The sequence below is a fragment of the Heptranchias perlo genome, chromosome 14, assembly GCF_035084215.1.
Source record: "Heptranchias perlo isolate sHepPer1 chromosome 14, sHepPer1.hap1, whole genome shotgun sequence".
NCBI lineage: Eukaryota > Metazoa > Chordata > Chondrichthyes > Hexanchiformes > Hexanchidae > Heptranchias > Heptranchias perlo.
Window position 1 is genome coordinate 6839637 of NC_090338.1, and position 237500 is coordinate 7077136.

The 237500-nt window shown below is 47.3% G+C and overlaps 2 protein-coding genes across 2 annotated transcripts; both read right to left on the bottom strand.

Moving 5' to 3' along the window:
- Window positions 1-12133: 12133 nt before the first annotated feature.
- Window positions 12134-121948, bottom strand: anxa6 (annexin A6). Its single transcript, XM_067995994.1, has 25 exons — window positions 121823-121948; window positions 116907-116964; window positions 93967-94063; window positions 92622-92716; window positions 88825-88938; window positions 86499-86589; window positions 83681-83760; window positions 82174-82230; window positions 80755-80848; window positions 79715-79810; window positions 77534-77592; window positions 76642-76764; window positions 75057-75115; window positions 70516-70594; window positions 67637-67718; window positions 64458-64552; window positions 57842-57955; window positions 55446-55536; window positions 54718-54797; window positions 52454-52507; window positions 41506-41599; window positions 40395-40490; window positions 34179-34237; window positions 16205-16327; window positions 12134-14352 (listed from the first exon to the last, which is right to left on the bottom strand). Exons 2-25 carry the CDS (start codon window positions 116922-116924, stop codon window positions 14293-14295), a joined length of 2010 nt encoding a protein of 669 aa, XP_067852095.1. The 5' UTR covers window positions 116925-116964; window positions 121823-121948; the 3' UTR covers window positions 12134-14292.
- A 15061-nt stretch (window positions 121949-137009) lies between these two features.
- Window positions 137010-209634, bottom strand: gemin5 (gem (nuclear organelle) associated protein 5). The gene is made up of 29 exons (XM_067995995.1): window positions 209440-209634; window positions 209131-209362; window positions 206102-206256; window positions 204015-204196; window positions 196471-196622; window positions 194043-194156; window positions 191272-191401; window positions 188095-188260; window positions 185501-185713; window positions 183583-183668; window positions 181459-181541; window positions 179612-179748; window positions 177912-177985; window positions 175492-175673; window positions 172901-173040; window positions 170928-171099; window positions 169781-170017; window positions 168880-169005; window positions 166144-166266; window positions 164540-164635; window positions 158593-158730; window positions 156509-156656; window positions 155473-155592; window positions 152178-152388; window positions 149323-149586; window positions 144551-144713; window positions 142795-143293; window positions 139401-139488; window positions 137010-138751 (listed from the first exon to the last, which is right to left on the bottom strand). The coding sequence occupies exons 2-29, from the start codon at window positions 209270-209272 to the stop codon at window positions 138575-138577; spliced, it is 4518 nt and encodes a 1505-aa protein (XP_067852096.1). The 5' UTR covers window positions 209273-209362; window positions 209440-209634; the 3' UTR covers window positions 137010-138574.
- Between the last annotated feature and the right edge of the window lie 27866 nt (window positions 209635-237500).

Genomic DNA, 237500 nt, shown 5'->3' on the forward strand with positions numbered 1-237500 from the left:
GAGCAGCAGGAGACAGAGAGCTGGGATAATAGGCAGGTACTCAAATTGGCAGGATGTGACCAGTGGTGTCCCACAGGAATCTGTGTCGGGGCCTCAACCATTCACTGTATTTATTAATAACTTAGATGACGGGATAGAGAGCCACATATCCAAGTTTGCCGATGACACAAAGATAGGCAGCATTGTAAGCAGTGTAGATGGAAGCATAAAATTACGAGATATTAATAGATTAAGTCAATGGGTGAAACTGTGGCAAATGGATTTCAATGTAGGCAAGTGTGAGGTCATCCACTTTGGACCTAAAAAGGATAGATCAGAGTACTTTCTAAATGGTAAAAAGCTCGAAACAGTGGAGGTCCGAAGAGACTTAGGGGTTCATGTACATAGATCATTAAAGTGTCATGGACAGGTACAGAAAATAATCAAAAAGGCTAATGGAACGCTGGCCTTTATATCTAGAGGACTAGAATGTAAGGGGGTAGAAGCTATACAAAGCCCTGGTTAGACCACACCTGGAGTACTGTGTTCAGTTCTGGACACCGCACCTCAGGAAGGCTATATTGGCCTTGGAGGGAGTGCAGCGTAGATTTACTAGAATGATACCTGGATTCCAAGGGTTAATTACGAGGAGAGATTACACAAACTAGGTTGTATTCCATTGAATTTAGAAGATTATGGGGTGATTTGATGGAAGTTTTCAAGATGTTAAGGGGAACTGATAGGGTAGATGGAGAGAAACTATTTCCGCTGGTTGGAGAGTCTAGGAATAGGGGACACAGCCTAAAAATTAGAGTCAGGACTTTAAGGCGTGAAGTTAGGAAACACTTCTACACACAAAGGGTGGTAAAAGTTTGGAACTCTCTTCCGCAAACGGCAGTTGATGCTAGCTCAATTGTTAATTTTAAATCTAAGATTGATAAATTATTGTTAACTAAAGGTATTAAGGGATATGGGGCTAAGGCAGGTATATGGAGTTAGGTCACAGATCAGCCATGATCTTACTGAATGGCAGAACAGGCTCGAGGGGCTGAATGGCCTCCTCCTATTCCGATGTTCCTGGCCAATAGTTATCACTCGTTCAACATCAATAAAAACAGAGCATCTGGTCATTAGCACATTGCTGTTTGTGGGATCTTGCTGTGCGCAAATTGGCTGATGCATTTCCCTACATTACAACAGTGGCTACACTTCAAAAATACTTCATTGGCTGTAAAGCGCTTTGGGACGTCCTGAGGTCATGGAAGGCGCTGTAGAAATTCAAGTCTTTCTTTCTCTCTCTGGACGGTTGATATAAGGTGGACCAAATGGCCTTTGTCATCCTTAATTATCTTTTGATCATGCGACATCTTGCTGGTGCGGAACGGCTGCTGTGTGTGTCGACAGAACAGCGGTCAGCGCATTTGTTTTCAAAACGCTTTGAGACATTTCTGAGAGGTGGAATAAGACACCGTACAGCGGCAGGACAGGGGACTTGTTATGTTTGCCTCCGGGGCGCCTCATCCAGTTCTCAGGCATTTGCTCTATCAAAACCCCTCATAATTTTGTACTGGGGGCCATAAATATAAGATCGTCACTAATAAATCCAATAGGGAATTCAGGAGAAACTTCTTTACCCAGAGAGTGGTGAGAATGTGGAACTCGCTCCCACAAGGAGTAGTTGAGGCGAATAGTGTAGATACATTTAAGGGGAAGCTCGATAAACACATGAGGGAGAAAGGAATAGAAGGATATGCTGATAGGGTGAGATGAAGAGGGGAGGGAGGAGGCTCGTGTGGAGCATAAACACTGGTATTGACCAGTTGGGCCGAATGGCCTGTTTCTGTGCTGCAAATTCTATGTAATTCTATGTAAAATTGGCCCCATAAACTTTAAATTGAGAATCCCAGCGGATGGTCTAAGGGAGCAGCAAGGTTGAAAAGAGGAGAGAGTTCAAATCACAAGTCAGGAGCGTGATGGAATACTCTCCACTTGCCTGGATGAGTGCAGCTCCAACAACACTCAAGAAGCTCGACACCATCCAGGATAAAGTAGTCCACTTGATCGGCACCCCATCCACCACCTTAAACATTCACTCCCTTCACCACTGGCGCACAGTGGCTGCAGTGTGTACCATCCACAGGATGCACTGCAGCAACTCGCCAAGGCTTCTTCGACAGCACCTCCCAAACCCGTGACCTCTACCACCTAGAAGAACGAAGGCAGCAGGCGCATGGGAACAACACCACCTGCACGTTCCCCTCCAGGTCACACATACCGTCCTGACTTGGAAATATATCGCCGTTCCTTCATCGTCGCTGGATCAAAATCCTGGTACTCCCGACCTATCAGCACTGTGGGAGAACCTTCACCTCACGGACTGCAGCGGTTCAAGAAGGCGGCTCACCACCACCTTCTCGAGGGCAACTAAGGATGGGCAATAAATGCCGGTCTTGCCAGCGACGCCCACATCCTGAGAATGAATTCTATAAAAGTAAACCAAAATGTGGTGGACTAATGACATCTAGCTTAGGTTGTAGAATCCACTAAGTTCTTTGTTCCCACAGTGACGCAAAAGTCTTCAATCGGAACATTTCTTGTGGCCGGTAATTATTAAACCCCGAACATTAAAGGGAATTTGTGAACAGTTTCAAGAGGAGTTTATTCCAGAATCTTAAGACGAGTTTCTGTGGGAGAAATGATGATGGGAGAGATGGTGAAATACTTTTGAGGGTTTTTTTCTGGTCAACTAGTTGTCTGGTCCGTGTGGAAACCCATCACCAATCATAGGAGTTCTCCAAACCAAACTAATGAGGAGTTTCTGTTTACTGAAAACATTGTGTCAGCCATGGCTCCGTGGGTAGCTCTCTTACCTCTGAGTCAGAAGGTTGTTGGTTCAGTTCCAAACTCTGGAGACTTAAGCATAAAATCCAGGCTGACACTCCCAGTGCCAGTGCTGCACTGTCAGAGGTGCTGTTTTATTGGACGTGACGATAAACCGAGGCCCCGTCTCCCCTCTCAGGTAGACATAAACGATCTTGTGATGCTATTTGAAGATGAGCAGGGGAGTTCTCCCCAGTGTCCTGGTCAACATTTATAACTCAACGAACATCACTGAAAACAGGTGATCTGGTCATATCACAATGCTGTTTGTGGGATCTTGCTGTGCCCAAATTGGCTGTGGCGTTTCCTACATTACAACTGTGACTACACTTCAAAAAGTACTTCATTGGCGGTAAAGCACTTTAGGTCGTGAAAGGTGCTATATAAATGTAAGTTCTTTCTTTGCAAGTCGGCCGTTAGGGACCTTACCTTTCCATTTCTCCACTTTTCATCTCCTCTCTGGAGAGGCCGCTTGTTAAGAGAATGGGCTGAGATCGGCCCAGATCGGGGTTCGGACCTTGCCCGGAGTTGCTCCCGCTCTGACATCGCAGCTTCGTCAGATGTGCGACAGAGACGCTTCCGGCAGACGAGGAGAGCAACTCCGGGCCTCGATCGTGAACCGGGGGCCTTCCAAATGAACATTTATCAACTGAACCACTCGAACATTCAATTAAGAACTTTAACCTGAATAAGGTCTCATTTTGAGTTCAACGTGTCCTTAAAGGCAAGTCCCGTTCACCCATCACCCCCTGCGCTCGCTGACCGACATTGGCTCCGGGTCCACCAACGCCTCGGTTTTAAAATTCTCATCCTTGTTTTCAAATCCCTCCATGGCCCTCGCCCCCTCCCTATCTCTGTAACCTCCTCCAGCCCTACAACCCTCCGAGATCTCTGCGCTCCTCCAGTTCTGGTCTCTTGCGGATCTCCCACTTCTTTCGCCTCGCGATTGGTGGCCGTGCCGTCTGGGCCCTAAGCTCTGGAATTCCCTCCCTAAACCTCTCCGCCCCTCTCTCCAACTTTAAGACGCTCCTTAAAACCTCCCTCTTTGACCAAGCGTTTGGTCACCTGTCCTAATACCTCCTTATGTGGCTCGGTGTCAAATTGTTTTGTCTGACTATGTTAACGGCGCTATATAAATGCAAGTTGTCACTGTTGATATAGCCTGTTGAGGTACGATTAACACAGCAAATGCTACACGTGGTATTTCAGGAGTTAAAGCGGGGCAGTGTCCCTTTCAGAGCAAAACACCAACCCCCCCCACAAAAAAAATGACAAACTAATATCGGCACCAGAAAAAATCTTCGACCAAACACACCCAGTTCTCCTTAAAACATTCAGAATTATTGCCATAAAAGGGAATTGAATGATGGGACATGTCAGCAAATGGGGGATTTCCAGCTGTCAAAATCTGGTTCATGTGTGAAAAATTTGTTGTACAGCAATTTGCAGAACTGATCTGATAAAAAAAAAATTACTTCCTGTCGAGAAGCTCAAACATCGGACCCTTTCAATTATTTTCTCTCTCTCTCTTAACGTACCAGAAGAAATTCAGTTAACAATTGAAACCACCAGATCTTTACTGCCGTAGATTTAAGTCCGGACAGTAACGCTCAGCTTGTCTGCGGTGCAAATCCACTTCATAGAATCATAGAATCTTACAGCACAGAAGGAGGCCATTCGGCCCTTCGTGCCTGTGCCGGCTCTTTTGAAAGAGCTGTCCGATTAGTCCCACTCCCCCCTGCTCTTTCCCCACAGCCCTGCAACTTTTTCCCCTTCAAGTATTTATCCAATTCCCTTTTGAAAGTTACTATTGAATCTGCTTCCACCGCCCTCTCAGGCAGCGCATTCCAGTTCGTAACAACTCGCTGCGTAAAATAAAATTCTCCTCATCTCCCCCTCTGGTTCTTTTGCCACTTGAGGGAATTTTTTTTTGTTAATCGGAGGAAGTGGCCAGAAATGTACGCCTTTTAAAGTGAAGTGGTGGATCCCATGCAATCGGCCGATGAGTCAAACCAGCACTAGGGGCGATTCTGGGTGTCAGGGACTTGAGTTACGAGGACAGGTGAAGGACGTTTTAGCGTTTTGGGCCGTAATTTTTGCTGTGGCAGAACATCTAATGGCGTCTCTGCCGTTAGTTAGACTTGCCCCCTGCACGTTTAGCTTTTAAAATTTTTTGAGTGGCAAGTTGCTGAAAGTGCGAGCTGATAACATCGCAGTGAGTGACACCGGGCATCTGGGACCCGAGTGAACAGGACAAGCAGCAGGGTATCTCCTTAATCGTATTAAAGGACTGGGAAATCAACAGCGCAAGGACTGAGAAGGAAGTGTAAATTAGAGTGGGTGAATTCAATGTCAAATCAGGTACAGAAAGAGAAATAAAGAGAGGGAAAGAGAGATTGGATGAAGAGAGAGAGAGAAAAAGAGACAGACAGGAAAAGTTTTTTAAAAATTTAAATTTAAATTTTGACATTTTTAAAATCTCCAACAGTTGAAACCTGAAGGAATGAGATTCCACACTTGCAATAGTTAATTTTCAGTGCCAGAGGTGTTGACTGGCAGTAATCAACACTTATCATGTTGTTAACAGGATACTTAGACTGAAATGGATAAGACCTAACTTCGTGGCGAGTTTCGTTCGTATCTACGCAAACGCAGCAACCTCACGCCGTTCAATGAATTTCAATGGCGAGGCAGACGGCGAGATCCCGTTTTCACGAGGCTAACGCTGGAGCGGTGCATCTCGGACAGCAACTTCTGGATTTCCGCATTTAACCGCGCACCTGCCCCTCGCCTGAAGTCGCTGTAGTATTTGCGCATATGGGGATTGGGGCGAGAAAGTGGAGTTGAGGTCGAAGATCAGCCATGATCTTATTGAATGGTGGAGCAGGATCGAGAGGCCGAATGGCCTACTCCTGCTCCTACTTCTTATGTTCTTATTGATTCCCTTAATGTCCAAAAATCTATCAATCTCAGTCTTGAATATACTCAACGACTGAGCATCCACAGCCCTCTGGAGTAGAGAATTCCAAAAGGTCACAACTCTCTGAGTGAAGAATTTTTCCTCATCTCAGTCCTAAATGGCCGACCCCTTATCCTGAGACTATGACCCCTAGTTCTAGACTCTCCAGCAGGGGAAACAGCCTCTCAGCATCTACCCTGTCAAGCCCTCCAAGAATTTTGCACATTTCAATGAGATCACCTCTCATTCTTCTAAACTTCAGAGAATGTAGGTCTATTCTACTCAATCTCTCCTCATAGGACAACCCTCTCCTCCCAGGAATCAAGCTAGTGAACCTTCGTTGCACCCCCTCTAAGGCAAGTATATCCTTCCGTAGGTAAGGAGACCAAAAATGTACACAGTACCCCAGGTGTGGTCTCACCAGAGCCCTATATAATTGCAGCAAGACCTCCTTACTCTTATATAAGGCCTAGATTTTGCTCAGGTGGGCCCAAAGCTAAGACCGAGATACTTCCTGCCACTCCCGTCCGTGTTACTTCCAGCAGAAGTATGCAAATGAGGTCATGCATTTTCTTTTTAGGGTTGCCAACCCACCAGGATTTGCCCTGGAGTCTCCAGGAATTAAAGACTAACCTCCAGGACACTGCTGCGAGCAAAATCCCAGGAGAAAAATCATCAAAAAATTATCTTTGAACACTTTTGTTTATTGGTTACAAAAATATTGGAGATGGGGGAAAAAAAGGGTGTTTGACTGACAGTCAAGAATCATCCAATTGGGTAACGAAGAGTCTGTTCGCTTTCCGATTGGCTGGGAGAGTAGAGCACCGCGAGGATAGACATGTCTGGCGGCCAATAGTGGAAGAGTGGGGTGAGAGGGAGCACCGCGAGGATGGAAATGAGCGACCAATGGCGGGAGAGTGGGGGGCGGGGCACCGCGAGGATGGACATGGGCGACCAATAGCGGGAGAGTGGGGGGGAGGGGGTGGGCACCATGAGGATGGACATGGGCGACCAATGGCGGGAGAGTGCGGGGGGGGTGGGCACCATGAGGATGGACATGGGCAACCAATGGCGGGAGAGTGGGGGGCGGGGTGGTTGGAGGCAGGAGGTCACGTGATGAAATCTCCTGGAATATGTCCAACCAGAGTTGCCAACCCTTTTCCATTCGCCCAATCAGGTTCTTGCCCATATAAAGGATGTGTTCAAGGTTGCTAGGCACCAGAGAAAAGACAGAAGTGAATTTAAAGAGTCCACCACTGGTCAGGATTCAGCAAAAACTTACTTCTCACGCGATCCGGCTGATTTGGAGATGTTTTTTCAGTTCCATATACCTCAGTCTTTGTGTCTTTGAGCTGTGGGTCTGCCATTAAACCTCTCCTCCTGCTTTCCCCCCCCCGGGTCAGTGGGTCGCACTCGTGTGTCTGAGTCAGAAGGTTGTGGGTTTAATCCCCACTCCAAAGACTTGTAATTTCAAAAGTAATTCATTGTCTATGAGGTGCTTTGGGAGTCTGGTAGGGGGATCTTCATATTTCCAAGTTTATTGTCCATAACATCGCCTGCCTGCTGCTGAAACCCTCATCAATGCTTTTGTTACCTCCAGACTCAACTATTCCAATACTCTCCTGGCCGGACTCCCATCTTCCACCCTCCCTAAGCTTGAGCACATTCAAAGTTCATATACTAACTCGCACCAAGTCCCGTTCAACCATTACCCCTGTACTCGCTGACCTACATTGGCTCCTGGTCCAGCAATAACTCGATTTTAAAATTCTCATTCTCATGTTCAAATGCCTCCATGGCCACGCCCCCTCCCTATCTCTGTAACCTCCTCCTGCCTTACAACCCTCATAGACAACTCTGCGTTCCTCCAACTCAGGCCTCTTGTGCATCCCCCACTTCCTTCACCCCACCTTTGTCTGGGCCCTATGCCCTGGAACTCCCTTCCTAAACCTCCCTGTTTCTCTTTCCTCCTTTAAGAAGCTCCTTAAAACCTACCGTTTTGACCAAGCTTTTGGTCACTTGTCCTAGTATCTTTTTGTTATTCATTCATGGGATGTGGGCGTCGCTGGCGAGGCCGGCATTTATTGCCCATCCCTAATTGCCCTCGAGAAGGTGGTGGTGAGCCGCCTTCTTGAACCGCTGCAGTCCGTGTGGTGAAGGTTCTCCCACAGTGCTGTTAGGAAGGGAGTTCCAGGATTTTGACCCAGCGACGATGAAGGAATGGCGATATATTTCCAAGTCGGGATGTTGTGTGACTTGGAGGGGAACGTGCAGGTGGTGTTGTTCCCATGTGCCTGCTGCCCTTGTCCTTCGAGGTGGTACAGGTCGTGGGTTTGTGAGGTGCTGTCGAAGAAGCCTTGGCGAGTTGCTGCAGTGCGTCCTGTGGATGGTACACACTGCAGCCACAGTGTACCGGTGGTGAAGGGAGTGAAATGTTTAGGGTGGTGGATGGGGTGCCAATCTAGCGGGCTGCTTTGTCCTGGATGGTGTCGAGCTTCTTGAGTGTTGTTGGAGCTGCACTCATCCAGGCAAGTGGAGAGTATTCCATCACACTCCTGACTTGTGCCTTGTAGATGGTGGAAAGGCTTTAGGGAGTCAGGAGGTGAGTCACTCACCACAGAATACCCAGCCTCTGACCTGCTCTTGTAGCCACAAGTATTTATGTGGCTGGTCCAGTTAAGTTTCTGGTCAATGGTAACCCCCAGGATGTTTATGGTGGGGGATTCGGCGATGGTAATGCCGTTGAATGTCAAGAGGAGGTGGTTAGACTCTCTCTTGTTGGAGATGGTCATTGCCTGGCATTTGTCTGGCACGAATGTTACTTGCCACTTATGAGCCCAAGCCTGGATGTTGTCCAGGTCTTGCTGCATGTGGGCTCGGACTGCTTCATTATCTGAGGGGTTGCTAATGGAACTGCACACTATGCAAACATCCCCACTTCTGACCTTATGATGGAGGGAAGGTCATTGATGAAGCAGCTGAAGATGGTTGGGCCTAGGACACTGCTCTGAAGAACTCCTGCAGCAATGTCCTGGGGCTGAGATGATTGGCCTCCAACAACCACTACCATCTTCCTTTGTGCTCGGTATGACTCCAGCCACTGGAGAGTTTTCCCCGATTCCCATTGACTTCAATTTTACCAGGGCTCCTTGGTGCCACACTCGGTCAAATGCTGCCTTGATGTCAAGGGCAATCACTCTCACCTCACCTCTAGAGTTCAGCTCTTTTGTCCATGTTTGGACCTAGGCTGTAATGAGGTCTGGAGCTGAGTGGTCCTGGCGGAACCCAAACTGAGCATCGGTGAGCAGGTTATTGGTGAGTTAGTTCTGCTTTATAGCACTGTCGACGACATCTTCCATCACTTTTCCGATGATTGAGAGTAGACTGATGGGGCGGTAATTGGCCGGATTTGGATTTGTCCTGCTTTTTATGGACAGGACATGGTTTCAGAACTTGGTTTGCCTTTGTCAAGTCCGGTGCCTAGTAATCTAGATTTTATTCTTATTATGACATTTTGTAGCGGGATTGTACAACTGAGTGTCTTGCTCGGCCATTTCAGAGGGCAGTTAACAATCAACCACATTGCTGTGGGTTTGGAGTCAAATATAGGCCCAGACCGGGTAAGGACGGCAGGTTTCCTTCCCTAAAAGACGTTAGTGAACCAGATGGGTTTTTATGACAATCCGGTAGTTTCACGGTCACTGTTGCTACTACTAGATTTTTATTCCAGATTTATTTAATTAACTGAACTTAAATTCCCCAGCTGCCGTGGTGGGATTCGAACTCATGTCTCATGGATTTTTAGTCCAGTAACATAACCACTATGCTACCGTACCCTGACATGATAGCCTTATGTGGCTCAGTGTCAAATTCTGTTTGATAATCACTCCTGTGAAACGCCTTCGGATGTTTTACTGCGTTCGAGGCGCTGTATAAATGGGAGCTGTGGTCGTTCTCTCTCCACTCTGATCTCCAGTCTCGCTGGAGTCTTATTAAATTAACAAAAAAAAAACACAGTGCCAGTGGAGAGACGAACATTTTTTGAAGTTTCAATTTATGCCTGGCTCATATTTGCAGAGCGTGTTAACGAAGCTGATGGGAGTCTTGCACCTCAGGATTCTAAATCCCAGCCCGTTTATATCGTGCGCATGAATTCACGAGACATAAAGCACCTTAAGAGCAATCATGCGTTACCCAATTGGTCTCATTTCTGGTTCACAAACTTATCTGGCAGAGGCATCGAGTGCAGCATAAACACCAGCACAGCCCAGTTCGCCTGAAAGGACTGTCTCTGTGCTGTAAATTCTATGCAATCTTATATTTGGCTCATCTGAATTTTGACTTGAGATGCAAATCGTTTACTCTTCACAGTTACAAATCTCCTAGTTGTTTTTTTTTTATTGAGGGTGGGGGGATAGGGTTGGAGAGGCGGGAGGGGTAGAACTGAGCAAGGGGCAGCGCTGGAAGCCCCCTCTGCCCTGTCTTTTTATGCACTGGATCAAAGTACGTGCTGAGACAGTTGTGAAGCAACTCGCTGAGTGAGTCCACCAGGAGTGGGAAAAGAACATTCTGTCCTTCAGGAAGTGATTTCATTTCAGGGAGAAACCAGTAAATAAACTGCAGTGTCACTCAGTGGGTCGCACTCTCGCCTCTGAGTCAGAAGGCAGTGGTTTCAAGCCCCACTCCAGAAACTTCAGCACATAACTCAGGCCGACAGTGCAGCACTGAGGGAGTGCGGCACTGTCAGAGGTGCCACTTTGCGGATGAGACATTAAACCGCGGTCCTGTCGGCCCCCTCGGGTAGACGTAATTCATGGATTCTATTGTTTTGAAGACGAGCGGGGGGAGTTCTCCCCGCTGACCCGGGGCCAATATTTATCATTCAATCGACATCACTAAAAACAGATGATCTGGTCGTTACCACATTGCTGTCTGTGGGATCTTGCTGTGCGCAAATTGGCTGCCGTGTTTCCTGCATTCCAACAGTGACTACACTTCAAAAAGTATTTCACTGGCTGTGACCCACAGTCTTCCGACTCAGAGGGGAGGGCGCTGCCACTGAGCCGGGGCTGACTCGTATCACAGCGTCCAACTGGGCTGGGGTCGACTGTAGGGACCCCCTGACACGCACCGGCTGAGAAAAATTAATGCAGCACAAACTGTGATCTTTCTATTCTGTGTACCTCAGTCCCCCACCTGGTGGGGACTTTACTTATTGGGCCGTCAGGTCCCACGTCATTACAGAACCCAGGGCACTATTTGATGATGAGCAGGGAGTACTCCGAGTGTCCTGAATTAATATTCTCTCCTCACCAACCAGAACACGGATCAACTAGTGATTCATCTTATTGCTGTTTCATGGGATCTTGCTGTGCATAAAACGGCAGCATCATCCAGTTACATAGCAGTCATTGTATGTGAAGCACTTTGTGGAATTTGAGAGAAATGTTAAACATAAGAACATAAGAAATAGGAGCAGGAGTAGGCCAATCGGCCCCTCGAGCCTGCTCCGCCATTCAATAAGATCATGGCTGATCTGATCCTAATCTCAAATCTAAATTCATGTCCAATTTCCTGCCTGCTCCCCGTAACCCCTAATTCCCTTTACTTCTAGGAAACTGTCTATTTCTGTTTTAAATTTATTTAATGATGTAGCTTCCACAGCTTCCTGGGGCAGCAAATTCCACAGACCTACTACCCTCTGAGTGAAGAAGTTTCTCCTCATCTCAGTTTTGAAAGAGCAGCCCCTTATTCTAAGATTATGTCCCCTAGTTCTAGTTTCACCCATCCTTGGGAACATCCTTACCGCATCCACCCGATCAAGCCCCGTCACAATCTTATATGTTTCAATAAGATCGCCTCTCATTCTTCTGAACTCCAATGAGTAGAGTCCCAATCTACTCAACCTCTCCTCATATGTCCACCCCCTCATCCCCGGGATTAACCGAGTGAACCTTCTAGAAGAAAGAAAGACGCCCCAAGACTAACTTTTGAAGTGTAGTCACTGTTGTAACGTATAGGAAACGTGGCAGCCGATTTGTGCACAGCAAGATCCCACGAACAGCTAAACGACCAGATCATCTGTTTTAGTGATGTTGGTTGAGGGATAAATATTGGCCCCGGGACTCCGGGGAGAACTCCCCTGCTCTTCTCCGAAATAGTGGCCGTGGGATCTTTTTTTTTACGTCCACCTGAGAAGGCAGACTGGGCCTCGGTTTAACGTCTCACCCGAAAGGCGGCAGCTCCGATAAGGGCCTGAAAGCCACTTTTTCTAATCTGTTGACTTCACGAAGAACAATAAAAGACTGAGAAAAGTTCGACCTTCACAAGTTTATTGGAATTGTTTTTTTTTTTGAAAAACAAGGCGAAGCTCGTGAGCAGCGCGAGAAGGGTTAAGCAGGATCTCTGAGGGCATGCAGGAGGGAATCGTCCGCTGAGACTGGCAAGTGTCGTACCAGTACTCCAGAGGGCGATTCTCGGTGACGAGAGGCCGCTCCCCGAGTCAGGATTGGAATGAAGTTCCCTGCTCTGGGAGATAATCGGGGTGAAGTAGATCTTGGGAGGGCGGGGGAGGGAGGGAACGCAAAACGGGCCCTTAGCGAATCGACAGCCCCTTTTACACCTCTCTTGATTCTCTCCTCTGTCATGGCTGCCGATCCGTGATCGTCCATTTTGCACCACTGCCAAAGTCTAACGTATCTGGACTGATGGACAGACCTTCCTGTCCTGCTATTGTAAGTCATCCACATTTTCTGTTAGCTTCTATCTATTAGTAGCTTACACTAGACAAGTGTTGATGGAAGGGGGGGGGGGGGGAGGAGCGGAAAGGAAAGAGAGGAAATGACACCGCCGCGTGTTACGAGCCAATCGCGCATGGAGTTCACGTCCCGCGGCCCACCCTTGCTCGAGAGGGTTGGCCGCTCCAGGTATCCCATAATATGTCCCAAGCTGTCTAATCCAACCGAACTCAATTCCCCGGCTCAGGGGGCCACTTGCGGGGCTGCAGGGCTCTTCCCCGACGGCCCTCCGCAGCGGCCCGTGTTTGAGGCCTTGACTCAAGGCCTCTGGAATATCGTTGGAGCTTGAATTAGAGAGAAGGGTGAGAGGGGAAAGCGAGATGGAGCTGAGTTTTACCGGGGGCCTGGGAGAGCGAACAATGAGAAACTCGAGATGAGGAATCTCCCCCTCTTTTCGAATTGGATATAAGAACATAAGAAATAGGAGCAGGAGTAGGCCAATCGGCCCCTCGAGCCTGCTCCGCCATTCAATAAGATCATGGCTGATCTGATCCTAACCTCAAATCTAAATTCATGTCCAATTTCCTGCCCGCTCCCCGTAACCCCTAATTCCCTTTACTTCTAGGAAACTGTCTATTTCTGTTTTAAATTTATTTAATGATAATAAGTAACGGATGAAAAGTGTGGATCCCACAGAAAGACGCGACATTCGAATAGTTTTTTCTTGCGACGGAGTTTCCGAGCTCCTGTTGAGTTTTTGTGGTGGATATTTTCTGCAAGGACTGGGGTGAGGGTCGGTACAAGGGGCCAGACAATGAACAGTCCTGTGATTTCCATCCCTCCATCCTCGCGAGTAGAAATCAAAAATGCGAAAGGCTGACCAGGAGAAGCGAGCAGAAGCCGGTCGTTTAAGCAATTTGCGTTTCGACCTCGCTTTCAGGGACATGTCAAAAAAATGCGCCATGAGGAGGAGGGAGACGGTGGATGCCAAGCGATGGCGGAAGCTGGGAGGCCGGAGGGCCCGGTCAAGGCGAGAGGTTCTTGATAACAGGGAGGGAGGCGGCAAGGTGGAGAGATTTAGAGGGCAAGGTGGTGGGGGGGAAAAGGGGGCTGGGCGGGGGTACTCAGCTGGGGGTCACCCAGGGAGGTCGCGGAGGCGTCCGGAAGCTCGGACGGGAATCTTGACGCCGTTCCATCGGGAGCCAGTGGAGCTCGGGGAGGACGGGGGGGGGGGGTGAAAGGTGATGGGCGTGCGGGGAGTTTGAGCGAGTGAGGTTGCAGGCCGTGTCGCCCTGAATGAGGGGCGGTCTGCGGAGGGTCCAGGTAGGGAGACCTCCCCGTGTGAGATGCCGAGTCACAATTGTGTATCTGAACCACGATACCCCAAATCAGCCAATGGTTTACCCCCAGGGCTCGACACTGACAGCGAAATGTGGGCGTCTGGCGGCTGGGTGATTGTGAAGTTATGGGTGATGTTTTTGCTGCATTCATTTCTTATAACTTGAACCACTAGAATGACGCATAAGGCATTAAGGACTGCCACGCTCAACTCCCGTCTCAGAGCTTTGTTAGACGCAAACACGGGGTGGGGGTGAGCATAGAATCGGAATGACAATCCCTCCCTGACCCGCGTTCACGTCCAGTGAGGCCCTGCGTCAGCGGTGGAGCCTGACGACCTCTGCCCCTCGTGTCTCTCCGAAGGTAGAGGACACCACAATCGTGGGCCAACAGGATCTTCTAGTCCTCTCCACCGCACAGCGCCAGTAGGACCTTGCTGTAGTCCCCCGAAGCGTCTCCCTGGAAACAAACACAAATTTCAGTTGTTTTCTTCACGCAGCCTATGGAGGTTCGCGCAATTCCGACAGAGGTCGACACAGAATCATTACAGCTCAGGAGGAGGCCATTCGGCCCATCGTGCCTGTGCCAGCTCTTTGGAAAGAGCTCTTCGAATTGGTCCCACTCCCCCTTGCTCTTTCTCCGCAGCCCTGCAAATTTTTTGCTTTTCAGGTGTATATCCAATTCTGTACTCTGCACAGTTCTGGTCTCCATATTCGAAAAAAGGATATAGAGGCACTGAATAAAGGGCAATAAAGATTTACAAGGATGATATCAGAACTGAAAGGTTAGAATTATCAGGAAAGACCGAACAGGATGGGGCTCTTTTCTCTAGAATTTAAGATAATGAACGGGTTTGGTGGGGCAGACGTAGAGAAGATGTTTCCACTTGTGGGGAAGTCCAAACCTAGGGGGCCATAAATATAAGATAGTCACTAATAAATCCAATAGGGAATTCAGGAGAAACTTCTTTACTCAGAGAGTGGTGAGAATGTGGAACTCGCTACCACAAGGAGTAGTTGAGGCGAATAGTATAGATACATTTAAGGGGAAGCTCGATAAACACATGAGGGAGAAAGGAATAGAAGGATATGCTGAGAGGGTGAGATGGAGTAAAGTGGGAGGAGGCTCATCTGGAGCATAAACACCGGCATGGACCAGTTGGGCCGAATGGCCTGTTTCTGTGCTGTATGTTCTATGTAATTCCCTGTTGAAAGTTATTATTGAATCTGCTTCCACCGCCCTTTCAGGCAGCGCATTCCAGATCATAACAACTCGCTGCATAAAAAAAATTTCTCCTCATCTCCCCTTTGGTTCTTTTGCCAATTATCTCAAATCTGTGTCCTCTGGTTACCGACCCTCCTGCCGCTGGAAACAGTTTCTCCTTATTTACTCTATCAAAACCCCTCATGATTTTGAACACCTCTATTAAATCTCCCCTTAACCTTCTCGGCTCGAAGGAGAACAATCCCAGCTCCTCTAATCTCTCCAACTATTGATATTGAGTTCCCACTGCGATCTCATACAGTACCTCATCTCCAGGAGTGGGTGCGAAGGTGATCCCAGCAATACATGAAATGAGTAAGTTTGTACGAGATCCCTTTGCAGTTTAACGAATCTGGTCATTTTAAATGGGTCAATGAACGAGTTACAGTATCACAGAGAGGAATTTCATTCAATCCAGTTAACGAGCTCATTGCAAATATCTCCGGGAACCATTTTACTGACCCCTCACAGTTTGTTCATCTTTTGTTCCCGGTCTGGCAACGCCTCGATTTTAAAATTCTCATTCTTGTTTTCAAATCCTTCCATGGCCTCGCCCCTCCCTATCTCTGTAGCCTCCTCCAGCCCCGCAACCCTCCGAGATCTCTGCGCTCCTCCAATTCTTCCCTCTTGCGCACCCCTCGATTTTAATCGCTCCACCACTGGCGGCCGTGCCTTCAGCTGCCTAGGCCCTAAGCTCTGGAATTCACTCCCTAAACCTCTCCGCCTCTCTATCTCTCTCTCCTCCTATAAGACGCTCCTTAAAACCTACCTCTTTGACCAAGCTTTTGGTCACCTGTCCTAATATCTCCTTATGTGGCTCGGTATCATGAAGGGATTTGAACACGAAGATGAGAATTTGAAATTCGTGGTGTTGCTGGACCGGGAGCCAATGTAGGTCAGCGAGCACAGTGGGTGATGGGTGACACCCAGTCCTGTCTTCATCTCACCCTGGTCCGTATGATTGAGCTACTCATTGGATGAACTCCAAGAGCTCCCAGGGGAGCTTCACACTGACATTTCTGAAGATGAGTTGAGGTTGGACACTTACCTCTATAAAGGAGTAGAGACACATGTCGTACATCTGCTTGAACTCGTGCCTGATGTTCAGCAGGTCTATTTCACTCCTGGACACCATGATCCTGGTCAATGTCTTGTCATCTGTCCCTGCACCCTAGAAAACCACACAAGGGGGTATGAAGTCAATACCAAAGACACAAGAAAGAAATAATCCTTTCACTGCCTGTTAGAAGCTGTACTGAATCTTTTCAAACAAAACTAGCTGTCCCCTGGCACCGCTCATGGTAAGCTGGAGGAAATGATGGCAGCTCTTTGTCACAAATGGCACAATGCTGCGAAGGTTCTGTGTTTTACGTGGTCTGTCCTCTCCTTTAAGGCTGATTGCAGAGGTTGGAGAGACAGGGAGGAGTGAGACCACGGGGGCATTGTAGATGAGGGATGAGGGATTTGAAGCTGATGCTGTGAGGGGAAGCCATTGGAGGTTGGCAAGGATTGGGGTGACAGGTGATCGAGACTTTGTGTGGATTAAGATGAGGATGGTGGAGATTGAATGAGTTGATGTAAGGTGGGGATTGAATGAGTTGATGCAAGATGGAGATTGAATGAGTTGATTTAAGATGGGGATTGAATGAGTTGATGTAAGATGGAGATTGAATGAGTTGATGTAAGATGGGGATTGAATGAGTTGATGTAAGATGGAGATTGAATGAGTTGATTTAAGATGGGGATTGAATGAGTTGATGTAAGATGGGGAGTGAATGAGTTGATGTAAGATGGAGATTGAATGAGTTGATTTAAGATGGGGATTGAATGAGTTGATGTAAGATGAGGAGTGAATGAGTTGATGTAAGATGGAGATTGAATGAGTTGATTTAAGATGGGGATTGAATGAGTTGATTTAGGATGGAGATTGAATGAATTGATTTAAGATGGAGATTGAATGAGTTGATGTAAGATGGGGATTGAATGAGTTGATTTAAGATGGAGAGTGAATGAGTTGATTTAAGATGGGGATTGAATGAGTTGATTTAAGATGGAGATTGAATGAGTTGATGTAAGATGGAGATTGAATGAGTTGATGTAAGATGGAGATTGAATGAGTTGATTTAAGATGGGGATTGAATGAGTTGATGTAAGATGGGGATTGAATGAGTTGATGTAAGATGGAGATTGAATGAGTTGATGTAAGATGGGGATTGAATGAGTTGATGTAAGATGGAGATTGAATGAGTTGATGTAAGATGGAGATTGAATGAGTTGATTTAAGATGGAGAGTGAATGAGTTGATTTAAGATGGGGATTGAATGAGTTGATGTAAGATGGAGATTGAATGAGTTGATGTAAAATGGAGATTGAATGAGTTGATGTAAGATGGAGATTGAATGAGTTGATTTAAGATGGGGATTGAATGAGTTGATGTAAGATGGAGATTGAATGAGTTGATTTAAGATGGGGATTGAATGAGTTGATGTAAGATGGAGATTGAATGAGTTGATGTAAGATGGAGATTGAATGAGCTGATTTAAGATGGAGATTGAATGAGTTGATGTAAGATGGAGATTGAATGAGCTGATTTAAGATGGGGATTGAATGAGTTGATGTAAGATGGAGATTGAATGAGTTGATTTAAGATGGAGATTGAAGTAGTTGATGTAAGATGGGGATTGAATTAGTTGATGTAAGATGGAGATTGAATGAGTTGATTTAAGATGAAGATTGAAGTAGTTGATGTAAGATGGGGATTGAATGAGTTGATGTAAGATGGAGATTGAATGAGTTGATTTAAGATGGAGATTGAAGTAGTTGATGTAAGATGGGGATTGAATGAGTTGATTTAAGATGGAGAGTGAATGAGTTGATTTAAGATGGGGATTGAATGAGTTGATGTAAGATGGAGATTGAATGAGTTGATGTAAAATGGAGATTGAATGAGTTGATGTAAGATGGAGATTGAATGAGTTGATTTAAGATGGGGATTGAATGAGTTGATGTAAGATGGAGATTGAATGAGTTGATTTAAGATGGGGATTGAATGAGTTGATTTAAGATGGGGATTGAATGAGTTGATGTAAGATGGAGATTGAATGAGTTGATTTAAGATGGAGATTGAATGAGCTGATTTAAGATGGGGATTGAATGAGTTGATTTAAGATGGAGATTGAATGAGCTGATTTAAGATGGGGATTGAATGAGTTGATGTAAGATGGAGATTGAATGAGTTGATTTAAGATGGGGATTGAATGAGTTGATGTAAGATGGGGATTGAATGAGTTGATGTAAGATGGAGATTGAATGAGTTGATGTAAGATGGAGATTGAATGAGTTGATTTAAGATGGGGATTGAATTAGTTGATGTAAGATGGGGATTGAATGAGTTGATGTAAGACGGGGATTGAATGAGTTGATGTAAGATGGAGATTGAATGAGTTGATGTAAGATGGAGATTGAATGAGTTGATTTAAGATGGGGATTGAATGAGTTGATGTAAGATGGAGATTGAATGAGTTGATTTAAGATGGGGATTGAATGAGTTGATGTAAGATGGAGATTGAATGAGTTGATGTAAGATGGAGATTGAATGAGTTGATTTAAGATGGGGATTGAATGAGTTGATGTAAGATGGGGATTGAATGAGTTGATGTAAGATGGAGATTGAATGAGTTGATGTAAGATGGGGATTGAATGAGTTGATGTAAGATGGAGATTGAATGAGTTGATGTAAGATGGAGATTGAATGAGTTGATTTAAGATGGAGAGTGAATGAGTTGATTTAAGATGGGGATTGAATGAGTTGATGTAAGATGGGGATAGAATGAGTTGATTTAAGATGGGGATTGAATGAGTTGATGTAAGATGGAGATTGAATGAGTTGATGTAAGATGGAGATTGAATGAGTTGATGTAAGATGGAGATTGAATGAGTTGATGTAAAATGGAGATTGAATGAGTTGATGTAAGATGGAGATTGAATGAGTTGATTTAAGATGGGGATTGAATGAGTTGATGTAAGATGGAGATTGAATGAGTTGATTTAAGATGGGGATTGAATGAGTTGATGTAAGATGGAGATTGAATGAGTTGATGTAAGATGGAGATTGAATGAGTTGATTTAAGATGGGGATTGAATGAGTTGATGTAAGATGGAGATTGAATGAGTTGATGTAAGATGGAGATTGAATGAGCTGATTTAAGATGGAGATTGAATGAGTTGATGTAAGATGGAGATTGAATGAGCTGATTTAAGATGGGGATTGAATGAGTTGATGTAAGATGGAGATTGAATGAGTTGATTTAAGATGGAGATTGAAGTAGTTGATGTAAGATGGGGATTGAATTAGTTGATGTAAGATGAAGATTGAATGAGTTGATTTAAGATGAAGATTGAAGTAGTTGATGTAAGATGGGGATTGAATGAGTTGATGTAAGATGGAGATTGAATGAGCTGATTTAAGATGGAGATTGAATGAGTTGATGTAAGATGGAGATTGAATGAGTTGATTTAAGATGGAGATTGAAGTAGTTGATGTAAGATGGGGATTGAATGAGTTGATGTAAGATGGAGATTGAATGAGTTGATTTAAGATGGAGAGTGAATGAGTTGATTTAAGATGGGGATTGAATGAGTTGATGTAAGATGGAGATTGAATGAGTTGATGTAAAATGGAGATTGAATGAGTTGATGTAAGATGGAGATTGAATGAGTTGATTTAAGATGGGGATTGAATGAGTTGATGTAAGATGGAGATTGAATGAGTTGATGTAAGATGGAGATTGAATGAGTTGATTTAAGATGGGGATTGAATTAGTTGATGTAAGATGGGGATTGAATGAGTTGATGTAAGATGGAGATTGAATGAGTTGATGTAAGATGGAGATTGAATGAGTTGATTTAAGATGGGGATTGAATGAGTTGATGTAAGATGGGGATTGAATGAGTTGATTTAAGATGGGGATTGAATGAGTTGATGTAAGATGGAGATTCAATGAGTTGATGTAAGATGGAGATTGAATGAATTGATGTAAGATGGAGATTTAATGAGTTGATTTAAGATGGAGAGTGAATGAGTTGATTTAAGATGGGGATTGAATGAGTTGATGTAAGATGGAGATTGAATGAGTTGATTTAAGATGGAGAGTGAATGAGTTGATTTAAGATGGGGATTGAATGAGTTGATGTAAGATGGAGATTGAATGAGTTGATGTAAGATGGGGATTGAATGAGTTGATGTAAGATGGAGATTGAATGAGTTGATTTAAGATGGAGATTGAAGTAGTTGATGTAAGATGGAGATTGAATGAGTTGATGTAAGATGGAGAGTGAATGAGTTGATGTAAGATGGAGAGTGAATGAGTTGATTTCAGATGGGGATTGAATGAGTTGATGTAAGATGGAGATTGAATGAGTTGATTTAAGATGGGGATTGAATGAGTTGATGTAAGATGGAGATTGAATGAGTTGATGTAAGATGGAGAGTGAATGAGTTGATTTCAGATGGGGATTGAATGAGTTGATGTAAGATGGAGATTGAATGAGTTGATGTAAGATGGAGAGTGAATGAGTTGATTTCAGATGGGGATTGAATGAGTTGATGTAAGATGGAGATTGAATGAGTTGATTTAAGATGGGGATTGAATGAGTTGATTTAAGATGGGGATTGAATGAGCTGATGTAAAATGGAGATTGAATGAGTTGATGTAAGATGGAGATTGAATGAGTTGATTTAAGATGGGGATTGAATGAGTTGATGTAAGATGGAGATTGAATGAGTTGATGTAAGATGGGGATTGAATGAGTTGATGTAAGATGGGGATTGAATGAGTTGATGTAAGATGGAGATTGAATGAGTTGATTTAAGATGGGGATTGAATGAGTTGATGTAAGATGGGGAGTGAATGAGTTGATGTAAGATGGGGAGTGAATGAGTTGATGTAAGATGGAGATTGAATGAGTTGATGTAAGATGGGGATTGAATGAGTTGATGTAAGATGGAGATTGAATGAGTTGATTTAAGATGGAGATTGAAGTAGTTGATGTAAGATGGGGATTGAATGAGTTGATGTAAGATGGAGAGTGAATGAGTTGATTTAAGATGGGGATTGAATGAGTTGATGTAAGATGGAGATTGAATGAGTTGATGTAAGATGGGGATTGAATGAGTTGATGTAAGATGGAGATTGAATGAGTTGATGTAAGATGGAGATTGAATGAGTTGATGTAAGATGGGGATTGAATGAGTTGATGTAAGATGGAGATTGAATGAGTTGATGTAAGATGGAGATTGAATGAGCTGATTTAAGATGGAGATTGAATGAGTTGATGTAAGATGGAGAGTGAATGAGTTGATTTAAGATGGGGATTGAATGAGTTGATGTAAGATGGAGATTGAATGAGTTGATGTAAGATGGGGATTGAATGAGTTGATGTAAGATGGAGATTGAATGAGTTGATGTAAGATGGAGATTGAATGAGTTGATGTAAGATGGAGATTGAATGAGTTGATGTAAGATGGAGATTGAATGAGTTGATTTAAGATGGGGATTGAATGAGTTGATGTAAGATGGAGATTGAATGAGTTGATGTAAGATGGAGATTGAATGAGCTGATTTAAGATGGAGATTGAATGAGTTGATGTAAGATGGAGATTGAATGAGCTGATTTAAGATGGGGATTGAATGAGTTGATGTAAGATGGAGATTGAATGAGTTGATTTAAGATGGAGATTGAAGTAGTTGATGTAAGATGGGGATTGAATTAGTTGATGTAAGATGGAGATTGAATGAGTTGATTTAAGATGAAGATTGAAGTAGTTGATGTAAGATGGGGATTGAATGAGTTGATGTAAGATGGAGATTGAATGAGCTGATTTAAGATGGAGATTGAATGAGTTGATGTAAGATGGAGATTGAATGAGTTGATTTAAGATGGAGATTGAAGTAGTTGATGTAAGATGGGGATTGAATGAGTTGATGTAAGATGGAGATTGAATGAGTTGATTTAAGATGGAGAGTGAATGAGTTGATTTAAGATGGGGATTGAATGAGTTGATGTAAGATGGAGATTGAATGAGTTGATGTAAAATGGAGATTGAATGAGTTGATGTAAGATGGGGATTGAATGAGTTGATGTAAGATGGAGATTGAATGAGTTGTATTAAGATGGGGATTGAATGAGTTGATGTAAGATGGAGATTGAATGAGTTGATGTAAGATGGAGATTGAATGAGTTGATTTAAGATGGGGATTGAATTAGTTGATGTAAGATGGGGATTGAATGAGTTGATGTAAGATGGAGATTGAATGAGTTGATGTAAGATGGAGATTGAATGAGTTGATTTAAGATGGGGATTGAATGAGTTGATGTAAGATGGGGATTGAATGAGTTGATTTAAGATGGGGATTGAATGAGTTGATGTAAGATGGAGATTCAATGAGTTGATGTAAGATGGAGATTGAATGAATTGATGTAAGATGGAGATTTAATGAGTTGATTTAAGATGGAGAGTGAATGAGTTGATTTAAGATGGGGATTGAATGAGTTGATGTAAGATGGAGATTGAATGAGTTGATTTAAGATGGAGAGTGAATGAGTTGATTTAAGATGGGGATTGAATGAGTTGATGTAAGATGGAGATTGAATGAGTTGATGTAAGATGGGGATTGAATGAGTTGATGTAAGATGGAGATTGAATGAGTTGATTTAAGATGGAGATTGAAGTAGTTGATGTAAGATGGGGATTGAATGAGTTGATGTAAGATGGAGATTGAATGAGTTGATGTAAGATGGAGAGTGAATGAGTTGATTTCAGATGGGGATTGAATGAGTTGATGTAAGATGGAGATTGAATGAGTTGATTTAAGATGGGGATTGAATGAGTTGATTTAAGATGGGGATTGAATGAGTTGATGTAAAATGGAGATTGAATGAGTTGATGTAAGATGGAGATTGAATGAGTTGATTTAAGATGGGGATTGAATGAGTTGATGTAAGATGGAGATTGAATGAGTTGATGTAAGATGGGGATTGAATGAGTTGATGTAAGATGGGGATTGAATGAGTTGATGTAAGATGGAGATTGAATGAGCTGATTTAAGATGGAGATTGAATGAGTTGATGTAAGATGGAGATTGAATGAGCTGATTTAAGATGGGGATTGAATGAGTTGATGTAAGATGGAGATTGAATGAGTTGATTTAAGATGGAGATTGAAGTAGTTGATGTAAGATGGGGATTGAATTAGTTGATGTAAGATGGAGATTGAATGAGTTGATTTAAGATGAAGATTGAAGTAGTTGATGTAAGATGCGGATTGAATGAGTTGATGTAAGATGGAGATTGAATGAGCTGATTTAAGATGGAGATTGAATGAGTTGATGTAAGATGGAGATTGAATGAGTTGATTTAAGATGGAGATTGAAGTAGTTGATGTAAGATGGGGATTGAATGAGTTGATGTAAGATGGAGATTGAATGAGTTGATTTAAGATGGAGAGTGAATGAGTTGATTTAAGATGGGGATTGAATGAGTTGATGTAAGATGGAGATTGAATGAGTTGATGTAAAATGGAGATTGAATGAGTTGATGTAAGATGGAGATTGAATGAGTTGATTTAAGATGGGGATTGAATGAGTTGATGTAAGATGGAGATTGAATGAGTTGATTTAAGATGGGGATTGAATGAGTTGATGTAAGATGGAGATTGAATGAGTTGATGTAAGATGGAGATTGAATGAGTTGATTTAAGATGGGGATTGAATTAGTTGATGTAAGATGGGGATTGAATGAGTTGATGTAAGATGGAGATTGAATGAGTTGATGTAAGATGGAGATTGAATGAGTTGATTTAAGATGGGGATTGAATGAGTTGATGTAAGATGGGGATTGAATGAGTTGATTTAAGATGGGGATTGAATGAGTTGATGTAAGATGGAGATTCAATGAGTTGATGTAAGATGGAGATTGAATGAATTGATGTAAGATGGAGATTTAATGAGTTGATTTAAGATGGAGAGTGAATGAGTTGATTTAAGATGGGGATTGAATGAGTTGATGTAAGATGGAGATTGAATGAGTTGATTTAAGATGGAGAGTGAATGAGTTCATTTAAGATGGGGATTGAATGAGTTGATGTAAGATGGAGATTGAATGAGTTGATGTAAGATGGGGATTGAATGAGTTGATGTAAGATGGAGATTGAATGAGTTGATTTAAGATGGAGATTGAAGTAGTTGATGTAAGATGGGGATTGAATGAGTTGATGTAAGATGGAGATTGAATGAGTTGATGTAAGATGGAGAGTGAATGAGTTGATTTCAGATGGGGATTGAATGAGTTGATGTAAGATGGAGATTGAATGAGTTGATTTAAGATGGGGATTGAATGAGTTGATTTAAGATGGGGATTGAATGAGCTGATGTAAAATGGAGATTGAATGAGTTGATGTAAGATGGAGATTGAATGAGTTGATTTAAGATGGGGATTGAATGAGTTGATGTAAGATGGAGATTGAATGAGTTGATGTAAGATGGGGATTGAATGAGTTGATGGAAGATGGGGATTGAATGAGTTGATGTAAGATGGAGATTGAATGAGTTGATTTAAGATGGGGATTGAATGAGTTGATGTAAGATGGGGAGTGAATGAGTTGATGTAAGATGGGGATTGAATGAGTTGATGTAAGATGGGGATTGAATGAGTTGATGTAAGATGGAGATTGAATGAGTTGATTTAAGATGGAGATTGAAGTAGTTGATGTAAGATGGGGATTGAATGAGTTGATGTAAGATGGAGATTGAATGAGTTGATGTAAGATGGAGAGTGAATGAGTTGATTTAAGATGGGGATTGAATGAGTTGATGTAAGATGGAGATTGAATGAGTTGATGTAAGATGGGGATTGAATGAGTTGATGTAAGATGGAGATTGAATGAGTTGATGTAAGATGGAGATTGAATGAGTTGATTTAAGATGGAGATTGAATGAGTTGATTTAAGATGGGGATTGAATGAGTTGATGTAAGATGGGGATTGAATGATTTGATTTAAGATGGGGATTGAATGAGTTGATGTAAGATGGAGATTGAATGAGTTGATGTAAGATGGAGATTGAATGAGTTGATTTAAGATGGGGATTGAATGAGTTGATGTAAGATGGAGATTGAATGAGTTGATGTAAGATGGAGATTGAATGAGTTGATGTAAGATGGAGATTGAATGAGTTGATGTAAGATGGAGATTGAATGAGCTGATTTAAGATGGGGATTGAATGAGTTGATGTAAGATGGAGATTGAATGAGTTGATTTAAGATGGAGATTGAAGTAGTTGATGTAAGATGGGGATTTAATTAGTTGATGTAAGATGGAGATTGAATGAGTTGATTTAAGATGAAGATTGAAGTAGTTGATGTAAGATGGGGATTGAATGAGTTGATGTAAGATGGAGATTGAATGAGCTGATTTAAGATGGAGATTGAATGAGTTGATGTAAGATGGAGATTGAATGAGTTGATTTAAGATGGAGATTGAAGTAGTTGATGTAAGATGGGGATTGAATGAGTTGATGTAAGATGGAGATTGAATGAGTTGATTTAAGATGGAGAGTGAATGAGTTGATTTAAGATGGGGATTGAATGAGTTGATGTAAGATGGAGATTGAATGAGTTGATGTAAAATGGAGATTGAATGAGTTGATGTAAGATGGAGATTGAATGAGTTGATTTAAGATGGGGATTGAATGAGTTGATGTAAGATGGAGATTGAATGAGTTGATTTAAGATGGGGATTGAATGAGTTGATGTAAGATGGAGATTGAATGAGTTGATGTAAGATGGAGATTGAATGAGTTGATTTAAGATGGGGATTGAATTAGTTGATGTAAGATGGGGATTGAATGAGTTGATGTAAGATGGAGATTGAATGAGTTGATGTAAGATGGAGATTGAATGAGTTGATTTAAGATGGGGATTGAATGAGTTGATGTAAGATGGGGATTGAATGAGTTGATTTAAGATGGGGATTGAATGAGTTGATGTAAGATGGAGATTCAATGAGTTGATGTAAGATGGAGATTGAATGAATTGATGTAAGATGGAGATTTAATGAGTTGATTTAAGATGGAGAGTGAATGAGTTGATTTAAGATGGGGATTGAATGAGTTGATGTAAGATGGAGATTGAATGAGTTGATTTAAGATGGAGAGTGAATGAGTTGATTTAAGATGGGGATTGAATGAGTTGATGTAAGATGGAGATTGAATGAGTTGATGTAAGATGGAGAGTGAATGAGTTGATTTCAGATGGGGATTGAATGAGTTGATGTAAGATGGAGATTGAATGAGTTGATTTAAGATGGGGATTGAATGAGTTGATTTAAGATGGGGATTGAATGAGTTGATGTAAAATGGAGATTGAATGAGTTGATGTAAGATGGAGATTGAATGAGTTGATTTAAGATGGGGATTGAATGAGTTGATGTAAGATGGAGATTGAATGAGTTGATGTAAGATGGGGATTGAATGAGTTGATGTAAGATGGGGATTGAATGAGTTGATGTAAGATGGGGATTGAATGAGTTGATGTAAGATGGAGATTGAATGAGCTGATTTAAGATGGAGATTGAATGAGTTGATGTAAGATGGAGATTGAATGAGTTGATTTAAGATGGAGATTGAAGTAGTTGATGTAAGATGGGGATTGAATTAGTTGATGTAAGATGGAGATTGAATGAGTTGATTTAAGATGAAGATTGAAGTAGTTGATGTAAGATGGGGATTGAATGAGTTGATGTAAGATGGAGATTGAATGAGCTGATTTAAGATGGAGATTGAATGAGTTGATGTAAGATGGAGATTGAATGAGTTGATTTAAGATGGAGATTGAAGTAGTTGATGTAAGATGGGGATTGAATGAGTTGATGTAAGATGGAGATTGAATGAGTTGATGTAAGATGGAGAGTGAATGAGTTGATTTAAGATGGGGATTGAATGAGTTGATGTAAGATGGAGATTGAATGAGTTGATGTAAAATGGAGATTGAATGAGTTGATGTAAGATGGAGATTGAATGAGTTGATTTAAGATGGGGATTGAATGAGTTGATGTAAGATGGAGATTGAATGAGTTGATTTAAGATGGGGATTGAATGAGTTGATGTAAGATGGAGATTGAATGAGTTGATGTAAGATGGAGATTGAATGAGTTGATTTAAGATGGGGATTGAATTAGTTGATGTAAGATGGGGATTGAATGAGTTGATGTAAGATGGAGATTGAATGAGTTGATGTAAGATGGAGATTGAATGAGTTGATTTAAGATGGGGATTGAATGAGTTGATGTAAGATGGGGATTGAATGAGTTGATTTAAGATGGGGATTGAATGAGTTGATGTAAGATGGAGATTCAATGAGTTGATGTAAGATGGAGATTGAATGAATTGATGTAAGATGGAGATTTAATGAGTTGATTTAAGATGGAGAGTGAATGAGTTGATTTAAGATGGGGATTGAATGAGTTGATGTAAGATGGAGATTGAATGAGTTGATTTAAGATGGAGAGTGAATGAGTTGATGTAAGATGGGGATTGAATGAGTTGATTTAAGATGGAGATTGAAGTAGTTGATGTAAGATGGGGATTGAATGAGTTGATGTAAGATGGAGATTGAATGAGTTGATGTAAGATGGAGAGTGAATGAGTTGATTTCAGATGGGGATTGAATGAGTTGATGTAAGATGGAGATTGAATGAGTTGATTTAAGATGGGGATTGAATGAGTTGATTTAAGATGGGGATTGAATGAGCTGATGTAAAATGGAGATTGAATGAGTTGATGTAAGATGGAGATTGAATGAGTTGATGGAAGATGGGGATTGAATGAGTTGATGTAAGATGGAGATTGAATGAGTTGATTTAAGATGGGGATTGAATGAGTTGATGTAAGATGGGGAGTGAATGAGTTGATGTAAGATGGGGATTGAATGAGTTGATGTAAGATGGAGATTGAATGAGTTGATGTAAGATGGAGATTGAATGAGTTGATGTAAGATGGGGATTGAATGAGTTGATTTAAGATGGAGATTGAATGAGTTGATTTAAGATGGAGATTGAATGAGTTGATGTAAGATGGAGATTGAATGAGTTGATGTAAGATGGAGATTGAATGAGTTGATGTAAGATGGAGAGTGAATGAGTTGATTTAAGATGGGGATTGAATGAGTTGATGTAAGATGGGGAGTGAATGAGTTGATGTAAGATGGGGATTGAATGAGTTGATGTAAGATGGAGATTGAATGAGTTGATGTAAGATGGAGATTGAATGAGTTGATGTAAGATGGGGATTGAATGAGTTGATTTAAGATGGAGATTGAATGAGTTGATGTAAGATGGAGATTGAATGAGTTGATTTAAGATGGAGATTGAAGTAGTTGATGTAAGATGGAGATTGAATGAGTTGATGTAAGATGGAGATTGAATGAGTTGATGTAAGATGGAGATTGAATGAGTTGATTTAAGATGGAGATTGAATGAGTTGATGTAAGATGGAGATTGAATGAGTTGATTTAAGATGGAGATTGAAGTAGTTGATGTAAGATGGAGATTGAATGAGTTGATGTAAGATGGAGATTGAATGAGTTGATGTAAGATGGAGAGTGAATGAGTTGATTTAAGATGGGGATTGAATGAGTTGATGTAAGATGGAGATTGAATGAGTTGATGTAAAATGGAGATTGAATGAGTTGATGTAAGATGGAGATTGAATGAGTTGATTTAAGATGGGGATTGAATGAGTTGATGTAAGATGGAGATTGAATGAGTTGATTTAAGATGGGGATTGAATGAGTTGATGTAAGATGGAGATTGAATGAGTTGATGTAAGATGGAGATTGAATGAGTTGATTTAAGATGGGGATTGAATGAGTTGATGTAAGATGGAGATTGAATGAGTTGATGTAAGATGGAGATTGAATGAGCTGATTTAAGATGGGGATTGAATGAGTTGATGTAAGATGGAGATTGAATGAGTTGATTTAAGATGGAGATTGAAGTAGTTGATGTATGATGGGGATTGAATTAGTTGATGTAAGATGGAGATTGAATGAGTTGATTTAAGATGAAGATTGAAGTAGTTGATGTAAGATGGGGATTGAATGAGTTGATGTAAGATGGAGATTGAATGAGCTGATTTAAGATGGAGATTGAATGAGTTGATGTAAGATGGAGATTGAATGAGTTGATTTAAGATGGAGATTGAAGTAGTTGATGTAAGATGGGGATTGAATGAGTTGATGTAAAATGGAGATTGAATGAGTTGATGTAAGATGGGGATTGAATGAGTTGATGTAAGATGGAGATTGAATGAGTTGATGTAAGATGGGGATTGAATGAGTTGATGTAAGATGGAGATTGAATGAGTTGATGTAAAATGGAGATTGAATGAGTTGATGTAAGATGGAGATTGAATGAGTTGATTTAAGATGGGGATTGAATGAGTTGATGTAAGATGGAGATTGAATGAGTTGATTTAAGATGGGGATTGAATGAGTTGATGTAAGATGGAGATTGAATGAGTTGATTTAAGATGGGGATTGAATTAGTTGATGTAAGATGGGGATTGAATGAGTTGATGTAAGATGGAGATTGAATGAGTTGATGTAAGATGGAGATTGAATGAGTTGATTTAAGATGGGGATTGAATGAGTTGATGTAAGATGGGGATTGAATGAGTTGATTTAAGATGGGGATTGAATGAGTTGATGTAAGATGGAGATTCAATGAGTTGATGTAAGATGGAGATTGAATGAGTTGATTTAAGATGGAGAGTGAATGAGTTGATGTAAGATGGGGATTGAATGAGTTGATGTAAGATGGAGATTGAATGAGTTGATTTAAGATGGAGAGTGAATGAGTTGATTTAAGATGGAGAGTGAATGAGTTGATTTAAGATGGGGATTGAATGAGTTGATGTAAGATGGAGATTGAATGAGTTGATTTAAGATGGAGAGTGAATGAGTTGATGTAAGATGGGGATTGAATGAGTTGATGTAAGATGGAGATTGAATGAGTTGATTTAAGATGGAGATTGAAGTAGTTGATGTAAGATGGGGATTGAATGAGTTGATGTAAGATGGAGATTGAATGAGTTGATGTAAGATGGGGATTGAATGAGTTGATTTAAGATGGGGATTGAATGAGTTGATGTAAGATGGAGATTGAATGAGTTGATGTAAGATGGGGATTGAATGAGTTGATGTAAGATGGAGATTGAATGAGTTGATTTAAGATGGAGATTGAAGTAGTTGATGTAAGATGGGGATTGAATGAGTTGATGTAAGATGGAGATTGAATGAGTTGATTTAAGATGGGGATTGAATGAGTTGATTTAAGATGGGGATTGAATGAGTTGATGTAAAATGGAGATTGAATGAGTTGATGTAAGATGGAGATTGAATGAGTTGATTTAAGATGGGGATTGAATGAGTTGATGTAAGATGGAGATTGAATGAGTTGATGTAAGATGGGGATTGAATGAGTTGATGTAAGATGGGGATTGAATGAGTTGATGTAAGATGGAGATTGAATGAGTTGATTTAAGATGGGGATTGAATGAGTTGATGTAAGATGGGGAGTGAATGAGTTGATGTAAGATGGGGAGTGAATGAGTTGATGTAAGATGGAGATTGAATGAGTTGATGTAAGATGGAGATTGAATGAGTTGATGTAAGATGGGGATTGAATGAGTTGATGTAAGATGGAGATTGAATGAGTTGATGTAAAATGGAGATTGAGTGAGTTGATGTAAGATGGAGAGTGAATGAGTTGATGTAAGATGGGGAGTGAATGAGTTGATGTAAGATGGAGATTGAATGAGTTGATGTAAGATGGAGATTGAATGAGTTGATTTAAGATGGGGATTGAATGAGTTGATGTAAGATGGGGATTGAATGAGTTGATTTAAGATGGGGATTGAATGAGTTGATGTAAGATGGAGATTCAATGAGTTGATGTAAGATGGAGATTGAATGAGTTGATTTAAGATGGAGAGTGAATGAGTTGATGTAAGATGGGGATTGAATGAGTTGATGTAAGATGGAGATTGAATGAGTTGATTTAAGATGGAGAGTGAATGAGTTGATTTAAGATGGAGAGTGAATGAGTTGATTTAAGATGGGGATTGAATGAGTTGATGTAAGATGGAGATTGAATGAGTTGATTTAAGATGGAGAGTGAATGAGTTGATGTAAGATGGGGATTGAATGAGTTGATGTAAGATGGAGATTGAATGAGTTGATTTAAGATGGAGATTGAAGTAGTTGATGTAAGATGGGGATTGAATGAGTTGATGTAAGATGGAGATTGAATGAGTTGATGTAAGATGGGGATTGAATGAGTTGATTTAAGATGGGGATTGAATGAGTTGATGTAAGATGGAGATTGAATGAGTTGATGTAAGATGGGGATTGAATGAGTTGATGTAAGATGGAGATTGAATGAGTTGATTTAAGATGGAGATTGAAGTAGTTGATGTAAGATGGGGATTGAATGAGTTGATGTAAGATGGAGATTGAATGAGTTGATTTAAGATGGGGATTGAATGAGTTGATTTAAGATGGGGATTGAATGAGTTGATGTAAAATGGAGATTGAATGAGTTGATGTAAGATGGAGATTGAATGAGTTGATTTAAGATGGGGATTGAATGAGTTGATGTAAGATGGAGATTGAATGAGTTGATGTAAGATGGGGATTGAATGAGTTGATGTAAGATGGGGATTGAATGAGTTGATGTAAGATGGAGATTGAATGAGTTGATTTAAGATGGGGATTGAATGAGTTGATGTAAGATGGGGAGTGAATGAGTTGATGTAAGATGGGGAGTGAATGAGTTGATGTAAGATGGAGATTGAATGAGTTGATGTAAGATGGAGATTGAATGAGTTGATGTAAGATGGGGATTGAATGAGTTGATGTAAGATGGAGATTGAATGAGTTGATTTAAGATGGAGATTGAAGTAGTTGATGTAAGATGGGGATTGAATGAGTTGATGTAAAATGGAGATTGAATGAGTTGATGTAAGATGGGGATTGAATGAGTTGATTTAAGATGGAGATTGAATGAGTTGATTTTAGATGGAGATTGAATGAGTTGATGTAAGATGGAGATTGAATGAGTTGATTTAAGATGGGGATTGAATGAGTTGATGTAAGATGGGGAGTGAATGAGTTGATGTAAGATGGAGATTGAATGAGTTGATGTAAGATGAGGATTGAATGAGTTGATGTAAGATGGAGATTGAAGTAGTTGATGTAAGATGGGGATTGAATGAGTTGATTTAAGATGGGGATTGAATGAGTTGATTTAAGATGGGGATTGAATGAGTTGATGTAAGATGGGGATTGAATGAGTTGATTTTAGATGGAGATTGAATGAGTTGATGTAAGATGGGGATTGAATGAGTTGATGTAAGATGGAGATTGAATGAGTTGATTTAAGATGGGGATTGAATGAGTTGATGTAAGATGGAGATTGAATGAGTTGATGTAAAATGGAGATTGAATGAGTTGATGTAAGATGGGGATTGAATGAGTTGATTTAAGATGGAGATTGAATGAGTTGATTTAAGATGGAGATTGAATGAGTTGATGTAAGATGGGGATTGAATGAGTTGATGTAAGATGGGGATTGAATGAGTTGATTTAAGATGGGGATTGAATGAGTTGATTTAAGATGGGGATTGAATGAGTTGATTTAAGATGGAGATTGAATGAGTTGATTTAAGATGGGGATTGAATGAGTTGATGTAAGATGAGGATTAAATGAGGTGAAGTTGATGTAAGGTGGAGCTTGGGTGGCCAATAAGGAGAACATTCAACAGGTTGACAGTTTCATCAGCAGTGGAGGTGATGGAGGGACAGAGTCAGGAAATATTTTGAGGGTGAATGTCGGTGGTCTTGGTGATGGACTGAAAGTGAGGTTTGAAGTTCAGATCAGGGTCGGACAGAACTCCCCCAAGCTCACACACCATGTATCGTGGCCTCAGGCCTAGAGTTTCATATGAACACTGAGCAGGATGGTTTCGGTTTTCAAAAACTGCTCTTTGGGCTGTGACCCTTCGTCCAATTAAAAATAGAGGAAAACTCAGTAACTATTGCATTGGAAAAGAAAGCTTTGAATTCAATATTCCCACGTGGGCCTCCTGCACGACAATCCTCATCCTCCAACATCAGCTCTCTGCTTCCTGTCAAATCACGTGCATTCTCAACAACACCCAAGAAGCTCGACATCATCCAGGACAAATCAGCCTGCTTGATCAGCAGCCCATCCACCACCCTAAACATTCACCCCTTCCACCACCGACGCACCGTGGCTGCAGTGTGTACCATCTAATGTTCATTCATGGGATGTGGGCGTCGCTGGCAAGGCCAGCATTTATTGCCCATCCCTACTTGCCCTTGAGAAGGTGGTGGTGAGCCGCCTTCTTGAGCCGCTGCAGTCCGTGTGGTGAAGGTTCTCCCACAGTGCTGTTAGGTTGGGGAGTTCCAGGATTTTGACCCAGCGACAATGAAGGATGCAGTAACACTTCACTTAGAAGGACAAGGGCAGCAGGTGCATGGGAACACCATCACCTGCACGTTCCCCTCCAAGTCACACACCATCCCGACTTGGAAATATATCGCCGTTCCTTCATCGTCGCTGGGTCAAAATTCTGGAACTCCCTTCCTAACAGCTCTGTGGGAGAACCTTCACCACACGGACTGCAGCAGTTCAAGAAGGCGGCTCACCACCACCTTCTCAAGGGCAATCAGGGATGGGCAATAAATGCCGGCCTTGCCAGTGATGCCCACATCCCGAGATTGAATTTACATTGTTTTTTAAAAAGCTGCGATGGAGATATCCACAAGCATAATTCTTCTCTAAGTGTGATGGAAGTTTTAAAACAAGAAATCGCAGGTGTGGAGTAAACACATCAGATTGCGAGTATTTCATCTACAAATGAGATTAATTAAATATTGCAATTTACCTTCATTGACTTGTACAGTCGTTCAGCAAAGAACGATGGCTTGTTCTTAATGGAACGAACTAGGAGAGAAGAGACAGAGAAACGGGTCATTGCACAGTGTACATCAGTGGAGATAAGCCCCTCTTGCGTCAAGTTTTATTTACATAGAATTACATAGAATGTGCAGCACAGAAACAGGCCATTCGGCCCAACAGGTCCATGCCGGTGTTTATGCTCCACACGAGCCTCCTCCCTCCGTCCTTCATCTTACCCAATCTGCATATCCTTCTATTCCTTTCTCCCTGATGTGTTTATCGAGATTCCCCTTAAATGTATCTGTGCTATTCACCTCAACTACTCCTTGTGGTAGCGAGTTCCACATTCTCACCACTCTCTGGGTAAAGAAGTTTCTCCTGAATTCCCGATTGGATTTATTAGTGACTATCTTATATTTATGGCCCCTAGTTCTGGTCTCCCCCACAAGTGGAAACATCTTCTCTACGTCTACCCTATCAAACCCTTTCATAATCTTAAAGACCTCTATCAGGTCACCCCTCAGCCTTCTCTTTTCTAGAGAAAAGAGCCCCAGCCTGTTCAACCTTTCCTGATAGGTATAACCTCTCAGTTCTGGTACAATCCTAGTAAATCTTTTTTGCACCTTCTCCAGTGACTCTATATCCTTTTTATAATATGGAGACCAGAACTGTGCACAATACTCCAAGTGTGGTCTAACCAAGGTTCAATACAAGTTTAACATAACTTCTCTGCTTTTCAATTCTATCCCTCTGGAAATTAACCCCAGTGCTTGGTTTGCCTTTTTTAGAGATCCCTCTGTTCCTCTACCCCATTTAGACTCTTATTATCCAAGCAGTGTGTGGCCTCCTTATTCTTCCTAACAAAATGCACCACCTCACACTTATCTATATTGAAACTAATTTGCCAATTACACGCCCATTCTGCAAGTTTATTAATATCTTCCTGTATTGCTACTTCCTACATGGCACCTAATCACAGCTCAAACACTTCATAAAGCCAGGGTACAGCGCCATGTGACAAAACACAGCAGCCATACTGCCCCACAAAACCTCACCGCAACGAGTGGCCAATTCGTGCACAGCAAGATCCCACAAAGAGAAAATGAGTTAAACAGCCAGTTAATCTGTTTTTTTTTGGCGTTGGTTGAGGGAGGGAGGTTGGCCCGGACATGGGGTGGACAACCTGCTCTTCTTTGATCAAGTGCCACAGGATCTTTAGTGTCCACTTCAAGAGGCAGGCAAGGTATCGGTTCAACATCATCTAACGGTGCTGCATTAAGAGTATCAGGGTCGGTGATGTGCTCAGTGTCTCTGGAGTGGGACTTGAACCCACAACATTCATGATGCAAGACACAGGAGTGCTCCCCACTAAACCACAGCTAATACCACACCAGAGATGAAAAGGATGAGCAAAGCCTACTCTTCTCTGGATCTTTACTCTTACCAATCACAATTGTTTCATGAAAGTATTCTGAATCATAGAAATTTACGGCACAGAAGGAGGCCATTCAGCCCGTCGTGTCTGTACTGGCCGAAAAAGAGCTATCCAGCTAAATCCCACTTTCCAGCTCTTGGTCTGTATCCCTGTAGTTTACGGCACTTCACGTGCACATCAAGGTACTTTTTAAATGAGTTGAGGGTTTCTGCCTCTACCACCCTTTCAGGCAGAGTTCCAGACCCCCACCACCCTCTGGGTGAGAAAAGTTCTCCTCAACTCCCCTCTAATCCTTCTACCAATTACTTTAAATCTATGCCCCCTGGTTATTGACCTCTCTGCTAAGGGAAATAGGTCCTTCCCGTCCACTCTATCTAGGCCCTTCATAATTTTATGCACCTCATTTAAATCACCCCTGAGCCTTCTCTGTTCCAAAGTAAACAACCCCAGCCTATCCAATCTTTCCTCATACCTAAAATTCTCCAGCCCTAGCAACATCCTCGTAAATCTCCTCTGTACCCTCTCTAGTGCAATCACATCTTTCCTGTAATGTGGTGACCAGAACTGTACACAGTACTCAAGCTGTGGCCTAGCTGGTGTTTTATACAGTTCTAGCATAACCTCCCTGCTCTTAAATTCTATGCCTTGGCTAATAAAGGAAAGTATCCCTTATGCCTTCTTAACCACCTTATCCACCTGTCCTGCTACCTTCAGGGATCTGTGGACATGCACTCCAAGGTCCCTCACTTCCTCTACACCTTTCAGTATCCTCCCATTTATTGTGTATTCCCTTGCCTTGTTTGCTCTCCCCAAATGCATTACCTCACACTTCTCCAGATTGAATTCCATTTGCCACTTTTCTGCCCACCTGACCAGTCCATTGATATCTTCCTGCAGTCTACAGCTTTCCTCCTCACTATCAACCACTCAGCCAATTTTTGTATCATCTGCAAACTTCTTAATCATGTCCACTACATTTAAGTCTAAATCATTGATATATACCACGAAAAGCAAGAGATCTAGTACTGAGCCCTACGGAACCCCACTGAAAACAGCCTTCCAGTCACAAAAACACCCCTCGACAATTACCCTTTGCTTCCTGCCACTGAGCCAATTTTGGATCCAACTTGCCACTTTCCCTTGGATCCCAAGGGCTTTTACTTTTCTGACCAGTCTGCCATGTGGGACCTTGTCAAAAGCCTTGCTAAAATCCATGTAGACTACATCAAACGCACTACCCACATCGACCCTCCTTGTTACCTCCTCAAAAAATTCAATCAAGTTATTCAGACACTACCTTGCCTTAACAAATCCATGCTGACTGTCTTTGATTAATCCGTGCCTTTCTAAATGACCATGATGTGGAGATGCCGGTGATGGACTGGGGTTGACAAATGTAAGGAATCTTACAACACCAGGTTATAGTCCAACTGTTTTATTTGAAAATCACAAGCTTTCGGAGGCTTTCTCCTTCGTCAAGTGAGCGAGTGTGGGATTCCATGGAAGATTACCGCATTTATATTCAGAGAACAATACCTGGCGGGAGACCGGGCTACCCTTGTCCACAACAAAAGAGTGAGTGCTCCAGTCAAAAAAGAACAATCAACTCTCTCACGGCATTGCGTGTGCATATGAGTGTGAGCATGCGTGCATGTGTGTGCATGTGCACATGTGTGCATGTTTGTTCATGCGTGCTCGTGCGCGTGTGAGCATGTGTGTATGCATGTGTATGTGTGAGTGTGTGTGCGTGTGTATGTGTGTGCCGAAGTTGGCTGATAACATGATGCCTCCCTTGCTCAAATAGCCTACTGGCCCTCATCGTCAGAGCTCGCAGATGAAGAATGGGCATTCGGGTAAGGTGCCAGTGAGCGAGTGAGTGTCGGCGCCCATGGAAATGGAGCCCACCTTCAGGGACAGCAAAGGAAGAAAAAAAAACATAGCCATCAGCAGAACGCCGAGGGAAAATGTGGAAAGATACAGTTTCTGTCTGACGGTTTGTTTCTTGGCTTCCTGCCTGAGCGTTGTCTCGTTCTCCACAGGCGAGGAAACCTGCAGCCCAGGGCAACGGAATTTCCCCAGTGTAATTTGATCTCCTACAGCTGTACAAAGCTTTCTGCTCCACTGCTCAGTCCAGCCAGTGGGGTAACAGGGAAATCTGATTCCCTCACTCCATTCATTCTTTGCACAGGATTTTTGTAACTGATTAATAAATGATGTGTTTTATTACCTGAAAGGGTAACAGAGGGAAAAAATAATTTTAACGGATCAGTGAAACATAGTATCGCAGTAGGTACAGCAAAGGAGGAGGCCATTCGGCCCATCGTGCCTGTGCCGGCTCTTTGAAAGAGCTATCCAATTAGTCCCACTCCCCTGCTCTTTCCCCATAGCCCTGTAATTTTTTCCCCTTCAAGTATTTATCCAATTCCCTTTTGAAACTTATTATTGAATCTGCTTCCACCGCCCTTTCAGGCAGTGAATTCCAGGTCATTATTACTCTCTGCGTTAAAAAAATGTTTCCTCATGTCCCCTCTGGCTCTTTTGCCGATCACCTTAAATCTGTGTCCTCTGGTTACCGACCCTTCTGCCACTGGAAACAGTTTCTCCTTATTTACTCTATCAAAACCGCTCATGATTTTGAACACCTCTATCAAATCTCCCCTTAACCTTCTCTGTTCTAAGGAGAACAATCCCAGCTTCTCCAGTCTCTCCACATAACTGAAGTCCCTCATCCCTGGTACCATTCTAGTAAATCTCTTCTGAACCCTCTCTAAGGCCTTGACATCCTTCCTAAAGTGCGGCGCCCAGAATTGAACACAATATTTCAGCTGAGACCTAACCAGTGTTTTATAAAGGTTTAGCATAACTTCCTTGCTTTTGTACTCTATGCCTCTATTAATAAAGCCCAGGATCCCATGTGCTTTTTTAACAGCCTTCTCAACTTGTCCTGCCACCTTCAAAGATTTGTGTACATACACCCCCAGGTCCCTCTGTTCCTGCACTCCCTTTAAAATTGTATCATTTAGTTTATTTTGCCTCTCCTCATTCTTCCTACCAAAATGTATCACTCCACACTTCTCTGCGTTAAATTTGACCTGCCGTGTGTCTGCCCATTTCACCAGTCTGTCTCTGTCCTCCTGACGTCTGTTACTATCCTCCACATTGTTTACCACATTTCCAAGTTTCAAGAAAAAGCAGTAGCAAGAGGGGAGGTTAAACTCAGGAACAACAGGGGAGTTAGATCACACATCAGCCATGATCTTATCAAATGGCAGAGCAGGCTCGAGGGGCTGAATGGCCTACTCCTGTTCCTATATTCCTATGTTCCTAGTAGAAAGGGCCAATGCTTTCTGGAGTTTAGAAGAATGAGAGGTGATCTCATTGAAACTTATAAGGTTCTGAGAGGGCTTCACAGGGTAGATGCTGAGAGGCTGTTTCCCCTGGCTGGAGAGTCTAGAACTAGGGGTCACAGTCTCAGGATAAGGGGTCGGCCATAGAGTCGATCCTCATCTCAGTCAAGAGATGAGGAGGAATTTCTTCACTCAGAGGGTTGCGAATCTTTGGAATTCTCTACCCCAGAGGGCTGTGGATGCTCAGTTGTTGAATATATTCAAGGCTGAGATAGAGAGATTTTTGGACTCTAAGGGAATCAAGGGATATGGGGATCGGGCGGGAAAGTGGAGTTGAGGTCAACGATCAGCCAGGATCTTAGTGAATGGCGGAGCAGGTTCGAGGGGCCGAATGGCCTACTCCTGCTCCTATTTCTTATGAAAGCATAAAGGGAAAAGGAATGTTATAGATTAAAGGGTTATTGGGTACGCAATGCTTTATCACAAGGGGCTATTGTGGCAAAGTCGATCATTACATTTAATGGGAATTAGATAAACTTTTGAAGAAGCAAACTACTGAAGGAAATGGGGAGAGAGCAGGGAAATGGGATTGTAGAGCCCTGATCCAGGAACAGGCAATTCTAATCTGGGCTGCCATATCGACGATTCTGTCATTCTATGCTGCCTTCCATAGTTGAATAGCTTGCCAACACTCAACTGTCTAGACTCCCACACAAGGAATGACGTCTTGAGTGAGGGGCCAGATGGCTGTCAGTGCCCATGGAACCATAATCGGGGTGTGGGTCAGTGCCTCAAAGTTCAAAATGGGGTGAGGAGATATAGAAAATTGAAGTGAGCATTGACACCACTGTGTCAGCCAATGAGTTGGAGGGTGGGGCGGGGCTTATGGCAGGACTCACAGCAAACAGTCTATTTTACAGCAAATAAAGTCCATTTACTCAGCCAACAGCAAACAGAGTCTATTTAAGCAGAATGTCTACGAACTGCAGCAAACGGAACTCATGACCGAAACTACAGCAAAGTCTCCCGATAAAAGCAGGATTACTTCTCCAGAAAATGCAGCGAGCAAAGGATAGTTACATAATGCAAATTATGTGCATAAAATCAATCCCAGTCACTTCACAGCAGTGCGGTCGCCAGGCGTGATTGGCGGGGGAATTACCCAATCATTTCCATTCTGGCCGGGACTTGTGGTGTCGCTATACGCAGCCGTTAGAAAATTAAAAACAAGAAATGTCTAGAGAGTGGGGAGCGGAGGGGGGGGGGAAAGGGGAGACTTGGTGAGAGCAGCCCCTGGACAGCTCGCAAGTCTCTGGGAGACTGTTAGTGGCGTTTATTCGAACATCACAGTGACATGACGTGTGTGACCCTAGTGCCAGTACACAGATGATTTTGTTTGGAATCAGGCGGATGGACTCACCGATAGCAACCAGTGCGTTCTTCAAATCTCCGGAAATATCGTTCTTGATGGTCTGCTCAATGTCTTTGTTGGTTAGTTTAATGTAATCCTGGAAAACTAAAAGAAGAGCCAGCCAGTGAATCAACTCCCAACAACAATATCAACACCAACATGTATTTATACATTGCCTTTAACATGATTAAGCATCGCAACAGGCATTTAACAACAAAAACTTGCATTTATATAGCGTCTTTCACATAGTAAAATGTCCAAAGGTGCTTCACAGGAGCGATTATCAAACAAAATTTGACACCGAGCCACATAAGGAGATATTAGGACAGGTGACCAAAAGCTTGGTCAAAGAGGTAGGTTTTAAGAACCCTAACCCTAACCCTAACCCCAACCCTAACGCAGAGAGAGGTGGAGAGGTTTAGGGAGGGAATTCCAGAGCTTAGGCCCGAGGCGGCTGAAGTCACGGCCACCAATGGTGGGGCGAAGGAAATCGGGGATGTGCAAGAGGCCAGAGCTGGAGGAGATCTCGAAGGGTCGTAGGGCTGGAGGAGGTTACAGAGATAGGGAGGGGGCGAGGGTCTTAGAGTCATAGAGTTATACAGCACGGATAGAGGCCCTTCGGCCCATCGTGTCTGCGCCGGCCATCAGCCCTGTCTACTCTAATCCCATATTCCAGCATTTGGTCATGGAGGGATGAAAAGCAGTGATGGGAGAAGAGTGAGGGGAGGTGACCAAAGGCAAAGAGGTAGGTGTTGAGGAGACTTCTGAGGGAGGAGAGAGCGGAGGGGTTTAGGGAGATTGTTCCAAGGTGTGGCCAGGACACCGGGGAGAACTTCCCCGCTCTTCTTCAAAATAGTGCCCATGGGATCTTTTACAGCCACCTGAGAGGATAGACAGGGCCTCAGTTTTAACATCTCCTCCAGAAAGACAGCACCTCCGACCTCCAGGAGTGTCAGCCCGGATTTTGTACTCAGGTCTCTGGACTTGAACCCACGACCTTTGGACTCAGAGGTCCAATGAGCCAAGCCAAGGCTGACACCTAAGAGGCACGAGGAGTTGATGGGAGAACAGAAGATCAGGAGAAAATGCAGTGTCAGCAACAAACTTTGCTAAAACTCACCTCTTCTGAGATGGGGGTAGCTCCTCATGCACAGGATGCTGATGAACTTTGATTCCATTGAGCCCGATTCTTCATCACTTGCGCCGCACAATTCCTAGTAATCCGAAGGCAACGGAATAAAATTACATGGAATTTACATAGAATGTACAGACCATTCGGCCCCACTGGTCTATGCTCCACTTGAGCCTCCTCCTACCTTACTTCACCTAACCCGAGTGACATAACCTTCTATTGCTTCCTCCCTCACGGGCATATCAAGCCTCCCCTTAAATACATCCAGTTAATTCGCCTTCCTTGTGGCAGCAAGTTCCACATTCTCACCATTTCTCTGGGTAGAGAAGTTTCTCCTGAATTCCCTATTGGATTTATTAGTGACTATCTTATATTTATGGCCCCTAGTTCTGGTCTCCCCCCACAAGTGGAAACATCTCCTCTACGTCTACCCCATCGAACCCCGTTCATAATCTTAAGGACCTCTATCAGGTCACCCCCTCAGTCTTCCTTATCCCAGAGAAAAGAATATAAACCTTGCAAGCACTAAAACCTCCTCCTTACTATTTAGATCTGGTGCCGAGTCCTGTGGAGATTTAACCCGGAATTTCCTGGCGCCTGCCATTGTAACTTCACCGGCAATGTGGCGGGAGCGACTGCACGCAGCTCCCAGGAAATTCAGGGCCTTTAGTTTATCGTCTAATTCTCATTTCGGTTAAAGGATAGTCAAAAATAATAAAATGGCACAAATATGCCTCAGCTGGAGTATTGTGTCCTCTCTTCCACATTCCTCTCTTCCACATTCCTCTCTTCCACATTCCTCTCTCCCACAGTCCCCTCTTCCACATTCCTCTCTTCCACATTCCTCCCTTCCACATTCCTCTCTTCCACAGTCCTCCCTTCCACAGTCCTCTCTTCCACATTCCTCTCTTCCACAGTCCTCCCTTCCACATTCCTCCCTTCCACAGTCCTCCCTTCCACATTCCTCCCTTCCACAGTCCTCCCTTCCACATTCCTCCCTTCCACATTCCTCCCTTCCACATTCCTCTCTTCCACAGTCCTCCCTTCCACATTCCTCCCTTCCACAGTCCTCCCTTCCACAGTCCTCCCTTCCACAGTCCTCCCTTCCACAGTCCTCCCTTCCACATTCCTCCCTTCCACATTCCTCTCTTCCACAGTCCTCCCTTCCACATTCCTCCCTTCCACAGTCCTCCCTTCCACAGTCCTCCCTTCCACATTCCTCCCTTCCATATTCCTCTCTTCCACATTCCTCCCTTCCACAGTCCTCCCTTCCACATTCCTCCCTTCCACAGTCCTCCCTTCCACATTCCTCCCTTCCACAGTCCTCCCTTCCATATTCCTCTCTTCCACATTCCTCTCTTCCACAGTCCTCCCTTCCATATTCCTCTCTTCCACATTCCTCCCTTCCACAGTCCTCCCTTCCACATTCCTCCCTTCCACATTCCTCCCTTCCACAGTCCTCCCTTCCACATTCCTCTCTTCCACAGTCCTCCCTTCCACAGTCCTCCCTTCCACAGTCCTCCCTTCCACAGTCCTCCCTTCCACATTCCTCCCTTCCACATTCCTCTCTTCCACAGTCCTCCCTTCCATATTCCTCTCTTCCACATTCCTCTCTTCCACATTCCTCCCTTCCACAGTCCTCCCTTCCACATTCCTCCCTTCCACAATCCTCTCTTCCACATTCCTCCCTTCCATATTCCTCTCTTCCACATTCCTCTCTTCCACACTCCTCCCTTCCACAGTCCTCTCTTCCACAGTCCTCTCTTCCATATTCCTCCCTTCCACATTCCTCTCTTCCACAGTCCTCCCTTCCACAGTCCTCCCTTCCACATTCCTCCCTTCCACATTCCTCCCTTCCACAGTCCCCCCTTCCACATTCCTCTCTTCCACATTCCTCCCTTCCACATTCCTCTCTTCCACATTCCTCCCTTCCACATTCCTCTCTTCCACATTCCTCCCTTCCACAATCCTCTCTTCCACAGTCCTCCCTTCCACATTCCTCCCTTCCACATTCCTCTCTTCCACATTCCTCTCTTCCACATTCCTCCCTTCCACAATCCTCTCTTCCACAGTCCTCTCTTCCACATTCCTCCCTTCCACATTCCTCTCTTCCACATTCCTCCCTTCCACAATCCTCTCTTCCACAGTCCTCTCTTCCACATTCCTCCCTTCCACATTCCTCTCTTCCACATTCCTCTCTTCCACAGTCCTCTCTTCCACATTCCTCTCTTCCACAGTCCCCTCTTCCACATTCCTCCCTTCCACATTCCTCTCTTCCACAATCCTCTCTTCCACATTCCTCCCTTCCACATTCCTCTCTTCCACATTCCTCTCTTCCACAGTCCTCTCTTCCACATTCCTCCCTTCCACATTCCTCTCTTCCACATTCCTCCCTTCCACATTCCTCCCTTCCACATTCCTCTCTTCCACATTCCTCTCTTCCACATTCCTCCCTTCCACAATCCTCTCTTCCACAGTCCTCTCTTCCACATTCCTCCCTTCCACATTCCTCTCTTCCACAGTCCTCTCTTCCACATTCCTCCCTTCCACATTCCTCTCTTCCACAGTCCTCTCTTCCACATTCCTCCCTTCCACATTCCTCTCTTCCACATTCCTCTCTTCCACATTCCTCCCTTCCACATTCCTCCCTTCCACATTCCTCTCTTCCACATTCCTCCCTTCCACAATCCTCTCTTCCACAGTCCTCCCTTCCACATTCCTCCCTTCCACATTCCTCTCTTCCACATTCCTCTCTTCCACATTCCTCCCTTCCACAATCCTCTCTTCCACAGTCCTCTCTTCCACATTCCTCCCTTCCACATTCCTCCCTTCCACATTCCTCCCTTCCACATTCCTCTCTTCCACAGTCCTCTCTTCCACAGTCCTCCCTTCCACATTCCTCTCTTCCACATTCCTCCCTTCCACAATCCTCTCTTCCACATTCCTCTCTTCCACAGTCCTCTCTTCCACATTCCTCCCTTCCACAGTCCTCCCTTCCATATTCCTCCCTTCCACATTCCTCTCTTCCACAGTCCTCCCTTCCACAGTCCTCCCTTCCATATTCCTCCCTTCCACATTCCTCTCTTCCACATTCCTCTCTTCCACAGTCCTCCCTTCCATATTCCTCCCTTCCACATTCCTCTCTTCCACAGTCCTCCCTTCCATATTCCTCCCTTCCACATTCCTCTCTTCCACAGTCCTCCCTTCCATATTCCTCTCTTCCACATTCCTCCCTTCCACATTCCTCTCTTCCACAGTCCTCCCTTCCATATTCCTCCCTTCCACATTCCTCTCTTCCACATTCCTCCCTTCCACATTCCTCTCTTCCACATTCCTCTCTTCCACATTCCTCCCTTCCATATTCCTCTCTTCCACATTCCTCTCTTCCACATTCCTCCCTTCCACATTCCTCTCTTCCACATTCCTCCCTTCCATATTCCTCCCTTCCACATTCCTCTCTTCCACAGTCCTCTCTTCCACATTCCTCTCTTCCACAGTCCTCCCTTCCATATTCCTCCCTTCCACATTCCTCTCTTCCACATTCCTCCCTTCCATATTCCTCCCTTCCACATTCCTCTCTTCCACAGACCTCCCTTCCACTGTCCTCCCTTCCACATTCCTCTCTTCCACAGTCCTCCCTTCCACATTCCTCTCTTCCACATTCCTCCCTTCCACATTCCTCTCTTCCACATTCCTCTCTTCCACATTCCTCCCTTCCATATTCCTCTCTTCCACATTCCTCTCTTCCACATTCCTCCCTTCCACATTCCTCTCTTCCACATTCCTCCCTTCCATATTCCTCCCTTCCACATTCCTCTCTTCCACATTCCTCCCTTCCACATTCCTCTCTTCCACAGTCCTCTCTTCCACATTCCTCTCTTCCACAGTCCTCCCTTCCATATTCCTCCCTTCCACATTCCTCTCTTCCACATTCCTCCCTTCCATATTCCTCCCTTCCACATTCCTCTCTTCCACAGACCTCCCTTCCACTGTCCTCCCTTCCACATTCCTCTCTTCCACAGTCCTCCCTTCCACATTCCTCTCTTCCACATTCCTCTCTTCCACAGTCCTCTCTTCCACAGTCCTTCCCTTCCACAGTCCCCCCTTCCATATTCCTCCCATCCACATTCCTCTCTTCCACATTCCTCCCTTCCACAGTCCCCCCTTCCACATTCCTCTCTTCCACATTCCTCCCTTCCACATTCCTCTCTTCCACAGTCCCCCCTTCCATATTCCTCCCATCCACATTCCTCTCTTCCACAGTCCTTCCCTTCTACGGTCCTCCCTTCCACATTCCTCCCTTCCACATTCCTCTCTTCCACAGTCCTCTCTTCCACAATCCTCTCTTCCACATTCCTCTCTTCCACAATCCGCTCTTCCACTTTCCTCACTTCCACATTCCTCTATTCCACAGTCCTCTCTTCCACAATCCTCTCTTCCACATTCCTCTCTTCCACAATCCGCTCTTCCACTTTCCTCACTTCCACATTCCTCTCTTCCACAGTCCTCTCTTCCACAGTCCTCTCTTCCACATTCCTCTCTTCCATCCATTGACTTTAATTTAAATAAAAATCGTGAGTGAGGCGAAACAGGCTGCTGATTCATTATCACCCGTTTCACACTATCGCACAAAGTCAATATCTGCCCCATCGAGCACGGCCCCGAGGGAGAGGTAACAGAGTTCAGTCTATGGAACTGTTCCCTATCAACAACATCAGAAATATAGAAACATAGAAAATAGGAGCAGGAGTAGGCCATTCGGCCCTTCGAGCCTGCTCCGCCATTCAATATGATCATGGCTGATTCTCTATCTCAATACCATATTCCCGCTCTCTCCCCGTACCCCTTGATGTCTTTTGTGTCTAGAAATCTATCTAGCTCCTTCTTAAATATATTCAGTGACTTGGCCTCCACAGCCTTCTGTAGTAGAGAATTCCACAGGTTCACCACCCTCTGAGTGAAGAAATTTCTCCTCATCTCAGTCCTAAATGTCCTACCCCGTATCCTGAGACTGTGACCCCTCGTTCTGGACCCCCCCCCAGCCAGGGGAAACATCCTCCCTGCATCCAGTCTGTCTAGCCCTGTCAGAATTTTATATATTTCAATGAGATCCCCTCTCATTCTTCTAAACTCGAGTGAATACAGGCCGAGTTGACCCAATCTCTCCTCATACGACAGTCCTGCCATCCCAGGGGTCAGTCTGGTGAACCTTCGCTGCACTCCCTCTATGGCAAGTATATCCTTTCTTAGGTAAGGAGACCAAAACTGTACACAATACTCCAGGTATGGTCTCACCAAGGCCCTGTATAACTGCAGTAAGACATCCTTGCTCCTATATTCAAATCCTCTTGCAATGAAGTCCAACATACCATTTGCCTTCATAACTGCTTGCTGCACCTGCATGTTTGCTTTCAGTGACTGGTGTACAAGGACACCCAGGTCCCTTTGTACATCAACGTTCCCCAATCTATCACCATTTAAATTATACTCTGCTTTTCTGTTTTTCCTTCCGAAGTGGATAACTTCACATTTATCCACATTATACTGCATCTGCCATGTTCTTGCCCACTCACTCAACTTGTCTAAATTGCCTTGAAGCCTCTTTGCATCCTCCTCACAACTCACGATCCCAACTAGTTTTCTGCTGTCAGCAAACTTGGAAATGTTACATTTAGTTCCCTCATCCAAATCATTGATATATATTGTGAATAGCTGGGGCCCAAGCACTGATCCCTGCGGTACCCCACTAGTCACTGCCTGCCACACGGAAAAAGACCCGTTTATTCCTACTCTCTGTTTCCTGTCTGTCAACCAATTCTCAATCCATGCCAGTATATTACCCCCAATCCCATGTGCTTTAATTTTGCACACTAACCTCTTATGTGGGACTTTATCAAAGGCCTTCTGAAAATCCAAATGAACCACATCCACTGGTTCTCCCTTATCTATTCTACCAGTTACATCCTCAAAAAACTCCAGTAGGTTTGTCAAACATGATTTCCCTTTCATAAATCCATGTTGACTTTATAATAGACTCTAGTATTTTCCTCACTACTGATGTTAGGCTAACCGGTCTGTAGTTCCCTGTTTTCCCTCTCCCTCCTTTTTTAAATGATGTGGAGATGCCGGTGATGGACTGGGGTTGACAATTGTAAACAATTTTACAACACCAAGTTATAGTCCAGCAATTTTATTTTAAATTCACAAGCTTTCGGAGGCTACCTCCTTCCTCAGGTGAACGATGTGGGGTTACATTTGCCACCCTCCAATCTGCAGGAACTGTTCCAAAGTCTATAGAATTTTGGAAGATGACAACTAATGCATCCACTATTTCCATGGCTACCTCTTTTAGTATTCTGGGATGCAGATTATCAGGCCCTGGGGATTTATCGGCTTTCAGTCCCATTAATTTCTCCAGCACTATTTTATTTTACGAATACTAATTTCCTTTAATTCCTCCTTCTCACTAGTCCCTTGGTTCCCTAGCAGTTCTGGGAAGTTATTTGTGTTCTCTTCCATGAAGACAGAATCAAAGTATTTGTTTAATTGCTCTGACATTTCCCTGTTCCCCATTATAAATTCTCCCGTTTCTGACTGTAAGGGACCTACATTTGTCTTCATTAATCTTTTTCTTTTTACATACTTGTAGAAGCTTTTATAGTCCACTTTTATGTTCCTTGCAAGTTTACTCTCATACTTTATTTTTCCCTCTTAATCAATCTCTTGGTCCTTTTTTCTGAATTCTAAACTGCTCCCAATCCTCAGGCTTGCTGCTTTCTCTGGCGACTTTATATGACTCCTCTTTGGATCTAATAGTTGGAGAGGAGAGGAGGAAAATAGACTGGAAATAAATATCTTACATTCAAAAAAATATTCAACCAGTAGCATTTCCTCAAATATTAAAAGCTCGACAGGCAATGCGGGGAGTTGGGGGTCGGGGAGAGGTGTCATCAATGATACAGCTGTGATGTTTTGGATGGACTTACCAGATAGTCTGTTATAAGCTGACATGGTTTGCATAGTAAAGGAAAGAAAAGAGAGGTTTCTCTGTCATGTTAGCAAGAACTCATCCGCCTTATAATAGGAACATAGGAATAACAGGATGAAAAGAGACCAAAGACTATCCAGTCCGTCCGGTCGGAATGGATAAAGACTGTCATCTACCCTCGCACTGTGGGGGGGGTGGGGGGGCTCTGTTTTTCCACTTGTTGTTTTTGCTCGGGAATGAAGGGTCGGGGAATTCCGGATCCCGGCCTGCTTCTGACTTCAATCGGGTTTTGATAGAGTAACTAGGGAGAAACTGTTTCCATTGGCGAAGGGTCGGTAACCAGATGACAGAGGATTAAGGTGATTGGCAAAAGAACCAGAAGGGGAGATGAGGAGAATTTTGTTTTTACGCAGCGAGTTGTTATGATCTGGAATTCACTGCCCGGAAGGGCGGTGGAAGCAGATTCAATAATAACTTTCAAAACGCTGGTAAGGCCACAGCTGGAGTATTGTGCGCAGTTCTGGTCACCACATTACAGGAAGGACGTAGTTGCTCTGGAGAGAGTGCAGAGAAGATTTACAAGAATGTTGCCAGGGCTTGAAAATTGCAGCTACGAGGAGAGATTGGATAGGCTGGGGTTGTTTTCCTTGGAGCAGAGGAGGCTGAGGGGAGACTTGATTGAGGTGTACAAAATTATGAGGGGCCCTAGATAGAGTAGACAGGAAGTACCTGTTTCCCCTAGCGGAGAGTTCAAGAACTAGAGGACATAGATTTAAGCTGATTGGCGGAAGGATTAGAGGGGACATGAGGAAAAACTTTTTTACCCAGAGGGTGGTGGGTGTATGGATTTCGCTGCCCGAATTGGTGGTAGAGGCAGGGACCCTCAACTCTTTTAAAAAGTACCTGGACCTGCACCTAAAGTGCTGTAAGCTGCAGGGCTACGGACCGGGTGCTGGAAGGTGGGATTAGAATGGGCACCTGGTTGCTCTTCGAGCCGGTGCGGACACGATTTATTTTTTATTTTTTTATTCGTTCACGGGATGTGGGCGTCGCTGGCGAGGCCGGCATTTATTGCCCATCCCTAATTGCCCTCGAGAAGGTGGTGGTGAGCCGCCTTCTTGAACCGCTGCAGTCCGTGTGGTGACGGTTCTCCCACAGTGCTGTTAGGAAGGGAGTTCCAGGATTTTGACCCAGCGACGATGAAGGAACGGCGATATATTTCCAAGTCGGGATGGTGTGTGACTTGGAGGGGAACGTGCAGGTGGTGTTGTTCCCATGTGCCTGCTGCTCTTGTCCTTCTAGGTGGTAGAGGTCGTGGGTTTGGGAGGTGCTGTCGAAGAAGCCTTGGCGAGTTGCTGCAGTGCATCCTGTGGATGGTACACACTGCAGCCACAGTGCGCCGGTGGTGAAGGGAGTGAATGTTTAGGGTGATGGATGGGGTGCCAATCAAGCGGGCTGCTTTATCTTGGATGGTGTCGAGCTTCTTGAGTGTTGTTGGAGCTGCACTCATCCAGGCAAGTGGAGAGTATTCCATCACACTCCTGACTTGTGCCTTGTAGATGGTGGAAAGGCTTTGGGGAGTCAGGAGGTGAGTCACTCGCCGCAGAATACCCAGCCTCTGACCTGCTCTCGTAGCCACAGTATTTATATGGCTGGTCCAGTTCAGTTTCTGGTCAATGGTGACCCCCAGGATGTTGATGGTGGGGGATTCGGCGATGGTAATGCCGTTGAATGTCAAGGGGAGGTGGTTAGACTCTCTCTTGTTGGAGATGGTCATTGCCTGGCACTTATCTGGCGTGAATGTTACTTGCCACTTATGAGCCCAAGCCTGGATGTTGTCCAGGTCTTGCTGCATGCGGGCTCGGACTGCTTCATTATCTGAGGGGTTGCGAATGGAACTGAACACTGTGCAGTCATCAGCGAACATCCCCATTTCTGACCTTATGATGGAGGGAAGGTCATTGATGAAGCAGCTGAAGATGGTTGGGCCTAGGACACTGCCCTGAGGAACTCCTGCAGCAATGTCCTGGGGCTGAGATGATTGGCCTCCAACAACCACTACCATCTTCCTTTGTGCTAGGTATGACTCCAGCCACTGGAGAGTTTTCCCCCTGATTCCCATGGACTTCAATTTTACTAGGGCTCCTTGGTGCCACACTCGGTCAAATGCTGCCTTGATGTCAAGGGCAGTCACTCTCACCTCACCTCTGGAATTCAGCTCTTTTGTCCATGTTTGGACCAAGGCTGTAATGAGGTCTGGAGCCGAGTGGTCCTGGCGGAACCCAAACTGAGCATCGGTGAGCAGGTTATTGGTGAGTAAGTGCCGCTTGATAGCACTGTCGACGACACCTTCCATCACTTTGATGATGATTGAGAGTAGACTGATGGGGCGGTAATTGGCCGGATTCTATGGAATTGAATAAATACTTGAAAAGGGAAAATTTGCGGGGCTACGGGGAAAAAGCAGGAGAGAGTGGGACGAATTGGACAGCTCTTTCAAAGAGCCGGCACAGGCACGATGGGCTGAATGGCCTCCTTCTGTGCAATATGATTCTACGAACGCTGTTCATCAGCCCAAGACCGGGTGCTCCCCGGATCAGGAGGGTCACATCGCGGGACTTGGGGGGGGGTGGGGGGGGAACTAAATCAGTGGGACTGTATTTTAAATCGGCCCCTTCCGTGCGCTGTATGCTTGCAGGGAGACCTCTGCTTCCTCACAGCCTTTATTTGCTTCATTGCACCGGATGCTCACGGAGGAGAGGGAACACACGATAGGTCCCACGGAAACAGAGGCCCAGGCACACATGGTCTAATAGTTTGTTAGTCCAGGGTCGTGTTCTCGCATTAGAAAGAAAGAAAGAACTTGCATTTATATTTCTCCATCTCAGCCAATTCAGTACATTTCTGAAGCGCAGTCACTGTTGTAATGTAGGAAACACGGCAGCCAATTTGCGCACAGCAAGATCCCACAAACAGCAACGAGCTAAATGACCGGATGATCTGTTTTCAGTGATGTTGGTTGAGGGATAAATATTGGCCCCAGGACACCGGGGAGAACTCCCCTCTGCTCTTCTTAAAAGATCCCACGGCCACTATTTTGATATCCAAACTGAGAGGGCAGAGACAGGGCCTCGGTTTAACGTCCCATCTGAAAGTCGGCACCTCTGACAGTGCAGCACTCCCTCAGTACCGCATTGGGAGTGTCAGCCTGGATTATGGGCTTGTGTCTCTATAGAGTGGGGCTCGAACCCACAACTTTCTTAACTCAGAGGTGAGAGCGCTGCCCACTGAGTCACGGTGGGCACCCGAGGGCCTACTCCTAATCTTCTTTGCACCCGTTGGTTTATTTTTCAGCTCTGAGCTGGACATGTTTTTCCGTATCCCAGTGATTGGATAATGTGGTCAGTCGAGGAGCAGAAATGGACACAACACATAAGACGAGTTAGTGGTCACAAGGAAAGCCTTTAAAGAAGGAACTTGCATTTATATAGCGCCTTTCACAACCTCTGCAAGCCCCAAAGTGCTTCACAGCCAATGAAATACTTATTCCATTCTCCAATTCTTTGTAAATAATTAACTAAAACTTTCAAGGAAAATTAATTTAAAAAACACACCTTTTTTTTAATGCCCCTATGATTTTTTTTTCCTGGGTTTTTGCTGGCAGCGGTGTCCTGGAGATTAATCTTTAATTCCTGAAGACTCCAGGACAATCCTGGAGGGTTGGCAAATCCTATCACCCTAGGCTGCATACAGCAGCGAGAGGCTCAGACACGCCAACACATACAAAACGGCCCTGTTTTAGAAAGTGTGCCAATGATGCAGAGTGGCAGATTATGGGGGTGACGGTTCAGTTACTGTTTCTCGTTAAACGAAGGACAGATTTCACCCGCCCTCCCGTTCCAGCCCGCAGCGTTTAAAACCCCTCCCCATCCTCAAACTTTTCTGTACCTGTGCATCCTCAAGGGCCCGGGCCTGATCGGCTTCCCCTTCCTCTCTGTTGCCCTTTTATATAAAAAAAAACAGAACAGAAACAGCACCGTAAGGCAAAGCAACTTTAAGACACAGTTTTAGAAAACGAGCGGCGGGGGGGGGTTTTAATCGGAGCTGGAATCAGCTCTGCTGTGTTTGCCCCCCCCTCCCCGTCTCCCTACCCCAGGGGGCAGCGCTGGCTCAGGCTTCCTGCAATATAATCGAGATCCACACGGTCGATTACCCGGCATGGAATAATTATAAAGGCTCATGGAATGTTGGCCTTTATCCCGGGGGCTGGAATACAAAGGGGTGGAAATGATGGTAACGTGAGATAGAGCTCTGGTGAGACCCCCATCAGCAGAAACAGCTTTCAATTCTGGGCACCGCACCTCAGGAAGGATAGACTGGCCTTGGAGGTCAGCGCAGATTCACCAGAATGATACCGGGACTAAAAGTAAATTACGAGGACCGGTTGCATGAACTAGGCCTGTATTCCCTAGAATATAGAAAATTAAGGGGTGATCTAATTGAGGTGTTTAAGATGATTAAAGGATTTGATAGGGTCGATAGAGAGAAACTATTTCCTCTGGTGGGGGGAGTCCAGAACAAGGGGGCAGAACCTTAAAATTAGAGCCAGGCCGTTCAGGGGTGATGTCAGGAAGCACTTCTTCACACAAAGGGGAGTGGAAATCTGGAACTCTCTCCCCCAAAAAGCTGTTGAGGCTGGGGGTCAATTGAAAATGTCAAAACTGAGATTGTTAGATCTTTGTTGGGTGAGGGTATTAAGGGTTACGGAAGCAAGGCAGGAAAATGGAGTTAAAGTACAGATCAGCCATGATCTAATTGAATGGCGGAACAGGCTCGAGGGGCTGAATGGCCTCCTCCTGTTCCTATGTTCCTTCCTATGAATCAACACCTTCGGGAGGGCAGTGAGCATCACCGGGAGAGAAAAATAACACACGCGAGCCAGTTAAAACATTTTAACAGTGGGTTTTAGCAAAAAAAAAACCCCCACTGGTGGGCCCAAGGCCCTTAATTCCCATTCAGTTGCTGGTTTGCTAAATTCTGATCCAATTCAGTTAAACTCAATCAATCCCCCTCCACAACTCCAAGGGCCTGAGTCATTGTCCCCCAAATTAGCCTCCCCTGTTTTGAAGAAAGACTTGCATTTATATGACGCCTTTCACAATCTCAGCACATCCCAAAGCGTTTCACAGCCAATGAAATACTTATTCCATTCTACAATTTTCTTTTGGTCACAAAAAGCTTCAAAGAAAGTGAAGCAAAAAAAAAAAAACCACATTATTTTTTTTAATACCCCCTGTGATTTTTTTTCCTCTCCGGGGTTTTGCTTGCAGTAGTGTCCGGGAGCATCTCACCTTCACTTCCCGGAGACTCCAGGACAATCCTCAGCCCCTCCAACATATACAGCAAAACGGTCGTCTTTTGGAAAGTGTGCCTGTGACGCCCAGAGGCAGGGACCTGACACTGCGATTGCTGGAGTTTTCAGTGAGGGATAGCACAAGGCCCATTCAGAACCACAGGAATGTTCCAGCAGCGGGAAGAGGCCATTCGGCCCACCCAGTCTGTGTTTTCCTCCTTCCCACCCCACCTAGTCTAATCCCACTCTCTTGCTCACATGTCCTTTAATATCCCTCCTTTTTTTTTGAAGTACCGTCTAATTCCCTTTTAAAAGTTGGGGGGGGGGGCGCGGAGGTTGCACTTGCCCTGGACTAGGGAGGGGTATAAAAAGATATAAATCAGACAGGGCCCCCGCTCCTGATTTCTATCCCACAAGACCAGGGTGGTGGAAGCAGATTCAGTAGCGACTTTCAAAGGGGAATTGGATAAATATTTGAAAAGGGAAAATTTGCAGGGCTACGGGGAAAGAGCAGGGGAGAGTGGGACTGATCGGATAGCTCTTTCAAAGGGCCGGCACAGGCACGATGGGCTGAATGGCCTCATCCTGTGCTGTACTTACTATGTTTGCTATGACGACCCTGCCACAAAATACACGTTGGGTGAGAATGCGATCGGGATCTTGAGACGTTGGTGAAAGACGGTCACATAACCCCAAAACCCAAAGGCAGCGAGCTCCAATGGAAGGGAATCACGGGATTGAAGCTTCGGGGATAGGAGGAAAGGCAGAGTGAGGAGTTTGGACTGGGGTGGAGGGGACAACTTAAATCCGATCTGAAAGCCCTAGGAAGTTCTGCGCTGAGTCTTGATTCAGCTCGTACCTGGATCAGCGAGATCAGGAGCCTCTTAAAATGGCCAGACGTATCGGAGCTCAGGTCGTCCTCCAAGCTCTTGTGATAGGCTGCGGAGAGAAACAACAAAAAAGGAACGGCATATCGGGGTTAGTGTAACGCGACAAGAGCAGTACTATCAATAATAGAATGGGCAGGTCACAGTCAGAAGGCCGTGCGCTCGAGTCCCACTACAGAGAATTGAGCCCATCATCCAGGCTGACACTCCCAGTGCCAGTGTTGAGGGAGTGCTGCACTGTCGGAGGTGCCGTCTTTCGGGAGGAGACGTTAAACCGATGGCCCCGTCTGCCCCTCTCAGGTGGACGTTAAAAGACCTGGCCACTATTTCGAAGAAGAGCAGGGGGAGTTCCCCCACCCCCGGTGTCCTGGGCCAATATTTATCCCTCAACCAACATCACTGCTGTTTGTGGGATGTTCCTGAACTCCAAAACAAATAATTGGCCATGAGTTGCCCATCTCCAAACCCGCACCGTCACCCCCTGTGCTCACTGACCTACATTGGCTCCCAGTACAGCAACACCTCCAATTTAACATTCTCCTCAATCCGAATCCCTCACACTCTTAGCTACTTCAGGCTGCTATGCGGAGGGGCAGAAGAGGAATGATATAAAATGGGAGCGCAAGTCCCAACCCCTCCCCCCAACTTCCTCAATACAGCCCAGGGAATGAAAAGCCACCCATCGTGAGTGGGTACTTACTCTCCTTGTAGGTCTCGTTGATGTCCCTTATCTCCTGGTTTGTCCTCGTGGTCAAGACCTCTATCAGGACCCTCTCATCGGTGCCGACTCCCTGCGTCGGAGACAGAACCACAGTCAACGTTAACACGCTGGCCCTCTCCTTGGGTCTGTCTGTGGGGGTCGAGGTACCCGTAAAGTACGCTCGGGGTTTTGTTAAAGATCCCACGGCACTATCAGAAGAGGAGTGGGTAATCCTTCAGGTGGAGAGGCTGGAGAAGCTGGGACTGTTCTCCTTGGAGCAGAGAGGGTCAAGGGGGAGATTTATTGGAAGCGTTCAAAATCATGAGGGGTTTTGATGGAGTAAATAAGGAGAAACTGTTTCCAGTGGCAGAAGGGTCAGATTTCAGATAATTGGCAAAAGAACCAGAGGGGAGATGAAGAGAATTTTTTCTTAACGCGGGTAAGTTGTTACCCTCAGGCTCAAAGGGCCGAATGGCCTCATCCTGCTCCTATTTTCTATGTTATGATCTGGAATGCGCTGCCTGAGAGGGCGGTGGAAGCAGATTCAAGAGTAACTTTCAAAAGGGAATTGGATAAATACTTGAAGGGGGAGAAATGTGCAGGGGCTTTGGGGGAAAGAACAGGGGGGAGTGGGGATAATTGGATAGCTCTTCCAAAGAGCCGGCACGGGCACGATGGGCCGAATGGCCTCCTCCTGTGCCGTAAGATTCTATGATTGTAAAATCCCACGGCATTATTTGGAAGAGGCGTTCTCTCGGTGTCCCGGGCTCCGACGTTTCTCCCTCAAACAATCGCCACGAAAAAAATGTCACTTATCTTGTTGCTGTTCATGGGACCTTGTCGTGCACCAATCGGCTAAAAGACAGCAGTGACTGTACCTCAGGATTAATTCATTGGCTGTGCAGTGCTTCGGGGGACGTCCTGAGGATGTGAAAGATTCCATAGAAACGCAAATTCTTTCCTTCCTCACCCGAAGGCCCACGTTGGTGCATTGAGAACCCCCCCCGCCTTTCCAGTAGGGTTATTGGATGGGGACCCTGGTTGATTCTTTTTTTTAATATACCCCCCCGCCCCCCCATCCCAGGTCAGAAGGTCAACTGTGGTGCCACATGACCCAGATCAGCTGACTCAGCGCAAAGAAAGAACTCGCATTTATAGAGCACCTTCCATGACCTCGGGACGTCCCAAAGCGCTTTACAGCCAATGGAGAACTTTTGAAGTGCAGTCACTGTTGTAATGTAGGAAACGCGGCAGCCAATTCGCGCACAGCAAGATCCCGCAAGCAGCAACGTGATAATGAGCGGATAATCTGTTTTTTTTTTAAGTGATGTTGGTTGAGGGATAATTATTGGCCCCAGGACACCAGGGGGGAACTCCCCCTGCTTCTGCTTTGAAATAGTGGGCCGTGGGATCTTTTACATCCGACCGGAGAGGGCAGACGGGGGCCTCGGTTTAACGTCTCATCCAAAAGACGGCACCTCCGACAGTGCAGCGCTCCCTCGGTCCTGCGCTGGGTGGGGGGGTGTGGGGCGAAGTCAGCCTGGATTATGTGCTCAAGGGGACTTGAACCTTCTCACTCAGCAGGTGAGAATGCTGCCCAGTGAGCCACGGCCGACACAATTAACAGATGAGGGACTGGCCCTGGCCATTCTCGGACTGTGCGGTCCAGTTCCACACCGGGGAGCACTCACACACTGAACCAGTGCGGAAGAGGGTGATGTGATGCTTGGGGGGCTTGGAGAGATTTTTTTTGCTGGTACAACCACGAGTTCTACCGAGCTGTAAAATCATAGAATCATACAGCTGCCCCCAGCAAGGAGGGAGAAGGAAGTTGGAGGGGGGAGAAGGCGGAGAACGTTCAGTTCATATCCCATTTCCACTAACAGGTCTTCATTAATTATGAAAGGGTTCGATAGGGTACATGTTTTCACTTGCGGGGGAGTCCATGATTAGGGACCATTAATATAAGATGGTCACTAATAAATCCAATAAGGATTTCAGAAGACACTTCTTTACCCAGAGAGTGGTGAGAATGTGGAACTTGCTACCACAAGGAGTAGTTGAGGTGAATAACATCGACGCATTTAAAGGGGAAGCTGGATAAACACACGAGGGAGAAAGGAATAGAAGGATATGCTGATAGGGTGAGATGAAGTAGGGAGGGAGGAGGCTCGTGTGGAGCATAAACACCGGCATGGACCAGTTGGAGCGAATAAATGTAAGTCTTTCTTTCTTTTCCCTGTAGAGTTAAGGGGGTTCCCACAGTCGGAACATTTCCCAATGGCCAGAGATAAAGGCCTAACCGCAGAGGCCCAACTGCAGGCCTCAGTCCGACCCTCTCGCCTACAGAGTGTGACGATGAGGAGCAAGGTGTAAACACACAGCGCAGTTCTTACCTGGATGGCTTTCTGCAGCTGTTTAGCATCAAACTGAGCTGGGGTCATCATCAGACCCAGTAGGATCTTCTGTAAGGTCCCACCAATCTCCGATTTCAGGTCTGCCATCAGATCCTATGAGAGGGGGGAATAAAAAAACTTTTAGAGATATTGGGAATCAAGTGGTTTGCTGCATCAGCGTAGGATCGCAGAATATTCCAGAGTGGAAACATGCCATTCGGCCCATCGAGTCTGCACTGGTGCTTAACTCTACAAGGCACCGAGTCTAATCCCACTCTCCTTCCCACCCCCCATACCCTTTAATATCCCACCCAGTCTAATCCCACTCTCCCGCTCACTCCCCATACCCTTTAATATCCCACCCAGTCTAATCCCACTCTCCCGCTCACTCCCCATACCCTTTAATATCCCATCCAGTCTAATCCCACTCTCCTTCCCACCCCCCCATACCCTTTAATATCCCACCCAGTCTAATCCCACTCTTCCGCTCACTCCCCATACCCTTTAATATCCCACCCAGTCTAATCCCACTCTCCCCCTCACTCCCCATACCCTTTAATATCCCACCCAGTCTAATCCCTCTCTCCCCCTCACTCCCCGTACCCTTTAATATCCCACCCAGTCTAATCCCACTCTCCTATTCCCTTTCCCTCCTCTTTAATATCCCACCCAGTCTAATCCCACTCTCCTTCCCACCCCCCTACCCTTTAATACCCCCCCCAGTCTAATCCCACTCTCCTATTCCCTTTCCCTCCTCTTTAATATCCCACCCAGTCTAATCCCACTCACTCCCCGTACCCTTTAATATCCCACCCAGTCTAATCCCACTCTCCTTCCCACCCCCTACCCTTTAATATCCCACCCAGTCTAATCCCACTCTCCCCCTCACTCCCCGGACCCTTTAATATCCCGAATGGGTCCCGATATCCTTTAATAATCCTCTTTTTCAAGCATGTTTCTGATACCATTTTAATTGAATTTAAGGATTCTGCTTCAAGAACGGTTCAGGAACATAGGAACTGGAGTAGGCCATTCAGCCCCTCGTGCCTGCTCCCCCATTTGATGAGATCCTGGCTGATCTGTGATCGAGCTCCATATACCTGCCTTTGGCCCGTTTCCCTTTAATACCTTGTGGCAGAGAATTCCACATTCCGACCACCCTCTGTCTGAAGACCTTTCTTTCTAACTTCCTTCCCGCAAAATCAGTGATGGCGACGGAGTGAATTTGCAAAGCACCTCCTCACATGGTAGAATATCTCAAACCATTTTGCAAGGGGAGAAGAGGACACACAGTCACTCAGGTAAAGTGGGGCTCGACTGTCGAGACCGTGAGGAGGAGGAGCAGGATAACAAACTGCACTTTAAAGTCTCGCCAACTGAAAATCAACATCCGGTGAGCTTTCGATGGACGATGGAATCAACTGGCTGCATTCCTCACCAGACATGGAAAGCTGCTGAGTGTCATTGTTTCACATCAGTGTGAGTGAGCAATTTAGAGACAGTCCCTTAGCAATCAGTCTCTGACTACGTCGCAATGAGGGAACCAGTTACATCCAGAGCTCACCAATTCTGGCCTCTTGCCCATCCCCGATTTCCATCGCTCCACCATTGGCGGCCGTGCCTTCAGCTGCCTGGGCCCTCAGCTCTGGAATTCCCTCCCTAAACCTCTCCGCCTCTCTCTCCTCCTTTAAGACGCTCCTTAAAACCTACCTCTTTGACCAAGCTTTTGGTCAACTGTCCTAATATCTCCTTACGTGGCTCAGTGTCAAATTTTGTTTGATAATCGCTCCTGTGAAGCGCCTTGGGATGTTTTAATACATTAAAGGCGCTATATAAATGCAAGTTGTTGTTGTCTGCAAGGTAGAGTTTGCAAGCAAATCCCGAGCTGATGTGCAAAATTCCTGTTTTACACTTTAATAAAGGGGAAAGAGCAGGGCAGTGGGACTAATTGAATAGCTATTGCAAAGAGCCAGCACGGGCACAATGGGCCGAATGGCCTCCTTCTGTGCTGTATCATTCTATGATTCCACGTCGTGGACCAGTTATCCCCTGGCTTTAAAATAGGAACTTTTAAGGTCAGGAAAAGGCCGTTAACTCTGACAATCCAGCCCCTTTGATCAGTCTGAACCCCAGCTCCCTGCCATCTCACCATAAACCCCAATCCCCTTGCTCTCCAGAAATATATCTGATTGTCTTTTGAACCCATGGCTGCTTCAATGGCCATCCTGATATTTTTTTTTTATTCGTTCATGGGATGTGGGCGTCGCTGGCGAGGCCGGCATTTATTGCCCATCCCTACTTGCCCTCGAGAAGGTGGTGGTGAGCCGCCTTCTTGAACCGCTGCAGTCCGTGTGGTGAAGGTTCTCCCACAGTGCTGTTAGGAAGGGAGTTCCAGGATTTTGACCCAGCGACAATGAAGGAACGGCCGATATATTTCCAAGTCGGGATGGTGTGTGACTTGGAGGGGAACGTGCAGGTGGTGTTGTTCCCATGTGCCTGCTGCTCTTGTCCTTCTAGGTGGTAGAGGTCGCGGGTTTGGGAGGTGCTGTCGAAGAAGCCTTGGCGAGTTGCTGCAGTGCATCCTGTGGATGGTACACACTGCAGCCACAGTGCGCCGGTGGTGAAGGGAGCGAATGTTTAGGGTGGTGGATGGGGTGCCAATCAAGCGGGCTGCTTTATCTTGGATGGTGTCGAGCTTCTTGAGTGTTGTTGGAGCTGCACTCATCCAGGCAAGTGGAGAGTATTCCATCACACTCCTGACTTGTGCCTTGTAAATGGTGGAAAGGCTTTGGGGAGTCAGGAGGTGAATCACTCGCCGCAGAATACCCAGCCTCTGACCTGCTCTCGTAGCCACAGTATTTATATGGCTGGTCCAGTTAAGTTTCTGGTCAATGGTGACCCCCAGGATGTTGATGGTGGGGGATTCGGTGATGGTAATGCCGTTGAATGTCAAGAGGAGGTGGTTAGACTCTCTCTTGTTGGAGATGGTCATTGCCTGGCACTTATCTGGCGCGAATGTTACTTGCCACTTATGAGCCCAAGCTTGGATGTTGTCCAGGTCTTGCTGCATGCGGGCTCGGACTGCTTCATTATTTGAGGGGTTGTGAATGGAACTGAACACTGTGCAGTCATCAGCGAACATCCCCATTTCTGACCTTATGATGGAGGGAAGGTCATTGATGAAGCAGCTGAAGATGGTTGGGCCTAGGACACTGCCCTGAGGAACTCCTGCAGCAATGTCCTGGGGCTGAGATGATTGGCCTCCAACAACCACTACCATCTTCCTTTGTGCTCGGTATGACTCCAGCCACTGGAGAGTTTTCCCCCTGATTCCCATTGACTTCAATTTTACTAGGGCTCCTTGGTGCCACACTCGGTCAAATGCTGCCTTGATGTCAAGGGCAGTCACTCTCACCTCACCTCTGGAATTCAGCTCTTTTGTCCATGTTTGGACCAAGGCTGTAATGAGGTCTGGAGCCGAGTGGTCCTGGCGGAACCCAAACTGAGCATCGGTGAGCAGGTTATTGGTGAGTAAGTGCCGCTTGATAGCACTGTCGACGACACCTTCCATCACTTTGCTGATGATTGAGAGTAGGCTGATGGGGCAGTAATTGGCCGGATTGGATTTGTCCTGCTTTTTGTGGACAGGACATACCTGGGCAATTTTCCACAGTGTCGGATAGATGCCAGTGTTGTAGCTGTACTGGAACAGCTTGGCTAGAGGCGCAGCTAGTTCTGGAGCACAAGTCTTCAGCACTACAGCTGGGATGTTGTCGGGGCCCATAGCCTTTGCTGTATCCAGTGCACTCAGCCGTTTCTTGATATCACGTGGAGTGAATCGAATTGGCCGAAGACTGGCTTCCGTGATGGTGGGGATATCGGGAGGAGGCTGAGATGGATTATCCACTCGGCACTTCTGGCTGAAGATGGTTGCAAACGTTTCGGCCTTGTCTTTTGCACTCACGTGCTGGACTCCGCCATCATTGAGGATGGGGATGTTTGCAGAGCCTCCTCCTCCCGTTAGTTGTTTAATTGTCCACCACCATTCACGACTGGATGTGGCAGGACTGCAGAGCTTTGATCTGATCCGTTGGTTGTGGAATCGCTTAGCTCTGTCTATAGCATGTTGCTTCCGCTGTTTAGCATGCATGTAGTCCTGAGTTGTAGCTTCACCAGGTTGGCACCTCATTTTTAGGTACGCCTGGTGCTGCTCCTGGCATGCTCTTCTACACTCCTCATTGAACCAGGGTTGATCCCCTGGCTTGTTGGTAATGGTAGAGTGAGGAATATGCCGGGCCATGAGGTTACAGATTGTGCTGGAATACAATTCTGCTGCTGCTGATGGCCCACAGCACCTCATGGATGCCCAGTTTTGAGCTGCTAGATCTGTTCTGAATCTATCCCATTTAGCACGGTGGTAGTGCCACACAACACGTTGGATGGTGTCCTCAGTGCGAAGACAGGACTTCATCTCCACGAGGACTGTGCAGTGGTCACTCCTACCAATACTGTCATGGACAGATGCATTTGCGACAGGTAGATTGGTGAGGACGAGGTCAAGTAAGTTTTTCCCTCGTGTTGGTTCGCTCACCACCTGCCGCAGGCCCAGTCTGGCAGCTATGTCCTTCAGGACTCGGCCAGCTCGGTCAGTAGTGGTGCTACCGAGCCACTCTTGGTGATGGACATTGAAGTCCCCCACCCAGAGTACATTCTGTGCCCTTGCTACCCTCAGTGCTTCCTCCAAGTGGTGCTCAACATGGAGGAGGACTGATTCATCAGCTGAGGGAGGGCGGTAGGTGGTAATCAGCAGGAGGTTTCCTTGCCCATGTTTGACCTGATGCCATGAGATTTCATGGGGTCCGGAGTCAATGTTGAGGACTCCCAGGGTCACTCCCTCCTGACTGTCTATCACTGTACCGCCACCTCTGGTGGGTCTGTCCTGCCGGTGGGACAGGACATACCCAGGGATGGTGATGGAAGAGTCTATTGTAAGTCCTTTCTATTGTAAGTCTATTGTAAGTCCTTTCTTACCCCCTGGATTTCTCATTATCTCTGTAACTTGCTCTGAAGAACCGAACCAGAGGTTGCAGTACCGTGGGGAGCCTGCTAGTGGCACTGGTGCAAACAATGACCAGTGCAGCTCAACACCGCCACCAAAGGGCACCTGCAGGTACTGCAGATCTCAGCGCCGTTCCTGTTGAACTGAACTCAAACATGGGAAGTCCATGAACTGCGTCCCTCTGATCTGGGATTCACTGCCTGAAAGGGCGGTGGAAGCAGATCCAATGGTAACTTTCAACAGGGAACTGGATAAATACGTGAAGGGGAAAGCTTGCAGGGCTACGGGGAAAGAGCAGGAGAGTTTTTTGGGTCACCTGTCCAAATATCTCCTGATCGTAGTATCATAGTCGGTACAGCAAAGGACGAGGCCTTTCGGCCCATCGTGCCTGAGCCGGCTCTTTGAAAGAGCTATCCAATCGCAGCAACTCGCCAAGGCTTCTTCGACAGCACCTCCCAAACCCGCGACCTCCACCACCTAGAAGGACAAGGGCAGCAGGCGCATGGGAACACCACCTGCACGTTCCCCTCCAAGTCACACACCATCCCGACTTGGAAATATATCGCCGTTCCTTCATCGTCGCTGGGTCAAAATCCTGGAACTCCCTTCCTAACAGCACTGTGGGAGAACCTTCACCACACGGACTGCAGCGGCTCACCACCACCTTCTCAAGGGCAATTAGGGATGGGCAATAAATGCCGGCCTCGCCAGCGACGCCCACATCCCATGAATGAATTAAAAAAAGGCGCTATACAAATGCAAGCTTTTGTTGTCTGCAAGGTAGAGTTTGCAAGCAAATCCTGAGCTGATGTGTAAAAATCCTGTTTTATACTTTAATAAAGGGGAAGGAGCAGGGGGAGTGGGACTAATTGAATAGCTATTGCAAAGAGCCAGCATGGGCACAATGGGCCGAATGGTCTCCTTCTGTGCTGTATCATTCTATGATTCCACGTCATGGATCAGTTATCCCGTGGCTTTAAAATAGGAAATTTAAGGTCAAGAAAGGGCCATTAACTCTGACAATCCAGCCCCTTTGATCAGTCTGAACCCCAGCTCCCCGCCTTCTCACCATAAACCCCAATCCAATTAGTCCCACTCCCCTGCTCTTTCCCCGTTTTCCCTTCAAGTGTTTATCCAATTCTCTTTTGAAAGTTACTATTGAATCTGCTTTCACCGCCCTTTCAGGCAGCGCATTCCAGATCATAACAACTCGCTGCTTAAAATTTGTTTCCCTCATGTCACCTCTGGCTATTTTGCCGATCACCTTAAATCTGTGTCCTCTGGTTACCAACCCTTCTGCCACTGGAAACAGTTTCTCCTTGTTTACTCTATCAAAACCCTTCATGATTTTGAACACCTCCATTAAATCTCCCCTTAACCTTCTCTGTCCTAAGGAGAACGCTGGCGTTGATGTGGAATCAATGCAATCTAGAGAAACAACAGGCCGGGAGGTGTCTAACACCACAGGTTGTCGGTAAGTGGTTCGAGTGTCCAGCGGCCCTGTGACCGTCTACACCGAGGAGGCTGATCCCCTGGGTGATGGGGCGGGTGACGTACTCTGCCGAGCTGGGACTTGAACTGCTGACGCAGCTGCTGCCTCTGCGCGTTGCTTCTCTGGGTGATTATGTTGATGATCGTGTCTTCGTCGGTGCCTGAAATAAAGAAACCAGACAGGAGACGTCAAACGTCACTCTGCGTTTCAAGCCAGACGTCCATTTCCCAAACACGGTAAAAACACAGGAGAATTTTCTGGAACAGGCAAGGCAATTAAAATCTGTAAAGTCTGTCTCTTTTTTTTTTGATATCCACTCATCATATCCCTAACACGTCCAGCTGCCTCTCGAACCCCCACTGTTTAAGTTGTCAGCCATGGCTCAATGAGTAGCACTCTCGCCTCTGAGTCATGGATTTAAGTCCCACTCCAAGAGGCTTGAGCGTGTAATCTCTGCTGACACTCCACAGTGCCAGTATTGAGGGAGTGCTGCACTGTTGGAGGTGCCGTCTTTCAGGTGACTTGTTAAACTGAGGCCCTGTATGCCCTCCCAGGTGGGTGTAAAAGAAATAGCAGGGGTGTTCTCCCTGGTGTCCCGGCCAACATCACTAAAAAATAGATTATCTTGTGGGATCTTGCTGTGCGCAAATCGGCTGCCGCGTTTCCTACATTACAACAGTGACTACACTCCTGAAAGTACTTAATTGGCTATGAAGCACTTTGGGACATCCTAAGGATGTGGAAGGCACTATATAAATGCAAGTCCTTTCTCATCATTTACTCGAATTCCGGGAGTCGCTCTGTGAAATCCAGTTCCCTTATTCTGCCAGAAACCCCCTAGGCCCATTTTCACAGACACTGCATCAACCTCAGGGTCCTCACTGAACCGTGCGGCACGTGTGGGCCTGGCTGTCTCGCCCACACACTACCCAGCAAGAGGTCACTGCTCAGCTAACGGGCAGTGACCAAAGCAGCTTTTAAGGGTTAAATACTTGAGGCAGAGGAGACTGCACGGCCGAGGGGGGAGAGCAGGGCGGGGAGATTAGCTTTGGATTGTGAATGTCTACGCCTCGAAACCATTGTCCATAAAATTCTTCTAAAAGGAAATTAGGTAGCTGCTAAAAAAAAGGGATGTGAAAGGGACTGGGGAGGGAACGAGAGCGTCTTTAAAATTTATTTATGTGGGCGTCACTGGCATTTATTGCCTGAGAATCAGTTTGATCGAACTGTGTGGTTTGGTAGGCCACAAGAGGGCAGTTATGAGTCAACCACATTGGTGTGGGCACTGGAGTCACATATAGGCCCAGACCGGGTAAGGACGGCAGGTTTCCTTCCCTAAAAGGACAGTCGTGAACCAGTTGGGTTTTTACGACAATCCGACAGCTTCACGGCCACTTTTACTGAAACCAGCTTTTTATTTCCAGATTTTTTTGCAACTGAATTCAAATTCACAAACTGCTCCATATCGGGGACTGCGGACTCACATTCTCTGGATTGTTAGTCCAGTGATGTAACCGCGACACTGCCATATCCGTGGGATTAGACTGGGTAGCTCGTGGAAAAGAAAAACACACACCAGCTCTACCCTGATGGGCCGAATGGCCTGTTTCTGATCTGGAACATAGGGACAGGAGGAGGCCATTCAGCCCCCCCCCCCCCCCCCCCGAGCCAGTTCCACCATTGAATGAGATCATGGCTGATCTGTATCCGAACTCCATCCACCCGCCTTGGCTCTAGATCCCTAAATACCCTCGGCTAGCAAAAATCAATCGATCGCAGATTTAAAGAACATAAGAACATAAGAAATTGGAGCAGGAGTAGGCCAATCGGCCCCTCGAGCCTGCTCCGCCATTCAATAAGATCATGGCTGATCTGATCCCAACCACAAATCTAAAGAACACAAGAAGTCGGAGCAGGACCCGGCCACATAGCCCCTGGGCCCTCTCCGCCACCCACAGGGCATTGACCGATCCGAACTCAGCTTCATGTCCAATTTCCTGCCCGCTCCCCATAACCCCTAATTCCCTTTACTTCTAGGAAACTGTCTATTTCTGTTTTAAATTTATCTAATGATGTAGCTTCCACAGCTTCCTGGGGCAGCAAATTCCACAGACCTGCCACCCTCTGAGTGAAGAAGTTTCTCCTCATCTCAGTTTTGAAAGAGCAGCCCCTTATTCTAAGATTATGCCCCCTAGTTCTAGTTTCACCCATCCTTGGGAACATCCTTACTGCATCCACCCGATCAAGACCCTTCACAATCTTATATGTTTCAATAAGATCGCCTCTCATTCTTCTGAACTCCAATGAGTAGAGTCCCAATCTACTCAACCTCAACTCATACGTCCGCCCCCTCATCCCCGGGATTAACCGAGTGAACCTTCTTTGTACTGCCTCGAGAGCAAGTATGTCTTTTCTTAAGTATGGAGACCAAAACTGTATGCAGTATTCCAGGTGCGGTCTCACCAATACCTTATATAACTGCAGCAATACCTCCTTGTTTTTATATTCTATCCCCCTAGCGATAAAAGCCAACATTCCGTTGGCCTTCTTGATCACCTGCTGCACCTGCATACCAACTTTTTGATTTTCTTGCACTAGGACCCCCAGATCCCTTTGTACTGCAGTACTTTCCAGTCTCTCGCCATTAAGAAAATAACTTGCTCTCTGATTTTTCCTGCCAAAGTGCATAACCTCACATTTTCCAATATTATATTGCATCTGCCAAATCTCCGCCCACTCACCCAGCCTGTCTATATCCCCTTGCAGGTTTTTTATGTCCTCCTCACTCTCTACTTTCCCTCCCATCTTTGTATCATCTGCAAATTTAACTGAGCATCTACTGCTTTTTGTGGGAGAGAGTTCCACATTTCTACCACCCTTTGTGTGAAGAAATGTTTCCTGACTTCTCTCCTGAATGGCCTGTCTCTGATTTTAAGGTTATGCCCCCTTGTCCTAGATTCCCCCACCAGCGGAAAAAGTTTCTCTCCATCTACCCTATCAATTCCTTTCAAAATCCTAACAACCTCAATCAAATCACCCCTTAACCTTCTATATTCCAGGGAACACAAGGCTAGTTTATGGAATCTCTCCCCATAATCTAACCCTTGGAAGTCCTGGTAACATTCTGGTGAATCTGCGCTGCACTCCCTCCAAGGCCAATTATATCCTTCCTGAGGTGCGGTGCCCAGAACTGTACGCAGTATTTCCAGATGTGGTCTAACCGATTCTCTGCACAAATACTGACCGATTCCTTTCATTGCTTTGCGGAGTGTCTTGGCGTCCACTTCTGGCTTGAAATCGTGAAACGAACGCACCGTCCCTTTCAACTGTTTGGAAAGAAAGCAGACTGTGTTGGCACGTGAGGGCAGAGTGCTGTGGAATGAGGTGGAGTGGGCTCGAGCAGTGAGTGTCAACCCCCGGGGAGTGCAGGCCCTGCATCTCTCAGTCCCCATGGTGGCGTGTCTGCACTGTTGCATGACATGGGGAGATGAGGACAATTATTTTTTTTACGCAGCGAGTGGTTGTGATCTGGAATGCGCTGCCTGAAAGGGCGGTGGAAGCAGATTCAATAGTAACTTTCAAAAGGGAACTGGATAAATACGTGAAAAAGAAAAATTTGCAGGGCTCTGGGGAAAGAGCAGGGGTGTGGGGCTAATTGGATAGCTCTTTCAAAGAGGCAGCACAGACTCGATGGGCCAAATGGCCATCTGTGCTGCATCATTCTATATGTATCCAATTTTCCCTCTTCTTCTCTCAAAGGCACTGACTGTTCCTGGGCCAGCTCCAAATCTCACCCCATTTGGCCATTCCTTGTGGGTAGACTAGGAGCGTCAGTGGACTATTTGACTGCAGTGGGCATCATAGCAGAAAACCCATCCAGATCATTTCAGCAGGAGTCACGGGATAGCGGTCAGCTGACTGTGTTTTCCCCCTCCCAACTGAGCTCAGGGAGACTAACATCAACTGAAGCACCTCAACTGCAATAGGGACTCATACCAGCTAACTCAGCACTCACCAGGGGCGAAACCTGGGGCCTGGTCAGTGTCCAGCAGTAACACACAGGGCTCTAGGTGCCTGTGTATATCCCAGTAACATGCAGGGCTCTAGGTGCCTGTGTATATCCCAGTGACACGCAGGGCTCTAAGTGCCTGTGTATATCCCAGTAACATGCAGGGCTCTAGGTGCCTGTGTATATCCCAGTAACACACAGGGGCTCTAGGTGCCTGTGTATATCTCAGTAACACACAGGGGCTCTAGGTGCCTGTGTATATCTCAGTAACACACAGGGCTCTAGGTGCCTGTGTATATCCCAGTAACATGCAGGGCTCTAGGTGCCTGTGTATATCCCAGTAACACACAGGGCTCTAGGTGCCTGTGTATATCTCAGTAACACACAGGGCTCTAGGTGCCTGTGTATATCTCAGTAACACACAGGGCTCTAGGTGCCTGTGTATATCCCAGTAACACACAGGGCTCTAGGTGCCTGTGTATATCCCAGTAACACACAGGGCTCTAGGTGCCTGTGTATATCTCAGTAACACACAGGGCTCTAGGTGCCTGTGTATATCCCAGTGCCACACGGGGCTCTCGGTGCCTGTGTATATCCCAGTAACACACAGGATTTAAACTTAATCCGAGACTCCATATGGTGAACTAGGTGGAAGGAGATTCCGGGGAAGCATTCAGTCGATTTATTAAGCGGCGACACCATAAGACAAGGAAAGAATCCTTCGGTTAGAGAGCGGGTGTCAGTGAGCAGGAATTAGTCGACGCTGGTGGGGAGTTTTCAGTCAGTCAGGCTCAATATGTTGGTACTTACCTTCCAACCTATTGTGAATGTGAGCAGCAGGGAGCAGTGTTAGTATAACAGGCAAGAGACACCAGCAAATCAAAGGGGCGGGGGCCACAAATTTCTTCACTTAAAGAGACAGTACCCCCAGTGTCAGCCGGGTATCGGAAAAGATTTCAGGTGTTTTTTTTAAATGAAAAGCATCCGGCACAGGCACGATGGGCCGAATGGCCCCCGCTGCGCTGTACGATTCAGTGATTCTACGATCTCATCAATACGAAATCATCATTAAAAATCTAGTGTAGGCTCACACTTCCTGTTGTCACGTCTCTTTTGATCACTCATTTACGCCAACCCTGAAACTGCCCGTGTAAAGATTGAGAATGGAAATCCTGTATGTAAACAGTGGCCAGTAACGGTGTAGTTGCAGGCTGTGGCCAGTAAGTGGCGCAGTGGAGTGAGTTTCTGAAGTCTCTTTTCCAATTCTGTCGCCATCTTGTGTGTATATATAAAAAAAACTTACATTCGTTAACTGGCTGCGGGCAACGTACAAGTGAGTGATTCTTTCAAAAGGGTAAAACTGAAACCAAGGTTTATTTTAACGTGTAGATGAAAATAGGGAGATAAATCAGAATCCCAAAATGTGTTTTCTTCCCCCTTTTCAGATGCTAACAGGCCTGTTTTATTATCCAATTTTATGGATAGATGGAAGGGACCAATTTCCGACTTTATGGGCTCATAGGTTTAAACTTTATATGTGACCCCGAGTGCCGTGACATAAGCCCAATCGGCCCTCAGACAACATGCTTGGACGCCTCTCGAAAGTGCCCCTGGATTGGTACAAACGTGAAACTAACACAAGGTGACCAGCGTTTAACGGAGAAACTGGGTTCACGTTTCATTGACAGTTGCGTTCCCTACATTACAACAGTCACTACACTTCAAAAGTACTTCAGTGGCTGCGAAGCGTTTTGGGACGTCCTGAGTCGTGAAAAGGCGCTATATAAATGCAAGTCCTTCCTTTCTTTCCAATACAAATCATCACATTCACGTCACCTCACGGTGCTGCACCTGAGGGACATCTCAAACAAAAAAAACACCCATTGCAATTCAGGGTTACCCTCAAATTTAAGCTGCCGGTAAGTTTTAAGGGGCGCCCGACTGGTTACGAGGGCTACCGTCTCTTTGAGATCCGAGTTGCGTGTTTCGTAGGAACAGATCAAAAGCAAGCTTGCAGTGAGCAGAAGGGGGAGGGTGGAGAGGGAGGGGGCGGGGGGGGGGGGGGGGGGGAGAGAGGGAGGGGGAGGGGCTCAAGCTAAGTGTGTAAACCAAACCTCGACTCTGGTGGAGGCGCTGAGTTCCCAAATCTGATAGGCAACCTGCGCAGCCTCAGGGAAGAATTCACCTGCGACACTGCAACGTCAAGGAACAGTACGAGTAGTGAGGCTCAAAGAAGGAATTGGGACTCCAAGAATAACAGAGAGAACACAAGGGGGAGGGCGGGGGGGGTGGGCGATATCATGCTTACAGCAGAGCCGGCACCATCCACTCCCAATCAGCTGCCTCCCCCCCGCCCCCCAACTAGAATCTTCACTGGAACATAGGAACAGGAGTAGGCCATTCAGCCCCTCGTGCCTGCTTCCGCCATTTGATAAGATCATGGCTGATCTGTGATCTAACTCCATATACCCGCCTTTGGCCCATATCCCTTAATACCTTTGGTTGACAAAAAGCTATCTCTCTCAGATTTAAATTTAGCAATTGAGCTAGCATCAATTGCCGTTTGCGGAAGAGAGTTCCAAACTTCTACCACCCTTTGTGTGTAGAAATGTTTTCTAATCTCACTCCTGAAAGGTCTGGCTCTAATTTTTAGACTGTGCCCCCAACTCCTAAAATCCCCAACCAGCGGAAATAGTTTCTCTCTATCCACCCTATCCGTTCCCCTTAATATCTTATAAACTTCGATCAGATCACCCCTTAACCTTCTAAACTCTAGAGAATACAACCCCAATTTGTGTAATCTCTCCTCGTAACTTAACTCTTGAAGTCCGGGTATCATTCTAGTAAACCTACGCTGCACTCCCTCCAAGGCCAATATGTCCTTCCGAAGGTGCAGTGCCCAGAACTGCTCACAGTACTCCAGGTGCGGTCTAACCAGGGTTTTGTATAGCTGCAGCATAACTTCTGCCCCCTTGTACTCTAGTCCTCTAGATATAAAGGCCAGCATTCCATTTGCCTTCTTGATTATGTTCTGCACCTGTTCATGACACTTCAATGATCTATGTACCTGAACCCCTAAGTCCCTTTGGACATCCACTGTTCTTAACTTTTTACCATTTAGAAAGTACCCTGTTCTATCCTTTTTTGATCCAAAGTGGATGACCTCACGTTTGTCTACATTGAATTCCATTTGCCACAGTTTTGCCCATTCACCTAATCTATCAATATCGCTTTGTAATTTTACGTTTTCATCTACACTGCTTACAATGCCACCAATCTTTGTGTCATCGGCAAACTTAGATCTGAGACTTTCTATGCCTTCATCTAAGTCGTTAATAAATATTGTGAATAATTGAGGCCCCAAGACAGATCCCAGCGGGACTCCACTAGTCACATCCTGCCAATGTGAGGACTTACCCATTATCCCTACTCTCTGTCGCCTTTTGCTCAGCCAACTTCCTAACCAAGTCCGTACTTTTCCCTCGATTCCATGGGCTTCTACCTTAGCTAACAGTCTCTTATGTGGGACCTTATCAAATGCCTTCTGGAAGTCCATATAAATAACATCAGGCAAAGCCTCAAGTAAGACGTTGCCTCATTGCAACACTCTCAACGCCAACCACCTCCCGAATGACCAACCCAACCCAGGTTCTTGATTCCCGGGTCAAGGGTACTGCTGAACTATGTGTCCAAATCCAAAATGTGGGGTCTCTCCGTTATCCACCACTTCCCATTACACACTGGGGTGAGGTGAATGGAGGTCCCCTTCGTTGTAGCAGATAAAAAGGGCCTCCATCTTTGATTTCCTTGTCCCCATTAAAACCGTTACTCTCTCTCACTCTGGTCGCTCCCCTTGCTACGGCCCCAATCTCCACTCCCTTAAGTCCAAGAGATGGAGACTTAAACGTTTATGGCGGCCAACTGGTTTAGCCATTCATCGCCAGATCTGGCTGGACCACATAAGGCACCATCGGGTCCTGCTCTCCTCTGCCAAAACTACTCACTATTCCAGGATCATCCTGGAATGCAAAGATAACCCCCGGCTTCTCTTCTCCACTACAAACCGTCTTCTTAAACCCCTCTCCCCTGCTCCCTCCACCCTCGCCTTCAAAAAGTGCGAGGAGCTCATGGGCTTCTTTGTCACTAAGATTGAGACCATCTGTCCAACTGCCTCTGTCGCTGCCCTCCCTTCCTCTAGCCCACCGAGCCAAACTTCCCCTACGGATCCCCCCTGCCCTAGCCCTGAACTTGCATCTTTCTCTAGTTTCTCCCCTCATGCCCTCTCCGAGCTCATCTTGACCATGAGACCCACCTCCTACTCCGTCGACCCTATTCCCCCCAAACTGCTGACCACCCAACTTCCCTTCCTGGCCCCCATGTTAGCTGATATTGTTAACGGTTCCCTCTCCTTAAAGTCTGCCCTCATCACCCCCCCTCCTCAAAAAACCCCTCTGTCCTTGCAAACTCCCGCCCCATCCCCAACCTCCCTTTCCTCTCCAAAGTCCTTGAACGTGTTGTCACCTCCCAAATCCGTGCCCATCTTTCCCACAACTCTGTGTTTGAATCCCTCCAATCAGGTTTCTGCCCCGCCACAGTACTGAAACGGCCCTTATCAAAGTCACAAATGACGTCCTATGTGACTGTGACCGTGGTAAACTATCCGTCCTCATCCTTCTCCACCTGTCTGCAGCCTTTGACACGGTTGATCACACCGTCCTCCCCCAACGCCTCGTCTCCGTTCTCCAGCTGGGTGGGACTGCGCTCGCCTGGTTCCATTCTTATCTATCCAGTCGTAGCCAGAGAATCGCCTGCAATGGCTTCTCTTCCCGCTCCCGTACCGTTACCTCTGGAGTCCCCCAAGGATCTATCCTTCGCCCCCTCCTATTGCTCATCTACATGCTGCCCCCCGGCGACATCACCGAAAACGTGTCAGATTCCACATGTACACTGACGGCATCCAGCTCTACCTCACCACCACCTCCCTCGACCCCTCCTCTGTCTCTCATTTGTCATATTGCTTGTCTGACATGAACTAAGATTTCCTCCAAATAAATATTGGGAAGACCGAAGCCATTGTCTTTGGTCCCGGCCACAAACTCCATTCCCTAGCCATCGACTCCATCCCTCTCCCTGGCCACTGTCTGAGGCTGAATCAGACCATTCTCAACCTTGGCGTCCTCTTTGACCCTGAGATGAACTTCCAACCACATATCCGCTCCATCACCAAGACCGCCAACTACCATCTCCATAACATCTCCCGTCTCCGCCCCTGCCTCAGCTCATCTGCTGCTGAAACCCTCATCCGTGCCTTTGTTACCTCCAGACTGGACTATTCCAATGCTCTCCTGGCCGGCCTCCCATCTCACACCCTCCATAAACTTGAACTCATCCAAAGCTCTGCTGCCCCGTATCCAAACTCGCACCAAGTCCCGTTCACCCATCACCCCCTGTGCTCGCTGACCTACATTGACACCCGGTCCAGGAACGCCTCGATTTTAAAATTGTCATCCTTGTTTTCGAGTCCCTCCATGGCCTCGCCCCTCCCTATCTCTGTAACCTCTTCCAGCCCTACAACCCTCCGAGATCTCTGCGCTCCTCCAATTCTGGCCTCTTGCGCATCCCCCGATTTTAATCATTCCACCATTGGCTGCTGTGCCTTCAGCCACCTTGGCCCTAAGCTCTGGAATTCCCTCCCTAAACCTCTCCACCTCTCTCTCCTCTCTTAAGACACTCCTTAAAACCTACCTCTTTGACCAAGCTTTTGGCCATTTCTCCTAATATCTCCTTATGTGGCTCGGTGTCAAATTTTGTTTGATAATCGCTCCTGTGAAGCGCCTTGGGACGTTTTACTATGTTAGAGGAGCTGTGAGAATGCAAGTTGTCGTTGATGACAGAGGCTCCAATGCAAAGACCAACCTCCGATAGAACACAACTTAGGACAACCCAGCGATACAGTGTAGAAAGTAGCAGAAATCCAGAGAAGGATTTAGTATTGAAGGACAAAGTCATCTGATTCAATCTACAGAACGTGCCCATCAAACTTTGCCATCTCCCTGGGAGGATAGGAACAGGAGGAGGCCATTCAGCCCCTCGAGCCTGTTCCGCCATTCAACGAGATCATGGCTGATCTGAACCTCAACTCCATTTACCTGCCTTGGTTCCATATCTCTCGATACCCTCACCCAGCAAAACTCTATCGATCTCAGTCTTCAAAGCTCCAATTGACCCCCAGCATCCACAGCCTTTTGGGGGGAGAGAGTTCCAGATTTCCACTCCCCTTTGTGTGAAGAAGTGCTTCCTGACATCACCCCTGAACGGCCTGGCTCTAATTTTAAGGTTATGCCCCCTTGTTCTGGACTCCCCCCACCAGTGGAAATTGCTTCTCTTTATCCACCCTATCAAATCCTTCAATCCGTCTCTTCCCCCTCAGGCAATCACCGACCTGCCGTACATTCCCAGCTCCGGCCATGTGTCTTCCTCCCCCCACCACCCCCCCCGCCCCGCCTTCCAACCCCACTTATAATCCGCGGCGTTGAACGGATTGCAAATGGCGGCAGTATCGGCGGGACCGCGAATTCCCCGGCGACTGCGAGCCGCACGGCGCCAACTCTTATTAATTACACGACGAGGAATTGGGAAAGGTGGAGAGACTCACTCGTCGTCGCCCCCGCAGAGCCGCAGCAGAGCACGCTTGTAATCGCCGGACGTGTCGCTCTGAAAAGGGAAGCAAGAGGACGGCGGTGATACAAGACGCCGCGTCGATACAGCGGAAAAAAAATACATTGACGCTCTTCTGGTCCGTCGGAATTCACAGCCCCCTCCCACCTCAGGGTGGTGGTCCCCGGAAGCGATGAGGTAACCATTGCGTTCTTGCCCACCCTCCGATTCCTCCCCGCCTCGCGTTCCTGGGGAGGGGGAAGGGGTGATTTTAGGAGTCCGTCGCTCATCAGCTACGCCAATCGGGAGCGTGGGCATGCGCCGCCTGCCGCTTTCTGACTGTTCTTTGGCCCGTGCCCGAGTTCCTGGCGGACTTGACTCCCTGCCAACAGGGAGAGGGGGGGAGTGGGTGGGGGCTTCCTGTCGGTGGCGCGGCTGATGAGGCTGCCCCCACCCAGTAGCGCTGGGGTACACGTCCATGGCTCACGGGTAATTCAACCAAGTGACCGTTTCCCATAACAATGAGCAACAGGTGTTTGACCCATGGAAAGGGCGGGGGAGGGGGAGGCACTACATTCAAGACCAACCCTGTCCTCACCCAACACACACACACAGACACACAGACACACACACACACACACACACACACACAGACACACACACAGACACACAGACACACACACACACACACACACACACAGACACACACACAGACACACACACACACACACACACACACAGACACACACACAGACACACACACAGACACACACACAGACACACACACACACACACACACACAGACACACACACAGACACACACACACACACACACACACACAGACACACACACAGACAGACACACACACAGACAGACACACACACAGACACACACACACAGACATACACACACAGACAGACACACACACAGACAGACACACACACAGACACACACACACAGACACACACAGACACACACACACAGACACACACACAGACACACACACACAGACATACACACACAGACAGACACACACACAGACATACACACACAGACACACACACACACAGACAGACACACACAGACACACACACACACAGACAGACACACACACAGACAGACACACACACAGACATACACACAGACACAGACACACACACACACGTACACACACACAGACATACACACACACAGACACATACACACAGACACACACACACACAGACACAGACACACACACACACACACAGACACACACACAGACATACACACACACAGACATACACACACAGTCACACACACACACAGACATACACACAAACACACATACAAATACACACAAACACACACACTTAGTTCAGCGTGGAGTCACTGGAGAGCGAAGCGGAGGGGGAGCCCTGGATGACTGTCCCCCCTCTCTCTAGCCCAGGGGCACTGCACCCAAACCATCACAGTGCCTACAATGAGAACGTTTTTTTTTTGGCTGGCCGAGGTTGGCTGGAAGTTCCCCGGACCTGCCGCCCGCCTGAGGGTTGAACGAGCGCGGCCTGCGGTTCCGACTGGGCGTGACGGTGACACTCACCCGGATCATATTGTGCAGTGATTTCTCGTACTTCTTCCTAAACTCTTCCCTGATGTCCAACATGTCGATCTCACTGCGGGAAATCATGATTCGGATCAGAGTGTTGTCTCTTGTGCCCATACCCTGCACACGAGGAGAGACAGACAGACAGACAGACCTCAGCTACAGTTCACTGCTCAAAATATTTGCTGCATGGAGTCTTCACCAGTCTTGTGTATACGCCATGAATACCTCTCACTGGACACAATACAAGGAAAGCTCATCGACTGACAGGCGATCCCAGTCGCCATTCCAGGTGTCAGTTGTGGCTCTGAGTCAAAAGGTCATGGGTGCGAGTCCCTATCCAGAGCACAAAATCCAGGCTCGCACTACTGAGGGAGTGCCGCACTGTCGGAGGTGCTGCCTCTCATATGAAATGTCAAACTGAGGCCCTGTTTGCCCCCTCAGGTGAATATGAAAGATCCCACGGCCGCTATTTTGAAGAAGAGCAGCAGAGTTCTCCCCGGTGTCCTGGGGCCAATATTTATCCCTCAACCAACATCACTAAAAAAAAAACAGATTATCCGGTCATTTATCGCATCGCTGTTTGTGGGATCTTGCTGTGCGCAAATTGGCTGCCGCGTTTCCTACATTACAACAGTGGCTACGCTTCAAAAAGCACTTCATTGGCTGTAAAGCGCTGCGGGACGTCCTGAGGTGGTGAAAGGCGCGATAGAAATGCAAGTCCTTTCTTTCATTGCCGGGATTGTGGGATCTTGCTGTGCACAAAACCTCTGCCGTACTTGCCGCCATAACAGCGGTGCCTGCACTACAAAAGATAATTCCGCGGGGAGCAGAGTGCATTGGGACTCCCTGAGGCATTACATAACCACAAATCCTTTGGTTCCTTTACCTTCATTGCCTTGAATAGCCTGCTAGCAAAGTATTCTTGGGTGTCTCTTACACACCTGACTGCGGGATTAAAGGAAAGAGGCAAAGTTAAGGCAACAGCAGTCACGGTTCAGTGCTAGCATTAGATGCAAAAATACAGAAACAGATCAAACTGACACGAAGAATCCATAAGGTAGATAAATCTCCGGGGCCTGATGAAATGTGTCCCAGGACGTTACGGGAGGTTAGGGAGGAAATTGCGGGTCCCCTAGCAGAGATATTTGAATCATCCACCGCTACAGGTGAGGTGCCTGAAGATTGGAGGGTAGCAAATGTTGTGCCTTTGTTTAAGAAGGGCGGCAGGGAAAAGCCTGGGAACTACAGACCGGTGAGCCTGACACCTGTAGTGGGTAAGTTGTTGGAGGGTATTCTGAGAGACAGGATCTACAGGCATTTGGAGAGGCAGGGACTGATTAGGAACAGTCAGCATGGTTTTGTGAGAGGAAAATCATATCTCACGAATTTGATTGAGTTTTTTGAAGGGGTAACCAAGAAGATAGATGAGGGCTGTGCAGTAGACGTGGTCTACATGGACTTTAGCAAAGCCTTTGACAAGGTACCGCATGGTAGGTTGTTACATAAGGTTAAATCTCACGGGATCCAAGGTGAGGTAGCCAATTGGATATAAAATTGGATTGACGACAGAAGACAGAGGGCGGTTGTAGAGGGTTGTTTTTCAAACTGGAGGCCTGTGACCAGCGGTGTGCCTCAGGGATCGGTGCTGGGTCCGCTGTTATTTGTTATTTATATTAATGATTTGGATGAGAATTTAGGAGGCATGGTTAGTAAGTTTGCAGATGACACCAAGATTGGTGGCATTGTGGACAGTGAAGAAGGTTATCTAGGATTGCAACGGGATCTTGATAAATTGGGCCAGTGGGCCGATGAATGGCAGATGGAGTTTAATTTAGATAAATGTGAGGTGATGCATTTTGGTAGATCGAATCGGGCCGGGACCTACTCCGTTAATGGTAGGGCGTTGGGGAGAGTTATAGAACAAAGAGATCTAGGAGTACAGGTTCATAGCTCCTTGAAAGTGGAGTCACAGGTGGATAGGGTGGTGAAGAAGGCATTCAGCATGCTTGGTTTCATTGATCAGAACATTGAATACAGGAGTTGGGATGTCTTGTTGAAGTTGTACAAGACATTAGTAAGGCCACACTTGGAATACTGTGTGCAGTTCTGGTCACCCTATTATAGAAAGGATATTATTAAACTAGAAAGAGTGCAGAAAAGATTTACTAGGATGCTACTGGGACTTGATGGTTTGACTTATAGGGAGAGGCTGGATAGACTGAGACTTTTTTCCCTGGAGAGTAGGAGGTTTCGGGGTGATCTTATAGAAGTCTATAAAATAATGAGGGGCATAGATAAGGTAGATAGTCAAAATCTTTTCCCAAAGGTAGGGGAGTCTATAACGAGGGGGCATAGATTTAAGGTGAGAGGGGAGAGATACAAAAGGGTCCAGAGGGGCAATTTTTTCACTCAAAGGGTGGTGAGTATCTGGAACGAGCTGCCAGAGGCAGTAGTAGAGGCGGGTACAATTTTGTCTTTTAAAAAGTATTTGGACAGTTACATGGGTAAGATGGGTATAGAGGGATATGGGCCAAGTGCAGGCAATTGGGACTAGCTTAGTGGTATAAACTGGGCGACATGGACATGTTGGGCCGAAGGGCCTGTTTCCATGTTGTAAACTTCTATGATTTTATGATTCTATAATCTGGGCAGGTGAGGGAATCGTTTGGAGTGAGACCCAATCACACCAGGAACACGTCCCTTTTTACATCCATCAAAAGCTAAGCGGGGCTGGGTACCTCCCGTGTTAGGGGGTGCGGGAGTGTGGTGGTTACGTTACTGGATTCATAATTGAGCAGAACACGAGTTCACCATCCCACCAGGACAGTTGGAGAATCTGAATTCAGTTTTAAAAAAGAAACATCTGGAAGTAAAAAGCTGTTTTGTGACGGATTGTCGTTAAAAAAATCCCAACTGGTTCACCAATGGGAAGGAAACTCCAACGCTCAGTGAAGTTGTCGGTGCGTCTAAAAGGAATTCAAGTCATGGCTCGAGATTTCAGCCCAGCCCCGCCCTTATTTTTAATTCCTGTGTCGATCCAAGAGTCGGCAAGAATGTTTAATCTCACCCACGGCCAGCATCAGCTTCTCAAAGTCCCCCGACAGTTCACTCCTCAGGCTCTCTTCAATTTCCTTTCCAGCGATATTCCGATATTCGTCAAACACTGAGAAACATTCCAATCAGAGAGGTCAGCAACAGTCATTAAAGCACGCGCGCAGGCAGCACGCAGGCAGCGCGCAGGCAGCAAGCAGGCAGCGCGCAGACAGCGCGCAGGCAGCAAGCAGGCAGCGCAATGTCTACTCGTCCACTTGCACGCTGGAACAGAATGTGCACTCATGCGTTTGCACACACACACAATGTATACTTCTGCACTTGCACGCACATACACAATGTGTACTTCTGCACTTGCACGCACATACACAATGTGTACTTCTGCACTTGCACACACACACACAATGTGTACTTACGCACTTGCACACACACACACAATGTGTACTTACGCACTTGCACGCACACACACAATGTGTACTTAGGCACTCGCACGCACACACACAATGTGTACTTACGCACTCGCACGCACACACACAATGTGTACTTACGCACTTGCACGCACACACACAATGTGTACTTACGCACTTGCACGCACATACACAATGTGTACTTACGCAATTGCGCGCGCACACACAATGTGTACTTATGCACTTGCGTGCACACAAGCACGTGGATGTGCACACACGCGTAGACTCACACGCATGCACTTACACATGTGAGCACACACGTTCACGCATACATGTGCACACACACATGCATAGACATGTGGATACAGTGGCAATTTGAATGTCAAATTTAGACCTGGTGCACTGACTGACTGAACCATTAGAGGGCGATTTTGTCTGTGGCAGACTTAGTGGAAAATTCCAAGGTTGAAAGTAAGAATGTGCCTCAAACGTGGAGATATTTGTGGCAGTGGACCAGAGTCCGCAGATCAATAAACCACACCATGCGCAAGGCGTTAATGAGAATTAATCGTTTTACACACTGAGACTCCGGTGGAGTGAGAGGCTGTTAAATGGCGTGCTTATCACAATGCTCCTTTAGTCACTGTACCTAACTGAAGATGGCAGAAGCTTCGGGTGCCCAGGATAGTAATAAACGAGCTCTCTTGTGTGCCCCACTGCAGCTCTCCAGCTTCATATAGCTCCTGCGGAAATTAAAGACGGGAAACATTAGGAACAGGAGGAGGCCATTCAGCCCCTCGGGCCTGCTCCGCCATTCAATTAGATCATGGCTGATCTGTACCCCAACTCCATTTACCCGCCTTTGCTCCATATCCCTCGATACCCTCACCCAACAAAACTCTATCGATCTCAGTCTTGAAAGCTCCAACTGATCCCCAGCATCCACAGCCTTTCGGGGAAGAGAATCCCAGATTTCCACTCCCCTTTGTGTGAAGAAGTGCTTCCTGATTTCATTCCTGAACGGCCCAGCTCTAATTTTAAGATTATTCCCCCTTGTTCTGGACTCCCCCCACCAGAGGAAATAGTTTCTCTCTATCTACACTATCAAATCCTATCAACATTTTAAACACCTCAATCAGATCACTCCTCAACCTTCTATGCTCGAGGGAAACACGCGCCAAGTTAATGCAACCTGTCCTCATCATTTAACCCTTTTAGATGAGATGTTAAACCGATGCCCTGTCTGCCTGTTCAGGTGAATGTTAAAGATCCCATTGGAAGAAGAGCAGGGGAGTTCTCCCCCCCCGGTGTCCAGGGCCAATATTTATCCCTCAACCAACAACACTAAAACAGATGATTTGGTCATGATCTCATTGCTGTTTGTGGGATCTTGCTGTGCGCAAAATTGGTTGCCCCGTTTCCTACATTACAGCAGTGACTACACTTCAAAAGCAATTCATTGGCTGGAAAGCGCTTTGGGACGTCCTGAGCTGGTGAAAGGCGCTATATAAATGCAAGTCCATTCTCAGGCCTGAAGACTGACTTTAGTAACTTCTGACCTTAGATACAACCTCCGCTTTCTTGACTGCACAACAAAAACAAATTGCATTTATATAGCCCTTTTAACGTGGTCAAACGTCCCAAGGCACTTCACAGGAGCGATTATCAAACAGAATTTGACACCGAGCCTCATAGGGAGATATTAGGACAGGTGACCAAAAGTTTGGTCGAAGGGGTAGGTTTTAAGGAGCTTCTTAAAGGAGGAGAGAGAGGCGGAGAGGTTTAGGGAGGGAATTCCGGAGCTTGGGGCCCAGGCAGCTGGAGGCACGGCCGCCAACGGTGGGGCGATGAAAATCGGGGGGATGCGCAAGAGGCAAGAATTGGAGGAGCGCAGAGATCTCGGAGGGTTGTCAGGCTGGAGGAGGTTACAGAGATAGGGAGGGGGGGGCGAGGCCATGGATGTGGGGAGGGTCTGTCAGTGTCAGGGAGGTGGGATGACATTCAGGGTGGAGGTGTTTTGTCAGAGCTCAGCGCGGGTGGGGGGTCCAAGCCCATGGTGTGGACCTACCTTTGCATCTTCTGCCACCAGCTCTTCACTGACAACATCATCCTCTTCCCTGCTTCCCTAGAAAAAGGCCCAAAGGAGGAGAGAAAGCAAAGTTTAATTTCTCAGGTCTTTTTTTTAACTCTATTTGCACCACAGAAAGATAGGAACACAGGAGGAGGCCATTCAGCCCCTCGAGCCTGTTACATAGGAACAGGAGGAGGCCATTCAGCCCCTCGAGCCTGTTACATAGGAACAGGAGGAGGCCATTCAGCCCCTCGAGCCTGTTACATAGGAACAGGAGGAGGCCATTCAGCCCCTCGAGCCTGTTACATAGGAACACAGGAGGAGGCCATTCAGCCCCTCGAGCCTGTTACATAGGAACACAGGAGGAGGCCATTCAGCCCCTCGAGCCTGTTACATAGGAACAGGAGGAGGCCATTCAGCCCCTCGAGCCTGTTACATAGGAACACAGGAGGAGGCCATTCAGCCCCTTGAGCCTGTTACATAGGAACACAGGAGGAGGCCATTCAGCCCCTCGAGCCTGTTACATAGGAACACAGGAGGAGGCCATTCAGCCCCTCGAGCCTGTTACATAGGAACAGGAGGAGGCCATTCAGCCCCTCGAGCCTGTTACATAGGAACACAGGAGGAGGCCATTCAGCCCCTCGAGCCTGTTACATAGGAACACAGGAGGAGGCCATTCAGCCCCTTGAGCCTGTTACATAGGAACACAGGAGGAGGCCATTCAGCCCCTCGAGCCTGTTACATAGGAACAGGAGGAGGCCATTCAGCCCCTCGAGCCTGTTCAATTAGATCATGGCTGATCTGTACTTCAATTCCATTTACCGGCGTCTGCCCTTACCCAACAAAAATCGATCTAACGCATATTTTATGTGGACAGTGGAGGAGATATTAAGAAATTTGTTTGTGTTGTACATAATGCAATTTTGTTTCACATATTCCAGAGTATAGCATTGTCGGTCACTCTACGCTAAAAATACTTCCATATAAAAATCCACCCCCACAAAATGGCCAGCATGTTTACACTGTGTCTGTGCACCTTGAAGGCCAACCAGTAAGTTTCCCACCTGGTGTGCCTGGTCTGTGCTGAGCTGGCTGATGATTTCCAGGAGGGCACTGTTACAGTCATTAATCAATCCCATCTACCCAGCGGCCCCACTGGGCTGGGTTTGCGAATCGGAAATCAGGAGGGGAAGGGGCGGTCAGGAGGGAGGAGGGTGATCGGGAGGGAGGGGGGGGCGATTGGGAGGGTCCTGAGTGGGAGCCAGTAATGGTCTTCGGCTCTGCAATAGACCTGGGAGGGTCACTCCTGCTCCCCCTGACTCCACGTTCAGCTAAGTAATTTTTAACAAACTTCCCTTTTTGGTGGCAGCCTGCAGCGGTCCCTATAACGGCCAATGGTTGGACCGTGTGTAGACCAGGTTTTCCTGGACAGGCAACCAGTTTCTAGACTAACATGTTTTGAACACTTTATTCTTACACACAGGGTCCTCGGTGTAACATTTACCTGCAGGAGCACCACCAGCATCTTCTTAAAGTGTCCGGAGGTATCACCAACGATATCTGTTTCCAGGTCGGACTCGTACACTGTGAAACAAGGAAGAGACCATTAGATCCAATAAGCTCATCCCTTTTTGATAGATCAATCCCATCTTCTCTCCATATCCCTCAATCCCACCTTCCCATCTTCTCTCCATATCCCTCAATCCCACCTCCCCATCTTCTCACCATATCCCTCAATCTCACCTTCCCACCTTCTCCCCATATCCCTCAATCCCACCTTCCCATCTTCTCCCCATATCCCTCAATCCCACCTCCCCATCTTCTCTCCATATCCCTCAATCCCACCTCCCCATCTTCTCTCCATATCCCTCAATCCCACCTCCCCATCGTCTCCCCATATCCCTCAATCCCACCTCCCCATCTTCTCTCCATATCCCTCAATCCCACCTCCCCATCTTCTCTCCATATCCCTCAATCCCATCTCCCCATCTTCTCACCATATCCCTCAATCCCACCTTCCCACCTTCTCCCCATATCCCTCAATCCCACCTCCCCATCTTCTCCCCATATCCCTCAATCCCACCTCCCCATCTTCTCCCCATATCCCTCAATCCCACCTCCCCATCTTCTCTCCATATCCCTCAATCCCACCTCCCCATCTTCTCTCCATATCCCTCAATCCCACCTCCCCATCTTCTCTCCATATCCCTCAATCCCACCTCCCCATCTTCTCTCCATATCCTTCAATCCCATCTCCCCATCTTCTCTCCATATCCTTCAATCCCACCTAGCCACCCTCTCACCATATCCCTCAATCCCATCTCCCCATCGTCTCACCATATCCCCGAATCCCACCTCCCCATCTTCTCTCCATATCCCTCAATCCCACCTTCCCATCTTCTCCCCATATCCCTCAATCCCACCTCCCCATCTTCTCTCCATATCCCTCAATCCCACCTCCCCATCTTCTCTCCATATCCCTCAATCCCACCTCCCCATCTTCTCTCCATATCCTTCAATCCCATCTCCCCATCTTCTCTCCATATCCTTCAATCCCACCTAGCCACCCTCTCACCATATCCCTCAATCCCATCTCCCCATCGTCTCACCATATCCCCCAATCCCACCTCCCCACCTTCTCACCGCTTCCCTCAATAACTCAAGATTTTGCCTCCACTACACAATCCCATGTGTCGCTCACTTTTTCTTTGAAGTATTTCTTTGATACCAGCCCTAAATTTGAGATGGTGCCCAGAGATGTGACGAGTGCTATATAAGCACAATCATAGAAGCATAAAGCACAGAAGGAGGCCATTCGGCCCATCGTGCCTGTGCCGGCTCTCTGAAAGAACTATCCAATTAGTCCCACTATCCCCCGCCAAACTCTTTCCCCAAAGCCCAGCAAATTTTTCTTCTTCAAGAATTTATCCAATTCCCTTTTGAAAGTTACGACTGAATTTGTTCCCACCGCCCTTTCAGACAGCGCATTCCAAGTCAGTACTTCTCAAACCAACTTTGATATTATTGAGAGTGTAAAATATAAAAGTCACTGTAAACTCATGAATCATTCTTCGCTTTCCTGAATCGTACTTTAAGCAGCTGCTCTGTTTGTTGGTAACTAACTGGATAGAAGCCGTGGCTGGGAGAATGATGGAAAATGCCAAATAATGGGGGCAAGCTTTGGTGAGTTTCCTTGGTATTTGGCCCCAAAAGGACTGTAGCGTCGTGCTTATACAAAGAGTATAATTTTTAGTGTCTACTTACACTATGCGGAAAGAGCAGGGGAAGTGAGACTAATTGGATATAGCTCCTCCAATGATTCACAAGGTTGATACCAGAACTGAGAGGTTATAACTATCAGGAAAGGCTGAACAGACTGGAGCTCTTTCCTCTAGAAAATAGAAGACTGAGAGGTGACCTGATAGAGGTCTTTAAGATCATGAAAGGGTTCGATAGGGTAGATGTAGAGAAGATGTTTCCACTTGTGGGAGAGACCAGAACCAGAGGTCATAAATATAAGATAGTCACTAATAAATCCAATAGGGAATTCAGGAGAAACTTCTTTACCCAGAGAGTGGTGAGAATGTGGAACTCGCTACCACAAGGAGTAGTTGAGGTGAATAGTGTAGATGCATTTAAGGGGAAGCTCGATAAACACATGAGGGAGAAAGGAATAGAAGGATATGCTGATAGGGTGAGATGAAGTGAAGTGGGAGGAGGCTCGTGTGGAGCATAAACACCAGCACGGATCTGTTGGGCCGAATGGCCTGTTTTTGTGCTGTAGATTCCATGTAATTCCAAAAAAGATATTGGGTTATCGGAAGAGAGCGGGGCAGTGGGGAATATGTGATGTCCTGGATTGGATTTGATCACCAGAGGGGGTCGGAGAGAAATTTCCCAGCTTACTTTTTGTCCCTTATTGGCGCTGGGTTCTCTCCCTGGTTATTTGCCTCTCGCAGGAGATTGCGTGGCTGCCGGGTGGAGGGGAGTGTCCAGTCACGAAGCTCCGGCCATCATGAGTGTGTGGGGCGGGCTTGATGGACCAGCTGGTCTTTTCCTGCCCGTTAATTTTCATGTGATTAGTTTTGGATTGCTCTAACCAAGAGCTGCCAAAGACACAATGGGCTGAAGGGCCTCCTGCTTGCTGTAACATCCTAGGTGGGCTAATAGTAATAGCCATTTGGGCAAGTTGCTGGAGGGGGGGAGGGGGGGGGGTCCTACATCCATGGAACTGTACCCTAGTATGATTCAACGGATTCAGGGAGCGGGGAGTTGGCAGAGAGAAAACCAGACTGCATCATTAGTCAGTGCATCAACCCGACCTTCTTTGTAAGCTTTAGTCAGCTCATGGATCTGCTTGTTGTTTCTGGATGCAAGAATTTCAATGATACACCTCTCGTCAGTTCCAAGATCCTGCCGAGGAAAGAGGAAATATATAAATAAAACTCGGGCAGTTTATCCGGTGAACAGCTCAGCCACACTGACCCAGGTTGGTTCCAGATTCCATCCCGGATTTGCACCGTTTTCTAATCTCAGCGGTGGCGGTGGCGGTGGGCACTAATGGTGCTATAATTAGCCCCTGGGTTCTGGTGCAGAAAATAAGCCATGGTTCCTGCCCCCCCCCCGACCACTATCTAGCGAGCTCCAGCAGGACCCCAGACATCCCTAAGCCTTGACTCTTAGCAACCCGCCGAAGGGGTGTTACATACACTCTGTTACACCGGGTTAACCCTCAAATTCTGGGAGATCTTTATAACGCAGAATGGGCTTTCACACATTCTGGTGTAGCCGAGGGTTCGGAATTAAAGCACTCGGGCAACACTGAGGAAGGAAAACCCAATTAACGTGCTATGCGCCTTGAACAAGGTCGCTTAGCAAAATTTGAAATAATCTAGGCTGACACCTCGGGTGAGACATTAAACCGAGGCCCCGTCTGCCCTCACGGGTGGACGTAAAAGATCCCACGGCCACTATTCGAAGAAGAGCAGAGGAGTTCTCCCAGAGTCTTGGCAAATATTAATGCCACGATGAATATCGCTAAACAAACAGATTAATTGTTCATTTATCTCATTGGAGTTTATGGGATCTTGCTGTGCCCAATTTGGCTGCCATGTTTGCCTACATACAACAGTGATTACACTTCATTTAGGTGTCAGCCGTGGCTCAGTGAACAACGCTCTGAGTCAGAAAGTTGTGGGTTCACGTCCCACTCCAGAGGCTGGAGCACATAATCCAGGCTGGCACTCCCGGTGCAGTACTGAGGGAGTGCTGCACTGTCAAAGGTGCTGCCTTTCAGATGAGATGTTAAACCGAGGCCCCGTCTGCCCTCTCAGGTGAATGTAAAAGATCCCATGGTCACTATTTCGAAGAAGAGCAGGGGAGTTCTCCCCGGTGTCCTGGGTCAATATTTATCCCTCAACCAACATCATTAAAGATTATCTGGTCATTATCACATTGGTGGGATCTTGCTGTGCGCAAATTGACTGCTGTGTTTCCTACATTACAACAGTGAGTACACTTCAAATTTACTTCATTGGCTGTAAAGCGCTTTGGGACGTCCTGAGGTTGTGAAAGGCGCTATATAAATGCAAGCTCTTTCTTTCACACCCCTAGAACAAATATTAAAAAGCAATTTTACATGTGCTACAGGTTGGTGCTGGTGTGTTGTAGTTTTTTTCATCTAAGTGATGAGAAGGAAAAACGTTGAGTGATTTTGGGTGAGCAAAGTTTGGGCTTAATCGCATTCAATGTCACTAAAGGAAATCCGACCGAGGGGACATGACCAAAAGTGGCCAATCAAGATGGACAATTTCAACCAGGTGACTCTGGGGGGTGATTTAAAACCCCAGGAACTGGGGGGGTTGGGGACGGGCGGGAGTTGAAAATAGTTTTTTTTGGGTCGCGACCACAACCCGGCTTTATTTCCGGGTTTAACGTCAGCGTGTAAAAGTACAGGCTTCCCGCCGGGAATGCAAAGTCCGAAAATTTTATGGTCGCGACCCAAAAAAAAACCCAACTATTTTCAACTCCCGCCCATCGCCAACCCACCCGTTCTTGGGGTTTAAAATCACCCCCTCTGTCTCAAAGATGTCACTTAGCAGAAAGGACATGTGGCAGAAGCAATAATTGGCAGATTTTAATCAGTTTGATGGAAAGCAGGCCCTCGATTCAGTGTTTCACTCCTTTCCCAGTCCTTGGTTCATCATGAGAAGATGTCCTCTCTGATATCAGCGTGTCTTTCCAGAAAGTAAGAAAGAGCTTGCATTTATACAGCACCTTTCACAACTTCAGGATGTCCCAAAGCGCTTTACAGCCAGGGAAGTACTTTTTTTGAAGTGTGGTCACTGTTGTAATGCAGGAAACGCGGCAGCCAATTTGCGCACAGCAAGATCCCGCAGACAACAATGTGATAATGTCGAGATCGTCTGGGTTAGTGACGCCGGCTGAGGGATAAATATTGGCCCAGGACACCGGGGGGAGAACTCCCCTGTTCTTCATCGAAATAGTGGGCCATAGGATCTTTTACATCCACCTGAGAGGGCAGACGGGGCCTCGGTTTAACGTCTCCTCTGAGAGTACCGTAAGTGTCTTCGCCTTTCACTGGGTCACCCTGGGACTGAATCTACAAATATGCGAGTACATTTTTACCTCGATTGCACCTTTCAGCTCTTTGGCATCGTACACTGCAGGAGGCTTCATCAGGCCGATGATCAGTCTCTCAAATTTTCCAGTTAGTTCATACTTCAGGTCGTCTATCAGATCCTGTCACACAGAAATCCTGTCATTTTTTTTGAAAATACGCTAACAGGTTTTCAGCCCCTCGAGCCTGTTCCGACATTCAATTAGATCATGGCTGATCTGTATCTTAACTTCATTTACCCGCCTTGGTTCCGTAACCCTTAATACCCTTACCCAACTAAAATCTATCGATCTCAGTTCTGAAATTTTTAATTGATCCCCAGCCTCGGCAGCTTTTTGGGGGGAGAGAGTTCCAGATTTCCTCACATCAACCCTGAACGGCCGAGCTCTAATTTTAAGATTATGCCCCCTTGTTCTGGATTCCCCCCACCAGAGGAAATAGTTTCTCTCTATCTACCCTATCAAATCCTTTAATTCCCTTAAACACCTCAATTAGATCACTCCTTAATCCCCTATACTCAAGGGAATACAAGCCCAGTCTATGTAACCTCATAATTTAACCCTTTTAGCCCCGGTATCATTCTGGTGAATCTGCGCTGCACCCCCTCCAAGGCCAATCTATCCTTCCTGAGGTGCGGTGCCCAGAACTGAACGCAGTATCTCCAGATGGGGTCTGACCAGAGCTTTGTACAACTGCAAGAAAACATCCTCCCCTTTGTATTCCAGCCCCCTTGAGATAAAGGCCAACATTCCATTAGCCTTTCAAATGATCTTTTGTACCTGTTCACTAGTTTTTACTAATTTCTGTACAATCTCTCAGCTCCTCCACAGCTCCTAGCTTCCCGTCATTTAGAAAATACTCTGATTTATCTCTCTTAGGTCAAAAGTGGATGACCTCACACTTCCCCACACTGAACTCCATCTGCCCCAGTTTTGCCCACTCACTTAATCTCTCAATGTCCCTTTGCATCTTTCTGCTCCCAGCTGCACTATTTACTGTGCCACCTAACTTGCTGTCATCAGCAAACTTAGCTAAACGGCCCCTCCATTCCTTCATCCAAATCATTTCTAAATATAGTGAAAAGCTGAGGTCCCAGTACCGATCCCTGGGGGACACCACTGGTCACAGAAAAAAGTGAGAGTGAAATGTTAAAGAGAAGATCATTGTGGGGTCTTAACAATCACCATTTGGATACTGCAACCAGTCGCATCCAGTAAATATCCTAATAGTTACTCCACTGAACGACCTTAGGTGCTAATTAAGGACTAAACACCCTGGGGACAGAGACTCATCCAATGGGATTGTGGATCAAAGATTCCGGTGCAGGGGTCACCAAGTTTGATTCTTTTTAAAAATTCGTTCATGGGATGCAGGCGTCGCTGGCGAGGCCGACATTTATTGCCCATCCCCTAGTTGCCCCTTGAGAAGGTGGCGGTGAGCCGCCTTCTTGAACCGCTGCAGTCCGTGTGGTGAAGGTTCTCCCACAGTGCTGTTAGGTCAGGAGTTCCAGGATTTTGACCAGCGACGATGAAGGAACGGCCGATATATTTCCAAGTCGGGATGGTGTGTGACTCGGAGGGGAACTTGGAGATGATGGTTTTCCCATGCACCTTCTGCCCTCGTCCTTTTATGATGTGGAGATGCCGGTGATGGACTGGGGTTGACAATTGTAAACAATTTTACAACACCAAGTTATAGTCCAGCAATTTTATTTTAAATTCACAAGCTTTCGGAGGCTACCTCCTTCCTCATTTTTTCCACATCGTTCACCTGAGGAAGGAGGTAGCCTCCGAAAGCTTGTGAATTTAAAATAAAATTGCTGGACTATAACTTGGTGTTGTAAAATTGTTTACACTCGTCCTTTTAGGTGGTAGAGGTCGCGGGTTTGGGAGGTGCTGTCGAAGAATCCTTGGCGAGTTGCTGCGTTGCATCCTGTGGATGGTACACACTGCAGCCACGGTGCGGCGGTGGTGAAGGGAGTGAACGTTTAAGGTGGTGGATGGGGTGCTGATCAAGTGGGCTCTCTTGTCCTGGATGGTGTCGAGCTTCAGGAGTGTGGTAGCAGCTGTCCCCATGCAGGCGATGGAGAGTATTCCATCACACTCCTGACTTGTGCCTTGTAGGTGATGGAGGGGCTTTGGGGAGTCAGAAGGTGAGTCACTCCTTTTGTGATGCTCCATAATTTCCAGGGATAGATTATAATCCTCAAGAAAATTGGGAGTGGCGCAAATCAGGCAGACTGACCTCCGTGTTTGATTCTATGATCTACACTCTTGTCGAGTTAGTTACCGTGTGGGCTCTCTCTGTATCCTTGCTCTGTCCTTACAACCTCCAAAATCTCTTGGCCCGTCAATGTGATTTATATGGGGTTTAACTTCCTACATAGTTAATTTTAGCAAACTAGCTAATGCAGGGTTAACCTCCTGTCAGTATTACTTTGACACAGCCCATGTGCCTCCTTATTTTAAAAATGGCACAGGTTGGAAATTATAGATTGGAGTTGGGAAATCTGTCTTGCAATCTGTAATGGTCCAAAAACACAATTTTTTGAAAATTGCAACTTACTCACCCAATGATACTTCATTACATCAACAGGAAATCATTGTATGAAATGGGACGCTGGCTTTTACATACGTGGAATATAATAAGCAAGGAGGTGCCCAGGAACCTGTACAAGATGTTGGTCAAGTTGCAGTTGGCGATTTGGGTCTGGTTTTAGTCATCCCATTCGGCCCATCGCCCCTGTTCTCTCTCTCTGAAAGAGCTGTCCACTTAGTCCCATTCCCCTGCGCTTTCCCCATTCGGCCCATCGCCCCTGTGCCCTCTCTCTGAATGAGCTATCCACTTAGTCCCATTCCCCTGCACTTTCCCCATTCGGCCCATTGCGCCCGTGCTCTGTCTCTGAAAGAGCTATGAACAGTCCTATTCCACTGCCCTTTCCCCATTTGGCCCATCGTGTCTGTGCTAGCTCTCTGAAAGAGCTATGAACAGTTCCATTCGGCCTATCGTGCCTGTGCTAGCTCTCTGAAAGAGCTATGAACAGTCCCATTTGGCCCATCGTGTCTGTGCTAGCTCTCTGAAAGAGCTATGAACAGTCCCATTTGGCCCATCGTGTCTGTGCTAGCTCTCTGAAAGAGCTATGAACAGTCCCATTCGGCCTATCGTGTCTGTGCTGGCTACAGAAAGGAAAATGCAGCCACGGAAAATGAGATATAGTCGGATCATACCAGGGTTCGGGTGATATGGTTATTTTTTAAAATTATTCGTTCACGGGATGTGGTCGTCGCTGGCGAGGCCGGCATTTATTGCCCATCCCTAATTGCCCTTGAGAAGGTGGTGGTGAGCCGCCTTCTTGAACCGCTGCAGTCCGTGTGGTGAAGTTTCTCCCACATAAAGGGAGCCGAGATTAAAGGGAAGATCTAACAGAAGTGTTCAAATTATGGATGGGTTTGAGTGAGTTAAGTTTATTTCCACTAGTCGATGAATCAGTAACAAGTGAGAATAAACTCAGAATTAGTACGTGAAGTGAGAGGTTAGAAGGATTCTTTTTCCAGAAAGGATTAGAATGCATTACCACAAGAGATGATTGAATTCAAGTCTGTCACATTTCCAAGAGAATTAAATAAATACTCGAAAAAACAAAGCTCACAGGAGAAAAGGGACAACAGCCAATAACAATGAAGTGGATCCAAGACCTGCACAGACCTCCTTTTGAGCTGTAACATCCATCAATCTAAGTCAGAGATTTGTTTAAAAAAAAAGATATACTACCTTTTAGCATGCATGAGAACATAAATAATATTACCCTTCCGTAGAGAGTCTTGTAAACTGTATAGATCTGATGGCGTTGAGCGTTCGACCGGCAGGTCAGTAAGTCTAAGATGGTTTCTTTATCACTGCCTGTATTCAATGCAAGAAAGGACAGTTGTTCAGTTCTTGTACACTATAAAAGTTTTCCAAGTCATATTTTGCCCAGAGGGGCAGTACAATCCCAACACTCTACCACAGAGTCTGGGGGAGATTGGTTTAGCCTCCCGCTACTCTCCGCTGTACCTGGAGAAGGAGACCGAGGACTGAGGGTGTGCCTGAGGGAAAAATGGGATGGGCCGTTCCCGCCCAAGGTAAATCAGCCCGCTTGATCAGCAGCTCATCCACCTGACCTTAAACATTCACTCCCTCCACCACCGGCGCACCGTGGCTGCAGTGTGAACTGTCTACAGGATGCACTGCAGCAACTCGCCAAGGCTTCTTCGACAGCACCTCCCAAACCCGCCACCTCCACTACCTAGAAGGACAAGGGCAGCAGGTTCACGAGAATAACACCACCTGCACGTTCCCCTCCAAGTCACACACCGTCCCGACTTCATCGTCGCAGGGTCAAAATCCTGGAACTCCCTTCCTAACAGCACTGTGGGAGAACCTTCACCACACGGACTGCAGCGGTTCAAGAAGAAGGCCCATCACCACCTTCTCAAGGGGCAACTATGGATGGGCAATAAATGCCGGCCACGCCCATTATCCCAAGAATGAAAAAAAAATGGTGGCTCCTTTTGCTTCCTGGTGACTGGCCAAAAATGAGACACTGGTGGAGAATTGAAAGCACCCCTTCCCCATCCATCTCAGGGATGTAGTTGAGCCTCAAAGTGGGATTAACAGTTAAGGGTTATTTTTTCCATTAGAAACTCATTCTCGGGATGTGTACGTCATTGGCAAGGCCGGCGTTTATTGCCCATCTCTAGATGCCCTGAGGAGGTGATGGTGGGACTTCATTTTGTTTTGATACAACGGAGTGACCTGCTAGGCCACTTCAGAGGGCATTTAAGAGTCAACCACGTTGGTGTGTCACATATAGGCCCAGACCGGGTAAGGACGGCAGGTTTCATTCCCTAAAGGGAACTGAAGAACCAGTTGGGTTTTTACAACAATCCAACAGTTTCATGGTCACTTCTGTTCTACTGATACCAGCTTTCCATTTCCAGATTTTCTTTTCAATTGAATTCGGATTCCCATGGTGAGATTTGGAACTCATAGTTCTAGCCTCTGGATTACTAAACCAGGTAACCTAACCACTGCACGACTGTACCCGTTAACAACTGAGCCAAGCTGGCACCAGTTGTGCAAGAATTACTTTAAAGAAGAGGTCTACTTACCAAATCCTTTCATTGCGTTGTAGAGAGTTTCTGCATCTTGATTGGCGGAAAAATCCTGAAAGGCTTTCACACTACCTCTGTACCCGGACCTGCCGCCCTGTTTGGAACAAAAGACCGTAATTACTGAGGTGTTTTTTTAAGGCTGCACATAATGACACCACTATTCCCGGCCAAGATGCAGATGATTGGGTAATTCCCCCCGTCAATCACGCCTGGAGGCCGCACTGCTGTAAGTGACTGGGATTGATTTTAGGCACATGACTTGTATTATGTAACTATCCTCCACTCACTGCACTTTGCTGGAGAAATAATCCTGCTTTTATTGGGAGATTTTGCTGTAGTTTCGGTCATGAGTTCTGTTTGCTGTAGTTCGGAGAGACTCTTTTTAAATAGACTCATTTTGCTGTAAAATAGACTGTTTCTGGTAGCGTGCTGTTTAAATAGACTCTGTTTGCTGTTCTGAGTAAATGGACTTTCTTTGCTGTAAAATATATTGTTTGCTGAAAGTCCCGCTCGACCCCCAACTCGTTGGCTGACACAGTGGTGACAAAAGACTAGTAGTGTCAGTAGTGGGTTTTTATAAATATATTAAACCATTTATGAGCAAATCTTTTTTTAAAAATTGTTCCTAGAATGTGATGGAATGTCTGGATGGATGCAGGTGCAACAACACTCAAGAAGCTCAACATCATTGAGTACAAAGCAGTTTGCTTCATCGGCAGCCCATTCACTCCCTCCACCACCGGCGCACTGTGGCTGCAGTGTGCACCATCCACAGGATGCACTGCAGCAACTCGCCAAGGCTTCTTCGACAGCACCTCCCAAACCCGCGACCTCTACCACCTAGAAGGACAAGGGCAGCAGGCGCATGGGAATAACACCACCTGCACGTTCCCCTCCAAGTCACACACCATCCCGACTTGGAAATATATCGCCGTTCCTTCATCGTCGCTGGGTCAAAATCCTGGAACTCCCTTCCTAACAGCACTGTGGGAGAACCTTCACCACACGGACTGCAGCGGTTCAAGAAGGCGGCTCACCACCACCTTCTCAAGGGGCAACTAGGGATGGGCAATAAATGCCGGCCTCGCCAGCGACGCCCACATCCCAAGAATGAATTTTTAAAAACCCTCCATTTATTGCCCAGGCCGAGTCGCCCTTAGATGGAGGATCACCGTCTTAAACTTTCATATTAATTGTTTGGACAACTCAGGCCGCATTAATAGTCAACCGCACGTAGAATCTTACAGCACAGGGGGAGGCCATTCGGCCCGTCGTGCCTGTGCCGGATCTTCGAAAGAGCTGTCCAATTAGTCCCACCACCCCCGCTCTTTCCCCATAGACCCTCATTTTTTTTCCTTTTCAAGTATTGGTCGAATTCCGTTTTGAATCTGCTGCCGCCACCCTTTCAGGCAGTGCGTTCCAGATCACTGCGGTAAAAAAAATTCTCCTCATCTCCCCTCTGGTTCTTTTGCCGCGTGGGGTAGGACCGGAGACACAGTATGCACCAGGACATGTGGTAAGTGTAGCACGCTTGGGAGGAACTAGTTCCCAGGGCTCTCCAACCACTGGGGGTTTTCCTCGTGTCTTTTCTGGGCCTGTTGTGGGTTAATTGATAGAGATTGATTGCTATGATTAGTCAACAACTCCATTATCATTGTATCATGTGACTACCAGAATGGTAGACGGTGACCTCGGCCGTTTATTGTCTAGTAATTCCTATGTTCCTCGTTTTTTTTTTATTCGTCCATGGGATGTGGGCGTCGCTGGCGAGGCCAGCATTTATTGCCCATCCCTAATTGCCCTTGAGAAGGTGGTGGTGAGCCGCCTTCTTGAACCACTGCAGTCCGTGTGGTGAAGGTTCTCCCACAGTGCTGTTAGGAAGGGAGTTCCAGGATTTTGACCCAGCGACGATGAAGGAACGGCGATATATTTCCAAGTCGGGATGGTGTGTGACTTGGAGGGGAACGCGCAGGTGGTGTTGTTCCCATGTGCCTGCTGCTCTTGTCCTTCTAGGTGGTAGAGGTCGTGGGTTTGGGAGGTGCTGTCGAAGAAGCCTTGGCGAGTTGCTGCAGTTCATCCTGTGGATGGTACACACTGCAGCCACTGTGCGCCGGTGGTGAAGGAAGTGAATGTTTAGGGTGGTGGATGGGGTGCCAATCAAGCGGGCTGCTTTATCTTGGATGGTGTTGAGCTTCTTGAGTGTTGTTGGAGCTGCACTCATCCAAGCAAGTGGAGAGCATTCCATCACACTCCTGACTTGTGCCTTGCAGATGGTGGAAAGGCTTTGGGGAGTCAGGAGGTGAGTCACTCGCCGCAGAATACCCAGCCTCTGACCTGCTCTCGTAGCCACAGTATTTATATGGCTCATATAGGGAAACATGTCTGCCATGCAGTGTTAGTAACCTCCTACAAGCAGCAGGTCAATGAATGGCCATCTAATCTATTTTTGGCAGAGCTTGATGAAGTAGGAATATTGGCCGGACACTCAGAGAACACTCTGCAGTTCTTTCAATCGTGTTTTGAGAACGTTAAGAACCATCTGACCAAATAGCCAGGACCTTTGGTTTAACAGCCCAAGGCCTGCAGTGGGTTTTCAACCCACAAACTTCCAAACTGTTTCAAGCTATCATCACCTAAACCACAACGTTTTCCAATGTGATCATGAGAAAATCGGGAATATCCTTTAACCGGGAAACAGACTCCAAGAATCAGGATATCTGCAGTGATCTCTCTCGATATATAAAAAAACAAAAGGGTCAGTTACCAACAGTTAGAGGTTTTAATGTAGAAAATGAACCAATGCCACCTTACAGAGGAAGAAAGGCGATGGAAGACTCAGGAGAGGTGAACGACGCTTGATTTTGAGAAGGTTTTAAGTGTTGCAGAGAGATGTAGGGAAGTTTAGGGAGGAATGATGGACTCGACCCCCCCCTCCCCCCATTTAATCTCCTTCCACAGCCCAGGTACACTCAACCATGGACTCTACCCACCCCTTTAATTCCCTGAGGGAAAGTTCTCTAATCGTGCTGCCTGATCCTTAAATACAGTTGACTAAAACTCTTCGATATCCTATTTTCCATACAACACTATCCTAAATGGTAATTATGATAAAACCGCCCTGATTTTTTTGGCTCCCCCCACTTGCGATGGACAAGCCGTGCTCACGACTGGCAGTGGTGCCCACAGTATGGCACAGGCACTACTTGTGACCCGTCACCCCGTCACGTGTGGCCCTCAGCAAACTTGCGGCTCCCCTCTTCCCCCGGGCCTGCACTCACGGCCTGTTGAGCTGAGGGTTACTGACTGAGCAGGGCTGGAATTCAGGGCTCTTCCATTTCCTTTACCCCCTCTCTGGAAAAAGAACCTAAGGGAGTGCGATGAGGGGGTGGGGCGTTCCCAGCTTCCGGAGAGCAAACGAAAGGGCCCCATTAAAATAGAGCAATTAGTCCTTCAGGACCAGAGAGTACGGCTTCAAGATTATGAGAGGGAAAGTCTACTTTGCGCATACGGTGTAATAGATTGCTCAAGGAGTCAGGCGGAAGGGAAAACTTAAAAGACGGGTCAGAGACCGTGGCTCAGTGCGTGTCACTCTCCCCTTTGAGTCAGAAGGTTGTTGGTTCAAGTCCCCACTCCAGAGAATTGAGCTCGTTATCTAGGCCGACACTCCCAGTACAGTACTGAGGGAGTGCTGCACTGTCGGAAGTGCCCTCTTTCGGATGAGTTGTTAACTAGGCTGCGTCTGCCTGCTCAGGTGGGCGTGACAGGTCCCACGGCCACTATTGAAGAAGGGCACAGGAGTCCTCCCTGGTGTCTTGGCTAATATTTATCCCTCAGCCAACATCGCTAAAAACAGACTGTCTGGTCATTATCTCATTGCTGTTTGTGGGATCTTGCTGTGCACAAATTGGCTGCTCCGTTTTCCTACATTGCAACAGCGACTACACTTTATTGGCTGTGAAGCACCTTGGGATGTCCTGAGGTCGTGAAAGGCACTGTGTTGATGTAAGTTCTTTTAGATATTTGAGAGAGCGGAAGCTTGAGAGGTGTTCACTTTGGGGACTGACCCAGACGGACTGTCCATCTGACTTTGCCGATCCTTTCCTAGGTCTGCGTGTGTGGACGTCCACGGCCTTCGGTTGCCAGCTGGTCGCGGTCACGTGAATGAAGTCGGGAACTCGTCGCGTGAGGGAATCGCGGGCCCCAGTCCCGCGACCCAGCAACCCTCGGTGATACTCCGGCAACAAAAAAAAACTGCTGGTTCAGTTTGTGACGCTTTAACGTTGGTTCGTGAATGACCCGAGCACACAACCACACAGAGCAACAAGCAAAATGGACGCTGGGGTTTTCTGACTGTCAGGACACGCCCACGGAGGACGGGAAGTATTTTTACGCTGGAGAAAACTGGCACCAGTGTGGGGACAACTGATGTAAATAGCAGATGGAGGAGGGGGATGGATCTATTCTAGGACTGCACTGAGCAAACATTACATTGACATTGAGCCTTTGCTGGACGAGCGGTGACTTGGCCGTGATAGGTTTGGTGTCTTTACATGACAGCAATCCTGACTAATGTTCTGCCAAACTTAGCTATCAATGTGAGTCCGGGATACCACTAGGATAATTCCATACAGCAAGTGAAAAGGCCTTATTTAAATAGAATAATGTTCAAAATCATCAGACAAAGTAAATAGAGAGAAACTGTTCCCATTGGCGGAAGGGTCGAGAACCAGAGGACATAGATTTAAGGTGATTGGCAAAAGAACCAAAGGCGACATGAGGAAAAACTTTTTTACGCAGCGAGTTATGATCTGGAATGTGCTGCCTGAAAGGGCGGTGGAAGCAGATTCAATCGTGGCTTTCAAAAAGGAATTGGATAAATAATTGAAAGGGAAAAAATTTGCAGGGCTACGGGGAAACAGCGGGGGAACGGGACTAATTGGATTGCTCTTACAAAGAGTCGGCACGGGCTCGATGGGCCAAATGGCCTGCTCCTGTGCTGAGTACATGCTGTGCTCAGATTCAAACCCCACATCTGCTCCATCACTGACACCAGCCATTTTTAACCGGTGTAACATGACTCGATTCTGTGCTAGCTTGGCCCAGTCTGTAGGCAGAAGATTGTGGGTTAAAGCCCCAGTCCAGAAACTTGAGCAGATAATCCAGGCTGACACTCCCAATCCAGTGCTGCTTGGTGTCCAGTTCCGCCCCCTCTCCCCCCCCACCCCGGTGAAGGCCCTCGAGACATATCTCCACGCTAAAAGCGCTAAGTAACTACAGGCTGCCATTTCATTTCCATTTCCTGAGCGGTCGAGCCTGACCGTCACTGGGAGACTGATTGAAATCAGAAGCTCATCGTGTGAGGAATGGCAGGCTCACCCTGCTGCTCTGTGTTGTACCATTCCTGAGAGTGGAGAAGAAAGAAAGAAAGAAAGAAAGATTACAGCAAAGAAGGAGGCCATTCGGCCCACTGTGCCTGGGCTGCCTCTTTGTAAGAGCTATCCAATTAGTCCCACTCCCCCACTCTTTCCCCGTAACCCTGCAAATTTTTTCCCTTCAAGTATTTATCCAATTCCTTTTTGAAAGCCACGATTGAATCTGCTTCCACCACCCTTTCAGGCAGTGTATTCCAGATCATGACGTAAAAAGATTTTTCCTCATGTCGCTTTTGGTTATTTTGCCAATCACGTTAAATCTGCGTCCTCTGGTTCTCCATCCTTCCATCAATGGGAATAGTTTCTCTTTATTTACTTTATCTAAACCCTTCATGATTTTGAACTCTTCTATTAAATCTCCTCTCAACCTCCTCTGCTCTAAGGAGAACAACCCCAGCTTCTCCAGTCTACCCACTGGTAGAGTCCCTCATCCCTGGAACCATTCTAGTAAATCTTTTCTGCACCCTCTCTAAGGCCTTCACATCCTTCCTAAAGTGCGGTGCCCAGAATTGGACTCAATACTCCAGTTGTGGCCGAACCAGTGTTTTATAAAGGTTCATCATAACTTCCTTGCTTTTGTACTCTATGCCTCTATTTATAAAGCCCAGGATCCCGTATGCTTTTTTAACCACTTTCTCAACCTGTCCTGCCACCTTCAATGATTTGTGTACATACACCCCCAGGTCTCTCTGTTCCTGCACCCCCTTTAGAATTGTACCATTTAGTTTATATTGCCTCTCCTCATTCTTCCTGTCAAAATGTATCATTTTGCACTTCTCTGTGTTAAATTTCATCTGCCCATTTCACCAGCCTGTCTATATCCTCTTGAAGTCTGTCACTATCCTCCTCACTCTTCAATACACTTCCAAGTTTTGTGTCATCTGCAAATTTGGAAATTGTGCCCTGTACACCCAAGCCCAAGTCAGTAATATATATCAAGAAAAGAAAGAAAGGAGTTGTATTGATACAGTGCCTTCCCCAACCTCAGGACATCCCAAAATGCTTTACCCCAATGAAGTACTTTTTGAAGTGTAGTCACTGTTATAATGTAGGGAAACATGACAGCCAATTTGCGCGTAGCAAGATCCCACAAACAGCAATGTGATAAATGACCAGGTAATCTGTTATTTGTTTTAGCAATGTTGGTTGAGGGATAAATATTGGCCATGACACTGGGGAGAACTCTTCCTCAAAACAGTGTGAGGGGCCTTACTTTAACATCTCATCTGAAAGACGGCACCTCCGACAGTGCAGCACTCCCTCAGCACTGCACGGGGAGCGTCGGTCTTGATTACATGCTGAAGTCTCTGGAGTGGGATTTGAACCCATGACGTTCTAACTCAGAGGTGAGAGCACGACTACCCACTGAGCCACAGCTGAGACTTAAGCACAATATTGGTTGGAACTTTGACCCGCAAGAGTTAGTGACATTGGTCTCTACCTTTAATTATTTCATCAACCAGTTCTGTTCCTTCTTACCAATCTAATGGGCTGCCCTCAAACTCTGCATTTCTAAATATTCTGACAGGCAGACGATCTTAGCTAAAATTCAGCTCCAATAGAACAGAAAAAGGAGGTTTATGACAAATGTAAGTTTCATAATTCAGTGGAGAACCAAAGGGAGATTAATGGCTAACATAAAAGGGAACTCAAAAGTCTTTTATAAACATATAAATAGTAAACTATAGTAGTCAAAGGAAGGGTGGGACCGATTAGGGACAAAAAAAGGAGATCTTCTGTTGGAGGCAGAGGGCATGGCTGAGGTACTAAATGAATACTTTGCATCTGTCTTCACTAGAGGAGAGGATGCTGCCATTGTAGCAGTAAAGGAGGAGGTAGCAGCGATACTGGATAGGATAAAAATAGATAGAGGAGGTACTTAAAAGATTGGCAGTACTCAAAGTAGAAAAGTCACCCGGTTCAGATGAGATGCATCCTCGGTTACTGAGGGAAGTAATCCAGCAGACATCCAGTACTGGATGAGCAAAAATTTCCTCCAACTAAATATTGGGAAGACTGAAGCCATTGTCTTTGGTCCCCGCCACAAACTCTGTTCCCCGGCCACCGACTCCATCCCTCTCCCTGGCCACTGTCTGAGGCTGAACCAGACCATTCACAACCTTGGCGTCCTATTTGACCCTGAGATGAGCTTCCAACCACATATCCGCTCCATCACCAAGGCCGCCTATTTTCACCTCAATAACATCACTCAGCTCTGCCCCTGCCTCAGCTCATCTGCTGCTGAAACCCTCACCCATGCCTTTGTTACCTCCAGACTGGACTATTCCAATGCTCTCCAGGCCGGCCTCCCATCTTCCACCCTCCATAAACTTGAGCTCATCCAAAACTCTGCTGCCTGTATCCTAACTCGCACCAAGTCCCGTTCACCCACCACCCCCTGTGCTCGCTGACCGACACAGGCTCTCGGTCCGGGAACACTTTGATTTTAAAATTCTCTTCCTTGTTTTCAAATCCCTCCATGGTCTCGCCCCCTCCCTATCTCTGTAACCTCCTCCAGCCCTACAACCCTCCGAGATCTCTGCGCTCCTCCAATTCTGGCCTCTTGCGCATCCCCGATTTTCATCACCCCACCATTGGCGGCCGTGCCTTCAGCTACCAGACCCTAAGCTCTGGAATTCCCTCCCTAATCCTCTCTACCTCTCTACCTCTCTCTCCTCCTTTAAGATGCTCCTTAAAACCTACCTCTGTCCTAATGTGGCTCAGTGTGAAATTTTGTTTGTAATCGCTCCTGTGAAGTGCCTTGTGGCGTTTTACGACGTTAAAGGTGCTATATAAATGCAAGTTGTTGTTGTTGTAAGGGTGGAAATTGCGGAGACTCTGGCCACAATCTTCGAATCCTCCTTGGATATGGGGACGGTGCCAGAGGACTGGAGGATTGCAAATGTTACACCCCTGTTCCAAAATGGGGAGAGGGATAAACCCGGCAATTACAGGCCAGTCAGCCTAGTGTCAGAGGTGGGGAAACATTTAGAAACAATAATCCAGGACAAAATGAATTGGCACTTGGAAAAGCATGGGCTAATAAATGAAAATCAGCATGGATTTGTTAAAGGCAAATCATGTTTGACGAACTTGCTTGAGTTCTTTGATTAAGTAACGGAGAGGGTTGATGAGGGTAGTGCAGTTGATGTTGTGTATATGGACTTTCAAAAGGCATTTGATAAATTATTACATAATAGATATGTTAGCAAAATTAAAGCCCATGGGATTAAAGGGTCAGTGGCAGCGTGGATACAAAATTGGCTAAGGGACAGAAAGCAGAGAGTAATGGTGAACGGTTATTTTTCAGACTGGAGGGAAGTATACAGTGGTGTTCCCCAGAGGTCAGTATTAGGACCACTGCTCTTTATGATATATATTAATGACCTGGACTTGGGTATAGAGGGTATAATTTCAAAGTTTGCAAAGGACACAAAACTCGGAAATGCAGTAAACAATGTGGAGGATAGTAACAGACTTCAGGAGGACAGAGACAGACTGGTGAAATGGGCAGACACATGGCAGATGAAATTTAATGCAGAGAAGTGTGAAGTGATACATTTTTGTAGGAAGAATGAGGAGAAGCAAAATAAACTAAATGGTGCAAATTTTAAGGGGGTGCAGGAACAGAGAGACCTGGGGGTGCATGTACTTTGAAAGTGGCAGGACAAGTTGAGAAGGCTGTTAAAAAAAGCATATGGGATATTGGGCTTTATTAATAGAGGCACAGAGTACAAAAGCAAGGAAGTTATACTAAACCTTTATAAAACACTGGTTAGTCCATAGCTGGAATATTGTGTTCAATTCTGGGCACCGCACTTTAGGAAGGATGTCAAGGCCTTAGAGAGGGTTCAGAGGAGATTTACCAGGATGATTCCAGGGATGAGGGACTTCAGTTATGTGGAGGGACTGGAGAAGCTGGGATTGTTCTCCTTAAAATAGAGAAGGTTAAGGGGAGATTTGATAGAGGTGTTCAAAATCATGAGCGGTTTTGCTAGAGCAAATAAGGAGAAACTGTTTCCAGTGGTAGAAGGGTCGGTAACCAGAGGACACAGATTTAAGGTGATCGGCAAAAGAACCAGAGGCGACATGAGGAAACATTTTTTTACGCAGCGAGTTGTTCTGATCTGGAATGCGCTGCCTGAAAGGAAGGTAGAAACAGATTCAATAATAACTTTCAAAAGGGAATTAGATAAATACTTGAAGCAAAAAAATTTACAGGACTATGGGGAAAGAGCAGGGGAGGGGGACTAATTGGATCGCTCTTTCAAAGAGCCGGCACAGACACGATGGGCTGAATGGCCTCCTTCTGTGCTGTACCCACTATGATACAATGAATATCATGAGTTACAGAATGTAATCTACTAGGATTAAAGATTAATACAGATTGAAATACAGGGCAGTGTATTTAAAGACAAGTAGAAGTGTTTGTGATGGGAAATCAAGAACGAGGGGACATAACCTTAGAATTAAAGCCAGGCCATTTAGGAGTGAAATCAGGAAGCATTTTTTCACACAAAGCTCCAGTTAACCCCCAAAGGCTGTGGATGCTGGGGGTTAATTGGAGCTTTTAAGACTTGAGATCGATAGAGTTTTGTTGGGTAAGGGTATCGAGGGATATGGAGCAAAGGTGGGTAAATGGAGTTGAGGTGCAGATCGGCCATGATCTGATTGAATGGAAGTGCAGACACGAGGGGCTGAATGGCCTCCTCCTGCTCCTTTGTACACAAAGCAATTCTTCACAAGCTGTTAATGTCCTGCCTAATTGCTGCATAATTCCAAAGAGTCAAATGAAATTTAAAATCACATTTACGAATAAAGTTTGGACTCGATAGGTTTGAAAAGTTACAATACGTCGTGTTCACATTGTGGTACTGAGCCCAAACCAACAACAACCCGCTCTGAGCTCTGACCACAGCGACAGATTAACCCGGTATCAAGGTTAACCACTGCGGCAGAAGCAGCTGGTGCAGTGGGAGGGTCTGTCAAGTGTCAAGATCAAGAGAGATATGGAGAAAGAGGCAGAGAGAGCAATCGGCAGGAAGGGGGCAGAGAGAGAAAAGGAGAGAGAGGGACAGAGAGAGAGAGAGGGACAAAGAGAGAGAGAATGAGAGAGAGGGGGTCAGAGAGAGATCAAGGAGGAGAGAGAGGGACAGAGAAAGAGAGGGACAGAGAGAGAGAGGGACAGAGAGAGAGAGGGACAGAGAGAGAGGGAATGAGAGAGAGGGAATGAGAGAGAGGGGGTCAGAGAGAGATCAAGGAGGAGAGAGAGGGACAGAGAAAGAGGGACAGACAGAGAGAGGGGCAGAGAAAGAGAGAGGGACAGAGAAAGAGGGACAGACAGAGAGAGGGGCAGAGAAAGAGAGAGGGACAGAGAAAGAGGGACAGACAGAGAGAGAAGAGGAGAGAGAGAGAGAGAGAGAGAGAGGGACCAAAACAGAAAAACACAGATTGAGAGCGACAGATGTAGGGCGAGAGAAAGTGACAGGGGCAGAGAGAGAGAAAATGACAGAGACAGACACAAATGGACAAAACCAGGAGACATAAAGAGACAAAGAGAGAGACAGGCAGAGAAACAGCCACAGAGAATGAAAGAGGTGAAGAGAGACAGATAGACATAGAGAGGGACAGATAGAAGGAGAGAAACACACAGGCAGGGATAGAGTGACAGAGCTCGAACTCTAAATCCAAGACTCAGCTTGCATGTTGATGAAATGTTTTGAAATGTGATTCTAACTGTGGTGAGGCAGTCCAGTAATGATCGTCGAGCCTCGATACTAAAGCCTGGATCAGAATCCCTGCTTCACTTGTAGTTTTATTGCCTCCGGTACATTACATCACCACTGTCACCGGCAGCCCCAAGTTTGGTGATGGTGCTGTATATAGGGGTTGTCGTATGAGGAGAGATTGGGTCGACTCGGCCTGTATTCACTCGAGTTTAGAAGAATGAGAGGGGATCTCATTGAAAAATATAAAATTCTGACAGGGCTAGACAGACTGGATGCAGGGAGGATGTTTCCCCTGGCTGGGGGGGGGTCCAGAACGAGGGGTCACAGTCTCAGGATACGGGGTAGGACATTTAGGACTGAGATGAGGAGAAATTTCTTCACTCAGAGGGTGGTGAACCTGTGGAATTCTCTACCACAGGAGGCTGTGGAGGCCAAGTCACTGAATATATTTAAGAAGGAGCTAGATAGATTTCTAGACACAAAAGGCATCAAGTGATACGGGGAGAGAGCGGGAATATGATATTGAGATAGAGGATCAGCCATGATCATATTGAATGGCGCAGCAGGCTCGAAGGGCCGAATGGCCTACTCCTGCTCCTATTTTCTATGTTTCTACGTTGCTAACCCACCAGGATTGTCCTGGAGTCTCCAGGAATTAAAGATTAAACTCCAGGACATTGCTACGAGCAAACTACAACAAATAGCTGTTTGAACACAGGAAAGGTAATTTTCTGACTTTGGGATCTTTGGGCTAGTAGCCTCACTAGGCGGGGAGCGGGTGTAAGAAATTTAGCCGCCTGCCGCCCACAATCACCCCGCCACTTCTGGGAGCGAGAGGTCGGAAAATTCTCTCTGCTGGGCCGCGAATCGCTTAAAGCGAGCAGGCAGGTTACAAAAAGCAACCAAAAAGGCAAATGGGATGTTGGCCTTTATCTCGAGGGAGCTGGAAGGGAGAGGAAGAGATGCTTCAGTTGCACAGAGCCTTGGCCAGACCCCATCTGGAGATACTGTGCTCAGCTTTGGGCACCGCACCACAGGAAGGGTATATTGGCCTTGGAGGTGGGGGGGGGTACAGCGCAGATTCACCAGAATGATACCAGGGCTTAAAGGGTTAAATTGTGAGGACAGGCTGCGCAGGCTCGGCTTGTATTCCCATGAATATAGACGATTAAGGGGTGATCTAATTGAAGTGTTTAAAATGTTAAAATGATTCGATAGGGCAGATACAGAGAAACTATTTCCTCTGGTGGGGGAATCAAGAATGAGGGGACATAATCTTAAAATTAGAGCTGGGCCTTTTAGGAGGGAAATCAGGAAGCGCTTTTTCACACAAAGGGCAGTAGAAATTTGGAATTCTCTCCCATAAAAGTCTGTGGGTGCTGGGGGTCAATTGGAGCTTTCAAGGCTGAGATCGATAGATTTTTTTTTTTGGGTGAGGGTATCCAGGGACGTGGCACAAAGGAGGGTAAATGGAGTTGGGGTGCAGATCAGCCACGGTCCAACTGAATGGCGGAACAGACACGAGGGGCTGAATGGCCTCCTCCTGTTCCTAATGTTCCGATTCCTAAACAAATAGCTAAGGAAGGCCCAAGATTCAGGGCATCACATTCCTGAGACGTTGTATTACACGGTCCACAAACACACTGCAGCTGCCTGACTTTGTCACTCCTACTGGGGAAAATCCTTCATAGTCTCCGGTCCAAGGTAGGCCTCCCCCCTCCCCCCTCACTCCCACCCGCTCCCACTGGGCCCTCATTCATTACAGCTGCTCCACGCGCAGATGTACCAAGTTATAAATAACGGACCTTCTCACCGGCTCTGGCTGGATGCGATCACTTCATTCTCTTATATGGTCGCAGCCAGGAGAATCGAAATAACAAGGCAGTCAGATCAGCTCCTGGGTGGCGCACAGCCAGCTGAAGTGCCTCCAAGTGGACTGCATCCCCTGCTAGTAACTCAGAGAGAGAGGGGAGAGAACACTCAACGCTAGAAAGGATGAGGTAACGTCGGACGGTTAAAGGAAGGGAAAGATAGGGAAGGAAGGAAGGGAAGAGAAAGATAGAAAGATAGAAGGAAAAAAAAATAGAATGAAGGGAAGAAAAGAAAATAGAAAGATAGAAAGAAAGGAAGGTAGAAAGATAGATAGAAAGATAGTAGGAAGAAAATAGAATGAAGGGAAGAAAGGAAGAAAATAAAATAGAAAGATAGAAAGAAAAGAAGATAAAAAGAAAGAAAGATGGAAGGGAAAAAATAGAATGAAGGGAAGAAAAGAAAATAGAAAGATAGAAAGAAAGAAGGAAAGAAAGAAAGGAAGAAAGAAAGGAAGATTGAAAGATAGAAAGATAGTAGGAAAAAAATAGAATGAAGGGAAGAAAGGAAGAAAAGAAAATAGAAAGATAGAAAGAAAAGAAGATAGAAAGATAGAAAGAAAGAAGGAAAGAAAGAAAGGAAGAAAGAAAGGAAAATAGAAAGATAGAAAGAAAGGAAAGAAAGATAGAAAGAACATAGGAACAGGAGTAGGCCATTCAGCCCCTTGAGCCTGTTCCGCCATTCAGTGAGATCATGGCTGAACTGTGACCTAACTCCATTTACCCACCTTGGCTCCACATCCCTTAATACCCTTGGCGAGCAAAAATCTATCGGTCTCGGATTTAAAATGAATAATTGAGCTAGCAGCTACTGCTTTTTGTGGGAGAGAATTCCACACTTCTACCACCAGAAAGAAAGACTTGCATTTCTATAGCCCCTTTAACAACCAGCAGGACGTCCCAAAGCTTTACAGCCAATGAAGTGCAGTCACTGTTGTGATGTAGCAGCCAATTTGCACACAGCAAGATCCCACAAACTGCAATGTGATAATACCCAGATAACCTGTTTTTTTTTTAGTGCTGTTGGTTGAGGGATAAATATTGGCCCCAGACAATGGGGAGAACTCCCCTGCTCTTCTTCCAACAGCACTAGGGGATCTTTTACATCCACCTGAGAGGGCAGATAGGGCTTTGGTTTAACAACTCATCTGAAAGACAGCACCAGCTCAAGTACTGGCATTGGGAGCGTTAACCTGTATTTTGTGCTCAAGTCTCTCGGAGTGGGACTTGAACCCACAACCTTCTGACTTAGGAGGCAACGAGTGCTACCCACTGAGCCATAGCTAATGAGAAGCCACTAGCATCATTAATAATACAGGCCGTGCCTGGTGTGGGGCGACTATCAAAGGGTTTAATTCATGAGGAACAGGTTAACATGGAATTCTTCTATCTGATACCCAACCTGTTTAAACAGCGGACTTAGGAATTTCAAATGAAAAGAGATGAACATATTCCTAATAAATTTCTCACGGCACGATTTCAAGTCATTAGCCATCAGGTCTCCCTCTCACGTCACCACTCTCAGCCCCCTGGGATATACCGCACCCCGCCCCCACCCCCCCCAAAATAAACCTTAACGACAACTAGCCCATCGGGGGAAGTAGGGGCAGAAACTCCCAAAACCATCAGCCCCCTTAACACCAAGTATCCCATTTTATAAATGTATAAAAAAAGACTGCAATTGTTCCCAAGTCTTCTCCAGCCCTGGTTTGTATTATCTTCCTCCACATATTTCACATCCGTAAGATTGCCAAACCGTTGCTATGACAACCAGTTATAAACGCTGCAGAGGGGGCGGGAATCAAGGTGATTACTGCATAATCAGGCGAGCTAAGATCGGCAGTTAAAACGAATACCCTTTGTTTTGCCTACGGTATCCATCGAAAGCCGACTCATACAGTCTCTGCCATAAAATTCAAAGTATTTTAACAATGTCAGGCTGCTTCTATGGGGTCTTGATGCTTCACTTGCGTTTCTCAAGTGACCAACAATCTGGTTTGTTTCTGCCGGAGAATTGATTCCAATGAAAGAAAGAAAAACTTTGCCTTTCACAACCTCAGGACATCCCAAAGAGCTTTACAGCCAATGAAGTACTTTTTGAAGTGTTGTCACTGCCGTAATGTAGGAAACGCGGCAGCCAATTTACGGACAGCAAGATCCCACAATCAGCAATGGGATAAATGATCAAGAAATCTGTTTTTAGTGATGTTGGTTGAGGGATAAATGTTGGCCCCAGGACATCGGGGAGAACTCCCCGGTGTTGTGGGTTCATCGACCCACTTCAGTGACTTGAGCACATAATCCAGGCTGACACTCCCAGAGCCGCACTGAGGGAGTGCTGGACGTGCCAGTTTCTCGGATGAGACGTTAAACCGAGGCCCCGTCCGCCCTCCCAGGTGGACGTTAAAGATCCCACTGCTCTATCTTCGAAGAACAGCAGGGGAGTTCTCCCCGGTGTCGTGGCCAATATTTTATTCCTCGAGCAACATCACAAAAAACAGATATTGTATTTTTGTTATCTGAACTATTAGAATATGCCACCCACCTGGGGGCATTGGTCATCACCCCTCACTTCCAGCGGGTAATCAGAAGGGGCGTAAAAATAGGTGGGGGCACGGTGGAACGGGTCCCCGAACCATTTCCTGGTGCCAACTGCCCCCGTTCTATCAAAAAAAAAGATCAGCAAAGGAAGAGATTTACCAGAATGATTCCAGGGATGAGGGACTTCAGTTATGTGGAGAGACTGGAGAAGCTGGGATTGTTCTCCTTAGAACAGAGAAGGTTAAGGGGAGATTTGACAGAGGTGTTCAAAATCATGAACAGTTTTGATAGAGTAAATAAGGAGAAACTGTTTCCAGTGGCGGAAGGGTCGGTAACCAGAGGACACAGATTTAAGGTGATCGGCAAAAGAGGCGACATGAGGAAACATTTTTATACGCAGAGAGTTATAATTCACTGCCTGAAAGGGCGGTGGAAGCAGATTCAATAGTGACTTTCAAAAGGGAATTGGATAAATACTTGAAGGGAAAAAATTACAGGGCGATGGGGAAAATGCAAGGGAATGGGACTAATTAATAGCTCTTTCAAAGAGCCGGCACGGGCAGGATGGGCCGATAGGCCTGCTCCCATGCTGTACCTACTGTGATACTATGAAATGTAGGTTTGTATGTGAAGGACTTGGAGCTGTTATAAGAGATCGGGTCAGACACGATGTAAAGGCAAGTCTTTCCTCCTCCAGCAGCTCCCCCCAATAACTCACTAGTTGTGAGTAAAGACCGTGTGCAGTGGCAGGCTAATCGACCATGAAGGGCATAACTTTTCTTTAAACAATCCGCTTTCTAATTTAATCAAAATGAGTTGGGCGCGACAAATTTGTGAACTCAATCTAAACAAACATTTGACATAAATACAGTTCAAGTCCAGTTTGTTCGTTATATATTTTGTTAGTACCAATTTTCCTAACTTGATATCTGAAATCTCTCCTTTCTTGTTCCTCTAAGGATGACATCCTACACAGTCTCCCTCCTCCCTCCATCCTCTGTGTTGAAATTACCACTCACTTTGTATTGTAACTCGTTCCTCCTCGGACCTTAAAACTGTGGAACTCCCCAAGACATCTCTTCCTCCTACAACCTACAAGACGTTTAAAGTCCAAACTAAAGGCCACCTAATCTCCTCCAGCCCCACGACCCTCCGAGATCTCAGCTCTCCTCCAATTTTAATCGCTCCACCATTGGCGGCCATGCCTTCAGCTGCCTGGGCCCTAAGCTCTGGAATTCCCTCCCTAAACCTCTCCGCCTCTCTCTCTCCTCCTTTAAGACGCTCTTTAAAGCCCAACTCTTTGACCAAACTTTCGGTCATCTGTCCTCATATCTCCTTATGTGGCTCGGTGTCAATTTCTGACAGATAATCGCTCCTGCGAGGTGCCTTGGGGACGTTTTACTATGTTGTTGTTTATCCTGTTTTCTCCTTACAACCAGGGAGGCACTTTCATTTTAATTAAAGCTTGTCAAGAGAATTGTAACACAACTGTAATATGTTGGACATCCCTTAAACCCAATCTCTATAATCCTACACAAGCACTAGGCTGAATAATTGAACATTTCGCACTGTGTGAAAGTTGACCTGCCTGATGGTTATCAGGAATTGTGTAGCCTGATTATTACATCAATTTAATGATGAGACAGCATTTGATAATAATTGGCCAAAATGATCTCTAAATCCAATTTCCTTCCCTCACTTCGCCTCTCCTCCTCCCCCACTACAATCCAACCATAAATTCACTTAAAGGAATCACAGCCAGACATGTCTCCATTTTTTTTCTAACGCCATCCCCCAGCTCAGATGATGAAGCAGTCTGTGCCCGCATGCAGCAAGACCTGAACAACATACAGGGGGTATGGGTTGGTGAGGGGTGAGTAACGTTCACGCTGCACAAGTCCCAGGCAATGACCATCTTCAACAAGAGGGAGCCTAACCACCTCCATATGACTTTCCATGGCATTATCATCACCAAGCTACATTCAAAGGTATGACGGTAGACAGGCAGTGGCTAGCATTTAAAGAATTAAGACATAATTTGCAACAAATACATTTTCCTTTAAGACACAAAAACCCAACAGGAAAAGTGGTCCAACCGCGTCTAACAAGAGAAATTAAAGATAATATTAAATCAAAGGAAGAGGCATAGAAAGTTGCCAGAAAAAGCAGTAAGGCTGAGGATTGGGAGCATTTTAGAATTCAGCAAAGGAGGACCAAGAAATTGATAAAGAGGGAAAATAGAATATCAGAGTAAACTAGCGAGAAACATAAAAAAGGACTGTTAAAGCGTCTATAGGTGTGTAAAAAGGAAAACTCCAGTGAAGGCAAATGTGGGTCCCTTACAGACAGAGACGTGAGAATTTATAATGGGGGATAAGGAAATGGCAGAGAAATTAAACAAATACTTTGTGTCTGTCTTCATGGAAAAAGACACAAAAAATCTCCTAGAAATACTAGAGAACCAAGGGTCTGGCAAGAATCAGGAACTGAAAGAAATTAATATTAGTAAAAAAATAGTACTAGAGAAATTAATGGGCCTGAAAGTCGATAAATCCCAAGGACCCGATGATCTACATCCCAGGGTTTTGAAAGAGGTGGCTATAGAAATAGTGGATGCATTGGTTGTCATCTTCCAAAATTCTATAGATTCTGGAACGGTTCCTGCAGATTGGGGGGTAACAAATGTAACCCCACTATTTAAGAAAGGAGGGAGAGAAAACAGAGAACGACAGACCTGTTAGCCTGACATCAGTAGCAGGGAAAATGCTAGAATCTATTACAAACGATGTGATCACAGGACACTTAGAAAATAATAATAGGATTTGGCAGAGTCAACATGGATTTATGAAAGGGAAATCACGTTTGACAAACCTATTGGAGTTTTTTGAGGATGTAACTAGTAGAATAGATAAGGGGGAACCAGTGGATGTGGTGTTTTTGGATTTTCAGAAAGCTTTCGATAAGGTCCCACACAGGAGGTTGGTGAACAAAGTTAAAGCACATGGAATTGGGATTAATATACTGGCATGGATTAAGAATTGGTTAACAGGCAGAAAACAGAGAGTAGGAATAAACGGGTCTGTTTCAGGTTGGCAGACTGTGACTAGTGGGGTACCGCAGGGATCAGTGCTTGGGCCCCAGCTATTCACAATATATATCAATGATTTGGATGAGGGGACCAAATGTAATATTTCCAAGTTTGCTGATGACACAAAACTAGGTGGGAATGTGAGTTGTGAGGAGGATGCAAAGAGGCTTCAAGGGGATATAGACAGGCTGTGAGTGGGCAAGAACATGGCAGATGCAGTATAATGTGGAAAAATGTGAAGTTATTCACTTTGGTAGGAAAAACAGAAATGCAGGGTATTTTTTAAATGGTGAGAGATTGGGAACTGTTGATGTTCAAAGGGACCTGGGTATCCTTGTACATGAGTCACTGAAAGCTAACATGCAGGTGCAGCAAGCAATTAGGAAGGCAAATGGTATGTTGGCCTTTATTACAAGAGGATTTGAGTACAGGTGTAAAGATGTCTTACTGCAATTATATAGGGCCTTGGTGAGACCGCGCCTGGAGTATTGTGTACAATTTTGGTCTCCTTACCTAAGAAAGGATATACTTGCCATGGAGGGAGTGCAACGAAGGTTCACCAGACTGATTCCTGGTCTGGCGGGATTGTCATATGAGGAGAGAGTGAGTAGACTAGGCCTGTATTGTCTAGAGTTTAGAAGAATGAGAGGTGATCTCATTGAAACATACAAAATTCTTACAGGGCTCGACAGGGTAGACGCAGGGAGGATGTTTCCCCTGGCTGGGGAGTCTAGAAAGGGGTCTCAGTCTCAGAATAAGGGGTCGGCCATTTAGGACTGAGATGAGGAGAAATTTCATCACTCAGAGGGTGGTGAATCTTTGGAATTCTCTACCCCAGAGGGCTGTGGAGGCTCAGTCATTGAATACATTCAAAACAGAGATCGATAGATTTCTAGATAGTAAAGACATCAAGGGATATGGGGATAGTGCAGGAAAATGCCGTTGAGGTAGAAGATCAGCCATGATCTTACTGTAGCCATGATGTGGAGATGCCGGTGATGGACTGGGGTTGACAAATGTAAGGAATCTTACAACACCAGGTTATAGTCCAACACTTTTATTTGAAAATCGCAAGCTTTCGGAGGCTTTCTCCTTCGTCAGGTGAGCGAGTGTGGGATTCCATGGAAGGTTACCGCATTTATAGTCAGAGAACAATATCTGGTGATTACAGATAATCTTTCCAACTGCCCGTTGTCAAGGCAATCAAAGTGTTCAGACAGAGTGATGTTACCTACAGGACCACCGAATACACAGACGGCCAGAACAAAAGACAGAGAGAGAGAGAGAAACATCCGAAAGGAAGAGAAAGACAGAGAATGACCCGTTGTGTTAAAAACAGATAACTTTTTTTCGCTGGTGGGGTTACGTGTAGTGTGACATGAACCCAAGATCCCGGTTGAGGCCGTCCTCATGGGTGCGGAACTTGGCTATCAATTTCTGCTCGACGATTTTGCGTTGTCGTGTGTCTCGAAGGCCGCCTTGGAGAACGCTTACCCGAAGATCGGAGGCTGAATGTCCTTGACTGTTGAAGTGTTCCCCGACTGGGAGGGAACCCTCCTGTCTGGCAATTGTTGCGCGGTGTCCGTTCATCCGTTGTCGCAGTGTCTGCATGGTCTCGCCAATGTACCATGCTCTGGGGCATCCTTTCCTGCAACGTATGAGGTAGACAACGTTGGCCGAGTCACAGGAGTATGAACCATGTACCTGGTGGGTGGTGTCCTCTCGTGTGATGGTGGTGTCTGTGTCGATGATCTGGCATGTCTTGCAGAGGTTACCGTGGCAGGGTTGTGTGGTGTCGTGGACGCTGTTCTCCTGAAAGCTGGGTAATTTGCTGCGAACGATGGTCTGTTTGAGGTTGGGTGGCTGTTTAAAGGCGAGTAGTGGAGGTGTGGGGATGGCCTTAGCGAGGTGTTCGTCGTCATTGATGACATGTTGAAGGCTGCGGAGAACATGGCGTAGTTTCTCCGCTCCGGGGAAGTACTGGACGACGAAGGGTACTCTGTTGGTTGCGTCCCGTGTTAGTCTTCTGAGGAGGTCTATGCGATTTTTCGCTGTGGCCCGTCGGAACTGTCGATCGACGAGTCGAGCGTCATATCCCGTTCTTACGAGGGCGTCTTTCAGTGTCTGTAGGTGTCCATCGCGTTCCTCCTCGTCTGAGCAGACCCTGTGTATTCGCAGGGCCTGTCCATAGGGGATGGCCTCTTTGACGTGGTTAGGGTGGGAGTTGGAAAAGTGGAGCATCGTGAGGTTGTCTGTGGGCTTGCGGTAGAGTGAGGTGCTGAGGTGCCCGTCTTTGATGGAGATTCGTGTGTCCAAGAAAGAAACCTGGTGTTGTAAGATTCCTTACATGATCTTACTGAATGGCGGAGCAGGGTTGAGGGGCGGATGGCCTCCTCCTGCTCCTATTTCTTATGTTAAATCCCCCACCATCAACATCCTAGGGGTCACCATTGACCAGAAATTCAACTGGACCAGCCACAATGTTGTGGCTAGTAGAGCAGGTCAGAGGCTGGGTATTCTGCAGTGAGTGATTCACCTCCTGACTCCCCGAAGCTTCTCCACTATCTACAAGGCACAAGTCAGGAGTGCGATGGAATACTCTCCACATACCTGGATGAGTGCAGCTCCAACAACACTCAAGTGGCTCGACAACATCCAGGACAAAGCAGCCCACCTGATCAGCAGCCCATCCACCACCCTAAACATTGACGCCCACATCCCGAGAATGAATTTAAAAAAACACTCCCAGGGCAGATACAGCATGGATTAGATACAGAGTAAAGCTCCCTCTACACTGTCTCAACAAATACTCCCAGGGCAGATACAGCATGGGTTAGATACAGAGTAAAGCTCCCTCTACACTGTCCCATCAAACACTCCGAGGGCAGGTACAGCACGGGTTAGATACAGAGTAAAGCTCCCTCTACACTGTCCCATCAAACAGTCCCAGAGCAGGTACAGCACATGTTAGATACAGAGTAAAGCTCCCTCTACACTGTCCCATCAAACACTCCCAGGGCAGGTACAGCACGGGTTAGATACAGAGTTAAGCTCCCTCTACACTGTCCCATCAAACACTCCCAGGGCAGGTACAGGGTTAGATACAGAGTAAAGCTCCCTCTGCACTGTCCCATCAAACACTCCCAGCAGGTACAGCACAGGTTAGATGCAGAGTAAAGCTCCCTCTACACTGTCCCATCAAACACTCCCAGGGCAGGTACAGCATGGATTAGATACAGAGTAAAGCTCCCTCTACACTGTCCCATCAAACACTCCCAGGGCAGGTACAGGGTTAGATACAGAGTAAAGCTCCCTCTACACTGTCCCATCAAACACTCCCAGGGCAGGTACAGCATGGATTAGATACAGAATAAAGCTCCCTCTACACTGTCCCATCAAACACTCCCAGGGCAGGTACAGCACGGGTTAGATACAGAGTAAAGCTCCCTCTACACTGTCCCATCAAACACTCCCAGGGCAGGTACAGGGTTAGATACAGAGTAAAGCTCCCTCTACACTGTCCCATCAAACACTCCCAGGGCAGGTACAGGGTTAGATACAGAGTAAAGCTCCCTCTACACTGTCCCATCAAACACTCCCAGGGCAGGTACAGGGTTAGATACAGAGTAAAGCTCCCTCTACACTGACCCATTAGTGCATCAAAGTGATACTGTTCCATTTCCCAAACCAGCACATTATCTCCCAAGTTGTGCTCTATTTCTGTGATGTCGTTTAACACTAACGCTCTGCAGTTAATGCTAATACTGAGTGTCAAGTACTAGAAACCCTACTTCTCTTTTAACTTGACCCTTAACTATTACAACACCATTCATGAGCTATGTGTGTGTGTCCCCCATTATTCCCTCCAATCTCCAATGCTTACCACAGCAAGTGTGTGGCTTTTCTCAGTGAGATTGTCCACTTAGTACCAATTCGGAGTAGATTTGTGCAGGATCCCCTGACTGCAATTACCCAAACTCATTTCATGGAGGATTCTTATATCCAGCAGCGAGAGAGGACTTTCACCACACCAGTCAGGGCTAGATTTGAACGCAGATTCCAGACATAAAAAAAACACTATATAATCTGCTGTACGCCCCATAATTAACATCACCAGAGCAACTGAGGAGGGAACCAGAATGGGATTCACTTCAAAAGTACTTCATTAGGTGTAACGTGCTTTGCGACGCCTTGAGGTCGTGAAAGGTCGAACTCCCCTTGCCGAAATGATCAGTATCGTGACCAGAACGTTCACCTGTCACCAAAACATTCTCCTTACCTTTCCTTTGGCAGACATGGTTTCCAGTTACCGAGAACGGATATTCAATCCAAACAATCTGCAGAGAGAAAAAAAAAAGAGGATCAGCAATTATTTATGTCTCTGATAAAGGCTGTGAATTACCCAGTGATCCATTATACATGTCTCTCTCCACAGATGACTGCGAGCCACCTCATTAACCAGCATCGTGTTTCATGTATTCTGTAAATACGATCGGATGAAGCAACTGCTTCTTTATATTTACCCAAACATCCTGACAGTTGCCAGTGCTCATTTGAAATGTTAACTTAATCATTTAAAAAAAAAATGTGATTATAATAATTAAATATAAGACACGCCTCAGCGGAAACAGGAGTACGGGATTTATTTGACCTGTTGTGCTTCTCAGAGCATCGCTGAATCACTGCAGTAGAAAGGGGGGCCTGCTTCTTGGTGCAGCAAAACACATCCTCAAGAACGATGACTCATGCAGATCAATACGAGTAAAACTGCAGCAGTGGACTGGGAGAGCAGTGTCTCAGTGGTGGCTCAATGGGCTCTGACTCAGAAGATTGTGCGTTCACTGTCCCTACTCTGTAGATTCATGTAACTAAAATCCAGGCTGATAACTCACATACTAGTACCGAGGGAGTGCTGCACTGTCGGAGGTGCCGTCTTTCAAATGAGATGTTAAATTGAGGCCCCGTCTGCCCTCTCAAGTGGATGTAAAAGATCCCATTACCACTACTTTGAAGAAGAGCAGGCGAGTTCTCCATGGTGTCCTGAGCCAGTATTTATCCCCTCAACCAACATCACTAAAAATATAGATTATCTGGTCATTATCACATTGCTGTTTGTGGGATCTTGCTGTGCGCACATTGGCTGCTGCGTTTCCTACATTACAACAGTGACTACACTTCAAAAAGTATTTCAATGGCTGTAAAGCACTTTGGGATGTCGTGAAAGGCACGATATAAATGCAAGCCTCCCTCTCTCTGGAGGGACCTCTGATTGTCTTGCTAAGCCCACTGAACCCTGAGCAAGAGGAGGGATGTGGTGGGGAATGCAGCTCGGTGCAGATGAGATTGAACAAAAGTGGACAAGAACTTTGGGGCCAAAACTCTTGTTCCCAACAATTCCTATGTCATTTTTCACTGCAAATGACCTTGAGGAAAACAACATCCTTCCTCTGTCAGTCTGACTCAGCTGGTAATCAGAAGTGGGATCGCGGACGATTTATCCCTCCTTAACCCAGGGGCACCCAGGACAGTCAGAGGATGCCCTCTATTGCCACAGTTCATTGGGTCTAAGTTCTGTGCGTGCACGAATACCGCAGACACAGTGCAGGAAGAAGTCTAAAGTACCGTAACCACCGGCAACAGGTCTCAGTTGTGGATTCCACCGCAATAGAATTCAAAAGCAGATAATTTATGTTAAACTTGTATAGAAGCTTGGTTAGACCACACTTGGAGTACTGTGAACAGTTCTGGTCTCCATATTATAAAAAGGATACAGAGGCACTGGAGAAGTTTGCAAGGATGATCCCAGAACTGAGAGGTTATAACTATCAGGAAAGGCGGAACAGGCTGGGGCTCTTATCTCTAGAAAAGAGAAGGCTGAGGGGTGACCTGATAGAGGTCTTTAAAATTATGAAGGGGCTCGATAGGGTAGATGTAGAGAAGATGTTTCCACTTGTGGGGGAGACCAAAATTAGGGGCTATAAATATAAGATAGTCATTAATAAATCCAATAAGGAATTCAGGAGAAACTTCTTTACCCAGAGAGTGGTGAGAATGTGGAACTCGCTACCACAAGGAATAGTTGAGGCGAATAGTGTAGATACATTTACGGGGAAGCTAGATAAACACATGAGGATGAAAGGAATAGAAGGATATGCTGATAGGGTGAGATGAATTAGGGAGGGAGGAGGCTCGTGTGGAGCATAAACACTGGCATAGACCAGTTGGGCCGAATGGCCTGTTTCTGTGCTGTAAATTCTATGTGATGTCACTGGGTCAAGACGGGACTCGCTCCCCCAAACGGGCATGGGGTTCATCAGGATTATCACAGAAAAACGGGGGAACGCCAATAACTATTCTTGATAAATCTCACGACTTCCCATCTGGCCAGTCTGCCCCTGCACTGAGTCTACACTACATCACAATACATATTTCACATCCTGCACAGGTGATTGTGGGTTTGCTGGTACAGGGATTGTATCTGTCACAATATAAGAAAATAACACATCTGTCAACAAAGGACTGAGGTGAAAGAAAGAACTAGTATTTACACAGCATCTTTCATGACCTCAGGATGTCTCAAAGTGCTTTCCAGTGCTCTTGAAGTGTGGTCACTGCTGTAATGTAGGAAACACGGCAGCCAATTTACGCACAGCAAGATCCCACGAACAGCAACGTGATAGTGACCAGGCCAACAGTTTTAGTGATGTTGGTTGAGAGATAAATATTGGCCCAGGACACCAGGGAGAACTCCCCCTGCTCTTCTTCGAAATAGCGACGTGGGATCTTTTACATCCACCCTGAGAGGGCAGACGGGGCCTCGGTTTAACGCCTCACCGAAAAGATGGAACCCGTGACAGTGCAGCGCTCCCTCAGTACCGGCACTGGGAACGTCAGCCTAGATTTTATGCTCAAGTCTCTGGAGTGGGACATGAACGTTTGACACCTTGCTTGGACCTTTGCATGTTCTATGTTTGGAAGAGAGCCCTCGAGACAGTGGTCGGCTTCAGAAAGGCAGACAAACTATACAGTTTCCTCCTTATTACACACGGGAGACAAAATAATAGCGTTGGCACGCTGGACGTGGCAACAAATGTAATGTAGCTGCCCTGATGGCGTAATCCCACCACCCAGTGTGGACCTGGCCAGAATGGACCTACAGAGCAGAATGGTACCCAAAGTGAGGCTGGCTTCATTCACTCAGCTGACCTCAACTGGGATGGTGGCAGGGATGCTATCACTGGCCTCAGTGCCTCTAGGCGAGGGAGGGGGAAGAATCGTTTTCGGGCTGCTGATCGCTGTACTGCAAGTATGGTAGTCCAGCGGTTATGGTACTAGACTAGTAACCTCAGCTCAGTCGTGAGTTCAAATCCCACTACGGCCAAGTCATGAGTTCAATAAACTGGCTGGCACCAGAAAAACGACCATGAAAGCTGCTGGATAATAAATCTCAACTAAGAAACCTGCTGCGTCTGGTCTCCAAATAACTCCAGTGACCACACTATGTGGTTGACTCGTAATACCCTCAATTATAAGGGTGTGCAAGGACAAAGTTCACCCCCACCTTCTCAGGAAAACTAGGGATGGGCAATAAATGCCCACTATTCCAGAAATGGTCTGGTCAATGTTACCTCCCACAGTTGAACAGCCCACTAACACTGTCTAGGAGGTTAATGATTTGGGTGATGCCTGGCACCAGTTGGCTCCACAGGAGAGAAGGGTAGAGAGCTGACAAGGAATAAGTACATCCGACTGAATATTGAGGACCTGCTCCCCTCCTATCTCTGGAACTCATGCCCCACACACAATACACCAAGAGCGTGGACATTTCTGATCTGGTTTTTTCTCCACACAGTTACTGAATTGGGCCCGTTTGGTTAGCTGAAAATATAGAGACCTTGACGGAAAAAATAATTGCTCACAAAAACATCATAATTTGGATTAGTCATTATTCACATTGGTAACACGCAATTATACGGCGCTAAAATTATAATCATCCTTTGGAATTAGGCAGCGGAACGGGGACAAGCAAATTAAAGGGATGGGTTTTATTCAGTCCCACATCAATATGTCAAAGGTTGGATTCAGGCCAAGTTTCCCCCCTGTCTGTCTCCAATCCAGTAATTTTATAAACGGCGGCTCTGCAATTTGTATTCAGATTTTCTACAGTCTCAATCCTCAAGGTTACAGTCTGACTCAGTTTACGGAATGGCTTTTCTTGCGGGGAGAGGGGCAGCGGGGCGGGGGGGGGGGGGGAGATATAATACTTCTTACATGGGGGAGATTGTTAAGCAATGTGTAACTCAATCTTTTTTCTCCTTGCACACAGCTCCCGGAGGGGTGGATTTAATGACCAGCGCCCCCGGAGCCTTCAGCGTGTCTGCTGCAGTCCCCACGCCCGAGTGCTGCGGAACCAGATCCTCATCTCCAGCCCCCCTCACAGGAGGCATAAATCCCCCAACTATATCACCAATAAAATGTACCAAGATTGGGACTGTCTCCACAGGGCATGTGGAGTTTGCCCATTGTAGACCCTCCCCTGTATCTCAACAAACATTAACCTCAGACTTTGGACAAGTGGGTTTAAGCAAACATCTAATGTGCTCTTATCTGAAAATGGTCAACTTGTAGAAATTTTAAACACGAATTTCGCAGACCAAATTATCGATGTAAAATTTATTAAAAATCCTCGACTAAAATTTCCTTGAGTGAAAATAAACGTTTTGCTAAAAGAAAATTACTTCATTTTAATTGCTTCATGTTTCTTTATTAATTTTAAAACTATTTTTTAAACCAAATCAACAAATTTTAATTTCCATTTAAACAAACCAACAAATTCCCTTTAGATAAACCAACGCTTTTTAATTGAATTCTCCTCCAACAAATTAGCACTTTTCAATGTAATTTTTTCAAATAAATTAATACTTTAAAACAAACTTGACATTGTTATTTGATTCCTTCTAAACAAATTAACATTTTGAATGTAACTCCTTTTAAAACAATTTGATGCATTGCGTTTAAAACAATTTGATACATTCCAGTGTATCTCTTTCTAGAACAATTTGATACAGTTCATGTATCTCTTTTAAAACTTTTTGATACATTTCATGCACCCCTAAAACAATTTGATACATTCATCTCTTTTTTTAAATGAATTGCTCCATTGCCCTGCCTGGTGGCGAGGCCTCTGCTACTCACCCCGGGGGTTGCGGTGATTTCTCGGGAGCGCTGACCCTCCTCCAGCTCGGCCTGTCCACTTCTCCCTCTCCCTCTCTCGCTCGAACTGCTCCTTCCCTCCCTCCCTGACGTCAGCCCAGACCTGGCATCGCCCCCTCCCTCTCTCCCTCCCCCTCTCTCTCTCTTTCCCTCCCCCTCTCTCCCTCTATTTCCCTCCCTCTCTCCCTCCCCCCTCTCTTTCGCTCTCTCTCTCTCTCCCTTCCCCCTCTCTCTCCCTCCCTCTCTCTCTCTCTTTCTTTCCCTCCCTCCCCTGACTTCTTCAGCTGAGCTCAGTGCTTCTATTTTAAAGCTGCTGCGGATTTACAGTGTGGCCCGAAAGGATTGGAACGATTTCTTTTAGCGTTTTGTGAGCAAGAGGCACAGCCTCGTTGGAGGGGCAAAGGGTGGGGGGAGTCAGGGGAAAGAGAGCAAGGTCATGACCCATGCCCACCCCCAAATTTATTAACCCTCCGTCTAACCATCTCCCCCACTGGTTGCACCTGTGCACCTGAATTGGGGCAGCAAGGGCTTTTATTCTCTCATTCTCGGGATGCTGGCAAGGCCGGCATTTATTGCCCATCCCTAATTGCCCTTGAGAAGGTGGCGGTGAGCCGCCTTCTTGAACCGCTGCAGTCCGTGTGGTGACGGTTCTCCCACAGTGCTGTTAGGAAGGGAGTTCCGGGATTTTGACCCAGCGACGATGAACGAACGGCGATATATTTCCGAGTCGGGATGGTGTGTGACTTGGAGGGGAACGTGCAGGTGGTGTTGTTCCCGTGTGCCTGCTGCTCTTGTCCTTCTAGGTGGTGGAAGTGAGAGGGTTTGGGAGGTGCTGTCGAAGAAGCCTTGGCGAGTTGCTGCAGTGCATCCTGTGGATGGTACACACTGCAGCCACGGTGCGCCGGTGATGGAGGGAGTGCATGTTTAAGGTGGTGGATGAGGTGCTGATCATGCTGTTCATTCATGGGGGGCATCACAGTGGAGCCCAATACTGGCCTTTTATTTAATTTGCTCTTGGGATATGGGTGATACTGTTAAGGCAATATTTATTGTATCTCCCTGAAGGCATTAAGAGTCAACCACATAGTGTGGGACTGAATCATGTGTAGATCATGATAAAGGACGGCAGGTTCCCTTCCCTGAGGGACATTAGTGAACCAGATGGGTTTTTACAACAATCCGACATCTTGCATGGTCAATTTTCTGGCAGTGATCAGAAATTTATTGAATTCAGTTTCACAACCTGCCATGGTGGAATTTGAAATCACAACCTCTGGGTTGCTGGTCACGAGAACCACTAGGCTATTGTACCCGAAGTGTCCTCACTGACCATCTCCTCATGCAATCTTACCACAGGGGCGTTGCCGGACAGTGATGAAGGAGAGGGAACCCTGACCAATTACATCCCCTCCCTAAACCAGAGGCACTGAGGCCAATTGGTGCCATTCTTCGTGTGTGAACCTGGTCAGTGGACAGTGGCCTGCTATTTGACCATGGGTGGGGGGGGTGTGCATCATTAGATGAGCCCACTCCTGTCCTTACCCACTGTCCGCACAACTGTGCTTTCCAAATAAGGATCACCGAATAGCGAATAATGGCAGGAATCTTTAGTGCATAGATATGGGAACTGGTTGTAATTCTACCTTCAGATTTAGTGTCTTGTGGTCTGTGCCTTTGTTACCTCCAGACTTGACTATTCCAATGCTCTCCTGGGCGGCCTCCCAACTTCCACCATCCATAAATTTCAGCTCATCCAAAACTCTGCTGCCCCGTATCCTAACTCGCACCAAGTCCTGTTCACTCATCACCCCCTGTGCTCGCTGACCTGCATCGGCTCCCGGTCCGGGAATGCCTCGATTTTAAAATTCTCATCCTCGTGTTCAAATCCCTCCATGACCTCGCCCCCTCCCTATCTCTGTAACCTCCTCCAGCCCTAGAACCCTCCGAGGTCTCTGGGCTCCTCCAATTCTGGCCTCTTGGGCATCCCCGATCTTCATCGCTTCAACATTGGCGGCCGTGCCTTCAGCTGTCTAGGCCCTAAGCTCTAGAATTCCCTCCCTATAAATCTCACTCCTCCTTTAAAACCTACCTCTTTGACCGAGCGTTTGGTCACACGTCCTAATATCTCCTTATGTGGCTCGGTGTCAAATTTTTGTTTGACAATTGTTTCTGTGAAGCGCCTTGGGACATTTTATTGCGTTAAAGGCTCTTTGTAAATGGAAGTTGTTGTTGTCGTAGTAGAGGGGGCTAACACGCCGGGAAAGAATGACTTTTAAGGGATGACTCCGCGATCTGACGTTCCCAGCGCCTGAGGGAGAACTGGTCAGTAAATTTCAGCTTCTGCTGGCGATATTTTTGCAAGAGTTGCTCCCCACTACTTCAAGTGTGAGATGGTGGAGTTGCCCCTTTAATTGCTGACTGTACAGTATCGCCATTTAATTTTCAAACACTGTCTTCCAGCTCAATTCTTATACTGTTTTATTTATGGGATGTTGGCTGCTGTGTTATACTTTCGAGGTAACCATGGACACCACTCAGTTTAATGGAGATACATAACCCACAGTCTCGCCTGTGTGCAGTTGTTGCCCGGGTGATTTTACCCCAGTGACACTCGTTTTGTGGCTGATTTCACTAATCCGCATTTTACATAATATTTCTTTTTAAATTAAAATGTACACATGCTCCCAGCTTATGATGCACTCACTGAGGGTCCATAAATAGGCCTGTACAGTTTTTTAAACATTCATTCTTGGGATCTGGGCCCATTTATTTATTTATTGCCCATCCCTAATTGCCCCTTGAGAAGGTGGTGGTGAGCCGCCTTCTTGAACCGCTGCAGTCCGTGTGGTGACGGTTCTCCCACAGTGCTGTTAGGAAGGGAGTTCCAGGATTTTGACCCAGCGACAATGAAGGAACGGCGATATATTTCCAAGTCGGGATGGTGTGTGACTTGGAGGGGAACGTGCAGGTGGTGTTGTTCCCATGTGCTTGCTGCTCTTGTCCTTCTAGGTAGTAGAGGTCGCGGGTTTGGGAGGTGCTGTCGAAGAAGCCTTGGCGAGTTGCTGCAGTGCATCCTGTGGATGGTACACAGTGCGCCGGTGGTGAAGGGAGCGAATGTTTAGGGTGGTGGATGCCTAAAATAAAGCAAATAAATCTGATGTGTTCCTGATCCATACACAGACTGGGAAGGTCCTGGTTTAACACGATACTCCCCTGCTCTTCTTTGAAATAGTGGCCATGGGATCTTTTACGTCCACCTGAGAGGGCAGACGGAGCCTCGGTTTAACGTCTCATTCGAGAGGTGGCACCACCGACAGTGCAGCACTCCCTCAGTCCTGCAATGGGAATGTCAGCCTAGATTATGCGCTCAGGTCTCTGGAGTGGGACTTTAACCCACAATCTCTGACTCGAGCGAGGGTGTTACCCACTGAGCTATGGCTGACACCTAAGCCTTCGAGCAAGACCTCGGTTGGGATTTGGTCCTCAAACGAAACATTGCCTCTGGTTTTAGCCCACTAGAGGTGCAAAAACTTGGCACAAGCCATGACCCTGAGCTCAGCTTCCTCCCCACGTCTGATCTGTCACAAGGTCACGTCCTTTCGCCTCTACATCACCTGCCTCTGCCCCTACTCCCATCTCTACGCCACTAGATCCCCAATCCACGCATTCATCACCTCTCCAATGCTCTCCTCACCGAACTCCCAACATCTAAACTACAAACCATCCAGAAAGTCACAGCCTGAGCCCTCACTAACATTAAGGCCCATATCCCCTTCACAGTGCAGTCTCGGACTGTCAGACACACCCACAAGGGACGAGAAGTATTTTTACACTGGAGGAATCTGACACCAATATGGAGACAGCTGGTGTAAATAGCAGATGGAGGAGGGGGATGGATCTATTCTAGGACTGCACTGAGCAGACATTACATTGACATTGGGCCTTTACTGGAAGAGCGGTGACTTGGCCGTGATAGGTTTGGCGTCTTTACATGTCTATAACCCTGACTAGTGCTCTGCCAACCTCAACTATCAATGCGAGTCCTACATACAACATAGTAATATAGGGGCAGCTTCTCTTATTGCTGCAGCTGGCTACTGAGGCCATCAAATGGAGCAAAATTGGGTCCGGGGCTGGGGGGGAGGGGGGGGGGGGAGGAGGGGTTTAAGAGAAATGCACATCTGTACGGAGCCTCTCCTGATATTCCTGTTCTCCCGGTGCTTAAATGATCCGCTCGCCCCACAATCTCAAGACAGTCCAGGTGAACTCGGATGCATGATCAGACTAGATTAAACACTCTGTCAGATTCCGAGGTTGGGGTCCCGAGCAGGTCTGTGTATAAACCCGAGGTGACAGCTGTGGAGGTGGATGGAGTCCAGGCTGGAGATGTGTTGGTGCCGACGGGATCTGAAGAAGATGTCTTCAGTTTGGCCGACATTAAGCTGGAGGAGGTTTTGGCTCATCTGGGTCTTATTGTCGGATAGGCAGTTGAAGCTGGTGGTGAGGTGTGTGACGCAGTGGCCATGTTACTAGACTAATGAATCCTAGAGGATGGGAGTTCAAATCCCACCACAGGCCGTTCAAGACTTTGAATTCAATTTCAAAAATATGGGAATTAAAAAGTGATCGTGAAGCTGTTGGATTGTCGTAAAAACCCAACTGGTTCGTTAGTGTCCCTTTAGGGAAGGAAACTTGCCGTCGTTACCTGGCCTGGACCTATAGGTGACTCCAAACCCCTCACCAAAGTGGTTAACTCTTAATTAGCCTCACCAGCCACTCAGTTGTATCAAGATTAACATCGCAGTGGTTCAAGGTGGTGACATCACCACTTTCTCAACTAGGGGATGGGCAATAAATGCCAGCCTTGCCAGCGGCACCCACATCCCAAAGAACTAATAATAATTGACAAAGGAGATGGCGAGGTAGAGCTGGCTGTCATCGGGGCACAGGTGAAGGTTTGATCCTGTGCTTTCGATAATGTTGACAATGGGAAGCCATGAAGTTTTGGGGGGGGGTGGCAGATGTAACACAGGGGTACACTCCTAGTTGGTACTCCAGTGGAATACTGAGGGAGCGCTGCACTGTCGGAGAGTGCCATCTTTTGGATGAGATGTTAAACCGAGGCCCGCCCACCCACCCCGTGTCAGTTGGATGTGGAAGAGCATCCTAACAGCACTGTGTGGGAGCACCTTCACCACACGGGACTGCAGAGGTTCAAGAGGGAGGAAGCTCATCAACACCTTCTCAAGGGGCAACCAGGGTGATGGGATAGATACAATTCCTTGCGTCTGAGTCACACACACACACACACACACACACAGGGAGCAGCTTAACATGAAACTGGGCTCTCCGTCCACAAACAAGGCATTAGTGGTCAGCTCGACATGTTTTGGGCTGCTGCTTTCTCACTCATTAAAAAAGCTTTAAATTGATATGTGAGGATTAAGGGCCCTTCAAGAAATGACACAGCCCAGCTGCCAGGGGGAATGGCACGCACGATCCACACCTCCTGCTAAATTACATTCATTATGTATACACTGCGGCACAGACAAAACAGTCTTTATAAGTAGTGCTGTGCTTTTTTTTCTCCCCCCCCCCCCCCCCGCTCCCTGGTCTGTGCTGAGTTAGCTGGATTCAGTTAGTGCAGCAGTCGGACTTACACAGAATCTACAGCACAGAAAGAGGTCCAGCCCACCCATTGCTGGAATCTATACTCCACACAAGCCTTCACCCACTCTAATCACCTCTTCCCACTCTGCCCCCCCCCCCTCCCATATCCTCTCTATTCCCTTCTCCCTCATGTATGCATCGAGCCTCCCATTTAATCGGGACACCTTGGTGAGCCAGATTTCATCCCAATTATCCAATTAATTTATGCCGATTGGAACCATGAAAATCTCAGCACAGAAGGATCCCGTTGTGCCTGTGCTCACCCTAAATCCTCTAGTCCCCTCCCCCTTTGCTCTTTCCCTGTCCCCTTTATTATTTTTTCCTCTTCGCAATGTTTTTCCAATTCTCCCTTTTAAATGGTGTTCTTGTTCCTGCCTCAAAAGCCACTTGTGCCGAACCATCCCATATCCTAAATAGCCCTTTGTGTGAACAGATCCCTTCCAACCTCCCCTCAGCCTGCACAGATTTCATTTGAATGGTATGATACTGTCCAGCTCTTTAACACAAGACTCCAAACAGAGTTAACTCTTTCCATTGGTGACAGTGTCTTTTTGTGGCTACAATCAGAGATGCACAGGAAGGACTCCCTAATATCATTTAGCACCAGCCATGGCTCAGTGGGTAGCCCATTCATCTCTGAGTCACATAATCCAGGTTGGCACGCCCATTACAGTACTGAGGGAGTGCTGCACTGTCGGGGATGCCGTCTTTCGGTTGAGACTGCGAATACAGGTCAGTTATTCCCTCTGTCTTGGTCGATAAGCGAGGTTCAATACTGTTTAACCTGACCCTTGCCTCTCCTTTAACATCCTCACTCTCTACCACCCACCCAGGTATCACACCAAGTATCACACCGAGATATCGTCACTCCTTTCCTCCCTCAGCCTCTGCACCAAGCGACTTCTCATCCTCAGTGATTTAAACCTCTATTTCAACTCTCCTGAGTTCACTGCCCTCCTTTTACCTCTCCCTCCATATAAAATCTCCTACCCATATTTACGGCCACCCCCTTGACTTTGCCAGCCCACATCTACTCCCACTGTCTCATTCACAGGTAAGGCCATCTCTTATCGCTTCCTTTTTCCGCTCTCCGCTCACATCTCTCTTCCCCCTCTCAACCCCACTTCCTTCTGTGTCCGCTACTGGGAAAAAAAAATTCTCCCCCAAGTTTTGGGGAATGAAATGGGGCAAGTGGAGTATGTTACAGTGGGGGAGCATTTGGGGAACAGTGATCATAATATTATCAGGTTTAGAATAGTTACAGAAAAGTACAAGCAACAATCAAGTGTAAAAATACTTAACTGGAGGAAGGCTAATTTCAGTGAGAGTAGTGGTGAACGGTTGTTTTTCACACTGGAGGGAAGTATACAGTGGTGTTCCCCAGGGGTCAGTATTAGGACCACTGCTCAATAGTGAGTTAAAGAGAGATCTTGCTCTGGTGGATTGAAATCAAAATTGGCCAGCAAAAGTGTAATTGAACAATGGGTGGCCTTCAAGGAGGAGTTGGTTCGGGTAAAGAGAAGACACATTCCCACGAGGGGGGGAAGGAAGGACACCCAAAGCTGGAGCCCCCTGGATGACTAAAGATACAGAGATTAAAATGAAACAGAAAAAGCAGGATCATGACAAATGTAAGGTTCATAATACAGTAGAGAACCAAGCTGGATACAGAAAGTACAGAGGAGTTCTAAAAAAAAAGTAAGAGGGTCAGAGAGAATATGAGAATAGATTAGCTGCTAACATAAAAGGAAACTCAAAAGTCTTTTATAAATAGCAAAAGGGTAGTCAAAGGAAGGGTGGGGATGATTAGGGACAAAAAAGATCTTTTTGTGGAGGCACAGGGCATGGCTGAGGTACTAAATGAATACTTCGCATCTGTCTTCACTAAAGAGGATGCTGCCAATGTAGCAGTAATGGAGGAGGGAGTAGCGATACTGGATAGGATAAAAATAGATAAAGAAATGGTGAAATGGGCAGACACATGGCAGATGAAATTTAACACAGAGATGCGTGAAGTGATACATTTTGGTAGGAAGAATGAGGAGAGTCAATATAAATTAAATGGGACGATTTTAAAGGGATGCACTAATAGAGAGACCTGAGGGGGCACATACACAAATCTTTGAAGGTGGCAGGACAAGTTGAGAAGGCTGTTTTTAAAAAAAGCATATGGTATCCTAAGACCATAAGAGATAGGAGCAGGAGTAGGCCATTCAGCCCCTCGAGCCTGCTCCACCAATGAGATCATGGCTGATCTGATTTTTACCTCAACTCCACTTTCCTGCCTTTTCCCCATATCCTTTGACTCCCTTGCTGATCAAGAATTTGTCTAACTCAGCCTTGAATGTATTCAATGACTCAGCCTCCACAGCTTTTTGGGGTTAAGAATTCCAAAGATTCACGACCCTCTGGGAGAAGAAATTCCTCCTCATTTCCATCTTAAACGGGCGACCCCTTATTCTGAGACTATGCCCCCTAGTTTTAGATTCCCCCATGAGGGGTAACATCCTCTCAGCATCTACCCTATCGAGTCCCCTCAGAATCTTGTATGTTTCAATAAGGTCTCCTCTCATTCTTCTAAACTCCAATGAGTATTGACCCAACCTGTTCAATCTTTCCTCATAAGACAACCCTTCCATACCCGGAATCAACCTCGTGAACCTTCTCTGAACTGCCTCCAATGCAAGTATGTCCTTCCTTAAATAAGGGCACCAGAATTGTATGCAGTACTCCAGGTGTGGTCTCACCAGCACCCTGTACAGTTGTAGCATGACTTCCCTGCTTTTATACTCCATCCCCCTAGAAATAAAGGCCAATATTCCATTTGCCATCCGGATTACCTGCTGCAGCTACATGTTGACTTTTTGTGTTTCATGTACGAGGACACCCAGATCCCTCTGTACTGCAGCATTTTGTAGTATTTCTTCATTCAAATAATATTTTGCTTTTTTTTTCACTCCCAAAGTGGATGACTTCACATTTTCCCACATTATATTCCATCTGCAAAATTTTTGCCCATTCGCTTAACCTGTCAATATCCCTTTGCAGACACTTTGTGTCCTCATCGAAACTTGCTTTTCCACCTATCTTTGTATCATCAGCAAATTTGGTCACAAGACACTCTGTTCCTTCATCCAAGTCATTGATATATATTGTAAATTGTTGAGGCCCCAGCACTGAGCCCTGCGGCACCCCACTAGTTACAAATTGCCATTTTGAAAATGACCCTTTTATCCCGACTCTTTGTTTTCTGTTAGTTAGCCAATCCTCTATCCATGCCAGTGTATTACCCCCAACACCATGAGCTCTTATCTTGTGCAGTAATCTTTTATGTGGCACCTTATCCATTGCCTTTTGGAAATCCAAATATACTGCATCCATTGGTTCCCCTTTATCCACCCTGCCCGTTACTTCCTCAAAGAACTCTAATAAATTTGTCAGTCAGATTTCCCCTTCATAAAACCATGTTGACTCTCCTTGATTGTATTATGAGTCTCCAAATGTCCTGCTACTACTTCCTTAATAATGGATTCTAGCATTTTCCCAATGACAGATGTTAGCCTAACTGGTCTATAGTTACCTGCTTTCTGTCTCGCTCCCTTCTTGAATAGGGGTATTACGTTTGCGGTTTTCCAATCCGCTGGGACTTTTCCAGAATCTAGTGAGCTTTATTAATAGAGGCACAGAGTACAAAACCAAGGAAATTATGCTCAACCTTTATAAAACACTGGTTAGGCCTCAGCTGGAGTATTATGCTCAAGTCTGGGCACCACACTTTAGGAAGGATGTCAAGGCCATAGAGGGTGCATAGGAGATTCACTGGAATGGTGGCAGGGATGAGGGACTTCAGTTATATGGAGAGACTGGAGAAACTGGGATTGTTCTCCTTAGAACGAAGAAGGATAAGGGGAGATTTAATAGAGGTGTTCAAAACCATGAACGGTTTTGATAGAGTAAATAAGGAGAAACTGTTTCCAGTGGCAGGAGGGTCGGTAACCAGAGGACACAGATTTAAGGTGGTCGGCAAAAGAGCCAGAGGCGACATGAGGAAACATTTTTTTTTAAAGCAGCGAGTTGTTATGATCTGGAATGCGCTGCCTGAAAGGATGGTGGAAGCAGATTCAATAGTAAGTTTCAAAAGCGAATTGGATAAATACTTGAATGAAAAAAAATTACAGGGCTATGGGGAAAGGGCAGGGGAATGGGACTAATTGGATAGCTTTTTCTAGAAGCCGGCACAGGCTTCCTTCTGTGTTGTAACATCTATGATACGTCACTTACAAAGGCACTTTTAAATTCCCAACTGTCCACCCTTTGGCCCTCCATTCGCCAAGATATTTCTGCAGTTACCAATTATACCCTCACCTCCACTTGATGCCCCTTTCCCCTCACTCCATCTCACCCTGGTCAAACCCCGTGGTACGGCTCCCCATCTCCACTCCCTTAAGTCCAAGAGACCCAGATTTGAAAGTTTATGGCAGACAACTGGTTCAGCCATTCATCGCCAGATCTGGCTGGACCACATAAAAGCATTATCGGGTCCTGCTCTCCTCTGCCAAAACTGCTCACTATTCCAGGACCATCACGGAATCCAGAGATAAACCCTCGGCTTCTCTCCTCCACTACAAACCGTCTTCTTAAATCCTCTCCCCTGCCTCCTCCACCAACAAGTGCGAGGAGCTCATAGTGACAAAGTCGTCCAAGTTTGAGACCATCTGTTCAGCTGCTTCTGTCGCTGCCCTCCCTTTCCCTAGCCCACCGAGCCAAACTTCCCCTACGGTTCCCCCCCTGCCCTAGCCCTGAACTTGCATCTTTCTCTAGTTTCTCTCCTATCTCCCCTTCATGCCCTCTCCGAGCTCATCTTGTCCATGAGACCCGCCCCCTGCTCCCTCGACCCTATTCCCACCAAACTGCTGACCACCCAACTTCCCTTCCTGGCCCCCATGTTGTTTCCCTCTCAGGTACTGATCCCCCCCCCACTCCCCAGTTCAAATCTGCCGCTATCCACCCCCCCACCCCCATCTTCAAAAATGCCACCCCCCTCTGTCCTTGGAAACCACCGCCCCATCTCCAACCTCCCTTTCCTCTCCAAAGTCCTTGAACGTGTTGTCACCTCCCAAATCCGTGCCCATCTTTCCCACAACTCCATGTTTGAATCCCTCCAATCAGGTTTCTGCCCCGCCACAGTACTGAAACGGCCCTTATCAAAGTCACAAATGACGTCCTATGTGACTGTGACCGTGGTAAACTATCCCTCCTCATCCTTCTCCACCTGTCTGCAGCCTTTGACACGGTTGACCACCTCCTCCAACGCCTCTCCTCTGCCGTCCAGCTGGGTGGGACTGCGCTCGCCTGGTTCCATTCTTATCTATCCAGTCAAACCCAGAGAATCACCTGCAATGGCTTCTCATCCTGCTCCTGAACCGTTACCTCTGGAGTCCCCCGAGAATCTATCCTTGGCCCCTCCTATTTCTCATCTACGTGCTGCCCCTCGGCGACATCATCCGAAAACACATCAGGTTCCACATGTACACTGACGACACCCAGCTCTACCTCACCACCACCTCTCTCGACCCCTCCGCTGTCTCGGATTTGTCACAATGCTCGTCCGACATCCAGTACTGGATGAGGAAAAAGTTCCTCCAAATAAATATTGGGAAGATCGAAGCCATTGTCCTCGGTCCCCGCCACAAACTCCATTCTCTAGCCATTGAATCTATCCCTCTCCCTGGCCCACGTCTCCGGCAGAACCAGACTGTTCGAAACCTTGGCGTCCTATCTGACCCTAAGCTGAGCTTCTGACCCCACATCCTCTCCATCACCAAGACTGCCTATTCCCACCTCCACCCCTGCCTCAGCTCATCTCATGCTGAAACCTTCATCCATGCCCTTGTTACACCCAGGCTCGCTATTACAGGGACAGGAGTAGGCCATTCAGACCCGCGAGCCTGTTCCACCCTTCAATGAGATGATGGCTGATCTGTATCCTAACCCCATCCACCCACCTTGGCTCCAGATCCCTTAATACCCTTGTCTAGCAAGAATCTATCGATCTCAGATTTAAAAATAATTGAGCTAGCATCTACAGCTTTTTTGTGGGAGAATGTTCCATACCTCAACCACCCTTTGTGTGAAGAAATATTTCCTAACTTCTCTCCTGAATGGCCTGGCTCTGATTTTAAGGTTACGCCCCCTTGTACTGGATTCCCCAACCAGCGGAAAAGATTTTTCTCTCTATCTACCCCATTAATTCCTTTCAAAATCCAAAAATCCTCAATCAAATCACCCCTTAACCTTCTATATTCCAGGAAACACAAGCCTGGTTTATGGAATCTCTCCTCATAATTTAACCCTTGGAGCCCTGGTGACATTCTGGTGAATCTGCTCTGCACCCCCTCCAAGGCCAATATATCCTTTCTAAGGGGCGGTGCCCAGAACTGCACACAGTTCGCCAGATGTGGTCTAACCAAGGCTTTGAACAGCTGCAGCAAAACTTCCTCCCCTTTATATTCTAGCCCTCTAGTTATAAAGGCTAACATTCCATTAGCCTTGTTGATTATTTTTTGTACCTGACCACTACATTTTAGTGATCTGTGTACATGGACCCCTAAATCTCTCTGGATCTCCACCGTTCCCAGCTTTCCAAAATTTCAAAAATACTCGGATCGATCCTTTTTTGTTCTAATATGGATGACCTCACACTTACCGGCTTGAAATAAATCTGCCAGTTTTGCCCACTCACTCAATTTATCAATGTCTCTTTTGTAATTTTATGCTCCCGTCTACACTACTTACTATGCCACCAATCCTTGTTTCGTCAGCAAACTTGGATATATGGCCCTCTATTGTGTTATTCCAATACTCTCCTGGCCGGCCTCCCATCTTCTACCCTCTGTAAACTTCAGCTCATCCAAAACTCTGCTGCCCGTATCCTAACTCGCACCAAGTCCCATCATCCCTGTGCTCGCTGACCTTCACTGGTTCCTGGTCCAGGAACGTCTTGATTTTAAAATTCCCATCCTTGTTTTCAAATCCCTCCATGGCCCTCGCCCACTCCCTATCTCTGTAACCTCCTCCAGCCCCACAACCCTCCGCGATCTCTGCGTTCCTCCAACTCTGGCCTCTTGCACATCCCCCATTTCCTTCGCCCCACCATTGGCGGCCGTGCCTTCAGCTGCCTAGGCCTTAAGCTCTGGAATTCCCTCCCTAAACCCCTCCGCCTCTCTACCTCTCTCCCCTCCTTTAAGACGCTCCTTAAAACCTACCTCTTTGGCCAAGCTTTTGGTCACCTGTCCTAATATCTCCTTATGTGGCTCAGTGTCGAATTCTGTCTGAGAAGTTTGCTGTGAAGCGCCTTTGGGCGTTTCACTACATTAAAGTCACTATATAAAAACATTTGCAGTTGCAGTTCGAGTTGGCAACTGTGGCCCGATGCTCCCATCTGGTGGCCACCTCTGCAATTCCACGTTGACAAACTATTAAGTGTTGCTTATGTGCTGAGTGGGATCTGCTCAACCTTCTTTCCACTGTCAGTATTTGGTTTAACACAAAAAATATCCCAATAGCCTCACGATCCTGCAGATTGAAACAGCCTCTGTTCCATTACTGTACAGTCACCTGTAATCAGGAGGATACCTATGCTAAACTCATTAAAATTATTCGAACATTGATAGCTCCCCCAAAAAGATTTTCTACCCGTTTCTCCTCCCCGAAAGGGTCGACTTGCCGGGGGTCACTGGACAGCGATCTTCGCTGCCCCCCAGCTGTGGCGCAGCATGGTCAGTTACACCATCATCGCCAACCTCCCATCAGCTAACAGCAGCGACCGGGGATCGGTCCTGGGAACCACCCGGGGATCGGTCCTGGGAACCACCCGGGGATCGGTCCTGGGAACCACCCGGGGATCGGTCCTGGGAACCACCCGGGGATCGGTCCTGGGAACCACCCTGGTCTGTGAGGCTCTATTCTGCGCTCGTGCTGCATCTGAACAGAGCCAAGGCACTAAAATAGAACGGGTTAGAGTAAAACTCCCTCTACACTGTCCCATCAAACACTCCCAGGGCAGGTACAGCACGGGTTAGATACAGAGTAAAGCTCCCTCTACACTGTCCCATCAAACACTCCTAGGGCAGCTACAGCACGGGTTAGATACAGAGTAAAGCTCCCTCTACACTGTCCCATCAAACACTCCCAGGGCAGGTACAGCACGGGTTAGATACAGAGTAAAGCTCCCTCTACACTGTCCCATCAAACACTCCTAGGGCAGCTACAGCACGGGTTAGATACAGAGTAAAGCTCCCTCTACACTGTCCCATCAAACACTCCCAGGGCAGGTACAGCACGGGTTAGATTCAGAGTAAAGCTCCCTCTACACTGTCCCATCAAACACTCCCAGGGCAGGTACAGCACGGGTTAGATACAGAGTAAAGCTCCCTCTACACTGTCTCATCAAACACTCCCAGGGCAGGTACAGCACGGATTAGATTCAGAGTAAAGCTCCCTCTACACTGTCCCATCAAACACTCCCAGGGCAGGTACAGCACGGGTTAGATACAGAGTAAAGCTCCCTCTACACTGTCCCATCAAACACTCCCAGGGCAGGTACAGCACAGGTTAAATACAGAGTAAAGCTCCCTCTACACTGTCCCATCAAACACTCCCAGGGCAGGTACAGGGTTAGATACAGAGTAAAGCTCCCTCTACACTGTCCTATCAAACACTCCCAGGGCAGGTACAGCACAGGTTAAATACAGAGTAAAGCTCCCTCTACACTGTCCCATTGTGGCAATGTTCCGTTTACTATACCAGGCCTCTGACCTTATCACTGGATCTGGGGCAGCTCTGGGCTGTGGATCTATACACTGTAGGAACTAAAATTGGGACTGCCTCAAACTTATTACACAGAGCACCTTTATAGAAGGCTGCATATAGTGACACCACTATTCCCGGCCAGAATGGAGATGATTGGGTAATTCTCCTGTCAAACACGTCTGGATTTTACTCACATAATTTGTATTATGTAACTATCCTCCGCTCACTGCATTTTCCTGGAGAAATAATCCTGCTTTTAAATCGGGAGACGCTGCTTTAGTTCCGGCCATGAGTTGCTGTAGAGACTCTTTTTAAATAATTGTAAACAATTTTACAACACCAAGTTATAGTCCAGCAATTTTATTTTAAATTCACAAGCTTTCGGAGATTTTCTCCTTCCTCAGGTAAATTTTCTCCTTCCTCAGGTAAACATTTACCTGAGGAAGGAGAAAATCTCCGAAAGCTTGTGAATTTAAAATAAAATTGCTGGACTATAACTTGGTGTTGTAAAATTGTTTACAATTGTCAACCCCAGTCCATCACCGGCATCTCCACATCATGACTTTTTAAATAAGACTCTCTTAGCTGTAAAATAGACTGTTTGCTGTGAGTCCTGCCATAAGTCCCGCCCCACCTCCCAGTGGTGTCAATGCTCACTGATTACAGATAAGGACTAACAAACGGGAGCAACGGGTGAGCAGCAGCAGACTTCAGCTTGCTGGCGGTTTCACAGCTTTTATTGATTTTGTTAGTATAAAAAGATGATATTCACAATACCGTTACAAAAAAAAACAAATCCTATTTACTGCAAAGTAACTTCACCAACAGACGGTCGAAAGGAGAATGAAGCCTCTCCTTCCTGTATCGAGAAAAAAATCAGCGCAATGAAAGTACAAGATGTTTAATCCACCGCTGAGTTTCTCGGCCCCTGGTCACCCTCTCACATCACGTTAGTCAAACACAGGATCTGGGGCTGGGTCTCCAAGATGGTGCAGCTGGGAGGTTGAAACTAAGCACACTCCAATACCCGATCAGGTCAGGTCCACATCACTCTGGGATTACACCGGTTCAAGCCTGGCCCACTGATCCAAAAGCTCCAGCGTCACCGGACTTCTTACCATTGAACTCCAGGTGACCCTGTAAATAGACAAGAGGATCGGCTGGGCAGTTTTATATGGATCGGCAGCTTGAGGTGCGAGAGAGAGGGCCGCGCTGCTAAGCTAAATGGTTTTCTCTGGTTAAATTCCAGCTGTAGCTCTGCGCGCACGAGGGGGGAGTGGAAGAGGAGGAGGGGGTTCCCAGAGGTTTGGCTGTGCGTAAGCTCTCTGGATTTCGTGAAAGAGAGAGAGAGAGAGAGAGAGAGAGAGAGATTGCGCACTCCATATCGTGCAAACAGAGCCTCTTGCTAGTGGGTGCCTCAGTAGTTTGGTTTGAGAGCCCCTCGGTGGAGGGGGAATGAGTTTTCCGCGTTGCGTATCAGACAGTTGATGGACACAAGGAATAAGGGCCTGGAGTAGGAAAGAGAAAGCACAGGGGAAAAACAAGCAACAGGCCAGTCAGCCTCTGAAAGAGGCAGAGATTTCGAGCAGGACTGGGAGCTGAGCAAAGTAACTGCTAATCAATTGGTAACACACGATACAGGGGTCCAAAGTAACTTCAACACTTCAACTGTGTTAGGAGACACAGGCAGGCAGAGAGAGAGAGGAGAAAGAAAGAGAAAGAGAAAGAGAAAGGAAAAAGAGGAGAAGGAGAAAGAGAAAGAGAAAGAGAAAAAGAGAAAAAAAGAGATTCAAAGCTCTTCATTTACTCTGAACTTTCCCAAAAAAACCAGAAGAGTGAAATCCCACGAGTCACACTGCAATGTGCCCGGGATCCAGAGCGCAAGGAAAATAATAATGAATAAACCTCTGAAGATTGAAAGTGAGTGTTGGGATAAATTTTCAGAGGCTTCAGTCACTCCTAGAACAGGTCCCAATTACAGTCAGTGTCACTGCAGTTTCTGGCTCTGTTTTAAATACTCATGCGTTGTTCTCTGTCTGTCTCTGTCCCTCCCTTTCACCAGATTTAAACGCTGAGCGTAGCCGGCAGTATAACTCCATGCTGTAACCTCAAGAGTTACAATTATGGCCTCTCAGGCCGACGGGAAGAAAATTAAAAATCAGGGAGAAAACCGTCACACTGATCCACCTGCTCCAGATTCCCAGCCCCGGAGTCTCCGCTGCTGATCGTGTCATTTCCGACACGTCTCCATTCTCACGCAGTTTCCCGGAGGATTTTCTGCACGGCTCTTTGATGCACTTTAGCCGTGCCGTAGGTCTGAGCCAGCGCCAGAGCCTCGTCTCGCAAGTCCCGGGGCAGAACGGAGGGAGAGAGCGAGGCGATGGAGAGGAGGACGAGACTGCACTCGACCACGTCAGGGAACGGGTGAAGCTGGAAAAGAAACGCACAAAACAGGTCACACAGGGCAAGCGGGGAAAAGGGAACACCTTATAAAACCATACAAATCACAGGCCGTATTGTAACTTTGCTCGCTGGTTACAGGGCGAGAGTAATTAGTTGTAAGCCGTGGCCCAGCGGGTAGCGCTCTCTCTCTCTCTCGCCTCCGAGTCAGAAGGTTGCGGGTTCAAGTCCCCCTCCAGAGACTTGAGACTCCCAGTGCCAGTACTGAGGGAGTGCTGCACTGTCAGAGGTGCCGTCTTTCAGATGAGACGTCAAACCGAGGCCTCGTCTGGCCTCTCAAGTGGACGTAAAAGATCCCACGGCCACAATTTCGAAGAAGAGCGAGGGAGTCCTGGCCCAATATTTATCCCTCAGACAATATCACTAAAATAGATGATCTGGTCATTATCACATTGCTGGCTGTGGGATCTTGCTGTGCGCAAATTGGCTGCTGCCTTTCCTACATTATAACAGTGACTTCATTGGCTGTAAAGCGCTTTGGGACGTCCTAGCTTTTGTGCTCAAGTCTCTGGAGTGAGGTTTGAACCCACGAGCTTCTAACTCAGGAGGGGAGAGAGAACTACCGACTGAGCGACGACTGACATCTTTAGGAGAACACTCTGAACTAGAATTTTCGTACCTTCACGCTCTCCGACAGCTCTGATCGCTGTTGGCTTATGTCACGTAACTGTTCCATCAGGGTCGTCACTGAACTGGTCTCTTCCTTACTGTCAAGAGAAAAAAAAATTAAATTATTTTTTAAATTGCTTCCTCCCATCCCTTTCATTAATTTTTCTCCCCTGCTTTTCCGACGGTGCTGGCTCCCGTTGCAGAATAGCCCCACGAGCGCTGGCCGCCCTCCGGTATCTCGCCCAAGTGACCCTTCGTCACGTGTCAAACTAGAGAAAGTATCGGCCGTCTCTCGGGTAGGTCTCCACAACCGAGGCCCGAGGACTATCCCAACCCATCCCACCCCATCCTCCATACACCCACACTTTCCAGCAAGGTTTACTGGACATTGATTAGGAGCAGGAACCCCTGAACAAGAGCAGGCCATTCAGCTCCTGGGGCCTGCTCAGCCATTCTATTAGATCATGGCTAATTTGTACCTTAACTCCATTTGTTCCTTTGGGATCATTGTTCCCTTGATACCCTTACCCAATAAAAATCTATCGATCTCAGTCTTGAAAGCTCCGATTGACCTTGGCCTCAACAACGTTTTGGGGCAAGAGCTCCAGATTTCCACTACCCTTTGTATTATAGTAGGTACGGCACAGGAGGAGTCCATTCAGCCCATCGGGCCTGTGCCTGCTCTTTGAAAGAGCTATCCAATTAGTCCCATTCCCCCGCTCTTTCCCCATAGCCCTGTAAATTATTTCCCCTTCAAGTATTTATCCAAATCCCTTTTGAAAGTTATCATTGAATCTGCTTCCACCGCCCTTTCAGGCAGCGAATTCCAGATCATAACAACTCGCTGCGTAAAAAAATGTTTCCTCATGTCACCTCTGGCTCTTTTGCCGATCACCTTAAATCTGTCCCCTCTGGTTACTTGTGTGAAGTGTTTCCTCCCCATCACTGCCACCTTGGCTGAGATCAGCTAACACAGCAGCACCGACTCGGGGGCGTGGGGGGAGAAAGGGAAATGAACCTGGGCCCTCCCAGTTTGGCTCGGTTCCACGACAGTCGTGCAGTTACACAGTGAGCCAGCGTGGGCCGGAGAGCAGGACAAATCCAAAACAGGGACCCTCAAACAGTGGAGAGGGTCCCACATTTGGGGGTTGCCTCATTCACCAGCTTAAACATTCACTCCCTCCACCACCGGCGCACCGTGGCTGCAGTGTGTACCATCCACAGGATGCACTGCAGCAACTCGCCAAGGCTTCTTCGACAGCACCTCCCAAACCCACGACCTCCACCACCTAGAAGGACAAGGGCAGCAGGTGCATAGTAACACCACCTGCACGTTCCCCTCCAAGTCACACACCATCCCGACTTGGAAATATATCGGCCGTTCCTTCATCGTCGCTGGGTCAAAATCCTGGAACTCCCTTCCTAACAGCACTGTGGGAGAACCTTCACCACACGGACTGCAGCGTTTCAAGAAGGCGGCTCAGCACCACCTTCTCAAGGGCAACTAGGGGACGGCCAATAAATGCCGGCCTCGCCAGCGACGCCCACATCCCGAGAATAAATTTGAAAAAACCTTCCCGCCCAATATCTGCAGTGCCTCAATCAATTCTTCAATTAGACAGGATAAGGAGGTGTGGGAGTGTGACGAGAGTAAAGTTACACAGGAGCAGAACTAGGTCAGGACATTCCTTCTCTTCCCAGCGAATCGTAGACCTGAGGGACAAGCGCCCGGCTTGTGCAGCAAGTGCTGATTTGCCACATTCCTGCATTCCTTGGCTGCGACAGAGATGACATCATACAAAAAGGACGCACGCACGCACACACACACCCTTCCGGGGTCAGAGAGGAATATTCCAGATATTTAAAAATTTTTTTTTTGGCCTCTCCCAAGAGATCACAGGGTGGTAAGGGGGTGGGTGTGTAAGAGTAATGAGGTCTTGCTGCAATTATATAGGGCTCTGGTGAGACCACACCTGGAGTATTGTGTACAGTTTTGGTCTCCTTACCTGAGGAAGGATATACTTGCCTTAGAGGGGGTGCAACAAAGGTTCACTAGATTGATTCCTGGGATGAGAGGGTTGTCCTATGAGGAGAGATTGAGTAGAATGGGCCTATACTCTCTGGAGTTTAGAAAAGTGAGAGGTGATCCCACTCAAACATTTAAAATTCTTAAAGGGCTTGAAAGGATAAATGCTGAGAGGCTGTCTCCCCGGCTGGAGAGTCTAGAACTAGGGGGCATAGTCGCAAGACAAGGGGTCGGCCATTTAGGACCAAGATGAGGAAAAATGTCTTCACTCAGAGGGTTGTGAATCTTTGGAATTCTCTACCCCAGAGGGCTGTGGATGCTGAGTCGTTGAATATATTCAAGGCTGACAGTGATAGATTTTTGGACTCTAGGGGAATCAAGGGATGTGGGGATCGGGCGGGAAAGTGGAGTTGAGGTCGAAGATCAGCCATGATCTGATTGAATGGCGGAGCAGGCTCGAGGGGCCGAATGGCCTCCTCCTGCTCCTATTTCCTATGTGATGCAAAAGGCGTCACGACAGTGCGGGGGGAGCAGGCTCGATGGACCAGGTGGTCTTTTCCCCCTCCGTCACGGTCGTATTTCACAGTTAAAAGGTAAACCGAGAATATTGCTTCAAACCAAGTCGGGAAATTTTTTTTTAAAAACCCTGCTCCATGGGTTCACCAAGTCCCATACACCCATCACCCCTGTGCTCGCTGACCTACATCGGCTCCCGGTCCGGCAATGCCTCAATTTTAAAATTCTCATTCTCGTGTTAAAATCCCTCCATGGCCCTCGCCCCCCCTCCCTATCTCCGTAACCTCCTCCAGCCCCACAACCCTCCGAGATCTCTGCGCTCCTCCAATTCGGGCCTCTTGCGCTCCTTAAAACCCAACACTTTGACCAAGCTTTTGGTCACCTGTCCTAATATGTGGCTCGGTGTCAAATTTTGTTTGATAATCGCTCCTGTGAAGCGCCTTGGGACTTTTTACTATGTTAAAGGCGCTATATAAATGCAGGTTGTTCTTCAGCTCCTGTTCCATGGGTTCACTGGGGGGGGGGGTTCATGTGAGAGGGTGGGGGGGGGCCACTGGTGGATATTGGGGTTCCTGCTCCACTGACTAGCCTCCTGTGCCTCAACCAAGAGGCCACTATTCAACTGGGGCAGGGGGGCATTTAGATATTTTTGCCCTCGCAGACTGAGAGTGAAGTGAAGGGGGGGGGGGGCGGGGGGTTGTAGAGGACAGCAGTAAGGAATGGGGAAACCAGGCAGATTCCCCCACAACCCCTCCTCGGCTGCGATCAACTAACTGGGAGTCGAACCCTTGCAGCTCCCGAGCCCAGTATCCCGTGCTGTTGAGTGTTTAATTTGAGAACGTTATTGCGCACGCCGAGTTACCTTAAAGGAGGATCAGGACTGCGATGGTTTGAAGCGGCGTCTTCGTCTGGCCTGGTTTCGGCCGCGGTCCCCTGCTCCGTTCCGGGCCCGTCTTCCCGCGGCGTCTCCCCCTCCTCGGGGGATCGCCTCTGGTGCTGGCTGACCAGCTCCGCCACGCCGCGCTGGACGTCCGCCGTCTGCCTCTGCAAGGCCTGGAGCCGGGCATGGTCCCGCGAGAGGAGGCGGCCGCAACCGGCCAGGAGCACCGGGGTCTCGCGCCCGGCGAGGGGCTCGGGAGACGGACCGCGGCTCGCCCGCTCTCCGCCCGCCTCGGGCCCGTCGCCTCCCTCCGTCCGCTCCTCCCCCACTGCCACTGTTCCGGAACCATCCTCGCCCAGCCCCCACCACAGCTCGTACAACCGTCCGTAACACCGGAAGGCGCGCAGGCTGCGGAGAGCCGCCAGGGCGAGGGGGTCACTGTCGGTCAGTCTGACCTCCCAGTCAGAGAGGAGGTTCGCTCCTGGTAAAAAAAAAAGAGATCAGCGAAGTGAGGGGACACGGCGTGGGCTTGAAACAATAAGAAGGTGATACACAGAATTACATAGAGCGTACAGCACAGAAACAGGCCATTCGGCCCAACTGGTCCATGCCGGTGTTTATGCTCCACATGAGCCTCCTCCCTCCCTACTTCATCTAACCCAATCGGCATACCTGCCTATTCCTTTCTCCCTCATGTGTTTATCTCGCTTCCCCTGAAATGTACCTATGCTATTCACCTCAACTACTCCTTGTGGGAGCGAGTTCCACATTCTCACCACTCTCTGGGTAAAGAAGTTTCTCCTGGATTCCCTATTGGATTTATTAGTGACTATCTTATATTTATAGCCCCTAGTGTTGGTCTCCCCCACAAGTGGAAACATCTTCTCTATGTCTACCCTGTTAAAACCTTTTCATAATCTTAAAGACCTCTCTATCAGGTCACCCCTCAGTCTTCTCTTTTCTAGAGAGAAGAGCTCCAGCCTCTTCAATCTTTCCTGATAGGTATAACCTCTCAGTTCTGGTGTCCTTGTAAATATTTTTTCCACCTTCTCCAGTGCATCTATATCCTTTTTACTAAACTGTAACAGTTTATAACTAACTGTAAATTCTATGCTGGCATGGGAACTCAAAATGTCACATCTATTCCTGTCTGAAGTTAAGGCTGAGACAATGTAGAAGGAACTTTACTCTGTACCTAACCCGTGCTGTACCTGCCCTGGGAGTGTTTGATGGGACACTGTAGAGGGAGCTTTACTCTGTATCTAACCCGTGCTGTACCTTAACTGCCCTCTGAAGTGGCCTGGCAAGAGTCAACCACGTTGGTGTGGTGACTTGGAGTTACATATAGGCCCAGACCAGGTAAGGACGGCAGGTTTTCTTTCCCAAAGGATATTAGTGAAACCAGTCGGTGTTTTTACCCACAATCTGACAGCTTCATGGTCACTTTCACTGACACCAGCTTTTTATTTCCAGACTTTTTTTTAAAAACTGAACTTAAATTCTGAAACTGCCCACGGTGGGTTCGATTCCAGGCTAGACTGGTTCGAAGAAAGTCTCTCCTTTCTGCTGCCTGTAAGAGTCTCGTATGAAGTGAGGTTGAGCAGTCTCAGTCCAGTTGCTAGTGGGCATGGCCGTATCTAACCCGTGCTGTACCTGGCCTGGGAGTGTTTGATGGGACAGGGTAGAGGGAGCTTCACTCCGTCTACCAAATCCAGCCGTAGCGAGAGCATTTACTTACCCTCAGGCAGAACAACCTTGCTGATTTCCTGCATTAAAGTGAACTGCCCAGCGTCGATACAGCGGACCAGAGCATTGAGTAGGACAGTGACCGTCTCCGCATAGTCAGACATCAGCATACTGATTATCGCCAGGCTTATCTCATGGGACAAGTGTAGCAGCAACTGGAAGAGAGGAAGACGATCAGTGCTGCTTTCATTAATAGAATAGTTTTTAAAAATACCCCTGGATAGTTGTAAGGGAATAATCTGGAATGTTCCACCTCCTGCCACATGTTGAAAGAGAGACTCATCCCACCGTCTTCTATTTTAACTCAGTCTCCCCTCCAAACTGTGGGACCCCTCCCCTCCCCCAGTCCCCCCTCCAAACTGTGGGACCCCTCCCCTCCCCCAGTCCCCCCTCCAAACTGTGGGACCCCGCCCCTCCCCCAGTCCCCCCTCCAAACTGTGGGACCCCGCCCCTCCCCCAGTCCCCCCTCCAAACTGTGGGACTCCTCCCCTCCCCCAGTCCCCCCTCCAAACTGTGGGACTCCTCCCCTCCCCCAGTCCCCCCTCCAAACGGTGGGACTCCTCCCCTCCCCCAGTCCCCCCTCCAAACGGTGGGACTCCTCCCCTCCCCCAGTCCCCCCTCCAAACGGTGGGACTCCTCCCCTCCCCCAGTCCCCCCTCCAAACTGTGGGACTCCTCCCCTCCCCCAGTCCCCCCTCCAAACTGTGGGACCCCTCCCCTCCCCCAGTCCCCCCTCCAAACTGTGGGACCCCTCCCCTCCCCCAGTCCCCCCTCCAAACTGTGGGACTCCTCCCCTCCCCCAGTCCCCCCTCCAAACTGTGGGACCCCTCCCCTCCCCCAGTCCCCCCTCCAAACTGTGGGACCCCTCCCCTCCCCCAGTCCCCCCTCCAAACTGTGGGACCCCTCCCCTCCCCCAGTCCCCCCTCCAAACTGTGGAACCCCTCCCCTCCCCCAGTCCCCCCTCCAAACTGTGGGACTCCTCCCCTCCCCCAGTCCCCCCTCCAAACTGTGGGACCCCTCCCCCAGTCCCCCCTCCAAACTGTGGGACTCCTCCCCTCCCCCAGTCTCCCCTCCAAACGGTGGGACCCCTCCCCTCCCAGTCTCCCCTCCAAACGGTGGGACTCCTCCCCGCCCCTCCCCCAGTCTCCCCTCCAAACTGTGGGGACTCCTCCCTGCCCCTCCCCCAGTCTCCCCTCCAAACTGTGGGACTTCTCCCTGCCCCTCCCCCAGTCTCCCCTCCAAACTGTGGGACCCCTCCCCTCCCCCAGTCTCCCCTCCAAACTGTGGGACTCCTCCCCTCCCCCAGTCTCCCCTCCAAACTGTGGGGACTCCTCCCTGCCCCTCCCCCAGTCTCCCATTCCTCCTCCAATCAACAGGCTTTTTAAACCCAAAGCTTGGCGTTAACTAATGGCCGCCTGCCTCTTGATATTATTGGGTCTTCTCCTTTGAGCTTGGCGACGTCCCGCGCAATGGGCCGAGGGACGGAGGGGGAAAGAGGAGCGGTGAATTTGAATTTGTGCAGAGTTGTGAAGTGGGTAGCTGGTTTTAGAGCCCGGAGCTCCCCCACAAGGGTTAGGTTGACAGAACCGGCGTCAAGACGTGTCCAAACTTACCTGCGAGACCAACTTCCATTGGGCGACACGTAGCGAAGGAGAGGGGAGCGAGAGGAATGACTGTGGGGGAGGAAGGACAGTAAACTGTGGGCACGTCGTCTCAGGAAGTTGGTGGGGTCTCTTACTCCCTTGGAAAGTTGGTGATCGTAAATCAAGAGGCAGGACTCAAGCGAAAGAATATTTCCTCTGGTTTGGGAGTCATCAATTTAAAATTGTCCCTAAGTGGGCAGGAGTTAGGAGAAATTCCTTTACGCAGTGGGTTGTTGGAATGCGGAAAGCTTTGCTACAATGATCAGCTTTGGCAGAGAAGCAATTATCGCAAATAAAAGTTGTTATTAGCTGGAGCTAATGGGGTGTATTTACAGGACAACTGACTATAAAACAAAGCATACTATTTTGTCCTAGTACAAAACCTTGGTCAGGCCTCGGGTAGGATACTGTGTCCAGTGATGGTCTCCTCGCAAGGTGGGTGATATTGAGGCTTTGGAAAGAGTGCAGAGGCAGGCCACTAGGCTAATTCCCAGCCTGAAGCATCTTATTTACCCAGATCGGCTAAAAGAGCTGGGGCTCTACACTTTAAGAGAATCGTAGGCTTAGGGGTGATCTGATCGAGGTTTACAAGATGAGGAAGGGAATAGACTGCGTTCCAGTTGGCAGTTTGTTTCAATTAAATAGGTTCGGGAGGACCAAAGGGGGGGGTCACAATTTTAAGTTGTACGAGGCCAGATCGAGGTTAGATGTCAGGGGGTGGTTCTTTCCCCCCAGAGAATAGTGGGCCCCTGGAATAGGCCGAATCGCTGAATCCCTTCAAGCGAGAGCTGGACCCGAGATCAGCTCGTACAAAAAGGTTGGTGACGTGATGCACGGAATTATCAGGGCCAGAGAGATCTCCTGGACTCGCCCCTATTATGGGATGGATCGGGGCGCGTTAGAATCAAGAGTACGGGGCCGGGGGCGCTCAGAGCTGCAATGGCCGCCGCCTCGTACAATGAAGCACCGTGACATCGGACTCCAAAAAAAAAAGGCACTTGAGATCGCCCTGGGGGGAGGGTCGGAGAGGAATTCCCCCCCCCCCCCCCACAAATTGGCTTGGGGGTTTTTAGATCTGGCTTTTCGCCTCTCCCAGGAGATCACACGTTTTCGGGATGGGGCGGGAGAGTGTGTATATAGTGACGCACAAGGCATCACAATTGTGCAGGACAGGCTGGATGGACCAGAGGGTCTTTTCCCTGTCGGTCATTGTCCGCGTGTTTAGACCACCGCATCATTTAAGGGCAAATTGGATGAAAATGTGAAGCAGACGATAGGAGGGGACAGGGCAGCGGGAGCAGTTTTTGGAATGCTCCAGCAAAGGGCCGTGGCTGGCACGGAAAAGAAGGGCCTCCCCTTCGATGCTGTAAACGGGGACAGGTCTGGGGGGGGGGGGGGGTGAGGAACAGGGCAACCTGATGGGACGAACTGGGTAGGTGGGACATCAGTTACCCGCGACATGACTCCAGAGAACATGGAGAGGGTCAACCAAAAAATGGCAACGTGGCCCTATTATGGGATGGATCGAGGCGCATTAGAATCAAGAGTACGGGGCCAGGGGCGCTCAGAACTGCAATGGTCGCCGCCTCGTACAATGAAGCACTGTGACTTCGGACTCCAAAAAAAAGGCACTTGCTGAGCTACCAATAGGGTGGGGGGGGGGGGGGGGGAAAAGACACTTCCTGCGGGAGAACTGCCGCAGGTCCACAATTCTTCCCTAATTCCTCCCATAACTCGCACCCCTCTACTTACTGCAAGAATTTTCATAAAACACAAACGGAATTATAGCAGAACTCCTGCCGCAGTGGGGTTCAGAATATTGGACCGAGGCCCCGTCTGGCCTCTCGGGTGGACGTAAAAGATCCCACGGCCACTATTTTCGAAGAAGAGCAGGGGGAGTTCTCCCCGGCGTCCTGGGGCCAATATTTATCCCTCAACCAACAATCGCAAAAAGAAAAGATTATCTGGTCATTATCACATTGCTGTTTGTGGGATCTTGCTGTGCGCAAATTGGCTGCCACGTTTCCTACATTACAACAGTGACTACACTTCAGAAAGTGCTTCATTGGCTTTGAAATGCTTTGGGACATCCTGCGGTCAGGAAAGGCGCTATAGAAATGCAAGATTTATTTATTTTTTATTATTAAGTACAGTACTAAGCCACTCAAACCACAAGAGTCATAGACTCTTACGGAATAGAGGAAGGTCATTCCGCGTCACACACTATCCCGCCTTGGACATACATTGCTCATTCCTTCATGGTAGTTTGGTCAAAATCCTGGAACTTCCTACCGAACAGCACCGTCACCAGACGGACTGCAGCGGTTCAAGAGGAGGGCCACCTTCTTAAACTTTCAGTGATGGTTTGGACAGCTCAGGCCATTTGAGAGAGCATTATTAGTCAGTCACACCATAGAATCTCAGTGCAGAAGGCGGCCATTCGGCCTATCGTGCCTGTGTTGGCTCTTTGCAAGAGCTGTCCAATTAGTCCTACTTGCCCTGCTCTTTCTCCATAGCCCTGAAAATTTCCTTCAAGTATTTAACCAACTCCCTTTTGAAAGTTACTATTGAATCCGCTTCCACCGCCCTTTTCAGGCAGTGCGTTCCAGATCATAACAACTCGCTGCGTAAAGGAGGGGGAAAGAGAGAGGGAGGGAGAGCGAGCGAGCGAGCTGGCGACAGCGAGAGAAAGAAAAAGAGAAAAAGAGAAAAAGAGAAAGAAAGAAAGAGAAAAAGAGAAAAAGAGAAAGAGAGAAAAAGAGAAAAAGAGAGAGAGAAAAAGAGAAAGAGAGAGAGAGAAAAAGAGAAAGAGAGAGAGAAAAAGAGAGAGAGAGAGAGAGAGAGAGAAAAAAAAAGAGAGAGAGAGAGAGAAAAAGAGAGAGAGAGAGAGAGAGAAAAAGAGAGAGAGAGAGAGAGAGAAAAAGAGAGAGAGAGAAAAGAGAGAGAGAGAAAAAGAGAGAGAAAAAGAGAGAGAAAAAGAGAGAGAAAAAGAGAGAGAAAAAGAGAGAGAGAGAGAAAAAGAGAGAGAGAAAAAAAGAGAGAGAGAAAAAAAGAGAGAGAGAAAAAGAAAAAAAGAAAAAAAGAGAAAGAGAGAAAGAGAAAGAACACGAACGAGCAGTTACCAGTCTGGGAGGGGTGTTGTGAGATGCCGCAGTGTATTCAGTCCCCCGAATCTGTTGGTGAGCAGTCTTCAATCGATCCATGTCGGCACACGTGATTCCAAACTCACTTTGCCAGACGGCAATCACCGAGTTAATGAGGGGCTCGTCACTCCGTAAAGTCCAGCTGTGGTAGCATGGTGAGTTCATGCTTTTCCACAGAGTCAGGTTTCTATCGGAAAGGCACCGGTACAGAAGCTCGTACGTACAGAGGACCAACCTTTGCCCCTAGGCACAAAGAGTTAGAACAGAAATAAATCTTTAAACGTCACAATTTTTGACCCGGGCCCGTCACAGTGTCACTCAGTCATTTGTTGAGAGCTACAATTCCACCCAGTGCCCTGCTCGAGAGGCACTCTCAGGAAAGCTGCTCCAAAATTCTACGGTTCTAATTCTAAACACCTTCTCTGTTCCAGTGAAGAGAAACTCAGTTTCCTTAATCTCTCTTCATAACTGAACCCTCTCAATTCTGGATTGATTTTGTAAATCTCCTCTGCACCCTCTCCATGGCTTTGACATCCTTCCTAAAGTGTGGTGCCCGAAACTACAATATTCTATAACCGAAGATTGGCACAGGTTTGTGGGAATGTGTTATACAGGGCCTTGGTGAGACCACATCTGGAGTATTGTGTGCAGTTTTGGTCTCCTTATCGGAGGAAGGACGTCCTTGCCATGGAGGGAGTGCAACGAAGGTTTACCAGACTGATTCCGGGGATGGCAGGACTGACGTATGAGGAGAGATTGGGTCGACTAGGCCTATATTCACTCGAGTTTAGAAAAATGAGAGGTGATCTCATCGAAACATATAAAATTCTAACAGGACTAGACAGACTAGGTGCAGGGAGGATGTTCCCGATGGTTGGGGAGTCCAGAACCAGGGGTCACAGTCTCAGGATGCGGGGTATGCCATTTAGAACAGAGATGAGGAGAAATTTCTTCACTCAGAGGGTGGTGAACCTGTGGAATTCTCTACCACAGAAGGCAGTGGAGGCCAAGTCATTAGATGTATTCAAGAAGGAGATAGATATATTTCTTAATGCTAAAGGGATCAAGGGCTATGGGGGAAAAGCGAGAACAGGGTACTGAGTTAAGACGATCAGCCATGATCATTTTGAATGGCGGAGCAGGCCCGAAGGGCCGAATGGCCTACTCTTGCTCCTATTTTCTATGTTTCTATGATTCCCAACCCAAACCCTGAACTCGATTTGAAGCAGTTCACTGGGTGAGTAGTTGCTGAGCAGGGGATAATCGGGGGGCAGTGAGGGTGGGATTGGTGGGAGACAGGGAGATTAAATTAAAAGGATCAATAATTCTAATGAAAGCGTTTCACACAAGAACACAGGAACAGGAGGGGGCCATTCAGCCCCTTGTGCCTGCTCCGCCATTCAACTGGATCATGGCTGATCTGTACCTCAACCCCCCCTTACCCGTCTTGATTCCATAATCCCTTCATACCCTTACCTAATAAAATCTCAATCTTGAAAGCTCCAATTGTCCCCCAGCATCCACAGCCTTTTGTGGGGGGAGAAACAGAGTTCCCAATTTCTACAGGGAGAGAGAGAGATCTGGGGGGTATATGTGCACATTTTGTTGAAGGTGGCAGGGCAGGTTGAGAAAGCGGTTAAAAAAAAGCATACGGGATCCTGGGCTTTATAAATAGAGGCATAGAGTACAAAAAGCAAGGAAGTCATGATGAACCTTTATAAAACACTGGTTCGTCCACAACTGGAGTATTGTGTCCAGTTCTGGGCACCGCACTTTAGAAAAGATGTGAAGGCCTTAGAGAGGGTGCAGAGGAGATTTACTAGAATGATTCCACGGATGAGGGACTTCAGTTGCATGGATAGACTGGAGAAGTGTGGGGTTGTTCTCCTTGGAACAGAGACGATTTAGTAGGGGGTATTCAAAATCATGAAGGGTCTAGACAGAGTGGATAGAGAGAAACTGTTCCCATTGGCGGAAGGGACAAGAACCAAAGGACACAGGTTTAAGTTTTGATTGGCAAAAGAACCAAAGGTGACATGAGGAAAAACTTTTTTTTTTTTTAAAACACTGCAAGTGGTTAGGATCTGGAATGCACTGTCCGAGGGGGTGGTGGAGGCAGATTCAATCATGGCCTTCAAAAGGGAACTGGATAAGTACTTGAAAGGAAAAAATTTGCAGGGCTACGGGGATAGGGTGGGGGAGTGGGACTAGCTGGATCGCTCTTACACAGAGCCAGCACGGTAATGATGGGCCGAATGGCCTCCTTCTGCGCTGTAACCTTTCTATGATTCTACTACCCTGTGTGTGATAAAGGGCTTTCTGATTTCCCTCCTAAATGGCCTAGCTCTAATTTTAAGATTGCTTCCTCCCCTCCCCGTGTTCTGGATTCCCCACCAGAGGAGATGGTTGCTCTGTAACTACCCTATTGAACTCCTTTGATCATTTTAATCACCTTGATTAGATGACGCCTCAACCTTCTAAACACGAGTGAATACAAACCCAATACAACACGAGCCGTCTGCACGCTTTAATTACACAGAAACAGGCCATTCGGCCCAACTGGTCTATGTCGGTGTTTATGCTCCACACGAGCCTCCCTCCTCCCTCCCGACTTCATCTCAACCTATCGGCATCTCCTCCTATTCCTTTCTCCCTCGTGTGTTTATCCAGCTTCCCCTTAAATGCGCAGATGTCATTCGCCTCAGCTACTCCTTGTGGTAGCGAGTTCCACATTCTGACCACAGTTCTAAAACGCACCCCTTACCAAAGCAGCAGAGATTAAGGGGGAAGCTGCTGAAGATTTAAACCTCCCACCCCCCCCACTTCACACTCACCAACAGACTCTCCTGCGTCTGCAAGACTTCCTGCGCTCCCAGCCAGTCGCGGAGCGACAGCAGATCCTGGGCGCACCTGGAGGAGAAGGACGCGGCCAGCTCCGTCTCTCCGACTATCGAGGCCACCTCGGCGGCGGTTCTCAGCGAGGTCATGTCCCCCTTCTTCGCCAAAACCTTGGCCGCGTCGTACGGCGAGTCGGCCGTCAGGTAACTGGAAACAGGGCGGAGCGGGTGTGAGGTGAGCAGAAAGGGTCGTCGAATTCCCGTTACGTTGGTTCAAATCCCACCCTCTCCTATTTCTTCTCTCTCGTCGTATACGCCAATGAAATTTAGGGATGCGTTTCATTCCCAGATGCCTGGAGTGGTGAAATATCGGCCAGGCCTTTCTCCTTGTTGGTCACTATCACCGGCAAAACCCTCCCCACACACTAAAATATTCACCCAACTGTTTACGTTGAAGTTACAACACGGAAGCAGGCCATTTGGCTCAATCAGTCCATGTTGGTGTTTACCCTCCACACGAGGGTAAATATTCCTGATCACATTTATCCTCCCTGTTCCCATATCCCTTCGACCAACAACTTGCATTTATACAGCGCCTTTAATGTAGTAAAACGTCCCAAGGCGCTTCACAGAAACGATTTTCAAACAAAATTTGACATATTCCCCCCCCATCCAACTAATCGCGAACGTTGACAATAGTTTCTGCCTCAAACACTCACCCTGGAAGTGAATTCCACAGTCTCGCAACTCTGTGTGTGTGTAAAGTTTTTCTTGCACTTTGTTCTAAATCTCTTACATTTAATCTTGTGTCAATGGCACCTCATTCTGGACCCTTCAACTATGGAAACTGATTCTATCTCCCCTGTCCCATCGTTTCATAGTTTTAAACGCTTAATCTGTGTTGTTCTAACTAAAAGCAGTGTCAATTTTTCAATCTTTCTTTGTATTTGCATTTCATCATATCGGGCAGCATCGTAGTGAATCTGCGCTGTCCCTTCTCTAAAGACTAAATATCCTTTCTATAGTGTGCAGCCCAATACTGCACACTGTACTCTAACTGAGGTCTTCTCAGCTTACCATTACCTCTTTTTTTTTTAATATTACACCTCTTCTGATAAAACCTTAGCTTTTTTGTTTAAAACAGCTGTATCAGTCCGAGAAGCTGCCAGTGAACCTGAACCCCTCCCCAAATCCCCCAGCTCTTCCACAGCATCGAGCCAACTTCCATTCAGTATATAGTTACAGCTGTTATTTATTTTACCAAAATTTACTGACATCGAATTCCATCTGCCACCTTTTAGCCCAATTCCCCGTCTTATCAATAACCCCCTTGCATCTTCCTTTAGAATTAACTGTTCCTCCTATTCTGGTATCATTTGCAAATTTGGACCCCACTCACTCCCTCTGGGCCTGTATCCAAATCATTGATGTACACAGTGAGCAGAGGTTGGCCCTCGGAACCCCACCTTTCAAAACTGCCCAGCTGGTCTCCGTTGCACCCTCCGGGAACATAAACGTCGAAACGAATGTTCCCAGCGTTGCGAGAAAGCAGATATTCCCACCCACCTTCACCCAGCCTCAGCCGCCCGGGGCTGGGGGGGGTGGGCGTCCAAGCCCAGCAAAAGCACCCAGAGGTACCGATCGAACCCAGGTCAGCGCACACTTGCAACAAGGATCTGCCGATGGCCCATCACAGCCGATAGAGGGTCCTTAGGTTACAGCGTAGCCCCTTCCCATCTTCTCCCCCTTCAGCCCCTTCCCATCTTCTCCCCCTTCCCCCCCCTCCCAGATGAGACCTTAAATGAAAACGACAGCAAACTTTGGGGGGGGGGCGGCAGTAACTAAATTAAAATAAACTCCTCAGGAAGGGGTTAATGGAGCACAGAGTTTCATTAGCCGCCAAAATACAGCACAGGAAATAAAAGCAAAACGCAATGAATCCTGTATAAACGAACACTCCCAAAATACAGACACTTAATGGAGACCCGAATAACTTGCACGGTAGAATACGCAAGAGGCTCTCTGCAACCACAAACTACGGACAGCCTTCAACGCACCAAGCCCAATTATAACTTATAACAACACGGGACACAGCAATGTTGCAAAGCTGCTGGTATCTGGACCTTTTACTGAGTCTGGATCACTGGAGCTTCCCCCTTACAGCTTGCTTCCTTTCTGCTGCCCCCCACCCACCCCCCGCCAAATTCCAGTGAGATCAACGTATGCAGGTCAGTGCGAGGCAGTAGACGGTTTTTGTGAAAGGAAGGGCTTTTGTGGAATGGGGAGCTGCTTACCCAGCGTCCCATAGCGGCAGAGAAACCGCTCTATCTCTGGGATTGAATGCCTGCAGGGATAGGGCGGTTTCTCTGCCGCTACGGATTCTGGGTAAAGAACTCCCCATTCGACTGAGAATTTTTACGGTACATACGATGAACGTTTTGAAAATAAGGACACCTGCAAAAAAAAAAGACAGCTGATGCCAGTGCCTAAGGTGTCTGAAAATTTATAGGTTTCACTGTACTGCAGATACTGGAAATCTGAAATAAAAACAGAAAATGCTGGAAAAAACACTCAGCAGGTCAGCCAGCAACTGCACAGAGAGAGAGAGAGAGAGAGAGAGCGAGAGAGAAAAACAGTTAACGTTTCAGATCGATGACCTTTCATCAGAACTGGCAGATATTCAGTGATATTAATGATCTCAGTTCTGACGAAACGGTAACTCTGTTTCTCTCGTTCCTCAGATGCTGCCTGAGCTTATGGAAACACTGAGCAGAACATAAGAAATAGGAGCAGGAGTAGGCCACACGGCCCCTCGAGCCTGCTCCGCCATTCAATCAGATCGTGGCTGATCTTCGACCTCAACTCCACTTTCCCCCCTCCGATCCCCATATCCCTTGATTCCCTAGAGTCCAAAAATCTATCGATCTCAGCCTTGAATATACTCAACGACTGAGCATCCACAGCCCTCTGGGGTAGAGAATTCCAAAGATTCACAAACGTCTGAGTGAAGAAATTCCTCCCCATCTCAGTCCTAAATGTCTGACCCCTTATCCTGAGACTATGACCCCTAGTTCTAGACTCTCCAGCCAGGGGAAACAGCCTCACAGCATCTACCCTGTCAAGCCCTCTAAGAATTTTATACTTTTCAGTAAGATCACCTCTCATTCTTCTAAACTCCAGAGAGTATCGGCCCATTCATTTCAGATCATGGCTGATCTTCGACCTCAACTCCACTTTCCCGCCTGATCCCCATATCCCTTGATTCCCTCAGTGTCCGAGGCTACAGTCTTACCACTTAGCTGCAATAGAGTAATGGCCGTCCTTCTCCATGACACTAGCCCAGTTGGTGAAGAGCTCTTTCAGCACAGGGTCTTCGGGCTGTAGACGGGCTTTAGCGATGGCGATGGCCTCCCTATCGAAACAGGAACGATGTCTTACAACAACTTGCATTTATATACCACCTTTCACATAGTGAAACATCCCAAGGCGCTTCACAGGGGCGATTATCAGACAAAATCTGACACCCAGCCACGTGAGGAGACGTTAGGGCAGGTGACCAAAAGCTTGGTCAAAGAGGTAGGTTTTAAGGAGGAGCGAGAGAGGCGGAGAGGTTTAGGAAGGGAATTTCAGGACCTAGGCAGCTGAAGGCGCGGCCGCCAATGGAGGAGCGATGAACATCGGGGGAGGGGGGGGACGCGCAAGAGGCCAGAATTGGAGGAGCGCAGAGATCTCGGGAGGGGTTGTACGGCTGGAGGACGTTACAAAGATAGGGAGGGGCGAGGCCATGGAGGGATTCGAAAACAAGAAAAGTCAAGGAAGGTGACCAATGGTATTCAGGAGGCTTCTGAGGGAGGGGAGAGCGGAGGGGGGCTCGGGGCAAGCATTCCAAGGTGTGGCCAAGACACCCGGGGAGAACTCCTCTGTTCTTCTTTAAAGTAGTGGGATCTTTTACGTCCACCTGAGACAGGACCTCGGTTTAACGTCTCATGCGGAAGACGGCACCTCTGACAGTGGAACGCTCCCTCAGTACTGGACCGGGGAGCGTGAGCCAGGATTAGGCGTTCAAGTCTCTGGAGTGGGCCCACGACCTTCTGACTCAGAGGTGAGAGTCTGACCATCCCCAAACCCGCCCGTCATGTCCCCACCCCCACCGTCCCCTCCCCGCCCCCAATGTCCCCTCCCCGCCCGTCACGTCCCCCCCACGCTCGCCCATCCCGTCCCCACCCCCGTCTTTCCCACTCGTCCCGTCGCCCCTCCCCCACCGCCCCGACACCATGCTCCAACCCTCGGTCCCCCACCCCCCTGTCCCTGCCTATCCCCACCCCTACCTAAACAGCTGGTGAGATTGGAGGAGCTGCACTGCCTCGTACACCCTGTGAATAGACAGGAGGTAGGTAGCGGCCTTGACGTACTGTTCCTGGAAACACAGCTGCTTGGCAAAAGCCTCGATTGTCCTCATCCAAACCGCATACCCAGCTGGAGAAAAAAACAAAATCGCAGGTTGTGAACATCGTATAATACGGGGGTGGGGGGAGAAATCCCCCAGTGTGCTTTGTGAAGGATGTTAGTGCTGGAGAATGGAACACTTCCTATTTCAGGCATCTAGTGTCAGCATCAAACACTCCTGGGGCAGGTACAGCACGGGTTAGATACAGAGTAAAGCTCCCTCTACACTGTCCCATCAAACACTCCCGGGGCAGGTACAGCACGGGTTAGATACAGAGTAAAGCTCCCTCTACACTGTCCCATCAAACACTCCCAGGGCAGGTACAGCACGGGTTAGATACAGAGTAAAGCTCCCTCTACACTGTCCCATCAAACACTCCCAGGGCAGGTACAGCACGGGTTAGATACAGAGTAAAGCTCCCTCTACCCTGTCCCATCAAACACTCCCAGGCCAGGTACAGCATGGGCTAGATACGGCCATGCCCACTAGCAACTGGACTGAGACTGCTCAACCTCACTTCATACGAGACTCTTACAGGCAGCAGAAAGGCCAGACTTTCATCTAACCAATCTAGCCTGGAATCGAACCCACCACGGGCAGTTTCAGAATTTAAGTTCAGTTTAAAAAAGTCTGGAAATAAAAAGCTGGTGTCAGTGAAAATGACCATGCAGTTGTCAGATTGTGGGTTAAAACCCCCAACTGGTTTCATGAATATCCTTTGGGAAAGAAAACCTGCCGTCCTTACCTGGTCTGGGCCTATGTGACTCCAAGTCACCACACCAACGTGGTTGACTCTTAGCTGCCCTCTGAAGTGGCCTGGCAAGTCGCTCAGTTGTAACAAAACCGCTACTAAGCGCCCACCACCACCGCCTTCCGAGGGCCACTAGGGATGGGCAATAAACGCTGGTCTTCCAGCGACCCGGGAGGGGAATGTGGAATGCAATGCTATCTCCTCCCTGCCCAAACAGCCGGTCGAGGTTTCCTCTCCGCCTGGTCTCAGGGGCGTGAAGAGCGGGCGAGTTATCGGGAGGGTCAGAGGTGCCCGTTGGAGCCGTGGCCCGGCAACACTCAGCGCCTTGGGGAGGGAGGTGGGGAAGCAGGAGAAAACAGGAAGAAAGGAAGGAGGTCAGATTAGCAGAGGGGAAAAGGATAGGAGCTGGGTATAGAGAAACTGCAGGACGGGTTCACCCAGCTCTTGCACTTTTAAAAAACAAATCGTTCTCAGGACATGGGAGTCGCTGGCGAGGCCGGCATTTATTGCCCATCCCTAATTGCCCCTTGAGAAGGTGGCGGTGAGCCGCCTTCTTGAACCGCTGCAGTCCGTGTGGTGAAGGTTCTCCCACAGTGCTGTTAGGAAGGGAGTTCCAGGATTTTGACCCAGCGACGATGAAGGAACGGCCGATATATTTCCAAGTCGGGATGGTGAGCGACTTAACAACATAAGACGGAGCAGGAGTAGGCCACACGGCCCCTCGAGCCTGCTCCGTCATTCAATAAGATCATGGCTGATCTTCGACCTCAACTCCACTTCCCCCCCCACCCCGATCTCCATATCCCTTGATTCCCTAGAGTCCAAAAATCTATCGATCTCAGTCTTGAATATACTCAACAACTGAGCATTCACAGCCCTGAGGTAGAGAATTCCAAAGATTCACAACCCTCCGAGGGAAGAAGTTTTTCCTCATCTCTGTCCTAAATGGCCGACCCCTTATCTTGAGACTATGACCCCTAGTTCGAGACTTGTGCCTGCTGCCCTTATACTTCTAGGTGGTAGAGGTCACGGGTTTGTGAGGTGCTGTCGAAGAAGCCTTGGCGAGTTGCTGCAGTGCATCCTGTAGATGGTACACACTGCAGCCACGGAGCACCGGTGGTGAAGGGAGTGGACGTTTAAGCCGAGAGGCTCAGAGTTATCCCTAGTTGTGCGGAGAGTTCACCCAGAGAAGGAAACCGGCAAAGAAAACTTACCCATGGGCGCCATAGCAACTAAAGTGTCGTTCAGCTCCCCTCTCTCCATGGCAGTGTGCAGGGCTCCCCTCACATCCCCTTTCCACAACAGCAGCTGGTAACATATTTCTGGGTGGCCAGCTTCCAGATGATTCCTACCTGTTAAGTAACGTGAAGGGAACAGACGGAGCATTGAAATTAAAGCAGGAAACAAAAGTTGTTTTTAAAAAAAAATATGCTCCACTTCAATTAACAATATATCTTGACTGCCCTTTCGAAAGTTGCAGGAGGAATTCAACAGATCTTTGAGTTTAATCGAAACCTCTGCTGCCCGTATCCTAACTCGCACCGAGTGCCGTTCACCCATCACCTGACCACCTCGCTGTCCTACATTGGCTCCCGGCCCGGCAACCCCTCAATATTAAAAATTCTCATTCCCAAATCCCTCCGTGGCCTCGCCCCTCCCTATCTCTATAACCTCCTCCAGCCCTACAACCCTCCGAGATCTCTGCGCTCCTCCAATTCTGGCCTTTTGCGCATCCCCCGATTTTCTTCGCTCCACCATTGGCGGCCGTGCCTTCAGATGCCTGGGCCCGAAGCTCTGAATTTCCCACCCTGAACCTATCCGCCTCTCTCCTTTAAGACGCTCCTTAAATCCTGCCTCTTTGACCAAGCTTTTGGTCACCTGTCCTAATGTCTCCTTCTTTGCCTGATTACGCTCCCATGAAGCGCCTGGAGTGTTTAACTACTTTAAAAGCCGCTATATAAATGCAAGCTGTTGTTAATTCGGCTAGGCTGGAATAAATTTGCCTATGATTAAGAGTGACGGGAAGCGTTACACAAAAGGGTTACAAGGAAGTGCGCGACAGTATGCGCCTTACATCCCAGGACATGTGCGACCCACGGATGCCGGTGTAACGACACTCCCGCTCGCGCACGAGTCTATCGGACCGCGTGCACGGACTTGAAGCGAAAGTACAAACGGAGGCACGAAAAACCATTGCACGGCCGACAGCTCACTCAGTGGCGGGGGGGACGCGAGAGCTCCTTGCGATCACAGCGTGTTCAACCGCCGCCGCACCACACAGCCCATCGCCAGGGAGCTGCAGTTACACCAGCTGCGACTCGATCGACTTCCGATACTCCTCAGCTGCGAGGCACTATCGGACACGGTGGAGTCAGATCGTCACACTGCCACCTTTGCACTCGTATGAAGGAGAAACCACTGCTCAGCGACACGAGGGGCACTATAACCACGGCCCAAACACGCTCACTTCATCCGACATTGCAACAGCGACTACACTTCAAAAAATACTTCACTGGCTGGAAGGAGCTTTGGGACGTCCTGAGGTCGTGAAAGGCGCGATATAAACGCAAGTCGTTCTTTTTTTGACTCCCACCTCCTACCCCTCCAGAAAACTTGTTGAAAATATACTGTAACAGACAGATAAAAAAGGAAAACTACAAGATCTGGAATGAAAATGGAGGATGCGCAGAGCGGGTCAATGTACGAGAGCGAGAGAAAGGAGGGAACGAGAGAATCATAGAAATTTACAGCACAGGAGGAGGCCATTCGGCCCATCGTGCCTGCGCCAGCCGAAAAAGAGCTATCCAGCCTACTCCCACTTTCCAGCTCTTGGTCCGTAGCCCTGTAGGTTACGGCACTTTAAGTGCATATCCAAGTACCTTTTAAATGCGATGAGGGTTTCTGCCTCTACCACCCTTTCAGGCAGTGAGTTCCAGACCCCCACCACCCTCTGGGTGAAAAAATTTCTCCTCAACTCCCCTCTAATTCTTCTATCAATTACTTTAAATCTATGCCCCCTGGTTATTGACCTCTCTGCTGAGGGAAATAGGTCCTTCCTGTCCACTCTATCAAGGCCCTTTATAACTGTATCGACCACCATTAAATCTCCCCTCTGTTCCAAAGAAAACAACCCCAGCCTATCCAATCTTTCCCCACAGCTAAAATTCTCCAGTCCTGGCAACATCCTCGTAAATCTCCTCTGTACCTTTTCCAGTGCAATCACATCTTTCCTGTAATGTGGTGACCAGAGCTGTACGCAGTACTCAAGCTGTGGCCCAACTAGCGTTTTAGACAGTTCTAGCATAACCTCCCTGCTCTTATATTCTATGCCTCGGCTAATAAAGGAAAGTATCCCATATGCCTTCTTAACCACCTTATCTACCTGTCCTGCTACCTTCAGGGATCTGAGGACATGCACTCCAAGGTCCCTCACTTCCTCTGCACCTCTCAGTATCCTCCCATTTATTGTGTAGTCCTTTGCCTTGTTTGCCCTCCCCAAATGCATTACCTCACACTTCTCCGGATTGAATTCCATTTGCCACTTTTCTGCCCACCTGACCAGTCCATTGATATCTTCCTGCAGTCTACAGCTTTCCTCCTTACTATCAACCACACGGCCAATTTTTGTATCAACTGCAAACTTCTTAATCATGCCCCCTACATTTAAGTCTAAATCACTGATATATACCACAAAAAGCAAGAGACCTAGCACTGAACTTGTGCCTGCTGCCCTTGTCCTTCCAGGTGGTAGAGGTCGTGGGTTTGGGAGGTGCAGTCGAAAAAGCCTTGGCGAGTTGCTGCAGTGCATCCTGTGAAGGGAGTGAATGTTTAGGGAGGTGGATGGGGTGCCCATCAAGCAGGCTGCTTTGTCCTGGATGGTGTCGAGCTTCTTGAGCGTTGTTGGAGCTGCACTCATCCAGGCAAGTGGAGAGTATTCCATCACACTCCTGACTTATGCCTTGTAGATGTGGGAGAGGCTTTGGGGAATCAGGAGGTGAGTCACTCGCCGCAGAACACCCAGCCTCTGACCTGCTCTTGTATTTATGTGGCTAGTCCAGTTAAGTTTCTGGTCAATGGTGACCCCCAGGATGTTGATGGTGGGGGATTCGGCGATGGTAAAGGCCGTTGAATGTCAAGGGGAGGTGGTTAGACTCTCTCTTGTTGGAGATGGTCATTGCCTGGCACTTGTCTGGCGCGAATGGTACTTGCCACTTATCAGCCCAAGCCTGGATGTCGTCCAGGTCTTGCTGCATGCGGGCACGGACTGCTTCGTTATTTGAGGGGTTGTGAATGGAACTGAACACTGTGCAATCATCAGCGAACATCCCCATTTCTGACCTTATGATGGAGGGAAGGTCATTGATGAAGCAGCTGAAGATGATTGGGCCTACGACACTGCCTTGAGGAACTCCTGCAGCAATGTCCTGGGGCTGAGATGATTGGCCTCCAACAACCACTACCATCTTCCTTTGTGCCAGGTATGACTCCAGCCACTGGAGAGTTTTCCCCCTGATTCCCATTGACTTCAATTTTACTAGGGCTCCTTGGTGCCACACTCAGTCAAATGCTGCCTTGATGTCAAGGGCAGTCACTCTCACCTCACCTCTGGAATTCAGCTCTTTTGTACATGTTTGGACCAAGGCTGTAATGAGGTCTGGAGCCGAGTGGTCCTGGCGGAACCCAAACTGAGCATCGGTGAGCAGGTTATTGGTAAGTAAATGCCGCTTGATAGCACTGTCGACGACACCTTCCATCACTTTGCTGATGATTGAGAGTAGACTGATGGGGCGGTAATTGGCCGGATTGGATTTGTCCTGCGTTTTGTGGACAGGACATACCTGGGCAATTTTCCACATTGTCGGGTAGATGCCAGTGTTGTAGCTGTACTGGAACAGTTTGGCTCGAGGCGCAGCTAGTTCTGGAGCACAAGTCTTCAGCACCACAGCCGGGATGCTGTCGGGGCCCATAGCCTTTGCTGTATCCAGTGCACTCAGCCGTTTCTTGATATCACGTGGAGTGAATCGAATTGGCTGAAGGCTGGCTTCAGTGATGGTGGGGACATTGGGAGGAGGCCGAGATGGATCATCCACTCGGCACTGCTGGCTGAAGATGGTTGCAAAAGACAAGGCTGAAGTGTTTGCACTCACGTGCTGGACTCCGCCATCATGGAGGACGGGAATGTTTACAGAGCCTACTCCTCCAGTTAGTTGTTTAATTGTCCACCACCATTCACGACTGGATGTGGCAGGACTGCAGAGCTTTGACCTGATCTGTTGGTTGTGGAATCGCTTAGCTCTGTCTATAGCATGTTGCTTCCGCTGTTTAGCATGCATGTAGTCCTGAGTTGTAGCTTCACCAGGTTGGCACCTCATTTTTCAGTGCGCCTGGTGCTGCTCCTGGCATGATCTTCTACACTTCTCATTGAACCAGGATTGATCCCCTGGCTTGTTGGTAATGGTAGAGTGAGGAATATGCCGGGCCATGAGGTTAGATTGTGCTGGAATACAATTCTGCTGCTGCTGATGGCCCACAGCGCCTCATGGATGCCCAGTTTTGAGCTGCTAGATCTGTTCTGAATCTATCCCATTTAGCACGGTGGTAGTGCCACACAACACGTTGGATGGTGTCCTCAGTGCGAAGACAGGACGTTGTCTCCACGAGGACTGTGCGGTGGTCACTCCTACCAATACTGTCATGGACAGATGCATCTGCGAAAGGTAGATTGGTGAGGACGAGATCAAGTGGGTTTTTCTCTCGTGTTGGTTCGCTCACCACCTGCCGCAGGCCCAGTCTAGCAGCTATGTCCTTCAGGACTCGGCCAGCTCGGTCAGTAGCGGTGCTACCGAGCCACTCTTGGTGATGGACATTGAAGTCCCCCACCCAGAATACATTCTGTGCCCTTGCTACCCTCAGTGCTTCCTCCAAGTGGTGATCAACATGGAGGAGGACTGATTCATCAGCTGAGGGAGGGCAGTAGGTGGTAATCAGCAGGAGGTTTCCTTGCCCATGTTTGACCTTATACCATGAGATTTCATGGGGTCCGGAGTCAATGTTGAGGACTCCCAGGGCCACTCCCTCCTGACTGTCTATCACTGTACCGCCACCTCTGGTGGGTCTGTCCTGCCGGTGGGATAGGACATACCCAGGGATGGTGATGGAAGAGTCTGGGACGTTGGCTGAAAGGTATGATTCTGTGAGTATGGCTATGTCAGGCTGTTGCTTGACTAGTCTGTGGGACAGCTCTCCCAATTTTGGCACAAGTCCCCATATGTTAGTGAGGAGGACTTTGCAGGGTCGACTGGGCTTGGTTTGCATTTGTCGTGTCCGGTGCCTAGTGGTCCGATGCCAGGTGGTCCGTCCGGTTTTATTCTTATGATGACTTTTTTTAGCGAGGTTGTGCAATTGAGTGGCTTGCTAGGCCATTTCAGAGGGCAATTAAGAATCAACCACATTGCTGTGGGTCTGGAGTCACATGTAAGCCAGACCAGTTAAGGACGGCAGGTTTCCTTCCCTAAAGGGCATTCGTGAACCAGATGGATTTTTACGACAATCTGGTAGTTTTATGGCTACCGTTACTGATACTAGTTTTTTTTAATTCCAGATTTTATTTAATTCATTGAATTTAAATTCCCCAGCTGCCGTGGTGGGATTTGAACTCATGACTCCGGATTATTAGTCCAGGTCTCTGGATTACTAGTCCAGTAACGTAACCACTATGTTACCTGAACCCTTAATATTTCCTCGCTCACTATATTTATCCCATCCAATATCTCACACTCCTCCTCAACTACAACATCTGTATTGTCACCCCCCTTTGTGAAAACAGATGCAAAGTATTCATTAAGAACCATACCCACATCGTCCACCTCCACACAAAGGTTACCTTTTTGGTCTCAAATCGGCCCTACTCCTTCCTTAGTTATGCTCTTGCTCTTTATGTATTTATACAACATCTTTGGGTTTTCCTTGATTTTACTTGCCAGTATTTTTTTCACGCCCTCTCTTGGCTTTCCTGATTTCCTTTTTAATTTCACCCCTGCACTCACTGTACTCCTCTCGGCTTTTGGCGGGATCGAGGGAGGCGGCGGGAGCGAAGAGGGAGGGAGGGAGGCGGCAAGAGACAGACCGAAGGGTGCACCGATGGAGATGGCGCAGTCTTACCTTCCTCTTGAAACATTCTGTGCAGCGCCGGTCTGTCCACAAAGAGGCCCAACTGGATCTGTTCGCCTGATCCCGGCAGACTCTGCCCGTCAGACCCTTCATCGACAAAAAACGTACAGAAAACACAAATTAAGGGCGTAACCATTTACACACAAGAGGAATTCAACCTGCACGCACACTTAAACAAGGCGTCCCGTGACAAACAACGCAATTATACTTTCCCCAACTCCCAGGGAATTCAAATTCCACACGTGTTGGCAGCCTTCTGGAAATCTGCTAGAAGTGGCCATTGTTTCACGTGCCAGTGGGCTATTCAACCACGTATAAATGCTGTATAAATGCTGTATAAATGTGCTGTATAAATGTGCTGTATAAATGTGCTGTATAAATGTGCTGTATAAATGTGCTGTATAAATGTGCTGTATAAATGGGCTATTCAACCACGTATAAATGATGTATAAATGCGTAGGCTTCAAGGAGCTCTTGAAACATTTGCCTGAGGAAGGAGGAAATCTCCGAAAGCTTGTGAATTTAAAATAAAATTGCTGGACTATAACTTGGTGTTGTAAAATTGTTTACAATTGTCAACCCCAGTCCATCACCGGCATCTCCACATCATATTCAACCACGGACAGCATCACGGATGAAACCGTTCCTGCCCTCACCACATGTCCAAGTACGTGCCGGGGAAGTGGGAGACATCACTGGATAGTGATCAGGAACAAGACGATAGATTGATTTTTTTTTTTCCCCTCCCTTCATGGCTCACGGGCACGGAGGCCAATTGCGGTGACCTCACTGCTCCCTCAAGTTCAGTTAAGGCCGGGGACTGAACGCGGGATCCTGCAAACGTGTTGGGCTCAGCACCTCACCGACCGGGCGGGCGTGCCATACGTTCCATCGGGGCAGTTTCAAAGCACGTAACACGAATAAGAATTCCGACAGGGTCAGTGAGCAGGAACCCAGGCTGATCTCCCCGTCACTAACTCAGTGGCCTAGCTACCCACTGCAGAGAGGTTGGGTCGCAGGGGGATGACCTGAATTGCAAGATAAAAAGGAAGCAGGAACTTCCGTTGAGATGTCAGCCTTGGTACAGTGGGCAGTACCCTCCCCTCTGAGTCAGTGGGTCGTGGGTACAAGTCCCACTCCAGGGAATGGAGCACAAAATCTAGGCTGACGCTCCCAGTGCAGTACTGAGGGAGTGCTGCACTGTCAGAGATGCCGTCTTCCCGATGATATGTTAAACAGAGGTCCCGCTTGCCCTCTTTAGGTGGACGTAAAAGATCCACGGCCACTATTTCGAAGAGGAGCAGGGGAGTTCTCCCCTGGTGTCCTGGGTCAACGTTTATCCCTCAACCAACGTCACTAAAAACAGAATATCTGGTCATTATCTCATTGTGGGATCTTGCTGTGCACATATTGGCTGCCGTGTTTCCTACATTACAGCAGTGACTACATTTTCTAAAAAAAAAAGGTATTTCATCGGCTGTAAAGCACGTTGGGACGTCCCAGGGGGCGTGGAAGCCGCTGCAGAAATGCAAGTTCGTTCTTTCCACGCTCGGAAGCTCTCGTACTCTTGGGGCGCGAGGCGGTTCTCCGCTTACCTTTCGAGTAGAGGACGTTAGCGAGATTCACACAGTCCGAGTGGAGCTCCTCCTTCGATCGGTGATCGTTGGCCGTACTGAGAGGCAGGACCGAACGTCCTTTCTTCTTCTTCACTTGAGCCTCTGCAACACAAAGAACGGTGTCAGATTGTGTTCGATAATCGCTCCGGTGAAGCACCTTGGGACGATTTGGGGTTGTATTCTCCGGAGTTTCGAAGGTTAAGGGGTGATCTGATCGAAGTTTAAAAGATATTAAGGGGAACGGATAGGGTGGGATAGAGAGAAACTATTTCCGCTGGTTGGGGATTCTAGGAGTAGGGGGCACAGTCTAAAAATTAGAGCCAGACCTTTCAGGAGCAAGATTAGAAAACATTTCTACACACAAAGGGTGGTAGAAGTTTGGAACTCTCTTCTGCAAACGGCAATTGATACTAGCTCAATTGCTAAATTTAAATCTGAGATAGATAGCTTTTTGTCAACCAAAGGAATTAAGGGATATGGGCCAAAGGCAGGTATATGGAGTTAGATCACAGATCAGCCATGATCTTATCAAATGGCGGAAGCAGGCACGAGGGGCTGAATGGCCTACTCCTGTTCCTATGATTTTACTACGTTAAAAGGCGCTATATAAATGCAAGTTGTTGCCGTTGCTCGTTAACATTGCCCGCCTCTGTCCATCTGCTGCTGAAACCCTCAGCCATGCCGTTGTTACCTCGAGACTTGACGATTCCAATATTCCCTAGCGCGGCCTCCCACCTTTCACCCCCCGTAAACTTCAATTCATCCAAAACTCTGCTGCCCGTATCCTAACTCACATCTGGTCCCGTTCTCCCATCACCCCCTGTGCTCGCTGACCTACACTGGCTCCCGGTCCAGCAACCCCTCGATTTTTAAATTCTTAACCTAGTGTTCAAATCCCTTCACGGCCTCGCCCTTGCTATCTCTGTAACCTCCAGCAGCCCTCCGAGATCTCTGCGTTCCTCCAATTCTTGCCTCTTGCGCATCCCCTGATTTTCATCGCTCCACCATTGGCGGCCGTGCCTTCAGCTGTCTAGGCCCTAAGCTCTGGAAATCTCTCCCTAAACCTCTCCGCCTCTCTCTCCTCCCTTAAGACGCTTCTTAAAATCTTTTGGTCACCTGTCCTAATATCTCATTGTGTGGTTCGGTGTTAAATTTTGTTTGATAATTGCTCCTGTGAAGTGCCTTGGGATGTTTTACTATGTTAAAGGCACTATATAAATGCAAGTTGTTAAAGTTCAGAATGGGAGGGTTATTGTTAAACTGTATTGAAGAGTAAAACTTTTGAACATCTCAATTTTAAGAGGTCTCCAGATTATAGATCATAACACAGAGGGAGGCAATTAGGCCCATCGTGCCTATGCTGGCTCTTTGAAAGAGCTATCTAATTAGTCCCACTCCCCTGCTCTTTCCCCACAGTCCTGCAAATTTATTTTTTCTTTTCAAGTATTTATCCAATTCCCTTTTGAAAGTTATTACTGAATCTGCTTCCACCGCCCTTTCAGGCAGTGAATTCCAGATCATAACAACTCGCTGCATATAAAAAAACATATTCTCCTCATCTCCGGGTCTCGAATCATCACCATTGAGGCAAGGCAAGATATGCAGGAACAGCTCCCTGGAGGGCTAATGGTTGGTGGCAGCCTTGGCCGTTGTAGTAGAACTGAGTCAGAAGGTTGTGGGTTCGAGCCCCCGTCCAGAGACTTGAGCACATAATCCAGGCGGACACTCCCAGTGCAGTACTGAGGGAGTGCTGCACTGTCAGAGGTGCCGTCTTTCGGATGAGACGTTGAACCGAGGTCCCGTCTGCTCTCTCGGGTGGACGTAAAAGATTTCACGGCACTCAAACTAGAGCAGGGGAGATATCCTAGCCGGCAACTCTGTAACAGACTAACTGGTGGCTGTTGATCTCATCGCTGCGCGTAAATAAATTGCTATGCTTATCTACAAAACAACAGTGACTGCACGTCATTGGCTGTCAAGCTCTTTGAGAAGACCTAAGGATGTGAAGGTGGCTATATAAATGCAAGCTCTTTCTTCATAAATGCACTGCTATACAGAGCGGAAGGTTCCAAGTTCAGTACCTGGGGTCTGTACCGAGTTTGCTCATTTCAGCTAGGGGGCTCCATTTAAGAGCTGCTGCAATTAACCTCACGCTAGTGCAGTAAGGGGGCACTCAATGGAGATTGGGGCTGAGCACAGTTGAGGAAGCTTAACTCTCCGTTTAATCATTCGATACCTGGAAAATAGAAGGTTACGGGGTGATTTGATGGAGGGGTTTTTAGGATTTTGAAAAGGAATTGATAGGGTGGATAGAGAGAAACTTTTTCCACTGGTGGGGGGAGTCTAGGACAAGGGGACGAAACCTTAAAATCAGAGCCAGGCCATTCAGGAGAGAAGTCAGGAAACACTTCTTCACACAAAGGGTGGTAGAAGTGTGGAACTCTCTCCCACAAAAAAACAGTAGCTGCTAGCTCAATTATTAATTTTAAACCTGAGAGCGATAGATTCTTGCTAGCCAAGGGTATTAAGAGATATGGAGCTAAGGCAGGTGGATAGAGTTAGGATACAGATCAGTCATTATCTCAATGAAAAGGCAGAACAGGCTCGAGGGGCCGAATGGCCTACTCCTGTTCCTATGGTCCGCTCGCACCAGCATCAGTCACTTGGATGTGAGCAAAACTCTCTAGGTACATTCTTCGCCAAACAGAGATCTACCTGGTCTCTCCTTCTTCCTCTCTTCTTTTGGCCGTTCCTTCCTCACCAGGGGAGTTTGGTTCACTGCAGTCTGTGGAGGGTTGAGAGAATCAGTGCTTTCCTGCGCTCTGAGCTCCTCCAGCGATGCTGTCAGGGAGAAACAGGAGAAGGACATCAATTCTACACTCTCTGCGCGTATATCATAAAATCTCTCCGTCTGCACACACTTACTGTCTGTACAACTCAACTTCCTGTTGTTCATGGTTTTTGTCACATTTTGTATCAAATTTATCGATTCCTATGCCCACATTTAGAATGGGTCTTGCCAATGCAAATTTGACCACTGGATTTCCACGAATCACTCAAAATACTTTCTGAATTTTTTCCATTCGCTGTTTTTCCCCCCTCAGTAACTGAAATTTCTGATGTCCAAAATAAATTTTTGAAATGACATATTTCACTTTAACTGATTAAATTTATTCACTGAATTGTCTTGTGTGCCCCCTCAATACCTTCATTACAATTTTTACTTCATGACCTCAGCCTCTCTCACAAGTCACTACTTTGGACTCGATAGCTCGGGGCTAAAACACGGCTCTGAATTTGGATTATGCAGTCTGAGCATGTGCTGTGCAACCCAACGTCCCAAGCTGCATCAGAACTCCCCTGCTCTTCTTCAAAATAGCGGCCGTGGGATCTTTTACGTCCGCCTGAGAGGGCGGACGGGGCCTCGGTTTAAGGTTTCACCCAAAATACGGCACCTCTGACAGCGCAGCACTCCCTCAGTACTGGCACTGGGAGTGTCGGCCTGGATTATGGGCTCGAACCCACGACTTTCTGACTCTGAAGCGAGAGTGCCACCCACTGAGCCAAGGCTGACACAACAAAGAAGGGGGATGGGGAAGGTAGGAGAAAGTCATACCTTGAGTTCGAGAGAGCCCGTTGGACATTTTCGCCGTTTCTACCTCCTCCTGACGTTCCTCCTCCTCCTCCTGATCTCCGCTGCCATTCTTAGCAGTTGGAACGTACTGCGTTGGAGTCTCCTGATGCTCGTCCCCATCTTGCACCGCAGCTCCTTTCTCGTTTTTCCTCTTTGCCTTCTTAGATTTGGGCTTCGGGGAATTGACTCTCCTCTTCTCCAGCTCATAGCACTTCTTCCCTTGTTTGAAAAAAAAATTAAATTAAAATTTCAGCAACTCCCCACCCCACCCCGAAGCTTTTGAGTAAAAAAACGTCAAAATCAGTCAAGCCCGAAAGACAGCTCCCAGCAGCTCTGCACCAAGTCAACCTCCCAACGAGTAGACCAGCACAGAGGAACAGGAAGAGGCCATTCAGCCCCTCGAGCCTGTTCTGCCATTCAATTAGATCACGACTGATCTACACCTCAGCTCCATTCATCCGCCTTTGTTCCTTATCCCTCGATACCCTTACCCAAAAAAAAAAATCTATCCACCTCAGTCTCGAAAGCTCCAACTGACTCCCAGCATCCACAGCCTTTTGGAGGAAGAGAGTTCCAGATTTCTACTGCCCTTTGTGTGAAAAAGCACTTCCTGATTTCTTCTCCTGAATGGCCTGGCTCTAATTTTAAGATTGTATCCTCTTGTTCTTGATTTCCCCCAGCAGAGAAAATAGTTTCTCTGCAGCTGCTTGTCCTTTACATTTAACCGAGGCCCCGTCTGCCCTCTCAGGTGGATGTAAAAGATCCTACGGCCACTATTCGAAGAAGAGCAGGGGAGTTCTCCCTGGTTCCTGGCTAGTATTTATCCCTCAACCAACATCACTACAACAGTCATTATCTCATTGCTGTTTCTGAGATCTTGCTGTGCACAAATTGGTTGCCACCACAATCCTACATTACAACAGTGACTACACTTTAAAAAGTACTTCACTGGCTGTAAAGCACTTTGGGACGTCCCAAGGTCATGAAAGGCGCGGTAGAAATGCAAGTTCTTTCTTTCTCCGCAGCAAAACAACACATAAAATGAAGGAATTAAAGGCTGTCGTGCATCAGGAGAATAAAAGAAACATAACTAGAAAACAACACAAAATATAAGATGGCTGGTCAGTACCTTTGGGTGGTCTGGTGTGCTCCTGTTTCGAAACGTCCCACTGCTGCACCGTGAAGTCGTCTCCCCCCGTCCACACCGAGTCCGCATCAACTGGAGACCACTGGACCCCAAGCAGCCTCCCGACGTGGCCGCGGTAGTTACACACTGGCTCCTCCTTCAGCACGTCCCACACCTGTAACACAGGGGCATTTAATGCTTTCACACAGCAGTCTGATAACAGGGAGTAAAGCACGTAACACGCAAATATCAATCGCCTTATCAAGCCTGCTCCTTCCACAACCCGTGTACACACAGCCCTATCATGGACACTACCCCACCCATTTAAGCTCCTTCCACAGCCCCTGTACACGCAACCCTATCATGGACACTACCCCACCCATTTAAGCTCCCTTCCACAGCCCCTGTACACACAGCCCTATCATGGACTCTACCCCACCCATTTAAGCTCCTTCCACAGCCCCTGTACACACAACCCTATCATGGACACTACCCCACCCATTTAAGCTCCTTCCACAGCCCCTGTACACACAGCCCTATCATGGACACTACCCCACCCATTTAAGCTCCCTTCCACAGCCCCTGTACACACAGTCCTATCATGGACACTACCCCACCCATTTAAGCTCCTTCCACAGCCCCTGTACACACAGTCCTATCATGGACTCTACCCCACCCATTTAAGCTCCTTCCACAGCCCCTGTACACACAGTCCTATCATGGACACTACCCCACCCATTTAAGCTCCCTTCCACAGCCCCTGTACACACAACCCTATCATGGACACTACCCCACCCATTTAAGCTCCTATCACAGCCTATGTACACTCTACTAACATTTATTAAGTTATTGATCTGGAATTATAGAAATCTAAGCAGCTTAGAAATTACCGTAGGTGTGAAGCATTTTGCTGGTGGCAATTACGCGACATTACAGGCGGAATAGCCTCTTAATTGTCAGGCAGTTTGCCTTATCGAGCGAGTAAGCACAGCTGCTTCTTCCAAAATACGAGGAGCGCTTAACCATCAACTTCCTAAATTGACGTTAATTTAAATGGATAATGGTTAGTGCTTTCTGGCCGATATAAGCAACTGCCCGTTTTAAATGTGGACGTTTTAAGTGGTGGGGACTGTATGTACGATCTGCAGGATGCACTGCAGCAACTCACCAAGGTTTCGACAGCATCTTTCAGTTCTGCGGCCTCCAAGGCAGACATGAGCAGCAAAATCACGGGAACACCCAACACCACCGAGTCCCGCACCCTCTGGACTGGGGACGACATATTAGCCATCTCTTCCCAGTTTGTGGATCTGTGTCCTGGAATTCCCTAACACCAATGTGGGAGCAGCACAGAAGGTGGCCATTCGGCCCATCGTGCCTGTGTCAGCTCTTTGAAAGAGCTATCCAATTAGTCCCACTCCCCTGCTCTTTCCCCACAGCCCTGCAAATTTTCTCCCCTTCAAGTATTTATCCAATTCCCTTTTGAAAGTTACTATTGAATCTGCTTCCACCACCGTTTCAGGCAGTGCATTCCAGATCATAACAACTCGCTGCATAAAAAAAAATTCTCATCTTCTCCGGTTTTTTTTGCCGTTCACCTTAAATCTGTGTCCTCTGGTTACTGACCCTCCTGCCATTGGAAACAGTTTCTCCTTATTTACTCTATCAAAACCCTTCATGATTTTGAACGCCTATTAAATCTCCCCTTAACTTTCTCTGCTCCAAGGAGAACAACCCCAGCTTCTCCAGTCTCTCCACATAACTGAACTCCCTCATCCCTGGGACCATTTCAGTAAATCTTCTCTGCACCCTCTCTAAGGCCCTGACATCTTCAAGTTTGAGAAGGCAGCCCACCACCACCTTTCTCAGGGTAACTAGGGGTGGACAACAAATGCCGGCCTTGCCAGCGACGTCCACACCTCGAGAACAAAACAAAAAGTCTTAAATTCACGCCCTCCGACGAACCAGTAACTCACCTGTGCCGTACCATCGTAGCAGGCAGACGCCAGCATTCCGTCGTGGTGCGGGCTCCAGGCCAGGCTGGTGACCTTCGCCGTGTGCCCAGGCAGCGTCTTGTACGGTTCAGTCAACATCAGCGGAGTCTCCGGGGGATTCTCTAAGGTACGAAAGAGAAACGGTAGAGTGGGGATTTTCTTTTTTTTTAAATTTGAAAAGCAAGCAGGACAGGGCGACCTCTCTGTCTGTCCCGCCTTACGATGGCGTAAACATTCCTGCCAGATAAGTGCCAGGAATGGCGTAACATTCGCGCCAGATAACTGCCAGGCAATGACCATCTCCAACAAGAGAGAGTCTAACCACCTCCCCTTGACATTCAACGGCATTACCATCGCCGAATCCCCCACCATCAACATCCTGGGGGTCACCATTGACCAGAAACTGAACTGGACCAGCCATATAAATACTGTGGCTACGAGAGCAGGTCAGAGGCTGGGTATTCTGCGGCGAGTGACTCACCTCCTGACTCCCCAAAGCCTTTCCACCATCTACCATGCACAAGTCAGGAGTGTGATGGAATACTCTCCACTTGCCTGGATGAGTGCAGCTCCAACAACACTCAAGAAGCTCGACACCATCCAAGATAAAGCAGCCCGCTTGATTGGCACCCCATCCACCACCCTAAACATTCACTCCCTTCACCACCGGCGCACTGTGGCTGCAGTGTGCACCATCCACAGGATGCACTGCAGCAACTCGCCAAGGCTTCTTCGACAGCACCTCCCAAACCCGCGACCTCTACCACCTAGAAGGACAAGGGCAGCAGGCGCATTGGAACAACACCACCTGCACGTTCCCCTCCAAGTCACACACCATCCCGACTTGGAAATATATCGCCGTTCCTTCATCGTCGCTGGGTCAAAATCCTGGAACTCCCTTCCTAACAGCACTGTGGGAGAACCGTCACCACACGGACTGCAGCGGTTCAAGAAGGCGGCTCACCACCACCTTCTCGAGGGCAATTAGGGATGGGCAATAAATGCCGGCCTCGCCAGCGACGCCCACATCCCGGGAACGAATAAAAAAAAAACACAATTACTGAATTAAATCAAGAGGCACTTGCCGGTATAGAAAACCTCAGGAACGCCTCACGTACTGAATTACGGACAGAGAGAGAGAGAGAGACAGAGAGTTTTCGCGTGCGCGCCCCCTCCGTGTATACCGCGCTCCAACTAACACGACTGAAGCTGCCCGAAGTCTCCGTCAGCCGTTCGCACCGTTAAGAGCCACGGAAGCCAGTTGGAAAGCGGAGGCTTCGGACCAGCTTCAATCATCCGTTTGTGTAATCGAGATGAACGCAGGAAGCTCCCCGGCCTCTTCGCGCCGCAATGATCGACAGCTGCAGGCTTCATGCACGACATCGGGTGCGGCTCAGCGGGCAGCACCCTCGCCTCCGAGTCAGAAGGTCGTGGGTTCAAGTCCCACTCCAGAGACTTGAGCCGATAATCCAGGCCGACTCCCCCCAGCGCCGGAACTGAGGGAGCGCTGCACTGTCAGAGTTGCCGTCTTTCGGATGAGACGCTGCACCGAGGCCCCGTCTCCCCTCTCCGGTGGATGTAAAAGATCCCACGGCCACTATTTCGAAGAAGAGCATAGGGGAGTTCTCCCCGGTGTCCTGGGCCAATATTTATCCCTCAATCAACATCACTTTAAAAAAAAAAAATCATCTGGTCATTATCACATTTCTGTTTGTGGGATCTTGCTGTGCTTAAATTGGCTGCCGCGTTTCCTACATTACAATAGTGACACTTCAAAAAGTACTTTATTGGCTGTAAAGAGCTATGGGACGTCCTGAGATCGTGAAAGGTGCTATATATAAATGCAAGTTTATTTTCTTTATCACATTTCTTTTCTTTACTTAAAATGAGGGAAGTTCCCTGGCAGCTCTGTCCCTGTTTTGAATGATTTCCAGCTGATGGCTGCATATCGGTAATGAAAGCCGAGAACACAGCAGCAAAACCCAATGTGACAACGGAGTCAGATATGGGCAGAACATAAGAAATAGGAGCAGGAGTAGGCCAATCGGCCCCTCGAGCCTGCTCCGCCATTCAATAAGATCATGGCTGATCTGATCCTAACCTCAAATCTAAATTCATGTCCAATTTCCTGCCCGCTCCCCGTAACCCCTAATTCCCTTTACAGCTTCAATCAAGGTAAGCACCAATCAGCACGAAATAGCCGTTCGTTAGTGCGTGCCTTGATGAGGGCACGGAGGTCGATTGTAGTTCCTTGACTGCAACAGTTATGACCTTCCTCCCACCTCGAACTGGAACAAAGGAACGGGAGTAGGCCATTCAGCCCCTCGAGCCTGTTCCTCCCACTGTTACTCACAGACAAGGTCCAAACTTCTTCGAAACCCCCAGTCTGCAGCGACTCAATTGGAGTGTGCGCGAATGGGGAGGGGGGAGGGGGAAAAGAGGGGCTTGATCCGACATAGCTGCGACGACTCCCATGGTCAAATAGCCGGAGTTCGGTGTGGATGCGCGCACGCGCACACTGGGCACTAGAGGCAAGTTTTTGAAACAAACATTCAGGAGTGGCAGAGATTTACCCAACACGGTCTTGAGGTTGTGGACGTAGATGACGGCGTTGTTGGAACCCGACGCGATCAGGTAGCCGAGATCGGGCCGCGTGCCGTGCGGGTGGTGCCAGCGGATGGCGTTCAGTAGCTTGTGGTGCGTCTGGACCGTGCACAGCAACTTCAAGCGAGGAGCCTGGAAGATTTCGATCGACCTGGGGAGGTGTGGGGTGAAAGCAAAAAAACCACCAAACTGGATAGCAAACAAAAACAACACACACGCAACAGGTCCCAACTGCGGAGGGGGAGACAGTCTTAAGGGTCAAAAGAATTCCACCCCCATCATCTGGAACAATTTTTGCAGGGCTATGGGGAAAGAGCAGGGGTGGGGGGCGGGGGGTGGGGGGCGGGGGAGGGAGAAGAGTGTGACTAATTGGATAGCTCTTTCAAAGAGCTGGCACAGGCACGAAGGGCCGAACAGCCTCCTTCTGTGCTGCAAAATTCTGTGACTCTTACATCCGGTGGGCCAAGGCTCCAGCAACCCCTCACCCCCCCAAAACGAACCTCCTCCTTCTCCCCCCCAACCCCCAATACCTTTCCCCAATCCCACTTTCTGAATTGACAACAATTCATGATCCCTACAAAAAAAAAGGGGGTAAATCTCAATTCAGCAGGGAATAAAGACAATATGTTAAAATTCTCTCTCAAGTAATTGCTTATATGCTGCATCCACTAAATAGAATTCGGTGGCTTGAAGGTTTTTTATAAAAGCAGTATACTAGCTCTTTGAGACAGTGCAAGACTGGAACTACCTGCAGTAATCACCAGGCATTGTTCTGCGATCTTCAAATGCGAAGGATTCGAAAATTTCATTTCCACACCACCTGAGGAAGGAGGAAGCCTCCGAAAGCTTGTGGAATTTAAAATAAAGTTGTTGGACTTTAACTTGGTGTTTGTAAAATTGTTTACAAACCTGCAGGAAAGTACAGGGAGGGGAGGGAGAGCATCCTGTCATATAGAATCATAAAATAATACAGCACAGTAGGAGGCCATTCAGCCCATTGTGCCTGTACTGGCTCTTTCAAAGAGCTATCTAACTAGTCCCATTCCCCTTCATGTATTTAACCTACACTGTGAATACTTGCTGTTAACTCATGGTCGCTGCAGTACTATCGAAGTGGTATTAAGCAATGCAGTGCTGCGTCAGAGAGCCTGGGCGATACATAGAACGCACAGTGCAAAAACAGGCCATTCGGCCCAACTGCCGGTGTTTATGCTCGACACGAGCCTCCTCCCTCCCCCTCTTCATCTCACCCTAATCGGCATAATCTCAGATTCCTTTCTCCCTCGTATTTATATAGATTTCCCCAGGTTACAAGATGGAAACAGGCCATTGGGGCCCCAACTAGTCCGTGACAGCATTCATCCTCCACGCGAGCAAATAGTCCAAATCGCATTCACTTGAACAATGCACTCTAACCCAGAGATGGGGGCTGATGTAACGGAGGTCAAGGCAGAGCTACGGTACGGGGTAAGAATAACAGCCCACCGACCCCATCACTACCCTTCCATCAAAAACAGCACAAAGAATCTCCCCGAACCAAACACGTGGCCACTAACACCATGGGGAAAAATTCCCGCTGTTGGCCAATTGTAGCAAAATACTAAAACTTTCCTTCTACACAGGAACAATAAACGGTTTACTTATTCTGTTTACTTATCAAAGATCCATTGTTGGTTCCCCAGCCCATGAGCCAACACCTCCAAGCTTTTTTTTTTGTTAATATCCGTTCTCGGGATGTGGGCGTCACTGGCAAGGCCGGCATTTATTGCCCATCCCCTAGTTGCCCTGTTCAACCGAGTGACTTGCCAGGCCGCTTCAGAGGGGCAGTTAAGAGTCAACCGTGCTGATGTGAGATTGGAGTCACACATCGGCCCAGACCGGGTAAGGACATTAATGAACCAGTGGGTTTTTACAACAATCTGACGGCTCCATGGTCACTTTTATTGGCCAGGTTTCGTAAGCTGAATTCAAATTCTCAAACTGTCGTGGGATTTGAGCCCGCGTCCTCTGGATTATTAGTCCATCTGTCTGGATTACTAATCCAGTAGCAAAGCCACTGCACTACCGTACCTCATTGCCCACACTGTCCTGACTTGGAAATATTATCAGCCGTTCCTTCATCGTCGCTGGGTCAAAATCCCGGAACTGCCTACCAAACAGCACTGTGGGAGAACCTTCACCACACGGACTGCAGCGGTTCAAGAAGGCGGCTCACCACCACCTTCTCAAGGGGCAATTAGGGATGGGCAATAAATGCCGGCCTCGCCAGCCTCCCGAGAACAAATGAAAAGACTGCAAAAACAGCAACAGGGGGAACTCACTGAATTTTTTGTTTAAAAAGTGATACAGACGGATCGTGAAAAACGTTATTACAAAGTTGTCATCTCACCCGTCATCGTTACCGATCGCCAGGATTTTACCATCCGGTTTCCAGCTCAGTTCGCTGTGACCTGGAAGCTTATGCTAGAGGGGAGGGGAGGAATAAAAAGAGAGAGAACTAATTAGAATGAAGTAACGGCTCGTTGAAAATCGATTCACTGGAGGCATTCATGGAGCAGGAACATTTTCCCACCCCCAAGTACAAAGCCCACATCATGCAGGCCCCAAACTCCCCCCATATTATCCCCGCAGATCAGGGATGTCCGAGCTTGTGCCGTTTCCTTTCTGGGCTGCGTTACGGTTCTACAGGCGCCAGCCGTGACTCAGTGGGAGGCACTCTCGCCCAGTTCGAAGGTCGTCTGTTCAAGTTCCGCTCCAGAGACTCGAGCACAATATCCAGGCTGATATTCCCAGCGCAGCACTGAGGGAGTGCTGCACTGTCGGAGGTGCCGTCTTTCAGATGAGACTGTAAACAGAGGCCCCATCCGCCCTCAGGTGGATGTAAAAGATCCCACAGCACTATTTTGCAGAAGAGCAGGGGAGTTCTCCCCGGTGTCCTGGGCCAATATTTATCCCTCAATCAACATCACTAAAAAACAGATTATCTGATCATTACCTCACTGCTGATTGCAGGATCTTGCTGTGTGCAAATTGGCTGCTGCGTTTCCAACATTACAACAGTGACTACACTTCAAAAGTACTTCATTGGCTGTAAAGCACCTTGGAACGTCTTGAGATTGAGAAAGGCGATTTATAAAATGCAAGTCTCTTTTTTTTTAATGCCCATTTAGCCAATTTTTTTTCCCCATGAGAAGTCTAAGACTTTTAGCTTAAAGGTTGCCCAATGTGAATAAAAATGCAAATCCTGATCCCAGAATTCACCTGCATTTGCCCGAGGTTTATCGTTTTTTTAAAAAAAGCGGCATTGTCTTCGCTCCCTGCCACCAACTCCATCCCTCTCCCTGGCCACTGTCTGAGGCCAAACCAGACCGTTTACAACCTTGGCGTCCTATCTGACCCTCAGATGAGCTTCCGACCACATATCCGCTCCATCACCAAGACCACCTCCATAACATCGCCCGTCTCTGCCCCCGCCTCAGCTCATCGGCTGCTAAAACCCTCATCCATTCCTTTGTTACCTCCAGACTCGACTATTCCGATGCTCTCTTGGCCGGCCTCCCATCTTCCATAAACTTGACCTCGTCCAAAACTCTCCTGTCTGTATCCCAACTCGAACCAAGTCCCATTCTCCCATCACCCACTGTGCGCGCTGACCCACATTGGCTCCTGGTCTGGCAATGCCTCGATTTTAAAATTCTCACCCTTGTTTTCAAATCTCCTCGTGGTCTCGCCCCCTCCCTATCTCTGTAACCTCCTCCAGCCCGACAACCCTCCGAGATCTCTGCACTCCTCCAATTCTGGCCTCTTGTGCATCCCCGATTTTAAATCGCTCCTACATTGGCGGCCGTGCCTTCAGCTGCCTAGGCCCTAAGCTCTGGAATTCCCTCCCTAAACTTCTCCACCTCTCTCTCTCTCTCCTCCTTTAAGACGCTCCTTAAAACCTATCACTTTGACCAAGCTGTCCTAATATCTCATGTGGCTCGGTGTCAAATTTTGTTTGGTGATGTTCCTGTGAAGCACCTTGGGGTGTTTTACTACGTTAAAGGCGCTATATAAATGCAAGTCGTTCTGGTTTTACAGCAGACCCACCTTGATTCCGTTCGTCTCCCGGATTAACCTGTTGATGTCCTGGGCGTCTGCCGTCAGTTTCCAGGGGTTGTGCTGGAGAATGATGCCCTCCCCTGCACAGCTGTATAGCGTCAAGGCAGGTCCATCTCCGTCTCCACCTGTCAGGAGAGAAAACCAAGGCCCCACCGGTCAGCATCACCAGGACGGAACCGCTGACCTCACAAACTTACGAGCGATGACGGACAAGAAAGGACCATCTGGTCCATCCAGCCTGTCCCCACATAATTGGAGATACCTCGTGCAACACAATATATACACTCTCCCACCCCATCCCGAAACAGAAAGGAGAAAACCAGATTTAAAAAAACCCAGGCCAATTTGTGGGGGGGTGGGTGGGGGGGGGGGGGGGGAAAAGAACCCTGGGAAGTTCCTCTCCGACCTCGCCAGGCGATCGAAACTAGTCCAGATCATCACTCTGGCCCCGGTAATTGTACGCAGCACCAACTTTTGTACGAGGTGATCTCCGCCCCAGCTCTCACTTGAAGGAATTCAGTGAATCGGCCTCCACCGCACGAGCTGCCAGCCTGTTCCACAGGTCTCACAGTGACCGTCTCCGCGTACGTACACGGCCGGCTGGTGACAGTCCTGCTTCGTGGTTTAGTCCAGCGTTAAAAGTGTGACGGCAGAAGCGTAAAATCTTTGTGCCGTCGGTTAAACGTCCAATGTGGATGAGACGTTAAACCGAGGCCCTGTCTGCCACCTCAGGTGGATGTAAAAGATCCCACGGCCACTATTTTGAAGAAGAGCAGGGGAGTTCGCCCCAGTGTGCTGGGCCAATATTTATCCCCCAACCAACATCACTAAAATCAGATTATCTGGTCATTTATCTCAATGCTGTTTGTGGGATCTTGCTGTGCCCAAACTGGCTGCCACGTTTCCTACATTGCAAGAGTGACCACACTTCAAAAGTACTTCATTGGCTGTAAAACGCTTTCGGACGTCCAGAGGCTGTGAAAGGCGCTCTATAAATGCAAGTTCTTTCTTTCTATAGACTTTGGCTGTTCAGAACGTGAGCACTGTAACACTAGGGTGAAGTGCTGGTGGGTACAGGACGGCCACCAGCAGGGAGAGCAATTTAAGGGGATGAATTAAGAGCAGCACACCGGAAATAGAATTGCACAATGTTAACGTGTCTTAGTTTAAGTGCAATTTTCCTCTTAGTGGCTTTGGTACCTGTTTATGGGATCTTGCTGTACGCAATTGGTGGCCACATTTCCTGCATTACAAAAGTGACCACACTTCAAAAGTACTTCATTGGCTGTAAAGCGCTTTGGGACGTCCTGAGACCATGAAAGTTGCTGCAGAAATGCAAGTTCTTTCTATTAAAAATTTTTTTTAAAAAATAAGACTTTTCTTCTTCAGATCAGCTGAAGGTTTGTCACACGTGCAAACCCTTCGCCATGTTTAAGAATCTCCAAACCCAGACAAGTAGAGTTTGTATCTACAGAGAGCGCACACACTCTCTCAGTAGGGACACACCCCACTTATGTAAATCCAGAAAGCTTAGTTGCAGGTCGGCAAGAATGGAGGCTCGGGGAATTCAGAGGGAACGCAAATAGTTTCTTTGCAAATTTGTGTTCTAGGTCTTTCATTTAGTTGGGGGATAACGAGAGAATTATAAAGCTATTCCTGATTGGAGTAGATTTATTACTGTAATATTAATGCTTACCTCAACGTCACCATGTATGAGCCATTGAACAAAACTGATCAGCCCTGGGAGACACAGGTTCCCCCCCACCCTCACAAAACGTGCTGCCAATCTAAGTGTTAACTCTGCGCCTTATATTGACGAATGGAGTGGGACTCACCAGTGGCAACCGGGGGCAGTGGGGGTCCCCAAGCCAGAGCGTACACGGTCTTCCTGTGATACGAGCTGGAAATCTGCGGTGGTCTGCAAGGGAAGAACAAGAGAATAATTGCTGTTCCGTGGGATCTTGCTGTGCGCAAACTGGCTGCCGCCGTTCCTACATTACGGCAGTGAGTACACTTCAGAAGTATTTCATTGGCTGTAAAAGTGCTTTTGGGCGTCCTGATTTTCGTGAAAGGCGCTACATAAATGCAAATTCCGCCTTTCGTTCAATGGCCAATAGTTAAGGGGAAATTTAATAGAGGGGTTTTGATAGAGTAAATAAGGAGAAACTGTTTCCAGTGGCAGGACGGTCGGAAACCAGAGGACACAGAATTAAGGTAGTCGGCAAAATAACCAGAGGCGACACAAGGAAAAAAAATTTTTATGCAGCGAGTTGTTATGATCTGCCTGAAAGGGCGGTGGAAACAGATTCAATAATAACTTTCAAAAGGGAACTGGATAAATACTTGAAAAGGAAACATTTGCAGGGCTAAGGTGAAAAGAGTGGGACTAATTGGATAGCTCTTTCAGAGAGCCAGCACAGGCACGATGGGCTGAATGGCCACCTTCTGTGCTGTAAGATTCTATTGATGAGATTAAAAGTTGGGCCTTTTGTCCTCCGTTGAAAAGTAAAGGGATTCTGACGAGTTTCCCGATAGCTCAAGTGAGGTGTATCTGCACAGAGCAGGGAGGTCCCAGGGTCCTTACCCCCGTGTAAGGATAGGCACGTATAGTTTATTAAATGGAATAAGCTAGTTGGCATCACCCCTAAACTCGCTGACCTACATCGGCTCCCGGTCCAGGAACGCCTCGATTTTAAAATTCTCGTCCTTGTTTTCAAATCCCTCCATGGCCTCGCCTCGCCCCTCCCTATCTCTGTTACCTCCTCCAGCCCTCCGAGATCTCTGCGTTCCTCCAATTCTTGCCTCTTGCGCACCCCCAATTTTAATTGCTCCACCATTGGCGGCCGTGCCTTCAGCTGCCTGGGCCCTAGACTCTGGAATTCCCTCTCTCCCCTCCTTTAAGACGCTCCTTAAAACCTAGCTCTCGGCTACCTGTCCTAATATCTCCTTACGTGGCTCGGTGTCAAATTTTGTTTGATAATCGCTCCTGTGAAGCGCCTTGGAACGTTTTACCAAGTTAAAGACGCTATATAAATGCAAACTGTTGTTGTTAAATAGAATTACACAAGTAGTTGAGCTAGAGTACTGTAGGGTCACGTTAGGTTAAAACACACTTCAGACAGACACACACATGTACCCGGTAGGCTTTTAGCAAGGCAGTCGTGAGTGTGAGAATGGGATATCAATTACAGGGTAGATATAGAATAAGGGCCTTTTGCAATAAAGATTGGAAGAGATAATGGATTAAAGGCTACCGAGAATCGTAATGGGTACTCATGCATGGGGAACATCCAGAGTGTAAAAGACATTAACTGACATGCGGAATGAATGAATGATAGCAGCGGATTTAACCACTAAACAAATTGACATTTCAACAGCATGTTCACAGAAGGTAATGATGTATGAGACCCAATAATTAACCGTATAAGTACAGGCAACACTGTTCCCAGTCCCACAATGGGGCCATGCATTTACCAACTGACCCATCGTTACAGCCACCATTCATTTCCCCGTAGAATTGCAATTCCTTGGCTCGGTGGGTAGCACTCGCCTCCTGATTCAGAAGGTCATGGGTTCAAGTCCCACTCCAGAGACTTGAGCACATAATCCAGGCTGACGCTCCCAGTGCCAGTACTGCGGGAGTGCTGCACTTTCAGAGGTGCCGTCTTTCGGATGAGACGTTAAACCGAAGACCCGTCTGCCCACTCAGGTGGATGTAAAATAATAAGGGCACTATTTCAAAGAAGAGATGGGGGAGTTCTCCCCGGTGTCCTGGAGAATATTTATCCCCCAACCAACGTCACTAAAAAACATTACTGTCTGTGGGATCATGCTGTGCACAAATTGTCTGCCATATTTCCCATATTATAACAGTGATTACACTTCGAAAGTGCTCCATTGGCTGTAAAGCGCTTTGGGACGTCCTGAGGTCTTGAAATACAAGTTATTTCTTTACTTACTTGTTTGAATAAATTTCATAAATGCCAACTTTGCCATCATCGGTACCAAAAGCCAGCGAGCCCTCCTTTGTTGGATGCCAACACAACTGCAACAAAAAAAAACACAATGAACAAATACTGACAACGTCAACAAATCTTTACGGTCGACCACTTGATTTGTACGAAGAAGAAACCTGTAGGAAAATGCCATTAAGTGCAGCAAGGTCACATCTTTTCGATGAATCTCAACCCCGCCCTCTCCACCATCTCACCATGTCCCTCAAACCACCCTCTCATCCCAAACCCATCTAATTGCACCCTGAATCCATTTATACTGTACGATTCAATGTTCTTCCCTAAGTAACTTATTCCACAACTTAGACAACAACTTGCATTTATATAGCGCCTTTAACGTAGTAAAACATCCCAAGGCACTTCACAGGAGCGATCATCAGTCAAAATGTGACACCCAGCAACGTAAGGAGATATTAGGACAGGTGAAAGAGGTAGGTTTTAAGGAACGTCTTGAAAGAGAGAGAGAGAGAGAGAGAGAGGTAGAGAGGTTTGGGGGGAGAAAAGGTTGTGCTCGATTTCTTTTCTGGCTCCAAAACTTCCTAATTAACTTTAAAAACTTATCTGTCCTGCTATTTGAATTCTTAATGAACAACTTGTCTGGATCGATTTGTCAATTCTCTCAAAACCCCAATTGGGTCAGGTCATCTAGATTTGTCCTCAGAATTACTGGCTTCAGCACACCTGTTGCTTGGATCAGACATTCTCGAGGATTTACCTGGCTCGGGAAACAAAGAGAGGCAACGTCAGGCAAAGCTTCTCTCTGAAGTCAGAGCTCTGGTACATGGACAGGTCAACACGTGAGCACTGTGCCTCACTGACGCCAATCGTAACCTGGCAGCGTCTGACGGAGTCACTGGCAGGAATGCAGGGATAAAAGAAAAAACGCCAATCTCTAACTCGTTCACTTACCATCTTACTGAATCTATGACTTTGCTCCCGTCGCCCACTTCAACTCATTCATTCTCAGAACCTCAAGACTGTATAGCTCCTCTCCTCCCTCAGTCTTCCCTTCCTCCTACAATCTACAAGTGTTCGAACGTCCACGTTTGGAGGTCAACTAACTACTTTTTGACTGATCCCATCTTTAGAGGAACTAGGCTCAGGGGGAGGCCATTCAGCCCCTCCAGCCTGTTCCGGCATTCAATTAGATCATGGCTGATCTGTATCTTAATTCCATTTACCCGCCTTGGTTCTGTGACCCTTAACACCCTTACCTAACAAAAATCTATCAATCTCAGTTTTGAAATTTTCAATTGACCCCCAGCCTCAACAGCTTTTTGGGGGAAGAGAGATCCAGATTTCCACTCCCCTTTGTGTGAAGAAGTGTTTCCTGACATCACCCCTGAACGGCCTGGCTCTATTTTTAAGGTTATGCCCCCTTGTTCTGGACTCCCCCCACCAGAGGAAATAGTTTCTCTCGATCCACCCTATCAAATTTTCTCTCGATCCACCCTATCAAATCCTTTAATCATCTTAAACACCTCAATTAGATCACCCCGTATTCCTTCGAGTATAAAAGATTACAAGCCCAGTCTATGCAACCTGGCCACATTCATTTAACCCTTTAAGTCCCAGTATCATTCTGGTGAATCTGCGCTGCACCCCCTCCAAGGCCAATATCTCCTTCCTGAGGTGCGGTGCCCAAAATTGAACGCAGTATCTCCAGATGGGGTCTAACCGGAGCTCTGTACAGCTGAGGCATCACTTCCACCGATACCCTCCGACTCTTGCTGAACCTTTGTGGTGTCCTGCGCTATGGGCCTCCACACTTCACCTGGGTTCTTCAAAGAGGAAAAGAATCGATGGGGCAGAAGGACGAGAGAGAGAGAGAGAGAGAGAGCGCAAAAAAATGGCAAACACTTACTGATGTGACCTTGGATTTGATTCCTTGCCAGAGGGTCTTGATATCATAGGCACCCTGGAGGGACATGGTGTCCCACACCCTGATCATGCCGTCGCCTACTCCTATGGCAAGGGACCCAATGTTGACAGGCGAGAAAGCCATGCTGTACACGAAGCCACCAAGAGTAGGCTGCGTCCAGCAGCAGTCCAGCGTGGCGAGATCCCAACACTTCACCTAGAACATTGAAAGCCATGTTACATTAGGACGCAACAATTGAGAACCTAGTAGCACAGCTGCCAGTGGGACTGTTGACTCAATGGATCAGTGGTCGAATGTGGTATGAGGGTCATGCAGATGCCAGATGCCAACCCAGTTCTGGGCGCAGTGTTCCCGGACACTAAATGCTCCCTTTCAAGCCACACACCATCCTGACTTTCCCCCCCACCCCCCCACCCCCAATTCACTCTCAGTATGTGGGCGTTGCTGGATTTATTGCCCATCTCTAGTAGCCCTGAGCCTTCATCTGTAGTGGTTTGACAAAACCGAGTGTCTTGCCAGGCCACTTCAGAGGGCGGTTAAGAGTCAACCACATTGGTGTGGGAACTGGAGTCACATGTAGGCCCAGACCGGGTAAGGACAGCAGGTTTCCTTCCCTTTAAGTGAAGCGGTTGGGTTTTTAAGACAATCCAACACTTTTGCTGGAACCAGGTTTTTATTTCCTTCTTATCGCTGTTCCTTTCATTGAGTTCGGGTCAGAATCTACCCCAACACCATCAGCACAAGGAGAGCAGGAAGGCCCTCCACCTTCCTCAGGGTAACTAGGGATACATGCAGCGATAAACGCGACCTTGCTAGTGTTGCCCAAATCCCAAGAATATATCTTAGTAAAAAAACTAAAATGTACCACGGGTATTGCGGGGGATCCCTCATTCTTAGCTGGGTTCCAAGACAATATACAGGGCTGAGTTATACCAGCACGACATGACAAGTGCCAGTGTAGTTCAGGAGATTACCAAGTGCACTGAAGCTCTGGGTTGAGAGCCCACCCCTCCAGCAAACTACTCAGGAAGGTTGCATTCCTAAGGCGAGCAATATAACTGCAGTCAAAGTCTCGCATCGAATCGAGGAAGACCATTAGCACAGACAAGACGACAGAAATACACAGCAGGTCAGCCAGCTTTCAGGTTTCCAGTTTTCTGTTTTTTAAACTCGCAAGTACGATTGGCTCTCTGGTGATTTTAACCCTATTTAAGTCAAGACAAAAAGTGAATTTCCCCTCAGAGTGCAGTGGTGATGCTGGGGGTACAGGTGCAGCTTACGAAACTCCATCTAGTGGTAGACAAGTGCGGTGTGCTGCGTGACAGGTGGCTTAATAATGGGAAAACTCTATTGTGACACCACCTGGAGGCATGACAGGGTGGTGATGCTTATAGCGGGCGCTATCGTTGGTGTTATGACGATTAGCTCACTGTAAGCGTCGGACGGTACTACCGTAATAGGTCGGATGCAAGTATTACCAAAAACAGTCCCCACCGTTGATGGAGTCTCCTCACTACTCATGAAACTAGGTTTAGCAGCACTCCCTATGGCTCTGTGATTCGGTGACGGATTCCAGTCTGTCCGTCACAGGGCTGATCTGGGCACAATGCTCGATCCGAACAGTGCATTGTCTCGGGGAGACAGACAGACAGACACAGAAACGGAGAAGGGAACAATCGGCTGACTGGATTCCGATTCTGTACCCGCGGTTACTCCTTGCTCATCTAACCAATCGTAGGACAGCATCATCTTCTCTTGTCTATGTTTGATTTGAACAGACACAGAATGAACCGGGAGTGACTGCAACCCCCCCTTTTAAACAGACGCTGCCCAAACTACTCGCTGCATTCAACGTGTTATAAGCAGCGTCTTTGTTAATTGACTCCTGTGGCGATGGCAAACGATTCACGTCATTTGCCCGATATAGGCGGCTGCTGCCCGTGATAAACACAGACAATGTAAGTGGTGGGAGACATACAGCAAATTTAATACATTATCAAGAGAGGGTGCAGCAGAGATTTACTAGAATGGTACCAGGGATGAGGGACTTCAGTTATCTGGAGAAGTTGGGATTGTTCTCCTTAGAACAGAGAAGGTTAAGAGGAGATTTGCTAGAGGTGTTCAAAATCATGAATGGTTTTGATAGAGTAAATAAGGAGAAACTATTTCCAGTGGCAGAAGGGTCGGTAACCAGGGGACACAGATTTAAGGTGATTAAAAAAAAAGTTTGCTATTTTGCCAAACACGGCAAGTTGTTATGCCTGAAAGGATGGTGGAAGCAGATTCAATAGTAAATTTCAAAAGGGGAATTGGATAAATACTTGAAGGGGAGAAATTTACAGGGCTATGGGGAAAGAGTAGGGGAATGGGACTAATCAGATAGCTCTTTCAAAGAGCTGACACAGGCATGATGGGCCCAATGGCCTCATCCTATGCTGTACCTATTACGATTATACAGAGAGATATATAAAGTGGCTCGAATGCTTATTTACAGGTTACAGTAAAACACGTCCAGAAACTATTGTGTTTTCAGACAGGCAGGGGCGCCAGGTGCAGAAATTTTTCTAAGTGCTCACATCTCGGTCCATCGAGGTTGATATCAGCAGCTCTCGATTGTCCTGCAGGCAGACGGAACTCAAGTTGAACACAATCCTGCTGTGGTTCTGTCCCTCCGACGATGGCCCCAGCAGTGTCCATTTCTGTTTCCCCGATTTTGTCAGGTCCCAGAGCAGCAGCTCTCCCCTGCAATCAAAGGAATTACATCAAATTTACAACACAGAAACAGGCCATTCAGCCCAAATGGTCTATGCCAGCGTTTGTGCTCCACACGAGCCTCCCCCCAACCTTACTTCATCTCACCCTATCAGCATAGCCTTCTATTCCTTTCTCCCTCATGTGTTTATCTAGCTTCCCCTTAAATGTATCTATGCTATTGCATTCGATAAGGTTCCACATAAGTGACTGTTAGCTAAAATTAAAGCTTATGAAATTGAAGGCAAATTATTGACCTGGTTAGGAGATTGGTTAGATGGTAGAAGTCAGAGAGTAGAGATAACGGGTACGTCCTCGAATTGGAATGAAGTGTCTAGTGGTGTCCCACAAGGATCTGTGCTGGGGCCTCAACTATTCACTATACTCATTAATGACTTAGATAATACAACAGAGGGCCAGATATCCAAGTTTGCCGATAAGACAAAGATTGGTGGCATAGTAAGTAGTGTAGGCAGGAGCACAAAATTACGAAAGAGACATTGATAAATTGGGTGAGTGGGCAAAACTGTGGCAGATTTATTTCAATGCAGGCAAGTGTGAGGTCATCCATTCTGGACCAAAAAAAGATTGATCAGAGTATTTTTCAAATGGTGAAAAGCTGGGAACAGTGGAGGTCCAAAGAGATTTATGAGTCCATGTACACAGATCACTAAAATGTAGTGGTCAGGTACAAAAAATAATCAACAAGGCTAATGGAATGTTAGCCTTTATAACTAGAGGGCTAGAATATAAAGGGGAGGAAGTTTTGCTACAGCTGTACAAAGCCCTGGTTAGACCACATCTGGAATATCGTGTACAGTTCTGGGCACCGCCCCTTAGAGAGGATATATTGGCCTTGGAGGGAGTGCAGCGCAGATTCACCAGAATGTTACCAGGGCTCCAAGGGTTAGATTATGAGGAGAGATTACATAAACTAGGCTTGTGTGCCCTGGAATATAGAAGGTTAAGGGGTGATTTGATTGAGGGTTTTAGGATTTTGAAAGGAATTGATAGGGTGGATAGAGGGAAACATTTTCCGCTGATGGGGGGGGGAAGTCGGGGACGAGGGGGCATAATCTTAAACCCATTCAGGAGAGAAGTTAGGAAACACTTCTTCACACAAAGGGTGGTAGAAGTGTGGAACTTTCTCCCACAAAAAGCCGTAGATGCTAGCTCAATTAATAATTTTAAATTTAAGAATCAATAGATTTTTGCTAGCCGAGGGTATTAAGGGATACGGAGACAAGGTGGGTGGATGGAGTTAGGATACAGATCAGCCGTGATCTATCTGAATGGTGGAACAGGCTCGAGGGGCTGAATGGCCTACTCCTGTTCCTATGTTCACACGACCCATTCACCCCTGCCTGCATCATTAATATCAATGGCACCCCCTGGTCCAGGAAACCAGCAAGGGCTCAGAGTGCAAAAAATGCAACTAATTAGATGGACTGATTAACTCCATTAAGTCCCTCCATAATTCCATAACTATATTACAACAGTGACTACACTTCAAAACGGCCTTCATTGGCTGCAAAGCACTTTGTAAAGATTTCTACTGCCCTTTTTTGTGTGAAGATGTGCTTTCCGACTTTTCCCCCCCCCCCACCCCCCGAATGGCCTCTCTCAAATTTTAAGGTGATGTCCTCTTGTTCTTGATTCCCCCCGCCCTCCCCACCAGAGGAAATATATTGGGCCAGAAGTGGCGCAGACCAGCGAGGCAACGCTCACCGCAGCTCCTGCGGATTAAATTAACGAAAATACTCACTACGTCGAGTTGCTTGATTTTGAACTTTTAAAAAAAAAATTGTGGGCTGTCAACCCAGCCTCTGAGCAGCGCGAGTTTACCACGTGGCTGGAAACGTCTGTGAGGTGAAGACGCGCCCACAAAATCTGTCAGCAAGAGTAGTCCCGCCCACAGATTCAGGCTGCATTACTCAAGCAGGCAAGCAGACTTCATTCATTTAAAGTTAGCATTCTGGATGTCATTGCAAATAAAAATTATTTTTTTTTAATATGAAAAGCCAAAGAAATAATTGAATTAAAGAGACAGAAGGGAAAATTTTACTAAAAATTTAAATATACTTTTTTTTAAAAAATGACCAGAAACTATTAAAATAAAAGGAGTAATATGAGACTCCACATTTTTAAAAGTTATTTTTTAGTTGTTTGGCAGTCATTCAGACTAGCCACGCTGTTAAAATTTAGTGCAGACCTGGTATTTAAGATTACCTGTTTGGTGGAGTAATTAGTTACTTTCCAGCTGGGCAGATGAGCAAGTTGGCGTTTTTTCAATGATTTCACTGATTGCAGCGTGCGATAGCCCTTTAATTCGAAGCTGTCATATCGCCAGCGAACCAGTAGGAGCAAGTTCACGATTTCCGCGTTTTACTGCGCGTGTGCGAACGCGGGAACTTTCTCCTTCAATTCGCCACTAACGACGGAGAGCGCTGTTGGGCTCCTCCGTTATTTCAGGAGAAATTTCTGGCTTGTTCTCTCTATCTGGTCAATCAAATCCTTTTAACATTTTAAACACCTCAATCAGATCAACCCTCAGCCTTGTAAAACCCAAGGGAGTCCAATCCTAGAACCAGAGGCAATAACGAGGGAAAAATGTTTACGCAGCGAGTTGTTATGATCAGGAACGCGCTGCCTGAAAGGGCGGTGGAAGCAGATTCACTGACAACATTCAAAAAGAGAATTGGATAAATACTCGAAGTTGAAAAATTTGCAAAGCTACGGGGAAAGGGCAGGGGGAGTGGGACTAATTGGATAGCTCTTTCAAAGAGTCCGCACAGACACAACGGGCCTCCTTCTGTGCTGTATCGTTTTATGATTCTAAGTTTATACAACCTGCCCTCGTAATTTAACCCTTTAAGCCCCGGTATCATACTGGTGAATCTGCGCTGCACCAAAGCCAATGCCGTTGCATGCTTTCGATGCTAAAACACGAAAAGTTTGATCAGCTGGCGTAACGAGTGTGGAAGCTAAGATGAGCTCCTTACCCAAAGCTGCTGGAGATAAGTTGGGTGGGACGGCCCGGGGGCCAATGCACAGTCAACCAAATCCGTTCCTTTATTCCCGGATCAGTCCCTCCTCTCCTCTTCATCGAAGGCAACTTTAGGGTCATTACACCTAGAAGGAACGGCAATTAAAAAAAGGTCCCAATTAGCCATCTGCTCTCCACAATGTGCAAGTGCATTGGTCCAAGTGTGATATTTCCTATGACGCATCTTTAGCAAAACACCAAATTATTCCAATGACAATACTGCAGTACTTGGTCTGTGAGAGCCCTGCCTTAGAATGAGATCATAGAAAGTTACGGCACAAAAGGAAGCCATTCGGCCCATCATGTCCATGCCAGCCAAACAAAAAGATATCCAGCTTAATCTCACTTTCCAGCTCTTGGTCCGTAGCCCTGTAGGTTACGGCACTTCAAGTGCACATCCAAGTACTTTTTAAATGTGATGAGGGTTTCTGCCTCTACCACCCTTTCAGGCAGTGAGTTCCAGACCCCCACCACCCTCTGGGTGAAAAAAAATTCTCCTCAACTCCCCTCTAATTCTACTACCAATTACTTTAAATTTATGCCCCCTGGTTATTGACCCCTCTGCTAAGGGAAATAGAGTGGACAGGAAGGACCTTATCTAGTCCTGTCACAATTTTATACCTCAATTAAATCTCCCCTCAGCCTCCTTTGTTCCAAAGAAAACAACCCCAGCCTATCCAATCTTTCCTCATAGCTAAAATTCTCCAGCCCTGGCAACATCCTCGTAAATCTCCTCTGTACCCTCTCTAGTGCAATCACATCCTTCCAGTAATGTGGTGACCAGAACTGTACACAGTACTCAAGCTGTGGCCTAACCAGTGTTTTATATAGTTCTAGCATAACCTCCCTGCTCTTATCTTCTATGCCTCGGCTAATAAAGGAAAGTATCCCGTGTGCCTTCTTAACCATCTTATCTACCTATCCTACTACCTTCAGGGATCTGTGGACATGCACTCCAAGGTCCCTCTGTTCCTCTACACCTCCCAGTATCAATGCAATTCTCCTTTTAAAGAAATAACTTGCATTTATATAGTGCCTTTCAAGACCTCAGGACACCCCAAAGCGCTTTACAGCCAATTAAGTACTTTTGAAGTGTGGTCACTGTTGTAATGTAGGAAATGCAGCAGCCAATTTGCACACAGCAAGATCCCACAAACAACGATGTGATAAAAACCAGATAATCTATTTTAGTGATGTTGGATGAGGGATAAATATTGGTCAGGACACCGGGGAGAACTCCCCTTCCCTTCTTTGAAATAGTGCCATACTGTTTGTGGGACCTTGCTGTGCGCAAATTGGCTGCCGCGTTTCCTACATTACAACAGTGACTACACTTCAAAAGTACTTCATTAGCTGTAAAGCGCTGGACGTCCTGAGGTCATGAAAGGCGCTCTATAAATGCAAGTCTTTCTTTCTTTATTATCTGGTCATTATTTCATTGCTGTTTGTGGGATCTTGCTGTGTGCAAATTGGCTGCTGCGTTTCCTACATCACAACAGTGACTACACTTCAAAATTACTTGATTAGCTTAAAGTGCTTTGGGACGTGAGGCCATGAAAGGCACTATATGTACGCAAGTTCTTTCTAATTTATCGATTTCCTGCTGCCATCCACTTGTTTCGTTTAAGAAACCATGATTTGTACTCTCCGTAAACTTGAGCTCATTAAAAATGCTGCTGCCTGTATCCTAACTCGCACAAATCCCATTCACCCATCACCCCCAGTGCTCGCTGACCTACATTGGCTCCCGGTCCAGGAACACCTCGATTTTAAAAATTCTCATCCTTGTTTTCAAATCCCTCCACAGCCTCGCCCCTCCCCGTCTCTGTAACCTCCTCCAGCCCTACAACCCTCCGAGATCTCTGCGCTCCTCCAATTCTGGCCTCTTGTGCATCCCCGATTTTCATCGCTCCACCACTGGCGGCCGCGCCTTCAGCAGTGAGCTCCCTAAACCTCTCCGCCTCTCTCATCTTTTAAGACACTCCTTAAAACCTCCCTCTGACCAAGCTTTTGGACATCTGTCCTAATATGTCCTCATGTGGCTCGGTGACAAATTTTGTTTGAAAACGCACTCTGGAGATGTTTCACTACATTACAAAGGTGCTTTATAAATGCAAGTTGTTGATGTCGATTGTATGGAGACACACAGTCTGATAAGAGTGTTTATTTTTCCACTATCTGAAGATTAGGAGACCACAAGCGAACCAGTGACAATTCAGTCAGCTGATTACAGCGACACGGGTTTCTGTTTGGGACTCCGGAGTAATGTCACATCGCCAGAGACTGAGTGGGTAAAAATCACCCTCCTGCTCGTAGAGAACGAGCACTCGCCTCAAAGACTGGTCTTCAATGTTCTAACTGGATAGCCCGGTGGAGAAGGATAGAACACTAGAGCCTGGTCTTCAGTTGCTTCCAAGCCTTTATTCACGTAGATCCACATCACACCCACACCACACCCTAGATCAGCGCTCATACAAAAAGGATACAAGAGTTCCCAATTGATACACACCACCTGAATACAATTAACACTAACTGATATAAACCACAGGATACAATTAACATTCAACACTGGGCGTGAGCAAGGATATCTGACGAAGCCCTAAACACACCACACACCTTAAAGGAGTGCGGAAAACTGAAACTTGTTCACAGCTCCATGCTTTTGGCTAAAAAAAAGTTTTACTTTTAAAAAAGTAAAAACGCTTTAGGCAGGGAAGTGAAAATTACCTTTGCCTTTTGAGGCGTTCCAGATGCGGATAGTCTGGTCCCTGCTCCCAGATGCCAGGAAACAGCTTTTCACAGAGTCCTCTTTAACAGGCTCGCCATTCAGCCCACCGGTTTCTAGGAGGCGAAAAGAAAATATTACTGATTTAAATTTACCTATGGTCGATCGAGGTGAGGTGTGTTAGTGGTGGGAAATTAAATGCTGTCCCCATTTCAGGCAAACAAAACCAAACAACACTCAATTCTGGCACAGCACAGATTAGACACAGTATAATACTCCCTCTACACTGTCCCATCAAACCCTCCCAGGGCAGGTACAGCACGGGTTAGATACAGAGTAAAGCTCCCTCTACACTGTCCCATCAAACACTCCCAGGGCAGGTACAGCACGGGTTAGATACAGAGTAAAGCTCCCTCTACACTGTCCCATCAAACACTCCCAGGGCAGGTACAGCACGGGTTAGATACAGAGTAAAGCTCCCTCTATACTGTCCCATCAAACACTCCCAGGGCAGGTACAGCACGGGTTAGATACAGAGTAAAGCTCCCTCTACACTGTCCCATCAAACACTCCCAGGGCAGGTACAGCACGGGTTAGATACAGAGTAAAGCTCCCTCTACACTGTCCCATCAAACACTCCCAGGGCAGGTACAGCACGGGTTAGATACAGAGTAAAGCTCCCTCTACACTGTCCCATCAATAAGGCTCAGCCCCAATCTCAACAGAGTGCTCCCTGCTGTACCACAAAGGCATCAACTGGAAGAAAAGTGATGTAAAAAGTGCAAACGAAGCACCAGGGTTCATTTCTGGAGGAATCATAGATAGAATTCAAAAGCAGAGAAGTTATTTTAAATTCATACAGAACCTTGGCTAGACCACACTTAGGAGTACTAGCCTTCATATTACAAAAAAGATAGAGGCATTGGAGAGGGTGCAAAAAAGATTTACAAGGATGATACCAGAATCGAGAGGTTATAACTATCAGGAAAAATTGAACAGGCTGGGGCTCTTTTCTCTAGAAAAGAGAAGGCTGAGGGGTGACCTGATAGATGTCTTGAAAATTATGAAAGGGTTTGGTAGGGTAGATGTAGAGAAGATGTTTCCACTTATAGGGGAGACCAGAACTAGAGGTCATAAATATCAGATAGTCACTAATAAATCCAATGGGGAAGAGTGTTCAGTTCCAGTCGCAACCCCTCAAATAATGAAGCAGTCCGAGCCCGTATGCAGCAAGACCTGGACAACATCCAGGCTTGGGCTGATAAGTGGCAAGTAACATTTGCGCCAGACAAGTGCCAGGCAATGACCATCTCCAACAAGAGAGAGGCTAACCACCTCCCCTTGACATTCAACGGCATTACCATCGCCAAATCCCCCACCATCAACATCCTGGGGGTCACCATTGACCAGAACTTAACTGGACCAGCCATATAAATACTGTGGCTACGAGAGCAGGGGAGAGGCTGGGTATTCTGCGGCGAGTGACTCACCTCCTGACTCCCCAAAGCCTTTCCACCATCTACAAGGCACAAGTCAGGAGTGCGATGGAATACTCTCCACTTGTCTCGATGAGTGCAGCTCCAACAACACTCAAGAAGCTCGACACCATCCAGGATAAAGCAGCCCGCTTGATTGGCACCCTATCCACCACCTTAAACATTCACTCCCTTCACCACCGGTGCACTGTGGCTGCCGTGTGTACCATCCACAGAATGCACTGCAGCAACTCGCCAAGGCTTCTTCGACAGCACCTCCCAAACCCGCGACCTCTACCACCTAGAAAGACAAGGGCAGCAGGCACATGGGAACAACACCACCTGCACGTTCCCCTCCAAGTCACACACCATCCCGACTTGGAAATATATCACCGTTCCTTCATCGTCGCTGGGTCAAAATCCTGGAACTCCCTTCCTAACAGCACTGTGGGAGAACCTTCACCACACGGACTGCAGCGGTTCAAGAAGACGGCTCATCACCACCTTCTCAAGGGCAATTAGGGATGGGCAATAAATGCTGGCCTTGCCAGTGTCGCCCACTTCCAATGAAACTTCTTTACCCAGAGAGTGGTGAGAATGTGGAACTTGCTATCACAAGGAGTAGTTGAGGCGAATAGTGTAGATGCATTTAAGGGGAAGCTAGATAAACACATGAGGGAGAAAGGAATAGAAGGAGCTGCCGATAGGGTTAGATGAAGTAAGGTGGGAGAAGACTCGTGTGGATCCAGCATGGACCAGTTGGGCCGAATGGCCTGTTTCTGTGCTGTCAATTCTACGTAAATGTGTACTGTGCAGCACACTGTTGAACAAATCTGTTCATTTTATTTTATTTAACAAAGCCTGGGGCAGGTCAAACACCCAGGCACTGGTGTAATACAGTGGGTTTAAACTCATGACTGTAGTCGTCAGAAGCAATGGGCCATGGTTGTCCTACCTGAGGTGTTGTCATAGCGACCGAGGAGCCCTTCCTCATTGAGCTGCGGGCACCAGGAGAGGAAGTGGATCTCCCCATCGTGACCTCGTAACCTATGAATGACCTCCCCCTTTCGGTTTATATCAATGACGACGATCATCCCATCTCTGTACCTGGAGGCAAGAGGAGAGAAAAAGTTAAAATCACTGCAAAAAAAAAACACTCATTGCTTTTCCATTTCTAACAAAACAAACAGGTAGAATCGGAGAACTAGATCTTCAAAAGCAGCAAAAAATCCCTTGTAATAAAAAGTGAAATTTGACTTATTCAATTTGTTAAAAATTCGTTCATGGGATGTGGGCGTCGCTGGCGAGGCCGGCATTTATTGCCCATCCCTAATTGCCCTCGAGAAGGTGGTGGTGAGCCGCCTTCTTGAACCGCTGCAGTCCGTGGGGTGAAGGTTCTCCCACAGTGCTGTAAGGAAGGGAGTTCCAGGATTTTGACCCAGCGACGATGAAGGAACGGCGATATTACCGTCATCATAATAGGTACAGCACAGGGGGAAGCCATTCGGCCCATCGTGCCAATTAGTCCCACTCCCCCCTGCTCTTCCTCCATAGCTCTACAAATATTTTCCCTTGAAATATTTATCCAATTCCCTTTTGAAAGTTACTATTGAATCTGCTTCCACCGCCCTTTCAGGCAGTGCATTCCAGATCATAACAACTCGCTGCGTAAAAAAAAAAGTTTCCTCATGTTGCCTCTGGTTCTCAATCACCTTAAATCTGTGTCCTCTGGTTACCGACCCTTCTGCCACTCGAAACAGTTTCTCTTTATTTACTTCATGATTTTGAATACCTCTATCAAATCTCCTCTTAACCTTCTCTATTCTAAGGAGAACAACCCCAGCTTCTCCAGTCTCTCCACGTAACTAAATTCACTCATCCCTGGTACTATTCTAATAAATCACTTCTGCACCCTCTCCAAGGCCTTGACATCCTTCCTAAAGTGCAGTGCCCTGAATTGGACTCAATACTCCAGCTGCTGCCTAACCAGTGTTTTACAAAGGTTTAGTAAAGCTTCCTTGCTTTTGTACTCTATGCCTCTATTAATAAAGCCCAGGATCCTGTATGCTTTTTTTAACAGCCTTCCCAACCTGTCCTGCCACCTTCAAAGATTTGTGTACATATACCCCCAGGTCTCTCTGTTCCTGCACTCCCTTTAAAATCAGGCAACGGAACCCTGTGTGAGAACCTCTCTGGATACATCGAGGGCATCCTGAAACCCATCGTACAGGGAACCCCCAGCTTCTGTCGCGACACTACAGACTTCCTACAAAAACTCAGTACCCACGGACCAGTTGAACCAGGAACACTTCTCACCACGATGGACGTCTCGGCACTATACACCAGTATCCCCCACGATGACGGCATCGCTGCGACAGCATCAATACTCAACACCAACAACAGCCAATCTCCGGACGCCATCCTACAACTCATCCGCTTCATCCTGGATCACAATGTCTTCACCTTCGATAACCAGTTCTTTACCCAAACACACGGAACAGCCATGGGGACCAAATTCGCACCCCAATACGCCAACATTTTCATGCACAAGTTCGAGCAGGACTTCTTCACTGCACAAGACCTCCAACCAACACTATACACCAGATACATCGACGACATTTTCTTTCTATGGACCCACGGCAAGGAATCACTAAAGAGGCTACACGATAACATCAACAAGTTCCATCCCACCATCAAGCTCACCATGGACTACTCCTCAGAATCAGTTTCTTTCTTGGACACACGAATCTCCATCAAAGACGGGCACCTCAGCACCTCACTCTACCGCAAGCCCACGGACAACCTCACGATGCTCCACTTTTCCAGCTTCCACCCTAACCACGTCAAAGAGGCCATCCCCTATGGACAGGCCCTGCGAATACACAGGGTCTGCTCAGACGAGGAGGAACGCGATGGACACCTACAGACGCTGAAAGATGCCCTAGTAAGAACGGGATATGACGCTCGACTCATCGATCGACAGTTCCGACGGGCCACAGCAAAAAATCGCATAGACCTCCTCAGGAGACTAACACGGGATGCAACCAACAGAGTACCCTTTGTCGTCCAGTACTTCCCCGGAGCGGAGAAACTACGCCATGTTCTCCGCAGCCTTCAACATGTCATCAATGAGGACAAACACCTCGCTATGGCCATCCCCACACCTCCACTACTCGCCTTTAAACAGCCACCCAACCTCAAACAGACCATCGTTCGCAGCAAATTACCCAGCTTTCAGGAGAACAGCGTCCACGACACCACACAACCCTGCTACGGTAACCTCTGCAAGACATGCCAGATCATCGACACAGATACCACCATCACACGAGAGGACACCACCCACCAGGTGCATGGTTCATACTCCTGTGACTCGGCCAACGTTGTCTACCTCATACGTTGCAGGAAAGGATGCCCCAGAGCATGGTACATTGGCGAGACCATGCAGACGCTGCGACAACAGATGAACGGACACCGCGCAACAATCGCCAAACAGGAGGGTTCCCTCCCAGTCGGGGAACACTTCAGCAGTCATGGACATTCATCCACCGACCTTCGGGTAAGCGTACTCCAAGGCGGCCTTCGAGACACACGACAACGCAAAATCGTCGAGCAGAAATTGATAGCCAAGTTCCGCACCCATGAGGACGGCCTCAACCGGGATCTTGGGTGCATGTCACGCTACACGTTACCCCACCAGCGAACAAATGTTATCTGTTTTTAATATAACAGGTCAGTTGCTGTCTTTTCTATGTTTCTACCTCTCTATCTCTGTTTTTTTTTGTTTGTTGGGTTTTTTTTGGTGATTTGTATATTCTGTGAGACCTGGCAGGTAACACCTGTCTGTCTGCACACTGATTACCTTGGCAACAGGCAGTTGAAAAAACTGTCTGTACTCACCAAGCATTGTTCTGTGAATTATAAATGCGATTTCATTTTCACATCGTTCACCTGACGAAGGAGGAAGCCTCCGAAAGCTTGTGAATTTAAAATAAAATTGCTGGACTATAACTTGGTGTTGTAAAATTGTTTACAATTTAAAATTGTACCATTTAGTTGATATTGCCTCTCCTCATTCTTCCTACCAAAATACATCACTTCACACTTCTCTGCATTAAATTTCACCTGCCATGTGTCTGCCCATTTCACCAGTCTGTCTATGTTAGCCTGAGGTCTGTTACTATCCTCCATATTGTTTACCACATTTCCGAGTTTCGTGTCATCTGCAAGCTTTGAAATTATACCCTCTATACCCAAATCCAGGTCATTAATATATATCATAAAGAGCAGTGGCCCTAATACTGACCCCTGGGGAACACCACTGTATACTTCCCTCCAGTCTGAAAAATAACCGGTCACCATTACTCTCCGCTTTCTGTCCCCTAGCCTATCCATGCTGCCACTGTCCCTTTAATCCCACGGGCTTTAATTTTGCTAACAAGTCTATTATGTGGTATTTTATCAAATGCCTTTGGAAAGTCCATATACACAACATCAACCGCACTACCCTCATCAACCCTCTCAGTTACTTCATTAAAGAACTCAACCATGTTCGTCAAACATGATTTTCCTTTAACAAATCTGTGCTGACTTATATTTATTAGCCCACACTTTTCCAAGTGCCAAATAATTAATGTCACTAAACGTTTCCCCCGCCACCGACATTAGGCTGACTGCGCTGTCATTGCCGAGTGTATCCCTCTCCCCCTTTTTTGAACAGGGGTGTAACATTTGCAATCCTCCAGTCCTCTGTCACCGTCCCCATATCTAAGGAGGATTGGAAGATTGTGGCCAGAGCCTCCGCAATTTCCACCCTTACTTCCCTCAGTAACCGAGGATGTATCTCAACTGGACTGGGTGACTTTTCAACTTTTTGAGTACTGTAAATCCTTTACATACCTCCTCTTCACCTATTTAATATCGCTAACTCATCCTTTACTGCTACAATGACAGCATCCTCTTCTCCGGTGAAGATGAATGCAAAGTATTCATTTACTACCTCAGCCATGTCCTCTGCCTCCACAAGGTCTCCTTTTTTTTGTCCCACATTTCCTTTGACTACTTATATGTTTGTAAAAGACTTTTGGGTTCCCTTTTATGTTAGCCACTAATCTAGTCTCACACTCTCTCTTTGCCCCTCTTATTCCCTTTTTTAGATCTCCTCTGTACTTTCTGTATTTAGCCTGGTTCTATATTGCATTATGAACCTTACATTTGTCAGAAGCCTCCTTTATCTGTTTCATTTTAATCTCTATATCTTTAGTCATCCAGGGGGCTCTAGCTTTGGACGCCCTTCCTTTCCCCCCTCGTGGGAACGTGTCTACTCTGTACCCGAACCATCTCCTTCTTGAAAGACCTCCCATTGTTCAATTACTGTTTTGCCGACCAATTTTTGATTCCAATCCATCAGAGCAAGATCCCTTTTTAACTCACTGAAATTAGCCCTCCTCCAGTTATGTATTTTCACCTTCGATTGTTCTTTGTCCTTTTCCACAACTATTCTAAACCTAATGATATTATGATCACTGTTCCCCAAATGCTCCCCCACTGAAACATGCCCCACTTCATTCCCCAGAACTAGATCCAGCACTGCTTCCTTCCTCATTGGGCTGGAAACACACTGGTTGAGAAAGTTCTCTTGTACACATTTCAGGAATTCCTCCCTCTCTTTGCCCTTTACACTGTTACTGTTCCAGTCTATATAGAGCAAAAGATCGCATAGACCTCCTCAGGAGACTAACACGGGACGCAACCAACAGAGTACCCTTTGTCGTCCAGTACTTCCCCGGAGCGGAGAAACTACGCCATGTTCTCCGCAGCCTTCAACATGTCATCAATGACGACGAACACCTCGCTATGGCCATCCCCACACCTCCACTACTCGCCTTTAAACAGCCACCCAACCTCAAACAGACCATCGTTCGCAGCAAATTACCTAGCTTTCAAGAGAACAGCGTCCACGACACCACACAACCCTGCCACGGTAACCTCTGCAAGACATGCCAGATCATCGACACAGATACCACCATCACACAAGAGGACACCACCCACCAGGTGCATGGTTCATACTCCTGTGACTCGGCCAACGTTGTCTACCTCATACGTTGCAGGAAAGGATGCCCCAGAGCATGGTACATTGGCGAGACCATGCAGACGCTGCGACAACGGATGAACGGACACCGCGCAACAATCGCCAGACAGGAGGGTTCCCTCCCAGTCGGGGAACACTTCAGCAGTCATGGACATTCATCCACCGACCTTCGGGTAAGCGTACTCCAAGGCGGCCTTCGAGACACACGACAACGCAAAATCGTCAAGCAGAAATTGATAGCCAAGTTCCGCACCCATGAGGACGGCCTCAACCGGGATCTTGGGTTCATGTCACGCTACACGTTACCCCACCAGCGAACAAATGTTATCTGTTTTTAATATAACGGGTCAGTTGCTGTCTTTTCTATGTTTCTACCTCTCTATCTCTGTTTTTTTTTGTTTGTTGTTTTTTTTTTGGTGATTTGTATATTCTGAGACCTTGCAGGTAACACCTGTCTGTCTGCACACTGATTGCCTTGGCAACGGGCAGTTGAAAAAACTGTCTGTAATCACCAAGCATTGTTCTGTGAATTATAAATGCGATTTCATTTCGAGGATTTCATTTCGTTCACCTGAGGAAGGAGGAAGCCTCCGAAAGCTTGTGAATTTAAAATAAAATTGCTGGACTATAACTTGGTGTTGTAAAATTGTTTACAATTATATAGAGATAAGTGAAGCCCCCCTCCCACTATCACTACTCTATAGTTCTTGCGTCTTTCTGTAATTTGCTCCTCTATCTCCTTCCCACTATTTGGTGGCCTGTAGCATACACCCAGTAGCGTAATAGAGGTTAACCAACTGCCCTGATTATAAACAAAGAGAGGCGACATAGATCAGATCATTCATCTCATTTGTTTGTGGGATCTTGCTGTGTGCAAATTAGCTACAGCGTTTGCCTGCAACAGTAGCTACACTTCAAAAGTAATCTGTTGGCTGTAAAGTGCTCTCAGAAGTCCTGAGGCACTGTCGTCTGAGTCAGAAGCTTATGGATTCAAGCCCCACTCCAGAGATTTGAGCACAAAATCTAGGCTGACACTCCAGTGCCGTACTGAGGCAGTACTGGTGCCGTCTTTCGGATGAGACATTAAACCGAGGCCCGCCTGCCCTCTCAGGTGGTGTAAAAGATCCCACGGTGCTATCAGTAAAAAGCAGGGGAGTTCTCCCCAATGTCCTGGACAATATTTAACCCTCAAACACCAACTAAAAAGATAATCTGGTCATGATCACATTGCTGTGGGACTTTCCGGTGCGCAAATTGGCCGCCACATTTCCTACATTACAACAGTGACGACACTTCAAAAAGGTATTTCATTGGCTTTGGGATGTCCTGAGGCTGTGAAAAGTGCTATCGAAATCAACGTTCCTTCTTCATATAAATCAAAGTTTCTCCCTTACAGCATTGTAATTCACCCCAATTTCCCTCACCATACAAATGAATGAAATTACGACCAGTCACAGTGGAGTTGCAAGCGTGAGCTCCCTCCTCCCACTGCGTAACCCATTAAACCCCATGGCTGATCCCATCCTTTTCCGCACTCAATATCCACACACGAGGAACCACCCAGCAGAGGTCACGGGATAGTGACCAGGATTGAAAATCCCGGAATGATTCTTCCCCCTCCCCAACCCAGGGGCACCAAGGCTGATGTCAGTGTCTCAACAATTGAGAGACTCAACCGAAGGCCGGCAACGAGCACACCAGTTCGTCCATTAATCCAGCCGGCCGCAGAGGAGAGTCGCAACTAACCTGTGCGTGTCCAGTTCAGAGAGAGAGAGCTGCAAATCTCACCATCGAGGCCCTTCGAGTCGAAGGCACCAGACGCAGGTACTGTCAGTTGAATCTCAACTGCACTTTTTAAAATGTCCTCCGCCCCCCTACCCCGAGCTGTGCACCCTGACTCCAGGGTAGAGGCACTGCATCGTGCGGTAATGAGCCGCACAGATTGGGAAGATCGGAACCCCAGTTACCTCAGTCAGGGCAGAGGGTGTGCACGGGGACCCTAGCGAGAACAGTCATCATGTCCACGGTCGCTAGCCAGCATCTCCCGCTGGAGGTTGCCCCATATGCAATGCACCCCACAGCCAAATATCCTGCCTCTTATCCAGCTGTCCTGATATACCTGAAAGTCTTGTCTGGGTTTACTTTCCCTATCCCATTAATTGCCTTTTATAAGGTGGCCTCAGGCATCCTTTTCAAAGCTCGGGAAATATGACATGGCTCATAGCTTCCCCACAGCTCAATGTAACTGTTGTAAATAAGCTTTACAAGGATGCATCACAGGCCACGCCGGGGTGGGGTGGGGCGGAGCCCAGCCACTCGGACCGCGGGCCACGCCGGGGGGCCCAGTCAGGCTGACTAGAACATTGGGTCCAAGTAAAAGCAAAGCTTGTACATACAGCTTCACCACTTACCCCACTGCTACATGTTCTTCGTTATGGGGCGAGCAGGACAGGCAGAAAATGTTTCTGGGCTCTGGGAAGAAGTGGTGAGTATCATTTCTGTTATGCCACCAACAGATCACAACTCCCTTCTCATCTCCCGACACCACCAGCTCCTTCTTCAGGGGAGACCAATGCAGAGCGGTGATTGTACTCTGCAACAAACAAAATATCAGCGTTAATAATAGAGCTGGGAGTGGAAAGAGAGTCCAATATAACATAAGAAATAGGAGCAGGAGTAGGCCATACGGTCCCTCGAGCCTGCTCCGCCACTCAATAAGATCATGGCTGATCTTCGACCTCAACTACACTTTCCCGCCCGATTCCCCTAGAGTCCAAAAATCTATCGATCTCAGCCTTGAATACACTCAACGACTCAGCAACCACAGCCCTCTGGGGTAGAGAACTCCAAGGATTCACAACACACTGAGTGAAGAAATTGCTCCTCATCTCAGTCTTAAACGGCCGACCCCTTATCCTGCGACCATGCCCTCCAATTCTAGGGGGCACATGAGCAGGGGAGTTCTCCCCGGTGTCCTGGCTAATATTTATCCCTCAACCAACATCATTAAAACAGATTATCTGGTCATTATCACATTGCTGTTTGTGGGATCTTTCTGTGCGCAAATTGGCTGCCGCGTTTCCTACATTACAACGGTGACTGAACTTCAAAAGTACTTCACTGGCTGTAAAGCGCTTTGGGACGTCCTGAAAGGCGCTATATAAACGCAAGTCTTTCTTTTTCCCCCCCTCTACACTGGGGACACCAAACGCAGATTGGGTGGTCACTCTGCTGGACATCTCCGTTCAGTCCGCAAGCGTGACCGAGCTTCCAGTCGTTTGCCGCTTTAATTCTCCGTCCCGCTCTCGCACTGACCTCGGCCTCCTCTACTGTTCCAATGAAGCTCAACGCCAGCCTAATGAACAGCAAGCAGCTCAACTTTCTACCAGGCACTTTACAGCCTTAACGCAGAGACTTTAAGAACTTCAGACCTTAACCACCTCTCTCATTTTCTCTCGGACAGCAGGTGCTGGTAACGGAGGACGGCTGCACCAGAGCCATTGGGAGGTGGAGGAGGTGCGGGGCGGAGACCCCCAATCGGTGCACCCCTGGGGGTCTACTCACCTTTCTCCGCCACGTTCCCGGGCCACGGGAGATTTCTCCTCTTTGCCAGGTTCTCCATGCTTCCCTCCTCCTCTGCTATTCTGCTGTAACCATTTACACCTCCTCTGGACCCATCTTTTGTTTCTCCACTTGTCCCATTATCACCTCCTTTATCCTTGCACCATCATCCCTTTCTTCGTTTTAAATTGCTCCTGCCCTCAATTAGTCCCACTCCCCCCTTCTCTTTCCCCTTGGCTCCGCAAATTTTATCTTTTCCAAGCATTTATCCAAATCCCTTTTGAAAGTTATTATTGAATCTGCTTCCACCGCCCTTTCAGGCAGCGCATTCCAGATCATAACAACTCGCTGCTTTAAAAAAAATTCTCCCCATCTCCCCCTCTGGTTCTTTTGCTTCTCCTGCCCTCCACCCGATCACAAATATGAGCAACTGAATTCTAGTTGCTCATATTTGTGGCTCAGCGGGGAGCACACTCTCACCTCTGAGTCAGAAGGGTGTGGGTTCAGGTCCCATTCCAGAGACTTAGAGCACTAAATCCAGGCTAAGAGAGCGCTGCACTGTCGGAGGTTCCATCTTTCAGATGAGAAGTTAAACTAAGACCCCGTCTACCCTCTCGGGCGGACGTAAAAGGTTGCGTGGCACTATTTCGAAGAAGAGCAGGGGAGATTGCCCTGGTGCGCTGGCCAATTTTTATCAATCAACCAACCAACCAACCAACATCACTAAAAAAAAACAGATCATCTGGTCATTTATCTCACTGCTATCTGTGGGATCTTGCGGTGCAAAAATTGGCTGCCACGTTTCCTACATTGCGACAGTTGGCTGTAAGGCGCTGTGTAAATGCGAGTTCTTTCTTTTTCTTTAGTTCAAAACGGAGGCCATTCTGCAATAATAAACCAATCGTAACCTCTTTCAGGCCCCGATAGACCGACTTACCTGGTGAGCTGTGTGTTCCTTGAGCACAGTTTTGGACTGTATGTCCCAGACTTTGACGGTGCCATCGTCAGACGTACTGGCACAGGTATCTGCCAGACCTGGGTGGTGACAAAAGGTGAATCCAGTGACCCTTTCAGTGTGACCCGCCAGCTCTCCTGGGATGATAAAAGAACAGCACGCGCTGGTTAAACTCAGTGATATTACCGCACAGCAATTTAACGAGGCATCTAAACCTCCAGGACAATCTTTCCTCTCTCTCTCTCTCTCTCTCTCTCTCACACACACTCCCTCCCAGTGAGTTAGAAATCAGGAGAAGGTTGCAAAATGGTGATTAAAAAAAGAACAAGCCATCATCCCGTTTGACCCATTTATCTATCAATGGAATCGTAAATTTTCCCAACACAAAAGGAGGCCGTTCGGTCCTTCCAGCCCGTGCCGGCTCTCTGAGCTATTTGCTCAGTCCCCCGGCCCCTTTTAAGATTTTTCATCTTCAAATATTTATCCATTTTCCTTTTAAAAGCCATTATGGATTCTGCCTCCACCACTGTTTTTGGTCAGGCATTCCTTGTCCCAACGAGTTTAAGAAACTCCTCCCTTTGTTCTGATGATCTTACATTAAAACCCACCAGTTACCAACTTCACCGGCCAGTGGAAATAGTTTTAACCTGCCCATCTTGTTAAAAGACAATCATACTTTTGAGCATTTCTATCGGATGCCCTCTTAACCGCCTCTGTTCTGGTGAAAACACCAACAGACGCAGAAATCCTGGCCGATTGGAGCCCCCCGCCCCCATCCCTAACCCAGACGGCACTGAGGCCAACTTCAGCACCAACGCGACTGTGACGACCTAACTCGGCACAGACCGGGAACGGAAACAGTGGATTTTCCTGCCCGCGTGGGGGGCTCGATACCACAGGGAATTCACCAACCGATTCCCCCACGGCCGAGGCCCCGTCTGCCCTCTCGGGGCGGACGCACATGATCCCCTGCCGCTATTGGAAGAAGAGCCGGGGAAGATCTCCCCGGGTGTCCCGACTGATACTTATCCCTCAACCGACATCAGCAAACGAAGACACGTTAACCGGTCGCCTGTCTGTCAGCCTGGTCCCTGAGTCAAACAGCTCGCGGGTTCGAGTCCCACTTCCAGAGGTTTGAGCACGTAATCCAGGCTGGCACTCCCCAGCGCCCAGTACCGAGGGAGTGCTGCACTGCCGGAGGGTCAGTACCGAGGGAGTGCTGCACTGCCGGAGGGTCAGTACCGAGGGAGTGCTGCACTGCCGGAGGGTCAGTACCGAGGGAGTGCTGCACTGCCGGAGGGTCAGTACCGAGGGAGTGCTGCACTGCCGGAGGGTCAGTACCGAGGGAGTGCTGCACTGCCGGAGGGTCAGTACCGAGGGAGTGCTGCACTGCCGGAGGGTCAGTACCGAGGGAGTGCTGCACTGCCGGAGGGTCAGTACCGAGGGAGTGCTGCACTGCCGGAGGGTCAGTACCGAGGGAGTGCTGCACTGCCGGAGGGTCAGTACCGAGGGAGTGCTGCACTGCCGGAGGGTCAGTACCGAGGGAGTGCTGCACTGCCGGAGGGTCAGTACCGAGGGAGTGCTGCACTGCCGGAGGGTCAGTACCGAGGGAGTGCTGCACTGCCGGAGGGTCAGTACCGAGGGAGTGCTGCACTGCCGGAGGGTCAGTACCGAGGGAGTGCTGCACTGCCGGAGGGTCAGTACCGAGGGAGTGCTGCACTGCCGGAGGGTCAGTACCGAGGGAGTGCTGCACTGCCGGAGGGTCAGTACCGAGGGAGTGCTGCACTGCCGGAGGGTCAGTACCGAGGGAGTGCTGCACTGCCGGAGGGTCAGTACCGAGGGAGTGCTGCACTGCCGGAGGTGCCGCCTTGCGGACGAGAAGTCTGCCCTAAAAGACCCCAGGGCCGTTATTCAAAGAGCGGGGTGGGGTGGGATGGATTGGGGGGGGGGGGGTATGGGGTGGGATGGATTGGGGGGGGGGTATGGGGTGGGATGGATTGGGGGGGGGGTATGGGGTGGGATGGATTGGGGGGGGGTATGGGGCGGGATGGATTGGGGGGGGGGGGTATGGGGTGGGATGGATTGGGGGGGGGGGTATGGGGTGGGATGGATTGGGGGGGGGGTATGGGGTGGGATGGATTGGGGGGGGGGTATGGGGTGGGATGGATTGGGGGGGGGCTATGGGGTGGGATGGATTGGGGGGGGGGGGTATGGGGTGGGATGGATTGGGGGGGGGGTATGGGGTGGGATGGATTGGGGGGGGGGGGTATGGGGTGGGATGGATAGGGGGGGGTATGGGGTGGGATGGATTGGGGGGGGGGGTATGGGGTGGGATGGATTGGGGGGGGGGGTATGGGGTGGGATGGATTGGGGGGGGGGGTATGGGGTGGGATGGATTGGGGGGGGGTATGGGGTGGGATGGATTGGGGGGGGGGGTATGGGGTGGGATGGATTGGGGGGGGGGGTATGGGGTGGGATGGATTGGGGGGGGGGGGGGGTATGGGGTGGGATGGATAGGGGGGGGTATGGGGTGGGATGGATTGGGGGGGGGGGTATGGGGTGGGATGGATTGGGGGGGGGGGGGGGTATGGGGTGGGATGGATGGGGGGGGGGGTATGGGGTGGGATGGATTGGGGGGGGGGGTATGGGGTGGGATGGATGGGGGGGGGGTATGGGGTGGGATGGATTGGGGGGGGGGTATGGGGTGGGATGGATTGGGGGGGGGGGTATGGGGTGGGATGGATAGGGGGGGATGGGATAGGAGGGTATGGGATAGGGGATGGGGGGAATTCTCCCGGTGTCCTGGGCCAATATTTACCCGTCAAACAACATCGCCTCGAACAAAAAAAAAACCCCAATCAGGCTTGGTGGGATCTTGCTGTGCGCAAATTTGCGTTTCCTGACATTACAACTTCAAACAAAAACAGCGTTGAATTGGCTGTGGATCCCGAGGATGAGCAAGGCGCTATATAAATGCAATTTTCCCTGTGGGGGGGGGGGGGGGTTTATACCGAGGATCAGCGGCTGGCTCGGGGTGATCTCCAGCAGGAAGATGCTGTTCTTGGCTCCGAGGCCGAGGACCCCCCTCGGGCTGGTGTCGCTGCACCGGGTGCAGTACCAGTTGGGGGAGGGAGTCAGCACTCTGCCCGGCATCCCTGGGGGCGGGCGGGCCGGAGGGCCGTCGGTCGGTGACTCCTAGTCCCGGGCTCCCGGGCCTCTCGCTGCCCGCACGCCGGGCCGGGCCTCTCTGTTGTCCCCGCCTCTCGGGCTCCACGCCTACTCCTAGTCCCGGGCTCCCGGGCCTCTCGCTGCCCGCACGCCGGGCCGGGCCTCTCTGTTGTCCCCGCCTCTCGGGCTCCACGCCGCCCCGCTCTCTCTCGGGCTCCACTCGGCCTCGGTCTCCCTGGATACCCCCGGCCCCGGCCTTGCTTCCCCAGCGGTGTCTCTCTATCTCCGGCCCCGGGTCTCTCTCTCTGCTCCACGGGCTCTCAGATTTCCCCCCTCGTGTAACTCGATCCTGGGCCCTCCCACTCGCCCTGCGTGCGGCTCTCCCGCCCCGCCCCGCTTCTTCCTCTTTATAGACCGGCCCATTCCCCCCCCCCCCCCGCTCCCCCCCGCCACGGCATCAGCACCCCCCCCATTACCCCACCCCGCCATCACACCCCCCAATTACACCCCTCCCCCCCACATCACCCCCCATAACCCCCCTCCCCCCGCATCACCCCCCCACCACACCCATCACCCCCCCCATTACCCCGCTCCCCGTGCATCAACCCCCCATACCCCCATCACACCCCCCAATTACCCCCCTCCCCCCGCATCACCCCCCAATTACCCCATCCCCATCACACCCCTCCTTCCCCGCTTCACCACCCCCCATCACACGACACCCCCATCGCCGCCCCACATCATCCCCGCATCACCCCCCATCTATTAATCTCCCCCCCCCCCATCTATCTATTAATCTCACCCCCATCTATCTATTAATCTCACCCCCCATCTATCTATTAATCCTCACCCCCCCCATCTATCTATTAATCTCACCCCCCATCTATCTATTAATCTCTCCCCCCATCTATCTATTAATCTCTCCCCCCATCTATCTATTAATCTCTTCCCCCCCCATCTATCTATTAATCTCTTCCCCCCATCTATCTATTAATCTACCCCCCCCATCTATCTATTAATCTCTCCCCCCATCTATCTATTAATCTCTCCCCCCATCTATCTATTAATCTACCCCCCCATCTATCTATTAATCTCTCCCTCCATCTATCTATTAATCTCTCCCCCCCATCTATCTATTAATCTACCCCCCCCCCATCTATCTATTAATCTCCCCCCATCTATCTATTAATCTCCCCCCCCCCATCTATCTATTAATCTCACCCCCCCATCTATCTATTAATCTCTCCCCCCATCTATCTATTAATCTCTCCCCCCATCTATCTACTAATCTCTCCCCCCATCTATCTATTAATCTACCCCCCCCCATCTATCTATTAATCTCTCCCCCCCATCTATCTATTAATCTCTCCCCCCATCTATCTATTAATCTCTCCCCCCATCTATCTATTAATCTACCCCCCCCATCTATCTATTAATCTCTCCCTCCATCTATCTATTAATCTCTCCCCCCATCTATCTATTAATCTCCCCCACTATCTATTAATCTCTCCCCCCATCTATCTATTAATCTACCCCCCCATCTATCTATTAATCTCTCCCTCCATCTATCTATTAATCTCTCCCCCCCCATCTATCTATTAATCTCTCCCCCCCCCATCTATCTATTAATCTCTCCCCTCATCTATCTATTAATCTACCCCCCCCCATCTATCTATTAATCTCCCCCCCCATCTATCTATTAATCTCTCCCCCCATCTATCTATTAATCTACCCCCCCCCATCTATCTATTAATCTCTCCCCCCATCTATCTATTAATCTACCCCCCCCATCTATCTATTAATCTCTCCCTCCATCTATCTATTAATCTCCCCCCCCATCTATCTATTAATCTACCCCCCCCCCATCTATCTATTAATCTCCCCCCCATCTATCTATTAATCTCCCCCCCCATCTATCTATTAATCTACCCCCCCATCTATCTATTAATCTCCCCCCCATCTATCTATTAATCTCTCCCCCCATCTATCTATTAATCTACCCCCCCCCATCTATCTATTAATCTCCCCCCCATCTATCTATTAATCTCCCCCCCCATCTATCTATTAATCTCTCCCCCCATCTATCTATTAATCTACCCCCCCCCATCTATCTATTAATCTCCCCCCCATCTATCTATTAATCTCCCCCCCCATCTATCTATTAATCTCCCCCCCCATCTATCTATTAATCTCTCCCCCCATCTATCTATTAATCTCTCCCCCCCATCTATCTATTAATCTACCCCCCCCATCTATCTATTAATCTCCCCCCCCATCTATCTATTAATCTCTCCCCCCATCTATCTATTAATCTCCTCCCCCCATCTATCTATTAATCTCTCCCCCCATCTATCTATTAATCTCTCCCCCCATCTATCTATTAATCTCTCCCCCCATCTATCTATTAATCTACCCCCCCATCTATCTATTAATCTCTCCCCCCATCTATCTATTAATCTCCCCCCCATCTATCTATTAATCTCTCCCCCCATCTATCTATTAATCTCTCCCTCCATCTATCTATTAATCTACCCCCCCCATCTATCTATTAATCTCTCCCCCCATCTATCTATTAATCTCCCCCCCATCTATCTATTAATCTACCCCCCCCCATCTATCTATTAATCTCTCCCCCCATCTATCTATTAATCTCTCCCCCCATCTATCTATTAATCTCTCCCTCCATCTATCTATTAATCTCCCCCCCCATCTATCTATTAATCTCCCCCCCCCATCTATCTATTAATCTCTCCCCCCATCTATCTATTAATCTCTCCCCCCATCTATCTATTAATCTCTCCCCCCATCTATCTATTAATCTCACCCCCCATCTATCTATTAATCTCTCCCCCCATCTATCTATTAATCTCCCCCCCATCTATCTATTAATCTCTCCCCCCCATCTATCTATTAATCTCCCCCCCCCATCTATCTATTAATCTCTCCCCCCCATCTATCTATTAATCTCTCCCCCCATCTATCTATTAATCTCACCCCCCATCTATCTATTAATCTCTCCCCCCATCTATCTATTAATCTCTCCCCCCATCTATCTATTAATCTCCCCCCCCATCTATCTATTAATCTACCCCCCCCCATCTATCTATTAATCTCTCCCCCCATCTATCTATTAATCTACCCCCCCCCATCTATCTATTAATCTCTCCCCCCATCTATCTATTAATCTCTCACCCCATCTATCTATTAATCTACCCCCCATCTATCTATTAATCTCTCCCCCCATCTATCTATTAATCTCTCCCTCCATCTATCTATTAATCTCTCCCCCCATCTATCTATTAATCTCTCCCCCCATCTATCTATTAATCTACCCCCCCCCATCTATCTATTAATCTCTCCCCCCATCTATCTATTAATCTCCCCCCCCCATCTATCTATTAATCTCTCCCCCCATCTATCTATTAATCTCTCCCTCCATCTATCTATTAATCTCTCCCCCCATCTATCTATTAATCTCTCCCCCCATCTATCTATTAATCTCTCCCTCCATCTATCTATTAATCTCCCCCCCATCTATCTATTAATCTACCCCCCCCCATCTATCTATTAATCTCTCCCTCCATCTATCTATTAATCTCCCCCCCATCTATCTATTAATCTCCCCCCCCATCTATCTATTAATCTCCCCCCCATCTATCTATTAATCTCCCCCCCATCTATCTATTAATCTCTCCCCCCATTCTATCTATTAATCTACCCCCCCATCTATCTATTAATCTCTCCCCTCCATCTATCTATTAATCTCCCCCCCATCTATCTATTAATCTACCCCCCCCCATCTATCTATTAATCTCCCCCCCCATCTATCTATTAATCTCTCCCCCCATCTATCTATTAATCTACCCCCCCCATCTATCTATTAATCTCCCCCCCATCTATCTATTAATCTCTCCCCCCATCTATCTATTAATCTTATCCCCCCCCATCTATCTATTATCTCCCCCCCATCTATCTATTAATCTCCCCCCCCCCCATCTATCTATTAATCTCTCCCCCCATCTATCTATTAATCTCACCCCCCATCTATCTATTAATCTCACCCCCCCATCTATCTATTAATCTCCCCCCCATCTATCTATTAATCTCTCCCCCATCTATCTATTAATCTCCCCCCCCATCTATCTATTAATCTCCCCCCCATCTATCTATTAATCTCACCCCCCATCTATCTATTAATCTCTCCCCCCATCTATCTATTAATCTACCCCCCCATCTATCTATTAATCTACCCCCCCATCTATCTATTAATCTCACCCCCATCTATCTATTAATCTCTCCCCCCATCTATCTATTATCTCACCCCCATCTATCTATTAATCTCTCCCCCCATCTATCTATTATCTCTCCCCCATCTATCTATTAATCTATCCCCCCCATCTATCTATTAATCTCCCCCCCATCTATCTATTAATCTCTCCCCCATCTATCTATTAATCTACCCCCCCATCTATCTATTAATCTACCCCCCATCTATCTATTAATCTCCCCCCCCATCTATCTATTAATCTCACCCCCCATCTATCTATTAATCTCTCCCCCCATCTATCTATTAATCTCTCCCCCCCATCTATCTATTAATCTCCCCCCATCTATCTATTATCTCACCCCCCATCTATCTATTAATCTCTCCCCCCATCTATCTATTAATCTCCCCCCCATCTATCTATTAATCTCTCCCCCATCTATCTATTAATCTCACCCCCCATCTATCTATTAATCTCCCCCCCATCTATCTATTAATCTCCCCCCCATCTATCTATTAATCTCTCCCCCATCTATCTATTAATCTCACCCCCCATCTATCTATTAATCTCTCCCCCATCTATCTATTAATCTCTACCCCATCTATCTATTAATCTCTCCCCCATCTATCTATTAATCTCCCCCCATCTATCTATTAATCTCCCCCCCATCTATCTATTAATCTCTCCCCCATCTATCTATTAATCTCACCCCCCATCTATCTATTAATCTCTCCCCCATCTATCTATTAATCTCCCCCCCATCTATCTATTAATCTCTCCCCATCTATCTATTAATCTCTCCCCCCATCTATCTATTAATCTCTCCCCCCATCTATCTATTAATCTCCCCATCTATCTATTATCTACCCCCCCATCTATCTATTAATCTCTCCCCCATCTATCTATTAATCTCTCCCCCCATCTATCTATTAATCTCTCCCCATCTATCTATTAATCTCCCCCCATCTATCTATTAATCTCTCCCCCATCTATCTATTAATCTCCCCCCATCTATCTATTAATCTACCCCCCCATCTATCTATTAATCTCCCCCCCATCTATCTATTAATCTCTCCCCCATCTATCTATTAATCTCCCCCCCCATCTATCTATTAATCTCACCCCCCATCTATCTATTAATCTCTCCCCCATCTATCTATTAATCTCCCCCCCATCTATCTATTAATCTCTCCCCCATCTATCTATTAATCTCCCCCCCCTCTATCTACTTAATCTCACCCCCCATCTATCTATTAATCTCCCCCCCCATCTATCTATTAATCTCACCCCCCATCTATCTATTAATCTCACCCCCATCTATCTATTAATCTCACCCCCATCTATCTATTAATCTCCCCCCCCATCTATCTATTAATCTCACCCCCCCATCTATCTATTAATCTCTCCCCCATCTATCTATTAATCTCCCCCCCATCTATCTATTAATCTCACCCCCATCTATCTATTAATCTACCCCCCCCCCATCTATCTATTAATCTCCCCCATCCCTTATCTCCCCCCCCATCTATTATTCATCTCTCCCCCGATCTATCTATTAATCTACCCCCCCCATCTATCTATTAATCTCCCCCATCTATCTATTAATCTCTCCCCCCCCATCTATCTATTAATCTCTCCCCCCATCTATCTATTAATCTCCCCCCCATCTATCTATTAATCTCTCCCCCCATCTATCTATTAATCTCCCCCCCCATCTATCTATTAATCTCCCCCCCCCATCTACCTATTAATCTCCCCCCCCATCTATTTATTCATCTCTCCCCGATCTATCTATTAATCTACCCCCCCCATCTATCTATTAATCTCCCCCCATCTATCTATTAATCTCTCCCCCATCTATCTATTAATCTCTCCCCTCATCTATCTATTAATCTACCCCCCCCCCATCTATCTATTAATCTCTCCCCCCCATCTATCTATTAATCTCTCCCCCATCTATCTATTAATCTCCCCCCCCATCTATCTATTAATCTCTCCCCTCATCTATCTATTAATCTACCCCCCCCCATCTATCTATTAATCTCTCCCCCCCCATCTATCTATTAATCTACCCCCCCCATCTATCTATTAATCTCTCCCCCCATCTATCTATTAATCTCTCCCCCATCTATCTATTAATCTCCCCCCCCCATCTATCTATTAATCTCCCCCCCCATCTATCTATTAATCTCCCCCCCCATCTATCTATTAATCTCTCCCCCATCTATCTATTAATCTCCCCCCCCCCATCTATCTATTAATCTACCCCCCCATCTATCTATTAATCTCTCCCCCCATCTATCTATTAATCTCTCCCCCATCTATCTATTAATCTCCCCCCCCCATCTATCTATTAATCTCCCCCCCCATCTATCTATTAATCTCCCCCCCCATCTATCTATTAATCTCCCCCCCCATCTATCTATTAATCTCCCCCCCATCTATCTATTAATCTCCCCCCCATCTATCTATTAATCTCTCCCCCATCTATCTATTAATCTCTCCCCCCATCTATCTATTAATCTCCCCCCCCCATCTATCTTATTAATCTCCCCCCCCCATCTATCTATTAATCTCCCCCCACTATCTATAATCCCCCCCATCTATCTATTAATCTCCCCCCCATCTATCTATTAATCTCCCCCCCCATCTATCTATTAATCTCCCCCCCCATCTATCTATTAATCTCCCCCATCTATCTATTAATCTCACCCCCCATCTATCTATTAATCTCCCCCCCCATCTATCTATTAATCTCCCCCCCCATCTATCTATTAATCTCTCCCCCATCTATCTATTAATCCTCCCCCCATCTATCTTATTAATCTCCCCCCCCATCTATCTTATTAATCTCCCCCCCCCCATCTATCTTATTAATCTCCCCCCATCTATCTATTAATCTCCCCCCCCATCTATCTTTAATCTCCCCCCCATCTATCTATTAATCTCTCCCCCATCTATCTATTAATCTCTCCCCCCATCTATCTATTAATCTCTCCCCCCATCTATCTTATTAATCTCCCCCCCCATCTATCTTATTAATCTCCCCCCATCTATCTATTATCTCCCCCCCATCTATCTATTAATCTCCCCCCCCATCTATCTATTAATCTCTCCCCCATCTATCTTATTAATCTCCCCCCCCCCATCTATCTGTTAAACTCTCCCCTCATCTATCTATTTATCTCCCCCCCATCTATCTATTAATCTCCCCCCCATCTATCTATTAATCTCCCCCCCCCCATCTATCTGTTAAACTCTCCCCCCATCTATCTATTTATCTCCCCCCCCATCTATCTATTAATCTCCCCCCCCATCTATCTATTAATCTCTCCCCCCATCTATCTTATTAATCTCTCCCCCCATCTATCTATTAATCTCCCCCCCCCCATCTATCTGTTAAACTCTCCCCCCATCTATCTATTTATCTCCCCCCCCATCTATCTATTAATCTCCCCCCCCATCTATCTATTAATCTCTCCCCCCATCTATCTTATTAATCTCCCCCCCCATCTATCTATTAATCTCCCCCCATCTATCTATTAATCTCTCCCCCCATCTATCTATTAATCTCTCCCCCCATCTATCTATTAATCTCTCCCCCATCTATCTTATTAATCTCCCCCCCCCCATCTATCTATTAATCTCCCCCCATCTATCTTATTAATCTCCCCCCCCCATCTATCTGTTAACTCTCCCCTCATCTATCTATTTATCTCCCCCCATCTATCTATTAATCTCCCCCCCATCTATCTATTAATCTCCCCCCCCCATCTATCTATTAATCTCTCCCCCATCTATCTATTAATCTCCCCCCATCTATCTATTAATCTCCCCCCCATCTATCTATTAATCTCCCCCCATCTATCTATTAATCTCACCCCATCTATCTATTAATCTACCCCCCCATCTATCTATTAATCTCTCCCCCATCTATCTTATTAATCTCCCCCCCCATCTATCTATTAATCTCCCCCCATCTATCTATTAATCTCTCCCCCCATCTATCTATTAATCTCTCCCCCCATCTATCTATTAATCTCTCCCCCATCTATCTATTAATCTCCCCCCCCCATCTATCTATTAATCTCCCCCATCTATCTTATTAATCTCCCCCCCCCATCATCTTAAACTCTCCCCTCATCTATCTATTTATCTCCCCCCCATCTATCTATTAATCTCCCCCCCATCTATCTATTAATCTCCCCCCCCCCCATCTATCTGTTAAACTCTCCCCCCATCTATCTATTTATCTCCCCCCCATCTATCTATTAATCTCTCCCCCCATCTATCTATTAATTTCTCCCCCCATCTATCTATTAATCTCTCCCCCCATCTATCTATTAATCTCCCCCCCCATCTATCTATTAATCTCCCCCCATCTATCTATTAATCTCCCCCCCCCATCTATCTATTAATCTCTCCCCCCATCTATCTATTAATTTCTCCCCCCATCTATCTATTAATCCCCCCCCCCATCTATCTGTTAAACTCTCCCCCCATCTATCTATTAATCTCTCCCCCCATCTATCTATTAATCTCTCCCCCCATCTATCTATTAATCCCCCCCCCCATCTATCTGTTAAACTCTCCCCCCATCTATCTATTAATCTCTCCCCCCATCTATCTATTAATCTCTCCCCCATCTATCTATTAATCTCTCCCCCCATCTATCTATTAATCTCTCCCCCCATCTATCTATTAATCTCTCCCCCATCTATCTATTAATCTCTCCCCCATCTATCTATTAATCTCTCCCCCATCTATCTATTAATCTCCCCCCCCATCTATCTATTAATCTCTCCCCCATCTATCTATTAATCTCCCCCCCCCATCTATCTATTAATCTCTCCCCCCATCTATCTATTAATCTCTCCCCCATCTATCTATTAATCTCCCCCCCCCATCTATCTATTAATCTCTCCCCCATCTATCTATTAATCTCCCCCCCCCATCTATCTATTAATCTCCCCCCCCCATCTATCTATTAATCTCCCCCCCCATCTATCTATTAATCTCCCCCCCCCCATCTATCTATTAATCTCTCCCCCCATCTATCTATTAATCTCTCCCCCCATCTATCTATTAATCTCTCCCCCATCTATCTATTAATCTCTCCCCCATCTATCTATTAATCTCCCCCCCCCATCTATCTATTAATCTCCCCCCCCATCTATCTATTAATCTCTCCCCCATCTATCTATTAATCTCCCCCCCCCATCTATCTATTAATCTCCCCCCCCATCTATCTATTAATCTCTCCCCCCATCTATCTATTAATCTCTCCCCCATCTATCTATTAATCTCTCCCCCATCTATCTATTAATCTCCCCCCCCATCTATCTATTAATCTCCCCCCCCCATCTATCTATTAATCTCTCCCCCCATCTATCTATTAATCTCTCCCCCATCTATCTATTAATCTCCCCCCCCCCATCTATCTATTAATCTCACCCCCCATCTATCTATTAATCTCTCCCCCATCTATCTATTAATCTCTCCCCCATCTATCTATTAATCTCCCCCCCCCATCTATCTATTAATCTCCCCCCCCCATCTATCTATTAATCTCTCCCCCCATCTATCTATTAATCTACCCCCCCCATCTATCTATTAATCTCTCCCCCATCTATCTATTAATCTCTCCCCCCATCTATCTATTAATCTCCCCCCCCCATCTATCTATTAATCTCTCCCCCCATCTATCTATTAATCTCTCCCCCATCTATCTATTAATCTCCCCCCCCATCTATCTATTAATCTCCCCCCCCCATCTATCTATTAATCTCTCCCCCCATCTATCTATTAATCTCTCCCCCATCTATCTATTAATCTCTCCCCCCATCTATCTATTAATCTCTCCCCCATCTATCTATTAATCTCCCCCCCCCCATCTATCTATTAATCTCTCCCCCATCTATCTATTAATCTCCCCCCCCCATCTATCTATTAATCTCTCCCCCCCCCATCTATCTATTAATCTCTCCCCCCATCTATCTATTAATCTCCCCCCCCATCTATCTATTTATCTCCCCCCCATCTATCTATTAATCTCTCCCCCATCTATCTATTAATCTCTCCCCCCATCTATCTATTAATCTCTCCCCCATCTATCTATTAATCTCCCCCCCCCATCTATCTATTAATCTCTCCCCCATCTATCTATTAATCTCTCCCCCCATCTATCTATTAATCTCACCCCCCATCTATCTTATTAATCTCCCCCCCCCATCTATCTATTAATCTCTCCCCCCATCTATCTATTAATCTCTCCCCCCATCTATCTATTAATCTCCCCCCCCCATCTATCTATTAATCTCTCCCCCCATCTATCTATTAATCTCTCCCCCCATCTATCTATTTATCTCCCCCCCATCTATCTATTAATCTCTCCCCCCATCTATCTATTAATCTCCCCCCCCCATCTATCTATTAATCTCACCCCCCATCTATCTATTAATCTCACCCCCCATCTATCTATTAATCTCACCCCCCCCATCTATCTATTTATCTCCCCCCCATCTATCTATTAATCTCACCCCCCATCTATCTATTAATCTCTCCCCCATCTATCTATTAATCTCTCCCCCCATCTATCTATTAATCTCACCCCCCATCTATCTTATTAATCTCCCCCCCCATCTATCTATTAATCTCTCCCCCCATCTATCTATTAATCTCTCCCCCCATCTATCTATTAATCTCACCCCCCATCTATCTTATTAATCTCCCCCCCCCATCTATCTATTAATCTCTCCCCCCATCTATCTATTAATCTCTCCCCCATCTATCTATTTATCTCCCCCCCATCTATCTATTAATCTCTCCCCCCATCTATCTATTAATCTCCCCCCCCCATCTATCTATTAATCTCACCCCCCATCTATCTATTAATCTCTCCCCCCATCTATCTATTAATCTCTCCCCCATCTATCTATTAATCTCTCCCCCATCTATCTATTAATCTCTCCCCCCATCTATCTATTAATCTCACCCCCCATCTATCTTATTAATCTCCCCCCCCATCTATCTATTAATCTCTCCCCCCATCTATCTATTAATCTCTCCCCCCATCTATCTATTAATCTCACCCCCCATCTATCTTATTAATCTCCCCCCCCCATCTATCTATTAATCTCTCCCCCCATCTATCTATTAATCTCACCCCCCATCTATCTATTAATCTCCCCCCCCATCTATCTATTAATCTCTCCCCCCATCTATCTATTAATCTCTCCCCCATCTATCTATTAATCTCTCCCCCCATCTATCTATTAATCTCTCCCCCCATCTATCTATTAATTTCTCCCCCCATCTATCTATTAATCTCACCCCCCATCTATCTATTAATCTCTCCCCCCATCTATCTATTAATCTCTCCCCCATCTATCTATTAATCTCTCCCCCCATCTATCTATTAATCTCACCCCCCATCTATCTATTAATCTCTCCCCCATCTATCTTTTAATCTCACCCCCCCATCTATCTATTAATCTCTCCCCCCATCTATCTTTTAATCTCACCCCCCATCTATCTATTAATCTCTCCCCCCATCTATCTATTAATCTCACCCCCCCATCTATCTATTAATCTCACCCCCCCCCATCTATCTATTAATCTCTCCCCCCATCGATCTATTAATCTCCCCCCCATCTATCTATTAATCTCCCCCCCCCCATCTATCTATTAATCTCTCCCCCATCTATCTATTAATCTCTCCCCCATCTATCTATTAATCTCCCCCCCCATCTATCTATTAATCTCCCCCCCATCTATCTATTAATCTCCCCCCCCATCTATCTATTAATCTCCCCCCCATCTATCTATTAATCTCTCCCCCATCTATCTATTAATCTCTCCCCCATCTATCTTTTAATCTCTCCCCCATCTATCTATTAATCTCTCCCCCATCTATCTATTAATCTCCCCCCCCATCTATCTATTAATCTCTCCCCCATCTATCTATTAATCTCTCCCCCATCTATCTTTTAATCTCCCCCCCCCATCTATCTATTAATCTCCCCCCCCCATCTATCTATTAATCTCCCCCCCCATCTATCTATTAATCTCTCCCCCCATCTATCTATTAATCTCCCCCCATCTATCTATTAATCTCTCCCCCCATCTATCTATTAATCTCATCCCCCATCTATCTATTAATCTCACCCCCATCTATCTATTAATCTCATCCCCCATCTATCTATTAATCTCTCCCCCATCTATCTATTAATCTCTCCCCCATCTATCTATTAATCTCTCCCCCATCTATCTTTTAATCTCTCTCGCCCTGTATCTCTTCCCCACCACCATTTATCTATTAATCTCTCTCTCGCTGTACCTCTCCCCCCCACCCCATTTAATCGAGTAATCTCACTCACTCTGTTTCTCTCTCCCCCCCCCACCCTCAAACATAACACCCCTATTCAAGAAGGGAGTGAGACAGAAAGCAGGTATCCATAGACCAGTTAGCCTAACATCTGTCATTGGGAAAATGCTACAATCCATTATTAAGGAAGTAGTAGCAGGACATTTGGAGACTCATAATACAATCAAGGAGAGTCAACATGGTTTTATGAAGGGGAAATCTGACTGACTAATTTATTAGAGTTCTTTGAGGAAGTAACGGGCAGGGTGGATAAAGGGGAACCAATGGATGCAGTATATTTGGATTTCCAAAATGCATTCGATCAGGTGCCACATAAAAGATTACTGCACAAGATAAGAGCTAATGGTGGGGGTAATATACTGGCATGGATAGAGGATTGGCTAACTAACAGAAAACAAAGAGTCGGGATAAAAGGGTCATTTTCAAAATGGCAGTCTGTAACTAGTGGGGTGCCGCAGGGCTCAGTGCTGGGGCCTCAACTATTTACAATGTTTATCAATGACTTGGATGAAGGAACAGAGTGTCTTGTGGCCAAATTTGCTGATGATACAAAGATAGGTGGAAAAGCAAGTTGCGATGAGGACAAAGTATCTGCAAAGGGATATTGAAAGGTTAAGCGAATGGGCAAAAATTTGGCAGATGGAACATAATGTGGGAAAATGTGAAGTCATCCACTTTGGGAGGAAAAATGAAAAAGCAAAATATTATTTGAATGGAGAAATACTACAAAATGCTGCAGTACAGAGGGATCTGGGTGTCCTCGCACATGAAACACAAAAAGTCAACATATAGGTGCAGCAGGTAATCCGGAAGGCAAACGGAATATTGGCCTTTATTTCTAGGGGTTGGAGTACAAAAGCAGGGAAGTCATGCTACAACTGTACAGGGTGCTGGTGAGACCACACCTGGAGTACTGCGTACAGTTCTGGTTCCCTTATTTAAGGAAGGACATACTTGCATTGGAGGCAGTTCAGAGAAGGTTCACTAGGTTGATTGCAGGTATGGAAGGGTTGTCTTATGAGGAAAGATTGAACAGGTTGGGTCTATACTCATTGGAGTTTGGAAGAATGAGAGGAGACCTTATTGAAACATACAAGATTCTGAGGGGACTCGATAGGGTAGATGCTGAGAGGATGTTACCCCTCATGGGGGAATCTAAAACTAGGGGGCATAGTCTCAGAATAAGGGGTCGCCCATTTAAGACGGAAATGAGGAGGAATTTCTTCTCCCAGAGGGTCATGAATCTTTGGAATTCCTAACCCCAAAAAGCTGTGGAGGCTGAGTCATTGAATACATTCAAGGCTGAGTTGGACAAATTTTTGATCAGCAAGGGAGTCAAAGGATATGGGGAAAGGGCGGGAAAGTGGAGTTGAGGTAAAAATCAGATCAGCCATGATCTCACTGAATGGCGGAGCAAGCTCGAGGGTCCGAATGGCCGACTCCTGCTCCTATCTCATATGGTCTTATTATTAATCTCACTTACCCTGTATCTCTCTTCCCCCCCCCCCAATTTATCTATTAATCTCACTCACCCTGTACCTCTCTCTCCCCATGTATCCACCTATCTATTAATCTCTTTATCTATCTAGCTCTCCCCTATCCTTGTGTCACTCTCCACCCTCTTTATCTATCTATCCCCTATATCTCTCTTCCCCCTATCCATGTTTCTCTCTCCTATGTCCTTGTATATGTATTTATCCCTGTATCTATCTCCCCTATTCCTGCATATATATTTATCCCTGTATCTCTCTGTGTGTATCATCTCTCTCTCTCTCCTATCCCTATAAACGTATTTATCTCTGTATATATATCTCTATATTATCTCCCCCTGTATAAATGTGCGTATTATCTCCCCCTGTATATGTATCACTCTCTGTGTATATTATCTCCCGCTGTATATGTATCTCTGTGTGTGCGTGTATATTATCTCCCCCTGTATATGTATCTCTGTACATGTGTGTGTATATTATCTCCCCCCTGTAAATGTATCTGTGTGTGTATATTATCTCCCCCTGTATATGTGATAATGAGGGACTTCAATTATCCTAATGTAGACTGGCATAGTAATAGTGTAAAGGGCAAAGAGGGGGAGGAATTTCTGAAGTGTGTTCAGGAGAACTTTCTTCATCGGTTCCAGCTCAACGAGGGAGGAGGCATTGCTGGATCTGGTTCTGGGGAATGAGGTGGGCCGAGTGGAGCAAGTGTCAGTGGGGGAACATTTAGGGAACAGTGATCATAGTATCAGAAGGTTTAGATTAGCTATGGAAAAGGACAAGGGGCAATCTAGAGTATAAATAGCTTATTGGAGGAGGGCCAAATTCAGCAGGTTGAGAACGGATCTGGCCCGGGTAAATTGGAATCAAAGATTGGCAGGCAAATCTGTAATCGAACAATGGGCGGCCTTGAAAGAGGAGGTGGGTCGGGTGCAGTCTAGGTACATTCCCACCAGGGGGAAAGGAAGGGCAGCTAAAGCCAGAGATCCCTGGATGACGAAACAGACGGAGAGAAAGATGAAGCAGATAAAGGGGGCGTATGACAGATGTCAAGTTGATAATACAAGTGAGAACCAGGCTGAATTTGAAAGGTTAAGAGGGGAAGTGAGAAAAGAAATAAGAGGGGCAAAGAGAGAGTATGAGAATAAAATCATAGAAAGGTTACAGCACTGAAGGAGGCCATTCGGCCCGTCGAGTCCGTGCCAGTTTTCTGCAAGAGCAATCCAGCCCACTCCCCCACCTTATTCCCGTGGCCTTGCAAATTTTATCCCTTCAAGTATTTATCCAATTCCCTTTTGAAAGCCATGATTGAATCTGTCTTCACCAACCCCTCGGGCAGTGCATTCCAGATCCTAACCACTCGCTGCGTGAAAAAGTTTTTCCTCATGTCACCTTTGGTTCTTTGCCAATCACCTTAAATCTGTGTCCTCTGGTTCTTGACCCTTCCACCAATGGGAGCAGTTTCTCTCTATCTACTCTGTCCAGACCATTCATGATTTTGAACACCTCTATCAAATCTCCTCGCAACCGTCTCTGCTCTAAGGAGTCATGATGTGGAGATTTCATTTGGAGATTTCATCGCAATTATAAATGCGATTTCATTTCGAGGATTTCATTTTCACATCGTTCACCTGACGAAGGAGGAAGCCTCCGAAAGCTTGTGAATTTAAAATAAAATTGCTGGACTATAACTTGGTGTTGTAAAATTGTTTACAATTGCTCTAAGGAGAACAATCCCAGCTTCTCCAGTCCATGCATGTAACCGAAGTCCCTCATCCCTGGAATCATTCCAGTAAATCTCTTCTGCACCCTCTCTAAGGCCTTCACATCTTTCCTAAAGTGCGGTGTCCAGAACTGGATACAATACTCCAGTTGTGGCCGAATCAGTGCTTTATAAAGGTTCATCATGACTTCCTTGCTTTTGTACTCTATGCCTCTATTTATAAAACCCAGGATCCTGGATGCTTTCTCAACCTGCCCTGCCACCTTCAACGATTTGTGCACATATACCTCCAGATCTCTCCGTTCCTGCACCCCTTTTAGAATTATACCCTTTAGTTTATATTGCCTCTCCTCGTTCTTCCTACCGAAATGTATCACTTCACACTTCTCAGCATTGAATTTCATCTGTCCTCTTGAAGTCTATCACTATCTTCCTCACTGTTCACTACACGTCCAAATTTTGTGTCATCTGCAAATTTTGAAATTGTGCCCTGTACACCCAGTCCAAGTCATTAATATATATCAGAAAAAGCAGTGGTCCTAGTACCGACCCCTGGGGAACACCACTGTACACCAGTCTGAAAAACAACCGTTCACGACTACTCTCTTCTTCCTGTTACTTAGCCAAATCTGTATCCGTGCTGCTACTGCCCCTTTATTCCATGGGCTTCAGCTTTGATGACAAGCCTATTATGTGGCACTTTATCAAATACCTTTTGGAAGTCCATCTACACCACATCAACCGTATTGCCCTCATCTACCCTCTCTGTTACCTCATCAAAAAACTCAATCAAGTTAGTTAAACACGATTTGCCTTTAACAAATCCGTGCTGACTTTCCTTTATTAATCCATATTTGTCCAAGTTACTGTTAATTTTGACCCAGATTATCATTTCTAAAAGTTTCCCCACCACCGAGAGGTTAAACTGACTGGCCTGTAGTTGCTGGGTTTATCCTTACACCCTTTTTTGAACAAGGGTGTAACATTTTCAATTCTCCAGTCCTCTGGCACCACCCCCATATCGATTGGTAGATTATGACCAGTAATTTCCCCCCTTGCTTCCCTCAGCAACCTAGGATGCATCCCATCCGGACCGGGTGACTTATCTACTTTAAGAACAGCCAGCCTTTCTAGTACCTCCTCCTTATCAATTTTTAATCCATCCAGCATCTCAACTAAATCCCCTTTTACTGTGACTTTGGCAGCATCTTCTTCCTTGGTAAAGACAGATGCAAAGTACTCATTTAGTACCTCAGCCATGCCCTCTCCCTCCATGCTTAGATCTCCATTTTGGTCCCTAATTGGTCCCACCCCTCCTCTTACTACCCATTTATTGTTTATATGCCCATAGAAGACTTTTGGATTCCCTTTTATGTTTGCCGCCAGTCTATTCTCATACTCTCTCTTTGCCCCTCTTATTTCCTTTTTCACTTCCCCTCTGAACTTTCTATATTCAGCCTGGTTCTCACTTGTATTGTCAACCTGACATCTGTCATACGCCCCTTTTTCCTGCTTCATCTTACTCTCTACCTCTTTTGTCATCCAGGGAGCTCTGCTTTAGTTGCCCTACCTCTCCCCCTCGTGGGAATGTACCCAGACTGTACCCGAACCATCTCCTCTTTAAAGGCTGCCCATTGTTCAATTACAGTTTTGCCTGCCAATCTTTGATTCCAATTTACCCGGGCCAGATCTGTTCTCAACCCATTGAAATTGGCCCTCCTCCAATTGAGTATTTTTACTTTAGAGTGGTCCATGCCCTTTTCCATTGCTAATCTAAACCTTTTAATACTATGATCGCTGTTCCCTAAATGTTCCCCCACTGACAGCTGAGAGGAGCCGAGCCGAGCGGAGGGAGCGTCCGATAAAAGGCGGGATTTCAGAGCGCTGAGAGGAGCCGAGCCGAGCGGAGGGAGCGTCCGATAAAAGGCGGGATTTCAGAGCGCTGAGAGGAGCCGAGCCGAGCGGAGGGAGCGTCCGATAAAAGGCGGGATTTCAGAGCGCTGAGAGGAGCCGAGCCGAGCGGAGGGAGCGTCCGATAAAAGGCGGGATTTCAGAGCGCTGAGAACAGCTGAGAGGAGCCGAGCGGAGGGAGCGTCCCATAAAAGACGGGATTTCAGAGCGCTGAGAACAGCTGAGAGGAGCCGAGCCGAGCGGAGGGAGCGTCCGATAAAAGGCGGGATTTCAGAGCGCTGAGAGGAGCCGAGCCGAGCGGAGGGAGCGTCCGATAAAAGGCGGGATTTCAGAGCGCTGAGAACAGCTGAGAGGAGCCGAGCCGAGCGGAGGGAGCGTCCGATAAAAGGCGGGATTTCAGAGCGCTGAGAACAGCTGAGAGGAGCCGAGCGGAGGGAGCGTCCGATAAAAGGCGGGATTTCAGAGCGCTGAGAACAGCTGAGAGGAGCCGAGCCGAGCGGAGGGAGCGTCCGATAAAAGGCGGGATTTCAGAGCGCTGAGAACAGCTGAGAGGAGCCGAGCCGAGCGGAGGGAGCGTCTGATAAAAGGCGGGATTTCAGAGCGCTGAGAACAGCTGAGAGGAGCCGAGCGGAGCTGCGACCGAGTTCGAAGTGACGTCAGGAATCAGATCGGGACGCAACACAGGGGAGGCACCTGATTGGTGAGTAGGTTCAGGTGAGTATTTCTCCTTATCTACAGTAACTGAAGTAAAAGGAAAGGGAAGGTCTGCAGGTCTTATAGGAAGTAGCGTTTATTTTTTAGTGAATCAAGGTCCCTAGTGTAGTTAACATTCTCTAAATTGAGAACAATTTAAAGGAGTAAACTCCTTAAAGGGAGTGGTAAGTAGTTTTTCTTTCCTTTTTTTTTCTCTTGACATTGTAGTTGTTCTTAAGCTAATTTAAGGGTTAAGTCATGGCAGGAGATCCCAGCGCCGTGTCATGTTCCTCTTGTGGGATGTGGGAATTCAGGGCTCCTTCCTGTATCCCTGATTCCTTCACCTGCGGGAAGTGTGTCCAGCTGCAGCTATTGTTTGACCGCTTGACGGCTCTGGAGCTGCGGATGGACTCACTTTGGAGCATCCGCGATGCTGAGAAAGTCGTGGATAGCACGTTCAGTGAGTTGGTCACACCGCAGATAAAAATTACTGAGGGAGATAGTGAATGGGTGACCAACAGACAGAGGAAGAGTAGGAAGGCAGTGCAGGGGTCCCCTGCGGTCATCTCCCTCCAAAACAGGTATACCGTTTTGGATACTGTTGGCGGAGATGGCTCACCAGGGGAAGGTGGCAGTGGCCAGGTTCATGGCACCGTGGCTGGCTCTGCTGCACAAGAGGGCAGGAAAAAGAGTGGCAGAGCTATAGTGATAGGGGACTCGATTGTAAGGGGAATAGACAGGCGTTTCTGCGGACGCAACCGAGACTCCAGGATGGTATGTTGCCTCCCTGGTGCAAGGGTCAAGGATGTCTCGGAGCGGCTGCAGGACATTCTGGAGGGGGAGGGTGAACAGCCAGTTGTCGTGGTGCATATAGGCACCAACGATATAGGTAAAAAACAGGATGAGGTCCTACAAGCTGAATTTAGGGAGTTAGGAGTTAAACTAAAGAGTAGGACCTCAAAGGTAGTAATCTCAGGATTGCTACCAGTGCCACGGGCTAGTCAGAGTAGGAATGACAGGATAGCTAAGATGAATACGTGGCTTGAGAGATGGTGCAAGAGGGAGGGATTCAAATTCCTGGGCCATTGGAACCGGTTCTGGGGGAGGTGGGACCAGTACAAATTGGACGGTCTGCATCTGGGCAGGACTGGAACCAATGTCCTAGGGGGAGTGTTTGCTAGTGCTGTTGGGGAGGGTTTAAACTAATGTGGCAGGGGGATGGGAACCGATGCAGGAAGTCAGTGGGAAATAAAGTGGTGACAGAAACAAAAGGCAGTAAGGGAGAGTGTACAGAACATGACCGGACAGATGGTCTGAGAAAGCAGGGCAAAGACCAAGGGAAGACTAGATTAAACTGCATTTATTTCAATGCAAGAAGTCTGATGGGCAAGGCAGATGAACTCAGGGCATGGATGGGTACATGGGACTGGGATGTTATAGCTATTACTGAAACATGGCTAAGGGAGGGGCAGGACTGGCAGCTCAATGTTCCAGGGTACAGATGCTATAGGAAAGATAGAGCAGGAGGTAAGAGAGGAGGGGGAGTTGCGTTCTTGATTAGGGAGAACATCACGGCAGTAGTGAGAGGGGATATATCCGAGGGTTCGCCCACTGAGTCCATATGGGTAGAACTGAAAAATAAGAAGGGAGAGATCACTTTGATAGGATTGTACTACAGACCCCCAAATAGTCAACGGGAAATTGAGGAGCAAATATGTAAGGAGATTACAGACAGCTGCAAGAAAAATAGGGTGGTAATAGTAGGGGACTTTAACTTTCCCAACATTGACTGGGACAGCCATAGCATTAGGGGCTTGGATGGAGAGAAATTTGTTGAGTGTATTCAGGAGGAATTTCTCATTCAGTATGTGGATGGCCCGACTAGAGAGGGGGCAAAACTTGACCTCCTCTTGGGAAATAAGGAAGGGCAGGTGACAGAAGTGTTAGTGAGGGATCACTTTGGGACCAGTGATCATAATTCCATTAGTTTTAAGATAGCTATGGAGAAGGATAGGTCTGGCCCAAAAGTTAAAATTCTAAATTGGGGAAAGGCCAATTTTGATGGTATTAGACAGGAACTTTCAGAAGTTGATTGGGAGAGTCTGTTGGCAGGCAAAGGGACGTCTGGTAAGTGGGAGGCTTTCAAAAGTGTGTTAACCAGGGTTCAGGGTAAGCACATTCCTTATAAAGTGAAGGGCAAGGCTGGTAGAAGTAGGGAACCTTGGATGACTCGGGAGATTGAGGCACTAGTCAAAAATAAGAAGGAGGCATATGACATGCATAGGCAGCTGGGATCAAGTGGATCCCTTGAAGAGTATAGAGATTGCCGGAGTAGAGTTAAGAGAGAAATCAGGAGGGCAAAAAGGGGATATGAGATTGCTTTGGCAGATCAGGCAAAGGTGAATCCAAAGAGCTTCTACAAATACATAAAGGGCAAAAGGGTAACTAGGGAGAGAGTAGGGCCTCTTAAGGATCAACAAGGTCATCTATGTGCGGAACCACAAGAGATGGGTGAGATCCTGAATGAATATTTCACATCGGTATTTACGGTTGAGAAAGGCATGGATGTTAGGGAACTTGGGGAAATAAATAGTGATGTCTTGAGGAGTGTACATATTACAGAGAGGGAGGTGCTGGAAGTCTTAACGCGCATCAAGGTAGATAAATCTCCGGGACCTGATGAAATGTATCCCAGGACGTTATGGGAGGTTAGGGAGGAAATTGCGGGTCCCCTAGCAGAGATATTTGAATCATCCACCGCTACAGGTGAGGTGCCTGAAGATTGGAGGGTAGCAAATGTTGTGCCTTTGTTTAAGAAGGGCGGCAGGGAAAAGCCTGGGAACTACAGACCAGTGAGCCTGACATCTGTAGTGGGTAAGTTGTTAGAGGGTATTCTGAGGGACAGGATCTACAGGCATTTGGAGAGGCAGGGACTAATTAGGAACAGTCAGCATGGTTTTGTGAGAGGAAAATCATGTCTCACGAATTTGATTGAGTTTTTTGAAGGGGTAACCAAGAAGATAGATGAGGGCTGTGCAGTAGACGTGGTCTACATGGACTTCAGCAAAGCATTTGACAAGGTACCGCATGGTAGGTTGTTACATAAAGTTAAATCTCATGGGATCCAAGGTGAGGTAGCCAATTGGATACAAAATTGGCTTGACGACAGAAGACAGAGGGTGGTTGTCGAGGGTTGTTTTTCAAACTGGATGCCTGTGTCCAGCGGTGTGCCTCAGGGATCGGTGCTGGGTCCGCTGTTATTTGTTATTTATATTAATGATTTGGATGAGAATTTAGGAGGCATGGTTAGTAAGTTTGCAGATGACACCAAGATTGGTGGCATTGTGGACAGTGAAGAAGGTTATCTAGGATTGCAACGGGATCTTGATAAATTGGGCCAGTGGGCCGATGAATGGCAGATGGAGTTTAATTTAGATAAATGTGAGGTGATGCATTTTGGTAGATCGAATCGGGCCAGGACCTACTCCGTTAATGGTAGGGCGTTGGGGAGAGTTATAGAACAAAGAGATCTAGGAGTACAGATTCATAGCTCCTTGAAAGTGGAGTCACAGGTGGATAGGGTGGTGAAGAAGGCATTCAGCATGCTTGGTTTCATTGGTCAGAACATTGAATGCAGGAGTTGGGATGTCTTGTTGAAGTTGTACAGGGCATTGGTGAGGCCACACTTGGAGTACTGTGTACAGTTCTGGTCACCCTATTATAGAAAGGATATTATTAAACTAGAAAGAGTGCAGAAAAGATTTACTAGGATGCTACCGGGACTTGATGGTTTGACTTACAGGGAGAGGTTAGACAGACTGGGACTTTATTCCCTGGAGAGTAGGAGGTTAAGGGGTGATCTTATAGAAGTCTATAAAATAATGAGGGGCATAGATAAGGTCGATAGTCAAAATCTTTTCCCAAAGGTAGGGGAGTCTATAACGAGGGGGCACAGATTTAAGGTGAGAGGGGAGAGATACAAAAGGATCCAGAGGGGCAATTTTTTCACTCAAAGGGTGGGGAGTGTCTGGAACGAGCTGCCAGAGGCAGTAGTAGAGGCGGGTACAATTTTGTCTTTTAAAAAGCATTTGGACAGTTACATGGGGAAGATGGGTATCGAGGGATATGGGCCAAGTGCAGGCAATTGGGACTAGCTTAGTGGTATAAACTGGGCGACATGGACATGTTGGGCCGAAGGGCCTGTTTCCATGTTGTAACTTCTATGATTCTATGATTCTATGACACTTGCTCCACTTGGCCCACCTCATTTCCCAGAATCAGATCCAGCAATGGGCTGGGAACATACTGGTCAAGAAAGTTCTCCTGAATACACTTCAAAGAATAGACTGGCAACCAACATAAAAGGGAATCCTTCTATAGGCATATGAATAGTAAACAGGTAGTAAGAGGAGGGGTGGGACCAATTAGGGACCAAAAAGGAGACCTACCTATGGAGGCAGAGGGCATGGCCGAGGTACTAAATGAGTACTTTGCATCTGTCTTTACCAAGGAAGAAGATGCTGCCAAAGTCACAGTAAAAGTGGAGGTTGTTGAGATGCTGGATGGATTAAAAATTGATAAAGAGGAGGTACCAGAAAGGCTGGCTGTACTTAAAGTAGATAAGTCACCAGGTCCAGATGGGATGCATCCTAGGTTGCTGAAGGAAGCAAGGGTAGAAATTGTGGACGTACTGGCCATAATCTTCCAAACATCCTTAGATACGCGAGTGGTGCCAGAGGACTGGAGAATTGCAAATGTTACACCCTTGTTCAAAAAAGGGTGTAAGGATAAACCCAGCAACTACAGGCCAGTCAGTTTAATCCAGTGGTGGGGAAACTTTTAGAAACGATAATCCGGGACAGAATTAACAGTCACTTGGACAAGTCTGGATTAATAAAGGAAAGCCAGCACAGATTTGTTAAAGGCAAATTGTGTTTAACTAACTTGATGGAGTTTTTTGATGAGGTAACAGGGTTTATGAGGGCAATGTGGTTGATGTGGTGCTTATGGACTTCCAAAAGGCATTTGATAAAATGCCACATAATAGCATTTGGACAGTTACATGGGTAAGATGGGTATAGAGGGATATGGGCCAAGTGCAGGCAATTGGGACTAGCTTAGTGGTATAAACTGGGCGACATGGACATGTTGGGCCGAAGGGCCTGTTTCCATGTTGTAACTTCTATGATTCTATGATATGATAATTGGCTTGTCAGCAAAGTTGAAGCCCATGGAATAAAAGGGCAGTGGCAGCATGGATACAAAATTGGCTAAGTGACAGGAAACAGAGAGTAGTGGTGAATGGTTGTTTATCGGACTGGAGGGAGCTGTACACCTCTCTCTAGTTCCCAGGGGTCGGTACTAGGACCACTGCTTTTCTTGATATATATATTAATGACTTGGACTTGGGTGTACAGAGCACAATTTCAAAATTTCCAGATGACACAAAACTTGGAAGTGTAGTGAACAGTGAGGAGGATAGCGATAGACGTCAAGTGGATATAGACAGGTTGATGGAATGGGCGGACACACATGGCAGATGAAATTTAACACAGAGACGTGCGAAGTGATACATTGGATAATTGAAGGGAAAAAATTTGCAGGGCCACGGAGAAAGGGGGGGGGGGGGGGTTGGGGGCTGTAGTGGGACTAGCCAGATTGCTCTTGCAGGGAGCCGGCACGGGCTCGACGGGCTGAATGGCCATCCTTCTGTGCTGTGACCATTCCATGATTTTAAGTATCTGTGTGTGTATTATCTCCCCCTGTATATGTATCTGTGTGTATGTATATTATCTCCCCTGAATATGTATTATCTCCCGTATATGTGTCTGTGTGTATATTATCTCCCCATGTGTATATATATGTATGTGTGCATATATTATCTGCCCTGTATGTGTATGTATGTCTGTACGTCTCTCTCTCTCTCTGTGTGTGTGTGTGTGTACGGCCCTCTCTCTCTGTGTGTGTGTGTGTGTGTGTACGTCCCTCTCTCTCTCTCTCTCTCTGTGTAGGTCCCTCTCCTTCTCTCTCTGTGCAGATCCCTCTCCCTCTCTCTCTGTGTAGGTCCCTCTCTCTCTCTCTCTCTCTCTCCCTGTGTACGTCTCTCTCTCTCTGAGTACGTCTCTCTCTCTCTCCATGTGTACGTCTCTCTCTCTCTGAGTACGTCTCTCTCTCTCTCCATGTGTACGTCTCTCTCTCTCTGAGCATATCTCTCTCTCTCTCTGAGCACATCTCTCTCTCTCTCTCTGAGCACATCGCCCTCCCTCTCTGAGCACATCCCCCTCCCTCTCTGAGCACATCTCCCTCTCTCTCTGAGGACATCTCTCTCTCTCTCTGAGCACATCTCTCTCTCTCTGAGTACATCTCTCTCTCTCTCTGAGTACATCTCTCTCTCTGAGTACATCTCTCTCTCTGAGCACATCTCTCCCTCTCTCTGAGTAGATCTCTCTCTCTGAGTACATCTCTCTCTCTCTGAGTACATCTCTCTCTCTCTGAGTACATCTCTCTCTCTCTATATATATTTATATATATATATATATATATGTGTGTGTATCTCTCTCTCTCCATATATTTTTTTTATTCGTTCACGGGATGTGGGCGTCGCTGGCGAGGCCAGCATTTATTGCCCATCCCTAATTGCCCTTGAGAAGGTGGTGGTGAGCCGCCTTCTTGAACCGCTGCAGTTCGTGTGGTGACGGTTCTCCCACAGTGCTATTAGGAAGGGAGTTCCAGGATTTTGACCCAGCGACAATGAAGGAACGGCGATATATTTCCAAGTCGGGATGGTGTGTGACTTGGAGGGGAACGTGCAGGTGGTGTTGTTCCCATGTGCCTGCTGCTCTTGTCCTTCTAGGTGGTAGAGGTCGCGGGTTTGGGAGGTGCTATCGAAGAAGCCTTGGCGAGTTGCTGCAGTGCATCCTGTGGATAGTGCACACTGCAGCCACAGTGCGCCGGTGGTGAAGGGAGTGAATGTTTAGTGTGGTGGATGGGGTGCCAATCAAGCGGGCTGCTTTATCTTGGATGGTGTCGAGCTTCTTGAGTGTTGTTGGAGCTGCACTCATCCAGGCAAGTGGAGAGTATTCCATCACACTCCTGACTTGTGCCTTGTAGATGGTGGAAAGGCTTTGGGGAGTCAGGAGGTGAGTCACTCGCCGCAGAATACCCAGCCTCTGACCTGCTCTCGTAGCCACAGTATTTATATGGCTGGTCCAGTTAAGTTTCTGGTCAATGGTGACCCCCAGGATGTTGAGGGTGGGGGATTCGGTGATGGTAATGCCGTTGAATGTCAGGGGGAGGTGGTTAGACTCTCTCTTGTTGGAGATGGTCATTGCCTGGCACTTATCTGGTGCGAATGTTACTTTCCACTTATGAGCCCAAGCCTGGATGTTGTCCAGGTCTTGCTGCATGCGGGCTCGGACTGCTTCATTATTTGAGGGGTTGTGAATGGAACTGAACACTGTGCAGTCATCAGCGAACATCCCCATTTCTGACCTTATGATGGAGGGAAGGTCATTGATGAAGCAGCTGAAGATGGTTGGGCCTAGGACACTGCCCTGAGGAACTCCTGCAGCAATGTCCTGGGGCTGAGATGATTGGCCTCCAACAACCACTACCATCTTCCTTTGTGCTAGGTATGACTCCAGCCACTGGAGAGTTTTCCCCCTGATTCCCATGGACTTCAATTTTACTAGGGCTCCTTGGTGCCACACTCGGTCAAATGCTGCCTTGATGTCAAGGGCAGTCACTCTCACCTCACCTCTGGAATTCAGCTCTTTTGTCCATGTTTGGACCAACGCTGTAATGAGGTCTGGAGCCGAGTGGTCCTGGCGGAACCCAAACTGAGCATCGGTGAGCAGGTTATTGGTGAGTAAGTGCCGCTTGATAGCACTGTCGATGACCCCTTCCATCACTTTGCTGATGATTGAGAGTAGACTGATGGGGCGGTAATTGGCCGGATTGGATTTGTCCTGCTTTTTGTGGACAGGACATACCTGGGCAATTTTCCACATTGTCGGGTAGATACCAGTGTTGTAGCTGTACTGGAACAGCTTGGCTGGAGGCGCAGCTAGTTCTGGAGCACAAGTCTTCAGCACTACAGCTGGGATGTTGTCGGGGCCCATAGCCTTTGGTGTATCCAGTGCACTCAGCCGTTTCTTGATATCATGTGGAGTGAATCGAATTGGCCGAAGACTGGCTTCTGTGATGGTGGGGACATTGGGAGGAGGCTGAGATGGATCATCCACTCGGCACTTCTGGCTGAAGATGGTTGCAAACGCTTCAGCCTTGTCTTTTGCACTCATGTGCTGGACTCCGCCATCATTGAGGATGGGGATGTTTGCAGAGCCTCCTCCTCCCGTTAGTTGTTTAATTGTCCACCACCATTCACGACTGGATGTGGCAGGACTGCAGAGCTTTGATCTGATCCGTTGGTTGTGGAATCGCTTAGCTCTGTCTATAGCATGTTGCTTCCGCTGTTTAGCATGCATGTAGTCCTGAGTTGTAGCTTCACCAGGTTGGCATCTCATTTTTAGGTACGCCTGGTGCTGCTCCTGGCATGCTCTTCTACACTCCTCATTGAACCAGGGTTGATCCCCTGGCTTGTTGGTAATGGTAGAGTGAGGAATATGCCGGGCCATGAGGTTACAGATTGTGGTGGAATACAATTCTGCTGCTGCTGATGGCCCACAGCGCCTCATGGTTGCCCAGTTTTGAGCTGCTAGATCTGTTCTGAATCTATCCCATTTAGCACGGTGGTAGTGCCACACAACACGTTGGATGGTGTCCTCAGTGCGAAGACGGGACTTCGTCTCCACGAGGACTGTGCGGTGGTCACTCCTACCAATACTGTCGTGGACAGATGCATCTGCAAAAGGTAGATTGGTGAGGACGAGGTCAAGTGGGTTTTTCCCTCGTGTTGGTTCGCTCACCACCTGCCGCAGGCCCAGTCTGGTAGCTGTGTCCTTCAGGACTCGGCCAGCTCGGTCAGTAGTGGTGCTACCGAGCCACTCTTGGTGATGGACATTGAAGTCCCCCACCCAGAGTACATTTTGTGCCCTTGCTACCCTCAGTGCTTCCTCCAAGTGGTGCTCAACATGGAGGAGGACTGATTCATCAGCTGAGGGAGGACGGTAGGTGGTAATCAGCAGGAGGTTTCCTTGCCCATGTTTGACCTGATGCCATGAGATTTCATGGGGTCCAGAGTCAATGTTGAGGACTCCCAGGGCCACTCCCTCCTGACTGTAGATCACTGTACCACTGCCGGTGGGACAGGACACACCCAGGGATGGTGATGGAAGAGTCTGGGACATTGGCTGAAAGGTATGATTCTGTGAGTATGGCTACGTCAGGTTGTTGCTTGACGAGTCTGTGGGACAGCTCTCCCAATTTTGGCACAAGTCCCCAGATGTTAGTAAGGAGGACCTTGCAGGGTCGACTTGGCTTGGTATTTTGCCGTTGTCGTGTCCGGTGCCCAGTGGTCCGATGCCGGGTGGTCCGTCGGGTTTTATTCTTATTATGACTTTTCGTAGCGAGATTGTACAACTGAGTGGCTTACTAGGCCATTTCAGAGGGCAATTAAGAATCAACCACATTGCTGTGGGTCTGGAGTCACATATAGGCCAGACCGGGTAAGGATGGCAGGTTTCCTACCCTGAAGGACATTAGTGAACCAGATGGGTTTTTACGACAATCCGGTAGTTTCATGGCCATCATAACTGATACTAGTATTTTAATTCCAGATTTT

Coding starts and splice junctions, on each gene's coding strand:
- anxa6 (XM_067995994.1), bottom strand. Junction 82,231..83,680: donor TGCTGGTGGTGCTCCTGCAG/GTAAATGTTACA, acceptor GCCTTTTTCTAG/GGAAGCAGGGAAGAGGATGA. Junction 70,595..75,056: donor CTCTGCGGGGGCGACGACGA/GTGAGTCTCTCC, acceptor TTGACGTTGCAG/TGTCGCAGGTGAATTCTTCC.
- gemin5 (XM_067995995.1), bottom strand. CDS start 209,272: ATGCCGGGCAGAGTGCTGACTCCCTCCCCCAACTGGTACTGCACCCGG. Junction 173,041..175,491: donor CAACCTCAAGACCGTGTTGG/GTAAATCTCTGC, acceptor TTCGTACCTTAG/AGAATCCCCCGGAGACTCCG. Junction 144,714..149,322: donor ACAACACCCCTCCCAGACTG/GTAACTGCTCGT, acceptor CCTCTCTTCCAG/TTGCTGCTACACTTGTCCCA.